Source organism: Psittacula echo (genome assembly GCF_963264785.1).
Source record: "Psittacula echo genome assembly, chromosome: Z".
Classification (NCBI taxonomy): Eukaryota; Metazoa; Chordata; class Aves; order Psittaciformes; family Psittacidae; genus Psittacula; species Psittacula echo.
Genome location: NC_137742.1, coordinates 41,515,194 through 41,782,090, shown reverse-complemented (window position 1 = coordinate 41,782,090; position 266,897 = coordinate 41,515,194). Strand labels below are relative to the sequence as shown.

The following is a 266,897-nucleotide window of genomic DNA, read 5'->3' as shown; positions in this document are numbered from 1 at the left end:
CTCGCTCCCTTTTTCTCCTTATCAAAACTCACTGGGGTTTTTTTTGCTCTTGACTTTTGCCTTCTACTTGAAAATGGTATTCTGAATAACCATAAACTTCCTGCACACATTTCCTCTATTAACAACCATCCTTTATTCACTACTCATTTCAAACTATCCAAGCAAACAAACCACAGCTATAAAGCATTTTTCCTGGACTTCAATGCTCCTTAGAACTGTTTGTAAACACTGGTAGTTTTGTACTCAGAAGCTGCAACTTTCAAAAAAGCAAAAGCAAAACAAAATTTAACACAGAGGTCTTCTGTAAGTTTCATTTTGTTTAGTCTTTTGTCTTCTTTAAGTCTAAACAGAATCCACCTCTCCCTCACAGATAGAATGAATTACTCCCTGCTGCACCAGGGACACCCAGACACACAATCAAATCTATCTGGATAGAAATAAGATTGAAGCTCTCCAATTTTTAAACTAAAAATATACACAAAGTAATTCTTAGACTTCTGGGTTTGTGCACACACAAGCATATTAACCAGTCGCCTTCAGTGCAGCACAGTCCCACGCCAGTGAAACACATACGCCGCTGCTCTAGGAGTTTGCTTTTAAAATTTCAGCTGGGAGAAGACAAGGCTCCAGACAAACCTTGTAACAGTCTTCCGGTACCTGAAGTGGGGCTACAAAGAATCTGGAGAGAGATTTACAACATGGTCAAATGTGAGGCATCCTTCCTATAGCAGGGGGCTGGAACAAGGTGATCTTTAAGGTCCCTTCTAACCCAAACTATTCTGTGATTCTATGAAAACAAAAACCAAACTGGCATTTTTACTCTCCCATACAAACAGGTGTACCAAAACCACAAAAGACATAATGTTCAGGCACTAACTGCTTCGAAGTTCTTATTTTCCTTTTTAAATTTAGTCTTGTAGTGTCAGAGTCTGCAGACTCCTGAAAGCCTCTGACACTCCCTGACCCAGAGTCAAGGAATTCAAATGACTCTTCCACAGAGAACTAGTGAGTTTCTCTGCTACTTCAATCAAAAGTCTAAATTATCATGAAACAGAATAAAACGTGTTTCCTAAATATTTTTGCTATTGCATTCCCTATATACTTATTCCAGTAAATCTAGGAAAGCACTTTTCAAGCATTAGTTTTCCTTATACATCAACATCCATGTAGCAAAACAGTACTAACTCCAAGTAGAATTTCTAAATATCACACAGCTATTAAGAATGAGTAATTCCACAGTCTCAACAGGAATTAATATTTGTCAGTGTTATAGAAGACCCATTTAGTTATCTATTTATTCATTTCTCAAGACAGCATTAAGTATCCCACATGGGACAGCAAGTATTTTTCACATAGCAAACATCTTCTCATATTGTTGAGGACTAGAAAGCTTCAGACACTGTCTTCTGAAACACTCTGTATGTCAACATCAGACAAAAATCACTGGGTATGTACAAGCACGTGAGGAAAGCCATTTTTAAGGATATAATTTAGAAAAGAAATAATCACATTATTAGTATTTGGATGACTGAACTTGTAATAGTAATAGAAACTCTAACAATAGTTCCTCTATGCCCTTTTGTTTCTTTCATTTTAGCTCTGATCTACAGCACTACTTAATCACCACACTGTCAACAGGAACAAATGACTAAATTACAATGCAACCATCAATTGTAACGCACTACTGATTTGAGGTGATGTATCAACGCGCAACATATTAAGCTTTTTACCTCCAGAGCTTATGCAATATTCTTTTAACAGTGGCTTTCAAAGCAACACCTGAACACCACACCTGTAACTGAAGCAAAGAAAGGAGCTCCTGGCCCTAGGCCTGGAATTTAACTCACTTGCAGGTAGAAAGGAAAGGGCCAAAAAAATCAGACCCCCTTTAACTTCCAACTGAGAAACAAGTATGTAAACTAGAACTCTTCTGCATCGAAGTTAGTGCACCTGACACAACCCTAGAGTACTGTGACTGCCTCCAAGAATGTACACAGGGAGAAATTGCTAACTACTTCTTTCAGTACAGAAGCAAGATGGCATCAGATGATACCAGCTGGTGACAAATTAGAAGTAACAAAAGAAACAAAGCACACAATAAACCTGAGAAATACAGCTTCATGCAGCCTGTTTTTTAGGAAGCTGTGAGTTTATAGTGATTCAAAAAACAGCTATGCAGATTTATAGAGGGGAGCCAAAACAATTCCAGACAAGGCCACTGACCACAGAAACAAGCAGCATGCTCAACGTCCGAAGCTGCGAGACACACACAGAGGAAGCTGAACTACACACTACCCTCTGCTCATACACTTTATCCAGCATGGCCTAGCAGTCTGCTGGGGCTAAGCACACTTTATTTGACCTGTTGGGCCACCGTATTTAAGTACGTAACACAGCATCCACCGAACATACTCAGATAAGCAACTCTGGTTACAACTGGGGTACAGTAGGGGTGTTTATGTTTCACCCACTCAATACTGCCAGCTACTTCAGTGCTCCTCTTCCCCAGCGCAGCACATCACTGAACTACCAGGAATGGGGACCGCGCTGCTCGCCACCACTCGCAGGGATGCGAGGAGCCCCACTGCGAGCAGGCGCCAAGGCAGCCGCTCCCCGGCGCCCCGGACACGCCTCACCCTAGCCCTGCAGGTCCCTCTTCCCAGCGGACTCCCGCCAGCCCCTGCGGTCTTCTGGCGGGGCGGCCAGGCTCTGCCCGCTCCTCCATTGCGGCCCGAGCACGGTGCCGAATGAGCCGCCCCTTCCTCCTATGGCCCGTCCGCCCCCCTCACACGTCCTCCCGCACCCACCACCACCGCCCAGCCCCGAGCCGCCTCACGCGGGCGCCGCTGTTTCCCTGGGATTCCAACCGCTGCCACGTGGCGCGCAGCGCCGCAGCCCCAATTGGCTGCCGCCCCTCCGGCCTTCAGAGATTCAAAATGGCCGCGCCGCACTGGCAGTGCACACCCTCCCCGACCGCCACGGCCAGCTCCGCTCTGGGGTGGCGCACGCTCATTGGCCAGGGAGGGAGGTCGGGCCCCGGCGGCGGGAGCGGCTGTTCGTGAGCCCCGGCAGCCCTGTCCCCAGCCTGCGGCTGGCTGGCGCCCTAGCAGCTGTAGCGAGTCAAGGTACAGCCAGAAGCAAGCAGGGTGTCCTGCAGCGTTCTTTACACGCACCGTCTAACTTTGCGGTCAGCAAGGCGTGCCCGTACGGAGCTGCACAGATCCAAAACACTTGATTTACAGCAGTAACCGCACTCAGAGCCGTGAGAGAAAGCAAATCCTCTTTCATTAGTTGGCTGGGTTAGTTCCACAGACCTCAGGTCAGAGAGGTCTCTAACATTCAGTGCAGAGGATTGCAAGCAGCACCATTTAAGGCAAAATTACTCAACTGTGGTGCGTGCGCTGATCCTAGAATTTGCAGTTAATTCGTGGACAGGGACACCAACTAATTAAGCTTACTGCTGTAAATTGATGGCTAAAAGTGATTTGGTTATTTAAAGTTATGCCTCTAGTCTGCTTGTAGGCAGGAGGATTTAAACTGTAAAGGCAAGAGAAATTGGGCAGGGGAATGCCCCAGAACACTGTGAGTTCTGAACACTGTACATGCATACAGATGTAATGTTACACACTGCCTTTAGCTGACATTATGAACAACCGCAGTAGCCTGAGTGCTGTAGTCAAGTGTGCGAGAACAAGCATTATTTCATTAAGTCTGAGGCCACTGTCCATACAGGTTGTGTCACCATGCCATTTTGTGAATTGAACATAAAAAGACAGGGCTAGCATCAGCCAAATGGCTACAGCAGTTTTCATGGTTGTATAACAAAATATTCCTAGTGTTTGATGTACCTCTGGGTGCCACAGACTAATTAAATGAGACTTAAATATTCTTAGAATCTTTACCTTTAAAGATCTGCTGCTTGTGCTACAAAGTTAAATCACTTTTCAACAGGTAGGGAGTTAAGGGGTAAGGACTACTTCACTGCTAGTCCACATGCATTTGAAATTTTCTCCTTGAGCAACATGTCCATAATCACTTTTATACTTTTGAAAATTCCTTTACTCATTTCTCTGCACAGTCTTTTCACTCAGTCAGGATTTTGCTCTTACATAGCATGACATGTACAAACCATCTTTTATCTACAGCTCAAAGGTGCAAGATGATGACCCCTTCTAAAATCACTCAGGGGTGGAACTTTTAGGCATGTACCTCTTTTCTTTGGATAATTAATATAATGTGCTGGATATAATATTTCAGAACTAGTAACCTGGAATTCTATGGATTTCAGGCTATAAGTAATAGAACACATCTGTGAAAATTCCAGAAGGGACAGACCTGGTGACTGTAGCATTATATATGGGAGATTCTCCCACCTTGTATCTTGTTGCCAATTTCAATGTCAATTATGCTGTCCACTGTAGAGACTGTGATTTCAAGATGAATTCTGAATCACAGCAGCACTGTCACTGCCATGTAAATGAGGCAAGAAGCTTATCTGTATGCAATCGATTAGTCATGTGTTGTGCACCAAGAATAAGCCTGAAAAGTGATTAGACTGTTAATACAGTTGTTGTTATTCTGTGGCATGTCAAAACTATTATCAGCGCACTTTATGGTGTACAGCTTTGAAACAGTCACACTAGATCTCTAAAACTGCAGGCCGCATAGATCATAACTAAGTTATAATTAAAAGCGAATTTATCGTGTCAGTAAATAGACATCTCCAAAGCTGAAATTCATAATATGGCAGAGAACCTGCTCTAAGTTGCTTACTTGGTTTTCTTTAAAAAGTAATGGTGAGCATCCTGTTCCTCAGCACTTGGCTCATTGGTTTTGTTTTGCATTTTATTTCCTCATCTGAAGTTTGCTGTTTTGGTTTTTTTGGGTATTTTTAATCAAATTTTGGTACAGATGACACAGATCTGCCAAAAGAGCTGGGTGCTGCAGAAGTGTCAAAAGTATTCTATGTCTATGAATCTTTGTGTAAGCTCTAAATGCAGGCTTTGTGCAGTAGATATCTGTATTATGTGTAATGATGAATATATAGTTCATGTCCCATTCTGCATCCCAGTCTATTTTCATTTTTAGGGTTTTCAAGCCTCTCATAAAACTCTTTTATGGCCACTGTGTTCTTTGAAAATAGCATCAAGGTCTGCATCATTGATCAGTTGCTAAAAAAAATTTAGTAAGATAGTGTTATCAAGAGTTCTACATTTCCAAGGAAAAAAAAAAACCAACAAAACAAGAAAAAAAAAAAAAAACAACCCAGAAAACCAAACAAAACCCCAAACCAACATATGGGCAAGCAATGACCACTTCAACTTGAACCCCACTTATTATGAGAATGTGGTATATAGTACACTCTCTCTTGCTTTGCACATGATAAAAAGCCATATTGCTGGCATCCCAAAGTATTCCATAGTCTCCTGTGGTCACAGAGTTCCAGGTAGTTACACTAGTCTCATATATTCAATGTAGAAAGAAGACAGAAAATACATGTATTAGAGCATCAAAGTTTACCACAGTTGACAGTTCACAATAGTTATTCAGGACACTAGAAAACAGGCTGTCTTACACTATTAGTGATTGACAAGATACTAACAGAATGCATTTTTAATAACTTTTTGTCAGTCCTTTCATTTATTCATTGCTGTGTATTGAAGCCCAACTGACTCAAAAATGATGAGACCTTTTTTCTGCTTCTTAGTAACTCCCCCTATAGTCAAAAGAGTTCTTGAATATTTTTAAGCATGTAATATATATGACATGCTTGTGAAAAACCTATATTTTACAGTACTGAGGCCTTGGAGTAAGTAATTTTGCTGTAATTCTTTTTTTCATGTTCAGTCATTGCTGGCATAGCACTGCTGATAGTATTCTGACAACATTATGGAAGCTATTGAGTTAGTCATTAAAAAATGAGACTTGGAAATTTTACTGTAGTTTTTTTATATTTTCTCTTTGGCTAGATTTCTCTTTCTTATGTAGAATCTCCTGTATTTTCTGACTATAACCATTACTTGCTTTAACAGTCATAGTCAGTTCCCATTACAGTTTCAGATCCTCAAAAATATCAAATGTTTTGGTGAGATACCAGATGTCTCTGCTCTAGAGAACAGTCTCAAGCCAGACCCAATTCTATCACTTTGGCAAATGATGTCTTCTTCAACAGTCATCATTTAGTGAATCTGTTGAACTAATTCTTGTTCTCACTGTTTTCTTCCTGTATCTTTCTAGGCCATATGCTTTTTGGATTTTGTTTGTTTGCTTAATGTATAGGAATTCTCATTTTTTATCTAATTTAGCACTACATGCATTTGTCAGTCTTGTGCCTTAGCCAGTGTTAGCTTTGTTAGAGGCATCAGGGAGAAAAAAAACAGGGCTCTGCACTCCACCCTGTCAGTGGGTGGGCAGCAGGTATTTTCTCTTAGCTTTATGAGGACGTCTGGAACGTATCCTGCTTTATTGGTGCTATTCCAGTTATCTGTCACTGCATAATGTGTTAAAGGAATAACTTAACATTTTGGTTTGGTTTGGTTTGGTTTTTTTTAAGGTAACCCTTCTGTATCTAGCCTTTTAAAGCTATTTAGCCAAAACTAAATAGCTAGCAATTTTCCTCTGTTTTGCAGAATTCCAGCTGGGATTAAATGCTAAGTGACAAAAGGACAAAATTAAAACTAAAAAAAAAATATTCGAAAAAGTTTTCAGAACTGCTGCTAGGGCAGCTCTGCATAGCTTTTGTCCAGAAGCCTAAGGGGAGGCCTGGGAGGATGTTTTGTTGCTATGTGGCAATGTTCCTCAAGCAAAGATGTACTGCTAGAGCCTGTAAATCTTTTGCTTCAAGCAAGGAGGAAATAATTCTTTCATTGTGTCATCATTAGACAGCTTTATCATATTTTTCTTGGAAGCTCATGAATGCATAACCACAAGTGTACAGTGTAATTTATCATTTGCATTATACTGTACCAGGACATGGCACTTCAACACACTCGAACGAAATCACAAAATTTCAGTGTCTAACTCAGGGCAGTCCAAAGGCATGCCAAGTTAAAAAAATTAAAAAAAAAAATTGTGAATTTCCATAGTAAGGCACACTGAGAGATCCAAAGAGGTATGAAACTTGGTACAAAGAAAGAAGGTCTTCTGATGATAAGCAGCTGCACAAAAATTCTTGAAACATGGAGTGGGCACTACAGACTGAAGCAGAGGTGAGGAGATATGCTTTGTGCAGCCTGAAAGGAAAGGAGAGGGAGAAAGCTGGCCAAGATGGAACTATGAAACACTTACGGACTTACTGACTAAGGAGATAAAGAAAAATGCTGAGAGTGCAAGGGTAAATATTTTTCGGTTTAAAAATCTTGAGTAGAGGCCAAATAGATCCACTTCTTTTCTCTCCGCAATAGCCAGCCATGCTGCCCGTTCCATGGATTAGCACTCATTTCAGTGGACTTGGGAGCTCCAAGTCCATGTAATGAAACCTCAATGAAAAGCAGAAGTTGTTCAGTAGAAATAGGACTTTTCTCCCTTTTCTCTACCACTGCTTGCTTTTTGTTCTTACAAGCTAGCCTGCAGTATAATTTTATTGTTTCTTTGTCTGTCAGATACGTACAGAAAACCTTTTATTTGTTTTTGTCCCTCCTTCTCCCTTTTATTTTTTTTTTACCTTTCTGTTTTTCAAAATTGCTGTTAAACAAAATCTACCATCTAAGTACTGAAGTCTTCAAAAATAAATAATTATTTCCCCAAAAGTTGTACTGAAGACTATCTAAGATCAATTCTGAAAGTAATATATTGTTATAACTTTTAGAAGAAGCCACAATGAAAAAAAAAAAAAAAACCAAAACAGAAAATTAAATGCCCCAGGGTTAAGAAATTACTAAATGAGATTGGAGGATATAGGAAGAAAGTACGGACAAAAATAGCAACATCATTTACTGCGTGTGGATATATAATATATTAAAGAAGAGATATACCTTATACATTATAGTGTATATAGGATAAACTATATAACATGTATATGTATCATTACATACAGTTGTATATATAAGAATATAAATTAAATATGTAAGATAATATATGTGAAATAACATCTATTTTCTGCTGAAATAGATAACTAGGTAGGAAGAACTTATGAGATAATGTCTAAGAAAACAACACACTTCTAGCTAACTCTTCCTGACCTTAATTCCTCTACTAGCTTAGGAGCCATTTCCCACGCTTCATTGCACAGTTACTCATGCTGTTTTGATTCACTACACAGACCTGCACAGCCTGAGCTGACAGAGTTGGTTAGAGTCACAATAGTAATTACCACATGCTAATTTTGAAATATATAGTAATTTTGAGTATCAGTGCTGCAGAAGGATGGAAAACACTAGGGTAGCTTTCAGAAACACTTCCTCTCTGGTGATTAAACATATGATTACAATAGACTCCATCATATAGCATTTAAATGGTTGAAAGGAAGAATGTTGCCTATCATCATTCCAGCTGTGTAATATTAATGTATGGTACTGGAAAGGGATCCTAATACCTGAAAACCACAGAAATTTCCAGATAGAACGTCTCCCAGGAGGCACAGACAGGAAGCAAGACACCCAGGTCACCACAGTACTTTGGCACTGCTACTGAACAGCAAAATACTACCTCTGAATGCTAGCACACATTGGACTGGTAATTTTGTAATGTCAAAAGAAAAAAAAAAATACACCAAAGAACTTTTTATGTTTTACAAAGCCAGGTTTATACCTCAATATAAAAACTGTTTAACTTTTATGACATACAAGAAATACAAGTGTCCTGGTTTAGCAGCAGCAGTCAGTTTTTCTCCTTCTTAGTAGCTGTTGCAGCGCTGTGATTTTGACTTTCGGCTTGGGAATAATACTGATAAAGCCGATGTTTTCAGTTGCTGGTCAGAATGTTTACCCTGACCAAGGACTTTGTGAGTCTCATGCTCTGCCAGGGAGGAGGAGAAGCCGGGAGGAAGCAGGGACAGGACACCTGACCCAAACTAGCCAAAGAGGTATTCCATACCATAGCACGTCATGCCCAGGATGTAGAAATGAGAGTGCCCGAAAGGGCTGGAACGCTGCGGGGTGGGGGAGAGGTACCGGTCGGTGAGCGGTTGTATTCTCTTCCCTTGTTATTTCCTTTATCATTATTATTATTGGTGGCAGCAGTAGTGATTTGTGTTATACCTTAGTTATTAAACTGTTCTTATCTCAACCTGTGGGAGCTGCATTCTTTTGATTCTCCACTCTGTCCCTCCAGGAGTGGAGGGAAGAAAGGTGTGTGTGGGGGGGAAGTAGACTGCGTGGTTCTGATTTACGGCCTGGGCTTAAACCACGACAGTTCTTTTTGGCGCCCAACGTGGGGCTTGAAGGGTTGAGATAACAACAGATCTGACCGAGGCACAATGCTGATTTATTGGCTCTCAAAGTTGTTTCTTTTGATGTCACAGTTTCAGTATGCTGTAGCTTACTTAGAGCTGGTATTTGCTGTGTTAGTGTTTATCAAGTGTGGGCCTTGGGCTAAGGTTCTTGTTTCATTGTACTTTATGGTAATGGCTTGTAATACGGGCGGGCTCTGGCAGCAGGGCGAGATGGACGTGGCCGTGGACTTGTACCTGGCCGTCCCGCTGCTCTTCACCGTCCTGGCCCTCGTCCTCGCCTCCGTCTTTGTGAGGCTGCGGGGAGCTGAGGGGGAGCGGCCCCGGGAGCCGGCGGCGGCCGAAGCGGCCCGGGAGAGAGGCCCCGGGGACCAAGCGGCGGCGGGAGCGGGGCCGGAGGCCGGGAAGGAGGCGGCTGCCGAGCAGCGGGAGAAGGCGGCGGAGGAGCCGAGCCCCGTTGCCCAGCCCAGCCCTGTGGCGGCAGAGAGCATCCCCCGGCAGCCGCTCACCGAGCCCTGTGAGCCTGATCTCCAGGAGGATGCGGGAGACCACGCAGCATTTCCCAGCAAGGCAGAGGAGGAAGATCTGGACTCAGAAAAAGGGAAGCTGGTGGTGAGAGAGCCAGCAAGTACAGCAGCATCATTTGAGAGTTCTGAAGGGTTTGAATGGCCTTTGGGTACCCTTGGGACCTGCCTGCTGATTGTGATGGGGATCACCGTGTTGGCACACACACAGAGTGTGTTCTACCCACAACCATTTTGTCTGATCTCGAAAGTTAAGCAGAATCAGGTTTGGGTCTTGTCTGGGTTTAGACAATACAGGGGGACCGAGAGGTTTTCCCCAAGGCTGGGCAGTCATGAGTGTCACAGTGTGTGGAACAGTATGGGCGAGTATCTAATCCACTGGGCCCCTCCAGTGCTTTGGAAGCATCGGAGATGGAAGGCAGCTGTGTGGAGTCCCCGACGACAAGTTGCAGAAACTGCTGCACGGGAGGGTGAATTATTTTGAGCCTGATAGGCCCGTGACACTTCAGGCCATCAGGGCAGAGATGCAACATAGAGATGGACTCATGATCGAGGGGTGGACTTAACAATAGACGCTATTGCCCAGGTTATTCACAAGTGTGAACACTGCACACAACCTCTCCTGCTCTGAAAGACTGTTACAAGAGATGGAGCCCAACATCATGGACCGAATGGACTCAGCAGCTTTATAGGGATTGGTCCGTGCACTAAGATAACAGTGCACTGAGATGAAAATGTGGGGTCTGAGCATGACGTGAATGGTATGGAATAAGGGGTGGATACTGTCCTGGGTTCAGCAGCAGCAGTCAGTTTTTCCTCTTCTTAGTAGCTGGTGCAGCGCTGTGATTTTGACTTTCGGCCTGGGAATAATACTGATAAAGCCGATGTTTTCAGTTGCTGGTCAGAATGTTTACCCTGACCAAGGACTTTGTGAGTCTCATGCTCTGCCAGGGAGGAGGAGAAGCCGGGAGGAAGCAGGGACAGGACACCTGACCCAAACTAGCCAAAGAGGTATTCCATACCACAGCACGTCATGCCCAGGATGTAGAAATGAGAGTGCCCGAAAGGGCTGGAACGCTGCGGGGTGGGGGCGAGGTACCAGTCGGTGAGCGGTTGTATTCTCTTGCTTGTTATTTCCTTTATCATTATTACTATTAGTGGTAGCAGTAGTGATTTGGGTTATACCTTAGTTATTAAACTGTTCTTAACTCAACCCGTGGGAGCTGCATTCTTTCGATTCTCCTCCCCGTCCCTCCAGGAGCGGAGGGAAGAAAGGTTGGGGGGGGGGGAAGTAGACTGCGTGGTTCTGATTTATGGCCTGGGCTTAAACCACGACAACAAGCAATAAAGAACTTGCATACTTTTAACCCAAATTTAATAAATTACAGACTATACTGTAATGACAAAGACAGCGTTACTTCCAAATACATTACTCAGAGAATGCTCAAATCTTTAGAATGCAAAATTCGTTTCACTTCATGAGAGGACACACAGGTTTCTTAGCACCTTTCTTTGAGAAAAGTAGATTTAAGAATTACTGTACTGTGTAAGAGGGTATTATGAGGAAAGAAAGTGACATATTTAAGGATTATAACACTAAATCAGGAGTTTAAACCCATTGCTTGCCTTTAGTAAAGTGCACTTAAGGTATGATTAATTTTAGTCCATCATGATGGATGTTCAAAGAACTACATTTTTATAGTTTGATGTGAGTTTTGATTCTCTACTGAAAAGCACTTACAGAACAATGCAAAAAATTGTTGCACAAGAAAAGATTTCAGGCTCTACAAAAATAAGAACTATGATACCATGAAATTTCAGTATACTTGAGACCAGTTTAAAAGAATCAGCAACATCACTGCTGTCAAGAACAGTGTTTTTTGCCAACAAATCATAGCAAGGCTATATAACTTAGAACTAGATTCAGTTTTTCAACAAATGAGACTTAATGTTCAGAATTAGGTAAGGTTGGATAAATAGTGGAAGTATAACATTTTAAAAATAGAATTTCAAGAGTAATGAAGCATACAGAAATCAAAACCTGTTTCATAAAGTCTACCAAAACTGAGCTTTCGGAACTGTCAGAGATCAAGTGTCTTATTACTTATTAAATAAAATTTCTATTCAGAAATTTGTAAGAATGAACAGATGTTCATCCCTCAAACTGAGATGATAAAAGTTCTTGTTTGGAGCATTTGTGCCTCTAACCCAGTATTATTTCTCCTGCAGTGGCATGGAAGCCTGACACTTTTCTGTGGTCTGTTCCTCTTGTGCATCCACAGCTGTCTTACTAGGCATGTCAAGGAGGTGTTTTTACTGTTCACCACTGACCTGTCACCCAGTACACTGTGGAATCCATTTCTGAAGTTGCTCATTCTGTCTGCCTTTACAAGCTTCTGGACAGAAAGTTCTCTAAGTTCAATGCCTGCTATGTAACAGTATGTAAGACTTACTATTTTTTAACACAAAATCTCCACGTTGTTTTATAAAATGTGCCTTAGTTCTGCAAATGTGGGATTTAGCATGTATCAGTTCTGCATTCACCTGGGCAGACACCTTCATGATTTTGTAAACTGAAATCATATCATCAATCAGGTTTATCTTCTCTAAAATGGAGTCCTAGTCCCTCTAATTTGCTCTTGCAAATCAGCAGTCCCATTGTATAACTGTTATAGTTACCCTTCTCTGAGCTTTCTCTTAGCTCCATACATACTTCTTGTGGTGCGATAAACAGAACTGGACAGGGTACCCACAGCCCATGGGCTCACTGAGCATTAGACCATAAGGCAATGCCTCTGATCTGTTTTCAGCACCCTTTTGGTGATGCCCATCATCCTGTTGTATTTTGAGCTGCTAATGCATGCTGGGATGATGATTTCAAAGAGACATCAGTGACGACTCCCAGATGCCCCTCCTGAGTTGCAAGTTGGAGTTAAGCATTATAGAAGCATTTAATTGTGTGCTTAGAGTATCTCTCATCCTGAGTAGAATGTTATCAGTGCTGAATTTTCCTACGCTTCCCCAGTCAAAAAGAATAAACACCCAAAGAGTGTTATGTATTTCAAGGCAGGAAATGCCTCTTCAGTGGCAGTCTTCGTCTTTGGCCTACACTTCATGGAAGGGCATTTGTGAGAGTTCAGTGTTACTGATTTTGCAGAAGGAAAAAAGACAATGACAGCAGAAAAGCTTTTTGATATAATACAGAATCAGTTTTCTTCCTATAAAAATTAATTTTCCTGTTATTGCCTCTCCTTCAGGGAAGATTTACCTTCTTTTTATTTACCATGAGTCTTTGACATTATGCTGAATTCTGCTTCAAAGGTCATACAGCACTACCTAGGACATCCATGTAGTATGTATAACTATTTAAAAGAGCCTGAAGCAACAGTTTTGGATTCACTTGGCTAGGTGAAGCCGTTGGGATGAAGTAAAAAATTAAGGAAGAATTTTAATATTGTTATTGATCAAGACCCTCATGGGAGAGAAGTTTTTCAGAAACAAAAGCTGGTATTACTAGTACTTTATATGTATTCTATACAATCCAAATGTAAAAACTGAACACAAAATACATAAGGAGGTTTCATCTGTTACAGTAAGAAAACTCACATAACTCACTGTCCTGGGTTCAGCAGCAGCAGTCAGTTTTTCTCCTTCTTAGTAGCTGGTGCAGCGCTGTGTTTTGACTTTCGGCCTGGGAATAATACTGATAAAGCCGATGTTTTCAGTTGCTGGTCAGAATGGTTACCCTGACCAAGGACTTTGTGAGTCTCATGCTCTGCCAGGGAGGAAGCAGAGACAGGACACCTGACCCAAACTAGCCAAAGAAGTATTCCGTACCACAGCACGTCATGCCCGGGGATGTAACTGGGAGTTCCCCAGAAGGGCACATCCTCTTCTCTGTCAGGGTCATTTCCGGCGGGTGGTATCGTATTCTCTTCCCTTGTTATTTCTCTTATCATTATTATTATTATTATTATTATTGGTAGCAGCAGTAGTGATTTGTGTTATACCTTAGTTACTGGACTGTTTTTATCTCAACCCGTGGGAGTTACATTCTTTCGATTCTCCTCCCCATCCCTCTGGGGGGCCTGGGGGGAGTAGACTGCGTGGTTCTGATTTACGGCCTGGGCTTAACCCACGACAGTTCTTTCTGGCGCCCAACGTGGGGCACGAAGGGTTGAGATAACGACAGATCTGATCGGAGTGTGTCTAATTGTATTTGTGATAAGCATTCAGTGTTTTGGATTAATAGTCACTCGTCACAATGCTGATTTATTGGCTCTCAAAGTTGTTGGTTTTGATCTCACAGTCTCAATATGCCGTAGCTTACTTAGAGCCGGTATTTGCTGTGTTAGTGTTTTTCAAGTATGAGGCTTGGGCTAAGGTTATTGTCTCATTGTATTTTATGGTAATGACTTGTAATACAATAGAAAAATTGATCATGAAACTGATCTGGCTTATGTTCCCAGTGTGGTCACCACCTTTATACTTTGGGAAGTATATAATACAAGTGCTTAGCAACTATACATCTTTTGTCTCCTTCCTGGATGGTCAACCTGTGAAGGAGACATTCTCTTACTTTCCCAGCGCCGCCCCCCCAGACCGTTTACAGCATCGTTTGAGAGTTTTGAAGTTTTTGAATGGCCTTTTAATACTGTTGAGACCTGTTTGCTGATTGTGATGGGGATCACCATGCTGGCATGCATACAGAGTGTGTTTTGCCTACAACCATTACGTCTGATCTCAAGAGTTAAGCAGAGTCGGGTATGGGTCTTGTCTGGGCTTAGACGACGATACAGGGGGACCGAGAGATTTTCCCCGAGGCTGGACAGCCATGAGTGGCAGGGTGTATGGGATAGTATGGGCAAGTATCTAGGTCAGTGGGCCCCTCCAGTGCTTTGGAATTTCACCATCGAACAAGTGCAAAATCCAGAAGAATTAGTAAAACACTTAAATGAGGTGTGTTGCCACCCTGGTCATACCAGAGAGGAACAAGTCATGTCAACGTGCTGGGGCTTGGCCTATGCTTACCGGGCCTTGTTCAACACCATGCAGCACCTTCAAAAGGGAAAAAATGTCCCTGGATCTGAGGGCGAAGCAACAGACAGCACAGCTACTCCAGCTCCGAGCACAGCAGCTACACCACCCCCAGCGACAAGTACAGTTGCTACTCAAACCACAGTGATAATGACTGCAGCTAAACCAGAGGACCAATTCGTACCCATATCGGTTGCCCCTGTATGCAAGAGAAAAAGCAAAAAAGAGGCAAGAAGGGTGAAGCAAGATGAAGAAACAATGTATTCACCACCAGGGCCACCATCTGATCAGGAGTTATCATCACATGACGACGAAGAAGAAGAGGTGACTTCTTGACCTTGGACCTCAACCGAGCTACGGAATATGCGAAAAGATTTTACCCGTCAACCAGGGGAGCACATCATCAGCTGGTTGCTCCGATGCTGGGACAATGGGGCCGATGGTCACAAACTAGAAGGCACGGAAGCCAAGCAGCTGGGATCACTTGCTAGAGAAGGGGGAATTGACAAAGCAATTGCAAGAGAGAAAAAGTCCCTCAGTCTTTGGAGGCGGCTCTTGGCAGCTGTGAAAGAAAGGTTTCCATACAAGGATGATGTTATGAGTCGTTCGGCCAAGTAGACTATTTTAGACAAAGGCATCCAGTCTCTGAGGGAATCAGCCATTGTAGAGATGATCTATCACATCAAACCAAATAATGGGGATATACCCATAGACCCAGATGAAATCGAATGTACACGACCCATGTGGCGAAAACTTACACGGAATGCACCGTCATCATATGCCCATTCATTGGCAACAGTAACCTGGAATGACGTAATACCACTAACAGTGGATGAAATGATTCATAAACTCCGAGAGTTTGAAGACAATCTCACCCCTTCCATCATCTCAGCTGTGGAAAAACTGTCCCAGGATGTCAAACAATTGAGGGACGATCTATCTGATTTATCCAGCTCCTCACGTGTACCAACACACGTCTCAGCTATTAACAAAAGACGTCTTATTGTTCGAGAGAGAAGATATAGAAGGCAAACACCACGGGCCACCCTATGGTTTTACCTGTGGGATCACGGAGAAGATATGACGAAGTGGGATGGAAAACCTACTTCAGCTTTGGAAGAACGGGTGCGTGAATTGAAAATAGGAACAAGGGCCAAGGCTAATCATCCCATGACAGCTGCGGCTTCAGTCTCTGGTGAGCAGGTTCCCAGATGGAGCGGAAGAGCTGATTTTACTCCAGCTCCTGTGAGAACAAAGAATAATCCCTTTCAACATGACTTAAGTGTCCAATGTTGTGATGACTGTTAGAGGGGCCCTGCCTCCAGCCAGGTGGAGGTAGGGGACAATCGGATTTACTGGACTGTGTGGGTCAGATGGCCTGGAACATCAGTCCCACAGAAGTATAAGGCTCTAGTAGATACCAGTGCACACTGTACCCTGATGCCGTCAAGCTGTCAAGGGGTGGAACCCATCTATATTTCTGGAGTGACAGGAGGATCCCAAGAATTGACTCTACTGGAGGCTGAGATCAGCCTGACTGGGAGGAAATGGCAAAAGCACCCCATTGTGACTGGTCCAGAGGCTCCATGCATCCTCGGCATAGATTACCTCAGGAGAGGGTACTTCAAAGACCCAAAAGGGTACCGATGGGCTTTTGGTATTGCTGCTTTGGAGACTGAGGAAATTAAGCAGCTGTCCACCTTGCCTGGTCTCTCAGAGGATCCTTCTGTTGTGGGGTTGCCGAAGGTCAAAGAACAACAAGTGCCAATCGTGACCACAACAGTGCACCGGCGGCAGTATCGCACCAACCGAGACTCCCTGATTCCCATCCATAAGCTGATCCATAGACTGGAGAGTCAGGGGGTGATCAGCAGGACCCGCTAACCCTTTAATAGCCCCATATGGCCAGTGCGAAAGTCTAACGGAGAGTGGAGACTAACAGTGACTATTGTGGCCTGAATGAAGTCACATCACCATTGAGTGCTGCCGTACCGGACATGCTAGAACTTCAGTATGAACTGGAGTCAAAGGCAGCCAAGTGGTATGCCACGACTGATATTGCCAATGCATTCTTCTCAATTCCTTTGGCAGCAGAATGCAGGCCACAGTTTGCTTTTACTTGGAGGGGCGTCCAGTACACTTGGAACCGACTGCCCCAGGGGTGGAAACACAGCCCTACCATCTGCCATGGACTGATCCAGACTGCACTGGAACAGGGGCAAGCTCCAGAACACCTGCAATACATTGATGACATTATTGTGTGGGGCGATACAGTAGAAGAAGTCTTTGAGAAAGGGAGGAGAATAATCCAAATCCTGCTGAAAGCTGGGTTTGCCATAAAATGGGGTAAGGCCAAGGGACCTGCACAGGAGATTCAATTTTTGGGAATAAAACAGCAAGATGGACGTCGCCAGATCCCTACAGATGTGATCAACAAAATAACAGCAATGTCTCCACCAACTAATAAGAAAGAAACAGAAGCTTTCTTGGGTGCTGTGGGGTTCTGGAGAATGCACATCCCAAATTACAGTTCGATTGTAAGCCCTCTCTATCATGTGACGTGGAAGAAGAATGATTTTAAATGGGGCCCTGAGCAACAACAAGCCTTTGAGCAAATTAAACGTGAGATAGTTCATGCAGTAGCCCTTGGACCAGTCCGGACTGGGACAGATGTAAAAAATGTACTGTACACCGCAGCTGGGGAGAATGGTCCTACCTGGAGCCTCTGGCAGAAAGCTCCAGGGGAGACTCAAGGTCAACCCCTCGGCTTTTGGAGTCGGGGATACAAAGGATCTGAGGCCAGCTATACCCCAACTGAGAAAGAGATACTGGCAGCCTATGAAGGGGTTCGAGCTGCTTCGGAGGTGATTGGCACTGAAGCACAGCTCCCCCTGGCACCCCAGTTGCCCGTGCTGGGCTGGATGTTCAAAGGCAGGGTCTCCTCTACACATCATGCAACCGATGCTACAGGGAGTAAATGGGCTGCACTAATTACACAACGAGCTCGAATAGGAAATCCCAGTTGTCCAGGCATTCTAGAAGTCATCATGGACTGGCCAGAGGGCAAAGATTTTAATCGAGTCAATTTGCCGAGGTGAAAGCCATCCACCTGGCCTTGGACATTGCTGAACGAGAAAAGTGGCCAGTACTTTATCTCTATACTGACTCATGGATGGTGGCAAATGCCCTGTGGGGGTGGTTGCAGCAATGGAAGCAGAGCAACTGGCAACGCAGAGGTAAACCCATCTGGGCTGCTGCACTGTGGCAAGATATCGCTGCCCGGGTGCAGAACCTGGTGGTGAAGGTACGCCATGTAGACGCCCATGTACCCAAGGGTCGGGCCACTGAGGAACACCAGAACAACCAACAAGTGGATAAAGCTGCTAAGATTGAAGTGGCTCAGATGGACTTAGATAGGCAACATAAGGGTGAATTATTTTTGGCCCAATGGGCCCATGACACTTCAGGTCATCAGGGCAGAGATGCAACATACAGATGGGCTCGTGATCGAGGGGTGGACTTAACAGTGGACACTATTGCCCAGGTTATTCATGAGTGTGAAACGTGCTGCAATTAAACAAGCCAAAAGGTTAAAGCCTCTTTGGTATGGAGGACGATGGCTGAAGTATAAATATGGGGAGGCCTGGCAGATTGATTATATCACACTCCCACCAACCCGCCAAGGCAAGCGCCATGTGCTTACCATGGTGGAAGCAACCACCGGATGGCTGGAAACATACGCTGTGCCCCATGCCACTGCCCGGAACACTATCCTGGGCCTTGAGAACCAGATTTTGTGGCGACATGGCACCCCAGAAAGAATTGAATCAGACAATGGGACTCATTTCCGGAATAACCTTATAGACACTTGGGCCACAGAGCATGGCATTGAGTGGGTATATCACATCCCCTACCATGCACCAGCCTCTGGGAAAATCGAACGGTACAATGGGCTGTTAAAAACTACATTGAGAGCAATGGGTGGGGGAACTTTCAAGCATTGGGATACACACTTACCAAAGGCGACCTGGTTGGTCAACACCAGAGGATCTGCCAAGAGGGCTGGCCCAGACCAGTCAGAACTTTTACATATTGTAGAGGGGGACAAAGTTCCTGTGGTGCACATGAAGAATTTGCTGGGGAAGACAGTCTGGGTTATTCCTGCTTCAGGTAAAGGCAAACCCACTCGTGGGATTGCTTTTGCTCAGGGACCCGGATATGCTTGATGGGTAATGCGGGAAGATGGGGAAGTCCGATGCATACCTCAAGGGGATTTGATTTTAGGGGAAAACAGCCAATGAACTCAATTGTATGCTGTTGCCTGCTATGTAATACTTTTATAGCCCATCAACTAGAAGTCTGCAGGGCACCAGCGACTGGCCCTGACTTCCCTCCGACCATCATCCCAACAGAGAATGAACTTTGATAGAACCGGACGAGTTCTACAGTAAAGGAACGATCAGCATCAGCAGGCAACGATCCAACACTGCACACAGCCTCTCCTGCCCTGAAAGACTGTTACAAGAGATGGAGCCCAACATCATGGACCGGATGGACTCTGCAGCTTTATAGGAATTGGTCCATGCACTAAGATAACAGTGCACTGAGATCAGAGTGAGGGGATATGGAAAATGTGGGATCTGAGCATGATGTGAATGGTATGCAATAAGGGGTGGATACTGTCCTGGGTTCAGCAGTAGCAGTCAGTTTTTCTCCTTCTTAGTAGCTGGTGCAGCGCTGTGGTTTTGACTTTCGGCCTGGGAATAATACTGATAAAGCCGATGTTTTCAGTTGCTGGTCAGAATGTTTACCCTGACCAAGGACTTTGTGAGTCTCATGCTCTGCCAGGGAGGAGGAGAAGCCGGGAGGAAGCAGGGACAGGACACCTGACCCAAACTAGCCAAAGAAGTATTCCATACTGCATCACGTCATGCCCGGGGATGTAACTGGGAGTTACCCGAAAGGGCACATCCTCTTCTCTGTCAGGGTAATTTCCGGCGGGTGGTATCGTATTCTCTTCCCTTGTTATTTGTTTTATCATTATTATTATTATTATTGGTGGTAGCAGTAGTGGTTTGTGTTATACCTTAGTTATTAAACTGTTCTTATCTCAACCCGTGGGAGTTACATTCTTTCGATTCTCCTCCCCATCCCTCGGGGTGGGGGGGGGATGGGGAGTAGACTGCCTGGTTCTGATTTATGGCCTGGGCTTAAACCATGACACTCACTAAGGATTCTGCAGTACTGCTTGAACTTTCTTGAGATGACAGTCATATAGGAAATTAAAAGACTGGGACAGCAGCCACTACCTTCAGTGTGTGTATGGTTGATGGCATAAAAAAAAACACTAAGAGAAACATCCCATTTTCCGTAACTAGTAATATTTTTCAGAATTGTAGCCAAACACATTTTCACAACAGTGACATATAAAAGCACAGTACCATTTGCCCAGCTCAGAAAATGAAGTAGTCTGGCAGCAAGCCAATTGTATGCTCATTGTCTGAAAAATGTTAAAGGACAAAATCTAGCATCACAATCAGTGCATATGGAAGTAGGAAGGGGTGGAATGAAGGAGTGGAAGTGTGAGTCTAGGAGAATAGAACTATAGGAGTAGGAGTATAGAATATGCTGTCCTAGTTCTGATCTGGTATTGGTTTGATGGTACCTAAGAATTGCCTATAGAAATATTTTTGATCAACAAGTAAATATTTTTTTCTCCTGAATTTCACTGTCATAATGTCTCCAACTGGAAGCAGATTGTTCTTTTCTTACACATTTTTTCCACTGCTCTCTTGAATGTGTAGCTAACATGGCTTCTTCCACTGTCACAGCAGGGTTTCTTGTGAAGACAGCTCTTTGATGCTCACTCACCCAAGTGCTCTGACATGTTTCAAAAACTGCTGAGGAAATCCTAGAAAAAGCACGCCTATTTGGAACAGTACTTCCTCAATATAACTAGTCTTCCATCACATTTCAGTCTTCCTTTACTGTTACATTTTCTTTCTAACCTTAAGGTTTTATTCATCAAGTTAATTGAGAGACTAGCATTTAATTTTGCATAAAATCACAGCTTTTAATATGCAGGCTGATGCCTATTCATCAGGCAGGTGCTGTAAATGTTCAAGATTCTTTCCCTAAGGCTGGTAATGAGAGATACTCCCTTTTTTCACTCAAATTTATCAAAACTATTATTCGTTTTGATGCTGCTACTGTGATTTGTTATAAAAAAAAGAATGACTTCCTGTACTCCCAAAAAAAGAACGCAAGCACTATTGAAATCAGTGTGTTTGTACATTTTCCTGAACAGCAGTAAGCTGCAGAATTGGGGATTTAGCCAATATTTGGCCAAAATTATTATATTGATCCAAATAACTGTCTTTCAATTGAGAAAATATGTTAGAAGAAAACAAATACAATTAGAAGTTATGAGAAAATACCACAGAAATGGATCCAACAGAAGGTTTTGGACAGACAGCTGCAGCAAAGAGTTCTGACAAATTCCTGTATCCCCTATGTGACAATAAACCCATAAATAATATGTGACAAAAGCCCATAAACAGCCACATCTCAAAGGAAGCCCCTTGCCAGATACTAGAATCTGCTTCCACCAGTGGAAGCAAAGATCATTTCTTACGAATTAGAGCTCCATGTATTTATGAAAGGGGTTATGCTGAATCCCCAACAGCAATAGGAGACTACACTGTGATCCAGTGAGTCACAATCCTGTGAAATAAACCAAATCTGTATTGTGTGATAGACGCACTCCTCCTGTTTGAACTAACTAAACTTTGGTCCAGGCAGATGCTCAGCAAGTAGGCCTAACAGAAGTTAAGGCTATTCTGTGAGGCTGTCAGTGAGAACTCAGCACCAAACCCAACCAAAAAATGGTTTGGCTGGAGACTGAGCTGATAAGCAGCCAGAACTGCATGAACACAGCACGAAACCTGACTACAAATGAACCGCTTCACATTATAAACACCTGCAGCCACCAGGGCTGATTGAGCTCTCTTTCCATAGCAGCTGATGGTGGTGATCTCCCCTTCAGCAGGGACACCTCCTGAAGTTACCTCTCAGCAAGAGGGTCTGCTGACCTCACCTGATCACCAGACATGCGTGGGTTGGTAGATGACATTTTTTGCATGTAACATTTAGGATACATACAGTAGGTTTATGCAATAATATTTCTATCCTACACTTAGTAAATATTTACTGCCAATCATCTGTACTCTATATGCCTGTATTTTACATGCTTAAATTTAATGATGGAAATCAATAAACTAATTACTGCATCAGCTCTGTCTGAATGATCTCGACTTTTCTCTTGCAACACATCACCTTGTTTCTTTATATTCAGAATTATCCTAAGGAAAAAAAGGTATTTTCAAATGAACCCTGACTGTCTGATTTTTAAACTATCTGACTGGCATTTTCTATTTGTAGGCTCCTTTTTTTTTTTTTCTTAACCCACAATGCAGCTAGTTTTAAGACCAGCAGTCAGGTATTCCAATTCTCCAGTATCTAGACACGAGATACTGTTAGAAAGACAAGACAATGCCTTTTCCTTCAGCTTTTAGCTGTGCAGTCTGTACTTACTTAGCAGAACATGTAAAAAATCATTTCACTTTTTCATGTAGGTACATCTGCTTGAGCCAAGAGGAATCTGTAGCTAAGTGCCTTGGAGTTTTCAAATCATTGCTGATACTTATTTTTACGAAGACAGAAAACCTTAGGTGAGATTAAGAATAGCAACTTGTGGCTGTATCATGTGCAATAAAATACAATTTTTTAATATTGAACTCTCACACATACTTACATATTAACATTTTAAAACTGCTATTCATTATTTATTGCTACTTAATGAGTAGATAGGATTTCTAAACAGATATTGATTAGACTTTGCTCTTAGTGGGAGAAAAAACACATTCACTTTATGGCCTGCATTAATGTAGTTTACCAATTAAAGGCTGAATTATTTTGGATAAAGAACGTTATGAACATGTCTTAAATTCTGAAATATTAAACTGTTCATGCTAATGCAGATAACAGGATATAAATAAAATAACATTTTTATTGGAAAGGTAAACCTTGATTTCAAATGTCTCATGAAACAAATCCTCTGTTAAGTCTCTGTGAAGCTTTAACCAGATGACAGCACAGTTGAATGCCTTGAATGAATGCTGTGTTTTGGCTTTAGTCTGAGAACAATGCTGGTAACACACTGAAGTTCTAGTTGTTGCTCAGTAGCGCTTACCTTGGTCAAGGACCTTTCAGTCTCACGCTCTGCCAGTAAGGAGGGGCACAAGAAGCCAGAAGGAAGCAGAGACAGAACACCTGACCCAAACTAAGCAAAGGGAGGCTAGGTTTTGGACTTTCATCCTAATTATTCTAAGAAAATTAAGTTATTCTAAGCAGAGTGATTTACAAAAACTCTGGTAAAAGTAATATCCAGATAAATATGAAATTGATAAATCCACATTTAATAGGATAAAAATCTTCATTAATTCATATCTCTAAGAAAACAATACTGACTTTTAGATTTTTGTGTTATATAACATGCTATTTTAATCTGAAAATCTCAAAACTGGGTTACATCAACAAGGCCATCACCAGCAGACATAAAGAAGTCATTATCCCACCCAGCACTTGTCAGGCCACACCTGGAATACTGTGCTCAATTTTGCTCCCCTCTATACAAAAGAGACGTGGATAGGGTGTGGAGGATCCAGAGAAAGGTCATAAAGATGATCACAAGACTGGACAGCCTGCTATGTGAGGAAAGGCTGAAGCACTGGGTTTGTTTAGCTTAGAGAAAAGAAGGGTCAGGCAGACCTTATCACCATTTTGCAGTATAAAAAAAAGGTGGCTAACAAAGAAGACCGAGACTACTTTTTGCAAGGAGTCACATGGAAATGACAAGAGGTAATAGGCACAAGTTAGTCCTGTGAGATGCCTGTTGCGCACAAGAGGGATGTTTTTCACAAAGAGAACAATGAGTCATTGGAATAATCTCCCCAGGGAAGTGTTGCAGCATTGGACACTTAAGATTCAGCTGGACAGGGTGCTGGAACATCTAGTCTTGGTCATGCTTTGCCAAGAAAGGTTGGACTAAATGATCCCTGACATCCCTTCCAACCTGGTATTCTATGATTCTGTGAAAACCCTTCACAAAGGTCATAAGTACCACCAGGTGCAGTTGCATAAGATTGTCACAACACACAGGTTAGTAATTTCTGATGCTGAAGGTGTAATCATATTAGTATTCAATTAACACCAATTACCGCTAGATTATTATTATATTTGAGACTACGATTCAGTCCTCTAGGAGAAACTAATTGTTCCCTTCAAATGGTAACACTTCTTCTGTAAGTGTTTCTAACAAGGTTACTGAGAGAGTACAAAACCGTAAGTGTCTATATCACAATAAATGGCTCTGCTCTCTGGCTCTGTAGGACTACATTAATTGTGATTAAGATTTGCACAAGACTTCCCTTCCTTAATGAGTTGACATTACACTACTACAAAGTACTTGCTTGCGTTAGCTATTTTTTATACATTTAAATTAAGCTGGGTTTTACAAATTTACTGAAAGTAATAATTCACTGAATTACCACACGGTTAACTATGGAACTCAGGGAAAAAACACATAATGCTGAATACCCATTTCATCTTTCCAATTTTTATGCAGCCCCCAAAAGATTGAACTAATTCGTCCTGGTTTCAGCTGAGATCGTAAATTTTCTTCTTAGTAGCTGGTGCAGTGCTGTGTTTTGGCTTTAGTCTGAGAACCATGCTGATAACACATCAAAGTTTTAGTTGTTTAGTAAGGCTTATTCTGGTCAACGACTTTTTAGTCTCTCATGCTCTGCCAGTGAGGAGGGGCACAAGAAGCCAGGAGAAAGCAGAAACAGGAGACCTGACCCTAACTGGCCAAGGGGTGTTCCATACCACAGCACGTCATGCCCATTATATAAACTGGGGGAGTCACTCAGAAGGCCCAAATCCCTGCTCAGGTCCGGCTGGGTATCGGTCGGCAGGTGGTGAGCAATTGCATTGTGTATCACTTGTATTTATTGTTTTCTTTTCATTTTCCCCTTTTAGTTTTATATTCTCTCCCCTTGTTACTTCCTTGATCATCATTATTATTACTAATAGTAGTTTTGTATTATACTATGGTTATTGGACTGTTGCTATCTCAACCTGTGAAGTTTACATTCTTTTGATTCTCCTCTCCATCCTGCGTGGAGCAGGCAGGAGGAAAAGGGGCAGTGAGCAAGTGGCTGCATGGTGCTGAGTTACCACCTGTGCTTAAACCACAACACCTTTGTAATCTCATTGAATTTTGTATCTAATTATCACAGTGACTAGTCAAAGTTCACAAAAAACCTCATCTGGTGGCATGTGGCCACAGAAGTCTGTGTGTAAAAGTATGCTCATTTGTATGACCTTTATGGTAATTCTTGAGTAGCAAACTTGAATTAAGTCTCTAGAAATGCTTTTTAAAAACTGTTCCTCAGGAGATTATTAGACAGAATGTGTCTACTGAATATGTTCCTTCAAAGGGGAGAGCTTCTTAGAGATTGTGAAGGCAATAGGTGCTAAAAAGAAATCCAAAAATGGACAGCTCAGAGCAAAACAGATCCCATATGTGGACCAAGGAAACAATGTCCAGAACCAAACAAGTGGTATTTGCTTAGTCATAAGGGAGCTGCTAACTGATGGTGATATCTTATTAATAATGATGCATGTAACTGCTAAATGAGTTATCTGCAGCATGGCTGAAGTTTTCTCTGACTTCTCAGTGATGTCCAGTGATAGGACAAGGGGTAATGGGTGTAAACTGGAGCGTAAGAGGTTCCATGTGAACATCAGGAAAAACTTCTTTACTGTGAGAGTGACAGAGCACTGGAACAGGTTGCCCAGCGGGGTTGTGGAGTCTTCTACATTGGAGATATTCAAGGCCCGGCTGGACAAGTTCCTGTATGATGTACTCTAGGTTACCCTGCTCTTGCAGGGGGGTTGGACTAGATGATCTTTTGAGGTCCCTTCCAACCCTCGGGATTCTGTAATTCAGTTCTACTCCTTTTGAGGTGGTATACATGAATACAGAGAGGACTTCGCCATGGCAGAGAGAAGGAAATGTATCCATTGAGAGAACTTGTATTGTTGAAACACTTATCTTAGGACACAGGATTTCGCATGTGTATTTCTCTTACAGCTACTATCAATTAGGACAGATCCCAATGTTCTATAAAGTAAATATAATTACAGAAAAAAGGAAATGCATTCTTAAACTGTCAACTGCTGTCTGTCCACATGGGTTACAAAGCAGATTTGGTACTAATGCATGAAAATATGCAACATGAACAAACTGGCCAAATGGGGCAAAGGAAACAAAACTGGGATGTAACAGAGATTAACGGAACGGTAGTAACTAGGGCCTACAGTTTGTAAAACAGAATTGCAGTAACAAACAGTCCTCTCAGCTCACTGGTAGAACTAGCTGATCAGCTATTTAACTATTATATCAGATTTAAGCCTCAAGGAAAGACTTGATAGAGATTTTATTTTGGCTGTAGAGCTGCTTTTTTCCATTCCTAAAAGGAAGAGAGACGGATATCAGTCGTAAAGATAACAGAAGAAGATTAACTGGGCACTTTAGCAGCAGGAAAATTGAATTAAAACTATAATTAAATTGTGCTTCATGTGAGCTAGGGGACAGAAAAACTGTGAATTATCTGAGATCAAAAACAACTGTCTTCATGAATCTTGAAGAGAGCTATCTCACTAATACAACCACAAAGTGGGAGCAAAAATCAACCATTTTGGTTTAGTTGGCTTATTAACTATCACAAATGCCTAAACGAGCAACATGATTGCTTTGTAAAGAGTGCAAGAAGATGCTGTACTGCGAGCTTTGCAGAAGACATTAAACTTGAGGAGCTGGTGATCTTTAACAGGCTCTACTATGTCTGCTGTACTGGAACTTGCAATCGGGAAGCCCATATGTTATTAATATAATCAGCAAATTATAACACATATTTGGAAAACTGCATGTGGATCAAAGGGTGGAATGTATTGATCCTGATGGGGAGACCACTGTACACCTCAACTAACCAGCATGGCCTTCAGGCTGTTTCGTGCCATGCCATGCCATGTGGCCCCCTTCGCCACAGAAGAGGTGCAGTCTGTGCATGGTGCAGCAGGGTTTTCAGGGTTTTCTCTTTGAAATTAATATTTTTTCCTGAATGCTACTGATCTACTAAGCTTTGTACACTGCTTGCTTAACACATTGGATGGCATTTTTTATTTATCAAATTAAAACAAAACCTACATCCCTGAGAATGTATTACAAAATATTTATTTTGGTTTAATTTGATTAATTTCATCAGGCTTTATATTTTATAAATAATTTCTAATGGCAACAGTGATCTTTCAGATTTGAAAACCCCAATTAACCTTGTTATTTTACTGTACCTGAGAACTGACGGTTTTCTCAGAATCTGGTGTTGTTGAAAGAAAAGGAACAATGACGTAACTTCTACACATTATACTGTCTGCATCTGCAGAAAGGCATAGTCTGTAGGAAGAGATAACATCTTTCATTAGAACATCTGATATGTGTAAGTTTTGGACTTAGATTTTCAGTTTGAACATGCTGCAGATACTGCTTTTTTAAAGACAATGTAATACAGAGCTTATGTTAAATAAAGTTGTCAGTAGTTGATTCAGTAAAGCACATACTGTGATCTTCTTTGGCATAAAGACCAATAAAGCTGACTCATCAGCTTCACTACTGCCTGCATTACTTTGTCTTTACCCATAATTTACACACTGAAGTGTTCAATTACTAAAAAGATAAACTGTAAATGAATTAAAATTAGTAATGTAATGAGTTAAAATTAGCGGGGTGGTGGGGTTGCTCTTTATGTGCGAGAGCAGCTACAATGTACTGAGTTCTGTCCAGGGACAGGGGACGAGCGAGTTGAGAGTCTGTGGATGAGAATTAAGGGGCAGGCTGGCAGGGGCGATACTGTTGTGGGTGTCTGTTACAGGCCACCAGATCAGGGGGAGGAAGTTGACGGGGCCTCCTACAGGCAGCTGAGAGCGGCCTCACAGTCACAGGCCGTGGTTGTCGTGGGGGATTTTAACTTCCCTGATGTTTGCTGGAAGGACTACTCAGCAACCCAGCCACAGTCCAGGAGGTTCCTCCAGTGTATGGATGATAACTTCCTCATGCAAATGGTGGATGAGCCAACCAGGAGAGGAGCGCTGCTGGATCTCATCCTCACTAACAAGGAGGGTCTGGTTGAAGCAGTAAAGGTTGAGGGCTGCCTTGGTTGCAGCGACCACGAGATGGTGGAATTCAGGATCTTGTGTGGTAGGACCAGTACAATAGCAAGTAGAATTGCAACCCTGGACTTTAGCAGGGCAAACTTTGGCCTTTTCAAGCAATTGCTAGGGGAAATCCCATGGGCAAGGCTGCTTGAAGGTAAAGGAGCCCAAGATAGTTGGTTGACATTCAAGAATTGCTTATTCCAAGCTCAAGAGCAGAGCATCCCGACACATAGGAAGTCAAGGAAGAGGGCCAAGAGACCTGCGTGGCTAAATAAGGAACTGCTGGGTATGCTCAAGTGGAAGAGGAGAGTTTATAGGTCATGGAAGGAGGGGCTGGCCACTCGGGAGGAATATAAGGCTGCTGCTAGAGGATGTAGGAAGGCAGCTAGGATGGCTAAGGCCTCCTTAGAATTAAATCTGGCGAGAGGGGTCAAGGACAACAGAAAGAGCTTTTTCAAATACATGGCTGATAAAACTAACACCAGAGGCAAGGTTGGCCCACTGGTGAACGGGATGGGTGCCCTGGTGACAGAAGATACAGAGATGGCAGAGTTATTGAATGCCTTCTTTGTTTCTGTCTACTCTGCCGGAGGCAGTCCTGAAGAGCCCTGTACTCCTGAGACCTCAGATGAAGTCAGGTCACTGGAGCAGTTTGCCTTAGTCGACGAGGAATGGGTTAGGGACCAGTTGAGCAATCTGGACATCCATAAATCCATGGGTCCAGATGGGATGCACCCGCGGGTGCTGAGGGAACTGACAGAAGTCGTTGCTGGACCACTCTCCATCATCTTTACCAAGTCTTGGGAAACGGGAGAGGTGCCTGAGGACTGGAGGAAAGCAAATGTCACTCCAGTCTTCAAAAAGGGCAAGAAGGAGGACCCGGGTAACTATAGACCGGTCAGCCTCACCTCCATCCCTGGGAAAGTGATGGAACACCTTATCCTTGATGCCATCTTAAGGCATGTCAAGGATAAGAGGGTTATGAGGGGCAGTCAACATGGCTTTACCAAGGGGAAGTCATGCTTGACCAACCTCATAGCCTTTTATGAGGAAATAACATTGTGGATGGATGATGGCAGAGCGGTGGATGTGGTCTACCTTGACTTCAGCAAAGCATTTGACACAGTCTCCCACAGCATCCTCATAGCTAAATTGAGGAAGTGTGGCCTGGATGATCAGGTAGTGAGGTGGACTGCGAACTGGCTGAAGGAGGGAAGCCAGAGAGTTGTAGTCTATGGAGCGGAGTCCAGTTGGAGGCCTGTATCTAGTGGAGTGCCTCAAGGGTCAGTATTGGGACCAGTATTATTTAATATATTCATCAATGATTTAGATGAGGGAATTGAGTGTACTGTCAGCAAGTTTGCTGATGACACTAAGCTGGGAGGAGTGGCTGACACGCCAGAAGGCTGTGCTGCCATCCAGCGAGACCTGGATAGGCTGGAGAGTTGGGCAGGGAGTAACTTGATGAAATATAACAAGGGAAAGTGTAGAGTCCTGCATCTGGGCAGGAACAACCCCAGGTTCCAATATAGGTTGGGGAACGACCTGTTAGAGAGTAGTGTAGGGGAGAGGGACCTGGGAGTCCTAGTGGATGGCAGGATGACCATGAGCCAACACTGTGCCCTTGTGGCCAGGAAGGCCAATGGCATCCTGGGGTGTATTAGAAGGGGGGTGGTCAGTAGGTCGAGAGAGGTCCTCCTTCCCCTCTACTCTGCCCTGGTGAGACCGCATCTGGAATATTGTGTCCAGTTCTGGGCCCCTCAGTTCAAGAAGGACAGGGACCTGCTGGAGAGAGTCCAGCGCAGGGCAACTAAGATGATTAAGGGAGTGGAGCATCTCCCTTATGAGGAAAGGCTGAGGGAGCTGGGTCTCTATAGTTTGGAGAAGAGGAGACTGCAGAGGGACCTTATTAGTGTATATAAATATATAAAGGGGGAGTGTCATGAGGATGGAGCCAGGCTCTTCTCAGTGGCAAACAATGATAGGACAAGGGGTAATGGGTATAAACTGGAACACAAGAGGTTCCACTTAAACTTGAGAAGAAACTTCTTCTCAGTGAGGGTGACAGAACACTGGAACAGGCTGCCCAGGGAGGTTGTGGAGTCTCCTTCTCTGGAGACATTCAAAACCCGCCTGGTCACATTCCTATGTAACCTTATTTAGGTGTTCCTGCTCTGGCAGGGGGATTGGACTAGATGATCTTTTGAGGTCCCTTCCAATCTCTAACATACTGTGATACTGTGATAGTAAAATGGAGAAAACTGAACAGAAGTCAGTGTCTAAGGGAAGACTGCTGTACAGTGCTATATTGGGGTTTTTCCCCCTCTTAAAAATTCTAAATTTAAATTCAACTTGCATGTTATTGGTAAGATAGTATGTTTGTGTTTTCAGGTTTCTCCACCCTGTTAGAATTAACCTAACAAAAAAAAATATAAAAAAAAATCCACCCCAAAGCCTAGTCATGACACATAAAATCTTGAATTGGTATAGGCATCATCAGTATGAATGTCAGAACATATTTACTATAATTTTGACTCAGGCCCTTTTTCCATGTGCCAGCTCGTTTGAGGTCATTAAAAACAGAATACCTATTTGACTCAAGAAAATCAAGAAGTGAAGGGGGAGAGCATCCATTTATAATTAACTGAAATAGGATAATAGCGACATTGCTACTTCTGTGCACAGAAATTAATTACGATGTTTCTTGTACGCACTGAATTAATTTTAAAGAGTATGCCTTAAGCTTTTTGCAAGCAACTGTGAAACTACAACACAAATGATGTGCAGCACACTTTTGAATTAAGCCTTAAAAAGGAACACGGTCTGATGCATTTATATTTTGAAGGTCCTAAGGGATATTTTTCTCATTAAAAAAACACGCTTCTTGGTGTATTGTCCAAGAAATCACATGAGGAGACAAATTCTGTTTTTCAGTATATCCACAGGTCTTCTCTTTCACCAGTTTTAGCTAATGTTTTGTATTCAAGGTTAAAATGAGTCCTAAGCAAATACTTGCAAAGTTTAGTGGTCACCAAACAGGCAAGAAAAGAAAGTAAGGCTTTATATGTAGGAAAAGATGTAGATGCATTCATGTAACATTTCATGTATTTGCAAAGTAAACAGGTGTTCAAACATGACACCTGCCTCAGTTACCTCCTAGAGCTTTTGGAGGAAAAAAACTGTGTTTTACCCTGAATGGAACCTAAAGTCTCATTTTGGTTGTCTTTACATCCACAATACCTGTAGAGTCAACAGTATGACTGACACAGAATCATCAGCTTCCATCTGATACCTGTGTGCTCATATTCCTTTCGATTCACATGTCTGGGTCCTGAATTTGTAGGGTCTGTCAAATGAACAGCAGCACAACTACATTCTAGTGTATCCTTTACAAAGTGCAATTGCATTACAACTAAATAAAATGCATTTGATACTCTAGCAGTACATCACTGGCTATGTTTTCTTTGTTTCAACATTATGTTCAACTTCTAGCCTGGGTTTAAAACTGTTCTGAAACACAAGTCTTATGCCTCCCCCCATAAAATCTCCTGGAACCACTGAGACTGGATATTCAACCCTTACACTGGTAATTAACTGACAAAACAAAAGCCAGAAGGGTGGAAAAGAACTTTGCCAAATTTAAGGAATACAGCTAAGAAAACTTAAATTTAAATAATGCCAGAAAATTAAAATGGGAAAATGCCCTATCTGTAACCCTGTCTGAAGCCAACAGCTCATCAGGATTCACATTAAAAAAAAGGCACATTTCTGACAATGTCTGTTAGTGCTAAAGAACAAGCTATTTCTGGAAATACTAATGAAGACAAGCAATTCTAGGAAAACGCAATTCACATTAAGAGTTTCTTCAGAGGAACCCATCGTACCCCTGTAATACAATACTGGTGTCACAAGGCTCCTGAGCTGATTTCATGTGAGTGTGCATTTACATAAAAACATACAATGGAGGGTGGAGAGAGTCCCTGGTTTGACACGTTCAGTGCAACAGGTACAATTCCAAAGACATGACTCAGCTGCAGCTTTTTGTTACATGTCTTTATGTCTTTTTTGCTCTTCAGTGTATCTATGAAAAAAAAGTATCAGTGCTGCATATAGAGAGAAATACTGGCTTGCCTGAAGGCAAAGGAAGTAGCTATCAATGTTTATTGTTTAAATTTCTTTTTTCTTTCTCTGATTTTCCACCTTGCAATACCAAAACTGTACCCGTTAATTTCTCTTGACTGCTTAGCTGGGTGACATAGCAGAGCATTCCTTTTGGAGGAATAAACTCTACCTTGTTCTGAGTCCAACCCAATGGCCCAGTCTAATTGATCTGATTTCTATCCAAAGCACCTGTAGAGAGAATAGCATTACTGGCTTATGAAGTAATCAGTGTCATTCAGGTATCCATGTGCACATGTATGTTGTCAGATAATTATCGCAAAACATAGATTATTATAGGCTTCAGAAATTACAAATATCAGGATGTCATTAATTCTTAGAATTAATTCTTTATAGCAAAAAGAAGTAATTGTAAGATGTACCTTTTTTCTTTAGATCTAGGACTCTCTTGATGGATGCGTAAATGGAACAAGATTAACTGTATGCATGCACAAACATTAAATCCTATCTCTGCCCAGGGAACATGGAATACTGTTAAATGTGAAAGTACACACATTCATGCACATTATGCAATAGATGAAAAAAAACTTGAGAATACTAAATATTCTCAAATTAAGTACTTGAGCAAATTAAGTAAAGCAAATTAAGCAAATTACTTCACAGCAAATTAAGTACTTCAGTCCTCTCCACTGTTAGTAGCATGTTACCAGAAAGTGAAAAATGGTACTTCTTTATTGTTAATTTTTCTCTTTACCTGACAGACATTTTACCCATGAGACCAAAATCCACGTTTTCCAGTTGTTTGTATGCAATGGAACAGTAGAGGGAGCTCAAGTCATTCTGTCAGTAAATCTCACAGAATCACGACCAGTTTCTTAGCATAAGCAAATATTAATGGCAAAAGTTTTGCCTCAAGTTTGAATACACAATGTAACTCAAAGTTTGTTCTTAGTATCCAACCTAAAATATAACCACTGACTCTTCTGAAAATTTCAAGTCTTTTCAAAGTTGTAGATCCATAAAACATTCTTTACTTTGGAGTAAAAAATCAACTTCTTGCAATCTCTTTAAATATATAACCACCAAAACAAAAACAGTAATTCAGAGTCTTTTAATTTAGATTCTACGTAAGAAAATGCAGACACACAATTCAAAATATAATCTGATTAGGAAGCAGGCTAATAGGAATGAAGCACCGTGACAGCCTGGTTATTATACCCACAACAGGGTAATAGATTGTTTTTATACAAACATGTATTTAAGCAATATTAGCACCCTATATGACTCTGTGTTTAGGTTCAAAGCAGCATTTTGTAAATAAGTGTTAAAAAGTCTCTTTTCTCTGTCTTTTCAAATTAAACTAGTCCTTATCCTTTTCTATTCCCTACTGAAAGTTTCTTCAAATATTATCAAAGATTGACCAATCTTCCTTAAGAGAATAGAGCGCTATCTAAATTCAGTGTTAAGTTCAGGGGAATTTAATTAATATCATTGTTCTACTACACAGCAATCATTGTTCTACTACCATTAGGTGTGCATCTCAGGCAAGAGATTTTTTACCCTTTCTGCTTAAATTCAGGTTCACAAATGAGCTCATAACAATTTAGGTAACATACTATGTGGCTATCTTATAAACTGAGGTTATAGTTATAACTAAACTATATATTTATATATAAACTATATATAGTTATAAACTATATATATATAATATAGTATATAACTAAACTATAACAAAACTAAACTATGCTAAACTATAACTAAGTTATAACTATAGTTATAAATTGAGGCTTACAATACAACCATGTATTTACTTCAGTATGTAAATCAATGGCTCAATTCCTGCTGAAGTATCAAATGGAAGCCAATTATTTGCTACCTTCTAGCTCAGTTTTCTACACTATTTTAAATACTTCTGAAGGAATCTTACTTTCCTCAAGTATTTATGATGGCTTTACCTAAGACTTAGAGGATAATTTTTTTCTTAGTACTACAAGCTTGTCTAATGGATTTTCACATGAAGATAGAAAATAACTCCATTGTTACTGTACTTCCACTTAAAGGAGGATGTCAATTAGTCATTGTTTTGAGGTCCTTCTCTGTATTCCCTTTAAAATGGTAGACTGAACACAGTCTCCTGGAAAGACTTCTGTTAGCATTTTATAAAATTACATATAGCAGTAAGTGTCACTTAATAGCTCCTCTGAAAATTAAATGGACCAGGTCATAATCTTTATCCTTAATGTCACTTACCACTCAGATATTTCCTTTTGTTTTTCATTAAGAGATCTGGTAGTAATGTACAAAAGATACTGATGCTCCTATTAATACATATGTAAAGTGTAGACAAAGTACAGAATTCATTACTGAAGCTTCTAAATTCTTGCAGTGAATTTTTGTTTGAATTGCATACCAAAAAGGCAATTTTAAGAAGCACTATTACATGAAAGGGAGTAATTGTTTTCTGTTGATATTCACTAGAAAAATGGCACATTGACTCATGTTTTTTCACACTTTATGTACGAAAGTTTTGTTGAAAGAGGTATTTGCAGATTCCTAGCTGTGAACTGTCAGTTTGCATTCACATACAAATTAATTTGTACACTGGATTTTCTCCATTTATAAATGTTTCTATGTTTGCTACTTTTTAAGACTCACTACCAGGTGAAAATACATATATAAATGTGAGAGAACTAAAATGCATTGTCCCTTTACATCTTTCACTAATAGCTGCCCCTCTTTGATTTATGGTGTTGCATGATACCTGAATCTGTAATGATAGTGTGTGGTGTCTGCTCAAATTGCGCCAACAGAATCCAATTATTATTTACTCTGCAATGGAATTATTCAGGCAGAACAATACAGAAATACTTTTACATCTGGTATTGCTGTAGTGGTGATTACTTTATATTTACAGCTACATAAAATGTGTTCTGCACTGTAAGTACTCAATCCCAGCTGGAACACTTTGCTTGCACTGAAATGCATAAATATTTTTGAAAAACCCAGATCTTGTTTCACACTCGTATTTCAAGTACGCATTGCTCATGTATTTTAACTGAGGAAACGATATAATGCAAGATAAGTTTTCATTTTACCTACCAAATTTTGTTGTAAGGTTGTGATGTATTTTGGCGTGCTTTGATGCTTTGGTTTTGGAGTTGATTTCCATTGTAAACTATAGCAAATGAGATAGGTTTCCATAGTTCTTCCATTGACATACTTTGGATTGCAAAAAAGTAACCTCAGCTGATAAACTCTTTGGATGATGGAAGGAATTATGATGATACTTTCCAACAAGATACTAAAAGAACTATCTCTGTACAGGTACTGTGTAACTCTTGTCTCCCTCTCTTGTGACATAGAAAGAAATAAGGTGGGAATGATGGCCTACCTACAATAGTCTAATGGTTAGACTATTTCTGAGGATGTTTGTTGAAATATTCACTGAACAAACTGGAGGGTTTGTACCACTACAGTGTGTATGATAAATATTGTAAAGGAAGCTCAGAGTCTGATACTGCAGCATGTGATCATGAAAAACAGTGGAATTCCATTGAAGATGATGGAGTTACAATACTATGAAACTTGAATGAAATCAGAATTTAAGTAGCATTTACCTAAGAAGAGCCTGTAGGAGAAGAGTAAAAGTTAGAATAGAATGCTTGAGGTCTCAGATAAATAATCCAAACATCTAATATCATTAACACCTATAACCCAGCAAAGCATCAGATGTTCTACTGACTATAAAAGAACTAGACATCCCTAGATGAAATAGCGAAGAGTAACTTATTTCAGAGTTGCACAAAAATAGAAACCTCATAAAGATTAAAAGCTGTCTTGTAAAAAATGCCTATATAAACAGCTGGGAAAAAAAAAAAAAAAGCATTTGAATGTGAAGAACATAATAAGTAAGCATAAAAGATATCTTGACAGAAATGGCAGTATTCCTGTGCTGCCAAAGTATGTATTTATAATTTAGGTCACAGAGGTGGAGGACTACTGTCCCACAGATTAGATACTGGGAGGAACACTTCATCACAGACTTTGCTGAAACTTTTAGGAGGAGATTTTAATAAATGTAGCTAAAAAAAAAAAAAAAAAGAATACAATAGCCTAGATATAAATCACATCCATTTAATGATAAAAACAGTAGAGCAACAATAGGAAGGCATGCTAAGGCACATGAAAAACAACAAGGTGGTTAGTGACAGCCAGCATGGCTTCACTTAGGGGAAATCCTGCCTGACCGATTTGGTGGACTTCTATGATGGGGCTACAAAACTGATGGACAGGGGCAGAGCAGTTGACGTCATCTACCTGGATTTGTGCAAAGCCTTTGACACTGTCCCGCATGACATCCTTGTCTCTAAATTGGAGAGACATCAATTTGATGGGTGGACCACTCCATGGATAAAGAACTGCCTGGATGGCCACACGCAAAGAGTTGTGGTCAATGGCTCAATGTCCAGCTGGAGACCAGTAGTGAGTGGTCTCCCTCAGGGATGGGTGTTGAGATCGGTGTCTTTGTCGGTGACATGGACAGTGGGATTGAGCGCACCCTCAGCAAGTTTGCCGATGACACCAAGCTGTGTGGTTCAGTTGATACGCTGGAGGGAAGGGATGCCATCCAGAGGGACCTCGACACGCTTGTGAGGTGGGCTGATGCCAACCTATGAAGTTTAACCATGCCAAGTGCAAGGTCCTACACCTGGGTCGGAGCAATCCCAGGCACAGCTACAGATTGGGCAGAGAAGAGATTCAGAGCAGCCCTGCGGAGACGGACTTGGAGGTGTTGATCAATGAGAAAATGAACATGAGCCAGCAGTGTGCACTAGCAGCCCAGAAAGCCAACCGTATCCTGGGCTGCATCAAGAGCAGCATGATCAGCAGATCGAAGGAGGTGGTCCTGCCCCTCTACTCTGCTCTTGTGAGACCTCACTTGGAGTGTTGTGTACAATTCTGGTGTCCTCAAGATAAAAAGGACATGGAACTGTTGGAACAAGTCCAGAGGAGGGCCGTGAGGATGATCACGGGGCTGGAGCACCTCCCTTATGAAGACAGGCTGAGAAAGTTGGGTCTGTTCAGCCTGGAGAAGAGAAGGCTGCATGGAGACCTCATAGCAGCCTTCCAGTATCTGAAGGGGGCTATAGGGATGCTCGGGATGGACTCTTCATTAGGGACTGTAGTGACAGGACAAGGGGTAACAGGTTCAAACTTAAACAGGGGAAGTTTAGATTGGATATAAGGAAGAAATTCTTTACTGAGAGGGTGGTGAGGCACTGGAATGAGTTGCCCAGGGAAGTTGTGAATGCTCCATCCTTGGCAGTGTTCAAGGCCAGGATGGAGAGAGCCTTGGGTGGCATGGTTTAGTGTGGGGTGTCCCTGCCCATGGCAGGGGGGTTGGAATTATATGATCTTAAGGTCCTTTCCAACCATAACTATTCTATGATTCTATGACAAACATCATCACAGCAACAGCAGGCGTGAATGTTGACCACTTCAGTATCTCTTTAGAGAGCTGCTGTAGTACTCTGATTTCTACTCATACTCTACTTATCTAATAATATAATTTGTGTCATATGGCTATGCAAAGTGGTTCTTTTCAGAGATGGAATTTTCGAGCCTGTCCCACCAGAGCTGTGCAGACCGTATGGCAACAGCTGGCTGATGCAGCTGATCACGGTTTATTGCCATGGAAAAGGTGGCCTGCGCCACCCTGTCTTACTGGCCGTTTCCCTTGAGCAGGCTTGAAGGGTCATCAGAAGCACTGGGAAACCGATGTAGTTTCTAACAACACATCAACTCAGGAAAAAAAGTTCCAAGCATTAAAATGGGAACTGCTCCATGTAGAGTTAAGCAGTTACATCAGCTTGTGAGGGCCAGGGCTGCCAGAAGAGAGGTCTGAGGAGAACAGTGCCCCGCAAGGGTGGGAGCTAAGAGGTGACGGACGGACGGAAGAAGTCTTCCTCTCCCTCTTCTGTCCCCCCTGCCGGTACTCTGAGCACCAGGGCCTGTTGCGCACAGCGGACGTCACACCGACAAGGTGCGCTGCAGCCAGGAGCCATTTCACACGCAGCCCCTAGCAGGGGGCCTCGGTGTCACTCCTGTTCCTGCAGTTGCCAAGGCACTTCCCCTCTCCTTCAGTTCCTGCCTCCCCTCTCCAGCCACGAAGAGTAAACCCTGGTCAAGACTTCATCCAGCCCCGAGCTTAACCTACCACTCCTCAGCACAGATACCCGGAGACGAACAGCAGCCCACGGGGTCCTACTTCGCGGATAAACGTTTCCCGCTCCGAGTGGTGGTTCTGGAAGAGCTGTGTGGCACGGGAGAGCGGCGGGACAGACACAGTACCGCGGCCGGGCCTCGCCGGGCAGCCAGCCGAAGAGGAACCGCTCCCCGCGCTGCGGCCGGGAGTTGCGGCCCTCACCGCGCATGGGACGGGCGCCAAGACGCAGCGATACTGACATCACCGGAGTCCCCGACTGAGGGACAAAGGGAAACGGCCATTTCCGCCCCGCAGCACGAAGGGACAGCAACGCTGCCGCCCGCCCACTGCTCCCCCGCCCGCCGTGTCCTCCCCCGGCCCGCCGCGACTGCGCGGGCCCGCCAGCAGCCGGGCAGCGCGCGTTCGCGCCGCCAGGGGGCGAGAACCCCAGCCATGGCCAGCACCTGCCGGTAGGTGTGAGTTAGAGTCGCGGGAAGGCGGCCGAAGTTACGCTGCATGCGATGCGATGCCGCTCGTCCCGCGGCTCACAACACCTCTCCGCTGGCCTCAGCGTCATCGAGTAAGCCTTTGCAGAACAAAACAATATAGGAAAATTATTACGGTCTGTCATAAATAGGTAATCAATAAAACTGTGTCATGCCAGTAGGTAAAAGGCAATACACTTTTCAAATTTCTCATAAATCAAGCAAACAGATAGGGTTTTTAACCCTTCCCCTAGTGAATACTCAGGCACACTGCTTTCACTTTAAAATAAATAACTTTTAGAGGGTAATTTGTTAAAGCAACACACGCTTGATCAAACTGATCAGATCATTTGAAGGAAATTGCAGCTACTGGATGCTATTCATTTAACAGTAGAGAACTAGCAGATACAATTTGTTTGCTGTTCAAAAAAAACCCACCACCAAACAAAACCCCGATTAGGATGGCACACTGGAAGGATAATTTGCTCCAATTGGGCATACTGGCACCTCTAAATTAACTGTAAGTACTCACAGGCAAGACTGAGATGTATTTGAGCACCATGGAATATCTTCCCAGTGCAGAATGGCAATTGTAAAGCACTTAAAAGATATTCCATTGCTCGAGATGGGATGCTGACTGAAAATCCTGCAATGTAGCCATACACAGTCTGCTCTGTCACTGTCATGCAACTACTGAGTTCATCAGACACTGTTTGGAATCTGTCAGAGCATCACAGAAAACAGCTCAAGCAGAAGAGGCAGAGGAGAGTGATGATAAGTATCTTCAGGCATGTGGAAGGAAGAAATTAAAAACTGCGATAGATCAATGCGAAGAGTGATATGAAGACAATAAGAACAAGCAAGGGTCTCCCAATCTTTGCTGGCTCTGAGCAAGAGCCAAAGATGCAAGGTGCACCAAAGATGCAGGGTGTTCAATACCATAATCTGCTCTATCAGCCCCACTTTCAGTTTACTGTGCTGGTAAGCAACGTTAAAATGTCTCTCAGGCAATGGGTTGCTCTGAGCCACGTGCTGGAGACTACCTGGATCGAGGAATATGAGATTATTAATGCTACAGGGGAGGCTTACAAGGAAGTATCTGTCCAGGATTAAGTGACAGCATGGATAGTATTCATGGATAATAATTATCTGTATGAGCAATAATGGGGTCTGTCATTTACTGATAATTCTCACTAGGATAAAATATTTATGAAGACTCTTCCATATTATTTTTCAAAATAAAAGCCAAACATTACAGAGTTCAGGGTTGGAAAGAAATTTCCCTGTAGGTTTGTTATGTAATTTTTTCATAATGGGGTTCTTCTGAGTTCCACCAAGTCACAAAGCAAATGGGTAAAGCAGTGTGTAATGGCTCTCTGCCGATGCCAGGTTCAGGACTAGATGGCTCAGCCATTAAAAATCTGGAGATACTGGAGATTTAAAATCCAATTATGTCAATGGGAGTGGCACGCATGGATTAAGTTTATGGTCCCTGGGGTGTCTTTTCTTATTAAAAATGCAAAATTAAATGACAGTTCTGCATTTGTGGTACACACTGTGTTCATGACTTCTACACTGAGCATATCAAAGGGTTAAGGAAGTTGAGTCACACCTCATCTACTGGGGAATGCTACAGTATTGTGTGAGGTATGCAGTCTTTAGTAGAAACCCGTACCCTCAGTTTGGGTGTGGATTTTGATACAGTTCACCCAAAGGTTGCAAACTCACCGACCCATTTGGACCCTTTCTTCGGACATGATGCCTGAAGATGGTTTCTGCAGACTTGAAGTCCTGTACCAGGGTTCTGGGTACAAAACATCCACTGAATGTCTCTTGTGACCTGTACCATGCACCCATCCTCACCCTTTTGAGCCCAGGCTTCGGAAGAAAGCTGTGGTATGTTGAGAATTAATTTCATGAAGAAATACCCACTTCCCTCCTTTTGTTACATTTCACATAAGATTTTCTAGTTCAATCTTTAGAAATCTTCACTGGATTTAAAAATAATGCATTCATGTGGGACCACAAGGTATACAAAAAAATACACAGGTATACCTGCACATGTGGAGAAAAAGAGATGTGATTCTTCATAGAGAAGAAGCTTCAAATGAAATATAATTTATTATTAGTACCTAAACTTGTGCAATTTTAACCAAACCTCATGTATTAATTTACTGGAATAAAGAAACATAATTATAAAAAAGATTCAAAGTTGTACTAGCCGGTTTTATACACTATTATACACTAATTAATATACTAATTAATACAGTATCGACCTAAGTGGAATCATGACTTTTTTTTTTTCATGCTCTAAAAACTGTTTGAACGTGTTATTTTCCTGATTGTTTTATTCTCCCTTTTTAATTCCCTCCTAGTCTTTATATAATTCACATTGTCAGCACACACGGAGAGTTTTAGCAAATCGCTGGTGAATTTCGAAGCAGGTGGCAACAGGTGCTGGGAAGGACATTGCGCTCCAGGCTGTTAGATGGAGAACAATATGCCCCTCTAGCTGCTAGAGAACCTAGTTCCGGTTTCCCAGCACATTCTGCAACAGTCCCAGATACAAATGGTTTCATATGGAGGTGGGCAAAGGAAGGGCCGGTGTGGGAATTTTGCAAGAGGTTTGTGAATCCGCAGAAACTGGAAGCTCTGTCCATCGATACATTCCGTCAGACTGCGTGCGCGCCATCCCGGGAGCTACGGGAGGCAAGTTACCTTTCCGTATGCCATTCTAATCAGGTTTTGTTTGGTGTGTTTGGTTTTTTTCTGAACAACAAACACGGACAGCTTTTCTGGGACCGGGGCGAGAGGGACCGGGACAAGGGGTGGCCGCGATCAGCGTCGGCTGAACAGCGCCTGCAGCACAATCGGAGCATAACCGCAGCACAACCGGCGGCACGCGGGTCGGTGCCTCTCGGGCAGCCTCTGACGCGTTCCGCCGCTCCTGCGGCCAGCGCCTTCGCTTCCCCGGCGTGCGGCAGCGCCCCTCGGTCAGGGCGTCGGGGATGCAGCATGAAACCGTGGAGAAGGGACTTCTCCCTCCTTGTCCCTTCCCTCCTCTCCGTTGTCCCGTTTTCCCCCGTCCGTGCTAGCCCACGCCAGGTTGCTAGGACTGGCACGGAATAAAAACGCGTTCCCGCGCCTGAAACCGACTGAGGAGAACGCGCACACGGGCGCTCGGGAAGTCGCTGCCCCGCAGCTCAAGCCGCACGCGGCCGCCTTCCTCGCGGCCATTTAGTATGAAGAGCCACCGGGTTTTCTCTTGCAGCCCCTCCTCCTGCACCCTCCCCCCCACCCCCCACCTCCCACCCCGCACCGGGAGGGCGAGGGCGGCTCTAGGTCGCCGGGCGCGGGGCGCTGCGCTACTGGGAGGCCCGGCTCCCCCCCGCTTCGCCCTCCCCGCCCCCCCAGCGTGCGGGGGCAGAGCGGGCGAGGCGGTGGGAGAGGCGGTCCGCCATGTTCCTGCCTCACCACGCCCGCTGAGCCGAACCCTTCAAAAGCCGGGCGCGCCGGGCCTGTGCTGGAGCTGTGTCTTCGTTCGGGGCGGGTCATCAGTAGTCTCCCTAGCTCCCGTCCTTACTGGCAGGGAAGGAGCGAGCCGCGGCAACTCTCTGGCAGCTCCCCAGCAGCAGCTCCTCTCCCAGCCACAGGGCGAAGCGCCCGCCCCGCCGCCGCCGCGCCGGGAAGGAGCGTCAGCCGTGAGGAAGCGCTTCCCAGCGGGCAGCGGCGGGAGCGCAAAGCCGGCGGGAGCTGTGCTCCCGCCCCGGGGCACGGGGAGCGGCAAGGAGATGCGTGTGCGGGTCGGGGGCGGGATCGACGGGCCATAGCGTTTGCACGGGGGTGGGGTGGTCTCGTCGGAAGGCAGTGGGGGTGTCGGCTGCCGGGGAACGTGCGGGGCGAGCGGCGGCTGCGGGCGGCTAGGGAAGGGGAGCAGGAGAGCGACGGGTGGCGGTGGCGGGCAGCTCGGCTCGGTATCGCTGCTGCCGCCGCTGTGCATGTTTCCGTGTTGTTTGGTGCGTGATTTAGAGGAGAGGAGTTGTTGTCAGCGGTAGGGAGCGGAGATCCGAGCCGCCAGCGGCCCTACCTCTTTCTCCTCGCCGCTGTGTAGTACCGAGGCAGCTGCCTACGTCTGCCCTGCGGCACCGGGCGGGACTCCCGGGCAGAGAGCGCCTGTGTCCCCGGGGCCGGTGCGGCGGCGGGGTGCGTGTGTGAGAGTGTGCGTGCGATTTTAGGGGGGTGGGGGTTGTGTCTGAACCAGTTAAGAAGAATGACTCTGGAGTCCATCATGGCGTGCTGCCTGAGTGAGGAAGCCAAGGAAGCCCGGCGGATCAACGACGAGATCGAGCGGCAGCTGCGTCGGGACAAGCGGGACGCCCGCCGGGAGCTGAAGCTGCTGCTGCTGGGTGAGTACGGGCTGCCGTCACCCGGATCAGCCCGGCCCGGCCGCCTCGGCTCGTCCAGGGCCGCCGCTGGCAGGCACGCCCCGGGTGCCGCTGGGGCTGCGGCCCCGGCATCGCCGCCGCCGCCCAGGGCTCCCTGCAGCCGGCGCGTTCCGTGGCTGGGCCGGGGTTGCGGCGGGTCTGGCTGGGCAGCCCTGGGCGCTCGGCGCCTCCGCCGCGGGAAGCCGCAGGCCGTGCCCCCGCCGCGGCTGGGCGTGTGTGCCCGGCCGCGGGCATCGCTGGCGGCGGGGCGAGCGGTTGCGGCCGGGGGGCTTGGTGTGTGCGGGGAGCGGCCTTCCAAAATGGAGCGGGGAGGGACGGCGGCTGAGTGGGGGAGAGCGGGGGACAAATCTTCGGTGTTGCTGTCTGGAAGGAGCGGTGGCAGAGAGGCGGGTTAGCGAAGGGAGTCGTAGGGGAGTCGCTGTACAGATCGATGGTGGCGGGTTTAGTATCTGCATTGTTCTGTGAACCTCGGGAAGGTTGTTGGCTCGCTGGTTCTGTTTTTTTATTGTCATTTTCATTTAATGAGGTAAACTGGGATAAGAGGCTTACGCTCAGATTGTAGAAAGAGTAGAGAACCGTAAAGCCCCAGATGCGCACACGAAGCCGAGGAGTAACCTGAAGTATGCAGGAGGATGACAGGATCTTTAATACCTTCAGAATCCACCCACTGGTCAGGAAATAAAATTTATTGTATCATTTCTCTTTATTTAAAACACAGGTTGTTATTTTAGAGCTGCAAGTATGCCGAGACAGTGTTTATTTTAACATAAGCCAAATTTCTGTTAAACAAGCCTTTTGAATTAAAATACGCCTGCCTGCATCCACTTTGCTCTACTGTGCCGTATAGCTGCCGTGGTAATACAGCTTCTGCTGGGGACTTGTAGGCCTTGAAATATGTCTGCACCACTGTCTGGTGCGTGGATGAGTGGGGATGTTCCAAGTGGATGCGGAATGTTTATGCTGAAGATTTTTGTCTTGGGTTATGTACATGAAAGTCGTGATTTATAGGGAGGGGGAGTAACCTGCCTTTTCAGAGAGGTAAGGAGAGTTGAAAGGAAAAGTCAGAGAACATTTTGGTACTTCCATATGAATATGCTGTTTTTTGCAGCTAATCTTCTGTATATGGAGAAAGGTGTTGGGATCCTTAACTGGTGTAGGCAGCAAGTGGTGGAGACAGAGACAGTACTCCCAGTAATAACGTTCTGTCTCATTTTGGCTGGGTTTTCATTTGTGGAAGTGCATGTTGTGACTGTTTTGGGATTACAAAGAAGATAAAACAGGAGATAGATAGCTTGCCTTTGCTTAATTTTATGAATGTTTAAGTATAATTACCTAATGATACACATTTGCTTCAGGAGTTGGCGTATTTGACTTGTTACTCTGGTCCAAATTGTTTCTGTATTTTCCTGATTTTTCTTGCAGTAGTGCTAGAGGCTTCTCCCAGTTTTTCAAAAATGCATGAAATTTACTGGATCAGATAAATATATGTTAATCAGAGAGAGAATTTGGAGATCCCCTCATGCACTCAGTAATGCAGAGCTTTGCAAGGTCCTCTCGCCTGTAATGTGAGGTGTAGGCATAGGTGGTGGTAGATTGGGGTCCGGCTGTGGCATGCAAATTGCATGTAGTGACTTGAGGGAGAACAGGGGAGAAGCCAACCTGCAGAAAGTGTTGGGAAGAACTCTTGACTGTCTGTATGAAAAGTTTTTGCATTCATTATCATCAGTGCAAACCAAGAGTTCTGACATGCTTGTGAAGGCATAAGAATAGTGTGCTAGAGACCAAGGGGGGTGAATGTTTGGGTTCTCATACTTAACTGTGTGTCTGTGCAGTGCAGAAACTGTTACTGTGCACACACTTTTGGTCTTTTGCTTTGTCAGGCTCTGTCATCGGTCTGAAAGTGTGTGTGCATGTGCAGCTGTTTGGATTAACACTTGATGATCTCATCTTGTAAAATGCAGTATAGTGGTGAACTACTGTTGGAGTCATGAGATTGGGTAGAGATTCAAGTTTCAATTTATAAACAAATTTTGAGGAAAACTTTTTGTATTAGTGGGTTTATTTTAAGTATCTGACAGCATTTTCCTTTTTTTTTTTTTTTTTTTTCCAGTCACTCTCGCTGCTTCCCCAGCATAGGCAGTTGCTGGACAGTTAAGTTTGTCTTGTTTGTGTGGGTCATTCACATGGTTATGAGACAGACAGAACCATTTTAAAATATGCAAGTAGTCATTAGAAACAGTGAGGCTGGTAGTATGAAAATATCTTGAAATTGTTTGAAGTTTTTTTTTTTTTTTTAAATTGAACAGGCCTCTACTGTCCCATTACATGTGTTTCCACCTCAAACTTCAATTACTTGTGTTACTTAATTTTACTGTATGTAAGCATAGGTGAATGTGGTTTTAGTTTGTGGGTTTGTTTTTGGGTTTTGTTGGTGTTTTTTACTCCCTGGAAGTGCCAACTTCTCACTGTCACTTTGTAAAAGTATTGTGGGACTTAAAAGCCTTAGTGGGTTAAAGGCTTTTGACTATGACACTGAGGCTCATAAAAAGAGTACTAGTACAGTTTAAGCTGAGCCATGTTAATTGAACCATGCATGTTCTTGTTGCAAGTACAGAGTGAAAGGTAATAACTCAAAAGGTTTTAAGACACAAAGCAGCTTTTCTGTGCCGGATTGTTTTCTTGTATTTGTTTAGAAATTAGATGTACGCACATACAAATGCACAACTGTAGCAAATATAAAAGAAAAAAAAAGTGCATCAGGAGGTTTTTTCTTCCTTAAGCATCAGGAGGTTTTTTCTTCCTTAACCTGTGGAAGATACAGTGCTTTCTTGTAAAGTGGGTTAGTTTTCTCCTGTAGCTGTGAGACACACACAGACCTTGCTTGGTACACCCTATTTTTGTATTAATACTGATTTTTACTTTTCATGGGATCAGATTGTTCAAAATGTGAAGTAATTTATGGAAAACTTTTCTACTGCATGCAAAGATTATTTTTAAGTATTAAAGTGGACCCTCTCTATGATTAAACATTAAAATGCCACTTTTAGGTACTTTTTGTAGATCATTGCTTAATTTTTGGAACAGATTACACCAGGACAAAGAATTTTTTTTTTTTACTATTGTAATTCTAAAAAGCTAGAATCCAGCAATATGCACTGAAGCATATTACATAGTAGTAGTTTGGCTAGCGCAACTTTGCTGTAATGTTTTAAGGTGCTCTGGCACAAATGCAGTCGTTCACTGAATTTGGTTTTAATCTCATGTGTTTGCCAAACTCTTCTGGATTTTGTTATGGCTGAACAATTTGTAAAAACCCTATGATTGTTCTCCAGAGCTTATGGTTGTTAATATCCACCCATTGTTTGCTGTTAGCTGTAAAAACACTTGCATTGTTTTTATAACTGGGAAAAGAAAAAAAAAAAAGTGTTTTAATGATTTATATTGGTATATGCCAAACAAAATGTACAGTGTTCCACATGCTTGCATGCATTTTAGGCATGTATGTACGTATTTATTGTTAAGTAGCAAGAGCTATGTCCTCTTGTTCTTACCATATGTCATTTTGCTTGTCGTTCATGGAAATTTTGCATGGTCTTAGGAAGCAGCATTTAAGCCTGCATGAAAGATTGTAGCCATAAACCTTCAATCCTGGATACCTTCTCCTTGAAGGCTGTATATATTCGTATTATGCACTATCTTCTCAGTGAGAAATGCCTTGAGTATTTAAGAAAATAATCTGTCAGTGTCATGCTAGCTGGCTAGCTGTGCCTATGCATGTATATACCTTGGCCAAATTGAGTAGTGGAGGTGTGTGACAGTGTTTGCTGTTTTATGGTATATGTGCTAGTGTGGTGTCATGTGCAAAACATGGGGTTTTTTTAAGGGGTGGGTGTGTTTTATGTTTGAGATAGCAGATGTGTCAGTAAAGAGAGTTGCCTGAGTGTCCTTTTTTAACTCTCTGCGTTAGCAAAGGAAACAGATGGAAGGTAAGCCATTTGAATTAGCATGAATAACAACCAGTCTTACATGGAAAGATGCCCTTGAACATGAGGGAGATATCCAGCAAGCATGCAGGATATATATGTGTTTCTTACACCTGTGTCAGTTGAATTAAAGATTTAGATGCAGAACTTGGTGAATTAACAAAGACTTAAGATTTTCTGTAGATAAGTTGAAAAGGAAGTGAGTCCTTTAAGTTAACAATGGAATATGCTGGTTTTATGCAATGTTTTCTTCAGCTCGAGAAACAAAAAGGCTACCTTATTTTTCTGGTAACTTGTGTTTGTATCAGTCTTTCCTACTCACACTGAACACTTCAAAATAATTTTAGGTAGTTAGGACAGTATGTAACTAAAATGAACAAATAGTTAACATACATCTTGATAGGTAAATACATCTTATTTAGAAGAAGCTGTTTCTACGGAAATATAATTTTCTGGATTAAAAACACCTTGGTACATTCTCACACAGACATATGTCTATAAAAGTGTCTTTTAAAATCATCATCTGGACATTGGTGTGATAACATATGAAGAACATCTATTTAAGAACATATTTAAGGGGTTATTAAAGGGATATTTTGTTTGCAGGCATTAAAAAGGTGGTGTTGCTGTTTCAGCTTCACATTTTTAAAAGTGGTGTACACCCACAGAAGGTAACAGGAGCTAGCTGAGGGCCTGAATAGTCAAAAGAATTGTAACTAATTTAATTTTATTCATATGTCTAAGAGCCAGGTGACCTCAAATTTGTATCTTACATTGATGAACAGTATTGAGTTAGTGCAGGAGGGAGATGTATATGCTGTGCAGAAGAATCTCTTGAGAGTGGACATTTGAGTGCATCCTGAAGGTTAAGGAATAATTCTACTTCTTTAGCTGCTTCAAATTATTTTTGTTGGTGTTCATAGGGGAGAGCATTTCTTTGGAAATAATATGACAGCCTCTGCAAAATTAATCCCAGGAAGCTGTGAAACAACATTAGAAGGTAGATGTGTGATTAATGGTAATTAGCTTTGTTGCAGTAATAGAATGCTGTAAACACCCAGTGTGTTTCCTTGCACTACTGAATGATACAAGACTTGGGGAAAATTCTGTTCTTGCAGTTGAATGCAACTATGTATGCACAGCTGTTAATAATAAAATTATGGACGTTTTTCAGCATTCACCTTTTGTTTAGTTACAAAACCTCTGACTGTCAAGAAGAAAGATCAGGAAAGCAGTAGAAAACCAAGGAGGAATTAGAATGTAGGAAGTATTAGGAAGCCATATGTGCAGTGTTCTTAGCATAAAAAAAGGAAGCATGCAGTGGGCTTTAGTTATTGTTAACTTTGTGTAAAGAAGTTAGATGCATTAACACTGCAAGGCAGGAGTTTAAAGGACAACCACGGGTTTACAAAACTGAAAGTTTTGAAAGCTACTGGGAGAGTTCCAGGAACAGCATAATGCGGTGTGTTTTTTTTTTTTTAAATCTAAATTGAAGATTAAATCTTAAATGTTTTGGAAGCACATTGTTCCCCAAATAAGTAATATTGATACAGAGACTAAACTGAAGTGTGATTGTCTACAAATTTTTGTCCTTCGTAGATTTTCAAAGGACAAATGGCATGGAATAATCTACTTAATTTGTATGCTATGCTGTGTTTAACAGTACTGCAGAGTTTTGTCCCAGAACCCCATGTCAGGTGCAGTAGCCCACAGAAAAGTTTATTTCATTCCGCGTTTGAGAAGGTAATGTGGGTAGTCCACAAAAAAAAATGAGCCCCACCAAACAAGTTTCCTTCTTTGTCATCCATACAAGCAAAATCATCCAGCCAAAGCACTGGTATGAATGATACGGCTTAGGTGAGCCCCATCGTGGTGGTGCAGCTAGACTTTCTCCGAACAGGACATGGTGTGCAGTATGTGCATAGTTTGAATAAAGTGAAGTTGCTGACAGTGGAAACCCCTAGTGATTCAGTAAATTAAAGATAGAGGCTGTTATCCCTGTAGCCTCGGCACAGCTGAGCTGTGTATCAACATTGCAGAGCTGTGTTATTTGTAAATCACATTGACCTGCTCTGTGTGTGGAAAAGGTGTCTATTAAGAATGGGACTACATAGTTTTGTCTAGTGTCTGGGTCTGGTTTGATCTCAGAGGAAATAGATGTATAGATGTCTACCCAAGGTCCTGTCCTCATAGGTTATCTATGCCTTTTGGTTTGTGTCTCGGAGAATGCTATGTGGTCCTTGTCAAAATACTTTGAGACTCAGCCCCACCTATCAAAAGTCTGTTGGAGGAGGATTTGGTTTCCCAAGGGAAATTGTGGAAAGGGCAGTTAACATTCGAAATACATTATATTCTACCAATTCCCAATCTTATCTTCTGTGAAGAGATCAATGCAGTTAGGTCCTTAATTTTTATTTTTTTTTTATAAGTTAACTGAAAATACAGCTCTAATCTTGGAAGTATCAAATGTGGATAAGATGGGATTTTTTTTCAGATGAGGTTGGCCACCTTCAAATTAAATCCAAGGCAAGAGATCAGGTTTACTATTCCGTAGGAATGTGGTATAACTGTTTGAGATGGAAACCCAACCTGTTAGAGATTCATTTTGTAAGCAGGAATTGAGAGTTTAGAAATTACTGGTTTAGTTATGATATACCCATGAAATCAACCAAAAGAAAATCCCCTCTTGGTATAGTTTCATAAACTGAGTTGCTGTGTAATGAACATTTTGGCTATGTTCTGAAATTCTCCATTAGAAAAAAATATTTTAGATGTCACAGTATTTGCTCTTTTGGCACAGAATATGCATTAACTGACTAGTCTTGTTAGTATGCTTGTCACTGTACCTGAGTTACATGCTCACTAGGTGCTAGCATCCTGCTTCTTGGTCCTTGGTTGGTTTGTTCCTCCACCAGCTGCAAACTCAAAAGAAACAAGGTCATCTTTGTATTGCAAGAATCTTTGTATTGAGTGAGAACATTCTGTAAGTTAAGGAAAGTTGCTTTACTCTCCTTGTTCTATAAATTCATCACAGGAGAGTTTTTAACTCTTTAAGTCTTCAATGTTAATATTAATTATCATGCTTATATTAGAGAATGCTGGGATAGAATGCTGAAAGCTATTCTGGCCCAGACTGCTGGGTGAAGAGAGTGAGCCAGAAAGTCAAACAGAAGGTTTCTGTAGCAGCAATTGCTAACTTACAAGGCCAGAAAAACTCAAAGAAGTTAGAAAAGATGCCATTATTCATTGTGCTTTTAGGAACTGATGAGGCTTAGAAAGCTGTGGATCAAGTATGGAACATTTATTTTACTCTGATTCTGGAATTACTAGACACTGTATGTGCCACTTTGTTTCATACACCAGAGCAGTAAAAGCAATTGATATTAAATGCTGAAAGCTGAAGGCATAGTTCATCTATCTTCAGGTTCTTATATAGCCATCCAAGTACTTCAGTGATTTGATGTTTGCCCTTTTGGAGTGTGTCACCTAGATGCTGTTGAAATTAACATTTATGTTGATAGTTAAAACCTTTCAAAGGTGGTTTGCAAAAAGGAACAATTGGAAAAGAAAAAATCACCAAACCCTAAACAAACAAACAAAAACCGAAAGAAAAAAAACAAACAAACCCCCCCAAAACTAAAAAACTGAGAAAATCAAGCCCACCCAAAAATAAAACCAAAAGCCAAACCACGAAATACTCCTTTGTTACAAGCATAGTTTGCTTGAACTCAGTTGATCTTTTAGGAGAGAAAATGATGATTCTTACAATACTCTACTTCCTTTTTTTCATTTGTTTATTTGTAAAAAGAAGTAATAGTAGCCTGGAAACTGAAACACTGTGCTGGGGGGAAGAAAGCCCAAAAAGAGTAAACTACATGGTCTTAACACATATATTTTAAAAGCTCTGGTTAAATTCTCTTTTGGTCCTTTTCATTCCAAGTTTGTATGTTGATGGGGCCTGACTTAGAAGTATTCTCAAAAAGGCTGTCAGTCTTCATACCAATTTAATCTGTCCTGTCCCGAGGCTGCCAGTTTTTACTAGGAGTGGTTGTGATGTATGCATCTGGTCATCATTAACAATGATGAGATAGGTAGCTTATCTCAGAGTGCAGGCCACCAGACAGGTGTCTGACTGACTTTTGAACACGACTGATCTGGCTCATTATTGAGAGAGATACAGAGATCAGCGTCCCTTTATCTCATTACCGTTCCTCTAATCCATCAGATACCCTTTTAAGTGAATTTCTGTGGGGGGTTTTCATCTGCTAAGTTGCAGCTATTGCATGTCATGCCAAAAGGATTTAGTGTAAATCTCCCATGAGAAAGACTTCTTATGTGTGAAGCTTTTTTTTTTAACCACTCAAGATAGAGAAACATCTTTGGCAATGCTAAAGCTCCAGCCAGAATCAGGCTATCACTTAGCCTTAATCTTAAGAACATGGAACAGATCCTCCTGGATCACAAAGGCCAAGTTGTGCCTGACTAATCTAGTGGCCTTCCATGATAGAGTAACTTCATCAGTGGATAAAGAAAGAGCGAGAGTGTCATCTAGGTCTTCTGTAAGGCCTTTGATACTGTCCCCCACAATATTCTTGATGCTAAATTTGTGACATGGGTTTGATGGATGTACTGGTAGATGGATAAGGAATTGACTTGATAGCTGTATGCAAAGAGTTAGTCAATGGCTCAGTGTGCAAGTGGAGACAGTAATGTGTTGTCCCTCGAAAGATTGTAATGATCAGTAATTTCATTATGACATAGACAGCAGGATTGAGTTACACTCTCAGCAGATTTCCAGATGACAACAAACTGAGGGGTGCAGCTGGTATGCTGGAGGAAGGGGATGCCTTCAACAGGGACCTTGGCAGGGTTGAGAGGTGTGCCCATGTAAACCTCATGGAAGTCCAGCAAAGCCAAGTGCAAGGTCCTGGGTTCTGGCAGTCTCTGACATCAGTACATACTTGTATTTGAGTAAATTGACTACTTGATTAAATTGACTATTAGCATCAGTAATATTCTGCTTTTAAAGATGGCTTGGCTTGTAGTCATTTAAGCTTGGCTTTTAATACTATCTGTGATCATAGGAATCTAGAAACATTCTATGTCCCAAGTAATTTTTGTTCTCTTGGTGTTTATTTACTTAATTCCATTCATTCTTGCATCTTATCTGCAAGACATGATAATAATGAATTCTGATTCACTGTGGTTTTGTTCTGTGTTTGGCTGTACAACAGAGTAATATGCTACTGTTAATTATTAAATGTAGTTAGGGTTAAGAACTAGACTTAAGATAATCTCTGAAGATTTTAGTCCTTGAAGCAAAACCAGGTAAACAATTTGAACAGAATTTGTTAATAGCTTAATTGGGGCTGTACTCCCAATGACAAATGCAAACCTCTGACATAAAACAGTTAATAAGGACGCCTTTAAGTGTTTCACTTGGAGAAATTTCTGGCACAAACGTTCTCTGGGTAATTGCATTATTGTGCCTGTATTTTTTTTAATTATATTTTTTAACTTACAACCATGTCAGTTTTACTACTGCAGTTTTCATTTGATTATTTTCAGAAAATACTTTGTCTGAATCTTTTTACAGACTTTTTTTGGCCTATAATTTCATGTCGTAAAATGAAGAGCATAACACTTAAATTTTTACATTGCATTTTTTTTTCCGATCTGTGGAGTTTTCCCATTCAATAATATACAACCAATAAAACAGGAGAAGGTAAATAACTTTTGTTGTTTCAAAAGGCAAAATAAGGTAGTTTTCATTGCTAATTATGCAAAGTTACTGTATATATGACTTGTCAAGCCATTATGTTAGAATAGCTTAAAAAAAGAGGAAAAAAACCAGCGAAAATACCAACCAACCAAGCCCAAACCCCACTATTACAGTACTTTGTAATGCCTTTGCTTTGTTTTAGTTAATCATATCTGTAAGGAGTGATGATATATTCTGGAATAATCCATCTGTGAGGAAGAGGGTCATCACCTTCTAGGCACGTGTATTTTAATTGTTTATGTGTTCTCCCTGCCCATGGCAGGGGGGTTGGAACTAGATGATCTTAAAATCCTTTCCAACCCTAACTATTCTGTGATTCTGTGTGTTTACATGATACCAAGGTACTTCTGCATAGTGACATGCAGTTCTCTTATACCTTCTGGTTTCTTTGCAAGAAAGCCAAAATTCTGCAAAGTGATCGGAACAGAGACATAAGCAAGACAAATGTTCATTTGTTGGTTTTGTGTATCTGGTTTCTTAAAAAACAGTATTTCAGCCTACCAGTCTAGACTGTAGTTTGGGTATAGCAACAGTAGTTGTGTATATCACTTCTCAGTAGCTCTCAGGCTTGCTCCTGTGGTGGTGTTTTGTGTGTGTGTGGTTTGTTTGTTGTTTTGTTTGGTCTCTTTTTTTTTTTTTTCTGGAAGGTGAGGTGGAGTGTTTTTCGAGCAAGCATATACATGGCTATTCCACCAAATGCCAACAGCCTGTCTGATAAGCTGTTACCTTATTGTGGGATTTATTTTCTGACATTAGATGAATAAGAAACGGGACAAAAAGAAAATATTTTAATGTCTTCTGTTTGTGGCACAGTCAGGATGATTTGTAGTGCAATCCTAACCCTGTAACTGTAGGGTGGATTTTGTAGAATTTTAATCATTCCTGTAGCTGTCTTTTGACTCCTAGAGTCAAACCATCATTACTGAAGTACAAACAATGAGAATTGAACAGTGGGTTGTATATACTTTTTTAATTACAAATACAGGGGTAAATTTCTCTTCTGATAGTTGGGATACCACTTTTGAAGTGTGTTCATGGAGTGCAGCAGCCTTCTGAGCCAGAACATTAAACTACTCATGTTTAGATGATTACCTGCTGTAACTCAGATAATCTTCCATGTAATTGTTTTTCTGGGTGGGTTCATTCATTGTTTGGCAAGCTTATATTTAACAGTGTTGAGATGCACAGTCTTTGCCTGTTTCTGTTTTACAGGTTTATTCTGATTATTCTTCAGCATTTTATCCTGTTTGTAATTTACTAGTTCAAAGCTTTTTGGTCACCTACAAGTAATATTAATAATAATTTTATATTTTTATTCCATCTTGTGGGTGGAGATACTTAAGTTTCTTATGCCAGTTTTAGTATCGCTGGGATCCAGTTTGGAGTATAGCTGTCTGAGGACTTCTGCCTTTGTAATTTAATAGTTACTGTTTATACAACTGTTACTTAGTGCATGCTATCTTGGTTTGTTGTATGAGTTGCTTAGCAGATGCCTAGCTCCTCAAAACCACTGACTTTGTACAGCAAACCATCTGAAATGTTGTAACTGTATAGCTGTTGGTATGCATTCTCTTTCCATCACCTTTCCCATCCTTTGGAGGTTTTTTGGGTGGTATTTCAAGAGTTACAAGGCAGGAGGACTTCCTAGCCAGTCCTTCTAAAGCTCTTTGGTAAGGGCTATCTGGACCTGCTGAGTGAGTGTTCTAATTTTAGTAAATCTTCTGTAATGTTTATCTGTGCTGGGTGCTACAATGGAAATTCTTTAATTGTCATTGCAAATGTGGTCTCTATTTCACTAAAACCAAAAACCAGAAATATTTACAAATTATGTATGGTTTTTTTGTGTTAATAAGTGCTTACGTTCTCCAGTAGCAGTTTGGTGAGCAGTTTAGGTCTTATGTGGAGCTCTACAGTTCTTCATTTGACTTTCTTTGAACAACTTGTGAAGTTTCCCAAATTTTTGGCTTACCTATTCCAATTTTCTCCTTTTATATCCCCTCTTATCCAGGCTGCTTTATTAGTTTTTACTTTTCTTTGTTTTGTAGAATTGAGGCTGTCCAGGCTGTTTTGTAAAATCTGCTAGAATGACTCCCAGTTGTCCCTATTTTAAATCTAAATCCAGGATTATAACTTGTAATTCTGTCAGCTTTTGCTAAGTAGCTCTCGCAAAACACAGTGTATCTGTAACATACCTCTACTACTGATGTTGGGACTTCTTTTGTTTACATATAGCAAGTGGTGCAGAGTTGCAATCACATGCTTTTGCAGTTGCTTTTGACTGTAGTTGTGCCACATGTTCTTTTTCTTAAGTGTTTGTGTGGTGCTTTTCTGATTTAGAAATTACAGTTTGTAAACTTGCAGAAATACAAAGGTAATTTGCGTAAGACCTTTAGCATCAGTTACATGGCCCTGGGAGATTATACCTCCTTTCCTTTTCATTAAAGAGTTAAGAGTTGTCTGTCACATTAGCCGTGATATCTGACACAGCACGAGCTTTTGTGTCAATTTTTCTGTGCTAGAATTTAAACAAAAAATGTTAAAGATCACTAGCTGCAAGTCAGTTCTGAAGAATACAAAAAAGCTAATCACTAAACTTTCACTCGTGTAAATCTTTGCTTCAGTTATAACTCCTTCAAATCTTCACCTGTATATTAGCAATTTCTTCAGTTTATGCGTCTAGAACATTTCTATAGTTTAATTTCTCCATTTATTTTGATTATTAATTTGATCCTAATCTTATTTTGACTTTTTTATTTATTCATTCTGACACCCTCACCTCTTCCATTCTTCACTTTCAATAGCGCAATGATAATCTGACCTCTCTGCCCAGCCTGCCTTCCTGAATGTTTTTCCTCCCTTTCTAACATTGAAAACTGGCCAAACTCTGCAACTCTGTCTGCCACAGAAATCCAGTGAGTAGTCCTCAGAACAAAAACCCTGTCATGTATTCTGGTTGTTCTTTTTCTTCTGGTATGGAACAGAAATTTTGTTCAAACTGGGTGTCAGGCTAGTAAGTGTTGGATGTTCAGGTATTTATAATTCAGGACATTCAGACTAATTTTTCTCGTGAAGTATACTTTAGGCACATGCAGAATTTTGCTCGTTATTTCTGTTAAAGGCAGTTAAGCGAGTCTCTTAATCTGTTTGCAGGGATTTGCTTTCATCCGAATAGAGCGCATGCTAATGGAACAGCTATCCCAAGTGTCTGTGCCTATGCCTCAGGGTACCTACTGCAGGCTTCTGTGTAGTGCATGCACAGTGGTCATGGCTCATCCACCTGATGAGCACTATATGAATATATGTCAGTGGTTTTGTGTACAGTGCTTGGTAAATGCTGGCAGCAGCTGCTTAGCGCTTCTGTGAAATACAAAAACAGCTTCAGATTGCATGTTGAGAAATACGGCCTTTAGAGGCCTGCTGCAAGGGAGCTCTGCATCCTCTGCAGGGGACGGGGGTCTGTCTGTGGAAGCCACATGCTCTTTGTTACCAAGGAAGAAGTGGATGTTCCAGGACCTAACTGCAGTTGGAAGTCTGGCATGCTTATAGGATCCCTTCTTCTGCTTACCACTCATCTAGCTTTCAGACTTCTGTGGACAGACTTAATCTTACCAGGATGAGGATTTGAGGCTGTTGGGGCTACTACTTATTTGTAGGACTGCTTTGACTTGCATGACTCTGGAGACCAGCAGGTTTTTGCATAATTTTCAGACATGCACTGACACAGCCAAAGCATGCTTGGGACTTGACTCCGTGCTAACACCAGGTGCAGCCTGAGCTCCTTTATGCCCTGGTGTGAAAGTTTCTGTATGTAGTAGAGTGCTTAGGCCTCTTCTTGTACTACCTGGGGGGCAGTGAGTTTGAAGTTAGGCTTCCCAGTACAAGAGAGGGAGGCATCAGCAAAAGGTGCCTAAGGTGATGAAAGAATTTGAACATCTCTCCTGTTAGTAAAGCCCAAAAGAGCTGGAACTGTTCAGCATTGAGAAGGGAAGGTTTGGGGAGGGATCTTGCCAGTTTACCTAAATCTCTGAAGGTAGGGTACAAAGAGAACAGAGCCAGGCTCTCTTTTATTGGTGCCCAGTGGCAGGGCAAGGAGGCAATAGGCACAAACTGAAACACTGGATGTGTCTCCTAAACCTCAGGATGCACTTGTTTTGTGAGGGTGACTGAGCACTGGCACAGGTTGCTCAGGGGGGTTGTGGAGTCTCCCTCCTTAGAGATACTAAAGAAACAGCTAAATGTGGTCCTGGGCAGCTTGTTGTAGATGGCCCTGCTTGAGCAGGGGGTTGTGTCAGATGACCTCCAGAGGTCCCTTCCAACTTCAGCTGTTCTGTGAAATACAATATTGCTGCAGCATAATCTCGCAGATATAGGTCAGCTGCGTCACCAGTTTACCCAGCCCTTTAATTAGTATGTGTATGAGAATCCCATGGAATTGCATTTCACTATGCTGCCATTCACTTATCAGTTGCTTGTGAGTGTATGAAGATTTGTTTTGTGGACACTGCTGTGCCACTGTGACCTGGTACCTGAGGGGAAACCAGTGAAAACCTTAGTTCTGCAGTTCAGAGGTCTTCCAATAGCAGACAGTATGCAGCATGCTTCTCTGAGAGTAGCCGCCTTTGCTGCTTAAGTCTGATAGGGAACACAGCAGGGCAGCTTGTACCCTGGGGTTGTGGGCTGTGTTAGGTAGACTGTAAGCCCAGACCAGTACCAAAACACCCCGATAAGTGACATTTGGGTGTGGTCACAGACTCAGTTGTTTTGCCCAGTGCTTCAAGATGCCATGTGTAGTGCCAGCAAATTCCTTTTGCACAAGACAAATTATTTATAGGTTTTAAAAAAAGTAACAAGAAAAATACTCTTTTCTCCCCTCCCCTCTCAGCATTCATCACCAACAGAAGTGTGCTGCAAAATCGGGAATTATTTGGAAAAAATGAGGGCTAATTCTCACTATGCGTATCCATGAAAGAAAGATGGCTTTCTGCCAGAGTTACTGTGCACTGAATATGTGTGTTCTAAAATACATACAAGTAATACTTTAAAACACCCAGTCCGTCCAGTCAAGGTTGCTCTGAGGTCAGGTGAAAAGGCTGGGAAGTGAGGAAGAAGTGCTTAGGCTGCTGGTCTGTAGTCCTGCTGTGCTCAGGCCAAGTGCTGGAGTGGCAGAGCAGCCAGCTCTTGCCTTGGCTCCTGGGAGAGGCCAGAGCTGACAGGACTTTGGTGTAAGCGGTTGCCTGCTAGAGGGGCTGGTGGCTTCTATTAGAGGACTTACGGGGATGGAATGGGAGGACACAGGCTTAGGTGTAGACAGGGCACCTGTTTCCAAAGCAACCAGTAGTCCAACTCGCAGTGCTTTGTTGCTTTCTATAGGAACCCCTCTCCTAGCTCATGTTGAGGGTAAGCTTGCTGCCAGTAGGTGACTGGTATGGTGCATCTTGTCTCCAGTGTCCCACTGCCAGTACCCAAAAGCATCTGCTGCCTTGGTGTCCACTGATGACTGATGCCTGGGAAAGCGAAGTGTGAGGCTGTGATGCACACCTTAGCTCTGTCTGCATTTGCTCTGCAGCAGGGAAGAATGGAGGTATTGGTGTGGTCTTGTGGTAAAACATTGCATGCAGTTCAGTTTGGGAGAGATGGGACATTTGTCAGGCTGCACTGGAATGGCAACCATGGCCCATCAGTAGGTCTCTTAAGGTAAAACTGCTGCTCAATGCTCCCATTGTAACTAGGCAGTGAAATCCTTGAGGAGGGCTGCACCTCAACAAGTGAGAACCATCAGGGGGTTATGCTTGGCTTTTTGCTGTGTTCTTAAACTGGACTTTTTTTTTTTTTTCCTTTTTATATAACCTTATGTGATTCTTGTGGTAGGTGGTTTGGTTTTCGTGTTTTGTTGGGGTTTTTTGGTGGGGTTTTTTTCTTTTTTTTTTTTGGTTGGTTTTGGTTTTTTAAGTAGTCTTCTGAGTCCTCAACCTGTAGAATTTCTTTGCATCTGGACCTGAAAAAGCAAATGATGACATTGTTTTCCAGGCTGTCCTTAGATGGTTCCACTAATGTGTGTTTCAGTCTTACCGCTCCTGCAGAAAAAGGCATATTAACAAAACAGACCCCCAAAACCAAAGAAAAAAAACCCTCTTCCGTGTTATGGAATAGAAGCAGAGAAAATCTTTGAGCTTTTGGTGTACACTCTTTCTTGTGACTAAGTATAGTGAACTTGTTAATTTTCTAGTGTATCTTGCTCTGTTATGAAGTACCTTGGAATATCTTAGGTTTCCTTCATTGAGAAGGCTGTAATGAGGACATCTGAATTTAATTTTTATATTTAGGTTTGGAGTTGTAAATGAAGGTTTCTGCCCTCTTGCCAGAAGGGATACTTCAAATTCAATTGCCTTACAGGAGAAGTTTAGATTGGATATAGGGAGGAAGTTCTTTATTGTAAGGGTAGTGAGGCACTGGAATGGGTTGCCCAGGGAAGTTGTGAATGCTCCATTCCTGGTGGTGTTCAAGGCCGGGTTGGAGAGAGCCTTGGGTGACATGGTTTAGTGTGAGTTGTCCCTGCCAGTAGCAGGGGGTTGGAACTTGGTGATCTTAAGGTCCTTTCCAACCCCAATTATTCTATGATTCTGCTAATGAATCACTTTTCACAGGGTGGGAAGATTATTCTCTCCCCATGTCTTTTTGAAGCAGAAGACCTCCTTGGCCAATTGATAATTAAGATTCTGAAGTTCGCTGTTTTCATAGTAATCTTGTTCTGAATTTCAGGGAGCCCGTTAAGTCCACCAGCAAGCAAGGTAGATTGTGTTTGTGATAATGCCTGTTACTGTAATTCTGTGTGATGGCATAAACGTCACCTAGGAATACTTCCTCTTTTTCTTAAGCTAATGGTATCTCTAACAATAAATGTTGTGAGATGCTTTCTCAGCCCAGTAATCTCACTGTAATTACAGTTCTATGTGTTACATTTTGGAAGAATGCTGGAAGTGATACCAGACTTTATTCTTGCATCAATTAGTGAATCCACACTTAATATCATTTCTCAAACAAAATAAATCATGGTTTAGACTGATGTAGGTTTTGGGTTGTGGTTTTTTTCATTTGCTTTTTAGTGCTTCTCATGCTGTAAATTACCAGAGTATGACTGCATCTTGCCAACTTAGCGATTTTTATTATCCATTTCAAATAATCATTACAGTTTGGATCTTGCTGCATGTTTCTGTTTCTAAATAATAAGGAGTTTACCTTCAGCTAAGGACTTACCTTCACACAATAATTTTCTATTTGGAAGTGTCATACTGAAACTGATTTTTCAAGTAGGGGAAGGAGAGAGGCAGATGTTACTCTTACAGGTGATGCTTTCACCCTCTAGCAAGTCACCTAGTTTATAGACTGAGATGGAGAAGAGTCTGAGGTACCAAAGCTACCAAAGAGGCAGGTTTTAGTTTACATTGGGCTGGAAATGCTTGCCTAGGAGTAGTAAGATTTTCCGTGTTTTATCCAATTACTTCACTAAATGTCTGAACTAAGCTTCACTTTTAAGTATCTTGGGAACATGTTCTTGTTACAATTCCATAAAAAGTGACTATTTATAGAAGTTCCTTTTCATTCTTTTCTATTGCGTCCTGTCAGGTACTGATGGTTTTGGTGGCATCAGTAATTCATTTGTTCTGAAAAAGCTTACTGTGAGATATATTTGAGTGTACTGTTACATTTGGTCTAAACTGTGCAATCATACAAGTATTTGGAAGTTATTTTGACTTATATTTTTGAATGTGTATATGAAAGATCATGTCGCTTTTTTCTCTGTCTGTTTAAAGACACTGAAATTCAATAATTTATTTGCAGTTCATCTAGCTTCTTCAGTTACTGGCTTCTCAGCAGGCTTGCACACCTGCCTGCATATGTTCATCCTCATCCTGCCACACTGTGTAGATGAAGAATTTGTTCTAAGAGATTGCAGGATTTCTGGAGAGAACTGAGTTCTCCTCCAGTACTTCAGTGCCTAGCTTGCACATTGACCTGATCTAGAAGCTCAGGCAAAACAGGGTGTGTAAATAAGCGTATGTGTTACATGGGCAGAAGTGGCAGGATGGGAAGCAGAGACTGCCTTTTGATCAAGGGTGAGAACATGATAATTTTTTTTCCCTTTATCTTAGAATGCTTCCTGCTTTTCTGCATGTGTGGAAGATACATGGCAGTGTAAGCTGATAGTGAGTTTCCTTTCTTGAGAGATTGGGGTTGGAGTTTGAACTCAATTGGCAAAATGAGAAATTAAAGTTTTTCCATGTCCTGCTTGACATTGCTGAACAGTAAGCTGTTTTAAGTAGAAGGGGTTATTTTCCTCTTCTGGTTGTGTTTCAAAGCAGAGAAAATGTCCTCACACTTTATGCCAGGCCTGCTCTGGTAGACTTAACTTGTCAGATGAGCCCCTGTGGGAGGTAAAGAGATGTTTAGTTTTATAGAGTCCATCGACTCTTACAAACTGTGGCACCCACTCCTTGGTTTTGCCAACAGCAGTGTGCTTTTGTATAAGCCAGAAGCAAAATCCTGAACAGTAGGGAACAGATTTTGCTCAGTAGAGCTATAGAGCAGCAGAGCACAGATGTAAAATCTTTGCAGTTGTGGACATGGGCCTAAATTCCAAGTAATTCTTTCTTCTTGATGGGAGGAGAATGTCTCAAAGCCATCCACAAAAGCTCCACTAAGGATGATCTCTGAAGTTCCCACAGGGAGCAGTGGAACACATGTCGATGCCTTGAGTCAAAGCCGTAGCTCAGGTTCCTTGTTTCTAGGTAGAAAGTGTGTTCTCATTACAGATGAGTTTTGTGCATGTGCATTGCCTGTTATCTTCTGCCTCAGCTTCAGGAGTCCACAAATTAAAGTTCACAATAAACTATTGCTGTACTGCCAAGCCTGAAAGGTAAGGAACTCTGAAGCTTAACTACAGTACTAAAGAGATACACAAAATATAGTAATTAACAAAAGGGCTGTGTCATAAGTAAATATCCATAAATTCCTTACATAATCTTTGATTCTATTAAGCAAGAATACATAAGTACTGGGTACTTGTTGCTTCTATTGTGTGTAGTAATGGCATTGAGGATCCAGTTAATTTTTCATGGGATTTTTTTTTTTTTATCCTATTTGATAAATATTGAATAACCTTTTAAGGCCCAGAAAAGCTTTTACTGTATAAAAGGGAAGACTCTTAACGGAACAGCATCCTAGCTGAAATCAGTGCATGTACTTTGAGGGGCATGTCAAATTATTACTAACTTTGATAAAATAAACCTGCTATGATCGGAGTGGAATGAATCAGCTGAAGCAAAATTTTAACATAGAGAAACCAGGGATGTTGTCTGGATTGATTCTTATTTTCATACTGTTCTTTCTAGATGATAACAGCTAAAGAGTGTTTGTAATGAGAGGGATTCGTTACGTATCACTGCACATTTTCAGAGTACTGCACTCCCACTAGCTAATCAGTCATACCGTCACCAACATGAGGGAAGAAATAGTTCACTATTATTATCCCTGTGATTGTAGGTGGGGAAGTGGAGACAAGGGCTATGTCTAAGTTAGCAAATAGTGTGAACAGGAGAGTGGGCCTGGAGGGCAAGACAGTAGGTGCTGAGAACCTGATGTCCATGTTACAGTGCTGTTGATGGGGTTTTGGAGTTTTTTTGTTTTCTTTTTTTTTGTTTGTTTCTTTTTTTTTTTTCTTTAAACCACATCTAGGCTGATCCCAGGGACTAAATGCTTGGTTGTGGCTACAGTGCGTTATTAGGTGTGGTCCTTAACTTCCACTTTCGCTGGTTTCATTGTAGGGGAATCCAGCTTCTAACTTGGAGGTATTTTGATAGTAATGAAGGAGAGCCCAGTGAGCAAGGGAGATTAGAAGGTTAATTTTAAAAGTGTTCTCGTGAACCTAACTTAAAGACTAGTTTATCTCTAACCAGGGGGATGCTCTCGTTTCAGGTGGGAGTTTTGTTGTGCCTACAGGTTAGTTTTTCTGCCCAGAGTAGAGGAGGGTCAGGGGTGACCTTATCGCTCTCTACAACTACTTGAAAGGATGTTGTAGCAAGGTGAGAGTCAGGTTTTTTTCTTCCAAGTAGTAAGTGATAGGAGGATAGGAAATGGCCTCAAGGTGAGTCGGGGGAGGTTTAAACTGGTTCTTAGGAAAAATGTTTTCATCAAAAGGGTTGGCAGCCATTGAAAGAGTCTGCCCAGGAAGCTGTTGAATCCCCATCTCTGGAGGTGTTTAAAAGACATTTAGATGTGGTGCTTAGGGATATGGTTTAGCGGTGGACTTGGTAGTGATAGGTTAATGATTGGACTCGATCTTAAAGCTCCTTTCCAACCTAAATGATTCTCTAATTCTGCGAGTTTCAGAGCTGTTAAGGACAGCTAAACTGGAAAAAGGCTTATGTTTGCAGGCATTTCCAAATATCATTTTATAGACATGGAACAAAAAATTGGCCCTTGTGGTTGGCTACTACTTTGTACATAAGTTGTGGAACTGGCAGTCCACCTCAAGAATTTTCCCTCCCTGTTAGTGCTGAAAGATGATGAAATCTTAATTCTTTGAAATAGGTTGATTTAGATTTAAAAACATCTTTCAATTAAGTCAGTTTTTATGAAGAACATGAGCTGTGTACTTTGTCTTTCTGTATATCAGTGTCAAAAGTAATTTAAAGTCATTAGTCCATTATGTGAAAAATCTTTGAATATCTTTCCTTCTTTATGGTATTTTTTTTTTCATTTTGAATCATCTGAAACAGTAATGCTGTTTCACTTGGCTTGGCTTCACTGTCCATGGGAGACCTGGCATGTTAGAAAGTTTATGTTGCAACATAATTAATTGATTAGAGAAATGTTTATTCTTTGAGACTTGTAAAAACTCTTTGGTTATTATTAGTCTTTAATGTCATTATCAGTCTTTTTTGTTTGATTTGACTTTTTCTTTCAGTTAATGGTTACAGCATGAGTTTTCTTCAGTGGAAGCATCAGAAGACCAGGAGAAAACGATACTAAATGTTTCTGGTCTTAAAAATAAGAAATTGAGCTTAGAGAAATAACAGACAACCTTACAGGCTGTCCTTTTGTTAGGAAGAAATGAAAGATAGCTCTCTTTCTGCCTCTTTTTGCATGTACAAGTATATTCATACAGCCTTTGGCATAACTTTGACCTACACTGTAACAACACTGCTGTACAGGTATGCATACTGTGAGAGGTTTGATGCTGGCTTTCCCATATGTAAGCTGTATATCTACCAAAATGATCCTGACAGGATTTTTTTTTATCCTTAAAGTGAGCCAGATGTCATTAATTTGATACATAATTATGTTTTACACATTTCTCAGAAGGTTTTTTGCAACCAATAAAGAAAATTTTAATTTAGTAGAAGAGATTTAGTGAAGCTTTTGATCAGATTATGATAGAGTATGTTTAAAATGCTGGAGAAGGAAGTCACAGAAATTACCCTACACCAGGGAGGAGGAAGGAATGAATCTTGGTCTATCAGTTGAGTTTGTAAGGGGGCAAGCTATTACACTGATTAGCTACAGATGTTACGGGATATTACAGGAGTCAAATACTGCCCTAATTGCAGTCTTAATGATACTGAAAGCAAAAAGCTCCCAACTTTATTTGAGTTACATAGTTCACCATCACGTATCTTGTATTTAAGAAGAAAAAATAGTTGTTCATTACGTAAGATGAAGATGAGAAAGCAAAACATGTAAAAACTTTTGAGACAGGTTTGGACTTGGGGCTAGATAACCTGCAAGCTAAATTCACAGAAAATGGAAATATAAAACTAACTTCATTGTCCAGCTTCACAGACAATGAGAATCACAGACTGTCTCTCACAACCTTGCAGAAAATTAGTAAGTGTCTCATAAAATTGATTAGAAAGATGAACAGTACATCAAGGAAATGGTAGTGTAATTGTATGATGCATTACCTTCTGAGATTGCTCATAAAATGCATAAAAAGTTGGATCTATTTTTGTATAAGAACATTTTTGTATAAAAAAAAATCTGTACAGTCTCAAGCGATATTAGGTATACAATATTGCTGGTAGGATGCATGTTAACCAACAGCCGCACAACAGTAGCTGACATAAAGGAATTGCCTCTTTGCCCTAGGAGGTCACATTGGTGATTTAGTAGCTGTCAGTAATAAACTGCTGCTGCAGTTTGAAAATAGCCAGTGCTGTAGGTGCTTCAGACGGGATCTCTGTACTTTGACATAAAAATGAGCTCTTCACAACGTACCAGTATGTTGTGTGCTGAGGTTCTTACCCGATTCCTGTCGGGGTGGTTAAATGGTTAAACCATTTGCTCTTCTGCAAAGCACTGGCTTAGTAGCTTTTAAAACGCTTTACACAGAGCTTTTATGACATAAAATAATGCAGTTAATAAAGGCGATAAACTGAAACAAAGATTATATTTGCCAAAACCTACTTATCAAGTCAAAAAATTGCCAGCAGTAGAGCATATTACCTGGATCCCAGTCCAGTGCCTTTTCCAGTGAGCATTAGTGGTTTACAAGTCAAAGAAAATAATTTATGGCTAGTTAATGAATTGCAGATGCTTCATCCTAGCTCTTGGTGGCACTATCTCTGGTTATAGCAAAGTTCCAGGGCATCTCCTTCCATGCATACTTGATCTGGATGGCGTTTCTCAGCATGAGTGACGCACTACTGTTTAGTAGTCCACAAGCAAAAACCTAGGAAGCCATTGTCCCTTCTGCTTACTTTTACCGGCAGAGCTTCAGTAGCAGTTGGTGTTTGTACTCGTCTGTTGCGCTTATTCAAAATATGAACACATTTCAGCAGTGGTATGATTCAGCCCAGGGTTATGTCTGTAAAAGGCCTTTGGGTGGAGGCCAGCACCACAAAGAAACCTCCTATTTTCTCATTGGTAATTCACAATAGTTCTGCCTGTGACAGCCCAAAGCGAACATAGCTTAGGATAGTTCATGGAGATACTCAGTGTGTGCTGAATATAATCTTGTGCTTTTCAAAGTGCGAGCACTTCAGCATTTTAGGGCGTATTAAATCTCAACTCTTGCAGAGCCAGTCCTGGAGTAATTGGTGGGCCAGTTAATTGCCATACAAGCGATTGCAGCCTGTAAATGTTCTTATGGGGCCCACTCACATGCTCAGAGTAAAAGTAGTATACACGCATATTGTAGTCACTGTGCACATGCATAGTAAAGCCAGTACTTTCTGGGAGTGCCAGGCTTACTGCATGCTTGCCAGCAGTGTGGTTGTATTGTGGTTGTGGAGAAAGCATAGTGATCTTATAAGTGTGTCAGGCATATGAACTGTACGCAGACTTTGTAAATGACAGCCTCTGGAAAGTTCTGCTTTAACTCCTAACTTGCCACAGGTCTTTCTCTGCACCAGGAAAACGTGATGGCCAGCAGCCCTGTAGCAGCAGATAGTAGATGGCATTTTAACATAAAGTTTGCCTTCTGTTCACCTACAGAAACAAGGATGGTTCCATTTCAGTCTTGCTAATTCAGGAAATGCTTTTGCAAGGCAACAGAAGAAACTTAAGATACCTTACTTAGGCTTTAGGCCGTCGTATTTAGGGCTGTAAAAATCTAGAACATCTTTCAAATTTCACATATTTTCCAGAGTTAATAAAATACTAGATTGCCTACAGTCATCTATTGTTGGAGAGACAAAGCATGTGTGTAATTGGAAGCTGGCACACAGTATTGAGTACGAGTCACCGCATCTGCACGCACTTTGTCCCAGGTTGTTGTCACAGCATCTGTGTTTTACTGAAGACAGCTAATGCACCTTCTAGTGGAGGGTGTATGCTCAAAAGGGAGTGTTGTCGTGGAGTGCCAGGAAGCAGAGTTTTAGATAAACCCAAGTGGCAGTCTGTGGAGATCTAATTTGAATGGACTAGCTTCTTTACCCAGAGCCTGGTGTGACTTTTGTGGTTAAAAAATCATAAAGGTACAAAGCCAGAAGTGTAGGTGGCATTAACTGCTTTGAAACTGACAGGTCATGTAGAAAAATGGGTTGAATTTTTAAGAAAATCTCAGTAAAATCTAGCAGGCAGCTCAGATTTATGAGGGGAGAGCAGGGAAGAAAAGCAGATTCAAGCTTCAGATTGCAAGGCTGATAATTAAGTAACCTTACTTATTGATTGAGTACCAATAGCCTTTAAAAGGAATGCATGAAAATGTCATTGATACTTGGGTTTTTTGATTGTTTAGAAAAAAGTAAATGGTTTTCTGTAATGAAAATCCACAAAAGTAATGAACACATTGGTGAGAAGCTTTTCTGAGGACTGGTACATCACATACAACAGGTGTAACCACACTGGGCTCAAATGTGTACTCATCCAGGTAAATGTGTTTTACCTCTTCATTGAGAAGGAATGGGATCATGACCTGTACACATAGTTTTGTGATGGAACAAAATACCTTGCAAAGAATTGTTTCTCAAATAGAAGTTAAAAAGCATTAGAACAGGTTAATGATAAACTTGTGACAATAGAGCTGCACTAGAGAAAATGTAGAGGATTAGCAAAAAATGAAGTGTTCTGCTGCTTTCATTTGATAGTTCAGTTTAAAAAGGTAGTGGTTACTAGAAAATTACAGAGCGAGCTATTTAAATAAGTTTGTCTTCGTTTGTTAGTATGATATAAAAAAGATGTAGTTGCTTTTTAGGACAGTATTTTTAACGTTTAACCTTCTCATTAACTAGTAAGCCCAGCAGGATTTCCTGAAACAAGGGGACTAATAAATGAGTTTGATAAAGCTTGACATTTGAGCAAAATGTAAGCTACCCGTGCAAAAACCGCAGTGGAGCAGCTAATGTGTGGTAACTGCTCACACCATGGTAACTCTGTTGTTGGACTTCTGTCTCCCATGTTAAGAACTATTTAGGTGCTTGGGTTACTAAGTGATGGGCAGAGAATTTTTGAAAACCTCTAATGTGCCTTATTGCTTATTTTTCAAGAATTATGGTGTACTCTGTCTGCTCTAATATTTTTTTTTTTTTTTTTTTTTTTTTTTTTTTTTTTTTTTTTTTTACTGTCTGGGTATTAAGGCCATAGTTCGCAGTAATCTTTTGGTGCTACTTAAAGAGTAAGGATGGCAGAATAAAATTCTTAATAGGGATCACAGTAAAATGGGGCTCATGATTAACCTTTCCTGAGGTTATCACTGTCTTTAATATCTTTTTCCAAGCTATTCAATAACTTCAGTTTGTTTTTGTTGAAGCGTGACTATGTCTTTCCTTTACTATCGCTATCAGTAGAATCAGTATAGGAGGAGATAACAAAGGTGGGATTTTTTTTTTTTTTCTTCCCTCTGAAAATGGCCTGAACATACCTTGAGTCTGCTTAGCTGCAACAAAGTTTGCTGTTTATTGTAGTTCTGGTAGTGGAATGTTAGTATTTTCCTAACTAAGCTGCATATCAACATCAGTGTTTTTATGCAAATGCAGTGTGAGTTTTCTCTTGTTTTCTCTTACAAACTCAGGTTGCAGAAATAACTTTGCACTTGATATTCAGAAATTTATCTTGTAAGGATTTTCACATTTTGGAAGCTTCTCACTGAAGTGTAGGAAACATTCATTTTCTGACTTTGCAAGTTAGTTTGTAGCAAAAGAAGGTACTTGGCAGGTTTAAAGTAAAGCTATGCAATACCTGATGAAAGTGCTAGTCTCTGAAAACTTGTGCAGAAGCCTTTAAAATGTGTTTTTTCTACCGTCTTCAGAAAACAGATAAAACTGAAATATAGGAAGCTGTCAAGATGGCACAAGAAAACTTGATCATCTGACTTTAAGCTGATCTCAGATGACGATCAAAAAGCATTGATATTTATCTCAATAGAAACATTCATTTTAAATTTTATATTAGGAAATAACACTGAGCCTCTGGGATTCACTCATCTGTTTTCTTCTTTTAGCACATTTCTACAGCTTTGTTGTCTGCCACAGTGAGAAACTAGAATCATAGAATAGGATAGTGGAATAGGTTGGGTTGGAAGGGACCTTCAAATGTCATCTAGTCCTACACCCCCTGCAATGAGCAGGGACATCTTCAACTAGAGGTGGCTGAGAACCACTTTCAGCCCAGCCTTGAAAGTCTCCAGGGATGGGGCATCCACCACCTCTCTGGGCAACCTGTGCCAGTGTTTTACCATCCTCATTGTAAAGATCTTTTTCCTCACATCCAGCCTGAATCCTCTCCTCCTTTAGTTTAAAACCATCACCCCTCGTTCTGTTGCAACAGGCCCCGCTAAAAATCTCTCTCCATGTTTCTTTCAGGCCCCTTTTTAAGAACTGAAATGCCACAACATGGTCTCCTTGGAGTCTTCTCTTCTTCAGGCTGAACAACCGCAACTCAGCCTTTCCTTACAGGAGAGGTGCTCCATCTCTCTGGTAGTTTTTGTGGTCATTTTCTGGACCATTTCTAACAAGTCCCTATCTTTCCTATACTGAGGATCCCAGAGCTGAATGCAGTACTGCAAGTGAGGTCTCACCAGAACAGAGTGGCAGAATCACCTCCCTTGACCTGCTGGCCACACTCCTTTGAATGCAGCCCAGGATACAATTGGCCTTCTGGGCTGCAAGTACACATTGCCAGGTCATACATGTCCAATCTTTCAGTCACCAGTACCCTCAAGTCCTTCTCCTCAGGGGTACTCTCAATCCCTTCATCCCCCAACCAGTACTGATACTGGGGGTTGCCCCAACCCAGATGCAGAACTGTGCACTGGGTTCTGTTGAACCTCAAGTGGTTCTCATGGGCCCCTCTCCTTAGCCTGTCAAGGTCCCTCTGGATGACATCCCTTCCCTCAGATGTGTCAATTGCACCACTCAGCTTGGTGTCATCAGCAAACTTGCTGACAGTGCACTCAATCACACTGCCTATGTCACTGATGAAGATACTGAACAGTACTGGTACAAACCCCTGAGGGATGCTGCGTGTCACTGTAGTACTGTAAAAACTAGTCTTTTTACCACATAGTTTGGTCAACTAAGTTGCTTTACTGAAGTTGACAAACCTACTGTTGTTTACTAGGTGATGTTTTTTCTGAACTATTACAAACTGAAGACCATCCCCAAAACACTTCAGTTGTCTTTTACAGGACTCTTCCCCTGTGCCTGGGATTAGAGGACCAACCTCTGTGAAAGTCAGAACGCTTACATGTTTTTGTAGATCATGGTAAAAGAGAAAATGAACTGCAGCTTCTTCATGGCAAAGATTTTTTAGGAGGTGACTGGTAGTGAGCATGAAGTGTTGATTATACTGGATGTGCGTGCAAGATCCAGCAGCTTCTGTGTACTTACCTGTGGTTACTTTTCTACTAGTTTGCAGAGGCTCCCAGTGTTGTTTGAGTGCCTTCCCTCTTCCCTTCAACTGGGAAAAAAACCCCCTGTTCTTAATAATTTTAGTTGCATTTCCCTGAGTTTTTCATGCTACAGGATCAGTTCAGTATAGGATAGACAGTCCAGTTGTATATAAAAGGGAAGCACAGGCTACAGTATATTTAAAAAAAAAAATTAACTTGATGGAATTTCAGGTCAGATGCTTCCTTTGCATGTTCATGTACAGGGGCCTCCTTACAGTTGCAGGCCTGATGTAACTCTAAACCTATTTTTTTTTATTTGTTACTGTGTTTTTAATGTAAGGGTATAAGAAGAGCAATGCAAAAGTAGAAGTAAATACAGAGGTGCGAAATAAACCTTTCAGCATTGTGCCATTGTGGCTGTTGGAAGTGAATCATTGTTTAGCTTTGGATGGTTAATTCTGTGGTTTGTGCTGACAGCTGGATATGCGCTGGGTTGTTCTGTTGGTGGTTTTTTTTTGTTGTTGGTTTTTTTTTTTTTTTAGCTGAACTGAAATTACAATTAAAAAAGTTGACTGTGTGGATGACATTTTAAGAGTCTAAAACATAAACTGAAAGTTTGGACTGGAACACTTTGAATTTGAGTATTGTGCAAAGGAATGACGCGTAAATAAATGTTTACTTCCTGAAAGTAAAAGTTTTGTATAGAAAGAAAAAACAATCCAGCTAACAGAAAATGGAAGTCCTTCCCCTTCCCCCACCTCACCCGTGTGTGAGCTACAATTGTGTTATGGTTCTTTGCCCTGACAGTTAAATTTATATGTAATTTAGTGTACAAAATCAGAATAGAAACAGATCCTCAGCACAAGCATTTCTTGCGTATCTTGCTCCATAGCCCTGAAGATGGCTAGAAATATATTCAATGTAATATCAGTGAAACTACCTGCAAGTTTAACTAGTGAAAACCAGATCTATGTAAATGCTCATAAAACAAAAACCCAGCAGCATAGAAAACTAAATTGCCCAGGGACTTAAGGGAGTTTAGAACTTTCTCTTAGATGTGGAGGTGAACCAAGATTTGTAATGCCAATAACTTCCGTGTATGCCAATGAGCTGTATATGGACTTTTCATTAAACTGGCGGCCATATGTCATTTCAGGAGAGGTCACAGCTGTGAAGAGACCCTGAGAGAAAGGAGGTGTTTTTTTTCTAAGGTACATAGCTGCATCTTGCCAATACATTGGCTGGAATTGATGTGTTTTGAGTGAAACAGTAGCTGTAATTCAAAACACATTTAGTTCATCCATTTGTTAAGGTGTCTTCTAATACTGTAAAAGTATCTAGCAAATATTTTCTCGGAGGCAGGAAAGCACATTGCTTATCCACAGTTTCCATTGTGTTCTGATTCATATTATCTTACGTTTTTTATTATCTTTGGGCATAGAAAGCATTTATTAATCTAGCCATTCCTGGTTGACTTGTTGGAGGTGCAGCTGTAAACAGTTTTCCTTTGAGCTGCTGAGGTAACTCAGTTGAGTGGGTCTGTGGTTTCAGAGCTGGGTGCAGGCTGGTCAGCCTGAAGGGGCATGAGAAGTGTGTGCTGTCTGCCCACAGTGTGCCTCCTGACTTCTCTGCTGGAGAAGCAGAATATTAAAATGGTACTTTATTCTGCTGTAGGAAAGGGATGATTGAAAGTGGTGTAGCATGCTCTTAGAAATGCAAATGCAAAATGATGTGACTGGATTCTTTGACCTGTAAAATCTGCCTGCTTGCCTCTGGTATCTTGTCATACCATGTTCTTAGTGACCCAGTAGTAGCTTTCATCTTTCCCTTCCCCCGAGCTTAACATTTTTTACCTTTTTTTTTTTTTTTCATGAGCAAATGCTGAAAAGAACATTGCACTTCTGTAATGGTGTATTTGGCATAAAAATACCTACATGGTGTGTTGTTTAAGCTAGCAAGGATGTCCTCTCAGAATTTAGCTATTCAATTTACTTTCTTTCTCAATAAAAACTAGGGATTCTTTTTTTTTTTCCTTTTTTTTTTTTTTTTTTTTTTTTTTTTTGTAGGAAGTCTAATTATAATTTTTTTAATTATAAAATTGTTCTTTGGTAATATTACCCTTGACCTGATTTCTTAAACTCTGAGAGTGCCAGTGGCATATTTATGTCTATAGAGTCTTCATCACTGTGTGTGTAGGGGCATGCATATGAAAGTATGCACATAGGAATTTTTACATTAAAATAAGCTAGGAATATGAATAAAATGTTTAGTCTCTTTTACTAGTATTATTCAAATCTTGCTAGATTTGAAATGTTTGAAATTAGACATGGTCTGTCTCTTCTGAGATACAGTAATGCAATAGTTGTGTCGCTCCTGTCTTGCTAATGTGCTGGCTGGCCCTGGTTCCCTCACCTTGTGAGGGAAGAAGGTGTGCAGAGGGGCTAGCTTTGTTTTGGAGGAGCTGCTTAATTGGCATACAGCTCTTTGCAGTGGCTGAGAAGACATAAGTTGCAAGAGGATGGCAAAAAATAAATAGCTAGTGATTCTCTCCAGGGGAAGTAGCAGTTAAAAACCACTCTCAAGTTAAGGATGATCTGCTGTAAGCTGCAGGAAATGTGCCACAATATCTGGAACTGTGCTTCCCTCTGGGCGGGTTTGTAACACTCTTGGCCTTGGAGCCAGCCTGCATTTCACTCTGTGTGTGTGCTGAAAAACACAAAGCTGTGAGAGACGCTGTAAATGCAGAAACAAGGGGAACGCACATCCAACATTTGAATCTCTCTGATTATTTGAGGGATGAAAATAAAAATGGATTAGTGTGTTTTTATTGTATTGTCACCTTGCCAGAGCTCCGTACAGTGGGGCTATCAGCTCCACTGGCCTCCCCATGTGTCCTGGGGGAGAAGGGATGGAGGAACACTGCTTTTTGTAAGTGACACATCTTTGAGGGACAGAGCTTCTCTTGGTATTGTTTAATATTCTCTGAGAAACTTCTATGTTGAAATCTGGCTCTGTGCAGCCCTGTGTGGCCTTTCCCTAAGGTTGAAGCACTTCCCCAGCCTTTTCATGGCTGCTGACTAGAAAGTGGTATCTGCATTGGCTTTGCCCTTTCATCCCCAAATCATCTCCTTTTTGCTCCCCCAGTGGCGGTTATGTCTTCTGAAGCTCTCTGCCCCTTCTGTTTTCTGGTAGGATGTTTCTTCTTCGATTCTTATGTAAAATGCCTAAACCAGTCCCCGTCCAGTTTAATGCTGTGACCAAGCGTCTTGACACTGAGGCCAGCCCCAGAGTAGCCAGCATGGTGGGATGAGAGGGATGAGGGTAACATATTTAAGGAGTGAGTATGGATAGGCCTGAAGCCAGGTGGGTGTGGGTTTGGTCAGCACCACTTCTTCAGTCTCCCTGGGGAAGAAGTGTGGAGGTATCCCCTTCATAATGGCGTGAGGGGAAAATATGGGACAAAAATTTTTACTGTAAAGCTTCAATTTCAGCTTACACCATTAAGACAGTATTGCCTTTATGATGCTCTCCAGTTGTGTTTTCTTTGGAAAGCAGGGGAGATCCACGTATGTAATGCACATTGTAAGGTATGGTATTTTTAAAATCATGGGTTACCCCAGCAAGTGCAAGCGAGACCTTGCACTTTGTTTGTGCTTATTTGTTTGTATTTGGACAGAAGCAAAAATTACTTTATCATTTCAGTGCTAAGGGTATATTTGAGGCTTGAAAACATCATTCTGTCTCGGGTCTGGTGCTGGCTGAATGAACCAGGGAATCTGTCCACAGGTATCTGTGAAAGGACATTTGATATGTAGTTTCTTTATGTTTCTAGTGTAAGTTTGATGCATGGAGACCTCATAGCAGCCTTCCAGTATCTGAAGGGGGTCTACAAGGATGCCAGAGTGGGACTCTTAATCAGGGATTGTAGTGATAGGGTAAGGGGTAATAGGCTTAAACAGGGGAAGTTTGCGTTGAATATAAGAAGTTCTGAACTGAGGGTGGTGAGGCACTGGGACAGGTTGCCCAAAGGAGAGGTAAATGCTTCATCCCTGGCAGTGTTCAAGGCCAGGTTGAACAGAGCTTTGGGTGACGTGGTCTAGTGTGAGACATCCCTGTCCATGGCAGGGGGGTTGGAGCTAACTGATCTTAAGTCCTTTTCCAGCCCCAACTATTCTATGACTCTGTGACAGGCTGTTTCTGAACATGTAATCTTCTGTCACAGAGGATGTCGGGTGCTCTGAAGCGTGCACAAAAAAGCATGAGCAGAAGAGGCCAAGGGAGCAGCTTGAGTGTCTTCCTCAAGAGTACATAACCTAAGAGAGTGAGATCTTAGCTTAGTGAAAGAAATATTCTTAAGTCTTCATCTGTTAGAAGAGCCAGCACAATCTGCTTTTTTTTATTTAGTAATCTAAATCCATATGAAAATTTTCTTTCTTTGGCAAGAATGAAGGACATGCAAGAAGGTTGAAAATCAAAGGGGTTTGTTTTGTTTGTTCATTTGTTGGTTGTTTTGTTGTTTGGTTGTTGTTTTTGTTTTGTTTTGTAATTTTTTTTTTCCCAAAATAATATCTATTCTAAAGGACAGAATTTGAGTGAATATCTTTTCTGGGAGCAGTAGCCAACCATTGCTGAGGAAAAAACGTACCATAACACTAAGAAGCATTTGCTGTCCATAATCTTTCATGTAAGATTATCATATTTAGTAGTATCAGAAATGCTGCTTGATGTAAATATTGCATCATGAGAAAACTGCTACAATTCCTGTGACTTCTGTGTTCAGTAAAGATGTATCGATAGTGGTTTTGATATAGCAAAACAATTAATTTTCTAGCATTTTCACATTCTAAGAAGCAAAACGCTCTACTGCATCCGTTCAGCTCCTGGATGGAGCCCTTTTGTATGAGTAGTAGGTCAGAAGTTTGTGAGACTCCCAAAATAGAGCTCACAAACATAAAATAGGGTAAATGTTAAAGACTTATTTAAATTTTAAATATCAAATTATTTTTAATTTTATATATATATATGTAAAAAGATAATAGAAAATGTAATGAGATCCAGATTTTCCTTTTCCAGTTACAATAGTGGCAATTTCATTCAGGTAGAAGAATGTTAGCCCATGGAGGGGAGTGGGGGCAGGACCCAGCAAAATCTCTAATGCTCTGTCTTTAGATGTGAAGATACTTTTCATAAAGATGTATGTATTTTCTGAAGTATAAAGTTATCTTGTTCTCTCCATGGTAAAAATAAAGGAAGAATGTTACTAATTTGAATGCTAACAGTATTTGTCCTTGCTTTTGATTAATCAAAGATAAATGATTTATACTGTCCCTGAAATGGTGTGTCTTACTGTTGCCAGGAACAGGAATTATGTCTGTCCCCAGTCCCTCTGAGTAACAGAAAATGAAAGGGACTTGGAAAGGAATTTAAACAATTAACTTCCTCAAATGAAGCACTCAAAACCTTCTGAAACATCAACTTGAAGAGTAAATGCTATTATTACATTTTACAAATGTATGTAACATGGGAAATGCAACAGTATTAAAATATGTAAGTACAGATTTTTTAAATACATCAACAATATCTAAATTATTTACTATCAAACCATTCTGATGCTTTTGATAAGTTTTTATTCCTTTTTTTGCCCCCCTCTTAAAATCGTATTTGAGATACTGAGTATTAACCAACTTGCAAACTTTCTTGTTAAACAAGGTCGCATTTTTTTTCCCAACTTTATTTACAACCTTTTATTAGATAGGCTTAATGGCAAGAGTACTTTTTCTCCTACATTTTATATTACTATCTTCCTTAACAAAGTTTAGAGCAAATTGAACTTCATCCTGTGATGCTGGGAAACTAAGGTGACATACTGAAGTTCAGCTCCTAGAGACCTGAACTTCAGGACTTGTTGGGTTATATGGTCCATTGCAGCTCCCAGCATTTTCAGTCCAATTCATATGCACAGGTGAAGGACCATAAGCGGAATATAAAAGTTAAGAAGTTTAGCCCTATCCCAGTCTTTATCCAAATAGTAGTTAAGTTAGTTTTCACAGGAAATCCGGTGGTGGTCAGCATATTGCTACCATTTTCTATCAGTAAATTGCTTACAAAAAACATACATGTTGCTTTACAGTAGTTGTATATGATACTGATCTCCTCAAAGAAGATATATATTAAAACATTAATTAAAAATAAAAGGTTGTGTGGAGAGGATATTGGTTTATCTGCCTGGATTTTTATATCAGGCTTGTCAATTGGGTGAAAACTGTGCACCTTTGGGAACAGTGATCAAGTCTGACATGTTTGTGCCTTGGAGTCTACTTATGCGAGTCTGCTTTCCAGTGCTGTATTCTGCCCTCAGATGTGGGTATACAAATCCATTTGAAATTAACTGTACAGAAGTTTCTAAAGAGATTTTGCCTTTTCTCTGTGCAAGGAAGGTAAGAATTTGCATTGTGCTATCTTTCACTAATGCTGGTGTTTGCTTCTGGTTTTGTTTGTATGTTTTCCATGGAAGAACAGCATGCAGTGGACTGATTCTCACCAGTTTGCTGTCAGGTAGAGTTGTGAGTAGGATAAGGAAAATTTTTTTGAGGGCGAAACTTTGTTTCTGGCATTTCTTCTGCATGGATGAACTCTTCAGGCAGTTGCCCCAAACCACATAAAATGGATAGCTAAGCACAGAACCAGTAGAGAGTTGTTTCTCTTCAGGGAGTCCCTTGTTTCTCAGAGGAATCCTTCGGAGAGGAGGGAGAAAGTCACACAGAGTGTGGTCCTGAACCCATTTGCAAAGCTCTGTGAAATCTTGAGGAGTTAATTTTGCTCTGTAAAGGCAGCCAATTTATCTCTTCTTTTACTTTCTTGACTGAATTATACCCAAACCATAAGACGGTAGTTCTAGAATTGTGAAAACTATCTGATCATAGCCTAAAAAGATAAGGGGATGATTCTGGTTTGCTGGGTGGGATTTTTGAGGGGAAGGAGGTAAGGGGTTGTGGTATTGGTGGTTTTTTGTTGTTTGATGTTTTGTTTTCCAGAATTTAAGGTGGAGAGAGGAAGATACTGACTTCCAGTAATGGTTGTGTCTGGCTGCACAGTACAGTGTGGTTTTAACTATGTGGACAAAGCTATATTTGATTAACTGGATTTCTTATAAAGGAGTTTGAGATGTTCTGTTTCAATAAAAAGCTTAAATTAATACTCACTTAAGAAGCTGTAGAATATCAGCTGAATTTTAAATTTTAATGTCAGCAGTTCAGAGTCTTAAGCTTTATTGTAGTAATCACTTGGACTGATTTTAATTGTGTTACTCATACAACTGAGTATTAGTTGTATTCCTTTGAATTTAGTGGCTGCACCAAGGTGACAAGAAAATCTACTGTCTGCTCGAGCACAGTGAGATTAAATTTGTAAGAGGACTTCTCTGCTTTAGAAAGCATCCAGACTGTCTACATAGAGGTCTTCTTCCCCTGTTTTAAGGAAATGAGAGAATTGAGTTTCCATACTTAGGTATGGAGAATTTCATTACTATAATATGATATTTATGCATATAATAATCAGAGGGAAAAAATTTGTTCTTAAAGATGGTGGAGTTTTTATAGTCTAGGTAAGGAAAAGATGCAACAACTTTATTAGTATTTTGTAATGGATAACATCTGCTTAGTTTTTCATTAACATCTAAGACATACAAGACTGTTCTTGAAACCATTCTTTGTAGGTTGGTGTAGAAGTTTCACTTTATTTGGTGTGATTCTCCACTTCCTGAGCCATGTTCATAAAATTCCTTTCTTTGAAAGGAATATTTACTTACCTTGCCAAGATCTTTTTTTTTGTTGTTACAAGTTGTTCAAGAAATTGTGTTTTGGTTTCTTTCATATAATATTAATAGTCATCTTAACTAAATGTTTATAAATTACTAAAATGATACAGAGCAGATAATTTAGTGAATGGCAAAATGATTATATGCTCCCTTTTTGAAAGCAAGTGGAATATGCAGATGTAGATTGTGAACAAAATAATTAAGAAGAAGATTATGTAGAGATTTTTAATTAGATTCTGTCAATGGAGCAAACACTTGGCAACAGACCAGCATGTACACTTCTCCCAGGTTTTTATTAATGGCCCTTAAAATTTAAACCTGTGCTTTGATAAATCTCAAAGGCCATCACTTGGCTAACTATCATCTTAACTTGGCTTTTTGCAGTTACTCCATTCAATTTTTAACATAAATACAAAACAGTGTACTATTGGTGTAGGAAGAGATATCAGGAGACCTTAGCTCCCTTTCTGGCTGTTTTGTTGCCTTGCTTGAAACTTCAGATGCTTTCCTGTTCCACAGTCTTTTCCATTAGTTTAACTGAATCGCCATCAAAAATCTTTCCTAACAACAAGTGGCTCTTGTGAGGTGTAATCTCTTAATATTAACTAAGGAGTTTGATAATCACAGAAGGAAGATAATGCGGTAGTACTGTTAATTTAATGGAAAATATAAATATGCCTACTGTATTCATTATCAGGGCTCATAATATTTCCACATAGAATTTCTACTTATTCAACTCTGGATGAGTTGTCATTTAAAGTCTTTGGTGTTATATCCCGGTTTTTATGACCAAGATGAAAATGTTCAATTCTAAAAATTAATAATTATATAAAAGGGTTGAAGGTATAGGTTGGTACTTAAGTAAATTTCAAGAGGTATGATACAGAGATACAGTATCATAGAATGGTTAGAGTTGGAAGTGATCTCATCTAGTTCCAACTCCCCTGCCATGGGCAGGGATACCTTGCACTAGACAAGGTTGCTCAATGCCCCGTCCAGCCTGGTCTTGAACACTTCCAGGCATGGGGCAGCCACAGCTTCTCTGGGCAACCTATGCCAGTTAAAAAATTTCTTCCTACTGTCCACTCTAAATCTACCCTCTTTCATTTTAAAGCCATTCCTCCTTGTCCTATCACTACATGCCCTTGTAAAAAGCCCCTCTCCAGCTTTCTTGTAGGCACCCTTCAGGTATTGAATGACTTCTTATAAGGTCTCCACTGAGCCTTCTCTTCTCCAAGTTCATGTGTCATGGAGATAATATTTTTTAAGCAATGGAGATAATATTTTTAAGCAATGGAGAAAAAGTTGCGTAGAGTTCTCGGTTAGTAAGGAGTGCTAGGCAATAGATGTACCGGGTTGAAGCCAATGGACTGCTCTCTAGTTGTGGCCACTGCTGACAGAGGTGTCATGGGCAAGCCTGCAGAGGTAAGGATCCATTTGTAAAGTGTCAAGATACGGAATCTGTCTCTGTGGGTGCTTGACCACATCACATGGATAGGATCCTGCTTGTTTCACTAGCTTTGCCACTGCCTTTTAATGGAGAAGAGATACTCTAATTCTGCTCCAGAAGTTGCAGGGAGGTGTTACAGAGTGAACTGGGGAGCTTTGCCTCCGCCTCAGGGAGTTTGCTGCAGCCTGTACCTGCTCAATCTCCCTCCCAGCGGTGGCCTTCAGTGGCAAGGCTGAAAGCTGCTGTTCCAAGTGGTAGGACAGACTGCCTGCTTTGCTTCAGCTCCTGGGATGATCGCATGCATTCTGTAATATCTGTTTTGGATATTTTGGCATCTAGAAAGCCAGGCCAGTCCAAGGCCTGGATTCTGCTCATTTTTTTTTTGTTTTCATATAGGGCCATACGTAGTTACAGGAGAAATGTGATCCTGCTGCATTCCACCACTGGACCAGCAACAGAAGAAACCATAGTTTTGTTTTCTCTGTAGCTGAATTAATAGTAGCAGAGAGGACATAAAACTCTCTTCCAAGTGAAATATAACTTCACAGTTAAATAATTTTTTTTTTCTCATGTGTCACCTCTCTATTACTTTTTAGCTCTAACTCTTCATAGGGGTTACTCTGCTAGTTAATACCTGATGAGATTGGTTTCTGCACTTTTCTATAAATTTGCTGAGGAAGTGGTCAGCAAACTGCTTTTTCTGGGTAAATGCTTCATGAAACTGTGTAGGTATAGTGGTATTGCAGGTAGAAGAGTGTTCAGCCGATGAAGTGTCAGGCTGTATACAGTCTGCACAGGATGTGGAGTCCACTCTGACCCATTAGCCTTGACTTTTCAGGTACCTCTAGTCTTCTTCCTACCACCAAGTCCCAAGCTAAAAGCCAGTCTTCTGCAAATGTATATATACACTGTTGATATAATGGTTTTTAGTAAATGTATGTAGATAGTGACTGACAGGGTAGTTGATATCCATAGCTTTTGTGGGTTGGGGTTTTTTTCCTTACATATTAAGAATGTCCTTGTCTGTCTAATTTCAATTGGAAATTTCAAACAATACAATACAACCTTTTTTTTTTCCCTTGCCTTTTCATAGGTCAAACATGGGAATAAGCATAAGAGTCAGGCATAGTTTAGCAACATTTATTTTCTAAACAGATGCCAGTGTGCATTTTACTTATAAAAGGGCATCTTTGTTTTAGTTTAAAAACAGCCTTGTATTTGATCACTGAAGACACTATACTTCATATGTATCTAAGTTACAATGCAGAGAATCATGAAAACAAGTACAAGTATGCATTGCACACCCATGTGAAAGAGAAGTTTGTTAGCCTAGGCTTCTAGTCTTACATTATTTTTAAATTAGTCTCCTATGTCTTCCTTGTTAGTCACCATATAAGTTTTGAAGCCACACACTGTGTTTCAACATTCTTGCAGAATGTGCACCAGGGTAATAATACAATAAACTGTGCTTGATATGTATGTATGTGTATTGTAGCATACCTGTAAAGGATTACTGCTGCATATAAGCAATTGACTTCCTTCCTGGTTCTCATTTTGGAGGCAGTACTGCTTGGGGGACTTTTAGATCTGTGGCTGTAAAATTACTGATGATGCAGTAACAGTTGTTGCTATTACCATTTGAAGATAAAACTCTTGGGGAGGTCTTCAGAGATTTGACAGCTTGAAAGATGCAAAGTTTTTATGTACAAGTGTTGATAATCCTCTGTGCCATGCTTGAATGGAAATTCATCACTGAGTGATTGTTGTTTTTAGAAGACAGTTAATTCTTTTCATTCATCAGTTGGGTTGGGTTTTTTTAATCTGGAAATCAAAAAAAATGTTGAAGGTCCAGCCATACTGTCTCCTTGAATCAGGAAGTTCTTTGGATTTGTTTGTTTCATTTTGTTTGTTGGTTTTATTTTTTTTCCGGGGGGGAGGGAGGCAGGGGGATTAGGTTGTGTTGGCTTGGTTTCATTTTTTTTCTTTCCTCTCTGGGGTCTTTCCCCCCCCCCCCCCCCCCTCCCCAGTCACAGCATTGACTCCAAAGTACCACCCGGGGGCTCTATTAGGATCATTGTGGGTTGGTTGGTTTGGTTTGGTTTGTACGTCACTGTTCTTAAAAAACGAGGAAGGAGTGGGTGGTATTATTGTTATTATTAAAGATTAAGGTATGTTGTGTGGCCTTCAACTGTCTTCTGACAGACAGGAAGCTATTACTCATCTGGCTGCAGAGAACTGATCCAAGTCTCAACTAATTTAAGTGTGCAGTGCCAGCTTGCAGAAGATTGATCTCATTATAGTTTTCTCCTGCCTCGGTCCATTCTGCTGATACCCTCTGTTGCCATTTCATGTTTCCTTTCTCCTTATATCAGCTAGAGGTGTATTGCTGGGGTGATAGTCATAGAAGAAGCAGCAAAGCCATAGTAGAAGACATAGGGCATTCACATCTTCTCAGGGCAGATATATTTATCGGGGTTTTTTATCCACTTTCAAGTCATCTTCTTTTCACTAGGTGAAAGAAGCCCACTCAAGAGTCCTGTTATCCAGTGTTCGTTTTGTTTCGTATGTGGCAAATAAGATTTTAGTCACGTATTTCCAAGTTGTATTTCTTAACCTGCTCTGTAATAGATGAGGCTATAGAAAGCACAGTTGGTGTTGTATCAGTTAATGTCTCAATCTTCTTATAATGCCAGTCATGAGATTTTAAAAGGCAAAAAATATATAAAAATAATCAAATCTAGGTTTGACTCAGTATTGTAACACTGAGTTAAAATCCCAGTCTCCACCAGGAATAATGCTGTAATGATTGCAGCTTTGCTTAACTAACTTTGGTAATTAATTGCACATTTTTTTTCCCCCCCCATTTCTCTGATACCGAATAGCATTGCTTATTTTCTTTCCAGTTATTTTGGTCTGGGGAGAAGTACATGAGGGGAGAAGTATGTGAGCAGATCTCCAGTGACATGCTTTAAGATGGTGTTCTATCACTATTAAAGCTTTCACGTGAACAGGATGTTTTTAAAGATTTGATGCTCTGATTTTTGTTGTTTTGTTTCTTTTTGTTGTTTTTTTTCTATATTAAAGCCATACTTGAAATTTCTTCGTATGCTTTTATGTAAGCAACAGTATAAAAATACTTACTACCCTTGATTGTAACAATCTTAAGAGGAGCTATCAGTGTGAAGTTTCTGTGAGTTGTTGTATATTGTGCTGAAAATGAAACATCTTCATTTCTTAGTAATTTCTGGGCACTCCTGTAAATTTTGTTATTCTGTCATTCATATTCTTTTATCCTCTTTTTGTGCATTGTGTGCTGGAAATTTTCCATTATTTCCTTTTTTTAAAGGATACTTTCAGACTGCTGCACGTGTGTCACTCCATGCAGTGAAGAAGGACTAGAATTTTTCTTATTATTGGTCCTGGCTGAAACAAGATTTGTCCATCAGTGGGCACAAGAAAGTACTTTTAAGCATTGACCTGTGAGGGACAGACTTAAGGAAACTGAGATGGCTTTCAAAAAGAGAGATACCATTTTTGTATTTGTATGGGTAGTTTTATGTATATGTATATACAATATGTATTTTTCATATATGTATGTATATGAAAAAAATCAGAAATACTAGAGTATGTATGCATCTATGTCTTTAGATCCCCAAATACAATTTGTTACTGGTCTTTGGCTGACAAAATCTTAATACAGTGACACCCAGTTACAGAACCACAAAGCTGAATAAGACACAGACTTAAGTCTCAGCTTAGATTCTTCTCTGGATCTTAATTTCATTTTCCTATATACTGTAGTTTTTTAGACATCACTTTCAAGGTGTAAATAGTCTGAAATACAGTCTTCTCTAACACAGATTGCTTTACTTCACCGTGTTTTCTTCTGCGTGATTATCATGTGGGTACCTAAACTTCCAATAAAGAATTGAAAGAATGAGAAGCTTCAGGTTTTAGAACAGAGTAGATAATACAAGTGTGTTCTTCCTATCTCTATGCTAAATTTGCATTTGGGGATTTTGGAGGAATCAGGATTTTCTGTAGGGAGAAGTGTTAGGACCAAAACTGGAAGTCAGTTTGTATTCTAGTGATTCAGAGATGTCTGGAAATTATTTTCTTAGGAATTAGTTAAAGGAGAATCTTCAGTAAAAGCATAATCATGTCTAAAAGGCACCTCATATATCTTTCTGTGCTTTAAAGGTTTATGTTGAACAGATTTTTGTGCTAAATGTGACTTATCTTTAGAAAAGCTGGACAGTATTATGGAATTACTGAAATATGTGGTAGGGCACTTCATATATAAGTATGTACAGGACTTTGTGTCATAGGTTTCAGAAGAGAGAGAAACTATGGTGGTCTTAAGGGTAGCCTAAGGTATTTTTACTGTTTAATAGTTGTGTATTGTATAGGCTTATAATTTGTACGGTGCTAAGTAGTGATTTTGCAGACTGGTAGATTGCAGAATTGTAAAGATCCCCTCTCTGATTCCAGTGAGCTGAAATTCAGGCAGATATCACTGATCCAGCGTGTCTCATAGAGCATGTCTTTCTTCAGAGACCTGTGCTTGGTTAGTGTGAATCTGTCAGGTTGTGTGGGGCATGTTCTTCCTGGTGGGTAGGCCACCCCCTGCAGAGGTAGCCTGGGTGCTCCTAACTGCAGTACAGGCTGAGGAAGAGCTGTGAAGGCTGAGGGTGGAACTAGGCTTGGTCTCAGTTTTCAGCTTCAGAGCAAGTTCTTGTTCATTACAGTAATAACCAGTCTTTCCCCTGAGAAAGTGAAATTTGTCAGTATGTAACACAGTGCTTGATTATGTGTATAAGTAATGCCTGTGTTAGAAGTTTGTTTTGCGCATGCGGGAACTGGAACTGAAGGCTTCAAAATGATGGTCTTGCTAAAGGGAAAAGCTTTTAGAGGCTTCCAGCTTAGATTTCTGCAGTGTGTGCTATTTCAGAAATGCATAAGGGTTGCTCCTTTAACCTTGCAGTGCACTGCTGTGAAACACTCTTCTCTGACAAGATGTCTAAACCAAGGGGCATAAGGCTGCCTTTGTCCTGGGACAAGAGTATCATGGTGTGAGGCATTAAAGCTTAACAGAAATTATTTGAATAAAACCCAGGCTGAAAGGCTGAAAAGCACAGTGCTGAGCAGTGCACCCTGGTACATGCATTTAGTTTCGCGCAGGGCTGAGTAGCTGGGTGAATGCGGGATTTATGTGGCTATGCAACTGCTCATTCTGAATTTCAGCTCCTCCTCTTAAGCAAACACAGGAATATTATAGATAAGCTCTTCTTGTCAAGGAGGATGAGATCACTGAATTGGAGCAAAGAAAAAGTGTTTGATGTATCTTGCATTAAATTTCAAACAGGCAGATCTTAATTTTAAATTGACAAATAGTCAGAAATGTTCAGTAATAAACTACTTTGAGTACAAAGCACAAAGATGCAAAGACATTTAAAGGAAGGAAGGAATGACTTCCCATTAATGAATATGAGCCAAATTTTAATTAGCACTGATATTGTATGTTTCTGAGGTTAAAGTTTGCAGGGCTGTAATTGTTACAATACTTGCTTTAAAAACAAAACAAAAACCTCTAAAAAACAAAGCACACCAAAAACCACAGCACCAAAACACAAGTGTATGTACTGATTGTACACTCCCTACCATAATGTCCTGAAAGTTTTTTTTTCTTTATTCTTCTTGAATTTTTGTAAGAAAAATGTTCCATAACAACCACCTCAAGTTAGATGTTTTGGACATTTGTCTCCAAGAATTAAAAGATTTTTAAAATACCTAGTCGTGTGTGTGTTTTGGAGTGGTGGGGTTTTTTTGTTTTCCTTTCCCCCCCCCATTCGTTTAGTTGTTAAATAAACACACAAGTTTTAGTTCAGTGGTAGTTCAGTTGATACTGATGCTACTATTTGACTCTGAACTGGTCCTAGTAGTTACTTGTAAGCACCACTTGGCACTGCTCAGCCCTGCACTTAACCAGCTGTCAGCATTGTACTGGAAAAGTCATGTTTGTGTCCAGTGGCTAAAGCATATCTTTCTTATTTGTCTTGCAGGGACAGGAGAGAGTGGCAAAAGCACATTTATCAAGCAGATGAGAATCATTCATGGATCAGGTTACTCTGATGAAGACAAAAGAGGCTTTACGAAACTGGTGTACCAGAATATATTTACTGCAATGCAGGCCATGATCAGAGCCATGGATACCCTCAAAATCCCATACAAGCATGAACATAACAAGGTGAGATATTTGTTTATTTCTGTAGCTGAAGCTTTTTGTATTTTTATTTTAGGAAATATACTGAAGGTCTCAAAAAAATTACATGTCTCCCAGTTATTCTCAAAGCTCCTAAGAAAAGGTCATTTCCCAATCCTGCCTTTAGTTCTCTGCTCTTCTGGCTACTTTAACAACACAAAGGTGCTGCTTTTATCAAGAGAGCTGCTCTTAAGATGCCTGGGGGAGTTTGTCACAGGGCAGAGGTTTAATGGCAAGCTGCTGTTTGACTTGTGACTTTAGTTACCTGTTGTCTTTTTTTCTCAGGTCATGCTCTGGCCAAAGCACAGTTAAACCATTCTTCTGATCTGTAGCAGATCATTATGGCTTAAGGTTTGCCATTAACATTACATGTGGAAAAAACTCAAATTATTAGCAAAATAGGTGGGGATACCTGTTTTTGTGTGAATGTCCTGTGAAACCTCTGAAATAAAATTTTCAACACTACAAGGGAACAGTTGGATCCTTTTGAGATTGATGCTGTTATTGAAGTTTAAAAGGATAAAATACATTTGAAATGTTTGACTAGCCTTATTCCCAATTTTTGTTTCTGCTTACATTTTAAAAGAAAGATAAGTAAAAATAATTGAAGCATTCCATGAAAGAGAATAAAATGCTTAACATTTACTTGAGTACATAATAAGGCACAGAGTTATATGACTGTATCTCCCACTTCTTGTCACAGGAGTGGTATCACAGGTGGTGACACAGGAGTGTCACAAGACTGATAACAGTTCCTGAGAGTTTGTTATAATTTTTACTTTTGAGCCATTATCAGCAATGTTGTCAAGTGGAGAGTTAAGATCCCTCAAAAGTGGAGGGCTCACCTTTCTTCAGTCTTGTGGAAGAGTATTAATTGTAGTTTAGTAATCCTGGATGAAAATAATATTTAGTAGTCCTGATTGAAAATAATACTTCATCAGAGAAATTACTTAAAAGTGCTTTTATTCTAATGTTTATTTTTTCTTAAACATCAGAAACTTATCAAAGAGCAGGAATGTTCATGATAAAGAAATAAGCTTTTGTTAACTGGGGAAGACAGGATGAAATGAACTTGTGTTAAGATGAAAATCCTTTGTGTTTACATATATGAAGTTTCATTATTAGAATTCAACTGCTGTATGTGTTTTAAGTATCTAATTTAGAAGCAGGAAAGATAAAGTTTATTACTGGGTTAAAGAAGCGTTCACCATTTCCATCTGCCAGAGTCACTGCAGATGGTCATCCCTTTGTTGCAGATGGAATGTTGCAATAAGCAGAGTTTTGCAGGGGCCTGGATTTATGCAGTGGGAAGTCAGAATGATCCTGCTTGTCAAAATCCTTATTGTTAACGTTCTTTAACAGTGGGTGGGGTTTTTATGCACTTGAAAAGGATTGAAAAGCTTGTCCTGGTGTGTAGGAGACTGTAGAACTTCCTAGTCTGACTGTGTGCTGAAGCTGTCTAGTTTCCTCTCATCCCTCATGAAGCAAAATCAAGTGTGTAATTAGTATGAAAAAGAAAACTGTATTTCTGTGTCTGTTTCAGCCTTTTGTCTCCATGGTTTTGCTCTGTGCAAGCATACAGCATACTGACCACGATAATTTTTACTTCACTTTGCCTTACTATCTGGAAGTCCTAATCATAAATGAGGAATTTTTTTTTTTTCTTGAATTATACTACAGAATATATGGTCTGTAGATACCATTCAAGCTAAAGAGTGCTGAATTTGTAAGGTGTATTTATATAGTTGAAGTGAGCCAGTTAGGTTTGGCATAGTTGCATATGCATGGCCAGAGCTGTTCACTTTAATTATATGAAAATAACTTGCCTAAAAGTGGGAGTTCCATTTCTGTGATCAGCTCCTTCTTGGACATTCCCAACAATTTCTAACAGGGCTACATGCAGAGTAAAATAGAAGTCACCAACTGACAGTGGCTCAAGACAATTCCTGTACTAATTCCTTCAGAAATACAGGGGAAATAAAACTTGCTACAATATCATGCCAGAATAGATAATATAGTGGTCTACTACACTTTGTATAGAAGGTCACTTCACTTTAAAGCAGTGAACACCAATCAGTCTGTTCCTTTCCTTTTTTTTTTTTTTTTTTTTTTTCCAAGGCAGTTCAAAACAAACTCATTAGCTTAGCAGTCTAGAAAACACAGGAAGGGCACTTCCTATTAATTTGAATCTCCTATCAGGAAGTCCTATCTCTGGAGAGAATATCTCAAAGTTAGAGTAACAATGTATTTTTAGCACTGTGGCTGTTTTGCACAATGGCTTAGAAAATGGCAGCTCAGGCTGGTATAGATGCTGGTTTGGCCTAAAGAAAAGTGACCCTTTTTTTGTCAAATTCTTTATGTTCTGTGATAGTCTTTGGGGCTGCAGTAGAAATGTCTTTCTCTTACTGTACCAAGTTTCTTACCTTTAATAGTTAAAGGTAATTATTAAAATTAAGAGCATTTCAACTCTCAGAATGCTGCCGGAATTCGAAGTGCTGTCACATCAAAAAATTAGTTGCGATCTTTGTGTGGTGTACAATGTCCCAACATTTAGGTTGTACTATTTTAATATGATCAATGTAGCAAGAGGCAAGTCTATGTTCAGCAAGTTAGTTCTTTTGGAGTTGTGTTGGCTTCATAGTTACCAATATAACTAAAGAGCTAGAGAGTGAAATGTATTGTCCTATATTGTAATAATCTAAGCTGTTTTGAAAGATTTATTACCAGAGTGACTATTAGTGTTCAGAATGAGTATCTCAGAAGTGATGGTTGAGCATTAAAACATGAAAGACATTTATTTTTCTTGTTAAGCTTTAGAATATAAACTCTACTGAGATTTAATGTAATGGATGAGGGTGATCTTTCCTCTTAGGAATTTGTCTGTCGTAGGAAATAGTGGCTTATGGAATGTTTTTGAGTTTCCTTTTGGGTAAATGTTATTGTGAAGTTGTGAAGTTTTCAGATGGCTCTGTGTTTTAGAGTAAGAAGTATTGTATGAAATACAGGAAAGCCTTAATTTTCTCGTAGAAATGTTCACAGGCAATTCTCAAAATGGCTTGTCTTTCACAAATTTTGGGAGTGTACAGTACTAACTCTTGTGCAACCACATGCACATCTTGTAAAAATTAAAATACAGGTTTATGTTTTTTACTATTAGTATTTTTAGAAAGTTCACTGTGTATCCGTGATTGTCATTCCTTTCAAATACTTAAATAAGAAGACCATGCATTTTAATCTTTTAAATTCTCACATTCCTAGTGTGGAATGTGATATTATTCTCTTAATGGCTTTAGAAGCCTTTCCTTCAGATAATAGAATATAATGTGGGTAGTGTGTTTCCTTTTTTTGTTTGTTTTTTGTTTGTTTGTTTTGGGGTTTGGGTTTTTTGTTTTGTTTTTGTTTTGTTGGTTTTGGTTTTCGTTTGTTTTTATTGTGGTGTTGCTTTTTTGTTTGTGTTGTTTTTCTATGTGTTTTTTTTGTTGTTTTGGTTGGTTTGGATTTTTTTTTGGTTTTATTTTCTTGTGGGTTTTTTTTTGTTTGAATTGTTTTTCTGGTTGGGTTTTGGTGGTTTTGTTTGTTTTGGGGTTTTTTTTAATTTTTTTTTTTTTTTTTGCTTTTTGTTTGTTTGTTGTTTTGTTTTGTTTGGGTTTGTTTTTTTCTTTTCCCCCATGTCTGGTATTACTGGAGATGGGGAGTGTACATGAGTGGCTTCTTCCCCCTTCCCATTCTGTCTTATCTCTACCAAATCTATTACTACACTAAACAAATCTATTACTATGCTAAACACTGACTACCACTATTACCCTATACTATTTCTTTTCAGACAAATAGGCTCTCTCTAGCAAGCAACATCAGGAAGGTGTCACTCCCCTAGTGATTAACAGGCAGGAAATCATACTTGAATCCCATGCCCATAATTTCCTGTGAGATTTATTTAATATTCATTACAAGATAACTAATGTGAGTAGCAGTAGCAAACAGGCTACAAGAAAGTTTTTAAAGAGGCTGAAAATGTAAAAGCAAATTTTATTTTAGACCTAGACATTTGCTGTTAAATTTCTAAGTGTTTTAAGCTGAAGTCGTTTCTGTATTTATGCCTGTTTGTTTGGGGAATGTTTCACAGTGAAAAATAAGCAGATATGGGAAATGCTTTCAAAGTCCAAAACCTTACTGGCATAATCTTCAAGTCCATGTTTACCTTGTTAGCTCATTTCTTCTAAGTCAGACAAATCCACTGGAGCAAGTAAATAAAAATGCAGACAGAAAGAAGTAGGATATGGAGTCAGATTGCATAAATTTTCATGTTGGGTAAACAGTTGGGGGTGTGAAGTGTTCTATATCTCTTCAGTGAAATTTGATGTATTTGATGTTGAACAAACCTAGTTTGAAGGAGAGGGCTTCCTGCAAACACCTCACCTGATGCAGAAAGAGTGTGAAGGACTGAATGCAGAGCAGGAGTGTGCAGACATTGGGAGGGTTATTTACTGTCAGATGATGAAGAATGTGTGGGATTTCTGGCCTTTTGTGAGGAATACATTTTGGGTGGGTTTTGTTTGTTTGTTTGTTTGTTGGGTTTTGTGGCTTTGTGGTTTGTTTTTTTTTGTTTGTTTGTTTGTTTTTTTGTTGTTGTTGTTGTTTTGTTTTTTAGGGCAAGAGTGATGTTCTTGTGTGATGGAATGAAATGCATATTGGTTTGGAGGAGGGGACAATCAAGCAGCTGTTCAAGCACATGGAGAATTCCAAGTGGTGCCTTATGCACAAACAGTATTCTGCAGAGTCTCAACCCTGGAACAGAGGGCTTAAAGCAGGCTACAAGAAAAATTGTAGATTTATACTAATACTGTTAGTATTTAATGTATCATAGTGCTCAGTTACAAGAACATCTGAGAGTACTCAAAACCAAAAGTTACCCAATAAGTAGGAGCCTTGCAGAAGAGTTAAGTGCTTCTAATACCAGGAAGCGCCAGATGCATTATTTTGCCAAGGAACAGATTGCTGCAGAGCCAGCCAATGTGGGACAGTATAGTTCAATTTGAAGTATTGTAGTCTTTCAACAACATGTATTCAGATAGAGGAACTGAAGATAGTATTTTCAGGAGCAGTAATGTGTAACCTGTTTCCCTGATAGCTGTGTTTCCTCCAGTGAGAACAGTGATCAGTAAAGCCATGTACAGTTTCCTTCTGAGTGCTTCATAACAAGTCTTTTCTGAGGACTTTGACAGTCCCAGCTAGATCCCAGTCTCTGCCCAGCTGTCTTTTTATCAGTCTCCTGTGAGTCATTTACTCTTCTCATGCCCTGCCTTTCTCTTTGGCACCTCTCCAGTCTTACCTACATTTGACCTCAGCAGGTCTTTATTTGCTTGCCTGTGTCCTTATCATTTTGTCCTACTCTCTGCTGTTTTGTGTTCCTTTATGTTTGAATAAAATAATAATTAAAAAAACCCCAACAACATGTAGTAATTTATGTGCTGTCCTTTTCAACCAGGTGTTTTTTTTTCCCCTGTTTAAAGCAGAGGTCTCTTGCATTTGTGTGTATTGCTCCAATGGATTTGTAAGCTACTTGTTTCCTCTGTTAGTTTCTGCTTAACTGTTTCATACTTCACCGCGACAGAAGTGCAGGTTTTAGATAAATTTTCGTAAGTGTGGGGGAAAAGAGACTGAAAAAGAAGTAAGCTAGACAAGCACAGCTGAATGTTCCCATGAAGAGCTGGGAATACCTTTATTTAAAATAAACATAGATAAATGAACACTTCCTTTCCCCAGTAAAATAATAGGTAATTTCACTGATATGAAATGAGGAAACTGTCTTAGCCTTCGGTTCAACATAAATTTGAAAACTAGATTTTAGCAACTTTTTTTGGAGAGCAAGAGGATTTCTTCCTTCCTCCTTTTATATTTTGCTTTAAGTGAAGCTCTTTATTTTTCCGAACAAGACATTTGAAGTGATTAACTACCCTTTGCTAATGGGAAGTGATAAGTCATACAAAAACACTTGTGTGGGGCATGATGGTTGTGTTTTATCTTTCTAGTTCCAACATTTTACTGTTTCAGCTACTGTGGAGAACAAATGGGTAGTAATAATGCTGGCAGATCATCATCAATTTTGTGACCACTCATGCACCGTATAAAGGACCACGAATATGGCAAAACAGGCTTCTAGAATTTTTTTGTTTCCTTTCTTTCTATTTTTTACAGATATGTTTGTTGCTTAGTTATTTTGCTTGCAGAGCATATTGTGTGTCTGCTAGGAAATATTCATGTGAGCATGTGCTCTGACAATGAAAGTGTGACATATGCTTAGAGCAACTTTCAAATGTGAAAGAAGTTTGGTGTTTATTTTAAGGTAATGAGGTTTCATACTCTTGGAATGGTTCTGACTTTCTCCATAAGTAAGTTATGCAAATATAGATATTTATACAGTATAATTTTATACCGAAACTGTATAAACATAATCATATCTCAGTATTTTCCAGAGGAAAAAATTTAACAGTAATAGCTTCCTAATTATTTAATTCATTTCTACAGAAGACATAGTAAGGTTATCCAGCATTTACTTCTGAAGCAATTTCAGATTGAAATTTTTTTGTCCTATTTTCCTCTGAAACTTTGTGAAAATACTGGTTTTCCCACAGAAAACTTTTCTGGGGAACTCTGATTTGGCCGTGTTCTGGTTATATAACATAGAATGACAAAAAATACTGTAATCGCATGTCTTTATTGTTCATTCCTAGTAACACACAAAAGTTGCTTGAAATAAGGCTTACTTCAATAGACTGAGAAATGTTCATCTGAAATGGACCATATTTTTCTGCAGGTTTTGTCAGTCTCTTGTTCAAATTGTATTTCCTATGCTGTAAAAGTTATAATGTCTGAGATGCAAGAAGACTTTGTCTTACAATGAAATTCATCTTTGGCTCAGAAAACAGGATAATGTTAAGCAAAATAGTTATTAAAAAAAAACCAAACACCACCAACAACAAAAACACCTCACAACAAAACACAACCAACTTCCACACCTTTTTGTTTTCTCAAGTATAATTTTGTTTTAGATTGTGGCATGTGTAGCCAGAGAGAGGTACTCACATAATTCCTTTAATTCTTTTCTTTTTCTGAAAGATTATTTTGCTCTTTTTTTCTCCTGATAGACGTAGGTATAAAGTCTGCACATGACGAGTTGACTACATATTCACGCTTCATCAGTTTAGTCACATGCCTACTTGTTTTCAGACTGTAGGCCCTTGTAGCTCCACTTTTAGACTTTGTATTCACTTCGGGTGCTTGCTTAGAGGTGAGGCAGGAGGCAAGAGGCCAGCATTTTGCTCCTGGAAGAGGAGGTTGGCAAAGGGAAATCTAAGCATGACATTAGTCATGTTATGTTTTAATTTTTTTCTAATAGCTTTTATAAAAATCAAACACAAGGCTATGGTTGTGTGCTTCAGCTTTGGCAAAAATGCACAAATCTTGACTGTAGATTGGTTTATGTTATGGTGGACCTAAGATACTAGGTAGTTAGGAAATAGTTTATTATGAGCAAGTCACTTCCTTGAACAGTTTCAAGCATAACAAAAGCTTAATTTTGTATTGGAGGGATATTAACTACCAGGAGTTGCTTTTAATCCTTCATAACATTTCACAGAATTACAAAACTGTTAGGGTTGGAAGGGACCTCTGGAGGTCGTGTAGTCCAGATCCCATTTCTCTAATGCTCGTGTGTCTCTCCATTTCCTTATTATATATATAAGAGTCCTATTATATATGAGTTACATATAAGAGACTTACATATATATATATATATATATATATATAAGTCCCTATTATATATAAGAGTTTCTGGGCACTTGGCTGGGGCAAGTAGTACTGTGGAAAAGCTGTTACAATTAAGGTTTTTTTCTTGTTAATTAATCATTTCATGATAATCACTTTCCATTTTTCTTAAGGTGACCTATTGGCAAGAGTTAAAATTTGGCTTATTGTGCAGTTGTTAACCTTCTAAGCCAATTTGTATATACAGTGCAGTAATAGGTAGCATGTACAAGTTTTGCTAATTTTGAGTGTTACTTCTTGAAAATTCCCCAAAAGGCAAATTGTGTCCAGAATAATTTCTGTGTTTAGAGATGTTCTCTATTATTAAGTATTTTTTGTTTGATCAAGTGTGACTGCTGGTTTGAGAGCTTGAACTCTGTTTGCATATTGTTGTTTGTATAAGCAGGTAGATGAGTGCTTTTGGTGTGTGAAGATTTTCTTTGCATCTGGTCTTCAGTCTTTATCAAGCTGTTTAATTTTTTTTTTTCCAACCATAAACAAAATACTGCCAGTTGTACAGGATGGGTGAAAAGGTGGCTGCGTATCACTGGAGCATAAAGAAGCCTTGGACACACCTGACCCTCTCTGGACTCCACCGCAGCCATATATCGAGTGGAGGAACAGTGAGGATATGCCACAGAGGGGGAGCTATTGACAAAGTCATTACACAACTCATAGAAATCATATTATGGTCTTCAGGGTTAATTACACCACTTTCTGTTGATTTAAATGTTCGTTTCTGTTTATCCAAAGAATAGAAAAACACAGGGATGGAGTATTGTGTGCAGTTTTGGTGTCCTCAGCATAAAAAGGACATGGAACTGTTAGAACAAGTCCAGAGGAAGGCCATGAGGATGATCAGGGGAGTGGAGCACTTCCCATATGGAGACAGGCTGAGAAAGTTGGGGCTGTTCAGCCTGGAGAAGAGAAGGCTGCGTGGAGACCTCATAGCAGCCTTCCAGTATCTGAAGGGGGCCTACAAGGATGCTGGAGAGGGACTCTTCATCAGGGACTGTAGTGACAGGACAAGGGGTAACGGGTTCAAACTTAAACAGGGGAAGTTTAGATTGAGTATAAGGAAGAAATTCTTTACTGAGAGGGTGGTGAGGTGCTGGAATGGGTTGCCCAGGAAGGCAGTGAATGCTCCATCCTTGGCACTGTTCAAGGCCAGACTGGACAAAGCCTTGGGTGACATGGTTTAGTGTGAGGTGTCCCTGCCCATGGCAGGCGGGCTGGAACTAGATGATCTTAAGGTCCTTTCCAACCATAACTATTCTATGATTCTAATATAATGTTGAGTCATTATCTAGTCTATATCTATTTGTAATCTACAGAGAATTATACCCCAGGGAGGCTGAGGGGATCCAGTCCTGGGGGGACTTACTTTGTGCTTTTTGTGTAATCATGCGAAAAATATGTGGATTGGAACTAGGTGATCTTTAAGGTCTCTTCCAACCCAAACCTTTCTATGATTCTGTGATTCTGTAGATTTTGGAAGAAAAGCATCATCCTGACTTCGGAAGGTCTGACTGCACACTTGTTTTTCTAACTGTATTATATGTAAGGCCACCTTATGTCATATTTGTGAAGAGCTTTAGAACAAAGTGGATATTAGCTTTTTATATATGCCCTTGTATTAGTGCCTGTTTAGTCAATTATGATTATTTTTTGAGGCAGCTCAGTAGTTTCTTCTTCAGTGCTGGTTCTGCTCAACTCAGTGCTTGGAATTGTAGCCTGGTAGCACCCATTACTCATGGCTTTTTCAAGGATAAATTAAGGCAGAAATCTGAGTATGAAACAGACAGACAGTAGTTTTTACACCCACAGGGCTCACTAAGTATTCTCTCAGACTACACTGGCAACTTGTAGTTGAGCAGAAACGGGATTTGTTCCCCATGTAGGAATTTTAAGAGTTCCAATACAATTTTCTGTAGTTTACTAAAATACAGCTTCTGAACTGAGCGTAGATGCAAAAGTTCACTTTTTCAGTAACAGGAAAGAATACATACTTTAGATTGAAGAGAGATTTTGTTGTTGTTGCTGCTTTTGTTTTGAACTGTCCATATATTTTTAGTAAGGGTACTAATCAAGACAATAATCCATCTTTGATAATGATGGAGGAGCCACTGGGTTTGGACTGAGGTATCACTTAATGATGTGAATAATGTTGGACTAGTGCATGTATGTACTGTGGTGTATGCAGTATAAAATGGATTTTCATTAAAAAAAATTGGGGTTATTTCTCTGGTTCAATTTTGCTCATAAGGGAAGGTGTTTCAGGAAATGTATGAGGAAACTGAGAAATGCATGAACGGACAGATCTCAGAGGATTCAAAGGAGCCTGCACGCTCTGATTAAGTGATACATTCTGCAACAGAGAACACAGGCCATGCAGGTGGTTTCTAAATTATGTTCAGGAAGTTTTGAAGGACCATTTTTCAGTTTAAAGGGGTATATGTGTTTGTGTAGGCTTTCTAGTTTTTAGAAGCTTGTTCTGTTAGAATTTGAGTAGTGATAACGTGTTTTGTAGAGTTCATTTACTGCTTGCAGCCCAAGTCTTCCTATTCTTTGAGAGGAATCTAAACACCTCTCAGCATTTTTCCAAGCTGAGTCTTGGAATTTTTCATAATTTCTGTATAGTTCTCATGCCACTGACCAGGAAAACAAATTGTGCAACCTCATTATTAGACTTATTGTGAAAGGCTTCATTTCATATGAATAGTTCTGCAGGGCAATGTTTATAAATAAAACCATCCTAATCAGAAAGGGGCATGGCAGTACAGCCTTGCAGCTTGTGTCCTTCTTGTGTGATAAACAATGACTTGCAGGGGCTGCCTTGCCATAGCGGACTTCTCATTCACTGCATTGCAAAATGTTTTAAACAGCAACTCCCTTTTGTGAAAAGTTTTATATAATTCTCACTGTTCTCTGTCTCAGAAAAGAAATGTGCATTTTAAAGAAATAGGTTTTTGAGGATCTAATATCAATGATTGAGAGAAGCTGTAGCTCACTTGCTAGCTCTGTCGTTTCCTGATTCCCAGTGGCCTGTGTATGCTCTTACTGGTATGTTTCTGCCTATCTGTCCCTTTTTGGACACTCGTCATCTTTTGTGGTCTTCCTGTAGGGCTTCCTGCACACTGCTGTCTGATGATACCATATGAATCAGCAATGTGGGTGCTGTTTTGCCCCTCCGACAAATAAGAAAACTGCAGCACCAGTAGTTTTGATACTTCTTCACTGAAGTTAGGGTTACTTTCTTAATTCACATTGGGATGCATTCCTGTGATCCAATAGGTATTTTGTGATTTACCGTATACCGACAAGGATATTCAGTAGAAAACAGCCTTTTATGAATGTGTCTCAGGCAGATGTTGTAACAGTCTGGGTGTACTGAAACAGACACCATCTACAGAAACCTTGCCAACATAAAATGTAATCAAATTCTGGCTGTTCAACACTTTAATGCAATTTTTCAGTGTGTCCTCCGTTACTGGTCCAAACTACATGAGAATTAGATTTTAAGAATTTTTTCCTCTTGGGAAAGGAATGAAAATTAGATTTCTTATATGAGTCTACCACAATGAGAGGAAATTTAAATAAATATGGCTTGGAGGGGGTTTGTTAGAAATGTTAGTGGAGGGAGTGATATAGTTGATATGTAGGTTAGTGGTCAAGGACCTACTTCTAAAGTAAGTGTTAGTCCCTGAAGGGAGTTTTGTTTAGTAATGCTTCTCTGGTGTTCAGATGGTCTCATTGAGTCTTTGTTCTTTGAACATGACATAGTTATTTCTCAGTAAAGTATCAAATAAGCTTTTTCTCTAAACACCCTTTTTTTTTTTTGTTGTTGTTGTTTTGTTTTGTGGGGGCTATTCTAGGTTTGGTGATTAGATCTCTTTATTTGTGTTAAAGTTTGTTTCTTCTTTTCTTTTTTTTTTTCCTTCACCTGGATATTTTCCCTATCAGATCTTGTTTATTATCCTTCTCTTACACAATTGCACAAGACTGTTACACTGCTGGAAGTACGGATCTTGGAATTAGTCAGGTGTGATCATTATTAGACACAGCTTCATACAGCTGGACAAAATGTGGTTAAGGTAACTGTGGAGTGTAGACTTTCTGATTTAGTTGTATTTTCTAGCACCTGCTTTGCAAAGAGTTCCAGGGAATTTTGCTACAGTGCTTGTTAAAAGTATTTCCAAGTGTCTGAGGAACCAAACAGAAAACAATGCCATAATTTTGGGTCTACAGTTGGCAGCATTGCACAAAATACAATGCATCCCTTCTATAAGCTACATGAAAAAAGGACAGTAACTGTATCTTCCTTACAGTGAGCAAAAATGTAATGCATGCTTTTACTATGGAGTAATTTTGTCTTAGAAACTGAAGTTCCCAGATGCCTTGAAAGGCTGAATATAAATGTACTTAACTAGAACCCTACTGCACCCAAAATTCAGACATGTGTATTCATCTCCATCTCTGAATTATGCCTCACTGTATCAGTAGACAAATGCAGTGAAAGTAACAAGGATAAATCTTCACTGTTATGATGTTAGGTGCTAGCACTGTTATAGTTTATAAATAAAGTCAGTAACTGAACAAAGCAATTTCTTCTGAACTTCATAGGAATTATTTTCTTCAGTACAACCAGTTACAGGATAATTGAAAGTCTTGTGCCCTTTAAAATGTTTCATCTGTTTTGAGGGAATCTTGCAATTCTGAGTGTTAGTCTGTCCTGCCTTTCATCTTTGTACAGCATCTTGCTCTCCAGAGACCTGTGCTGTTAAAAGACAGGTGGGTAGGTCTGAAATTCTAGTGACTGGATGTTAAAATGAAGAAAAGTGCTGGAAAAGTGCCCAAAGCTGCCACTGGGAGACTGTTCAGAGGAGGAGCTTCTCCGTGCTCCTTTCTAGCCTGCTGGACTGTGGCTCCATCCAGTGCCCCTGCTTCTGTACCCCTTTTGCTAGGCTTGCAGTAGCACTGTCATCACAAGCTGTCCCTGGATGACCCTTCATCCAATTTGCAGCACAGTCATGAATGGAGAGCAAGCATGAATGGTAGCAAGGCCAGCACCTGCTGCTGTGGATCACCATGAGCTACATAGTCTCTTTGAGCTAGGTTCTTTCATGCCTGTGAGCAAGCTGTGGTAGGCTGTAGGGACTCTGTCTTCTTAAATCCCTCGCACTTTCACTCTCATGTGGCCACAATAAAGTCTGTTGTAGCAGAGCTGTTGAATATGCTTGCTAAGTCTGGGTAATTTGACCTAAATATCCTATAGTAATGCCTTAATTGTTTTACTTGCTTCATTTACTTAATTTTAATAGCTAGCATAACCGCCAGTAAATAAATTGGAGCAGCATATTGAAGAACCTAAATATGGATCTTGGATAGAATCCCACAACATTTAAATTAACATTGTTATTTTACTTTAAAGATGGAAAACTTTAAGCCAATTGAGTATGCCAGTTGTCTTACACACACACACCCCTCCACACACACCTTTTTGACTTCTGCATGAAACTTAGCTATTTCCTCCCTTGGAGCTATTTTCCTTGTACCAAAGTGTTAATCGTACTAGTTCGGCTTTGTTTAAAAACCTGTATGATTGCAGAAGTGGATTCTGGAATCATGTGTTTGTGGTTCAGTGCCTTATGCCAGTGTGCAGACATGGGAACTGTGGAGTTTTGGGATACGTAATACCCATGCTCATCCTTGGTATCTCCACATTATCTCTAGTCCTGTGCAATCACTTTGTACAGAGATGTGATTAGACCACCATGGTCCTTGATGAAGTAGGGAGAGCAGAACAGTATCTGCCAGATCCATTAGCAGCTGATGAAAGTTAGGTCAGCCTGGAGGATGTTCTAGCTTAATTTGGATTAGTGCCTGAAGCTCAAAGCTCCAACAGTCAGGAGGGTATAAAGGTGATATATCACTACCTAATGCTTAACTCTCTTTTCTCCCCATTCCCCCAGCTTTTAAGTGTGTTGAGCATACATTGCTTGGCTAGCTTTCTGGGTTTGACCTTCGATCTCAGATGCAGCAATAAAACACTACAGAAAATGTCAGTAAGTCAATATCAGACCTTTTGGGGGGAGTGATTTTAAATGTATATTTATTCATTATCCTCTTGGATATTGCAAGTAATTAAATACGCCTTCCTCTGGTTAAAACAAGGAACTAACTATTTCCCTAAGCTAAGCAGGAAGTGATCTACCTGAAGCTAAAGTAAGCAACTCAAATTTTGCTCCCAGGTCTCATTTCTTTCAGCCCTGATTTGTTTGTTGAAAACTTCTTTTTCGATTTATAGAGGTTTATATTACTCATTTATCTACATTTTTTTACAAGGGGATGTAGTGACAGGACAAGGGGGAATGGCTTTAAACTGAAAGAGGGCAGATTTAGAATAGATACTAGGAAAAAATTCTTCCCTGTGAGGGTGATGAGACACTGGCACAGGTTGCCCAGAAGAAGCTGTGGCTGCCCCATCCTTGACAGTGTTCAAGGTGAGGTTGGATGGGGCTTTGAATAACCTGGTGTAGTGGAAGGTGTCCCTGCCTGTGACAGGGGGGTTGGAACTAGAGCATCTGCAAGGAACCTTCCAACCCAAACCATTCTATGGTCACCAAAATCAGGATAGAAAAATCTTTCTTTGTTGTTTTTGTTCTGGTAAAAAGTGATGTACATCTTTATCTTTGTTTTGTGATTGAAGGATTAACTGTTGTCTGTCCAGAAACTTCCTCTGTTCACTAATCACTGAACAGAAACAGGAATTTCATGCATGTCAGGGATTTTTTTTTGTCTTTTTTTTTTTGTCTTTTTTTTTTTTTGTCTTTTTTTTTTTTTTCATAGGAGAGTTAATGGTGGCAAAGTGACTTTAAAGAAGCGAAATTCTTTATTCTGGATATGAAACAGCAGTAGCTTAACTACAATTCAACTTGCAAGTAAGACAATTCATACAGAACTTTGCTTCACAAATACTTTTAATATTGACTGTATAGAAAGCAGGAAGAGAGATGCTAGCTTCAACAAATGCAGTTTTTTCTCTGAAGAACCAAAAAACAAGCTGCAGTAAATTTCCTTTCTGATGAAGTTAATCCTACCTTTTCTGGCATCAGTTCTTTTTAATATTTAAAAAGAAAATCTCCACTCTTTGCTGAAATATAATGGCATTTTAAAGCTTTCTTTTAATAGAGTTGCTAATTGAACTAGCAGTTTCTAGACACAGGGAAGGGCTTTTTGATGTCAATGTTTTGATTCTTAAATCTGAATTCAACCAGAGGACACACATGTGAGCTGCTAATTCCGCTTCCAGTGACTTTCTTGTTGCCCTCCCCTGCTCTTTTTTTTTTTTTTTTTTTTTTTTTTTTTGGCAGGGTGGGTAGGGTGTGGTGTTAGCAAATCTGTCTTCTGTGAGAAGTTGTAACAAATGAGTCCTAATTTAGGAAATCGCAGGATTGTGTATAGTCAATTTGTAATAAATAAATGCTAATACTTTCTCATCATCTTATTTCCCCCCTGCATTACCACCTCTTCTGTTTTTAATGCAATTACTTGTTTTTTAACTTTGCACTTCCGCTGTTTCAGTTATATGAAAACAGGAGGATAGGATTTGAAGCTGAATAGAAATCAGACATAACTGTTAGAAAGGCAAAGCTTATTTTCCTCATCTTCCATATCTTCTAATTGAATACTGTTAACAGAAGTGGGTTTGTGCCCAGCAGTGAAAAGTGGAGTGAGACTTCTGAGAAGATACCTCTTTGTAGCTGTACTGCCAGACTCACTCCAGAAAGTTTTCACTCAGCTTGCTAGTTTTTCTCCACCCCCCTGTCTCATTAGTGTTGGTATGCTGAATGTATTGATAGGGCATGTGACTTCCATACAGGTAGTACACTTACACAAACAACACTTGCAGTCCATAGGTCATCTAAGTTGGATGTACTGATAGTGGGTGCACAAAGCAAGCAGGCTAAGTTGCTTCTGGTAGGAAAAAGACCTGCTTCGGAAGCACCTATATTTTACATCTTTAATTTGCAGTTACTTGTCATTTATGGGTCTTTAAACAGCACCCTACTGCCACTCCAGACAAGCAGCCTGTGCTTCAGCTGCCATGTAATTTAACAGGAATGGGTGATTTACCTCAGAGCTCTTTGTTCCATGGAAAACCTTTTGACTTTGTACCTATTGTCTGCTATAGGGGTTATTCTTGGCAGTTAAGTAGTAGTTAGCCACTCATCCAGGAGCTGCAGCGTTTCACATTAGTCAGAGATGGTAAAAGGCTTTTCTAGTAACTTGCCTCAACAAATCAATAAGAAAAGAGAATGGACTGAGAGCAACCCTGAGGAGAAGTACTTGGTGCTGGCTGATGAGAAGCTCAATGTGACCCAGCAGTGTGTGCTTGCCACCCAGAAAGCGAACTGTGTGCCGGGCTGTATCAAAATGAGCATGACCAGCAGGTTGAGGGAGGTGATTCTACCACTTAATCCACTCTGGTGAGACCCCACCTGAAGAACTGCATCCAGCTGTGGGGATGTGTCCCCAACACAAGAGTGACATCGACCTGCTTGAGCAAGTCCTCAGGAGGGCTATGACTATGATCAGAGGGCTGGAGCACCTCTCCTGTGAAGACAGGCTGAGAGAGTTGGGGTTGTTCAGCCTTCTTCAGCCTTCTTCAGGAGAAGAGAAGGCTTCAGGGAGACCTTAGAGCAACTTCCAGTACTTAGAAGGGGCCTCCAAGAAATCTGGAGAGGAGCTTTATACAGGAGCGTGTAGTGACAGGATAAGGGGCAACAGCTTTAAACTGAAAGATGGTTAATTTAAATGAGATATTAAGAAAAACTTATTTACTATGAGGGTGGTGAGACAGTGGAACACTTTTCCCAGAAAAGTTGTGTCTGCCACATCCCTAAAAGTGTTGAAGCCCAGGTTGTATGGGGCTTTGAGCAACTTGTTCTAGCGGAAGGTGTCCCTGCACATGGCAGGGGGGTTGGAGCTAGATGATCTTTAAGGTTTCTTCCAATCCAAACCGTTGTATGGTTTTATAAAATAGTAACAAAAAAATGCAAGTGTTCTTTCCATATATTCATTCTGCTGGCATCTTCCTTTTACATGAAGCATTCTTTCAATTATGCTTTATGGATGTCCTCATGTAAGCCATTTTCAAGGAAACTACAGTGAAAAATATTCAAAGTAATCTTGAAGTTTTGTAGTATAAATTCAATGAGATCTGTACCATAATTATTTTTCTATTTCTTCCCCAAGGACATTTATGACTCAGCATTAATATGATGAGTCCAGTGGCTGTCCTCTTAATAATGTTGATGATTGCTTGCTCAAAGTAATACCGGATTATTCATTTAAGAATTTACAAGCATGAGTGAAGTTTGCATAATGGGCTCGATATATTAGAAATGTTTAAATGGGTTGAGGTTTGAATACCTGATGGAAAGCAAGCTATGAATGACTGATATTACTTAATGTACAGTTGTGTTGTTGATGAGTCATTTTCTATTTAATTGTGGGGGGTTTTATCCGTTTCATTCATTACTTCTCTATCTCTTAAGTGTGAAATGAAAAGTTATTGTAGATCTTTATTGAATTGAATCTTATAATGATGAGTAAATTGTCTAATTTCAGTATGTTGGTATCTTTATTTTTTGTTGTTGCATCTGAGGCTGAATGGTGAATCTGTGCAACCAACAGGTGAAGTAAATGGAAGGGATTCCCTGGTTACCTGGCAAAGTCATGTATTTTCTTTCTGGTGGTTGATGTAACTTTGTGTCACAGTCATTCACCTGCCAGTTAATTTTGATGCTCACCCTCAGAGGCTCTTCACACCTGTTTGGCTTAGTGGGGACTAAACCTAATGAGCCAAAATTAAACAAAATATTAATTACAAGAGAAAAGAAAAAACAAACCACAGATACACAGTGGGGTACATTTGAAAATCTTACCAACACTCAGTAAATAGCTGCTGGTGGAGAAGGAAAGATGGTATTCTCTTAGTTGTTACATATCCTAAAGGGGCTAGACTAGAATTTCTTGGACTCCCTTTATATTAAGCTCTACTTACAAGATAAGGCCTTTTCAGTCTGGCTCAATGTTGGTGTAGAAGGAGCAGTTACTTCTGAAAGCCTCTGTGAAAGCCTTGATGGTTGTGCCAGGCCATGTTTTAGGTTTCCCTCCTTCTTAAGAACTCAAGTCTAGAAGAACAACAGTTCTGCATTTTATAACTTCCCTTAAGCATTAGCAGCAGAATACTGATAGCATAGTATTTTAATTGTATGACTACTGCTGAAAAAAAATAATAGGCTGATTGTAAACTTGTTAATTCCTTCTGTTGGTGTTTGACAGAGCTATGAACAGCAGCACAAGCAACTCAGCTTTCTGTTTATTAACTTGGGAAGAAAGCACTGGTTTAATATGCATGTGAGTCATGCTTTTTATCTTGTAAATACAAAAGGAGAAAGCAAGCAAAGTAGTAGTACTTCACTTAGAGCTCAAGTTATTAATGGAATAGCCTTGAAAACTGAACCTAAGCAAGTAGCTCAAGGGACTTATGAAAGTAGCTGATCCTTGTTACAAGCCAAGCACTGTAATAATGTATGGGCACTGTTATGTAAATTGTACATCTGTGTTGGTAAATTTATGCAGTCATGGGGGATGGTTTCATTGTTGCTCTGATTCAGTGGCTTTTACAACAGAAGAAGTGCAACTTACTTCTGCGTCTGCCTAAAATACTGCTAGTGTCAGAGAAGCTGGTTATCTTCTTGACCGCTTTCCACTCACTGAAATTGCAGTACACAGAAGATGCTTCATCGAGGATGCTTCATGAAGGATGCTTAGTTCACACACTCTTGTCTGCCATTCTATAAGCTCTGCTTTCTCTGTGTTTTAGGTTTAAATAAGCCTTTAGACACCAGGTTCTTCTCATTTCAGTGAGAGTCAAGAGCCCTAAAGAAATCAAAACCAGAATGTTGTGAATCTGGGCTCTGGTATTTGTGATGCTGGTGAGGGAGGCTGTAATATGGAGAAGTCAGTGACCTGTGTGAGCATTAGGTGTGGCACAGCACTGAAGGGATTCACTGCAGCAGTCAGTAATTGTTTACTTCTTAGCTTGACAACAACAGTGTAGTGAATCATTGCAAAACAGGCAGAGGCCAGAAAACTCTATATAGTGGCCAAGCAGCCATTAGGCTGTAATAACATAGCTGTTTTCATGACTGAGATAGATTTTAATGGTCACCCATTAGGGTAAGGTCTGTCTCAGTTGGTCTGGATAACTGTACTGTGCCTTGATTATCCTGTTTTGCTAACACTGATTAATAGTGGTCTTGGGAAATTTTATGATGTTTGGCTTTATTAGTATAGACATTCATGTGCATTTTAAAAGAAAATATGATATTGCAATGTTTCAGTATTTTCATAAAGTTACAAGCTATTTTGAAGAGCTATCCTGAAAGTATGTATCAATGATTGTGTCTTCTGATAAATGCTTTTGTGGGAATATAATTTTTTTCTACATGGCTTTAAATATTTGTGGTTAAAGTAATTTTATAGCAGACTGTATAAAAACATGCTAATCCTAAATTATCTGTGCTAAAGTAATTTTATGTTAAGTTGTTTCTAAGTATGTTACTATTATAATAAATCCATTATCTTGGATGATATTGATTAAAAGCATAGAGAAAGCTTTCACAGTGTATGCTGTATGAGAAAATAAGGAAAATACTTTGGACAATATTCCAGTTAATACAAAAAATGTATGTTGGGCTGCACAGGAAAATTAAATACCAAATCTTCAGATATGCTTGCATCCTGCATGCATGATTCCTAGTAGTGTTTAGGGAATTCACTAGTAAATATTCAGGAAGTAAGAGAAAAAATTGTTACTTCATATAAATTCAGAAATAAAATTTAGGAGAAAGTTACAGAATTTGCTAACTTTTACACAGTTCAGCCATATGCACTGAAATAATTCTTTCTGTTCAGAGTCTCATGAAATTTAGCATAGTGTGTAAGCACAAAATTGCCCCCCCTCGCCTTTTTTTTTTTCCTAACTGTAATCTGACAGATGATCAGATCCGGGAGATCCCGAAGGTTTCTGAAGAAATCATCTAATTATATCAACATTTCCTTTTTTGTAAACATTCAGTTAACAGTTGGTACAACTTAGGGTTAATGAGTTTTCTTCTTTTCTCCTTTGTCAAAAACATACTTAGCTAGTTTATGCAACCAGAATACAAAACTTCTTGTGAAAACCAGGAAAATAACTAACTAAAATTTCCTAGGATTCCCATGGGTTGCCTTCTTGCTTCTGCTCACTGTGAAAACCAAATCCATTTCAACTCCAGTCCCTCCTGTCTAAAAGAGTTTGGACAATCCAGTCAGGAACGCACATCCCAAGAATTTGCAGGCATAAAACTCAAGTGCATTAGGCAAGATTATGAAAGGAAGATTTCTTTTTGTGAAATAAAGAGTTTCCACATAAATTATGAGTCCCATAAAGTTCTCATGGGACTGTAGGGGATAGGGATTAGGGGTCCTGTGGCTGACATTATATTGTCTGAACAGCACCAGAGAGGACCTTCTGAATTCCCTGCAGGCCCAGTGGGAAGGCTCTAATGGACAAACTGCAACCACATGTGAACCAAAAAAAGGGAAAACAAAGCCAAGTGTAACTGTGAAGCATTAGAGGCCTTCAGGAAGGAAGACAACCAGGAATTTCTTTGGGGCAGGAAGGTAAATAGGGCTGTTCTGAGAATTATCACATGACAGTCTCAAACTGGTCTCATGATCCACAAGGGCTGTTAAAGAACATTTCTTAATAAATTAGGAGACAGGGGCTCTGCAGTATGCAAAGGCATGGAGCTTTTTTTTTTTTTTTAAAAAAAAAAAAAAAAAAAAAGAAAATAAATCAGCTTTTTTTCTTCACAATATCTGCAGTTACCGAAAGGAAAAAATACCTAGTGATTTTTCCTGAACCACACAGAACTTGGGAATTCAAATCTATTCTTCTATGTGTTAAAACACGCATTTTAAAAGAAGCATTAAAAATTTGCTCCAGACATAGAGGGATAATGAAATATGATACAATGGTACCACTGCCCCAGGTAAAGGCAGCAAGCACAAAGCTATCTTTATGCCATCAAGATTCTGAAATCATATAAATGATCTGAGCAAAACAGTCTGTAACACAATAAGATTACATGAAAGTAATCTGATCCTGTAAGAAATCACTACAAAAGGACCATGCGTGTGCATATTTACAGAAGTTGTATAAATGGGACAAGATTCACTGGCACATATATTGATACTTTTGATTTCCTGCATTAAATTTCTTGACTGAATATGCTGTTGTTGAAATTGAAAAATGTTTGTCGTCTCCTTATTACTGGATTTAGATTCTCCAGGAGAGATAAAAGGTTTTTTTATTTCTCCAAGCAATGAATACTTAAAGCAATGTTTTACTTCAAATCTTCATAATATTAGATTCAAATACTTCCCCATTTTCAGATTCATGATGAAAGTCACAGGGTTCTGCATTTGGAAATTCATGTAATGAATACAATGCAGTAACTGAAATTAAGTTAAATTTAAAGTGAAAAATTTAAAGTGTTACAGAGAATATGTAACAGAATATTACAGCTTTTGTGTTAGTTGCGTTGTACTGCAATTTCAGAAACTGGAAAAAAAAATGCTATGCATCTTAGCTCTTACCACAGTTACTAAATGTCAATAACAAATCTGTCAGTCTTTCTGCACAGTAAGCAGGCAAATTTCCAGACTGGACAAATAAACTGTAAAGATTTTTTTTTACAGTTCCAGTTATTTGTCACTTCTTAATAATACTGAAGGAAACCAGAACAGCTGAGTGTAACAACACAAATACAAGCTTATTTAGCATTAGTTATTATCCAAGCAACATCAAAAAACTGCAAGCTTTACAATCCTAAATTAAATTCTATGAAATGCTGTAGTTTTTTTCCCTGAGATTTAGTTTTTTGAAATCTCACTGAAGAATAAAAGCAGGTATAAATAAAAAATAAAAAATGAAAAAAAAAAAGGGGAGGAACTAAAGCCATTTAAACTTGACTTTTGGTAATTTAGCAGATGAAATGAGAAAGAGAAACCTGATAGAAAACAACAGTCTGGGATCAGCTAATCCTGGGGGTAGGTGCAGAATTATTCTCTTAACAGAATCCTTCCTTACAGCGCATGGGTGTCTTCTGGTGACATGGGAAAAATGAAAGAAATGTTACTACTAAACTCTGTACAGGGTAACTGTTCTTGGTTTAAAGACTCTGGAGATACGGGAAGAAGTCCGCTGTCAACAAAAAAGAAATAAACAATACCAAGACCTTGACATATGGAAAACAGATCATTAAAGGTCTTGCAGAAGAACTAGGAGACCCTGAATGCTGAAGCAAAACAAGCAAAACAAAATGCTTGAGGAAAGCTAAAAACTATATTCAGTATCTGATAACAGTTCCTTTAATATTTTTTTTTATTTTGTTGAGAACACTACTGGGAATAAATAGCTGCTGAACGTATATTTGACGCATACAAACTCTGAACAACTCTACAACTGAAGCACATGAAATCTACACAAATACTGATGAAGTTAGTGTGATCACCTCTCAGATCTATTTACGAAAACAAACAGTCTTAATAACAAAGGTCTTTTTAAAACAGCTAAGAGAAAAACCTAAGAAGCATTGTATACTGGATGACATGCTGCTGTAATACTATTTGTAATTACTGTATTTTTGCTACTTCTAATTTTCCTTTTTATTATTCCTTTCCATTGTTTCACATATTTTCCATTGCTCCATGTATTTCCTTTTGCATTCTCACCTTCTGCCCCTGTTGCCTGCCAAGATATTGTGCAGTGCTGCCCAAACTTGTTTAACAGTTTGTGTTAGGCCCCATATTACCTATAAAAACAGCTTCCAATGCTGCACCCTGGAAATTGGATGCAGGGAACAACTTATAGCGATATGACTGTATGAAGTTACACTATCACATAGTACAAGCCCACAAATACCTATGAGACTTCTAATTACACCCTCCACCCTCTTTTTTCTCTTTTTAGTTAGCGTTTCAGAAGATATACAATGGAACTAGTAGAAAGTTTGTTTCAGCCCTGAGGTAAACTTACTGTCTTTGATTCTTTATTTAATCTATTCTCCACCTTTCCTAGTCTTTTTAGTTAGGTTTGTGGTTTGAATTTTTTCCTGCCCTTTGTCCAGCTAGTAAACTTACTTTATTTGCAAATAAGTTTGGAGGGAGAGTGGGGGGGGGAACCTTTGCCAACCACATAAGGATGCAAAAGGAATTCAAATGGAAATGCACCTAACTATATATAATGCTAGCCTGAACTGGCACCTTTTTGTGCTTGAAATTCTCAAGCAGCTCTTTTCAAGCTATCTCTTTTTTGCCTTTTTTTCCCCCCCACTTTCCTTAAAATGTAAACCTTTAGCCAAACTTGTTGCATCCTCACTTCACATTCTTATTGTTGCAAAGACCAGACTTGACATGCTTACAAGAACATCCAAACTAGAAGACAAATTACAACTTATTCTCTGAAAATTGTCTTTCTTTTCTGGTAATCTTGCTGATTATCTAGCTTGGAACCAAAAAATAGTTAATTGGGAGCACTTCTCCTTTTGGGTTGCAGGGAGGTAGGGAAGAGTTCAGTTTCTTGATATGTTCATAATGTTGTATATAGTCTAGGATAGCAAAACTGGTTTGGGGTTTTTTCTCATTCGTATGGTATCTCCTATGTAAGAGTTCTTCAAAGTCAGTAGACGAGTTACATAGTAGCACAAAACTACTAGTGGAATAAACTTAAAAGTAAGCAAGGAGTTACTTGGGGAAGTCTAAATTGATACTATTTCCTTAAGTTGCCTTCTAAGAATAGTTGTCCTTGGTTATTATGTGTGAAGAAGTTGGGGCAGTTTGAAAATTTATCCACTTGCAGTTTCATCTTCTGAAGTAGTGAAGCGCCTTTGTTTCATTCTTTCTGCGTATATTTGGTATTTCTCCAGATGCATTGGATCAGAACTATTGTAAAGCTTTACTATACTAGTGACTGTATAATAATTCCAAATCACTTAATTTTTGGTTTCCATTGAAACAGAAAATTACATGTAGCTCTGGGAGTTGTTGGCCTTTGGACATCTGCCTTTTTTTGAGGGAAAATACGTAATTGAGACAGACCAGAATGCAGGAAATTCCCCATGTGTGCTGTTTCTTACTGATCTCCATAGTAAAATCACTTAAAATTCATACTAGAAGGAACAGATCACTTAGTTCATTATTTTAACTTAAATTCAACTGTTAATGATACTGAAAATTGAAGTTTAGATATAATTATCTCAGAGCACTATATATGCATTCTGCCAGTGTTTAAACTACATGACTAAAGATTTGAGTTTGTAGAAATAACTCTCATCCACAAGCTTACAGTCAGAATGTTTTAAAAAATTTTATATGGAAGATATGTGAAAAACCTTGAGTTCAGTATTCTCCTAGGATGATGCCATCCATGCAGCCATGATTTTTTAAAGTAGTTTTAAATTTCTGCAACCACATTGCAGCTCTAAGAAAAAGATAACTGGTGTGTAATTTGAATGAATTTACTTTGGTTTTAAATAGTTTTCAGCATTTACAGTTCCTATAAGCTGGAGCCTGAATTTACATCTGATTCTCATAGCTGTAGGAAAGCTCATTGCAGTCAATATACATGAACAAAACATGTTCATTTCCTGGTTTTTTTTTCCCTAACAAGATGATTTTATTCTTATTTGCATATAACATTTGATCTCTTTTGATTTCCCGTTTTGGAGCCCGGTGTCTGTTGTCCTTTTAATTTATAGATCCAACAGTAGTGATGATCACCATTGTCAACACTTATTACTTCTTCTTGCTTTAGGTATATGCTGAGAAGCAAAATGCACACTACAGTGTGCTTACTCTTTTCTAGCTCTAAAAGTAAGCATTATATAAATCAGGTGTATTTTCACGTTTACTATTTAAGTTATACTTTCCTTACTCTTTAGGAAGTTAATGTAACTTCTATCAAGGAATCATTTTTTTGTATATTTTACTCTTTTCTACATTTTTCATGTTTTCCCTAGGAAAATAAATCCCTTTCGTATCTTGAAAATTATTTGGCTCTGTGATGCAATATTCTGCTGAGGTCATGTCAAAAGAATACACCGTTTTTGTATTTTCTTAGGGTTTGTTTCCTTTAGTATTCCATTCATGATGAAACCAAAAACTTGTTTTCCGCTGTAACTTTACATCTTACTCTGATTTAACTACTTCATAAAATTACCCAAAATCTGTTTTCATGGATTGAGGTATATACCCTTTGATGATCTAATATGGAATCAAGCATAAATACTGACTCTGTTGAAGGCGCAACCTTAATTGGCATAGATTTCAGATGCAGCAGAATTCAGATAGATTGGAGACCTCCTTGGAAAGATAAGGAGCTGCCGAGGAAACTTCGAAGGAAAAAAGAGGCTTGTAAAAGGTGGAAACAAGGACAGGTGGCCTGGGAAGAATACAAGGATGTTGTCCAGGAAGCTAGGGACCAGGTTAGGAAAGCTAAGGCCCAGTTAGAATTAAGTTTGGCTAGGGATGTGAAAGATAACAGGAAGGACTTCTATATAGGTACATTGTAAATAAAAGACAGACTAGGGACAACGTGGGTCCTCTCTCGAAGCTATCAGGAGAACTGGCTACCCTGGATTTGGAGAAGGCTGAGGTTCTTTGTCTTAGTCATCTTAGACGTCTTCTTTGCCTCAGTCTTCACTGGCAAATGCTCTGACCACACCACCCAAGTCTTGGAAGGCAGCCACAGGGAATGTGAGAATGAAGACCCTAGGCCCACTGTAAGAGAGGATCTGGTTCGAGACCATCTTAAGAACCTGAACGTGCATAAGTCCATGGGACCTGATGAAATCCATCCGTGGGTCCTGAAGGAGCTGGCAAATGAAGTTGCTAAGCCACTGTCCATCACATTTGAAAAATAATGGCAGTCAGGTGAAGTTCTTGACAACTGGAAAAAGGGAAATACAACCCCCATTTTCAAGAAGGGGAAAATGGATGACCTGGGGAACTACAGACCAGTCAGTCTCACCTCTATGCCTGGCAAACTCTTGGAGCAGATTCTCCTGGAAGGCATGCTAAGGCACATGAAAAACAACAAGGTGGCTGGTGACAGCGAGCACGGCTTCACTAAGGGGAAATCCTGCCTGACCAATCTGGTGGCCTTCTATGATGGGGCTACGGAACTGATGGACAGGGGAGGAGCAGTTGACATCATCTACCTGGATTTGTGCAAAGCTTTAGACACTGTCCCACACGACATCCTTGTCTCTAAAATGGAGAGACATCAATTTGATAGATGGACCACTCAGTGGCTAAAGAACTGGCTGGATGGCCGCACGCAAAGAGTTGTGGTCAATGGCTCGATGTCCGGCTGGAGACCAGTAATGAGTGGTGTCCCTCAGGGATTGGTGTTGGGACCGGTCTTGTTCAACATCTTTGTCAGTGACATGGACAGTGGGATTGAGTGCGCCCTCAGCAAGTTTGCTGATGACACCAAGCTGTGTGGTTCGGTTGATACGCTGGAGGGAAGGGATGCCATCCAGAGGGACCTTGACACGCTTGTGAGGTGGGCTGATGCCAACCTTACGAAGTTTAACCATGCCAAGTGCAAGGTCCTACACCTGGGTCAGAGCAATCCCAGCACAGCTACAGGTTGGGCAGAGAAGAGATTCAGAGCAGCCCTGCAGAGAAGGACTTGGGGGTGTCGGTCGATGAAAAAATGAACATGAGGCGGCTTCAGTGTGCGCTCGCAGCCCAGAAAGCCAACCGGTTCCTGGGCTGCATCAAGAGGAGCATGACCAGCAAGTCGAAGGAGGTGATCCTGCCCCTCTACTCTGCTCTCGTGAGACCTCACTTGGAGTATTGTGTGCAGTTCTGGTGTCCTCAACATAAAAAGGACATGGAACTGTTGGTACAAGTCCAGAGGAGAGCCACGAGGATGATCACGGAGCTGGAGCACCTCCCCTGTGAAGACAGGCTGAGAAAGTTGGGGCTGTTCATCCTGGAGAAGAGAAGGCTGTGTGGAGACCTCCTAGCAGCCTTCCAGTATCTGACGGGGGGCTATAGGGATGCTGGGGAGGGACCCTTCATGAGGGACTGTAGTGACAGGACAAGGGGTAACGGGTTCAAACTTAAACAGGGGAAGTTCAGACTGGATATAAGGAAGAAATTCTTTACTGTGAGGGTGGTGAGGCACTGGAATGGGTTGCCCAAGGAAGCTGTGAATGCTCCATCCCTGGCGGTGTTCAAGTCCAGGTTGGACAGAGCCTTGGGTGATATGGTTTAGTGTGAGGCATCCCTGCCCATGGCAGAGGGGTTGGAACTAGATGATCTTAAGCTCCTTTCCAACCCTAACTATTCTATGATTAATAGCAGAGTAGATCCCGTTAATTGGAAAGATTTACTTGGTAAGTAATGATGTGGCTTTAATTTATTTCATGCCTCCAGAATGACTGTAAACACTTAAAATCCATTTGACAGTAGAGATTCTGAATTCATACCATTCATGTCTGCCGTTTTCTGGCCCGGAGTAACAGTGATTAAAAGGTGATGCTTATTTGATAATGTAAGGAAAGGTTTTGAGTATGAGGCTAGTGAAGTCTGAAAAATCCTGACAAATCCTCAGTGGTTTCATTGATCTATGCTGATACGTATTAGCTGGACTCTGCATTCAACAATTACAGGTTGCTGTTCATAAGATAACCTACTACTTTAGGAAGTTTTGGAAATAATATGTTTTTGTTTTCTAAAATAGTGTACTTTTGCACACGTGAAAATATTTTTATTTTATTGCCCAAATAAATGTGAATAGAATTGCAACATCTCAGCGAAGGGAAACCTTTTTATTTTAAAATGTGTTTTTCTATTTGCATTTTACTTCGATTGTCAGAATATACATTGCAGTAATGTTTCCTACATAACAGATGTTGTAATGCAAATAAGCAGTCTGACACTACTTTTTGCAGCCCAAACCAGCCAACAATGTCTAAAGTGTCTCATATAACTGATAATGCAATGAAAGAAATCAAAGTCTTGTTCTCTAGGAAGATAGTTCCAGAGCTAATTTCAGTTTCATTTTGCCATTTTATTATAGGGCTATTATGCCCTGTCTTGAAATTTTCTAATATATTCAGAACTCACAAAATAGGGCTATACGATAGGGAAAGAAAGAGTGTCTGGAAAGTTAGATTGGGTTGGAAACAGTCCTCAACTCATCCAGCAGTGTCTACATTTTGGAGATGTTTTTCAATTTTATTTTAGTAAGATACACATATATGATCAAATCTACTGCTTAATGGTTATGGAAAGCCACAAATGACTAAATCTTCCTTTTTCTTTATTGTGTAGTGTACTACAAAAGGTGTTTATGGCCTATATAAGGCCAGTTCCAGACTTTTTTAAGATATCCCAATAATTACAATGAACACCTTGATTTCCTTCCACAAATAATGTCTGGAAGAGAGATCTAGAATTCATAAGATTCATACTGATTAAAAAAAAAGGAAGAAGTTTCTCTTAAGAGAGAGAAGAGAAGGCTGTGTGGAGACCTCAGAGCAGCTTTCCAGTATCTGCAGGGGGCCTACAAGGATGCTGGAGAGGCACTCATCATCAGGAACTGTAGTGATAGGACCAAGGTGTAATGGCTTTAAACTTAAGCAGGGGAAGTTCAGGTTAGATATAAGGAAGAAGTTCTTTACTATGAGGGTGGTGAGGCACTGGAATGGGTTGCCCAAAGAAGTTGTGAATGCTCCATCACTGGCAGGGTTCAAGGCTGTGTTGGAGAGAGCCTTGGGCAACATGGTCTAGTGTGAGGTATCCCTGCCCATGGCCGGGGTGCTGGAACTAGATGATCAACATAACTGGCCCAATTACACTTCTAGAAGAAATCTGTGCAGTTTTTCTGTTGCCATTTGAAGGCAGCATTTCTAGCAAATATCTCATGGGTGTCGTGGTTTAAGCCCAGGCCATAAATCAGAACCACGAAGTCCACTTCCCCCCCCCCACCTTTCTTCCCTCTGCTCCTGGAGGGACGGGGAGGAGAATCAAAAGAATGCAGCTCCCATGGGTTGAGATAAGAACAGTTTAATAACTAAGGTATAACACAAATCACTACTGCTACCACCAATAATAATAATAATGATAAAGGAAATAACAAGCAAGAGAATACAACCGCTCACCAACCGGTACCTCACCCCCACCCTGCCATCATCCAGCCCTTCCGGGCCCCCAGTTCTACATCCTCGGCATGACGTGCTGTGGTATGGAATACCTCTTTGGCTAGTTTGGGTCAGGTGTCCTGTCCCTGCTTCCTCCCAGCTTCTCCTCCTCCCTGGCAGAGCATGAGACTCACAAAGTCCTTGGTCAGGGTAAACATTCTGACCCACAACTGAAAACATCGGCTTTATCAGTATTATTCTCAGGTCGAAAGTCAAAACACAGCACTGCACCAGTAGTAAAAATGACTGCTACTGCTAAACCAGGACAATGGGCAAAACCAAATGGAGGATATGGACACCACAGAAGTTCCTTAGTGTTTGGCTCATTAGTGTTCCAGACAGTCATTTTTTGCATCTTTCTTTCCCTGTTGTCATAGGATGGGCAAGGATTGCTGCACTGAAGGTGGCTGCAGGGACTTGCAGTACACCAGATATTCCTGGTTACCCGCACTTGCTGTAATTTTCCACAGTGGAACAGTGTTTAGGGTGTGTTGTGCTGTTGGCCACCTCCACTTGAAAACTGCCTACCTGTGCCCTCCTGTCTGGTTGATTCTCCTTGCAGAGAATCTAACTTAGGAGTATGTATGGTCCCATGAGTGATAAGCCTAAATGACCTAATTTAGCTACAGACTCATGAACATTTATTGAAATGTGCTTCTCTAGAGAAATCAATCTAGCACCTTGAAAATTGCAGTAGTCCACCTTATTCTCAAGAGACAAAAATCACCCAGAAGTCTTTCACATTCCTGGGCCAAGTAATTGAGAAAATGATAACTAACTGTCTCCATTAACACATGTCATCTGTGAACATCATAAATGCCCCACAGTCAGGGTTCAAACTAGGGCACAGCTCACAGATGAGTGCGGGGGTGGGAAGTCCAGATACAATCCAAATATCCATTCTAATACAGACTTCCTTCCCCACTCACACCCCCCCCCCCCCCTTTTTTTTTTTTTTTTAACTTTTTAGAGCAGACCTAGTTTCAAAAGTGAATTAGGCTGATCTGAATGAAGGGCAATTTACTGAATGAGTATGTGTCTGTGCATGAGTTAATTCCAGTTAATTCTTCTGAGTGTTCATGTGTTTACATATGGAGAAGCCATTGGTTTCAGTAGTGGATGGCACCTAAAATGTGCTGTAATATAGAAAAAGATCTTTTAAAAGTAGAATCAAAATATAGGAGCCACTTGATTTATTTTTAAAATAGATTAATTAGAAATTATGGTCCAATACTAAACTGTTCACAAAAGTGTGCACAGAAAAAAAAAAGTTAATAGAAAAATAAGATAGGATCCATAAGTAGTAGCTTAAATTCATATGAAAATTAATCAGTGACTATAACTGCCACAAGCATAGCGCTTAATTGAAGCTATAGCTGTGATATAAAACACCCTGTATAATGTATCAGAGAGAAACTCAAAGCAGTTATTCAAACCCAGTTCCTCAGGAACTGGATGATAAATGCATGCAGTTTTGGAATCCATCAAAGCTTGTGAGCAAGTAAAAGCTCTCATACTGCCAAAGAATGAGCTTAATTTAAATTTCTGTTTTGTATGTCCAGCAAAGAAAGTGACTATTCCCATATAAGTCAGGGTTGTTTTTTGTGGTTTTTTTCTCTTTTAATATGATAAACCTATGTTCAGGACAATAATAGCTAGCTGGCTTCCAGGCTTTCTGAAAGAACCAGAACAGCTTAACATCTTGAAAGGAAATAAAGGCTTAAATGTCTGGCTCTTAAACCATGTTCTAACAGAAAGTAAAAGACTGTTGATTTAGCAGTGCAATAGAAAGTAAAGTTTTATTCGCTCATTTTGGTTTTTGTTTTGTGTTTTGAAATGGCAAATTTATTAACCTATGCACGGGGCCTTCAGGAAATAAAATAGTTAAAAATTACAGAGCAGCCCATATACAATTATTTGTGCATATCTGGATTAGTTTAAAGTGCTTAATGTGGGATAAAAATAAAGAAGTAATGGCTAGTAGAAGGTTGTCCTGAGGTAAAAAAAAAGTACCAGGAGCATGGTGTGAGTGAAAAAAACGAACAATACTGATAAGGATTCAGTGGTGAAAGGTGCATAAAGGATGAGTTCATGTGGTGGTGGTTTGGGGTTTTTTTTTGTGGTTTGTTTGGTTTTGTTTTGGTTTTTTTTCTCAACAGCTTTGAATTTTGGAGGTTTGTGTAATAGTTCCAATTTCGGAAGATTGCTGTCTAGCTCAAAGTCTTTCTCTAGCAGCCTACCCCACTGCATTTACACAGTTACATATGCTCTCTTGGTAATTTTTCATGCCTGAGTCGTCTTTTTGCCAGCTGAGCACTATTAATGACAGCTTAGACATTAATCTCCAGGGTAACTGTGATAGAGGCAAGGTGATCTATTTTGAATGCGTGATCACTAATTTCAGATCTTAATTAAAGACATGATTTTTTTCTATAAAGATCAAAATAGTGAAATCATGAAATAGTTACAAGATGGAGAATGCCCTTTTACCTTTCATTTTACATGATACCAGGGAAAGCAGTTCTTGTCTCAAAGGTTTTTGCTTGGCTCTTTTTTTTTCACATTCATTTTTTTTTTCTTATCGCCCTCTTCAAGCTATTAATGTGCATGTTTCTGATAATGCAGTTCATTTTAAGGTCCTGCTTCAAGTCACTGAAACTGCTTTCTCTCTTCCTTTTCCCCTCTTGGGGATACTCTACTGCACGTATTGAGACATGATGTACTTCACAAGTGTTTTAGGTCCTCTACCACACTATTTCCTTTATTTGCTGTCTTACTTAACTCCATAGTGTCATTTGCACTAAATTTTGAAATATTTCCAGCTACACCTTTTTAAAGTAGTGGAGCACATCTGCTGTATCTGGCATTTATTCTGAGTGTTAAGTCTTGGTCTTCTGCTTTTTCTTATGTCCATTCTCTTCCCCTATGTTCAGCAGTTCCCAAAGCCTTGTTTTCTCTTCCAAAGTCAATGGTACAGTACTGACTTTGCTGGTGATACAGACTGTATCAAAAAACCCTAGCAATCCTTATTCAGATAAATGGTGTCCAGAGTGATTTACATGACATGACTTCTGAAAATGAAAAATGAAGATTTGTACAAGTGCAGAAAGGTAGTCTGCTTTAAATTTAAAGAACAGTCCACAATATTGTAGCTTGAACAGAGTCAAAACTATTTTGTTACCAGTAGTGTACCTAGCACTGTGACTTGTGAGATTGGTGTAGATCTGAATCACCTTTCAGTAAAATATATTCCATTAGTAATTTTCTTTTAAACTGTTTCTGAAATTACTTTCAGGTCATATTGTTATGCAGGTTATAAGGGGCAGCTGTCTCCTGCTTTGTTTGATGCCATTTGTGTATGGCTCACAAGCTTATGGCAGGCTGCCGCTATGACACTTGGATGAGTAATTTTGTTCTATCTGCAAGGGTTTTTTTCGGTATGGCCAACTAGCAATCTTTAAGGTTCAGCAGTCAAGTTTTTGTGTTGGTGTGGGTACTGTTGGTGCATTTCTTAAACAGTTAATAATGAAACTGGACTTACCTGTAATAAGGTGCTAAGAGGGTTGTACATGAAAACAATCGATATGGTGATGCCTTTACCAGGAAAAATACTAATAAAAGATCTGTAGCCATATGGTTACAGCTGTGTTTCACAGTTATTTTTATTAAATAATAAATTCTTCACCTTGCCCACTGAGTCTCTGCATAGAAGTAGAGAGAGTGGTATAGCACCATAATTTTAATTATGCTTCTAAAGTACTGTTCTAGTGATGTTTTTAAATACTTCCCTTGACTTCAGGGTATACAGTCCTTCTGTTATAATTGTAACCCTAGGACAGTAGGAGATGGCAGTGCCCACAGGATGTAGTCTTTATAGAGATGTCGTTTCGTTTCCCATCTCTTCCATCTCTTTCTTTACATGAAAGTATTAGTATCAGACCAAACACATTGCCATTGATCCTGACAGTCACAGAGATGAAGAAGGTTGGGTACATACTGAGGTTGGTAACAATCAACCACTTTTTTTTTTTTTTTTTTTAATTTTTAAATTTTTAATTAAATAATTAAAGGCTTTGCTTACAAACCGAGCAGTGGAGTTGCGAGGAGGTGTAGTATGTATGGTGTATCAGGACTCACAGACAGAATTTGTGGATTCCCATTAAAATAATAAATTATATGGGAAAAGAACACATCTCTGAAAGCATTGAGACACCAACCACAAGTGTGTGGTTGCCTTAATTTCATGACTCTGCTAGTCAAACCTTTGGTCTCTATGGGATTGGAATATGATTTTTAATTAAACTTACCTTTCTCCTGAAAAGCCTGCATTTTAACACACTTAGTTAACTTTTTTCCTCACTAACATGTTTCAAAATGGTATGCACATACCTGCTTGGCAGAGCTGAAGCAGTATTTGTGACCTCTAAGCAGTATTTGTGACCTTAGCACTACGCAGTATGTGTGATGCTGTCATGTGGGAGGCTGAGGCCCTCCTACTCTTATCCAAACCGTTTTGTTCATGATTTACCTCCATTATACTTGTGTCATGTGCTGACTCCCTGGAGGAAACATTGCAAACATTTCTGGCTTTTTGCTGCTTAAATTGAAAAGAGGGTGACCTACAAAGAGCAAAAGTCTTGCTGACCTCAAACTGGTATCTTACTTTTTTCCCCTAAAGAATGGAATGATTTTACTGCTCTGTGATTAGGAACTTGTAAAGGTAAATGCGATTGCTGATAAATACTTCTCCTGATTGCTGGTAAATACTTCTGGTAGTGAATTACAGGGGCATCTGGATGTACTGGTAACGTTCTCCATTAAAGACTACCTAACTAAAGAAGACTTTTCTGTATTGTGAAAAGCTGAATTTTGAAAAATAATAAGGAAGACTTTGCAATTTGTGACCAACTAAGAAAAAGAGTGATGGAAAAATCTCATAGCAGAATTGGATATTCAGTTTTCTAAGATCGGGATTTTTTGGTTTTGGGTGGGTTTTTTGTTTGGTTTTGGGTTTGGTGGGGTTTTTTTTGGTTGTTTTTTTTTTTTTTTTTTTTTGAGGGGGGTGTTGTTCTTTTCTTTTTAATTAAAGCCATATTCTAAAATATGGAGACTTTTAACAGGCAGCAGTTGAACAATTACAGCAAATAGTGTGCTATAAAAGGAAATTACTGAAAGGAAGGAAATGCAAGGGGATCTGCATCAGTGCCGAAATCTTCTGGAAATGGTGAATTCTGGGGTTCCTTTGTCCTGTCCTACAAATAAGTGAAAGCTTAATATTTTATTTGTACTGTGAATTTCCTGGCTTTCCATTTTATTATACAGATAAAAATAATTCACCAGTGTGATAACAGTGCAGTGAATTACTTGGCTACTATAAATCTATTATAATTCACAGCCACTGGATTTTGTTTAAAACAATTTTGACAGCATGGCAGAGATTACAACTGAGAGTATGTCGTGGTTTAAGCCCAGCCAGTAACTCAGAACCATGTAGCCGCTCGCTCACTCCCCATTTCTGCCACCTGCTCCCAGCAGGATAAACCGCAACAGATGTAAACCCCATGGGCTGAGATAAGAACAGTCTAATAACTAAAGTATAATATAAAACTAATAATAATAATGATAAGGGAAATAACAAGGGGAGAGAAAAGGAAAAAGATAAAAAAACCTGCAATAAATACAAGTGATGCACAATATAGTTGCTCACCACCCGCTGACCAATGCCCAGCCTGACCCAAGCGGCGATCTGCCATTCTGGGTGACTTTATATACTGGGAATGACATGCTGTGGTATGGAATGCCCCTTTGCCTAGTTTGGGTGAAGTGTCTTGTCTCTGCTTCCTCCCGGCTTCTCATGCTCCTCCTCACTGGCAGAGTGTGAGAGACTGAAAAGTCCTTGACCAGGGTAAGAGCTACTGAGCAACAACTAAAAACATTGGTGTGTTACCAGCATTGTTCTCAGACTAAAACCAAAACACAGCACTGCACCAGCTACTAGGAAGGAGAAAAACAACTGTTACACCTGAAGCCAGGACAGAGTACTTATGTAAAATAGGAGGTGCTCTGACATCACTGTGTTGATGTGTGAACCAATATGTGATTGTATTTTCATCATAAAATTCCATGCTGCATCCCATAACTACATGGTTAGCGTGCATCATTAAGAAGCTCCTCTATGTGCTCAGTGCTATTCTTTTTAATTCAATCTATTTAGATAAGCCATTTGAAAATACATATTAGTTACAGTATCAATATAATAGCATGAAGAAAAGTTCGCCAACAAGCAGAGGTGGCAGAGCTGTGTCCTTGCCACCTGCTGTCCAACTTCCAGCCTCATAACATTTCCCAGAAGGGTTTGTGATCGTACCAGTTAAGGAAGATGTCTCTTCCCACACAGATTTCCTCCTGCTTTGTATGTTAAGACTGCGGAGAGCAGTGGCCACGTACCAGAGTGTACTGACTGCCAGGTGCTGACAGCTGCTGTCAGGTCACTAACCATTGTCTCAGATTGGGGTGACTGTGGGGCTGCAGTGATTTGCAGAAGATGTAGTGAGCAGCGCTTCCAAAGGAAGTGTTGGGTGGCTGCTAAACCAGCATAAGGCTTCTTCTAATTTCTTCTCCTCCAGCTGTGCTCTCTTAATTTTTTTAAATAATGTCCAGGCCTACTTGCAAACATGCAGAAGTGTTCCTGATCTGAGACGTGTTCATGTAGTCCTGGGTGATTATATGAAATCTAAGTACTACAGCTATCCAGTGAAGCTAGATGTCATTCATGCTTAATCCAATTTGTGGTTAATTTTAGGCCAGAGGTCTGGATTAAAATACTTAGGTACCCTGTCCAAAAAGGAATTAGGGTCATTTTCATATTGAGAGGGAGGTTAAAGCCCAGTGAAGAAAACAGGAATATTGATGGTAACAGCAGCCGGTACTTGGTCAGGGCAATAGTGCTTTTCTGGCTTTATCAACAAAATCATTTTATGTTTCTTAAGGTGAATTAATGATACTGTTTTAAAGACCGATTACAGACTATTGTTAACCAGCTAGTTCAGTCTGAATACCAGCATTTGCATTAATACTGTAATTCCAGTGCAAAATGTTTGTCTACGCGTGTGTCATAGCTGCATGCTGATTTCCAAAGTAGTTGCTTGTCTCTGATAGTACTTACGAACAGGGTAGATAAGGCTTGTTAATAACACTTTTTTCTGGATGGCAGAATATAACACAGCCTGTTCTGTCTACACCAACAGCTTCCCTAATATAACGTGATAAATTTTTCTTGACAGTTTTTTTTGAAAATTGCCTTGGACATTTCTGTGGAAAAAAAAGTTGGGGAGAGAGAGTAGGTTTTGAAATTTGGGGCTAAGTAGAACTTGTTGACTTCAGGAGACTTGATGTGATATCTCAGTGGGCAGCTCTTGACTTTGTCCTGAGATCTTTGTCTCTTTGCTGTGTCCTGGAGAATCTTCAGAGTGTGAGGCACTTAGGTGACTGAGTATGGAAAGCTTGCTGCACTAATAAGGAGGATGCATAGTTCTTCTCAATCGGCTGTGTTGTCACTTTTTTACCTGTCACTTTCAGTTCCCAGAATTTTCTTTCGGATGCAGTGTAATCAAAATCAATTCAAAAAAGCTCTCGGCTTTGCCTTTTTTCACATAGATTTAACTCTTACTGAGAATATGGGCTTTTAGAAGCCATTTAGATGACTAAAAACATGCTACAAGCAACCAACCAAAACCCTTCAGAAACCTATTTCCACTAATTTGATGACTAATAGTACATTCACAAAGACCACGTCTTATTTTGGCCAGTGTCTTAGGAAGATAATCCATTTGTGCTTTGGCAGATAAATAAGCCTTTCCAAATGGTTGTTAAAAAGCCCACTGTGACCTCCCTATGTAACTACTGAATAGTTAGTAAGCAAAATTAATCATTTAGAATACATATTAATTAGGTTGTCAGACTATTAATCAGTTTTACACACACCAGGCAGCAAAGATGGCTTTCAGACTCTTGTTTGTGTGAAACTTGATTCCATGATTTATGTGTAGGAAAGATGCTGTTTTATTGGTTTTTCTTCCGCCTTCCTAACGATTGAAGTTGGCAGCCTGTTTCAGGAGACTGGTATTTTGCCTGAAGCCTTGAAAGAGGAGTCAGCAGTGCTTAAATAAGCTGTTCTTGGCACCTGATTGAAGCCAGCAGAAATACAGTGTATTTCTAGGAATGAAATTGTACCTGATTTATAAAGAAGCTATCACTTTTTGAGGTCAGACATGGCATAAAACTTTTTTTTTAATTCTCCCTCAAGGCATGTTTCAAATAGTTACTCATCACAGTGGTATAATATGTCTGTGGTTTCTCTAGAGAAAATAATGTTGGGTTTCTATCTTTAACATCTTAAGGGGCTAAAATCATTCTTGTGTGACCCAGTTCTAAAGAACAGCTTTTTATCTGTGATTATGTTTTGCCGCTTACTTGAGTGCTGCCAATTCTTTACTCTAGACATAAAGGGATTAACAAAAGCACCCAAAGGGAGTAGGCTTTTGGGTATCATGTAGCTTTGCATGCCTAGGGTAAGTCTGAAGCTCATTTTCAGAGTTTACTTCCAAGAAATGAAGTAATCTTTATTGGTTGGACAACACACAAATGCAAACATTCAAGTTAGTTGCAATTTTTGTAGCGGAAAGTTCCTGCTGGAATCGTTCATTATTTTGAAAGGGACCCTCCCTTTCGAAATATCAGTTGTCTGGTATTTCTAGAAATACCAGTTTGAAAAAACTGCTTTTGCTGTTATGTCTTAGTCAGCAGAGGGCACCCTCTTCCTTTAAAAATAAGAGAAAGGACTGCTTAACTATACAGAGGCAAAATACTTTTCTTTGCAGTGCCTTTTTTTTTTTTTTTTTTTTTCTCTTTCCTCTTTCTGTTTGTTTCTTTGTGCCTGTCCTATGTCCATGTCCCACATAGGTTCTTCTCCAGGTGAGAAATGCAGTGAAACTTCTGCAGTTCCTTTGTGTAGCAAGTGGATGGGGTGGGTGAATTTCTGAACTGCCTGAATCAAGTGGCCATAACTTCTACTCTGTAAAGAGACATACAGTCTGAGTTCTAGCTATTTGAATTCATAAAGCCAGGCAAAGCTGTTTCCTCTGAGCCTTAAAAACATCTGTAGTACAAGACTCATTCAGGCTTTGTACCGGAGTAAAGCTCAGAAAGAGTTCTGTACATCTGTACTCTTCTTCAGTGAGATACTGAAACATTATTCTTTTATGTTTTTTAAAGCACATACTGTTATATTGCAGTGATTGGCTGAGGCAGTGGATTCTTGCAGGACTGTGAAGTACAGCCTGTTACTTGCTTGAAAATGGAATGAAAATTTCAGCATGTCCATGTTCACATGACATTGTCTTCCATAAATTCAGCTGTACCACTATACAAAAGTACTGCTAAGGAAAAACTTGTTATTATTTGCACTACTATTATTGAGTATCATTCTTCAAAAAAAAGCACTAGGACATGAAGCCTACAATAAAGCCTCTTAAAACCTGTGATGCATATAAAGTAGAGGGAGGACTTGTTAAAAATTTCAGTGATCTATCCCAGTTTCTTGCGAAGTCTCTCTAGAAAGCCTGGCAGGTGAACTCTTCTCTCTGTTTGTTTTTTGTTGGTTTGTTTTGGTTTTTTTTTAACCCCTCTGGTTTCCCAGTCCTTTTTTTTTTTTTTTTTTTTTGTTCTTGTTACTATGCGACCCAGTACTTTGAATACTGTTTCCTGATGACAGGCTTCTCAGGCACATGCTGTTGAACCATACGCAAGATGAGAAGCCCTGCTGAAATAGAAAATGTGTCCCTGACTCTGGGATTGGCATTGTTCTCTGCTCACTGCTGTTAAAAACCAGCTCTAAGCCTGCCCAGTTAATACCACCTGAATCACAGAATAGTTTGGGTTGGAAGGGACCTTCCAAAGTCATCTAGTTCAACCCCCCTGCAATGAGCAGGGGCATCTTCAACCAGATCAGCTCACCCAGTTTAGCTACCTCAGTGTATTTTGATGACTTCGGGTTTAGGGTTCAGACTGTATTTTGTGTGAGGTTACCGTTATAGGGTTCTTGGAGTTTACCAGATGCAAGTATACCCCCTGCCACCTATGTATTTACTACTTGTAAGCTTGATGAATTAGTTTAGGGACACTTAACTGCAGTTTCAACTGAAGTAGCACTGAGAAGCTCTGTGTGTATGAACTGATGTACCTAGCTCAAGAAATAGTGGTATCTTTTCTTACGTGTGTGTCCTGGGTTCAGCAGTAGCAGTCAGTTTTTCTCCTTCTTAGTAGCTAGTGCAGCGCTGTGATTTGACTTTTGGCCTGGGAATAATACTGATAAAGCCGATGTTTTCAGTTGCTGGTCAGAATGTTTACCCTGAGCAAGGACTTTGTGAGTCTCATGCTCTGCCAGGGAGGAGGAGAAGCCGGGATGAAGCAGGGACAGGACACCTGACCCAAACTAGCCAAAGAGGTATTCCATACCATAGCACGTCATGCCCAGGATGTACAATTGAGAGTGCCCGGAAGGGCTAGTATGCTGCGGAGTGGGGGTGAGGTACTGGTCGGTGAGCGGTTGTATTCTCTTCCTTGTTATTTCCTTTATCATTATTATTATTGGTGGTAGCAGTAGTGATTTGTGTTATACCTTAGTTACTAAACTGTTCTTATCTCAACCCGTGGGAGTTGCATTCTTTCGATTCTCCTCCCCATCCCTGTGGGGGGTGGGGGGGAAGTAGACTGCGTGGTTCTAATTTACAGCCGGGGCTTAAACCACGACAGTTCTTTTTGGCGCCCAACGTGGGGCTTGAAGGGTTGAGATAACAACAGATCTGACCAAGGCACAAGGCTGATTTATTGGCTCTCAAAGTTGTTTCTCTTGATGTCACAGTTTCAGTATGCTGTAGCTTACTTAGAGCCGGTATTGGCTGTGTTAGTGTTTATCAAGTGTGAGCCTTGGGCTAAGGTTCTTGTTTCATTGTATTTTATGGTAATGGCTTGTAATACGGGTGGGCTCTGGCAGCAGGGCGGGATGGACGTGGCCGTGGACTTGTACCTGGCCGTCCCGCTGCTCTTCACTGTCCTGGCCCTCGTCCTCACCTCCATCTTTGTGAGGCTGCGGGGAGCTGAGGGGGAGCGGCCCCGGGAGCCGGCGGCGGCCGAAGCGGCCTGGGAGAGGGGCCCCGGGGACCAAGCGGCAGCGGGAGCGGGGCCGGAGGCCGGGAAGGAGGCGGCTGCCGAGCAGCGGGAGGAGGCGGCGGAGGAGCCGAGCCCCACGGCCGAGCCCAGCCCCGCGGCGGCCGAGAGCATCCCCCAGCAGCCGTCCGCCGAGCCCGGCGAGCCCGATCCCCAGGAGGATGCGGGAGACCACGCAGCACTTTCCAGCAAGGCAGAGGAAGAAGATCTGGACTCGGAAAAAGGGAAGGTGGTGATGAGAGAGCTGGCAAGTACAGCAGCATCATTTGAGAGTTCTGAAGGTTTTGAATGGCCTTTGGGTACCCTTGGGACCTGCCTGCTGATTGTGATGGGGATCACCGTGTTGGCACACACACAGAGTGAGTTCTACCCACAACCATTTTGTCTGATCTCGAAAGTTAAGCAGAGTCAGGTTTGGGTCTTCTCTGGGTTTAGACAATACAGGGGGACCGAGAAGTTTTCCCCAAGGCTGGACAGCCATGAGTGTCACGGTGTGTGGGACAGTATGGGAAAGTATCTAATCCACTGGGCCCCTCCAGTGCTTTGGAAGCGTCAGAGACGGAAGGCAGCTGTGTGGAGTCCCCAACGACAAGTTGCAGAGACTGCTGCAGGAGAGGCTGAATTATTTTGAGCCAGATGGGCCCATGACACTTCAGGCCATCAGGGCAGAGATGCAACATAGAGATGGGCTCATGATCAAGGGGTGGACTTTGCAATGGGCCTCTCCTGCTCTGAAAGACTGTTACAAGAGATGGAGCCCACCATCATGGACCGAATGGACTCAGCAGCTTTATAGGGATTGGTCCGTGCACTAAGATAACAGTGCACTGAGATGAAAGTGATGGTCTATTGAAAATGTGGGATCTGAGCATGACGTGAATGGTATGGAATAAGGGGTGGATACTGTCCTGGGTTCAGCAGTAGCAGTCAGTTTTTCTCCTTCTTAGTAGCTGTTGCAGCGCTGTGATTTTGACTTTCGGCCTGGGAATAATACTGATAAAGCCGATGTTTTCAGTTGCTGGTCAGAATGTTTACCCTGAGCAAGGACTTTGTGAGTCTCATGCTCTGCCAGGGAGGAGGAGAAGCCGGGATGAAGCAGGGACAGGACACCTGACTCAAACTAGCCAAAGAGGTATTCCATACCACAGCACGTCATGCCCAGGATGTACAATTGAGAGTGCCCGGAAGGGCTAGAATGCTGCGGGGTGGGGGTGAGGTACCGGTCGGTGAGCGGTTGTATTCTCTTCCCTTGTTATTTCCTTTATCATTATTATTATTGGTGGTAGCAGTAGTGATTTGTGTTATACCTTAGTTACTAAACTGTTCTTATCTCAACCCGTGGGAGCTGCATTCTTTTGATTCTCCTCCCCGTCCCTCCAGGAGTGGGGGGAAGAAAGGCGGGGGGGGGAAGTAAGACTGCGTGGTTCTAATTTACGGCCTGGGCTTAAACCACGACAGTGTGTGTACAATAATTTTTTGTGGGATTAATGCACAATATTTGAAGATCGCAGATTAAAAGTGGTCCTCAGGAAAAAGAAGGAAAAAAAGTCCAGACAACCTAGGACATGGATATTTTTCTGAAAACTTGATTGCGTATACATGCTTGAATGTGTTTTTGAAAACAGTATGTTGGTAATACTGTCTTCGCATAGATACAGCAGTAATTTGGATAATTCATGTTAGCTACAAAAACTGTTCTGAGGAGAGATCTTGTTGCCAGTTCTTGCTTACGCTCATTCAAATCTGAAATGATTTTGTTACTTTCTGCCACTACAGATTAGAATTAAAATTTAAAATATTTTCACAGAATCATAGAATGGTTTGATTTGGAAGGGACGTTAAAGATCATCTGGTTCCAACCCACCAGAAACTTTGGGATTAGTGAAAGTTACTGTGACATTGTCTTTCTGTAGTTGAGATCTGGAGTACATAGGTGAAATAAATAAGTCTTAGTATGTTTTAACAAAATACAGTGCATTCCAAAATTAGAGATGTTTAATGTAAATTGTGCCATGATTTTTAGGCAGTAAGATATAAGGCTTGTGTTTATGAACATGTAGAGTTGCATCTGCATTTTAATATAGTATAAATACAGGAAAATTGCATGGTATATTGGGCAGGGAGCCATTTAGCTATCAGTTAAATTATAAGTGTTTTGATCAGGACCAATTTCAAATCTCTGCTCTGAGTCTTCATAATTTTTTGGATGTTTTAATTTTGGATATTTGTATATACAGTTCTTGGAAATCAAGTCAGTTTTGATGAGAAACTTAACATGAGCCGGCAGTGTGTGCTCACAGCCCAGAAAGCCAACCGTATCCTGGTCTGCATCAAAAGGAGCATGACCAGCAGGTCAAAGGAGGTGATCCTGCCCCTCTACTCTGCTCTCGTGAGACCTCACTTGGAGTATTGTGTGCAGTTCTGGTGTCCTCATCATAAAAAGGACATGGAACTGTTGGAACAAGTCCAGAGGAGGGCCACGAGGATGATCAGGGGACTGGAGCACCTCCCTCATAAAGACAGGCTGAGAAAGTTGGGGCTGTTCAGCCTGGAGAAGAGAAGGCTGTGTGGAGACCTCATAGCAGCCTTAACCTATAACCTTTAACCTATAAACATATGGTTTAGTGTGGGGTGTCCCTGCCCATGGCAGGGGGGTTGGAACTAGATGATCTTAAGGTCCTTTCCAACCCTAACGATTCTGTGATTCTATGAAGTATGCTGTGCAGCTAGGTCCCAGCTTTTAAAAATAACTGACACAGAAAAATTGAATCTTCTTCATGCATGAGATTGAAAATTTAGTTTCATTAATCTTTTGCGTATTACCTAGTGTGATCCAGAGGCTGAAGACATTGCTAAAGAAAAGTGATATTAGATTTGTTTTATTAACTTTTCCATTCTAAATGTGTTGATGAGGTTCTCTTTTTCCTACTTTGTCTTGTGACCTGATCTTACACAAAGTTAGGCAGCGAGTAGCTTTTAGTAATAAAAACAAATAACAGTATAACAAAACATAAGGTAGCTTTGTACTGTTCTTTGCCTTCATTGTCCATCAGTCCACTAAAATTATGTTGTAGTTTAGACTTACTGGTAACTGAGAACCACGCAGCTGCTTGCTTAGCCATCCCCTTCCCCCCAGGCGGGATGGGGAGTAGAGTCGCAAGAATGTAAATCCCACGAGTTGAGATAAGAACAGTTCAGTAACTAAAGTACGATGTAATACTACTAGAAGTACTAATGATGAGGGAAATAACAGGGGGAGAGAATACATTAAAAGAGGAAAGGAAAGAAATAATAAACACAAGTGATGCACAGTGCAATTGCTCACCACCTACCAACCGATACCCAGCCTGACCCAAGCAGCGATCTGGGCCTTCTGGATGTCTCTCCCCACTTTATATACTGGGTATGATGTGCTGTGGTATGGAATACCCTTTGCCTAGTTTGGGTCAGGTGCCCTGTGTCTGCTTCCTCTGGCTTCTCATGAACCTCCTCACTGACAGAGCGTGGACGACTGCAAAGTCCTTGACCAGGGTAAGCACTACTGAGCAACAAGTGAAAACATGAATGTGTTATCAGCATTGTTCTCAGACTAAGACCCAGCACTGCACCAGCTACTAGGAAGAAAATTAACTTTATCCCAGCTGAAACCAGGGAAAGTTCAGTCTTTTGAATGCTTCACAAAAGAGCCACCATTTCAGGCATTTGGCAGCAAGCAGATGACTTATTTCTTAAAGTTTTTGCTATTTAATCTGGTTTCTAATTTCCTGACTGTCAGCTAGACAGTTTGCTAGACCTTTTGCAGAACTTTTTGGAGAGAAATTTCAGACTTATTAGCAATTTCTGCCTCATAATTGAGTTCAGTAATGGGACAACAGTAGCCTTTGACAACATCAGACTTTTGGGGTGTTTATCCCACCCATTCCAGAGGAAGTACCCTCTCTTCACAGAAGAGGGACATGTAAATAAATAAGCTAACAAAACAAAGAGAAAAGAAGTTCTGTGTCTTTCACTGTAACATTCTTATGTATCCACAGTTTGTAGTGAATCTGCAGGTTTTCCTGACCTTGCATGTTTATCGGGTATTAGGCAATTGGAAAATATGCTGTGCTTTTTGGTTGCTTTATCCTTCCATTTTGTATGGGGTCATGAATCGTCCAGGAGATGACAGGCCAGTCTTCTGACTTCCAAGTTTCTGGAATGATCTGTGGGCATTCTTGCTCTGTACAAAGGCTGTAGAGGAGAGAAAGCAGCCTTACTATTTTATGCCTTTTTGGTTGATCTTTTCCTCGGAGATCTGGCTAGTGTTTCATTCTGAAGACTGATATGTTTTATAGAAAAAAGGTGGCTGATTTAGTTCCTCCTATAACTGGAAAGATGAAATGGGTGTTCAGCATTACATGTTTTTTCCCTGAGTCCCATAATTACCCATGTGGTGATTCAGTGAATTACGACTTTCAGTAAATTTGTAAAACCCAGCTTAATCTAAATGTACAAAAAATGGCTAAAGCAAGCAAGTACTTTGTAGTAATGTCAACTCATTAAGGAAATGAAGTCTTTTGCAAATCCTAGCCACAATTAACATAGTCCTACAGAGCCAGAGAGCAGAGCCATTTATTGTGATGTAGACACTTACGGTTTTGTACTTTCTCAGTAACCTTGTTAGAAACACTTACAGAAGAGGTGTTACCATTCGAAGGGAACAATTAGTCTCTCCTAGAGGACTGAATCTTAGTCTCAAATGTAATAATAATCTAGCGGTAATTGGTGTTAGTTAAATACTAATATGATTACACTTTCACCATTGGAGATTACTAACCTGTGTGTTGTGAAAATCTTATGCAACTGCACCTGGTGGTACTTATGACCTTTGTGAAGTGTTTTCACAGAATCATAGAATACCAGTGTCCTGGGTTCAGCAGTAGCAGTCAGTTTTTCTCCTTCTTAGTAGCTGTTGCAGCGCTGTGTTTTTGACTTTTGGCCTGTGAACAAAGCTGATAACACCAATGTTTAGACTGACCAAGGACTTTGTGAGTCTCATGCTCTGCCAGGGAGGAGGAGGGGTCGGGAGGAAGCAGGGACAGGACACCTGACCCAAACTAGCCAAAGAGGTATTCCATACCACAGCACATCATGCCCGGGGATGTAACTGGGAGCTACCCGGAAGGGCACGTCCCCTGGTCGGTCGGGCTCTCTTTTCTGGCGGGCGGTATCGTATTCTCTTCCCTTGTTATTTCTCTTATCATTATTATTATTGGTGGCAGCAGTAGTGATTTGTGTTATACCTTAGTTACTGGACTGTTTTTATCTCAACCCGTGGGAGTTACATTCTTTCGATTCTCCTCCCCATCCCTGTGGGGGGTGGGGGGGAAGTAGACTGCGTGGTTCTAATTTACAGCCGGGGCTTAAACCACGACAGTTCTTTTTGGCGCCCAACGTGGAGCTTGAAGGGTTGAGATAACAACAGATCTGACCAAGGCACAATGCTGATTTATTGGCTCTCAAAGTTGTTTCTCTTGATGTCACAGTTTCTGTATGTCGTTGCTTACTTAGAGCCAGTATTTGCTGTGTTAGTGTTTATCAAGTGTGGGCCTTGGGCTAAGGTTCTTGTTTCATTGTACTTTATGGTAATGGCTTGTAATACGGGTGGGCTCTGGCAGCAGGGCGGGATGGACGTGGCCGTGGACTTGTACCTGGCCGTCCCGCTGCTCTTCACCGTCCTGGCCCTCGTCCTCGCCTCCGTCTTTGTGAGGCTGCGGGGAGCTGAGGGGGAGCGGCCCCGGGAGCCGGCGGCGGCCGAAGCGGCCTGGGAGAGGGGCCCCGGGGACCAAGCGGCAGCGGGAGCGGCGCCGGAAGCTGGCAGGGAGCGGCTGCCGGTCGAAGAAGTGGGGGTGGTCGAGGACGGGAAGGAGGCGGCTGCCGAGCAGCGGGAGGAGGCAGCGGAGGAGCCGAGCCCCGCGGCCGAGCCCAGCCCCGTGGTGGCCGAGAGCATTCCCCAGCAGCCGTCTGCCGAGCCCCGTGAGCCCGAGCCGCAGGAGGATGCAGGAGACCACGCAGCACTTTCCAGCAAGGCAGAGGAGGAAGATCTGGACTCAGAAAAAGGGAAGGTGGTGGTGAGAGAGCCTTCAAGCACAGCAGCTACACCAGCCCCAGTGACAAGTACAGCAGCATCATTTGAGAGTTCTGAAGGTTTTGAATGGCCTTTGGGTACCCTTGGGACCTGCCTGCTGATTGTGATGGGGATCACCGTGTTGGCACACACACAGAGTGAGTTCTACCCACGACCATTTTGTCTGATCCCAAGAGTTAAGCAGAGTCAGGTTTGGGTCTTGTCTGGGTTTAGACAATACAGGGGGACCGAGAGGTTTTCCCCAAGGCTGGACAGCCATGAGTGTCACGGTGTGTGGGACAGTATGGGAAAGTATCTAATCCACTGGGCCCCTCCAGTGCTTTGGAAGCGTCAGAGACGGAAGGCAGCTGTGTGGAGTCCCCAACGACAAGTTGCAGAGACTGCTGCAGGAGAGGCTGAATTATTTTGAGCCAGATGGGCCCATGACACTTCAGGCCATCAGGGCAGAGATGCAACATAGAGATGGGCCCGTGATCAAGGGGTGGACTTAACAATGGACACTTTTGCCCAGGTTATTCATGAGTGTGAAACATGTGCTGCAATTAAACAAGCCAAACGGTTAAAGCCTCTTTGGTATGGAGGACGATGGCTGAAGTATAAATATGGGGAGGCCTGGCAGATTGATTATATCACACTCCCACCAACCCGCCAAGGCAAGCGCCATGTGCTTACCATGGTGGAAGCAACCACCGGATGGCTGGAAACATACGCTGTGCCCCACGCCACTGCCCGGAACACTATCCTGGGCCTTGAGAACCAGATTTTGTGGCGACATGGCACCCCAGAAAGAATTGAATCAGACAATGGGACTCATTTCCGGAATAACCTTATAGACACTTGGGCCACAGAGCATGGCATTGAGTGGGTATATCACATCCCCTACCATGCACCAGCCTCTGGGAAAATCGAACGGTACAATGGGCTGTTAAAAACTACACTGAGAGCAATGGGTGGGGGAACTTTCAAGCATTGGGATACACACTTACCAAAGGCAACCTGGTTGGTCAACACCAGAGGATCTGCCAAGAGGGCTGGCCCAGCCCAGTCAGAACTTTTACATATTGTAGAGGGGGACAAAGTTCCTGTGGTGCACATGAAGAATTTGCTGGGGAAGACAGTCTGGGTTATTCCTGCTTCAGGTAAAGGCAAACCCACTCGTGGGATTGCTTTTGCTCAGGGACCTGGATATACTTGGTGGGTAATGCGGGAAGATGGGGAAGTCTGATGCGTACCTCAAGGGGATTTGATTTTAGGGGAAAACAGCCAATGAACTCAATTGTATGCTGTTGCCTGCTATGTAATACTTTTATAGCCCATCAACTAGAAGTCTGCAGGGCACCAGGGACTGGCCCTGACTTCCCTCCGACCATCATCCCAACAGAGAATGAACTTTGATAGAACCGGACGAGTTCTACAGTAAAGGAACGATCAGCATCAGCAGGCAACGATCCAACACTGCACACAGCCTCTCCTGCCCTGAAAGACTGTTACAAGAGATGGAGCCCAACATCATGGACCGAATGGACTCAGTAGCTTTATAGGAATTGGTCCATGCACTAAGATAACAGTGCACTGAGATGAGAGTGAGGGTATATGGAAAATGTGGGATCTGAGCATGATGTGAATGGTATGGAATAAGGGGTGGATACTGTCCTGGGTTCAGCAGTAGCAGTCAGTTTTTCTCCTTCTTAGTAGCTGTTGCAGCACTGTGTTTTTGACTTTTGGCCTGGGAACAAAGCTGATAACACCAATGTTTAGACTGACCAAGGACTTTGTGAGTCTCATGCTCTGCCAGGGAGGAGGAGGGGTCGGGAGGAAGCAGGGACAGGACACCTGACCCAAACTAGCCAAAGAGGTATTCCATACCACAGCACGTCATGCCAGGGGATGTAACTGGGAGCTGCCCGGAAGGGCACACTCTCTTTTCTGTCGGGCTCTCTTTTCCGGCGGGTGGTATCGTATTCTCTTCCCTTGTTATTTCTCTTATCATTATTATTATTGGTGGCAGCAGTAGTGATTTGTGTTATACCTTAGTTACTGGACTGTTTTTATCTCAACCCGTGGGAGTTACATTCTTTCGATTCTCCTCCCCATCCCTGTGGGGGGTGGGGGGGAAGTAGACTGCGTGGTTCTAATTTACGGCCTGGGCTTAAACCATGACAACCAGGTTGGAAGGGATGTCAAGAATCATTTATTCCAACCTTTCTTGGCTAAAGCATGACCAAGACTAGATGTTCCAGCACCCTGTCCAGCTGAATCTTAAAAGTGTCCAATGCTGCAACACTTCCCTGGGGAGATTATTCCAATGACTCATTGATCTCTTTGTGCAAAATGTCCCTCTTGTGCGCAACAGGCATGTCACAGGACTTACTTGTACCTATTACCTCTTGTCTTTTCCATGTGACTCCTTGCAAAAAGTAGTCTCAGTCTTCTTTGTTAGCCACCTTTTTTTTATACTGCAACATGGTGATAAGGTCTGCCTGACCCTTCTTTTCTCTAAGCTAAACAAACCCAGTGCTTCAGCCTTTCCTCACACAGCAGGCTGCACAGTCTTGTGATCATCTTTGTGACCTTTCTCTGGGTCCTCCACACCCTATCCACATCTCTTTTGTATAGAGGGGAGCAAAATTGAGCACAGTATTCCAGGTGTGGCCTGACAAGTGCAGGTCTTTTATGTCTGCTGGTGATGGCCTTGTTGATGTAACCCAGTTTTGAGATTTTCAGATTAAAATAGCATGTTATATAACACAAAAATCTAAAAGTCAGTATTGTTTTCTTAGAGATATGAATTAATGAAGATTTTTATCATATTGGATCTGGCTTGATCTATTATTTTACCAGAGATTTTGTAAATTACTCTGCTTAGAATAACAAGAAAGAAAATTAGGATGAATATCCAAAACGTAGCATTCGTCGTAGAGGAAAATATGCCGAATGCTTTAACAGTTGAAGTTACCTGAGATCACTGAAGGACTGATTTGTCTTGCTTCATCTGTCTCTTTGTCCTTTTGGTAGAGAGGGAATGGCTTATGGATGCTTCATTTCTGTTTTCCTACATGTTTTTCTGTTGTCTCCTTTGTCTTGAAAACCTGTATTGTTCTATAAATGTTGATTGCCAGAAATGTTGGCTGAAGAAGTTGTTTCAGTTGATGGAAGTATTACAATAGGTATGGGGTGAATAGTGATAGAAGTGGTAATTCAGGCTGTTAACATGGAATTAGATAGTCTTTCAAAGTAACAGTAATGTTAATCATCAATTTATGTTGGTTTTATTTGATAGGCAACAGCTTAACAGTGATGGCCAGGTAACCTAAACCTTATATATAGAAAACAGGAAAGCTGGACAGTAGGTAGAAAAATAATCACACCCTTTTGTTGCTCCATACTATGATTTGCCGTAGCCGAATGAGTCTGTATTAGCTTTGGGCTCTTTAGATCAATTTCTTCTATAAACAGTATATACAATGTGCTGCTTCAGTTGGACCATACCATGGCTTTCCTTTCCTTAAGTAAACAATGCATATATTCCATGTCATAGGAGGGCATCTCATGTTTCATACAGGAAAACTCTCTTTATATACTTAAATTTTATAACTCAGCTAACTTTCTAACAGTTACTCACACTGAGTGAATAAGTTATCAGATAGGACTGATATAACATGGTCAGATATCATCTTTTTACTCTTCTGTCTTAACTTAAAAAACCCCTTATTGCTATCAAAACCTTTCATTTATAAAAAGAGGATTGGAAACTTCAGTATAGAATAGTATGATAACTGCAACAAAGTACATTTATGAAGATGTGGATTCTGTATTTAAATTGTACACTGAACCTTGCCTGTCTTCTCCTTTGGCATGACTCACGTCTCTTAACACTTGTAAGAGAATCTGCTTGGGATGACAAGAAGTTACTTCATTGTATTTCTAATGCTGTGTTAACAGCAAGAGAGGTAATCCAGCTTTTTTTCAAGAAGGGCTATAGTGATAACATGACCTTTAAAATGTAAGTTTCAGAAACCTTTTTTATTATCTATATAGAAATTCTGAGAAAATTCTCAGTAAAAGCTTGCTTGAATGTCCTGGTCACAGCCCTGTAGGAGTGACTTTTCAGTGTTTGTCTTCCATGCCTGGTGCAGCTTAAAAGTAAGCAAGCCAGCAAGAAAATTCATGGTTTTGATGGCAGTATACAAATAAATTTCTTATTTATTTAGCAACTTCCCAAGCTTTCTCTGAGTCCTACTAAACAAAACCCAAAAACAACAGCAAAAAAGCATCTTAAAATCAGCTAGAGGAAAAGCTTTGCTTGCTGTGTCTCAAGCATATTGCTTTCTCCTGTGGATTTAAGATCCCAGAGGCATTTGTTTTGAAATAGACCAAGTATTTCTGCCTGGTCTTCCCTCATATAAACAGATTGTAGGTAGGTAGGTTGAAGTGCTGATTTGGGAAATTACAGAGGCTATATCAAAAAGAATATAAAAATACGAACCTTTTCCTGTGCCTGCTACATTGATTGTGGCCACTGTGTAAGGCTCAAAATGGTTCATGCACACACGGAGAGAATACAGGCTCAGTCCCATTGGCTGGCCCAGTTAGTCCCTAAGAAGCATCAGAGCTGTCAAGAAAGCTGTGTTTTATTAAGAAGATAATAAGAAAACTGATGAAGCCTAGAGATTAAAAAAAAAATGTGTACTTACACTAATGGGTTGTGGCCAGAAGAATATTGGCAGAAACACCAGCATAAAACTATATTAATAATGCTAGCAAAGCTCAGAATTAGTTTTTAACACTGGCAGTAGTTTTATGAGGGGAATGAAAAAGGAAAAATCATCATTGTTTTGGTATCTTCTCAGACTCCCTGGTTTTAGAATCCAATAGTGTTCCCAAAATTCTATTTTTGTTATTCTGCAAGTATTTAAGATGCTTGTAGAAATCAGTGAGGTATCTCTTAAATTTGGGAGATGTGATTTGCTAAAAAGAATTTGTAAGATTTCTGGCAAATAATATTGAATCATTACAAGTAGTCTTATTCCCAGAAGGCCATGGAAAATGTTTACTGCTGATGTAAAAAGTGTATTGAGACTGAAAAGCCATATTCACTATCTAGATTTTGTTCATGGAACGTTGCATCTGCACTAGGAATTAACATTTTAATGACCAGTTTCAATTTGGTGGTACTTACATACTCCTTCAGTTTTGTCTGTTGTTTGGGGGTTTTGGTTTTGTTAGTGTTTTTTAATGCTGTGATAACAGTTACTGGTGTCCCAAAAGAGAGAACTCTTAAGAAGGTACAGTTTTCTCAGGGAGAACAAGCTTGACTTGTTCTTCTTTTTCTTTTTGTCCACACCCCAAAAATGTAAACTTTTGGGTAAAGTAAAAGGATTAGTAAAGACTGAGCAGTACTCAGTAGCATTTGTAGTTGCATGGACTGGATTATTGATGAGTCCTTAGATTATTTTCTTCTTTTTTTTTTTTTTTTTTTTTTTTGCCATGTTTGAATGCTAATATCAGAAGTTAAATTCCAAATTTGCTATTTATATTACTGGAAGGAAAATAACTCCAGTAATTAGCAATAGCAACACCACACATTCTACATTGTTGATTCTTCTTCTGCGTTAAATTTATGCATCTCTGTCTCAAAAGGTTTCACTAGAATTAGTTTTGATTTGTATCAGGGCAAATGGAGGGAAAAATTAAGCCCATAGATGAGTTCCTGTATTTTCATCTTTGTCTCTGCCACCAGAAATTGAAAGTCAGCAAAAGATGTTGCCTTGCAAAGACTCTGGAAGAAAGAAAAATTGTTGTCTACAGGGAAGTGTAGTACCTCTGGGAACAAGAAGGCATAGCTGAAGATTAATAAAGATTTGAAACCTACAATTTGCTATTAAGAAAGAAAGTAGAGAAAAAGTTGTGGCACAGCTCTGTTACATTATCTCAGCAATTGCTTATTCCTGTAACAGACGATATTTAGACGAGCGTTCAAGGAAAGGAAAAGCAATGCGAATGAATGTTACAAAAAACATCTATCACATGATGAATATAGTCACGATGATGTGGGAGGTAGATACAGTTTAACCAGTATCATTTGATCAGTTCTTTATATCCCCTAAGGAATAATTGTTATGCATATTCCATTCCATTATTTGTCTGTTACTATTGTCCATTCTTCTGAGGTAAAATTAATTGGGCCCAGCCATGTAAAATACTGTTAACAGCAGTCTTTTGAATAAAAATAATCTAGACGATATGTAAAAAGGTAGATAGTCCAAATCTAAGCAATACCACAAAAGCCTTTTCTAAAGCTCTTTGTGTGTGGTGTGGACTAGACATATTTGTCATTGAGTATAAGCAGGGTTAAGTTGTAAGAAGCATGATCTTATTTTAATACTAGGCCAAGTTGTTGAATTGTTTTCTTTTCAAGACAAAAAAAAAAAAAGAAAAAAAGCCCACAAAACCCAACAACAACAACCAAAAAAAAAAAACCCAAACAAAAACCCACATGAACAAGTTTGTTAATATGCTCTACACATAATGTGAGTCTTCTAAGTCACTGGAGTCTTACTTAGTAAAGGATCAATTGTTTTGATAGCAGTTGTTTTAAATTGTTTTAAGTCCAGAGTAGGGCCACAAGGATGATCAGAGAACTGGAGCACCTCCCTCATAAAGACAGGCTGAGAAAGTTGGGGCTGTTCAGCCTGGAGAAGAGAAGGCTGTGTGGAGACCTCATAGCAGCTTTCCAGTATCTGAAGGGAAGCTATAGGGATGCTGGGAATGGACTCTTCATGAGGGACTGTAGTGACAGGACAAGGGGTAACGGGTTCAAACCTAAACAGGGGAAGTTTAGATTGGATATAAGGAAGAAGTTCTTCACTGAGAGGGTGGTGAGGCACTGGAATGGGTTGCCCAGGGAGGTTGTGATTGATCCATCCTTGGCGGTGTTCAGAGCCAGGTTGGATGAGGCCTTGGGTGACATGGTTTAGTGTGGGGTGTCCCTGCCCATGGCAGGGGGGTTGGAACTAGATGATCTTAAGGTCCTTTCCAACCCTAACTATTCTATGATTCTATGATCTATATGAAGGGGTATTACTTTTTTAAGAGAAGCAGCACTGATATGAAGAGCAGTATATTGGTAGGGTGCAAATGGTCATTGAGTCTTCCCAGGGAAGCAGAAGCACTGCAGAAATGCTGTTTGTTTTTAAAAAAGTGAATCAATTTTTTGATGGATGCAGCTTCTTGGCATATATCATAGTTTATTGAGTTTTGTCAAACAGTGCGATGTCATATTAATTGTATGGCAGAACATACAGAACTGATAAACCAATGCAAGATCTGGGACAACTATGTAGTATTAAGTCAAGATAAGAGAATAAAGCAATTACCATTTAAGATTTTGTCATCTACCAAGGTAGAATACTTGAGCACCTGTTATAGAATGTTTAGGGAACTGTCAGGGAAATACTTAAGTTATGACAGATTTAAAATGAAAGCTTTTGAATAATAAGTTAGTCTTTTGGCTCTGTTAGCGTTTTGATATCACTTAGCTGTAATTTTAGAGTTCAGGACAAAAACAAATGCCTGAATATATTATTTTATCAGTTTGTCACAAGCTGTGGGAAAATATTCAGGGCATCATTCTTTTGGAAGTACTAAGGGCAACAGAATACAGAACTAAGCTTGATAAGATAGAAGATAATTAAACTACCCTGTTTCACAAGAACATTGGGCTTGTGTTTACATAGTAGAGTACCATTTCTTGTTATTTGCTGTGAGAAGGTAGTGACTCTTCATGATTTGTCAGACATTTTGGACATGATCTGGAAGAAAGTATGCTTTGTTAGGACTTTGGAGATTGGGGCTCTGATAATGAAGAACGTATGTTCTACTCACCCCTAAGACACACATTTTTCATGTTGAACTTGAAGGGGTTTATTTCTTCTAGAGTAAACAACTATTGCAGCATAATACTTTCAGTAATGAGCAGTATCATCATTCTCCTAGATTATCAAAAAAGGGGTGAGGATTGTATGTGTGTAAACAGAGGATGAATTTATTAGAAAATAACAACAGTCCTTCCAACATATTTTTACCTAAATTAAAATAGAAAGAGGTTTGTGTCATCACCTCAAAGACTGGATATGAGACTTCAATCCCTCAAGGTTATTTCCTTGACCAAGTTTTCATCTGCTGTCTTCTCTGCATGTGTGTGTATGTATGTTTGCATAGGTATGTGTTTCTAGACAGATATATATGCTCATGTATTTGTTACCAAATTTTGTGCATAGTACTGCCAGGACAAATTGGAAATAATTTTGCTGTATTTCTTTGGTAGTTCTGACTCCACAGGCTTTACCAATATTCTAAGTATTTAGAAGGTGTAGGATTTGTTAGGGATTATTTCCTATTAGCAACCCCTAATTTTAGATGTTACTTTTCAAGAAACTCCATAATTTATAGTGTAGATTGAAACCAGAGACTATTTCTAATAATCCTGCTTTTCTTCTTCAGTGGTAACTTTAGTTACACTTCTGGTAACATTAAGATCTTTTTATCAATTTCTCTGAAAAGCAAATTCCTTCTCTCCTTCCCATTCTGTTATCTACCATCAGATTCTAAATCTGTCATACTGGTTAACTAGTTATCATTTAAAAAGCATGTTTTATATACTCTTAAGATTGTACCTAAAAAATTAAAAATTAAAGCTTTCTTCAAAATTATCCTAATTAAATAGAAATTTTAATATGAAAGTTTCATCTACCTCATCTAAATATTATTGGATTGGGGTAAGCATAGTGTGAAATAAGGACCCGTATTTTATTTAAAACCCAAGTTTATTACTTCACTTTTTGTCATAATATCATATTTAACACTGTGTTTGAACACACTTTATCATCATTCATTTGTAATTTACTCAGTAGTCTTATTTATTCTCATTCATTCACCATTGTCTTTAAGGTCTTCCCCAATAAATCAGCAATAATGTTTTCTTCCTACATCATCACTAAGTTCATTCACATGGATACAGATTTTATTAAAATACCCATCTTTGAATATTTTGGAAATTTACTGTCTTTTCTATTTATATGTTGTTCAGGTGTCCCAGCTTCCCTCACTAATAAGTGGTTTCACTGGTAGAATGGATGTTAGGTATTTTGTTTAACAGTGTCTTTTAGCATGAAAAGTAAATAATATGCTGATGCATGTTGAGATCTATATACTTTACATTAAAAAGGAAGGTTTTTTTCTGTTTTAGCTTATTTCAGGAACTGAGGTTGTCTTTTTTTTCCATCTTCCCATCCTTCTTTGTGATACTTGCTTTTTTTCAAATTGGATATACATGTTGGGGCTATGGCCAGTATGAAAAATTAGTCTTGTTAATCCCATTCACTGTATATGAGCTATCTGCAAACATAGAAAACGAAATAAATTTTACTGTTTTGTTTGTTTTGAATTAGGCTCATGCACAGTTAGTTCGAGAAGTCGATGTAGAGAAGGTGTCAACTTTTGAGAATCCTTATGTAGATGCAATAAGAAGCTTATGGAGTGACCCTGGAATTCAGGAGTGTTACGATAGACGACGGGAATATCAGTTGTCAGATTCAACTAAATAGTAAGTACACGGTGGCTACAAAAAACTATGTCTCATTCTCTCTTTCTAACAAAGTAATTTTTACTTTTTAGGTTCTTATACTATATATCTGTTTACATGTTTGTATGCGTATGCAGCACAAACATACCTGAATTATATACTTACTAAATTGTTTTTAGAGGACACTTTAAGGAGAGGAGTACATCTAGTGCAGGATTGTGTCTGTGGTTTTTTTGCAGGGTGTCAGTTTGTGATCACCTGAAGATTCTAACTAGGCATGGTTAGTTAGTGATGGTTTTGTTTTCTTTTGTTATACCTGTTCAAGCCCTTACTGTCCTTCAACATACACTCACAAATGCAAGCTGGAAATCGGAGGTCTGGCATGACATTTATGTGCAGAGTAGTCTGAGGGTTCTGGCCTAGCACAAGACTTCATATGGGATTTAGTCAAGATGAACTCATTTGTATCTTGCTGATGCAATTTAGTCAGCTGAAGAACAACAGATACATGATGTAGGTCTTCTCTGATTTGCTCCAGTGCTGTCACCATACCATGTTCTTCTGCCATGTTTGCCCTATGCATAGGTTCCTGTTACTCTATGTAGTTTGCTGTCCTGTGAGCTTGTTAGCTTCCCAACCTATCACTTTTATCATTTCTGTAGGCATGCTTTGGTGCAAAGTAGTGCAAAGCACAGTGGGATCTCTCTTAATTGTTTGGATTCTCACTTTCCCCATAAAGGTACCATACTGTGTTTTGTTCTTTAGTGTTAAGAAAACAAATAGAATACTGCATAAAGTGAAAAACTGTAGAGTGCATAAAAGGTGAAAAGAAAATTTAAGAAACAAGTTACTGACAATGTACATTCACATTGTTTCCATACTGAAATGAGTGTCAAGCATAAGTGGAAGGTGAAACAAAGCTTGTCTTACACTTTGGATTTCTTAGATTTGTAGGTCCTAACTTTGTTTCCACAACAGATGTGATGCTGTTTTTAAAGTTGAAATACACATAGGTATTCTGTGTGTGTCAGAGGATAAAACCAGAATTACTTACTCTCCAAAGTAGGAAATAGTAATCTAATGCTACTTCAGATCAGATTGTGCTGAATACCGTAGTTTTGACCTAGGTCTAATGAAATTGTCACTATGTGTATCTTTTTTATTAAAAATAGCAGGAAATAATTCACAAAGCTGTAGAAGCAAATTGCCAGTCATTGACTTGCAAAAGGCAAATGTACTAGTTAATTGGTTACTTTTCAAGCTCAGCTTGTTTGGCAATTTAACATGAGTTTTTGCAGATTTGGTAACTTTAATCTGTTATAGTTCATAATATGGATTTCTGCAAAATCTGTTTTAAATGAGAATTGTGAATCACTGTATATAAGTCTTTAGAAGGGCCTCCCTTATATTTATGCTTGCAGGTAGGGTTTCTTCCCGTAAAAGCAATTAGCAAAAACTAAAGGAATGTTGTTCCAAAAATATGTATGTATGTTTGTATGTTTGGCAAGAAAACACCCAAACAGAATTTTCTATCTGTAATTCCTGTCCCAAAGCAAGAAAACAAAATGCTTAAAAGTTACTGCTGAGATTCACAAGGCAGTAAGCTAGAATAAACTCCCTTGTGCCCAACTGATGTTGTGAGTCTTGATAATTTCTTCTGACCTGATGGGTAAACCAAAATGGTTTGTTGTCCACCAGATCTCTTGTAAGCACGTGTCAATATACTTTGTGAGAATGTGTCAGTATTTTTAAACATGTCAATACCACACATGTTATTCATGCATCTCTTGCATGAGACTCTCATCTTCACAGAAGTTTTTTCCCGTGTTTTTATAGTAGTCGTATTTTCGGTCTGTTCCCTATATTGGTTTTTTTTCCGACACATTGTCTTCCTAAATCTCTTCCTCTGTATTTTATGGCAGGGTTTTTTATAGTTTCTAAACTCTGTTTTTTAATATACCCTGTATGTTTCTATACTTTCTGTCATCTGTTGACCTGCTTTGTCACTGTTAGCTGTGCTTTTGATGTTTTTACACCCACTGCTGGTACCCTGAAAAAATACATCAGATGTGTGTTTATCACAAGATGGGAGGGCAGGGTCTAAGAAGGAAAACTTCCTGCAGCCTAGAGGTTGATTTGAACCACTTAGCGGCTCAGCAAATGCATTCCATTCTCTTACCTTGCAATTGAATGCTCCAAAGTTCAGATATTAATGTTGTTCTGAAAAGCAATTTCTAGATTTCTGTGTGATAAAGTCAAGAGCACATCAGGTAAGCGGAGATTATTCATTTCCCATATAAATTACGGGATGACTAAGCCACCTACTTACCACTAAACCACTTCCCTCTAAGATTCTATTCACTGTGTGAGACAGCTGTAAACCAACACCACACTGCTGATTGCCTTAAGTAATAGCTGTGTGCGATGAGATCATTCAGCATGTACTCTACAGGGTGTCAGGACCTTAACCCAAATGTAAACAGGGTACCAGTCAACAGTCTGATTATGTCATGGCTTTTCAAAGTCTGAAGAGGGGAAGTCAACAGTCTTACTGTTGTCATAAGTAAGAGTTCACATTTACGTCTTCAGAATATCACTGATTTTTTACATGGAAGACAGAGATGAATCCTAACGATGTCTGCTCATCAAAGTTCATGTTCCACATTTCATGAAACCATTGCATGAATTGTAATGCTTTCCATCAGAGTTTGAAGGTTTTTTGTAACTTCAGCTAAACAATTAATTTCTTCATACCTAAAAAAAGATAGCATTATGCTTCCATGTTCTACTTCTGAAACAGGTGCATTTCACTGGAATTACTGTGTGCTGAATAGGATGTGCTTAGAGGCACACAAGGAGAAGAATCACTGTATGAATCTTTAAGTTTTTATACTATAGCAATTTACTCCATTTGGTGGTACTGCCTCTAGTGATCAGAACATTTATTCTTTCACTTTGTAAAGCTGTAGGGAATTCTTACGATATCATGGGTCTCTGTGAGCCTTTCTGAGGACTAATACTGTTCTAAATTGGGACCTGCTCTGTGGCTGAGACTGGTAAATTATGAACAACTGCCTATATAATATCTGTGTAAAAGTCATTTGTTGGGGGCAAGAATAAATATACTCTAAGATACATAAGAACATCACTATTTAATAAACATTTTAATACAGTTCATTGATTTTTTTTTTTTCTTCATTTGTAAGAATGTACTCACAGGCTCTGAAGCTGTATTTGGGGGCAATTTGTGTTGCGAAGTGGTAGATTCTGCTTTTATGTAGCTTTGCAGTAAGATAAAAACAGCAAATAAAAGTCTTAATGTTAAGATCAAGTACTAGCAGCAGAACCATGCTAACCCTATCTTATGCCTTAGATATAGTTCCCAAACATCAGTGTCTGAAGAAAATAGGATGAGGTCTGCTGCATCAAAAGCTATGCATCTTGTAGAAAAACTGAAGATTATGCAACTGAACAAGGGAAATGCAGAAAGGGAAGTGGGGTTATATAAAGGAGTATACACTATGTGTTTCTTCCAGGTTTCTTTTTCTTTCATGCAGTACTGAACATATTTTTAATATTTCTATAATTCTTAAACCACATTTCCTATTAAGAAAAGATTGCACAAGTATTTTTTATTTGATTACTTACTTGTTTGTAGCATTTGCTAAGGTTGGCTTTTAGCCATGTAGGAAATTGAGAGAGACAGCTAGGTAGGATTTGGGTAGGATAAAGATAAAAATAATACAGTGCAGACTTCTTCATACCTCACTGCAAAGATCTTAGGTTTACTCTGTTTACTTTACATTAAGATTAGATAGTTCTGGAAACTGGTAAACATGCATCAACTTTTCACCAGTGGTGTACAGGCTCAGAAATGCAAACCTACACAGAAGTTCTGAAAATGAGGCCAATACTTATTTACACTTAGTTTGGTTTACAGCTCATGTTTGTACTCAGAAAATTGATTCCGTTTACTGTGCTGCTGCTGCACGTTAGCAAAGAGGCCACTTGTGTCAGTTACTCTGGCAGTTCTGTGAAGTCAGAAAAATCGTGCTACAGCAACCTTAACATTTTGCAAATGTGGAGTTGAAAAACAATGAAGTAGTATGCATTTTAAAAAATGTAGAAAAGCTTGTTTTCCATCACATGGCCAAATTTTGGGGTAGTCTCATCAGCCAGTTAAGAGTTTTGCAAAACAAAAAACCTCCCCAAAACCACATCAACCTCCACAACAGGATGAAGAGTAGCCCAAACCAATTCCAGAACAGCCAGGCTGCAAAGGACAGAGATATGCCAAATACTATTTGTTTGCATCATTAGCCTTAGTCATAGAATTTGGTTAGGATTTTATTTTCACTTTCAGAGTCTGTACGTGCAGGAAAGCATTTTGTAGAGGATCATGCTGCTTATGAACTATCCTAACTTTAAGGATTTTTTTTTTTCTTTTTTGCATTAAACCTGCAAGCTTTAGGGTTGAAAAGATGTAAATGTTTGTGGTTACTATCTTACCTGGAAATAGTCAGCCATGTGGTATCTGTCTTATGCATGGTTGAATACAGTGAAAACTTTTGCATATGGAGTGCTGCTGGTAAGCCTTGATTTTATAGCTGTGGTTACACTGAAATCTTTCAACAAGCTGTATGTTAAACAGCAAACTTTGTAGTTTCTTGAGGTTTGTCCCTTTCGTTTTCCCCTGTACTCTCATTCTCCCCATACAGATCAAGAAACTGTCTTGTTTGCTGGCTGGTTGGTAACAAGTCATCTTTTCTGGTTTTAGACTGACCAACCAACCCTTTTATCACTGCCAAGTAATTACCTCTATCTCAACATAGAATCATAGAACAGTTACAGTTGGAAAGGACCTTAAGATCATCTAGTTCCAACCCCCCTGCCATTTTTGGTTTTGTTTAGTGATTTCTCTGGGAGTGTTTCTTGGTGTGGTGCCAGGCAGAGCCCTTCTCTTCAGCAGTAGGTTTCAAAGACAGTCTGTGCTCACAGGGTCCTATAGGCAGACTGCCTCTAAGCACAGGATTTATTAAGGTCCTAGTGAATTCAGCATCTTGGTACATCAGTTTCGCCTGCTGAGTCTGTAAAGAGTTGTTGGGCAACACTGATGAACAGAATAATCCAATTTTTAACCTTTGAAAGGGAAACAAATGTTAGATGGATGAAGGTTGTAGCTTTTCTACCTTTGACCATGCCATACTGCCTTCTCTTGATTAATTAGGCTTTCCACTAAACAGTCTGAAGTTACAGAAATCCCTCTTATGGAATCATTCTTGAGAAAATCCTGCTTTATCACCTGATTACTTGCCAAAAAAGTCTGGCCTCAAAGATGCTGGAAAATAGTAGCTCATGGCTAGTGGAAGGTGTTTGAAGTTCCTGCCCCAGGTTTTTTCATGTTGAAGGTGCTTCAAGACCTCATTCCCAGAAAGTAAATTCAAATAAGTTTTGATCGTCAGTTTTTGTTAGGTGATGTAGCTTTCGGAAGTGAATTAAGGCTGAATGCTGAGTAACCTGTTCATGGTGGTGGAGTTATATTTAACCTCTTGAAGAAGGTTAGTGTTTAAAAACAATTCTGGTCTTTTTTGTTAAGGCTAGGAGTCTTACCTCTCTGCTTGGTTCTTCTGTGAGAAAGGGAAGTACAGAGCCAGTCAGTCTACTCCCGTGATCCCACTCCTGCTGTTTAATTTGAAATGTGCACAAACAGTACCTTTGAAATCGGCTCCCTTTCAAGGGCCTTGTTAGCACCTCTATAGCCTGGCAGCTTCCCTGGAGCTGGCTGCAGGCTTGCGTCTTGTCATAGATCACAGGTGATGTGAAATACCTTAAAAATAAGTCCTTCTGTCTCAGTGCTGACTGGGAAACAAAAGGCTTCCTCTGCTTCTGGTCAGCGTGTAAATCACAAGCATGCTGCTGGGCAGGCGGTGGCAGTTCTGGTGACATCAGGAGAGGGCCATACCAGCAGCGCCTTACACGCTTATTGCCTCAGTAATGCACTGCCTGCCTGTCACTATAGCAATGCCTGGGAAAATTACCTCAGAGGCCACTAAAATCCATTTTTACATAACTAATTTACAAAATTAAGTTTTTAAACTTAGTATGCACTATGTAAAAATTTGCTCAGACCTATGTGGTTTGGCTCATTTGGGCTGGCGGGTTTTTTTGTGTGTGGTTTCTTTTTTGGAGGGGGGAGGTATTTTGGTTTTGGGTTTGGTTTTTTTTGTTGTGGTGGTGGTGGTGGTTTTCTTGTCGTTTGTTTGGTTGGTTGGGTTTTTTTGTTGATTTTTGGGGGGCTTTTTTTTTTTTTAGTAATTTTGTGCCTAGCTGAGTAGTTAATGTTTGGGTGAGAGGCCGCATAGGAGTGTGTCTCCTCAAAGTTAAGACACTTCTCAGCAGGTGCTCAGCATGCCATATAGTTGAGACCTTTACGGCTTGCCCCTAAAGGTTGCTGCTTGCCCGTAAAATTGCTGCTACCTATACAGCTGAACTCCCTGTGGTAACTTTGGTGGTGGTTACCTGCTTTTGGATTGGCCCTCAGGAGCGGTGCCAGTATGTTTCCAATACCTGTATCATTATTATGGTTTTAAATTTTGAAGTTGTTAAGCTGAGGAAACATCTGCTTTGGGCAGTTGTTGGCAGCAGTCTTTTTGTGGAAGTTCATGTTTATGACAAGTCTTGTGGTTTCCTTGCAAGAGTGCACATGCAGCCATTTCTAGTATGCACTGAAAATTTAGTGGCATTGCAGAGTCTGATCGCAGTATTTGTGCATACATTTTGAGTTAGGCACTGATCCTGAAGTACCTAGTGCATATCTTCTATGTGCTTATTTTTTTTGCACAGGCACAGGATTTATTTGCCCAGGTGAACGATGTATTTGTCAGTACTTGCTTTACAGCAATGGCGAATCATTTATTTAATAAGCAGATGTACAAAAAAAAAATCAATGAAAACCTTAATTTTCATTCACTCCTCACCCATCTGAATTCAGAGGCTCAAGACATTGCACATAGCCCTGGCTTCATAAAGTTCTCTTCAAAAAGTTCTCTATCTGCTTGCAGATAAGTCAGTGGAGGAAGTAACTCCACCCTGCTTTCCTGTGAAAGCTGATGGACTTCCCACACCCCAGGCTGTATCCATCAAATAATCTAGATTAATTTGAGCAATTTTAATAGTCTTTCTTCACTATTCCAAATAACTTTAGCAGAAATGTGTTAGCATTTTTAGTGATTTTAGGGTTTTTTGAAGGGAGCTTTGTGTTGCTGATGAAGGCAAAGCCTTCCGTCTGATTTTCAGAAACATGTTTTATCCCACTGAAGTTGGTAGCAGAATGTGAAGTTACATATCCTCGTACAGTAACAGAAAGTGTATCTGATCTGCAGAACTGTTAAAGTCAGTAGCAGAAAACACCTACTCATTTGCTTCAGAGCAACAATGCACAAACTTCATTAAAATGTGAATTCCAGCACAAGTAATCTTCAACAGAAGTGTCTTTGCTTAAAAAAAAAAAAAAAAAAAAAACCAGAAAAAAACCAACCCAAACGCAACAAATCAAAACTTGACAGAAATTTTTTTTTTTCTACTTGAAAAGAATTTCATTAACTGTCTGTGGTATGGTCACAGCATGAAAATAGCTGTCATAAAAGATCTAAAAGTAAGGTTGCACAACAAAGAACTGGGACATTTTTATTTAAATAAATGGATACAGTAATTTTTTTATTGTTTTAAGTTAGAAGGGAAAGTAGTGGGGTTAAATGTCATTATTTGAAAATAAAAACTGCAGGATGTATTCTAAATGGCTTTTGTTGGGCTGTAGATTCTGGTTATGATTTGTCAGTGTCACAAAGATTTTAAAGGATTTTCTGCGTGCTGTCTGATTTTGTTTTGGTTTGGGGATTTTTTTCTGTGAGGTACTATTAGTAGTTTTGATACTGCTTTCTTGATTTTGGCTTCGAGTATATAATTCAGGACATTAATTTTTAGAGAGCCCAACAGTCTTTGATTTCTAAATGAAGAAATCTAGGGAAAGAAATAGGACTCCTTCAGGATATATAAGCAGTCTTCTATGAAATGTATGGGCTCTGTAAAATGCTAACGGTGAAATGAGGGGGAAGGTTGCTGTTCAGTAGTTGAGTGAGCTAACTTGAGCAGAACTGAGTGAGGATGAGGAAAAGAGAAGTATTTTAAAGGATAAATTAATGCTTCTGGAACTTAGTGGCATCAGCGATTTGTGTTAGGACAAAAAAATACTCATCTGCCCAATTAATGGTTTCCAGTAACACAAGTGAGATTTAACTGTGTACCCTTTGTTCTATTGCCTTTCTAAAATCAGTCAGATGTGCATTATAGGTTATCTTAGTAACATGTCTGTGCAGAGGTGCAGTCACCAGGCTCACATAGAAGAACAAAACTGAAGCTTGCCAAAGGAATGCAACAAAATGGTTGTGTAAATGGTTATCTATAGGTTAATTTATCTTCTCAGTGGCTAACTGTAGGTCATTCTTGGGCTGGGAAGTAACCAAATGCCCAAGAACTTCAGTCTCTCTCAGATACCTACCATGGGGAGAGCCCAAGCTTGCTGGTACACTAATTTAATAAGATATCATAGAACCATAGGACAGTTCGGGTTGGAAGGGAGCTTACAGATCATCTAGTTCCAGGCCCCTTGCCATGGGCAGGGACAGTTTCCACTAGACCAGGTTGCTCAAAGCCCTGTCCAACCTGGCCTTGAATACTTCCAGGGATGGGGAATCCACAGCTTCTCTGAACGACCTGTTCAAGTGCCTCACCACCCTCATAGTGAAGAATTTCTTCCTAATGTCTTCTCTAAATCTTTCTTCTTTCAGTTTAAAACCATTCCCCGTGTGCTGTCACTACAGGCCCTTGTAAAAAGTCCCTCTGCAGATTTCTCGTAGGCCCTCTTTAGGTACTGGAAGGCTGCTACAAGGTCTCCCCTGAGCTTTCTCTTCTCCAGGCTGAACAAGCCCTGCTTGTCCAGCTCCCATACCCAAAAAGGCTGTAACACACATTGGCACACTTCTTTTTTTGAAGCATCTTTTATGAGAATTAAGTAAAATCTCCAGTATTAAATAAAATCTCCAGTACTCCATTGCTTTATGATTGAAACCCATCATTAAGCAATAGCAGAAGATTTTTGTGTTATAGTTAATGAAAATTTACAAGCAATTTTAAGCAATTTGGGGTTATTTACTAACCAGCTGCCATATATTTCGCGTACTACAGGCGTATTAACTTAATCAGAAGTTTGAGTGTGAATGCAGGACTTTCAGGTGCCAGAGATCTATTCTATAGCAGTTTACTGTTTCTTGGGAGATTCATGGTTGTCTATCCATGTATGTGTGTAGACACTACGGAATGATAATGAAGTATGTTGCATATTCAAATAAAACTGCAATTTTGTATTTCTCAGACATCTTACAATATTCTTTGTCTCTACATTGCCTAGAATTATATAAAGAAAAATTTGAATCTTTGGTGAATATACCCGTGAAAGCTATTTTGAAACTTGTTTGAAAATAAAATGTAATAATTACACTCCCCTTCTATAGAATTTACTTGAAGCTATGGGAGTGTACAGGAAGAGGGGATGGAGCACAGTTTTATACTTTGTACCCTCTTTTATGCCAATAATACTTTTTTTTTTTCTGTTGCACTTCTTCCTACCCCACAACCCATTTCCCTTCTGAAGTTTTCCTTTCTCTTTTCCTCAGTCAGATGATGGTGTCACTGTCTTGCATTCCTTTTGTTTCTCCCTGTCTATAGCTATCTTAATGACTTGGACCGCATAGCAGATTCCACCTACCTGCCAACTCAGCAAGATGTGCTCAGAGTTCGAGTTCCAACAACAGGGATCATTGAATATCCATTTGACTTACAAAGTGTCATTTTCAGGTAGTTTATTCTGTTTCCTTTTACATTAGTAATACCATGTATAGGATATTGGTTAAAAGTGCATAAAAAGAAATTGGTCTGTGTTTTTAAAATTTGAGCTTTGTCATTATTTTTTCATGTAATTGTCCACATATAACAAGGAGTTGATGCTAAAGATGTTAAAAGGATGAAAGACAATCAGGTTTGTCTTCTGAAAACTTGCAATTCATCTTTTCAGTAGTATGTGTCAAAGTTTCACTGTGAATAATAATATGAAAATACAGTCATGTATCCTCTTAATTCATGTAAATTATGGAATACAACTCTTCCACTTGTGTAGCTGATTTTTAGGGAGAAATTGTTCTTTACAGATAAATAACCCTACTTGAGTGCAAGTACAGTTGTTTGAAAAATAACTGTGGAGTTGCAGTTGCAAGTTCGACACCTGTGTTTAGTTACACTGAGATACAGGGTGAGGTGGGAATAGAATGTGAGTAAATTTGCATTTTAATTTGGTCTGTTAAAAATTTTAGTAGGTACATGTTGTATTTTATTTGTCCTCTTAAAATGGGCAGCTTTACCAGGTTGGGAAGTTATACTCTGGTAGTGCAGGGGGGAAGAGAAATGACAGGCCACCGAGTCTATTCTGTTTGCATGTTTTTGCTGAATACACAGGGCATACACTGCCAAATTGTAGCTCATGAAACCTTTATATCTCAGAAATCTGAGGGTTTTGGGACCCACAATAATCTAAATACAGAATACCCATCAGATTTCAAAGCAATATATTCTTCTTCAGCAACCTTTCTACCTAGAACAGATTCCATTAAGTATCAATGAAAAAAAGACATTTGGAAAAACAAACCGAACCTTATTTTCAACTAAATTCTTGAATTTTGTCACTGTGTGTGTGCTTGTGTGTTTATCTGTTAAGGTGTTCATGGAGTTGATGTGGATGTTAATTTTGCAGAATGGTGGATGTTGGAGGCCAACGATCAGAAAGAAGAAAATGGATACATTGCTTTGAAAACGTCACATCTATCATGTTCCTAGTAGCTCTTAGTGAATATGACCAAGTGCTTGTGGAGTCAGATAATGAGGTAAGCAAGCATCAGCAAAAAGCACCAGTTTTGATGAAAAAATAACTTCACTTGTCCAGTCCCAGGTGTTTTCCAAATGCGTCTACCAGCAAGCATGCACAACTGCCCTTAACAGAGTGAGAAGCACTACAGGGATTAAGATGGGAGGAGGGGATCAGTCTTCAAATATGGCAGAGCTGATCAGCTCCACGGAGGTTTCAGAGAAACCTATCTTTTTTGTGTTGAAGGGGAATACAGCTGAATATAGGGAAATAATCTTAGTGTTACTATGTAGCAGGGCCACAAAAATAGGCAGTGAAAATGAAGACAAAATTTATAGATTCCTTGCCCTCAGCATGTTTGCTAGTGACACCAAGCTGTGTGGTTCAGTTGATACACTGAAGGTAAGGGATGCCATCCAGAGGAGCCTTGACACACTTGAGAGCTGGGCCAGTGCCAACCTAATGAAGTTCAACAATGCAAAGTGCAAGGTTCTACACTTGGGTTGGGGCAGTCCCAGGCACAGCTACAGGTTGGGTGGAGAGGAGATTCAGAGCAGCACTGCAGAGGACTTGGCGGTGTTGGTTGATAGGAAGTTCAACATGAGCTGGCTTCAGTGTGCCCTCGCAGCCCAGAAACCAGCCATATCCTGGGCTGCATCACCCTGCATGGAGCGTGACCACAGGTCAAAGGAAGTGATCCTGCCCCTCTGCTCTGCTCTCATGAGGCCTCACTTGGAGTATTGTATACATACAGTTTTGGTGTCCTCAACATAGGAAGGAAATGGGGCTGCTGGAGCAAGTCCAGAGGATGGCCACGAGGATGATAAGGGGACTGGAGCACCTCCCATATGAAGACAGGCTGAGAAAACTGAGGCTGTTGAACCTGGAGAAGAGGCGGCTGTGTGGAGACTTCAGAGCAGCCTTCCAGTATCTGAAGGGGGCCTACAGGATGCTGGAGAGGGACTCTTCATCAGGGACTGTAGCAACAAGACAAGGGGTAATGGGTTTAAACCTAAACAGGGGAAGTTCAGGTTAGATAAAAGGAGGAAGTTCTTTACTGTGAGGGTGGTGAGGCACTGGGACAGTTTGCCCAGAGAAGTGATGAACACTCCATCCCTAGCAGTATTCAAGGCCAGATTGAACAGACCCTTCATTGACATAGTCTAGTGTGAGGCGTCCCTGCCCATGGCTGGAGGGTTAGAACTAGATGATCTTAAGGTCTTTTCCAACCCAACTGTTCATGATTCTATGCTAGAATGGACCCTAAAGCAGTAAACTTCATTCCTTACACTTAAATCATAGGATGTATATTGTATTTTTATTTCAAAAAGTAAGAGAGGTAAGAAAGTCAATGAAGTGAGGGGACAAAGCACACTTGTATCCAGTATTTTGAAGGAAGTTTACAGAGTAGGGAAATATTTAATATTTAGATTTTTTGTCTTTCCTGATGGATACTGTAAGTTATTCATCAAACTTCTGTGAGTTACTCACTGGCGCACGGCCCTATGCGAGTGTTTTGACACATAAAAGCTAGGTGAAAAAAAGAAAACATTTAAATGTTCTTTATGGCTTCATTCATGTTGATCTTTCTGTGTAAGAGAATGGTTGAAATAACAAGGCAAAAGCGGTGTTCCTGGACATGCATGTTATGTAACTACTATATATTATATAACTATTCTTAAATTGTTATGAAAAAGATAGCTTTACACATAAAGCTGTTTTGATTTTTCAAGATTTCACTTCTGAAACACTTCGTGGAGGCGAAAGTTGTAAAACTCCTCATTGTCTTGCAGATGGTTCTTCCATGTCACTGCCAAAGTATTAATGTTTCTTATTAAAGTTAAGAGTGGAAAACTTCTGAACCTTTTTGAACCTTCAGTTTAAAATATATTCATAACTTTAATTCAGACCAGTTCTTGTTTCAAGTCATACATACATACCCTAGTAGCACTTTCAAGCAGCTTTAGGCCTGGAATGGAGCCAGACTGTCTTAGAGCTAAGCAGTCATCTGGACAGCTTAGTTCTGGCTTTCAGCAAGCTGTAGCCAGTCTATCTAGATTTTGTTGGTATTCCAGAACACTTATTTATTCAGTTCCTCATAATTCACGTACTTACTGATCACATATTGCAGTTCTGTCTGAAAATGTTTGTAATGTATGGAGCAGGCTGGAATGGCTTAAGGATTCTGAGTTTTTAAAATAATAGAAAAATTGATTCCTTGGATTAAGAAATCCTGGATACACACCTTCAAGCTATGCCTAATATTGCTGTTACTTTTGTGAGTGTTGTCCTTTCACGTGTGTTACACCATTATCTAGGATCAGTCTTTTCTGTGATCTTGACAACAATATTGGTCAATGGATATCCACAGAAATTATGTCATGAAGATAATTTTTCCAGCTTCTTGCTTTTGCCTTGCGTTTATCAGTCCACTGGCTTTCACTGCCTTACTACATGTAACCCTTGGTCTGCTTTAAGACCTGTATTATCTAATCTGGTATGTTAACCAGGTTTAATTTTTTTTTTTTTTTTTTGTGCCAGTCTTGACCAGTCATTTTTAAAATGTTCAAATACTTTTGCATGTGTCACTGCTCTCATTCTGAACAGAAAGAGTTCCCCACAAGCTTGTCTAAACCTGCTCCATTGCTGCTGTGTAATCTGCAGTGGTGTAGCAGCCAAAGTTGCGTGAAGGCTGCTGCTTGCATTGTTGAGAATTCTGCTGCTATGACTTTATGCTCTCTCATTCTGTTCAGCATCTGTTGTCTTACAGATTTATCCTGTGTTTATAAACTTTCAAAGCAGTGGCTGTTACTTAGGATTGAAGTGCATCTGTGATCCCCATTAAGTCTTGCAGGTTTCTGAAGTGTAGAATAGCAGGTTCATTTGCCAGTAGCAGATGTTTGCATGGCACTAGCAGTGGGAAAACATAACATTTGTATTTTGAGATATGAACAGAACCGGTAGATCTGGAAGTGATTCAAGCAATGGTTCTGAAGGCCATTGGACAAACCTTGCAGCGATTCAGGGGGTACTCAAACAAGTGGAACAGGAGAGATGGAAGGTAGAAGGGACAATGTGACCGGTGGAGTCCCTTTTGGAAGTGGTGTAGAGCTAAATAATCTGGAAAGAAAGTTGTTCTTAAACAAATGCTTGTCCAAAACATTACCACCAAGGAATCACTAAAACTGTCTAGGGACTAAGTTGTCTGTAAATACCATGCCCCTCAGTAAAATTGTGTTTAGCTTGGTGTTCATATATCATAAGGGCTGAAAGATGATAGCTACATATGAATGAAGTAGAATTGGTCACTTAGAGGCATAGGATCTCAGTCTCAGAAAGAGATGTGCAAATCTTGACTAGACATGGCCATGAGCAACTAGATCTAATAACAAAGTTAGTGCTGCTGGGAGCAGGATGTTGGACCAGATGACTTCCACAGGTCCTTTCCACTATAAATTCTCTCTTAAGTAGAAAAATAATTGTTTGACAAATAAAAGATTTTTTTGTTTGTTTCTTCGGGGAACATCCTTGTGGTCATGTCATAAGCTTTAAAACTCTGAAGAATCAAGCTTTATTTGATGTTGGATATCTGAATTAGTGTAGTTACTTCCACAGTACTTAGTTTACACTGAAGAACTGTCTTGTGATTTTATCATAACATTTACATGAAGTCAAAACAGGCTGTTTAGAAAATTATGGCTCAGTACCTCAGCAGTAACCTCAAATTGAAACTGTGAAGGAACTTTGCAGGGTGGTTTTCTGTGACATTTCTGTGCTTCAAGCACTGAATAAAGGCACTGTGCAAGGATGTCAGTTCTTTTAATTGGTGGAAATTTTTTATGTTCTTGGGATGTTCCAAATAGAAAGGATAGATGCTGCTTGGTTTGTTTAAAATTATTAAAGAATACTGTATTTAAAATTACATTAAAATAGTTAAATAAAACCTACGATAGGTATTTTTACTGTGTTTGCATTCGTGTGTGTATGCGCGTTAGTTAATGTAGGCATACAAAAACTCATGTTTTGAATACGGATAAAATGCATCTGCAGAATAAATAGACGGAACTTCTGTACCATTCATCAGTGCAATCTGTTAATGGGTGATACATTGGTACAGTGTTCCAATCACACTTTCTTTTGATGTGGGACAAAAATAAGAAAGGAGGCAGTTACCTCAAGCATGTATTCTACTTTTTCATTGAAACTATCTTGCTGTTCACATCTGGGCATGCTTCCACTTCTCTTCCAGCACTTTGTGTTCCTTATTCACAGCTTAGTCCTATATGGCTTAGCATGAGGGCTGAAAGAAAACAATGTTGAGATCAGAGAACTTTCTCTTTTTATGCATCATGAATAAACGTAATGCTTTAGTTGTCTGGTTTTTTCATCAACATTCAGCAAGCCAGAAAAATTGAGCATAGGTCAGTGGCATAATACGAATTCTCAGATAGAATTCAAGTCCTCAAAGGGTCTTCAGAATTATTTAACAATGTTATTTCCATGGGAAATAAAATCTCCAGAACTGTTTATTTTGAAACTAGAGAAAATAACACATTAACCACCTGTGTCAAATCTTGTTGCTGTATATATGGTATCTGTTCATACCTGTTCACACATACATGTGTATGTATTTCCTTTTTGGTTTGTGTATAAAGAACCTTTTGAATGTAAAGTATCAGTGTTGGGAAGTATTTGTATAAGGAAGAGTCAGAGCCTCTCTTGTCTTCTCTTTAAGTGGGTGGTTCATAATGGAAATGGGAGATTGAATGATTGTGAACATGGTTGCAGAGGCTGCCAGAAATACTGCTGGTAAATGTTGCTGTTGGCAGCAATTGCTGGCAAAGATAACTGCTTCTTTTTTTTTTTTTTTAGTTCAATGATCAGTGAAAACGACTTTTTTCAATGTCAATTCAATTTTAAAATATTTTCACCTTTTTTTTTTTATTTGTACATATTCATGAAAAACTGGTTATTCTGGCATTCATGTTAGTTCATAAAAATTAACAGCCTTTTTTAATTTTTTTATTTAAAGAATATTTTACAGCAATGTTTGACCATGTTTTTGGAGCGACCTTTCGGGCCACTTTTTTTGGACAGTAATTTTGTGTTTTGATGGTTGTTGAACATGTTGCTTTGATGGATTATTCCCAAGTTCTGTGTTTGAAGTTGTCTCTTACTGCGTTTGAGTTACTCGTCAAAATATTTGTACAACCACTGCAAATTTTTTTCTTAGATAGTAGTCTTAAACAGATTTTTCTTAGGCTAGTTACAGCAGTGTAGCTTCAAGATTATACTTTGTACTAGTGGCAAAAATCTGAAGCATTTCCAATTTTGTTATTGTAGCTACTTTTTTACATATTGGAGGACTCAGTACTTACCTCCTACTTCCTGATTTTCTCCGTTATTTCCCAGCTTTCATGTAGCAATTCTGTTAAATTTGTAGCCAAGGAATACACTGTAGGTCTTATGCAGCTAGACTGCTGGAAGTCTTATTTAGAGAACAGAGACATTCCTAATTAATACAGACTTCTGCACAAAAGCCATCCACATGCATAACGTTTTGCCAGGTAAAGTAGCAGAGGCCATTACTGTGATACTAAACAACTTACGACATAATCTCTGGTTTTTTTCCTAAAGCTCTCTTGCGTCAGTACATCCTCTTCTAGAATTATCATCTCTGACAGCCCTCTCACTCAAATAAACATTTGTTAACAGCATAAATGTAGTTATATACATAGTGCAAATTGTTGACTAAAAATTGCATTTTGTTTGCCTCCTCACTGCCTTCCCTCACATAATTTTAAAATTCAGTCCCTCAAAGTCTGTGAAATTCTAATATTAACAGACACTATTTAAGTTATTAACATTTTAAGACAAAAGTTAATTACATTTTTCATTTGATATGTAAGTTATAATATGCCCACTAGAAGCCACTCTAGACAATCATAAAGACAGTAATGGGTGAACCTCCACTACTTCTTCTGTATTGTTTCAGACTAATGTTGTATTGGGTCTTTTCTGTTAAAGCGCTGTGTTAGCTTTCCCTTCACGGGGTACCAACTGATGCAGCTTTTAAATGCTATTTTATGGCTTTTCAGGTATTTTTCATAATTTGCGTGCTTATCATCAAGCAGTTATAAATTACTGTTTCTTTAATTGTGGGAGTTATTGCATATTTTTTTCAGAGCAACAGATAGCAAAGAGAATTTCAATACCTAAATTCAAATTAGAAATCCATGATTTTAACATGAAAACTAGAAGTATGTGATTAAAAAGAAAAAAAGGTAGAAAGAAGTATACTCTTCTTTTAAGTGAGGAAGAGTTTGCATTTGGATATAAAATGTGACAAAAGGTGGGGTTTATGTCTAGTTATATTTATGGCAGGTTGTGTGGAGAATGGGAGAATTTTATGCTGGCATTTCTATGTCATAAGGAGGAAAATGGAGTAATGGCTGTCAACACCAGTATGCAATTCAGGACTGACTGCAGACAAGCAGAGTAGGGAAGTTTCTCAGGCAAGCAGATTTTGAGGGATGGTGAAAGCAATGATCCTGTACTCAATTTCCTTGTGCCAGCTGCCTGCAAAGCCAGGGGTGCCATGGTGAGCTTGTTGCTGCTGTCAGAAGGGAGTTGCTGAGAAGGTTGGCATCACTTCTGAGAATGGCTGTCTGCTACTTAAGAGTCCCTTGAGCCAGCTCCAGCTGTACATTTCTGTACATTAGTAATGCACAAGTTTCTTTTTGCAGCCTTTTTCTTTGAAGTTTAAATAAAGTTTTCCTGGAAGCAATTTGGTGAGGTAGAGCTGGCTCATAAAATCAGATCGAGTGCTTGAACAAACTGTTAAATACTGCCTGCTCCCCACTGTTCTTGTCCTCTTTTCTAAGAGCCACACTGTCTTGGTTGGTTTGGCAAGGCTTTCTTCGCGTTGCATCTAACAGAAGGTCAGATCCCCAATGCTGAACTTTTTCTGTACTCCTTGTCATCCTATCCCTATCCAGTAAAAACACTGTAATGTGAAACTATTTTGTACATAAGCAGTGCATCATATTAAAGGCAAGTGTCAACTAGAATCATAGAATCATAGACTAGTTAGGGTTGGAAAGGACCATAAGATCACCTAGTTCCAACCCCCCTGCCACAGGCAGGGACACCTCACACTAAACCATGTCACCCAAGGCTCTGTCCAACCTGGCCTTGAACACTGCCAAGGATGGAGCATTCACAACTTCCTTGAGCAACCCATTCCAGTGCCTCACCACCCTCACTGTAAAGAACTTCTTCCCTATATCCAGTCTGAACTTCCCCTGTTTAAGATTAAACCTCTTACCCCTTGTCCTGTCACTACACTCGCTAATGAAGAGTCCATCCCCAGCATCCTTATAGGTCCCCTTCAGATACTGGAAGGCTGCTAGGAGGTCTCCATGCAGCCTTCTCTTCTCCAGGCTGAACAACCCCAACTTTCTCAGCCTGTCTCCATACGGGAGGTGCTCCAGTCCCCTGATCATCCTCGTGGCCCTCCTCTGGACTTGTTCCAACAGTTCCATGTCCTTTTTATGTTGAGGACACCAGAACTGCACACAATACTCCAAGTGAGGTCTCACAAGAGCAGAGTAGAGGGGCAGGATCACCTCCTTCGACCTGCTGGTCATGCTCCTTTTGATGCAGCCCAGGGTACGGTTGGCTTTCTGGGCTGCGAGCGCACACTGAAGCTGGCTCATGTTCATTTTCTCATCGACCAACACCCCCAAGTCCTTCTCTGCAGGGCTGCTCTGAATCTCTTCTCTGCCCAACCTGTAGCTGTGCCTGGGATTGCTCTGACCCAGGTGTAGGACCTTGCACTTGGCATGGTTAAACTTCATAAGGTTGGCATCAGCCCACCTCACAAGCGTGTCAAGGTCCCTCTGGATGGCATCCCTTCCCTCCGGCGTATCAACCGAACCACACAGCTTGGTGTCATCGGCGAACTTGCTGAGGGCGCACTCAATTCCACTGTCCATGTCACCGACAAAGATGTTGAACAAGATCAGTCCCAACACCGATCCCTGAGGGACACCACTCATTACTGGTCTCCAGCCGGACATCGAGCCATTGACCACAACTCTTTGCGTGCGGCCATCCAGCCAGTTCTTTATCCACTGAGTGTACTTGGTACTTGATCAATATCTTTAGGAAGCTTTGAAAGACACTTGTTAAATATACAAATTATATGAAATTTGTATTGAATCCCTTGAATTAACTGATTTGATCTTTTAAAATTCTGATTTAAAATTAAAATCTTATTACCTGTGTCTTCTCTGAAGGTATATTGTCTGTGGAGTGTTGCAGTGTGACATATGTTCAGAGGAGATAAATAATGATATCCTAAGTCTTATTTCTATGCTTCTGTTAACAAGGACAGAACATAGCATTCTGTGGGGTTTTTTTCCCTTGAGAAGGATCATGAAAATTCATAGACTTGTCAATTATGGATCTTAAGGATAGTGACCTTTTAGTTACGTGATTTAGACAGCTTGCCATCTTTTGCCAGCTCCTTAGAAAATGTGTCTGTAGCCTTCTTCATGTCTTAATCCCTGCTGTTTGCTTCATTCTGCAAATGGAGATGCATAAGGGCAGTTCTGTGGTGGTTCCACTTTGAGATAATCCCTGTGCCAAGATAGTGTTCCTCAGAGCTACCATTTGGTGCACAGACCTTACTGTCTTACATTCCCAGTAGTCTCATCTGATATGACAATACAGGGCAAGATCCTTGTACCATAAGAAGTAATTCTACTTCAGTGGGCTTTGGCAATCTAATGTTCATTTTTTATAATCTCACACAAGTCTCTGAATTTCAGTTAATTTTGTCTATGACTGGCTAATTTAATGCAAAATCAGCAACGGCAACAGTCTGTTGCCTCGTCAGAGCCTATTCTCTCAGAATCAGGAATAGATTCAGACTTAGCCTGAGTCTTTCTGGAAATACAGTTAACTGGGTGACACTTGAAGGAAAGTAGCTTCTGTATGGAATTATACATTGATTATACTAAACAATACAGTGAAGTGAATGAGGGTGAAATAATCTGGTAGTGTTTTATTGACTTCGGTTACTGACATCCTGAACTATGTATTTTTTCCAAAGCAGTTGAGTTTCTTTCAGCTAGACTGCATATATTGACCACTTTGGAAAATTCCTGAAGGTTGTAATTATTTACTTTGATATAACATTAATTTTTTTCTGCTCTTGTACGCTGCCTTCTTAACAGTATCCTTTTTTGGCATCCCAGACTAGTTTTTAATTACTTGAACTATTCTTTGAAGTCACGAAAACCTGCTTCATCTCTTATCTGTCTGAATGGAATCCTTAGGGGATCTGTCAGCATGGAGAGGTTTAAGTCAGATTCCTCAATTCAAGTCTGAAAGGACTTGAGAGACATTTATAAATTTGTAAAAAAGTGACTCTCTGGAATGCAGTTCATATTATACAGAATTCATTATTAGTATATAATGCAAGACATACTCTTCTTACATTGAAGGCACAATATTTTTTTTTTCATTTTTGTCGATCTCCTGGTATTTTTATGATACACAGCACTTTATTTTTTGGCTGATGGGATGACAGAAATTTTAAGCATGTTATCACTGTCGCTTTAGTCTGCATGCCTTTTCTGCTTCGTCTTGTTGGTATACCTTTAAAACAGAAAATGAAAATGTATTCTGGGTCTAGTAACAATGTTGGGATGACAATTTTCCTGAGCTTTCCTAGAGGAAGGGTCATAAATGTGTCCAAATAGATTTGTTTATTTTGTCTTTACAATTCTGTGTTACATATATGGAAAAAAAGTGAACCCAACAGAGTTATAGATGAAAATAGGACTGTTGTATGGAAGGATTTTTGTGAAAAACAGGAACATTTACTTTAGATAAATAATTTCCTTGTGTTTGGTGTGCACTTTTCTTCTGCGAGGTTTTCATTAGCTTATAAATTTACTGTAAAAGAATGCTGCTATTGCTTTTCTACCTTCCAAGTGTCACATTAGAAGAAACCAAGTGTTAATCAGTTTAGGTAAATATTTATAATCTAAACAGTAGTTTGTAAGTTTACATTGCCTTCTCTTTTTCATCAAGCTGTGAAAGTGAAAGCTATCCTGTGTAGTTCCCATTGCTGTTCTGTAAGGCCTTGTTCAGAGAAAGAAGTTTATCTAGAATGTTGAGAAGAAAACAGTCTGATTAACAGTTACTCTCAGGACTTAGGTGTTATTGCTCAGCTTTCTTGACATTTCAGTTTTTCTCTTTTCTGAATGAAATCCTGGCACCATTGAAATCAATGTGAGTTATTGCTCACTGCAAGGAAGCAAAGGTTTTACTCCTTTGCATTAGTTTCTCAAATCTATCAATATATTTGGACATCCCATACCAGCATGAACTAAAGTTTAACAAATCGCTTGAAGATCCTGTGGTGACATAAGAGACCAAACAATCCTCTGCAACAAAACAGCATATGTTTAGTTGGTGGTTTGTTTTGTTGTTTTTTTTTTGTTTGGTTTGTTGGTTTCTTTTGGGGTTGTTTTTTGGTGGTGGTTTTTTTTTGGGGCGGGGGTTGGTTTGTGGTTTGGTTGTTTTTTTTTTTTTTTTTGGCTTGAAGTTCCTTTTCATGTTTATTTATGTTGGTCTCTTTAAAATGCAAATCAGAGCAAGTAAAGATTTACTTACAGTTGTCTATGATTCACCTTCTTGCTGTTCTCTGGTGCACAGTTTGGTGGTGAAGCAGTATTTTTCAGAGGGCTGCAGCTTTAAATAATAATAAAAAGTAAAGTAATTCCTTTGTTTTGAACTCTGTTTGTTCTCTGTACTAACCACATCATGTCAGCATAACGGTTCCTCAGAACTGTGTTATCAAATTCTAACTCAATTTTACAATGACAGAAAAGTGTTAGAATTAGAACTGTAGCTTCACTAACATTTCAGCTATAATGCCAAGTATTTTCAGGAACAGTTAAGTAATTAAAGGCTAACCCAATGATAGAAAAAAAATTAGCAATACACAGATTAAGATTTTATGTCACAAGTCTTTGCTGTTGACGAACAGTTCTCAGGTTCCAAATTTACTCGCAACTATTTTAAAGCTGATCTGATCATAGCTGTGGATACTGAGACTTCACAAATACACCTGTTACAGCTTTCATGTACATAGCCTGTGTTTTAAAGAACAGTTATGCTTGAGTAGTTGAATTTGCAAAAATATGCCTGCATATTTAATTACTTTCTTGCCTTTTAATTGGAATTTAATTACTTGAACCTTACGTACTGGTAGGAAGATGCAAAACATGAAATGGATAAATTTACCAAATAAAGTGAAATTACAGTAATTTATTTTTTAAAAAAGTATTTTCATGTCCACCAAAATTCCACTCTCTTTTCTATTCCAGAATCGAATGGAAGAAAGCAAAGCACTCTTTAGGACAATTATCACATATCCATGGTTCCAGAACTCTTCAGTCATTCTGTTCTTAAATAAAAAAGATCTCCTAGAGGAGAAAATTATGTACTCCCACCTAGTTGATTATTTTCCAGAGTATGATGGTAAGTATAAAGACATCAGAGCTCATGCTCTATTTACACTGCAGTAATGAGGAATTGTAATAGCCTTGTCCAAATGCTAGACACATAGATAATTTAATATATTTTACACTTAAAAAAAAAGAGAGAGCTGCTTTGCAATTTTTAATAACTAAATTTTTAAAATGTGATTGAACTTTTGTTGGGATTTGGTAGACTGCTAGGATTTAATTTTAAAAATTGGAGTGAAGGTTTAGACTGAAGTATAAAAGCTAAAATAAACCCAAAAACAAAACCAAAAACATTCCATGTGCCACTCAGAAAAAACAGTACCACTCCTTCCACCCTTTTACTGTACCTTTTTTTTCCCTGTATTTTAGTTTTACATTATTTATGTGAAGCTTAATATGCTTGTCTTTAAAAAGTTGTGTGGATTGTTACAGCTGTTTCTACTAAACCTGTACTTTCAGAAAGTTCTCCTGAGGTAAAACCCTAAGTATTGTGAGGTAACTGAGTGGCAGCCTTGGTAACAGAGAAAAATCAAACTCATATAATTAGAGGTTTAAAGAACTAAATGCTCCTATTTAAAAAATAAGTAAATAAATGTCTTTTGTCCCACCAAAGAGTGAATAGCATATTTCAAAGCTGAATAAAAGAGTAAATGTCTTACGTTCAAGTATGGAAAGTATTTCTGTTTAAGGGGAAGCAAGGGTGAACAGTCTGCAGCTCACAACCACTTTGCAGTCTAAATTCAACATTGACTCATTCAATTTTTTCTGAATTCCTGAGGTATTAAATATTCTTTCAAACCTCAGTTTTCCATTCTTGAACTTCAGACAAACAAAAATTTAAATTACATGATAGTCAGTAGAGATCTAATTAGATAAGTTTGGATGTTGTCTTTGAGAGAGAGCTGTGTCTAGCTACTATGAAACTGAAAATTCTAGGAGGTTGTTTAAAATAGTAAGTGGTTTACTTTGAGGAATCAATGTCTTTGAAAGTCTTAGAGTTTCCTTCACAAATACTGCAAATTTAATCATGGTAGTGTGAGACTTATTATTGCTGTTCTTTATATAGAGCTAGGTGACCAAGCCAAAGGCTGGAGTCTGTTGTGTGTTAGAAGCTGTAGAAGTATTGAACAGTCTCCTGGAGAGCGTTAAATCTGTTGACATCCCCAAATCTCAGGAAATATGTTATCTGTATATGTGTATGTATGTTCATATATGTGTATATGTGTCCATGTGCATACACCCATATACTGCAGAATCTTATTCCCCCTCCACATGGATTTGCAGCATGCCAGAAAGTACATGATTTCTCTTCCATGCATTCCCTACATAAATTTTATAGTTACCCAAATTGGAAATGTTAGCAATTGTAATCTTGAAGTATTAAAGATAAGGTTATCATGCAGTTGAAAAACTATGTGGGCACGTGCTAACCCCCAGAGTACAGATTTCATAAGCACTGACAGTGCTACCTACAAGGGTTGAGTGCAGGTATTTATATTACCATGTAATGACAGGACTAAGGAAGAGAATAGGAGAAAGCAACGCAGAAAACATGCATGTTCTGTAGAGACGCAACTTCCAGAAATAGGAGAGCAAGGGAATAATGGCCTTTGGAAGTAGTTTGGAATAATGGAACAGAATTCAGCAGCTTGTGGCTTATGTCGCTGCTTCTGCACTGCTCTTTTGGCTGTGAATGTAAATGAATCCTTACTGTTCCAGGCTGGAAATCATTACTTTACCTTCTCTCTTCTGTAAAGTTGAACATGTGGTTTAGCTCTGTCCTTCTGGGAATTACAACCTTAATTTAGATCTGATAGGATTATTATCATACATAATTTAGATAACAAGTGATTTGTTAGAACATGAGCCTTTTGCCATCAAACAGCTTCAGCTGGAGGGCATGTGTATTTTATTATCACTAAAACAAATGAAATTCTGGTGGTAACAGTGTCAGAACAGTTCAGGATCTAACTTAATTACACTACCTATTAAAATACTCATAAAACTAGTAAGTGTTACCGTGCTAAAATAACTGAAGTATAATCTAAATATAGTACCTGTAGACTGAACATTCACCAATTCTGTTAACATTTTTCTAAAAGGTTTACTAGTGTAGCTGATTTCTCTATTTTCATTCTGTGCAGTTTTAAGTTCCCTGTTTTAAACATTATCTTATCAAAGGAAGAGGATAGTCATCAGCGAAAGAGCAGCTTTGAAATGATAGCTCTAACTTGATAGAATTTATGGAATTTCCTTCCATCTTTATTTTTCATAGTTCCTACCAGGAAGAAAGTAGCTAGTGTATGATGCTATTGTTTAGCCCTCTTACATGGGGACTACAGACTGAGCCTTTCTTGTTTTCTGTTAAAAGAAGTTCAAGTACTGAATTGTCTCTAAGAAAACTGACTTTCTCTTCCTAATTGTCAGGACCACAACGGGATGCACAAGCAGCACGAGAGTTCATCCTGAAGATGTTTGTAGACCTGAACCCAGACAGTGACAAAATTATCTACTCCCACTTCACATGCGCTACAGACACAGAGAATATCCGCTTTGTCTTTGCTGCTGTCAAGGACACAATTCTACAGTTAAACCTGAAGGAGTACAACCTGGTCTAACTGTGTCTAGGAGGCCCTCCAAAACTACGTTTGTGTGATTGAAGATATACAAGAGGGACTGTATTATCTGTGAAAACAATTTGCATAATACTAATTTATTGCCGGCCTGGACTCTGTGAATGTCCACAGAGTTTGTAGTTAATATTATGATTTTAATTTAAACCATATGGAGGAAAAACAAAAGATGCTGAAGTACATTCACAGCACATTCCTCATTTTTTAGGCAAAACCTTGTGACTCAATGTGTTTTAAATTCTCAGTCGTACATTACAAAGAATAGCAGGTTTTGCTAATGAAGCAAAATCAAGCTGGTTTCCTCTTTCCCTGACACTTTCTCTCTCCCTTTTTCCTCTCCCTCTTATCTTTTACAAGGTACAGTGGCCTTTTTTTTTTTCCCCTGCATTCCTGGGTGGAATATTTTCTGTTGAATTATTTGGCCAGGAAAATACTATCATATGAATTGAAATCATCAGTCATTCTAATTTTATAGTATGTACTTTATCTGAAGGATCAAAAGTATTGATACTGTGATTTTTGAATTCTTGACAGGGGTGTCTTAATTCTGTCTTCACTTTTGGGACTAGAATATTTGAATTGCAAAATAGAATTAAAGTTATCTAAGAAATTTAACCATATTTTCACAGTTCAGAAAGATGCATGGAAGAAAGTAATGACATAATTAAGACACACCTGGGATGTGTATGTGTAGTATGTTAGAATCTTTTTGTTTGCCATGTGCCATTTCTTTTTCTTCTTTGATTCACAAATGCCAAATAGAAATGTCATAGACACTACATCTTCCCCAGTGGCTACAGCCTGAAACAGTGGGGTGGTTTGGGTTTTTTTTTTTCAGTTGTGTGGGGGTTTTTTTCTTAAGTTAGAGCTTTTTTAAGTGTTCTTTTTCCACAATAGAAAACTTATTTTTATTGTATAAGATTAATGTTGCCAAATGTGGCTTTTTATAAAAACAATACTCTTGAAACATAAGATACAGATTGAAATGCCAAACTGATGGGTTGGGAACTGACCTGATCGAGTCAACTGCCAAATGATAAACATAGTTTCAGCTCTCATGTTCCCTTTTTTAGAAATGGTTGTATTTTCTAATGCCAAAACCAACAGTGTGAATGCATATGCTACAAGGTGCACCATGCACATGCATGTGGTCTACTAATTTAAAGACAGTTTAAATCCTTATGTCAGGTATGGCATGAGATTGCTTTGTTTAATAATATCAAGGCACCTTTAGTTGTATAATAAGAAATCATTGATGAGAAATCACATTCAGGAACCTTTCTTGATAAGGTTGCTTGTTAACTAACTGATTTACAGACATTTGATAGGCTTTCATGCAAAATAGCCTCTCAACATTCTTTAGAAAAGATTTATTAATGTAAATGAAACAAAATCATTCTTGAAATTTAAATGTGCAATTTTCTTAACAACAAAAATGCAGCACACAGTGATGATCCTTTATTCTGCAGCTTAGATTGAAAGGTGTTTTTTGACCAGGTTCATGATTGCTGGCAGGCAATAGAAAACTTGGAGCTCAGACATATAATTGGGTTGATTATCTGCAATGACAAGTAGCACTAGAGTGCACTTAACACAGAAGTTGCTGCCTCATAGCAGCAGATGGGAGGTGAAAAAAAAGAATGGCTTATTAATCAATCACCGAAGTTGAACAATAAATACTAATAAGACCTTTTTTAATCCTTAATCGTCCCAAATCTAAACCAACAATAATAAGAACAGTTGTTATTTTTTGCTCCCTCTTAAAACACCTTGTAATTTAAAACTGGTTGTAGGTATAGTGCAATTATGAACGCTAGAATCATTGTACATACATCTATATATATATATGGTGGCATCCATATTGGCTTTGTAATCATTAATTTTTGGCAAATTGAATGTGCTGTATTGATATGTATCTATGTAATTGTATTGTATGTCTTATAGCTCATTCACATTTTAAATAATGTTATTTTATTTACTTTTTTAAGAGAGAAGAATGTAAATTTTGTCAGTTTATTTCTGACTAGGGATTTGTTGTTGTTTTTTATTTACAAAACAAAAAAATTACTATAGTAGAGAGCGGTACTAGCATCGTGCTGTATAAAATCATTTGCACATTCCTGAGTAGAACTAAATTGGAGACACCAAGTCAGAGGCCATTTGAATTCAGAATAATGCCTAAATCTTGTAAGGGCTTTATATAGATGTAGAAACCAGTCTTACTAGAACTTTTGTTGTTATGTCTAGGATGGAGCATAAGCTTTTAGATATAAATTTAATTTATATTTGGCAGATTCACATTAGGTTACTTTTACTTTTCTAATCAGCTTTATTAGAAAAGTAAATCTAGAGAGATTTCAAAATCATTGTACGGAAGTACTAATGAGTATATGCTGTTACCCTAAAAATATCATGAAAAAAAACAAAACGTCAGCAGTCTTTTCAGAAACTGCAGAAAACTTAAATACAACAACAACATCCAGAAAGTCACTATCGTTAATGATTTTAATGAGTTAAAGCATTTTACTTAATAAAGCTAAAGCAGGTATATCTAGGTTATAAAAAATGACACTGACATTCTGAATAGGGGATCAGAGCAGTGACTCTACATACAGCATAACAAAATTGGTCCTGATCTTGCTATAAATGCAACAGAGTTTCTGTTCTCACAGTTCCACTGTTGATAATACCCCTTCTTTTAATTTAGGAGTACATTGTCCATGCTGGGATTAGTGCTATAAATGGAACTGTAGCCAAAAAAGGAAAAAAAAAGAAAACACACACACAGAGAACACCCAACCTAGACAAACAAAAAAACCCCAGACAGTGGTGTCTTACTAAGGTTTGGGTTTGTTTGAGGATTTTTAGTTTGGTTTGTTTTGTTATGGGATATTGGGTGAGGGAGAAGGAAATGTGGTTCTAAGTTTTGTATAAAAACAAAACAGAAGTTTACTCATGCTTTATAGTTACATTGTGATTGCAAAAGTTTTTAAGAGTGTGTGCCACTGGGCTACTTATGGTATGTTTTAGATAAGTCAAATTTGTGGCAATGTTTAGATCATTTGAGCATGTTCTGGAAGAACAAAAAAAACCAAAAAAAAAAAAACAAAACCACACAACAAATAGGCAAGCTTTACATAAATCACCTAACACAGCATTGCAGTGTGACAGTTTACAAAAACATTTCCTTTTTAAATGACGCAGCTGTTCCCACCTGCAGTGTATTCAGTTGTGGTAGTGGTGCTGTTGTTTTAATTGGTGGTTTCTACTATGCCTTACAGTGCTTAAGTCCAGAAGTTTGTGCCTCTAATATGAAGCTAAGGCAGAAATATCGAGACAGAAACCCTTTTAACTTTGCCAAAATTAAGTGATTTCTTTGAATGTCATATATGGGGGAGAAGGAAAATGTCTTGGGAACCTGTGTATTCTAGATGTTCACTAGCACAAGAAAGCTGTAATACATGTTTTACAGAAACTTTAAACTTGCCTTTTTCACAAATTAACTGGCACTGTCCTTGCATATATAGGATGATGCAGCTATAAGGGCAGTTTTTTATAATTCAGACTCTTTTGATTGTCAAGGTGTATGGACTGTAGTTTTTAATCATACTGCCACATGATTATGAGTCACTTTTTAAAGTTTGAAAGTGGAGAAGAGACTCTCCATGCTGGATATCAGTCAGAACTGACTGCATGATTTGCTAAAACTCTAAATGGGGAGAAAGGGCTGCATATGAAGACATTGCTGGACTCCCAGCATTTGTTTGTAAGGTTCAGAAGACTTTCAGATTACTCAACCTCATGACCCTTTCCTTGTTAACACATTCTTCACAAAAGAATGAAATATCAGGAGAAAATAAAGACATGTTAACCCACATGAAAAAATAAAATTTAGCCAATTACTTTATTATATGTGCTGCTGTTCTTGGAGCTCTGTGCATGGTAGTCCTGCAGACTAATACATTAGTGAACTAATGAAATATGCACAGCATATTAACAAGGCCTAAAAATGACCTACCTCTAGCTAAGAGACCAGTAGAGTAAATACGTTTTAGGGAGACTGTCTTAAGTTAGGAAGTTAAAACGTCGTGGTGTAGGTAATTAACTATGGTTTTTAGAAGTTCACACTTTTGTAAATACAGTCCCTTTTCTGACATAAACCATAAATTCAAAAATTTAGAATGCATTAAACATGTAAAGCCATCTGTCCCTGTCCAGTTTGTGAGTTTAGTGGGGATCTTGCAAAACCATATGTTTAGTTTTAAGAGCAGCTACTGATATTTCCTCTTTCTTGGCTCTTGGTTAGCCATAACATTTTGAGTTTCATCAGTCAAACCAGAAACATTTCTGTATAGTCAACAATGCATTGAGGGTCACTCTTTAGCTAAAGGGATTTTACTGTAAGTTTCACTTAAGCTTTTTCACAGTAGCCATGCTGCACGGAAGAATGGAGTAGAGGGAGATTCTGAAGACAGTGTGAAAAATGGAAAGTCAGCCAGGTCAATCTTACTGTAAATCTGTTGGTTTGGGTTTTTTCTCTCAAAATAGTCTAAGATGAAGTCTGTTGATGAATTCCTCATTTACTGTGCTACAGGAAATCCATATTTGACCAATTTTCTTTTTCTTCAGGGTGGGGTGTCAGATATGTTTTTAAACAGTATTTAAAAATAAAGATCATATTTGCTGTTCTTAAAGTGTCATTTAAATGCATGTATTGTGTGTTGTTTGAGGGACAGAATTAAGGGTCTTGAAAGCTAATATTGTACAGTTACTGCCCCTCAAAAATATTGCTGGTTAAAAATACAGTATTTTTGGCCATAACTTCGTACTATAGTATCTTAATTCCTTGAAATTTAGCTTTTCTGAAACATTATTTGGGTTTATTGTTCTCCCATAATGCTTATTATGATAAATGTTGGATAAATGTATTATTCCATTATTACTTTTTAATTACACATGCTCTGTCATCATTGTCTAAATATCAAATTTGCCAGATTACAGTCAGAACGTTCAAAACATGTAAGATTTGTTACAGTGGAGACGGCATTAGTAGAAAGGGGGTTTTGATTTGTTTACAATGGAAACCTGGAAGCATGAGGGGAAAGAAATAATAACCTGTATCTCACTAATAGAAAACTTCCAGAATTTGTAGGTGGCAAGGTGAATTTCTTAAGCATTTTGCCTGTTCGCAGTGGTACTGCAAAAAACAGACTTTCTTTGATGTTTATGTTCACCTACGTCACGATAGGAATCGTGGAAAGATGCCTGCATGTTGCTTTTCATGTCTTGTATCTGATCAGCAGTCAGTGGATCTCAGATCTTCATTATTGAAGAAATAGAATTTCAGGTCAGTTGCAAAAATTAGTTTGTTCTTTGTTATATGATTGCAACAGTTTTAAGTAAGATTGCTGAAGTCCAAACAGTTTGCCTAAGGAAGGACTTGATTTAATGGTTCCTGATTTTATTTTGCTGTTGCAGAAGGTAAAGGGGAGGGATCAGTGAGGAAGGACTTACTTTATCTTTATGTCTCAGTGAAGATAATGTCAACAAAAATACAGTGTAAGTGGTGATCTTTAGGTATGTGAAATAGATGTAGAAGCTGTATCTGTGTGATATATTGTGTGTAGTTGTGATAAAACCTTACATCACATACTATGATTTTATCACCCAATTGCCACCCGCTTTGTAGGATACTGTCCCAAAACCCTGTGGGTTCCAGAGTACTTTTAGGCTGCCATAAATTACACAGCTGCCAGCTCCTCAGGAACACATCTGTTGTCAGTACCTGGTATCAAGGCAAGTAATCTCTTCTTATATCTCATTACTACAGAAGGAATTAGCCTCAAAGACCTTCTCATTTCCCAGTTCTCAGCTGCACTGGGTTTTCCCTCTGATTTATGTCAGTCCTGCCACTTGTCCAGCCAATAAACTGGGTGAAAAAACCCACTTATTTTTGCTATTGCTTGGCTCATTTGGTCTAATCTTGAGAGGTTTCAGCCAATTCTGCTTGATGTTAGGGGTGGAGAAGTACAAGAACTGGGCTTTCATCTCACAGAAAAACAAATAAATACTTCTTGTTTGTTTCCACTAAGATCTTAAAGGGGGGAGGGATGGAGGAAATCATCTTCTTCTTTAGATGTTTAAAATGCCATGTCACTGTGCATGACATTAAAGGTTTACTGTGTCCTTGTCCAAAGCACTCCTGCACACTTGCCTTATCACACTGATTAATTGCTTGCTGCCACTGAAAGGAAATATTTTTACAGTACTGCTTTATGTGTGTACACTCTGAAATACTTTCTGATCCTTGTGAATTAAATGTAAATTGGTCTGCTAAAATTGAACAATTGATGAAGTGTAATACAGCTGAAGAAGGCTGCACTTTTTGCTTGATCTTACATTCCTTCTGCAATTTTGTTCTGTCCTTTATGCTGTTTGCCATAAAGAGAAGGTTGCTTGACACATCAGATTCAGTTCTGGTTATCATTACTGAACTGATTATACTGGCTGAATTAAAGAGAAATTGTGGATAAGAATAACTTCTTATCAGGGACAAGTCCAATTAGCCTTGTAGACATGCATTTCAGAACACTAACAATGTAGTTGTGATACAGTCAACTGAAGGATATAGTAGGCTAACATGCACCAAACTGGGCCAAAGTGCCTATCTTAATATGTTAATTTGCCTTGCCAATAGAGAACTGTGTTTGCCAAGAAGTTACTGAAAATTCTATCCTACACTTCTATGAGGTGGTTAATGCAGTGATCAGGCTGGCACTCAACTAGAGAGGCATTAATTGAACGATGAGTTCAAATGTATTCTTGCAGAGATAAGTTACTGCATAAGATTATATGATGCTAACAGAGACGACTTGCATGCAGTAAATACTTAAGACGTTGCACTTTTATACATCTATTATAAAGAGGAATCACTCTCTCCCTAAAAATAAAATTCCATTTATCTCAAAGTATCTGGAGTCTCTCAACAACTGTCAGTTAACTGTACACAAGTGTGACTGTTGTATACTAGAGGTTAATAGATTTGTTATCACAGGCTGTAGAATATTTGGTTTATCCTAATGCTGATTTTGGAATGGCAGAACAATGTTTTGTATCACTATCTTGATTGCTGCCTTTCTCAGCGTGTCTTAGAGAACGTTCACAGTTACTGATAGGACCTGATTTATTTTACCTCAAGAAATTGACTGCCTTGTAAAATCCATCATTAAGGTTTTTCTTCAGGTACTTTAGAACTTAAACATTTTATCTGATATTACTGAAGTCAAGCAACGTGAATGTTAATTCAGAGGCAAAAGGCCAGACATAAACGTAATCAAACTGGATACTTCCCTTGCGTAATGATCTTTCAACACATAAATAGTAATATCCCTATAATATGTCTTAGCATTAGAAAATATTATTGTGACTTGAGTAGCCTAGATGATCTTTTTAATTCTTCACTCTTCAATTGTTCTGATGGAAATCTGAAATAACAGTTGGGTTACTTTGGGCTACAAAATCAGAAGGTGAATTCCTTTCCCCAGCTCTCCAGCACTGTATGCCCTGGTTTGCTATTTTAGAGAGCCGTAACTGTGACTTTATTTAGTCTTCTGTTGCACAGCAAGCAAAAAGACAGGTCTCTGCCAGCAGAAATTAATGAAATGGCAGACAAGTTTAGCTGCTGCAGACTTCATTCTCTGCAATCTATTCACACTATTGTAGTCTTTGCTTTCAGTAATTCTGTGCTAAATACGTGTTAGGAGAAGGAAAATAGATCCGCTTGTCTGCTTGGAGGTCTTGGGAGTAAAAATTTGAATCCACTGAGAGCTGTGACAAAGAAAGCTGCTTCTTAGAGGAGGCTTCTGTTAGAGTTGGTCATCTGATACTTTCCAATCTCCATAAATTTGCTAGTTTAAGATCTGTAAGTAACAGAGGTAAAAGCATTAGTGTAAAGTGCATTGCCATCACAAACAGCAGGCTGGAGCAGACTGGCTGAGGCCGATGTGGCATTATTTCAAAATCTGAATAGATGGAAATTCCCACATGGTACACTGCTGTTGCTGTGCCACCTGTGAACCCAGCATCCCAAAGGGTGCAAATGTTATCAGAAAGGTTTGGTGTCTGATGTGTCAGCATTCAAAGCAAGAGTAATTCTGCTGTTCTTCACTAAAATACAATTTTTCTACCACAGATACACCTTACCACTTTCTGGTTTTCCCCTCTATTTCTCTCTCATTTTCATTTAAAAAAACAACTTCCAAGGGAACCAGAAAGGCTAGCAATGTCCTGCACCCTCACTCCAGACAACAGTTTTTCAGTAGTCTTTGAGCCCTCCACAGGGCAATAAGTTTATGAATGTGATCACTGGTTTTAATTTTGAGCCTGTAATTAAAGCATCAAGCCTGTAACGTCTGGTGAGATTCAATATGTAAATAGCCCTTGTACTTAAGGAAGATGCCCTTACTGATACTGTAAAATCTGGTTTCAAGTTCACAACTTCTCAAGTAGCCAGCAAAGAAGTAACTGATGATAGACTGCCATTAACAATGTACTAAGATCTACAGGGAGAACAAGCAGGACGCTAGGCTATGAAGTATCCACACACTAAAGTTACTGATGTGGGAGGAGTTTCTTTTTGTGGAATACTAATTACTAATTCAGTAACTACTTAATGCTTGGGCCAAAAGTACACTGAGAAAATAGCAATGTGGAAATCATCATACCACTTCATAAAAACTCTTTCAAAAATACAAAAAATTAAATCTGAGACATTTTTCCAAGGTTTTGAGGCTGTCATTAAAACACAATTTCAGAATGTACCTGTAAACCCATATACTATCTAGTTATAAGTGCAGGAGCTGTGACACTTAGGAAGTGGCATATATAAATAAAGAATTTAACACAAGCTGATGCCAGGTTACATAATTTTACATCTTTCATCACAAGCAGGTACAAACACTTGCAAGTCATTTTTCTGTATGTACATGCACATTTCTGTGGCATAGCAAGCATATCAGGCATTTTATGTCTGAGAGTGCCAAAGTTTTACATATAATGCTTACCTATTTAAAGAATTTCCAGAAAGGTATTGTAAAACTGTTGTTATTTCACAAGTTTTAATGAAAAGTAGAAGTTGTGTTTTGTTTGTTGTTTTTATTTTTCTTTAAATTAAACCGAAGCTTATTTTAAAAGTGTTTTTTACGAAAGCCTGAGTTTCTTCATATCTTACGTCTTAAGTGCAATGATGATTGTTCTAGGGGCTGAAGGATATTGGGTTTTCACAGACTCCAAAGATGATGAGAAAATCCTGGATGCTAAAGTAGCATGTGGTCAAGAGACCAGAAGTATCTTGTGAATGTCTGAAAACAGAAATAGTTGGAACATATATTTTTTCTCAAATCCTGTTGTATGTTTCATCATTTAAATTTCACCATTTGGTATATTAAAAATTTCAGATGTCCTTCTAAATGTCTTTGGTGTTAATATTATATATATTGATTTTTAGCTTTTAATTTTTCAGAACTATACTGAATAAATTTGGAACTAATTGATCAATTATTTTTTAAGCAACTTCAACTAAATTTACTAGCATTTACTACAAAGTTGCATTTGTGTTCCTAGAAAAATGGTAATAGGGTGGGAATTATTTATCTACCAAAGAAATAAAAGAAGACTCTTTTTTCATCATCCATGTTCTAGCAAAGCAAACACTGTCACAGTAAATACTGTAAAAACAAACAAGCACTTAGCAGATCCTAGAGGTTATGTACTTCCCATGCAAGACTTGCCACTGGCAAAGGGTTTGCACTTTTCCAAAACTTAAGTGTTAGTTACAGGGTCACAGCACATCTCAATATCAAATTAAGAAAAACAAACAAAAAATGCTCTCCATTTCTTCATTGAATTTCCATCCTCCCTGGACTAGTGTTCAAGCAAATGACTTTGCATTTATCATTCGCACTAGTCAGTGCTGAAATTCTGACACATAAGTGCCTTGTCACCAACTTCATAAGCCTACCCTTACTGTTGCTTAACCTCAGGATGAGCACCATTTTTGGCCTGTGAGAGGTAATGGAGAATATCACAGTTCTAGGATTAGTGTGGTCCCCTGAAGTACATATGGTGACTTTGGGCCTTTGCTTCCCTCTTTGGTGGGGTAGAAATCCAAACATCTAGTCTTGAGTCCAGGATTTGAGGACTACAATTTATTATGATTATCCAAAGAGTTTGGAGATCAGTACTGGCAGATCCGCTCCAATTCCACCATGAGCGAACCCATAACCAGGTAGCTTTACAGAAGTGCAGTTCATTTTGTTTACAGAGAAAACACACTGTAATAAACCAAATAGCTTACATGACTCCTAATGAGTCATCCACAAAAGCCCCTGACCATCGCTGTGCACCACAGGCTTCTCCTGAGATTCTTAGCAATTTGTATTTATGAAATTCCAATACCAAAGGTATTTTCTCATTTCTGCTGGAACTGCATGGACTTCTTTGTGGGGATGAATATTTCTACTTAAAGTATCAAAAATACTGAATACCTATGAAAAGTAAATGAAACATGCTGCTATGGACATTATTCCAAGCCTTGCCCTCTTCTTTGGTACTTTTTTTCACAAATTCTCCCTGTGCTCAGTGGGTGCAGATTAAATGTTGAGGAATTCTAAAATTTCACTAGTAGCTGGCAAGTGAGTGTTAATGTCAGTCACTTTTCCAAATGAAACCGAAGGTGGTCATCTACCAGAATGATGAAGAATCATGCCAGAAATACAAAGGGGTTTGTTCCTGGCAGAAAAATAACTATGTAAACCACCAAGGTTCTAAAGATGTAGAAGTTAATGAAGCATCTATTTCTCATAAATAGATCAAGAAAGGCATTTTTTGGTAAACTTAAAAGGATGTATTTTGATTAAATTTGTTATTTAAAGAGAAAATGCCTATTTATATATTTTTGTTAAGGACAGAATATTAAAAATCTATACATTTTAATAGATCTAGAGCATCACACATATCTGAGAACCTGTCTTGCGCAGTTACACTTTCATGCTTTCTTAGTATCTGCTTCAGTCTTCCAAAAATTACTGATAAACACTCCCACAGAGACTGACTCTTTAACTAATTTAAGACAATATTCTGCTTCCTCAGTTCCTGTAACATATTACTTCCATATGTGGTCCCATTTTGAGAACGCATAGGCTGCAGCAGTATTTTACCTGTACAGTGAGTGTATCAGTGCAGTGTTTCCGTACAGTCTGCCTACAAAAGGGTCTGACTGACTGGCTAACTATCCAACTGCAACTTCCTATTTTCTAAAAGGCTTTCTTCACTTCCCAGTAGCACAATGTAGTTCCCCACTGTGTTCTTCAGGCGGAGAAGTGCTGAAGGTGACTTTAGCTAACTTGGAACCAACAAAAGCTCTTTGATATCACTTGTGCATGTCACTTTCCCATTAGAATTGCCACACCCCATTAGTTGTCAAAGCCTGAATCTTGGTAATCTCAGATGTACAAAATTCAGGCTACATCCCGCTACTCTGACACTTGGCAAATGCAATCTGATGAAAACCATGTTAGCCATTACTTTACCAGCTGTCCTTTAGGTTCATAAGAGTATTAACTTAACTGCTGCCATTTTACTCAGAAAGGTTGTGCTTTTCAGCCTCCGTATTTTATAGCTCTGTCCAGCAAGGAGTGAGTGCCTCAGCTGCTGAAATGTGGTTCCATTAGGCAGACCAACCTCAAAAATTGGACTTATTTTTCAACTTGGTACATTTCTTGGTTACCATCCATCCCCTTCCAGAGGTCTCAACTGCAGTGACCTTAGGTCACAATTACCTAACTACAGCACATCTGGCAGACAGGTTCTTGTCTGTTGCATCCAACAAAGAAGTCCCTGGTTGCCATCCAGTCTTACGAACACTTAAAACCTATCTTCAAGTTATTATCTGTAGTTTCTCGCTACTCGTGTGGTGAGGGACGGAAACACTAGTTCCCTCCGAACTAGGGGTGAGACATAGAGCATTCACGGAATGCGGGTCATCAACGATTTATTGCGCAGTTAGAATTCCTTATATTTGCCGCCCAAGCACCTCCCCAGGGTCAGCTGGTTCCTGTCCCTCCTAGCAGCTTCCCGTCCATGCACCAATCCCTACATCTCCCCCGCCTCAAGACTAGAAAACTCAGGGGTTTAACAGCTATTCCAGATAAGCAACTTATAACTCTAATTAACTAAGTAAGAAAGGTTTGTGCCACTAAGTATTCACACACAGTGCGTATTACATAATCAAACAAGAAGGAAACAAACATCCTAATACTAATAAACACAGAGCGTCAGCCTAAAGGGACCTAGACACAGGTGTTTCCAGCCTGAGTGATGTCGTATTCAACAGCCGGCTACAAAGTTCGTAGGGCACGTCGTGACTGGATCCGTGAGTGAAGTCATCTGGACACATAAGGGCCATGGATGTCATTTCACACTTCTTTCCATCACTCTGTCCCAGATACAGCTGAGCGCCAATCACCACCTGTAAAACAAAGCTCAAATACAAACTTACAGACACAGCTACAAATACGGTAATAGCCATTTTGCCGGTACCCAGCGTAGCCCAGTCTCCCCCTCCACACAGGCATAGCCTCACCCGTGAGCACGTAGGGCAAATGGACCTATCTTGCCCTTTTCCAGATCTTTCACCCGTACCTGTGGATACGGGGGTTTGTCTAGAGGTGGAGCAAAGTGCGAGCTCATCGGGGATTGTTCACTTGATCCACGCGAGAATTGATTTAAACTAGTCACAGCAGAAAGTAAAAGTCGGCGCACACGGACTGCAGGAGCTCCTCTGGGTACAGACTCCCCCGCCTCAAGACACATGAGGCGAGCTTTCAAAGTCCGGTGCGCGCATTTGACGATAGCTTGGCCAGTGCTGTCATAAGGACAACCGATCTTATGTTCAATGCCCCACTGTCATAAAAATGAAGCCACCAGTTGACTTGAATATGCTGGACCATTGTCTGTCTTGATCTGGCTAGGGACTCCCAAAATCGCCATGACGTCGCACCAATGCAAAATGGCCGCTTTAGTGTCTTGCTTGCATTGTGCCGTAGCCAAGATGACACTGCTACAGGTATCAACCGTGACATGTAAATAGCGCATAAAAACTGGAGCGCAACAGTCAGGGACTGGCAGACCTTGTGCAACACGGTCTGCACTATTGTTACCTTCAGTCAGGAGTCCAGGGATGTGCGAATGACTATTACAGTGATTTGGGCAAATTTCAGCAGCTCGCTCAGACAAAGCCTGAAAAAGGACTTGCGCACACTCCATCGTAGCCTCAATGGCCAATGGGGTCCGCAGACCACTGTCGTAGCACAGTAGCTACAGTAGCTACAGTATATGCTTCCAGAAATTGAACTGCTATTGGCTAGACGTAACCAATATAGATTGTGATTGGCTCAGAAGCGCAGTCCACACTTTTTGAAGCAGATAACAAGCTAGCTAAAATTATCCATTCGCTACCTTTCTCACGTAACTTGCAGTTTCACCATCCCGCTCCCACATCTTGTTAGCCTTGAGCAAATGCCAAGTTCCTTATTCTACTGCATGTAACTGTCCTTTAGTAACCTAAGGCTAGGCCTCACAGCCTGAGTAACTTGAGTTCAGGCCTTGCAACTTAACTCAGAGTCTGGCTAAGACCAAACAGCTGGGATTGCTCACATGTCGATTGTTCAGCTGTATTCTTCATAACCACCATCTCCTAAGGCTGACATCTGAGTTGGTCACGAAATGTCCAGCATCCCTCAGCCACTCCACAATTCTCTCTTTTTGGCTTTGAGCAAACCAGACGGATGTTACATTTTTCTTAACCATAGATATCACACACCACAACATATAACTTGCTACTAATACAAATAAAACTAACACACATAATATAGTTACTCCATCCATCATCTTTCGTTAGCCATTTAACCCTCTCTTTCAATTGTTGTACACTCTTATAAATTGATTCCAAATGATCTGACAAATTCATGCAGCATATTCCCTCAAATTCAGCACAACCATGCCCCTGTGCCAACAATAAAAAGTCGATTGCTGCCCTATTTGTAAGGTGGCATGACGAACACTATCAACATCAGTCAAGAGCCCACTTAGTGCAAGCATAGTAGCTTTTGTCAGTTCCTTCTTATCTTGCTGTGATTCCTTCAGCTTTTGTTGACCCTTGGTTCATGTCCGACTCCACGTAGGCACTTGCTGATCTGGGTACATGGCTGTTCTTTGCCAGAAAGTCATCCACATCTCCGCCTTTTTCTTTCTATACAAGCCAAATGTGCTTTGTAGCACTCATAATCATTCGTTGGATACATTAAAAATACACAGCAACAAAATCAAAATGGTTAAAATGACAATAAACACCATTAGTCCACCTTTTACTAGAGCAACCAGCCAACCTGTCAGTCCCCATTCACCTAACAAATTGTCCAGCCAAAAGGCTTGCTCATCCTCATACACCATGTGTAAGATCTTAGCATGTGTCCATATTTCTTCAACATAGGTCAATCACAGGCTGCTGGGTCTGCCCTTTTTCTCCTGGATGTCTCTCTGATAACAGGGGAGGCCATCCCCTCACATCAAGGTCTGGCATGGCATGTGTCCTCACTGCTCCACGCCTGCTGGGTTGCAGCCAACAGCGGAGCTAAAGGTTCTTCTTGGTGGCAAACACAGAGGTCAACCCAGTCTTGCCCTTGACTGTGGCAGCAGGCATTTGGTCAACCTCAGTTCTTGTACCTCGTTGTCAATGCAGAGTTTCACCTGCTTCATCCAGTAACAAGTTGCTACTGTGGCAAAGCACACACAGATTGACCTTACCAGAGTAACTATTACAGGTTACAACAGCATGTTGAAAATGCTGATGGCAGTGAGAAACCAGTCAAAGAATTTTCTTACCAGTGGAGTTCTTCTACCCTCTTAATTTGTTCCATTACCTGCTTTATAACACTACCATCATATTAGAATCTTTCTAGCTTTTGCCTTAGCATTTTCTAGCAGCTGCTGCAAATTTGCATGCTCTAACATCTTTTACAAGTAACAAATGCACACAATACAAGGTATAGTTTCTCATTAGCAACTGGCTAGTAAATACAGGTGGTTTTATGCACAAAATCACAGTCTCTAATAATAGCTATGCTACAAGCACACATATTCAAGTTGTTACTTTTCAGTTGCCCTCAAGTGATGTCCTGTAATCATTTATTTTTCTCCTCCTCTATCTCATTCTGCTCGGGGTATTCACTGTCAGCTCCTGTAGCTGAGGCATCAGGTTCCTCCACTTGTCTGTCCAGCTCATGGCAAGGCTTGGCAAACTTTGCAGGCAGCTGCCATGGACCTGTAGGTAGGAGGACACAAACATACCCCCTCTCCCACGCTATCAGCTCCTGAGAAGGAGGCCCGTTAAAGTGATTCAAAGGCATTCTGATGGGAAAGAAATGTGAAGCTACAGCTGTCTGCCTGCTTATCAGCAGCAGTAAATACCTGCCAGCAACGGCACTTTGCATTAACCCTTTCTTGTCCAAAATGTTAATCTGTTACCCATTCAAACTTTTACACAAACCCAACAACAAAAAATACATAGAGCACTGTCCGCCCTCAGCACACACACACACGCACACACGCATGGGATCCCACAAGCACACTCCATACAATTACAATATTTGAAACACAAAGCTCAGACAATCATTATTCCCACTATATGGTCCCTCATACAGAACATGGCGTAAGGACCCTGTGAAGACAATCAAAAATCAGCTCCAAGCAGCATCATTGCAGTGTGAGGTGGCAGGCTCAACTTTAGCGAGCATCCCCACAGAGGCTCTGCCCCCCCCCACATCGCACGAGCCTTGGGCTTTTACACTGACCAAAATGCACACTGATTCCGATGCAGGTGGCCAGCCTACATGGGAAGAAGTGGTCAGCAATATCCTTAAAAAGTCTCCAAGGGCTAACAGAAACATGGATATACATGGATATATATTTGCCAACTTCTAGTACATGTGGATCACAGAGAGACTATCAAATGAGTTGTATATGGGTTTTCAAGTCCACAGCCCGCCACGGCACTCACACACCGTGTTCAAAAGGCTGTAAGGGTACCTTTTTTTTTTCTTTTTTTTTTTTTTTTTTTTCTAGAAAATCAAAACCAAACTGAACACTCCAGCCTGGTAGCCAAGGATAAAGACAATGTCGTTAGTAGGGAGGATTCCCCCAGGGTAGGCTTTGAGGGTTGTTGTTGCTCGTTGTGGGGAACCCCCCTGTCCCCTGCCCTGTCGCACAAAGGGGAGTGTTGCCAGGGCTCACAAGACTCCACTTCCCGGTTTTTTGCTGTTGCCGTTGCCGCGGTTTCTGGCAGTCGCGCTGCAGCTCCGGCGCTGCCCGCTCGGCCGCGTGGCTCGGGGGCTCCGGCCGCGCCTCCCGGGGCACTTTCCTCCACAGCTCCCGCGCTTGCACCCGCGGCTCCTCCACCCGCAGCGCCTCTGTGTCCCGCAGCTGCTCCAGCAGCTCCTGTCCTGGGGACAACTTTCTCGATGGCACCCCACGTCTCCCCTAGGCCTCCTGCTTTCTTTTCCCCCGCCAAGACCGCTTCCAAAAGCTCTTGGCAGATCCGTCCCCATCGGGAGGTATCTAATACGTCCACGGGGGCCTCCACCGCCCCCCGGCCTCGCAACCATTGGATGCAGTGGCCCGCTGGCTCCGAGTTTATCGTCTTCGGCAACCCAGCTTGCTGCCTGAGGGCCTCCAGTACCTGTACCACGTGGCTCACATCCATCGCTATCACGTCGGGGTCACCACTTGTAGTTTCTCGCTACTCGTGTGGTGAGGGACGGAAGCACTAGTTCCCTCCGAACTAGGGCTGAGACATAGAGCATTCACGGAATGCGGGTCATCAATGATTTATTGCGCAGTTAGAATTCCTTATATTTGCCGCCCAAGCACCTCCCCAGGGTCAGCTGGTTCCTGTCCCTCCTAGCAGCTTCCCGTCCATGCACCAATCCCTACATTATCAATATGACAGATGTGATTTTTTTTGGAGTTGCTCAATGTGGCTGTATGTGTGACTACAAGAAACATGGTACTTTGCCAGTAATCCAAGATAATTCAGGCTATGAAGAACATGCATGCATGTTCATCCCTTAATATATGATGCATGCCGTCCTTCATATAACCCAAATCACAAATGAAGGGAGGTGGGATATGTGCATGGCCTGTAGATATTCCTTCAACCAAAGTTTCTCCATGCATGTGTTAGTAAGTTCATGGACAGCACATCACAAACTATCATTTCACTGCCTTTCACAACCTGGGCCACTGAACTTATTTTTTAAATTTTAGATAACATAGCAAAACTGTATCAGTTTCAGGTTCATGTACTATTGAATTCAGAGTTTTTAAATAAATGTTTACAGTTTGAAAGCAGAAGATGTAAGGAAAAGTAGGGTCAAGATTTTTGCTCTAACATCATTATTTATGTGAAATGCAAGTGAAGTCTATAATAGGTCAAGAGGAGAAGAGTTTCTTCTCTGTGATAGATCAGACCTGGAAATCTAATGCAGGCCTTTATTCAGTAAAGTGCCTGATGTCACAAGTGTATTTAGTTTATCTGCAGTACTTGAAAAGTCACACTCATGAGGAAATGTGTCAGAGAATGATAAGGGACATGGGTATGAGAATAAATGAGTCCCACAGGAAAAGTTCATTATGTAAAATACAGGCAGAGTGCCAGTGGCCTCCTAGTTCTAGCACTGATACACCAAAATGACTTACATCCCAAGCTTTGTGCAGCTGCAATAAATACTGTGGTAAAATGTTTTACCACCTTAGACTCTTTATGTATCTGTGTCTCATTCTGATCTCTTCCTTCTATCACTATTGAGTCCTCTGTCAGACCTGGAAATGTCTTCTGATCATCTATCTGCCTCAATTCTTCCAACCTTTCTAAAACAAATCTCAAGTTTCTGAATGCCACCACTGTATTTTGCCTACTGAGAGTAGTGGAAAGCAGTTGTTGCAAAATCAGAATGAGTCAGGAGCATGGATGCAGGTCCTGGGAACATGCCATAAGCTGTATTCACAATGGTTTGATTTGTTGACTATAGATTTTAAGATTGCTGTTGGACAGAGTGAAAGGTGTGCTGGAATGAAGTATTTCTAGAAACTGAAAGACTACAGTTCTGAATAGAAGTGACAGACTTGATTATAGCTGTATTTAATACATTCCTGCCAAGGAATGGGGAAACAAAAAAAATCACTTTCGCATATAAGGCCATGATTTTTAAAAGTTCTCTTTAGTTTACACTAAAAATAATTTCAGAAAGCCAGCTGTATCTTGAGCTGTATCAAAAGGAGTGTGACCAGCAGGTTGAGGGAGGTAATTCTCCCCCTCTGGTCCGCTCTTGTGTGACCCCAACTGCAGTAGAGGTTCAGCTCTGGGGCCCCCAACACAAGAAGGGCACGGACCTGTTGGAGTTGTTCCAGAGGAGGTCCACAAAGAAGATTAGGGGGCTGGAGCATCTCTCCTATGGAGAAAGGCTGAGAGTGTTGGGCTTGCTCAGCCTGAAGAAGGCTCCAGAGAGACCCTATAGAAGTCTTCCAGTACCTAAAGGGGGCCTACGGGAAAAATGAGGAATGACACTAGTGAGTGTAGCAAGAGGATGAGTGCTAACAGTTTTAAAATTAAAGAGGCTAGATATAGATCAGAAATTAGGAAGAAGCTCTTTACTGTGAGGGTGATGAGGCGCTGGCACAGGTTGCCCAGAGATGTTGTAGATGCCCCATCCCTGGCAGTGTTCAAGGCCAGGCTGGACAGGATTTTGAGCAGCCTGGTCCAGTGGAAGGTGCCTCTACCCATGGCAGGGGGTTGGAATTGGGTGATCTGTAAGGTCCCTTCCAACCCAAACCATTCTGCGGTTCTGTAATTCTATGATAATTTAATAGTAGGAATAGGTGTAACTTTAGAAGTGGTAGGTCAACACAAAAGAAAAAAACAGTAGCAGTAATTCTAAAATGGCACTGTTCAAATATTTTACATGCAATATTATAGGAGAAAGGCCTCATTCCTCCATGCTTGTGCATTAAAATTAGTGTTCCCCTTTCAGATCCCTTTTAGTCAAACCCAGGATAGGACCAGAATTGCAGTAACGATATTCATGATAGCAGACCTACAAACTGAGCTGTGGAGTTCATTAACAGGAGCTTGACGCTGATAAAGTCTACTGAGCAGTGGCTTTGTGCCCTTAAATGGAAAATATTTTTTGTAATTTTTGATACTCCAATTCCCTCCCAGCTGAATTTATTTATTTATTTCTTTTTTTCACTAGAGGATATCAGCTATTTTCCTCCCAGAATAAACAAACATGGACAGGAGTTGGCATTGCTGCTTGACATTATCAGAAGCCCTAATGTTTTCCACACAAAATAATCAATGTGTATTTTAGTAACTTCTATGTGTCTATTTTACTTTTTTAAGGCAAACTTTCTTTGACATACCATGTCTAATTCTTCTTGAATATTTATGTCAAATATTTTGAGAAACTTTTTTACTAATTTCCCAGATTATTTTTCTTCACTTGTTTCAACTAAAGGAATCCAAATCCTGTCTTCATTAATGTTTCTCAGCCTTGTGATAATTCAAACGGGTAAACAATTATCTGCTCTATTTCCACTGCCTGGTTTGCAGATCTCCACATGGTGAATGTTTGATCTTAAATGCATCAACGGTCTTTTAGAGAGCAGGCTGTATATTTATAAAAGGCAGCATTCACCTTTGAAAAACTCTGTTTACAGCTGTTGAACTGTATTGCAAGCTCTAGGCCTTTCCCTTTCATCTTTATACTGTCAACCACATTAATTCATGCTTACCACTTTTTATGGAACTCACATGCTAAAGGAAGGATTTCAACCCTTTTCCCAATATTTTATGTGGTTTTCATTCAGTGGAGGTAGACACGATATTTTTTAAAATACCTGCACGGACGGTCACTCAAACCACTTCCCTGGGCAGCCTGTTCCAATGCTTGACAGCCCTTTTGGTGAAGAAATTTTCCCAATATCCAGTCTAAACCTCCCCTGGCACAACTTGAGGCTGTTACTTCTTGTCCTGTCACTTGTTATCTGTGAGAAGAGACCGACCCCCACCTCACTACAACCTCCTTTCAGGTAATTGTAGAGAGTGATATGGTCCCCTCTGAGCCTTCTCTTCTCTATAATAAACAACCTCAGTTCCCTGCATTTATTATAGTCAAAAGAGTTCCTGGAATTGATCTATGTACCTGATACTTCAAATGTGCCACTTGACCAAAGCTAGGAAAAATTAGGAGTGACGTATGGAATAAAAATAAACACAGAGTACTGCAAATGAAAAACACAATTTTAAATTAATTCATTACATCAAGAAAAAGATATTCCATAACAACAGAGATTTGGCTAAAGGTTCACCTTGACTTAATAGCAAAGGGAAGGGAAAGCTCTTAAGGATAAGTGATGCTAAAAAGGCAAATGTTTTACAGTACATTGAAGTATATTAGCAATACCAGAGGTCCTTTGTGGTTTTAAATCCAATGGTAAAACACAAGTATGAAGAAATTATGCAGCAGGCATATCAGATGCTATCATCTGGTATATGCCTGAAGAGAACACAGTGAGCTGCTGCCATGTGGGTGTGATTAAGTATTGCTAACCCATTAGTAACTAGGGATAATTGTGAATAATACTGAGCAGGAATTAAAATAGGCTCAGATAACTTGCAGCCAAAACTTCTGAGGAGGTCTTGTTCTATTTGATATGAAATTTTAATAAATCAGGAACTCTAACAGAAATACCAGAAGATTGTTACAGTTCTGCTGTTGTGCTACCGTCAGCTGTAGTTTGGTTAATTAATTAAACACTGCCATCAGTCAGCACAAGTAAACATCTGATGAATTTTCAAAAGCATTCAGAACCTGAATGTTCCTGAATGCTTTAGGATAAACTGAAGAACAGCACAAGAAGTGATACAATCAGGCTTCTTCCAGCTCTGCCACAGTTGAAGTGTGATCCAGTCAAAACGGATTCACTGCTGTCTTGCCTTTCAGATAGGGGTTGTAGAGCACGAGGAGTAAATCTGAACAGGCTTTTCTGGGAGGCAATGCATTATTTTAGGTGAAGTTTAGGGTTAGATAATACAAAAATGCAAAACTTTAGTGTATTTGCCAGCAACAGGAACATGTATTTTTTCCAAAATGTCTTTTAATTTAATATATTTCTAAGTCTCTCTTTGAAGCCGCAGTTACTTAATGTGTTTTTTTATCAGCACCGTAAAACACTTGAACATGACAGAATTTAAAGACTGCTGTTAGGCCTCATCACCGTAGCACGAGATGGTGGGTTTATATCTGCCACAGATAATGAAACATTTATGTAACATTAACTCTATTTAGTATTAATTCTATCTAGTAGTTTTAATTGTAAAAGCATGGGATTTCTCTCCTTATAAAACAGGAATGCATGCTTGTAGTTAAATGTGCATTAGCTCCTTTAATCCTGCACACTATAAGACTTTACAAAACAACGTTAGCAAATCTTAACAGCAGCACATGTGTGGAGTTAGGAAAACTCTACTATGTGGTCAAATCTTCACAATTTAAGAAAGGACTTTTTTCTCTTACCCTTCCTCTTACATAAACAGCAATCTGAAAATTCCTTTGCTTCCTCATTTGCTTATTTTGCTTAATGTCTTTTTTATTTCTCTCAGGAGATAAGACAAATAAGCAGTTTCGTTTTATTCTCATTGGTTTTTGGTTGTAAGCAGTATTAGCATAGTGGGTAACATCACACTGAAAAGATGAGATTAGCCTACCATGCAATTAAATCAGCAAAACTTGGCTATGATAAGCCTCAGACATCTGTTAGAAAGAAACCTGAGCTGCCACTGCTACTGGTTGTTCTCAAAGTATTCCTACTGCAAGGACCAGTTTTGTCTTTTGAGAATTAGACTAGTTTGTGATTTTTATCCAATTGCTTGTTCACTTTCTAGCTTCCACTTTAATTAGCGTCCTTTAGTCCAGGCTTTTCTGTTGAAGGGTAAAGGTATATTAAATAATGTGTACTTGGAAGGTGGTTGACTCTGGGATATTTTTCACTGCACCAGTATTTGGAGTCATTGAACCTATCAAACTTGTTTGGGCCAGTAAGAAAGTTTCTCTGGATCTATTCCTTTTAAGGAGTGCAGCTACTGTGAGTTACTGAGCAATGACATGAACAAAGTACACAGCTTGGCAAAGAAAATAAACAAGTTAGCTGGAAACTTTATCACTGTGTAAAACAACAAAACAAAGAGGAACTCAACCACCCACCCTAAAGAGAAAGACACATATGACTGTTAGTGCAAAATTGAATTTATTTTAATCTCCCAATTTTGAAATATGCATAACATTTGGGGTCTGTTTCTCTTTGAATCTCTGTATCCTACATAGCTGTTTAATCCTAAAAAGCAGATATAAACCACTACCAAATAAAAATCCGTTTCCATTTTTCACAGATTAAAACAACCATGCTCTATGAAGGCCCAGAAAAAGCACCAATTTCTCATTTTTACATAGTTTTTGAGTGAAAACAGCAGAAGTTCCAATGCGCTTCTACCACTGCTGTTGCTCTGTAGTAGGTAGGAACATATTCGTAGCTAGAAAGAGTTAAGGAAAAGCATATATGTAGTTTAGGAGTAAAACTGAAATATCAAGTTTTCTGCCTTGATGTTCTCTCTCCATATCAGCAATACCCCAAGAGCCACTGTAAGCCATTGAAATAAAACTACTTTTAACAATAGAAAAACTGAAGTTACTTCCCTCATTGAACCTACATTGATACAGTTGTGGTCATGTTCTTCCTAAAGCATAATCTGCCCTGCTTCTGTAGAACTTACTATTATTACACTTACTGCCATTTTAATTCAAGCTACTACTTCCATGTAAAGCACATAATAAAATGTATCATTCTGAAATATCCAAAAGTTTCTCCTACTGCAGCTGCTTTCCAGGTTCCTACCTCTGCCTAAAACCACAATATCCACTCTCTTCCTGGTTGTGACAGAGCACTGTTTCTTGGGTTTTTTTCAGTTGGTACCCTTCTGATTTGAAGATGACTTTCACTTGTAAGGAAGCATAACAACAGTGAAAACATGATAAGGAGAAGAGAGCAGTGTATAATTTTGTGTGTCTTCCGTGCAAGAAGAAGAAAGAGGGAAGTACCTGTACCTGATTTATGATGTTGTTACAAGATAGTCACTGAAAATTACTTCTGAGTATCCTCTATGAGGTCAAATATTACCCCAATTAACAAAATGGAGTGATTTAAAACTTTTCCCAATTGCATGCAAGCACAACTTTTTCAGCTGCTTTTCAGCGATATGGACATGTCAGACTATCAGATGTTTGAGTTCTAGGCATTTTTATATCACACCAGAGGTTTTTAAAATCTCAAACCTACTCTTAGCAAACCATACACATTTTTAGCTGAGGGCAGAATTTTCACCGCTGACAGTTATTTATATTGTAACCAGCTCTCAAGAAAAACCGTGCAGAGACCAGACTTTTACAAGCCCCTTAGGTTTTGGCAGCCTCCTCAAGATCGCTAGGAGTTCATATGCCTGCATCTGCAGGAGTGGGCATATCTGGTCAATGTCGATCAGGCAGTAGAGTTAAAGGGAAATGTGCTGGGAGCTAATAACTAAATACCATTAGGTCTTAATGCTCTGCACAGCCTTAGAGTGTAGCTTTTCATAAAGCCTAGAGGCTGCTACAGACAAAAGTGGTTTCGAGGTATTTTGAGTAGTTTTATTTCTTTTCAGCTGCACTAAGAGAGAGATGTAGCGGCATTTTTAATAAACAAAGCCCTCAGGAGCCCTTAGCAGAAAATACTGATAGCCTTGTAATCTGCACAATTCTGTTACTCAGCTACTGGATAATCAAACCATAAGCAGTGCAGGTTTATTCAAGAAAGCAAAAAGTAAGCTAGAAGAAATAGAATTGGCTATTGGAAGAAAGCTTACACATGCCACATAAATGTTGGTTCCAGGAATAAATTGCCCAAATGATTGCCTACATTATACTGACTTGTTCTCAGATGAAGAAATAGATGAAATTCAGTGTAATATGTTGGGAAGAGTTCTTCAGCCTGTTAAAAAATTGTACAGGTACGGAACTCCACAGTCACTGAGAAATTGTTCTGAATGCAACTTTGTGATGGCACACAAAAAACCCTCATATAGAAGCCTAACCCTGCTATCCGTAAGAGATGAGAATTTGTATAGCTTCCCTTTTCCTCTCTCTTCCTTTGGCTGCTGCATTATGATGATTTTTTGTTGTCATTGTGGTTACAGAATCACTGAGGAGGGAAGTGGGGCTCTCCTCCATTGAAAAAGCATTTTTTATTGATCCTTCTTAAGTGAGCTGATGTACTCCTGCAGAATCATGGAGGAAAAAATAAGCATCTGTTGGTGCTTATTTCTGCTTTTGAATAATACTAATAAAGGTTACAGATATACAGTAAGAATAAATTTGGACTTAATTTTTTTTCCCTTGGAGAGCCAACCCTAATGTATGAACAGAGATACGATGTGAATTTTCAAAGTTGTTAGGGTAGCGGGAATTGTACTGCTGTGTACACCTTTCTGTCATTCACCAAAAAAACATGATTCTGATACTTATCTCAAACTGCATGCACTGGAAATCAAATACAATTAGACAAGGCAAATATTTACTTGCATTAGCAATTAATAAAATAATTCACAGAACAGCCATATTTGTATGAAACAGCAGGATCAGCAAACTCAGAGGCTCCTGACTCCTTTGAAACCTGCCTGCATACTTTCTTATGTCAGTAAGGTATTTAAAAAAGTTATTATCACTAAAAAGTACAAAAAAAAGATTAGCTTTCAAATTATGAAGCATCTCCTTTATAATTGCTCTTGAGATTTAATTGGTAAAGGTAGAGACAATTGTTTTTAGAAAACAATTGATTTTAGAAAATTCACATGCAACTGCCTATGGGGAAGAAATCAACAAATAAACCACTTATGTTTGTTTAAATATTTACTTATCTTGCTATTGCCTAACGTTTTCAGCTATCACTGTAGCATAAACTTTGAGTCAAAAGGTTGCTTGGTATTAAATGCATTTGAAACTCTGCAAGTTCTGAACTTCAAGTATCATTACAAGGTTTGTTTTCTTTAGAATAAAATAGTAGAGAAAAAAAATGGTATCAGGATGACAGAGTAAACTGCAAGGAAACTTTGAACACAGGCACAGAGAAAGCAAAGCAGAGACAAGAAAAATTTCAACAGTTTGATTCTTACTGCATACACAATGTCATTATAAACCTGACGATCTAGCTCCTGTGCAATAAATGTTCCTTTGTTCTCCCCCCAAAAAAACCCCAAACCATATATCAACCACAAACCTCCCCCCAAAAAAACATCCCCCCAAAAAGAACCGAACCACCAATAAGAAGGTTTTCTACATCTGAAATGAGCTCAAAGAGATTTCAAAATCATGCGCTGATTTTGCAGACCTTCAGTAGAGTTAGAAAGTTACAAGTATAATTTTGAAAACTTGTAAGTTTGAAAACTTTTAAATGAATCTCAAACTTTGGGACATGGAGTACAATGTAGGGTTACACAATGTAGGGTTCCATTAGCAGACGTGTCCTGAAACAGCTGTGGAGATGATTCTGCACAGAGGAAAGAAGGGGCTGAACTGAAAAAAAAACCATTTTTTTTCAGCTGTAGGATCTCTGGCCTGAAAGGAGTTCCTACCTCAATCACCCTGGAGATAATTTGCAATTTTAGTACAAGTGCCCATGTAGCTCTTCATCGCTACTGAGTCAAGCACCTTGCTTTCAGTTGTGTCCTCACAGGATGGTTATAGTTGTCCTGTAATACGTCAGTGCTTTTAATATCACTGAATAGCAAACATGCCTTTTATAATAACGCTAATTGCTGTGTGCCTGTATTACCAGAGACCTTGAAATACCTGCAGCAGGCAGCAGCAAAGCAGCCATTGCCTTAACCATGAGATATGGTAGGCTTCCAGGACATCGGAAGCCGTTGGGTGGGAAGTGACCTTAAAGTTCTTCTAGTTCCACAGGGCACCTGAAGCCGCCTTACTTTGTAGCTGCTCTGGAGAATACTAGTTTTCCTACTGCAGGCACGACTTAGATGTGACTTTCCATGAGTGTATTCCTTACAAAACACAAACCAGTTAATTTAAATGCTAGATTCAACTATGTAAGCAATGAGTGAAATACAGCTAATTCCAAAAACCCCTCTAAAATGAAAACCAGCTGATGCCACCCGCAGGCTTGTCCCCTCCTTTTCATGCTTCCATCCTTGTTGGGATGTCGGGTGAGAAAAGGGAGAGCAAGCCCCAGATGCAGCGTTTTACAATACTTAACCTCTCAGGTCGCCCCTCTCCCCTCCGGCCTCCTAACTTCCTCCGACGGGTGTGTGCCGGTTTGCAGGTGGTGGTGTTATTTGAGGAGGGTTTCGGTGTCTACGAGGGTTTTCTGTTTTTTTTTTTTTAAGCAATCGGCTCCCGTTAGCCCCGATGCGCTGTCGCCTGCCCGGGGTCCCTCTCCTCCTGTCCGGAGCCCGCCTGCCCAGTGTTTGTCCAACCCCAGCTCCATGCGCGGCAGGAGGAGGATCGTTCCCGCCCCGCCAGAGCACGGGCCCGGCCGCGCCCGCAATCATTAACCAGGGGGGACAGTGGCACGGGCCCGTCCCGATTCCGGGCCCCTCGGGCGCCGGGAGGGGAGGTGGCAGCCCCTCTCAGCGGTGGGGCGGGGCCGGAGCGGCTTTCCTCCGCTCCCCTCCGTGCCAGAGTCGGGGGGCTATGGCCGGCTGCTGCTCCTCCGCGGAGGAGAAGGAGTCGCAGCGCATCAGTGCTGAAACCGAGCGGCAGTTGCGCCGGGACAAGCGCGACGTCCTCCGGGACCTGAAGCTGCTGCTGCTGGGTGAGTGCTGGTTGCCGTCACCCGCATCGGCCCGACCCGGCCCGCCGGGTCCTGCCTGCCCCAGGCGGGAAGACTCTGTTCCCGTCGGGGTTCTGCTAATGCAGGGGTCTGTGCCGGTGCAGGCAGGGCTCGTTTCAAGTTGCCCCCGTGCGGCAGGGCCGGGGGGGGGAGCGGCGGGTACTGGTGTCCGGTGAGCGCGGGGTTGGTACCCAGGTGGTTTTCCTTGGAGACAAACCAAACCTAACCCAACCCAACCCAGACGAGCGCGGGCGGTGTGGGAACCCCGCGGTGTTGTGTACGGGAATGCTGTGGTAAGAAGTAATAAGGGAAATAGAGCTGCAAGCTCAGTAACAGTATCGGCGCGCCTCGCTTGCCTTGCACCGTGTCAGGGCCTCGCGGTGAGGCGCAGCGGCAGGCAGCACCAGCCTGCTGGCGCTCCTGTTGGGAGCATCGCTCCCGAGGCACCGCTGCCTGCATCAACCGCTTGACTTTCGCTATGAGTGCTGTTCCGCTGGTGGTAGTTCAGCTTGCGCTGGTGAATGCTCCAGCGCAGATGAAGCTGGCGGCTTTCAGCCTCTCGAGCTGTTGCTGCTCCATGCAGACGCAAACACGCCTCCATTAGCGTTCTTGCTGCTCAGATACAGGCGGGGGAAAAGAAGCCCCCAGGAGTGTCTGAGAGAAAACAAGACACTTAGACCCGTCAAATACAAAATCTTAAACTAAGGTGAAGCAGCCTCAGTCTAGGAGAGTTTTATTTTTCTCTGACAAACAGAAAAACAGCTCGATGCAGAAGCTCCCAGACATCAAAGCTCCCAGTGTGCGAGCAGCATCTCTTGTTGTAACCAGTGGCAGAGGAGAAGTCTGTGTCTCCAGTGCTACCCTGTAATGGTGTTTACACTCCCTTGCTTACTCTGCCTTCATCTCTGCTGCAGGCATGTCAAGATGTAGCAGCCTGCATAGTGTAACTCACCAAATAACTGGCCAGGCTTCACACACTTAAGTTTTTAGGAAGACTCAACAAAACTGTAGATCACGAACCAAGTTTGAACCAGCTGCTCTCAGTGTTGAATTAAAAAGTGATTTGAATATGAAACTGATTAAAAAAAAAGAAAATGAAACCCACTAATACTGGCTTGCCTTCAGTGCCTTGTGTCTGGTTTGCTACTGTCTTTGCCTATTACCTGCATAGAAATCTGTGGCTATGGTGAGGAGAGCGCATGGATAAACAGCCCTTCAGAGGAAGCAATTTTAAGAATTGACGTAAAAATGATAGGCTGGCAGTACATTGACTCCTGATGCGAAGTAGGAAGATCTCCAACCAGACAAGACCATGACAGATTTGAGTGTAATAAGGATGCATATTTGATAGACTTGCTGTCGTAAGCCTTTATTTTCTATTAAACACCTGGAAGAGTTCATGTGGGTTGTCTATGAACCTTTTTTTTTTCCCTTCAGTTTTAGGCCATGCTTTGTCAAGAAAACAGAGTAGAAAACAGGTTCAGGCTTTACTGAAAGGTTTGCTGTTACGCTTGGGATGCTGTAGCCACTTAGCTGTTTTCCCATTTAAAACATAAGGTTAACAGAAGAAATCATGAAGCTACGAGACTGAGCCGGGAAATGCTCTCATGTGCTTTGGAGTTTCTAAGATAGCAAAGGAATTGACCAGCACTGCTTTTTCACATTTCTCGGAGAAGTGTCATGTATTTAGAGAGGGAGCGAGCACAAGCATGTGGATCTTGATTGGCTTCTCACTGCAGCAGAAGTCCTGTGAAGGCTCATCTGATTCTGAGAATTGGACCGTGGTCTGAAATACTTGATGAGAGTCCTTCTGTAGGATCTCTCTTCCCAATTGTGCCAAAAAAAGAGTAAGTTTCTGAACATACTCAGCCATAATTTAGTGTGAAACAGTCCAGTTTTACGTTTTCACTTCTATCTGCGTTTGGGGACAGAAGCACTGTGTTAAACCAGGAATTTCCATACAGCTAGATGAAGTGTTCTCTGGCATTCATTGTGGTAGCAAGGCATCTCTTTCAACCTTTCGTTTCCTTGAAAGAAGCCATTACGTTTCTCCAGGAAATACAAATCGATCTTTCTGAGAATGGGAAAGTTTTAGATGTGTCAGCTCAGTTTATTTTTTTTGAAGGCACTGGACAGGCTGACATTCATGGTTGTTCTAAAATGCAGTTTATTATTTCTGAGTAAGAAACCTGTCTATGATGAAACTGATACACATTTGCACAAGTCAGAAATATACGGAGAAAGGAAATATATCCATATAAGTCTAGTGATGCTAGAGTCCATCTTACTGATGTCCTTAGTAGATTTGTCGCAGTTAATCTAAATCAGAAGACCATATTATTTAATCCCAAATAAACCTTTTTTGATTTAATAGTAAGCTCAAAGAGCCAAGACTGAGCATCTAGAGTGAACAGGATTTTTTTTCTCAGCACACTAATGGCTTTGCGTGGTTTGTCAGTTTTCTGCTGTAGGTCTTGTAATTACCAGAAACACTTTACTCTTTGATTTTTTTTGAATGTGGGTTTTACGCATAATTTTTATGCTGTCAGTAAGCAGATCTGTCTGTGGTGAATGAAAGGCTGGTGAAAACCTTAAGGGGTCAGAGAGAGCTGGGTTAATCATTGTGACCGTACATGAACCCATCTAAGTGTTGGAGGGCACAGTCAAGACATCTTAGCCTGTGCAGCTCCATAACTCACTGCAAATACAGAGCAGATAAAAAATGCTGCTGTGCTTCAGCTCTTCACTGTTGACTGGCAGTCATGGCTCTTGGTTTATCTTTCTGGGATGTGTGTGCTAGAGGAGTGCTTATATTCTAAGTCATGAGGGCTTATCTGATAGTGATTGCTTGCTTTTCTGCAGCCTTCCTCCAGGCTGTCTGCCTGCCTTTGTCAGACATATATTCTTCCTTATATCCAAGCTGAAATTCCCCTGTTTATGTTTAAGCCCATCACCCCTTGTCCTATCACTACAGTCCCTGATGAAGATCATAGAATCAGCACCCAGCCTGGGGAAATAATAGCATAGTAGGCAAGGCAGAATTAAGAATTATCTGAAGTCATTGTTTTACTTAAAAGGGAGATCAGTGGGTAGTATAATGTAGTCATCTTTACTCTTCTGGAAGAGAAAGAATGAAGAAATGAACAGTTTTGTTTTTATCTTATTAATCTTCTGTTACTTTCTAAGTGATTCTTGTTAGGATTGCCTTCGGATTACTTTGTTCCACCATATTTGCTTTGTTTTATTTTGTTTAAGTTACGTTGTTTGCCTAATACTAGTGGAAAGAAGTACATTGAGTAGTATCTTTCCGCTTTGAAACAGAAATACAAGGACTAGCTTAAAATAAGTACTCAGAATTCCAAAGCTCTCTCATTATGCAGTAACACGATATATGAAGTACTGGCCACTGAGCTCTTATAAATGAACTTGGGACCTTATGCATCACAAGCTTTGATTTTTGAAATTCTAAGGAACTACAGCTTAAAACCAAAGCCTGACTCTTGGCTGAATTTCTCTCTGAGCAGCTGTGGCTGGGTGAACTAAGCAATAAATTGTTTCTCTTGCCCAAAGCAAACCAAATAGCACATACATTCATTGTATCTAATTTGGTATGATTCATAGTCTTTTCTATGACCCTTCCCAAGTGAATGACCTGCTTGACTGTTCAAACAAATTAATAAATTGCTCTGTAATATCACAATCACAGGTTGCTCTTATAGTTTAGCTAGATCAGATAAAATGATGACCTACTGTTTTATAATGATCTGTGTAATATTCACAGAATCACAGAATCCCGAGGGTTGGAAGGGACCTCAAAAGATCATCTAGTGCAACCCCCCCTGCAAGAGCAGGGTAACCTAGAGTACATCACACAGGAACTTGTCCAGCCGGGCCTTGAATACCTCCAACATAAGAGACTCCACAACCCCCCTGGGCAACCTGTTCCGGTGCTCTGTCACTCTCACAGTAAAGAAGTTTTTCCTGATGTTCACATGGAACCTCTTATGCTCCAGTTTACACCCATTACCCTTGTCCTATCACTGGACATCACTGAGAAAAGCCTAGCTCCATCATCCTGACACTCATGTTTTACATATTTGTAAACATTGATGAGGTCACCCCTCAGTCTCCTCTTCTCCAAGCTAAAGAGACCCAGCTTCCTCAGCCTCTTCTCATAAGGGAGATGTTCCACTCCCTTAATCATCTTTGTGGCTCTGCACTGGACTCTTTCAAGCAATTCCCTGTCCTTCTTGAACTGAGGGGCCCAGAACTGGACACAATATTCCAGATGCGGCCTCACCAAGGCAGAGTAGAGGGGGAGGAGAACCTCTCTTGACCTACTAATCACACCCTTTCTAATGCACCCTAGGATGCCATTGGCCTTCTTGGCCACAAGGGCACAGTGTTGGCTCATGGTCATCCTCCTATCCACCAGGACCCCCAGGTCCCTTTCCCCTTCACTACTTTCCAGCAGGTCAACCCCCAACCTGTACTGGTACATGGGGTTGTTCTTCCCCAGATGCAAGACTCTACACTTGCCCTTGTTGAATTTCATCAAGTTATTCCCTGCCCAACTCTCCAGCCTGTCCAGGTCTCGCTGAATGGCAACACAGCCTTCTGGTGTGTCAGCCACTCCTCCCAGTTTAGTGTCATCGGCGAACTTGCTGACAGTACATTCAGTTCCCTCATCCAGGTCGTTGATGAAAATATTTAACAGCACTGGTCCCAGCACCGACCCCTGAGGGACTCCGCTAGCCACAGACCTCCAGCTAGATTCTGCCCCACTGACCACAACTCTCTGCTTTCTTCCTTTCAACCAGTTCTTGATCCACCTCACTACCTGATCATCAAGCCCACACTTCCTTAGCTTATCTATGACGATGCTGTGGGAGACAGTATCAAATGCCTTACTTGAAGTCAAGAAAAACCACATTTACCACTCTACCATCATCCATCCACATAATTACTTCCTCATAGAAGGCTGTAAGATTGGTCAAACATGACTTTCCCTTGGTAAAAACATGTTGGCTGCTCTTAATGACCCCCTCATCCATATCTAGCTGGCTACCTTCTCTTTTTTTCCTCCAGAGTAACTTAGTGTGAATGAAAGCAGTCAAAGAAGCAAGGACTGCTGTATGCCATTCTTTTATTTTATTTTCCTGTCTTAAGGGTTGCTGTAACATATCTTTATTGATTCATAGCTACTATTAAACACGCTTTTCCTGTTAAAAAAATCAAAAAAAAAAACCCAAACCCCCGAAGTCTGTCATGTGTCACCAGGTCACTTTTTTTCCTGACTACATAAACAGAAAACATCTCCAAGTAATAGAGTTGATTTTATGTCTAGTAAGTGCTGATCCATGACAGATTAGTGCTTGGCTTCCACTTGAATGTGAGAATGATAGAAAGCCACTATTAATTTTGTTCCTTTTTGGTTTGTGGTCAACCAATGGTCAGTTTGAACAAAAAAATGTGTCTGAAGGAGCACTCCTGTAGGAAAGAATAAAACATACAAACTAAAATATTGTCCTGGGAAACAGTTTAGCTCTGGGTTATGCAGTAAAATATTAAATACAAGCTCTAGTTTTTATGTTTTTCTTTTTACTTTTTCTAAACAGTTCGAGGTCTAACAGTTCTTCCACTGAGGAAAACAAGTTAGATAATTTTTTATGAGTAGGAGTGTACGAATTGTTGCCTCAAGAACTGTTTAAAATGTACCTTCAAGGCCCTTGACATCTATTTTGCCACTTCCTCATGTTGTAAATGTGCTGTATTTAGAATCAGAATTACCAGGTTGGAAGGGACCTTCAAGATCATCAACTCCCACCCATGCCCTACACCTCGGCTAAACCATGTCACCAAGTGCCACATCCAATCTCTTTTTAAACACATCCAGGGATGGTGACTCCACCACCACCCTGGGCAGACCGTTCCAATATTTTATTATTCTTTCTGTGAAAAATTTCTTCCTAATATCCAACCTGTACCTTCCTTGCCACAGTTTGAGACTGTGTCTTCTCATTCTGTCAGTTGCTGCCTGGTGAAAGAGACCAACCCCCACCTGTCTACAACCTCCTTTCAGGAAGTTGTAGAGAGTGATAAGGTCACCTCTGAGTCTCCTTTTCTCCAGGCTAAACAACTCCAACTCTCTCAATCGCTCCTCATATGGCTTGTGGTCCAAGCCCCTCACCAGCCGCGTTGCCCTCCTTTGGACGCTCTCAATCATTTCCACGTCCTTCTTAAACTGAGGAGCCCAGAACTGGACACAGTACTCAAGGTGCAGCCTCACCAGTGCTGAGTACGGGGGAAGAATAACCTCCCTGTTTCTGCTGGCCACACCATTCCTAATGCAGGCTAGGATGCCATTGGCCTTCTTGGCCACCAGGGCACACTGCCGGCTCATATTCAGCTGGCCATCCACCAATACCCCCAGATCCCTTTCTGCCTGGACACTATCCAGCCACATTGTCCCCAGCTTTTAACATTGCAAAGAGTTTTTATGGCCAAAATATAGGACTCGGCACTTAGACTTACTAAATTTCATATTATTGGATTCTGCCCATCTATCCAACCTATCCAGGTCTCTCTGCAGAGCCCTCCTTCCTCCCAGAAGATCGACACAAGCTCCCAGCTTAGTGTCATCTGCAAACTTACTGATGAAGGACTCAATACCCTCATCCATGTCATCAATGAAAATATTGAACAACACCGGTCCCAGCACAGACCCCTGAGGGACACCACTAGTGACTGATTGCCAGCTGGATGCAACACCGTTCACCATCACCCTCTGGGCCCGGCCATCCAGCCAGTTACTGACCCACCAAAGAGTGCTCCTGTCCAAGCCGTGAGCTGCTAGCTTTTCCAGGAGTATGTTATGGGGGACAGTATCAAAAGCCTTGCTGAAATCCAAATAGACAACATCCACAGCCCTGCCCACATCCACCAGGCGGGTCACCTGATCATAAAAGGAAATCAGGTTGGTCAAGCATGACCTGCCCTTCATAAACCCATGCTGGCTGGGTCTAATACCCTGACCATTTCTTAAGTGCTGCTTAATAGCACTCAGTATGAACTTTTCCATTAACTTTCCCGGCACTGAGGTCAGACTAACTGGCCTGTAATTACCAGGATCCTCCCTCCTACCCTTTTTATAAATGGGCATCACATTGGCCAGCTTCCAATCATCTGGAACCTCACCAGTGAGCCATGACTGTTGGTAAATGATGGAGAGCGGCTTTGCAAGCTCATCCGCCATCTCCCTCATCACCCTGAGATGGATCCCATCTGGTCCCATTGATTTGTAAATGTTCAGGTGCCTCAACAATTCTCTAACTTCCTCTTCTTGAATAAAAAGAGGACCATTCTGCTCCCTAACACCACCTACCAACCCCAAAGTACAGTTATCTTGAGGGCAAGGTGTCTTCCTACTGAAAACTGAGGCAAAAAAGGCATTAAGCACTTCTGCTTTCTCCTCATCTTTAGTTACTAAGTTTCCTGCCTCATCCAATAAGTAACAAAGATCAGTCTTACCCTTCCTTTTACCATTGATATATTTATAAAAACTTTTTTTATTATTCTTTACGGAAGTTGCCAATTTAAGTTCAAACTGAGCTTTGGCCTCCCTAATTTTCTTTCTACATGCCCCAGCAGCCTCCTTAAACACTCCCTGAAAAACCCTATCCTCCTTCCAAAGATGATACACCTTCTTTTTATTTCTAAGTTCCTTCATAACCTCAGTACCCATCCAGGCTGGACGCTTGCCTCGTTGGCTCATCTTTCGGCACACAGGAACAGACTTTTCCTGCACCCTCAAGATCTCTGTTTTGAGGCACACTCATCTTTCCTGAACTCCTTTGTTTTCAAGGGCAGTTTCCCAAGGAACTCTCCGAATGAGTCTCTTAAACAGGCCAAAATCTGCCCTCCGGAAGTCCAAGGTATAGGTCTTATTGATGTTCCTCCTGATTTCCCTGAGTATTGAGAATTCTACAATTTCACGATCACTGTGCCCCAGGCAACCTCCAACCTCCACCCCACCCACCACTCCATCTCTATTAGTGAACAACAGGTCTAACATAGACCCTCCCCTGGTAGTCTCGCTCACCAGCTGTGACAGAAAGTTATCCTCCACACACTCTAAAAACTTTCTGGACTGCCTTTTTTGAGCTGTATGAAATTCCCAACATATATCTGGTAGGTTGAAGTCGCCTACAAGAACAAGGGCTGAAGATCCAGAAACATTCTCCAGTTGCTTATAAAACAAGTTGTCCACTTCTTCTTTCTGGTTGGGTGGACGATAACAGACCCCCAATAGAATATCAGCCTTACCGGCCTTCCCCTTGATTCTTACCCATAAACATTCAACTTCATCATCATTAATTTCAATACCTATAACATCTAAGACTTCCCTAATATACAGGGCCACCCCTCCTCCCCGTCTCCCTTTTCTATCTCTTCTGAAGAGCTTGTAGCCATCCAATACGCTGTTCCAGCTATTTGACTTGTCCCACCACATTTCTGTGATGGCGACTACATCATAGCTATATTGTTGCACCATGGCTTCCAGCTCTTCTTGTTTATTCCTCATTAGGATACATGCACCTCAGCTGGTCCACCGATTTCACCACCGACCCAAGCTGATTACCCTTGGACCTGCTTCCAGTCAGCCCAGCTGCATCCCCTTCCCCCTTCAAACCTAGTTTAAAGCCCTTTCAATGAGTTCTGCCAATTCATGAGCAAGGATTCTTCTACCCTTAACAGAGAGATGCAACCCATCCGTGTCCAGTAGGCCAGGTGCTGTAAAGGTTGTCCCATGGTCAAAGAACCCAATGTTCTGCTGACGACACCAACCCTTGAGCCACTTGTTAATAATGTGGGCTCTCCTGTTCCTTTCATTAAATTTTTCTACCACCAAAGGGATCAAGGAAAAGATCACTTGGGCTCCTGCCCTATCAGCCACTTGACTCAGTGCCCTAAAGTCCCTTTCAATTGCCTTAACACTCCTCCTTTCAATCTGGTCACTGCCAGCCTGGAGTATCAGCAGTGGATAATAATCAGAGGGCCTAATCAACCCAGAAAGTCTCTCGGTGATCTCCCGTATCCGGGCCCCAGGGAGGCAGCAGACCTCCCTGTGGATTGGGTCCTGTTGGCATACGGGACCCTCTGCTCCCCTTTAGAAGCGAGTCCCCCACTACAACTACCCTTCTTTTCTTTTTGATGTTAGAAGTGGTAATTCGTCCTACAGATAAAGCATAATTGAGAGGCTCACTGAGTAAATTATTGTTTCCTAAATCATCTAGCTGGCTCTCTAGATCCTCCAGATCCAGGGTCTCATACCTGTTCTGAAGTGGTATCTGAGTTGGTAATGGGGGTCGGGAGGAAATGTTATTATTACCTCTCCGAACAGAGACCCATTTCCAATCCCCTTCGTCAACCAGGTGCCCTTCTACTTCTTGGCAGTTGGAGGCATGGGAGTCTTCTGACTCCTGGTGGGCCTCCCTCAAAGGTTCAAGGGTAGAACTCCACCAATCTATTTCCTTTTCACTTTCCCTAATACTCCTTAGTCTTTCAACTTCTTCCTTCAGCTCAGTCACCAATGATAAGAGATTACTAACCTGTTCGCACCTCAGACAAATGTCCTCTGCCCCTGGTACTACTGATAAGCTCAAACACTCTGCACAGGAAGGGGTCTGTACAGACACATCCTTTTTGGAGGGTTCCGTTAAGTTACTTACACTCATGCTCACTACAAGTTTTGATCGCGTAAGAACCATTACTTCCAAAAGCCCTGCTTGCCCTGCCTGCGCGAACTGCCGCGCAAACTGCCTCTCTATAATCCAATTACGACCCTGTTTGCCTACTCCTGTTCGCCGTGCTCCCTGGAAGCTCTTAGACTTAAATACTGGAGCCAAGCCCCGTGCTCTGGGCCCGTTTAAAAGCCCCGCTGAGTCTCCTCCTTCCGGCCTCTCCAAAGGCAGGCTGGGAAAAATTTAATCTCTTTAATTTAATGTTTAATTTAATCTCTTTAATTTGGATAGTCATCTAGACCTGCAGCTTCATTTGCAAACATCAAAACCAGATCAGAACTAATTTGGAATTTGCTTTCCAGAAGATGTGGACGTATCTTTTTTTTTTTTTTTTTTCATGCAGAATGCATGTTGTATCATCCAGCATATTGGAAGCTTACCTCGGCTATGTTACTTTTCTCTGGCTTCAGTTTGTTTTAATGTATTTGCATGTTGATCTTTGGATTTCTTTACCTTTTTTTTTTTTTTTAATAATAGAGGTCCTTTGAACTTCATGTAAAAGCTGTTGCATGTAGCTGACTTTGCAAAGTAAGCTTTTGGATCAGTATCATGGAAGGAGAAAATTCTGGAAAGATTTTTTTTATATTGTTTTGGGTCAGGCACCACATATCACTAACTGAAGTACTTTACAAATGTATGTGAATATTTTCCACCTCAGTGCCATTAAGAGTTACTTCTGGGCTTGTTTTGAAAGAAGTGATCAACTTGCTCTGTGTCCTAAAGACTCTTATTAGCTCAGTTGTTTATAAACCTGGGCACTGAGAAAGCTTACTCAAAGCATGCTTTGGGTTTCTCCTCAGAAGAGTTCACCCATAACTAACAGTTTGTAATGTTGTGCATGTTGCTACTTCAAATATGCTAAAATGAAGTTAAAATTTGATTCAAGTAAATAAAATTTCATTCTAAAATTAAAATCTGATTACAATAAAGTGTAAAGAAAATCTCAGGAAAGAAAGTACTGGTAAATAGCAGGTAACTACTATTCTGTTTTACCCTGGTACTTCCCTATTTTCACTTAGTAAGTTCATTTACTCTATGGTTTAAAGACCCCTGGAGATTTTTATTTCTTTGCTGAGCAGATGACCAATAAAAAAAAAAAGAATAGGTGAAAAATTAGGTTGTATTAATAACTCTTATCACTGAAATTGCCATTCTCTATCATACTTAAGTGCTGAAATTTAGCAGTAGCTTACAAAATTTTTTTTGGTTATGTGTTTTAAACTGTGCATTAAATGGCCTTTGAGCTGTCTTGTACCTTGATTATTTTCTGTAGTTATGCTTTGCCTCACATCTGTTGCATGTATAAAATTCTGTGTAAATTTAGATGAAGATTTTGTAGATATAACTTCATTTGCAGTGTTTCTTGAAAGAGTAGGCTAATTTCTCAGTATGTCTAGCAGAGTGTGATTTTCTATATGGCCCTTTTTTACTACTCAGATATATAGCTTGACATTTGACTGTTGACTGGATCTCTTTTTTCTTTCTTAAATAGGGACAGTAATCCACTTTTATTTTTCTGAAATGCTGTGTCCTGTGAAGTCTTCCATCACTTCCTATGGAAAGCAGCACTGCAATATCAGTGCTAGAAGAACTGTAAGATATAGTTGAAAAATTAATGTGCCAACATATCGTAGCCTATTATGAAAAATCTGTAAAATTCGAGTTATTTAAATCTGAAGCATAGAATGGTATTACAATTTCTTGGACCTTCCAGTTTCCACTGCTGTATAATTAACCCAGCGTTACAGCTGCAGCACAGGGAACTTTGAAATTATTTTTCCCTCACTTCTGCTTGCAAATTTTTCACTGATACATGAGTTGAAGACAGCACAGAGAGGAAACATATCCCACTTAAAATATATGCACTTAAAGCAAGTATCAAAAGCAGTGTGAAAAAACGATAAATGATAAAAAGATAATGATGTACTTATTTCCGATCTGTGGATAATTATGTACTTACTTCCAATTGCTGTGCTTAGCACAGCAATGTTCCTGTTTCAAGTCATGGGATTTTGTCCAAAAAAAAGAGGAAAAAGAAACAAGATTTGATAATGTGCTTAGTATCTTGTTTCTTTTAAGTTTTGTTGTAGGAAAATTAAATTTGATGCCTCTTTAACTCAGTGCAAATTAAATACATGTGCTTTCAAACAAAAAGCAAAACATTAGCTGTAATTTGCTTGTGTTTTCTCAAATGTCCTTTTGAAACCAAATCTTTTTCCAGTTGATTGAATAATCACTACTTTGTACATTTCTTCTAATATTCATAGTCTAATAGACGCATCATATAAAATAACACAAGGATGATTAACTTTCTCTAGATAGCATTTTGAACTGTAAATAGGAAGATAATCTTTGCTTGAAAATTAATTGCTGCATTTTTTTTTTTTGGTGGCTGCAGGTAGTAGGCTTTGCTGTCTGAACATAGTCTCTTCTGTGTAGTAGTGGTGACTGTATCATAAATCAAAATCAAGATTCTAACAATTCTATGATTCTATGGTTCATTTCTTCAAATACATTTTACTCTGGTTCTATTGAACCTGCAATTTTATCAGGCCAAGCCTGTAGTTACGAGAAAAATTGGAATCTTTGATAAGATTCATTCAGCTCTCTGCACATACAGGATTCTCACTTGAAAACTACTCTTTCCGTATAATTAGGTTTATAGGATGTTCTTATTGCTAAGAGAAAGAAGAAAGGGAGAGAATGTCTTGCTTAGAATTATGAGCTGACTTGAGTACTGGCAGCCTGTCCCTGAAATTAGATTGATCATAATTTCCCATGGAAAAGATGATAGTTCCTTTAGACTAGAGTGCCCTACCATCCTATTACTGCATGACATAGAAAGATTTCAAACTTCTGTTCTTGTTTTGAAACTGTTTACATGCTGAAACTCAAAAATAGGTGAGTTAAAACCAATTTTAACAGATTTAAGAATATGTGTTCTATATAATGGCATCTAAATCTAGAGGAATTTAGGTGTTAAGGTGATATGAGAGATTTTTTTTTACTTCAAAGTGTTGTTTTTTTTTTAAAAAATGAATCTTTAAATGGATATGTTTTGAAGGGCACCAGTTGCTTACAAAGTTGTTTTTAATTGTAACATTAAATAGTCTCTTATTGCACTTGATGCTTTTTAGTACTTTTAAACTTACTGCATCAGGAATTTCTTTTAATGAGATGTACTTATCTCTGCGAAAGTAGAAAATTTTAGTTTTAAGTTTGAGTTTGTTTTATTTTGCACTATTATGTCTTAGTTTTATTATTGTTTTTTATCAGTGCAGTCTCTAACAATGTTTAATTTGTTAATCCCTCACACTTTAAATCCTGCAGTTGTGATCAGCTAATTGTCTTTAATACCTGGATGTTTGAAAGTCTCAGTTTAAGCACTGGGAATGATAAACAAAGGATCTTTTTTGGGATTGCACGTTACTTGTGTTTTATATTTGGCTATGTGAAGAAACAGCTGGCACCCTGTGAAATGCAGACAAAACAGAGGAACCTGATTAGTAGTTGCAGACTTTTTATTGCAAATTGTGTATGTGAAGTATTTCACACTTTAGATCTTGTATCTGAGGTAGAGAGACACACAGTAAATGCAAACAGTATTTCTGGATTGATAGAACATGATGATAATGGCAAGGGAATGGTGGTACGGTATTTCACTGGCATTCTTCAAACCTTAATTCAGATGTTTTTGAATCACGACCTAAGAAACCAGATAAGATACGGAGATGATATATTGATCCTATTGCAGTCTAACATAAAGAACTAATATGTGGCTGCTTTGAACAGATTAGGACACTGTATCTTTTACCACCTTCTGAGGAAAATATTGTGTGTATGACCAAGTATGCTGTTGTGTGAGTCTGGTTTTTAATTGTTTTCTGGAGGAGCTACTGGGCATTTTGAGGCTCAGCATTTTTCTGCTACTGAATTTGCTGTAATCAGGCTGTAGTTTTGATCATTTGACAGTTTTCATTAGGGCCATTCTCAAGGAGATCAGTAAATAAATTTATCCTAACTGCATGATTTGCCAAAGTGCACATGTAGCATGTGTTAAAGCAGTCGAATGGCTTCACTGTGCTGAATATGCTCTTTGGACTTAAGAGTGCAATCCCTACCTATTATCTGTTTTACCTAGTAATTCACCATTACCAGGAGTAATGGTGTGGCGATATGCTGGAATAAAGTGCGTATTTTATCAGTTTTTGCTTTGTAAAACTCATCTGAACCTGTGTTCACATGTGCAGTTGAGGGACATATGTGGAAATATTTTTTAATGCTTATGTATTACAAATATTTAATTCAAGAATTGTTCTTAAGGTCAGACAGATCGCTGAGAAATCCTCAGAAATCACTTTGAGGGCTTCTTTGATTAGATGAAGTAATTGTAACACGTTACTTAGAATCCACAGAAAACCCCTGCCTTAGACTTCACTATTGGTATGATATTTCTAAGAACAATTTTTATAGAATCATAGAATAGTTAGGGTTGGAAAGGACCTTAAGATCATCTAGTTCCAACCCCCTGCCATGGGCAGGAACACATCAAATTAAACCATGCCACCCAAGGCTCTGTCCAACCTGGCCTTGAACACCACTAGAGATGGAACATTCACAGCTTCCCTGGGCAACCCATTCCAGTGCCTCACCACCCTTACAGTAAAGAACTTCCTCCTTATATCCACTCTAAACTTCCCCTGTTTAAGTTTGAACCCATTACCCCTTGTCCTGTCACTACAGTCCCTAATGAAGAGTCCCTCTCCAGCATCCCTATAGCCCCCCTTCAGATACTGGAAGGCTGCTCCGAAGTCTCCACACAGCCTTCTCTTCTCCAGGCTGAACAGCCCCAACTTTCTCAGCCTGTCTCCATATGGGAGGTGATCCAGTCCCCTCATCATCCTTGTGGCCCTCCTCTGGACTTGTTCCAACAGTTCCATGTCCTTTTTATGTTGAGGACACCAGAACTGCACACAATACTCACAAGAGCAGAGTGGACGGGCAGGATCACCTCCTTTGACCTTCTGGTCACGCTCCTCTTGATGCAGCCCAGGATACAGTTGGCTTTCTGGGCTGCGAGCACACACTGCAGCTGGCTCATGTTCATTTTTTCATCAACCAACACCCCCAAGTCCTTCTCTGCAGGGCTGCTCTGAATCTCTTCTCTGCCCAACCTGTAGCCGTGCCTGGGATTGCTTCAACCCAGGTGTAGGACCTTGCACTTGGCATGGTTAAACTTCGTATGGTTGACATCAGCCCACCTCACAAGCATGTCGAGGTCCCTCTGGATGGCATCCCTTCCCTCTGGCGTATCAACCGAACCACACAGCTTGGTGTCATCAGCAAACTTGCTGAGGGTGCACTCAATCCCACTGTCCATGTCACCGACAAAGATGTTAAACAAGATCAGTCCCAACACCGATCCCTGAGGGACACCACTCACTACTGGTCTCCAGCTGGACATCGAGCCATTGACCACAACTCTTTGCGTGCGGCCATCCAGCCAGTTCTTTATCCAGTGAGTGGTCCACCCATCAAATTGATGTCTCTCCAATTTAGAGACAAGGATGTCGTGTGGGACAGTGTCGAACGCTTTGCACAAGTCCAGGTAGATGACATCAAGTGCTCTGCCCCTGTCCATCAGTTTCGTAGCCCCATCATAGGAGGCCACCAAATTGGTCAGGTAGGATTTCCCCTTAGTGAAGCCATGCTGGCTGTCACCAACCACCTCCTTGTTGTTTTTCATGTGCCTTAACATGCCTTCCAGGAGAATCTGCTCCAAGAGTTTGCCAGGCACAGAGGTGAGACTTACTGGTCTGTAGTTCCCTAGGTCATCCATTTTCCCCTTCTTGAAAATGGGGGTTATATTTCCCTTTTTCCAGTCGTTGGGAACTTCACCTGACTGCCATGATTTTTCAAATATGATGGCCAGTGGCTTAGCAACTTCATTCGCCAGCTCCTTCAGGACCCGCGGATGGATGTCGTCAGGTCCCATGGACCTGTGTACATTCAGGTTCTTAAGATGGTCTTGAACCAGATCCTCTCCTACAGTGTGCCCAAGGTCTTCATTCTCACAGTCCCTGCATCTGCTTTACAAGACTTGGGTGGTGCAGTCAGAGCCTTTGCTAGTGAGGACTGAGGCAAAGAAGTCATTAGGAATCTCAGCCTTCTCCAAATCCAGGGTATTTTTCTTGACTACCTGTGACTGCTATTTTTTTGATGGGCCACCCATTATACCATTTCTGTGTCCCTGGCAAATGACTACAGAAGTAGTTTTTAACATATATATCTTGTCTCTTATATTGTTGTTTGGCTATTTGTCTGTTACTTCTGGCTCTGGAGTACGGTTTTGTAGTAGTTTCTTAAGTGCTATCTATAATTTACATTGAAAAGGTTAGGTATGGACTTGTTATATATGACTATAAGGGCCTCTATGGTTCTGGAGGCTATATTTTCCTTCTCTGCAAACTGTAACCTCTAGATCTGAGTTACAGTCATTTACTTAGGGAGGTTAAAACTTTGCATTTCAGGAACACTTACTTATTCTCCTTTTTGTCTATTTGGTAAGATTCATCCAGCTGTGCTCAGTTTATTATAACAGCCACAGGAAAGCAATAATAAACAGGTTGATATATGTTTGTATTCCCTGGGGGCCACAGTATAAAAAATGATTTTTACTACAAATAAGTAGTGGGGCTTCTCTTGCTTTGCCCTTTTGAGTTCAAATGTCAGTATGTCAGTAATGGCGGTTTTGTTTTCAAGTTATCATGGTTTTCACTGAGCTCATGACCCCAAATCATGTTTAATTTTTGCCAGTTTACGTGGGTGTGTATTACTGTATTCCAAATTATTGTATTTGCATGTTGCTGGATACAGACATCTTTTGAAGTCCTGTAAGAAATTTGTAATAGTTTCTTTGTATACTGACAATCTTTTGAGAATCTTCCCGAGTGCCCTGAAAAACAGTTCTTTTTTATAATATAGCCGTATTTCTTGGCTAGGTTGTAAGTTTGTGCTATGCCTTCTATCTCAGTATTAATTTTAGTGTTCACATAATAATACAAGTGTCTTTGAGGTCTTTCAGCTGTTATAATTACGAAGGATTCAGTACCAGTAGCTGATTGGCTTCTGTTTAGTTCCTTAGCATTAAACTCTTAATCTGTTTCTTAGTTGTGCTGTACAAGATCCTGGCTTCTTTGAGGTTTGGCAATGGTTGTAGGCTTGAAGTCTAAGTCTGAACTTAAAAGCTTGAACCTAAAACACATAGAATGACTATGTGTTTGGTATTAGCAGCTGTGGAGAATGGTATAAGGGACACTTAAGCCTGAAGGAAGGATGATATGTGTTAACTAGATGTGTGCAAGTGTTATGTAATTCAGTGATGATTTTAATTTAGTCATTTTATTTGCCATTGTGGCACTACCTGTTGGGATGTAAATCTAAACCAGTCTATGCAATGGTGAGGGACATTAAGGTCATAAGTGGATGCAGATGGTTGGAGAGGCATGCACTAGCATGTGGTTCTGGCCTATTAGAGAAATTAGAGTCATTGTCAAGGACCTGCAGTGGCAAATGGCTTTGGCTAATGTCAGAGCCACTGTAGAAGCTACAGTTTTGATACCTGCATGCTCACAGTCTCATTGAAGGACCGTGTGGCATTATTCAATGAAGACTAGCTGGGAATTGGCTGCATCTAGTAAGTGATACCCATTATGGATATGATCTGGTTGAGTACTGTATTAGGACATGGTTCATTAGATTCAGTGGTGTGGTCCTCTGAGCCTGGGAAAACATTCTCGTCTCATAGGAGAGATTTTGGACCTAGAGACAGAGGCTGGAGAATCATGTTCCTTAGAGTCAATTTTTTTTTTCCCCCTTTTTTTTAAATCACCTTACTGAAAACAGTAAAACCAGGAAAGAGGATTTTCACCAGCCTAAATTAATTCACCTATTTTTTCATTTGCTATCCTATATAATTTTGGTAAGTTGTAGATCTGATTCAGATGCTTTCTAAGTAATCTCACAGAAATGAGGCACTTACTTTACTATTTTGTTTTGGCACAGTGTGTGTGCACTGGAACCATTTCTTCCACTAACAGCTAACGGCATAATGTAGCAGACAAAAACATGGAGTTCTTGTTGTCTGATGGATTTTGTCAGTTTTAAACAAGCTTTTTCTTGTGTTTAATTCTCTTTCCTGCTTGTATAGTACTTACTATTACACACATGACACCAAGAATATAAACTGTTACTGGCATCATCCAGGACATCCTGCAGCAGCAGCAGCAGATTTTCCGTTAGGAAGCCGTTTCACTGTTGCCTTTTATTTACTGCAAAAAAGGACTTTTAAAATAAATAGAATATTTAAAATTTTAATGAAGAGAATGCATTTATATGATGAAAAGTGATTATTATCTATTGTGAGGATTAAGAAATCCTGGGAAATTTGGTTAAAAGAAAAGATTAGAGTATACCTTTTGTTCTTCCTTAAACATGCATTTGTTCTGCTGGATACATAGTCTAGTGTAATGGAATGTGACACCTGGATTATCTCTGAAACTCTTGTAGCCCACAGAGGTTTGCTTATTAGAGCATTGCTACTTCTTCATTGCCAGCTAAGGGAAATTGAACATGCGGCACCAATGGAAACAAAGATTGCAGGCTGGCTGGCCCAGCCTCCTTCCCTGAAGAAAGGGAAGAAAGAGAACAGTGTCTGGGAAGAAGGTGGATTAGGATTAGGAAACTACACAGCTCTGTAGGGCTGTTACCTGATTTCTTGTAGTCTATGTTAATGTTACCATGATTGAAAGGAATAAACTTCAGTTAGCTAAAGTCGAAAGATAGACTTTGCTGACTTATCAAGGAAGATTCAATTTACTGTGAATATTGTGGACAGAAATAACAAGTAGATTTACCTTTTCCTTTATACTAGTAAAAGTATATTTGGAAGCTAGTACACTTCATCAGAGGAGAAACAGAATGATTTCTGTCTAGTAGCTTTAAAGCATAAATTAAAAGTCCTTGGATGAGTTTGGGAGGGAAAAAAGAAGGTGTGGGAAAACCTTGGAAACTTCAGTATGTGTACCTCAGATTATTTATCTTGATTCTTATTATTCAGTAATATTTTCATTATGAAGAATAATTTAGAAATTAAAAAGACTAATGCAAAGTGGAGGAGCATTGCTGTGCCACTGTATGCAGTTTGCTCAGGCTTACCTATTCTCTGCATGCTTGTCTCACTCTTCCTGTGTAAAACTTCTAATTATAAACTATGGCAGCTTTGTCTTCATTTGAATTTTCATCAAGCTATTCAGTAACTTATTATTTAGATTCTTTCATTCATATAGTTTTCCATTTCTTAAAATAATATCAGGAATATATATAACCTGAAATCTGCTGCTCATGGTTGATAATCTCCTTAGGTTACTGGTTTTTTTGCACTGTTTGACTAGTTTTTCTGCATTGAATTGGAGATTATTTTACTATAGTTTCACTGCCAGCATTTGAGGCAGAGTGTTTTGGGATTTTCTGTTTGTTTTGTTTTTTCTGTGGCTAAAACCAGCTGTAATCCATCCAGAAAAGAGTGAGAGAGGTTTTTCCAGTTCTGTTCTGGGGCTCGAAACAGACTGTTTTCACACCCCCAACGTATTTTTTGCCTCTTGCAGAAGTGGTGAGACTTGGTTTTAGTTGTATAGGGTGGTTGGGTTTTTTTGTCTTCTTTGTTGTTTAGTCTCTAGGAGAGAGAGGGAGATGCATAAACATACAGAAATGAGAAAAGAAATGCCCACTTATTTTTCTAGACTGTATATTTGAACCTGCTTTGCAGACATGCCTTAGGCTTCTGAGCACAGAGATGCCTGGTGCTAAACAGAAGGGAAGCTGGGTGGCAGAGCAAGTTTTGAAGGTTTGAGGATCACCTGTCATGGCAGAATTCTCCTGGCTCAGTGAGGGCAGGAGGAGTAATTTGAGAGGATGAAGCTAAGGCCAATTTTGTTCTGAACACCAGGATCCTATTGTGAAAGTTTATCACATTTTAGAAGCATTTTTACATTGAACCTATTCCAGTGCATCTTAGCACATTGGCAGCTTCATTCTTACAGATGCCATTTTTACATGACAGCTGTTGTTACAATGTCCTTTGTTGTGGAGAACATCTGGGCTTTGCAAGGAGTGCCCAGAATCCCAGCTGTGGTGGAGGGAATCAGGGGAAGAGGAATCAGCACAAGAGCGAGTGCTCAGCTTTGAAAGATGGTTTCTGGTCTTCAAATTGTGTGCCAGAACTCTTAATACATAGTTCTTCATGAACAGCAAGAGTACTGGAGCCCAGATCATTTGTGGGTTTTTTGGTAGGAAAAAAAATAAAAGTTAAAAAGTGCAATACACTATAAAGAGCTACAAGGTGATTGCTTGGAAAATTCTAGGAAAGGAAGCTTCCCTTTCATTTTTATTCTATAGAACACTGATTGAACAGAATTTTAGGGACTGCTTCATGATATATTAAGGCATTGATTATTAGTGTATTTTCCCTCGCAATCACCTGTTACTTGATGGTGCTGGCCAAAGTGCAACATTAAAATTGATTGAGGAAAATGATCTACTGAGTGATCCACCTGTCAGAAGACAAAGCAATAGCAAGTCTGTCCTCTTAGATGTTCATACATGTTGTGATCCAGATAGGGTAAAACAGTTAGCCTTCATGTACCTTGGTATACCTTGGTTTTCAATGTGTGTTTTAATTGCTGTGGCTTTATTTGGTGTCTTTTTTACATTACAGTTCGATTTCTTGGGATTAGTAGTAGTTTGCAATACATATTTGCCTGAATGATTGCACGGAAATGTAGCTGGAAACCTAGAGATCCAAAAAAATACATAGTTTCAATAAAAAAGAAAGATGAAGAGTGGGAAGAATATAGCACGGCCATATCTGTTGGCTCTTCTATTTATTTCATAGAATCATAGAATAGTTAGGGTTGGAAAGGACCTTAAGATCATCTAGTTCCAACCCCCCTCCCGTGGACAGGGACACCTCCCACTAGACCAGGTTGCCGAAGGTCTCATCCTGTCTGGCCTTGAACATTGCCAGAGATGTTGCCTGCTTGGATTTTTGGGAAGACTGTGTTTCAAAAAGTACTAGCTAAACTGAGGAAGAATAAGAGTGCTGTGGAGGAGACTAAAAGGGGGTAGGAGAGAATGTAGGAGAGAAGGGTGAAACTGGGAAGGGACAGAGGGACAGTGGAGAGAAAGGTGGTCTGACAGACTGTGAAGAGAGGAGAGAGAAAGTGGGTTCACAAAGAGCATCCTGTCAGTCAGTCTGCACACTATGTACTTCTCTTTTTCCTTTGCATTTAGAGAACATGCTTTCTCTTTTAAATCACGACATTGTATGGTAGAGCCTTGCTGGTAGTAGTTTATTCGGCTGCTTGGTTTCGTTTGATGTGTGGTGTTAATACAAAGCTTCTTTCTTAACACTGAAAAAAATCTCTCTGGATTCTTGTATCATGCTTATTTTCAGATTTCTGACACATGAGCTTCAGAACCAGAAGAATTTCTTGGAGTTTTTCTATACTGTCACCTTTGAATTTGGTGATAAGATGGTAAGTTGATTAACTGCAGTATCAGCATTTTATATGATATAAATGAACCTTCCTATTCAACATTAATTGTCAATTATAAAAAAACCCCAACATAGCAAATGTGTATTACATTTTTAATAATTACTTGCCCCATTCTGCAGTTCTTTATGACACTCGAGTCACATCAGTTATACCAAGTTTGCGGTGTAAATTTCCTGTCATTTATTTGCCAGTACCTGCAGTAATAGTCTGGTATGAGGGCTGTGCAAACAATAAACTCTCATATTGGACCTGTTTATCACAGTGTTTCTCAGTCAAAGATGAGATTTCAGACTACCACTTCCTTAAAATATTTACAAACATGTTAATCTGTATCCTGTCCGTCACTAGACAGACTAAATTCACTTTGAAGTGAATAGGATCCACCTATCTATGTCAAAGGCAGGATGTGGCCTTTTACGGAGCAAAGTTGCTGTGAAGGGACACGCACATCTTGGAGTTTGTTGTGAAAGAACATCTCATCCCTAAGTATGTTTTGTGGTCCTTCACAGTTTGAAATCAGTGTGTATACTGGCTTCCAGTAATGCGTTCACTGGGAATTTTAAGGCAATTCTAAATTTGATCATAGAGTGGGTACATTTATAGGGAGGTAATTTACTATCTTTTTCTAATGACCCAAGACTCTCAAATACAACTTTTGAGCTTTGTTTTTTTGTTTTGTTTGTTTTTTTTCATTGTGTCGTGTCGTGTCGTGTCCGTCTCCCCCCCAGCATGTGATATTTGAAAATGAGCAGGTCCCACACTTGGTACATTAATTTTGTCAGGTGGCCTTTGCTGAAGTCAATCGCCTGCAAGGTGCTCAGGAGTTGTAGCCACAGCAGTAAAAGCACTTGGCAGTAAGAATTGAGGAAGTTTTACAGAAAGTATGTCTTTGGTTTGTGTGTATGCTATAGTCAGTTTAAAATCAGTGGTTGGAGCAAATGAATGTCATCTGAAACAACTCCAGCGTCTCCTGACGGGAGAGGTTTGAATCAATGTGCACATATATATAGATTATATCCCATTTTGTAACATCGAGCTAGGCTTCAGCCTCTTGTTGCTGCTGCCTAGTAATGACATTTTACTGTTAACTAAGTGCAGTCTTCACTGTTTTATGGATTAATCTGGGAAAAAGTACTCAAAATAAACCAGTAAGATTTTAAAGTAAGGTGTTAATCTGAAACAGGACACTGCAATGCACAGGAAGACTCAAGAAGGATAGATCAGTTATTGCCTTTCTTAGCTATCTCACAATAAGTAAGCAGGGTTACTGACAGTTAATCTGTAGGCAAATTTTGCCTCAGCTGTGGTGTATTTTTGGTGCTAATACAGTATAAATTTGCCTCATCATTCTATTTTATAAATGAATATACCAAAATCTAGGTTATAATGTGGACTGCTGGGTATGGCTTGTACACCAAGTGAGATGGCCTTAAGTAGCCAACCTGAGTTTGAAGTGGGTAGCCTCTGTTCCATAGTAAAGGTACATTATTTGGGGAATATTGTCAATTAGTTATGAGTAATATGAGATTGTTGTGATTTCTTCAAAGGAATAATGTCTCATGATCTCTGATTAACAAAGCAATGTTTTCCCACCATCTGCTAACGTAATTCCTGAATTGTGGCATAAGTTTTATAGCATTGAATTTGTATCTTAACGGAGTCTTAAAGTTCAATAAGGAAAGGGACAGATGATTCTGTCTTACTTAAGGGAAAGGAGCTCTGCTGTTTAGGAATGTTCATTCCCACAGAAATCTGTAAGGACTAAGGTAAGTTATGCACACAACTTTGGTATGATGGTATTTTTCAGAGGATTCATTCAACTGACTTAAATGATTTAGTACTGTCGTGGTTTAAGCCCAAGCTGTAAATCAGAACCACGCAGTCTACTGCCCCCCCCACCTTTCTTCCCTCCGCTTCTGGAGGGACGGGGAGGAGAATCAAAAGAATGCAGCTCCCACGGGTTGAGATAAGAACAGTTTAGTAACTAAGGTATAACCCAAATCACCACTGCCGCCACCAACAATAACAACGACAAGAGAAATAACAAGGGAAGAGAATACGATACCGCCCGCCGGAAAAGACAGCCCGACTGACCAGGGGACGTGCCCTTCCGGGTAGCTCCCAGTTACATCCCCTGGCATGACGTGCTGTGGTATGGAACACCTCCTTGGCCAGTCTGGGTCAGGTGTCCTGTCCCCGCTTCCTCCCGGCCCCTCCTCCTCCCTGGCAGAGCATGAGACTCACAAAGTCCTTGGTCAGTCTAAACATCGGTGTTATCAGTTTTTTGTTCCCAAGCCAAAAGTCAAAAACACAGTGCTGCAACAGCTACTAAGAAGGAGAAAAACTGACTGCTGCTGCTGAACCCAGGACAGTATCCACCCCTTGTTCCATACCATTCATGTCATGCTCAGATCCCACATTTTCCATATACCCTCACTCTCATCTGGGTGCACTGTTATCTTAGTGCACGGACCAATTCCTATAAAGCTACTGAGTCCATTCGGTTCATGATGTTGGGCTCCATCTCTTGTAACAGTCTTTCAGGGCAGGAGAAGCTGTGTGCAGTGTTGGATCGTTGCCTGCTGATGCTGATCGTTCCTTTACTGTAGAACTCGTCCGGTTCTATCAAAGTTCATTCTCTGTTGGGATGATGGTCGGAGGGAAGTCAGAGCCAGTCGCTGGTGCCCTGCAGACTTCTAGTTGATGGACTATAGCAGGCAACAGCGTACAATTGAGTTCATTGTCTGTTTTCCCCTAAAATCAAATCCCCTTGAGGTACGCATCGGACTTCCCCATCTTTCCGCATTACCCACCAAGTATATCCAGGTCCCTGAGCAAAAGCAATCCCACGAGTGGGTTTGCCTTTACCTGAAGCAGGAATAACCCAGACTGTCTTCCCCAGCAAATTCTTCGTGTGCACCACAGGAACTTTGTCCCCCTCTACAATATGTAAAAGTTCTGACTGGGCTGGGCCAGCCCTGTTGGCAGATCCTCTGGTGTTGACCAACCAGGTGGCCTTTGGTAAGTGTGTATCCCAGTGCTTGAAAGTTCCCCCACCCATTGCTCTCAGTGTAGTTTTTAACAGCCCATTGTACTGTTCGATTTTCCCAGAGGCTGGTGCATGGTAGGGGATGTGATATACCCACTCAATGCCATGCTCTTTGGCCCAAGTGTCTATAAGGTTATTCCGGAAATGAGTCCCATTGTCTGATTCAATTCTTTCTGGGGTGCCATGTCGCCACAAAATCTGGTTCTCAAGGCCCAGGATAGTGTTCCGGGCAGTGGCATGGGGCACAGCGTATGTTTCCAGCCATCCGGTGGTTGCTTCCACCATGGTAAGCACATGGCGCTTGCCTTGGCGGGTTGGTGGGAGTGTGATATAATCAATCTGCCAGGCCTCCCCATATTTATACTTCAGCCATCGTCCTCCATACCAAAGAGGCTTTAACCGTTTGGCTTGTTTAATTGCAGCACATGTTTCACACTCGTGAATAACCCGGGCAATAGTGTCCATTGTTAAGTCCACCCCTCGATCACGGGCCCATCTGTATGTTGCATCTCTGCCCTGATGACCTGAAGTGTCATGGGCCCACCAGGCCAAAAATAATTCACCTTTATGTTGCCAATCTAAGTCCATCTGAGCCACTTCAATCTTAGCAGCTTTGTCCACTTGTTGGTTGTTCTGGTGTTCCTCAGTGGCCCGACTCTTGGGTACATGGGCGTCTACATGGCGTACCTTCACCACCAGGTTCTGCACCCGGGCAGCGATATCTTGCCACAGTGCAGCAGCCCAGATGGGTTTACCTCTGCGTTGCCAGTTGCTCTGCTTCCATTGCTGCAACCACCCCCACAGGGCATTTGCCACCATCCATGAGTCAGTATAGAGATAAAGTACTGGCCACTTTTCTCGTTCAGCAATGTCCAGGGCCAGCTGGATGGCTTTCACCTCGGCAAACTGACTCGATTCACCCTCCCCTGCAGCAGTTTCTGCAACTTGTCGTTGAGGATTCCATACAGCTGCCTTCCATCTCCGATGTTTTCCCACAATACGGCAGGACCCATCAGTAAACAAGGCATACTGCTTTTCACTTTCTGATAGTTTATTATATGGTGGGGCCTCTTCAGCACGCATCACCTCCTCCTCTGGTGACATTCCAAAATCTTTGCCCTCTGGCCAGTCCATGATGACTTCTAGAATGCCTGGACGACTGGGATTTCCTATTCGAGCTCGTTGTGTAATTAGTGCAGCCCATTTACTCCATGTAGCATCGGTTGCATGATGTGTAGAGGAGACCCTGCCTTTGAACATCCAGCCCAGAACGGGCAACCTGGGTGCCAGGAGGAGCTGTGCTTCAGTGCCAATCACCTCCGAAGCAGCTCGAACCCCTTCATAGGCTGCCAGTATCTCTTTCTCAGTTGGGGTATAGCTGGCCTCAGATCCTTTGTATCCCCGACTCCAAAAGCCGAGGGGTCGACCTCGAGTCTCCCCTGGAGCTTTCTGCCAGAGGCTCCAGGTAGGACCATTCTCCCCAGCTGCGGTGTACAGTACATTTTTTACATCTGGCCCATTCCGGACTGGTCCAAGGGCTACTGCATGAACTATCTCACGTTTAATTTGCTCAAAGGCTTGTTGTTGCTCAGGGCCCCATTTGAAATCGTTCTTCTTCCACGTCACATGATAGAGAGGGCTTACAATCGAACTGTAATTTGGGATGTGCATTCTCCAGAACCCCACAGCACCCAAGAAAGCTTGTGTTTCTTTCTTATTAGTTGGTGGAGACATTGCTATTATTTTGTTGATCACATCTGTAGGGATCTGGCGACGTCCATCTTGCCATTTTATTCCCAACAATTGAATCTCCTGTGCAGGTCCCTTGACCTTACTCCGTTTTATGGCAAAACCGGCTTTCAGCAGGATTTGGATTATTTTCCTCCCTTTTTCAAAGACTTCTTCCGCTGTATCACCCCACACAATAATGTCATCAATGTACTGCAGGTGTTCTGGAGCTTGCCCCTGTTCCAGTGCATTCTGGATCAGTCCATGGCAGATGGTAGGGCTGTGTTTCCACCCCTGGGGCAGTCGGTTCCAAGTGTACTGGACGCCCCTCCAAGTAAAAGCAAACTGTGGCCTGCATTCTGCTGCCAAAGGAATTGAGAAGAATGCATTGGCAATATCAATCGTGGCATACCACTTGGCTGCCTTTGACTCCAGTTCATACTGAAGTTCTAGCATGTCCAGTACGGCAGCACTCAATGGTGGTGTGACTTCATTCAGGCCACGATAGTCTACTGTTAGTCTCCACTCTCCATTAGACTTTCGCACTGGCCATATGGGGCTATTAAAGGGTGAGCGGGTCCTGCTGATCACCCCCTGACTCTCCAGACTACGGATCAGTTTATGGATGGGAATCAGGGAGTCTCGGTTGGTGCGATACTGCCGCCGGTGCACTGTTGTGGTTGCCCATACTATCCCACACACCCTGCCACTCATGGCTGTCCAGCCTCGGGGAAAATCTCTCGGTCCCCCTATTTTGTCGTCTAACCCCAGACAAGGCCCAAACCCGACTCTGCTTAACTCTTGAGGTCAGACGTAATGGTTGTGGACAAAACACACTCTGTATGCGTGCCAACATGGTGACCCCCATCACAATCAGCAAACAGGTCTCAACAATATTAAAAGGCCACTCAAAAACTTCAAAACTCTCAAACGATGCTGTAAACGGTCTGGAAGGGGCACTGGGAGGGTAAAAGAATGTCTCCTTCATAGGTTGACCACCCAGGAAGGAGAAAAAAGATGTATAGTTGCTAAGCATTTGTATTATATACCTCCCAAAGTATAAAGGTGGTGACCACACTGGGAACATAAGCCAGATCAGTTTCATGATCAATTTTTCTATTGTATTACAAGTCATTACCATAAAATACAATGAGACAATAACCTTAGCCCAAGCCCCACACTTGAAAAACACTAACACAGCAAATACCGGCTCTAAGTAACCTACGGCATATTGAGACTGTGAGATCAAAACCAACAACTTTGAGAGCCAATAAATCAGCATTGTGACAAGTGACTATCAATCCAAAACACTGAATGCTTATCACAAATACGATTAGACACACTCCGGTCAGATCTGTCGTTATCTCAACCCTTCGAGCCCCACGTTGGGCGCCAAAATAGAACTGTCGTGGTTTAAGCCCAAGCTGTAAATCAGAACCATGCAGTCTACTGCCCCCCCCCCACCTTTCTTCCCTCCGCTTCTGGAGGGACGGGGAGGAGAATCAAAAGAATGCAGCTCCCACGGGTTGAGATAAGAACAGTTTAGTAACTAAGGTATAACCCAAATCACCACTGCCGCCACCAACAATAACAACGACAAGAGAAATAACAAGGGAAGAGAATACGATACCGCCCGCCGGAAAAGACAGCCCGACCGACCAGGGGACGTGCCCTTCCGGGTAGCTCCCAGTTACATCCCCTGGCATGACGTGCTGTGGTATGGAACACCTCCTTGGCCAGTCTGGGTCAGGTGTCCTGTCCCCACTTCCTCCCGGCCCCTCCTCCTCCCTGGCAGAGCATGAGACTCACAAAGTCCTTGGTCAGTCTAAACATCGGTGTTATCAGTTTTTTGTTCCCAAGCCAAAAGTCAAAAACACAGTGCTGCAACAGCTACTAAGAAGGAAAAAAAAAAAACCTGACTGCCACTGCTGAACCCAGGACAAGTACCGAGTAACATTGGTGCATGAGAAAAAGGGTTCCTTCCATGTCCCGGTGACACAGGACATGGAAATGGTTGAGGTACTGAATGCTTTTGTTGCCTCAGCCTTTACTAATAAAGACATCAGAAAAGTATTCGGAAATCTATGGGGCCAGAGACCAGACAGAAAGTGTGAAGCAAGGAAGACATCCTAGGGAGAAGAGTATCAGGTTGTAGAATAATTAAACAAACTTCACATACATAAGTTCGTGGGCCCTGGTGGGGCACTCACAAGTACTGACAGAGCTAGCCATGCTCAGTCATCTTCGTGAGGCCACTCTCAATAATCTTTGATCGGCCCTGGTGACTGGGAGAAGGGCCTGAGGACTGGAGGATGTCACCCCCATCCTCAAGAACAAGGACGAAGAAACCTACAGGATGGTCAACCACCCTCAATCCCTGGGGAGGTGAGGGAGCACCTAATCCTGGAAAACATTTGCACATTAATGACAAGAAAATCAACCAAGGTAAAGTCATGCTTGAGCAACATGATAACCCTCTACAATGAAATGACTGGCTTGGTAAATGAAGGGCAAGCAACGGATGTTGTCTACCTACACTCCGCTAGGTTTTTGACACTGTCTGCCTTAAGATCCTCAGAAAGAAGCTGATGAAATATGGACTGGATGAGCAGGCAGTGAGATGGATTGAAAACTAACTGAATGGCCAGGCCCAGAGTGTGGTGATCAGTGGCACAAAGTCTAGTTGGAGGCCAGTAATTGGCAGCGTACCCCAGGGATTAGTACTGAGTCCAATCTAGTTTAACGTCTTCATTAATGATCTGGCTGATGCGGCTGAATGTACCTTCAGTTTTGCTGATGGCATTGAACTTGGAGGAATGGCTGATAAACCAGAGAGTTGTGCTGCCATCCAGACCCTCAGGGCCTCAGGATGCTGGAGAAGTGGGATGACGGGAACCTCATGCAATTAAACAAAGGGAGGTGCAAAGTCCTGCACCTGGGAAGGAACAGCTGCAGGCAGTGGTTGCTGTTGGCTGGCTGGCTGGCAAGCAGCTTTGCAGAAAGGACTTGGGGTCCTGGTCGACACCAAGCTAAACACAACCAGCAATGTCCCAGTACAGCAACAAAGGCAAATGGCATCTTGGGCTGCATGAGCAGGAGTGTGGCCAGCAGGCTGAGGGAGGTGATCCTTCCCCTGCCCTCAGCATTGGTGAGGCCACACCAGGAGTGCTGGGACCAGTGCTGGGCTCCCCAGAGAGAGGGTTTACTACAAGAGAGGAAGAATCACAGAATCATTGAGGGATGTTGCTCCTGAGAAGTTCCTTGGTTTCTTATTTAAATCGTGTCCAGGTGCTACTGTCAGTTCCATAGGATACACGTGCACTTGCCTTGTCTGTGATCTCATTTTCTATTTTTTTTATAAAATTATTTTAAAAATACTTCCATTAGTTTCAATAGTAGCAGACTATTGAAGGACACTTTGCAGGGGCTGAGGGGTAGCTTTTGCATGTAAAGTGTATAAACTGTTTCACAAAGCCCCATATTCCACATGCAGAGCCTTGGAGAATTAGACTGGAGGTTGTGAGTTTTGATTCCAGTGCTGATTTTGCTCTGGTGCTTTGTTTGGAGGTGTTTGGAATGACTTAAAATAGCAGAATGAAGAGTAACTTCATACCTCATTTTTATAGCACAAAAGACCAGAATAAGCTATGGAACTTTTGCTTTATATAATTGTTCTTTGCTAAAAATTTATGTATTTAAGCTTTTTTTTCTTTTCTAAGAATCCTGTAATTGATTAGCTCATTTGCAGTCATATAGTCACTTACACTTTTATACTTAGTAGCAGAAACAACATCAAAATAGTGAGTTATTTAGGTGTCAAATGTACCAGAGCAGAAGCAGACATTCAGCTATATGTGTAGCATTAGTACATATGGATTTATAAATCATTAAAAAAAAGTGGGTTTTGTGTGGAGTTTTGCTGGGGTTTTTTTCTGTAACAGAGCTTTTGTGGTGATTATTAAATATGTTTGGAGCCTCTCCCTCTCTTAATTTAACTTCAGAAACTGCACATCTCTTACTCTTAATCGTGTTCCCTGTCATCAGCAAGAGAAAAGTCACCAGAATGTGGCTGTAACGTGGGATTTTAGAATGAATGAGGGCTGTGTTCCTGGTAACAGATGTGGAATATGGTTCTGAATCCCACAGAATATGAATGGAGCTTCTGAAATACCTGCTGGGTTTTGGTTTTTTTTTTTGTTGTTGTTTCCCTGTCCCTGTGCATCTGTTCCTCGCCTTCCCCCCCTTCCCCCCTCCCAGATTTGTTTATACATTTATGGAGGGGGGTTGTATTGCTGGCTAATAAAAAGTAATAGATAATACTTCAAAATATTGCCTAGCCCAAATATCAGGAATGCTCAATGGTAAATGAACAGAAGAAGTGAAAACATTTCATTTTTTGGTTATAGTCATTGGAAAATGAACTAACTGTGTATGTGTTGCCAAGATGAAATCTGCTCTGGCTTTTGTCAGGTCATTAAAAACACTGTCTTGTCCCTGCATTGTAGTAGTGGAAATGGTTGTGGCTTTTTTCTCGTGTAACTATGAGCATTACATTGTGAACCTAATTTCAGCATTTAATATGGTACCTTTGGTAACTACTATGGAAGTAGTTTACAAAATGGGCAGAGTAGTCCTCCAAGATTACTGAATGACTCCCAAAGATTTTCCTTTCTGATAAACCTCAAAAATTTCCTTTCTCCTGCTCCAGATCTCCTCTTTGAAATAAACAGAATTTCATTCTGCATTAATTTTTGTGCCACTGTTATTTAAAAAAAAAAAAAAAAAAAAAAAATTGTTGCTCCAACCTTATAATTTTTCTGTAAGTGAGGTTTATTTACTTGGAAGACCTTTTCATTATGTCCCCATCTGGAGGTTAGATGGGGCTTGGAGCAACCTGGTCTAATGGAAGGTGTCCCTGCCCATGGCGAAGGGGTTGGAACTAGATGATCTTTAAGGTCCCTTCCAACCCAAACCATTCTGTGATTTTATGACATTTGTGCACTAGCAGCATTTAGTTCTGAATATCAAACTGTTAATCCTAAAGTTATAGAAAGATGCTTCCTTCTTTTGGTCGAATAAGCCTGACAACTGCAATGCAAAATATTAGTTCAGTTTATAATGCAAGCAGCAAATCTCCCAATTTAATTAGTAAATGTTGGTATCTTTATTCTTATAATTATTTCTGCCTGTGAATAGCTATTTTTGTTAATAAAAATGGCCATTTTTCTATAAAGACAGTAAGAGAGTCAGCCTGTCGTGCCAGCTTGAGACCAGAGGATTGAGGCCACGGAGTTTTTCGTAGGTGGTAAGTCAGGTATTGCTGTAAATGTGATTTTGCCAGTGAGCCTTTTCCATTGGTACTTCATAACTGGATGAGAGGTTTAATACTAGCTTCTGGTCAATAGATGGCACATGGCATTGAGCATTACTTTTGTAACCCTGTACCTTACCTATTTTGCTGTAGGTATCATTGCCGTTACAGAGCTGATAATGGTGAAGGGCGACCCATATTTCAGTCATTTGAACTGCTCAAGTGTGGATCCAGGTTTTACAGTAGGCTTCATCACCTCTGCCAAAGCTGCTTCTCTGTGTTCCTTAACGGCAGTAGGCTTAGCAGATGTGGTTAGTTAGAACTGATTTGCTCTGTCCTTAGCAATCACATCCTAATTTTATCGTGACTGTATTCAGAGTCTGGTCATTGACGTAATTAAGTTGCACACACAAAGTCCTTAGGAGAATGAGAGTGCAAGGTTCTTTTGTTTGGCGTTTTGGATTTTGTTTGTTTAATAACTTGTTGTTTCCTCCATAGAAATTTGAGACATTAGACTTAGCAAATAAATTTCATCGACAAAGGAGGAGTTAAGGACAAGAAAGACAGTGGCCAAAACAAAGATAATGTTTTATTCTTTGAATTAACTCTGAAAAATTCCAATATTTCTTTTAATTGGGAAAAAGGATTTGGGTAGGTAACGCCTATGTGACAATCATACGTTGGAAGCAGAGGGAAAAAAATGAATGCTTGAAGTGACTAGAAGGAGGATAAATATGTGACATTAACAAATATAGTTATGTGTCACCTTTTGAGAATATTCTGTCTCTTGACCTAGTCAGTAAAATATGTATTGTATATTTTGGCAGTAATGGTTCAACAGATCATTTCCTGAAGATAAATGCACTAAATGTATTCTGTGCAAGTGCTTACCACAAATGTCACTGAGCAGTAAAATACACTTTACCTTAATCTGTAATGTGCTAGGACTGTTTATATAAAAAATCAGGCCAGCAATCCAACATGGCTTAATCAGAGTGTTTTATTCTCAACTGTAAGGGTTCCACTGGCAGTGAAAAAAGTTGGTGGTGGCGTTTTGTTTTTAAACTGAATTGTATTTGAATAATATTTGTGTTGACTTCTGAAAGCTGACATCCCAGGACTGCCTTTCTGAGGGCTGTAATTTATAATGTAGCATCAGAATTTTACTAAAAGAAATTCCTGCAGTACTTTGTTTCACATGTATTCCAGCATATCTCTATGTTCCATCTCTCTCAAGTAAATGAATAGAATGCAAAATTTAAATAAATACTGTACATTTATTGAAAGAACAGCTATATTAATCTTATTTTTACAGGCATAAGTATTAAATATGTTTTATTGCTTGATTAAAAAGTTGCTTCACTCTTTTTCTGGTGAGTGCTGTAGGTGCTGTTACCTGGAGTGCAGAGCTGTGCTAGCAATGTCCTAGAGAAGGACTGTTGAAAAACATAGGCTTGAATAGGGGATAGCTACAGCTTTGAAAGGAAGTCAGCACTGGATGATGCAAAATAGGAGAGTTATAGAGTTAGAATTGATGGCAGTGATATATTTTGAGGAAGATGGCTGTGATACACGAGTAATGCATGATGTATTACACTTTCCTAGGTTACTTTGTGTTTCCTAGCTATTACTGTTAATGGTTGGAGCCCTGCAGTTGCATTATCTTTCATTAAATTCAAACTATGATCTGCTATGATACTGAGATACAGTATGATGAGGTGGGCACTCACAGTATTTTTCTGCTTTGCTATATCTGAAGATGTAATGTTCAGAGGAATTTTTCCCTCTTTGTGCCCATATATTTTTGACATCTAGTGGTACTTAGTGGATATTACCGAAAGTTTGTTAATGAGGATTCTGTCTTTCCAGCAGTAGGTTCTTTTGGAGAAGTGAAGCAAATCCTGTAGCTCAGCCAGAATGGAGTTAATTGTTGAACTTCTGGAAAATTACAGTGAAGATTTTAAGAAGAAATTCTAACAGGCATTTTTTGTTCTTTACCATCCTTCATTTGGGGAAGAACAAGAAAAGTCTGTCCATGATTCTCTCTTGTAGAAGCTCTGTTGGATAAGAAAGAATCACACTGGTGCTAACTAATTGGAAATGTAGAGAAAATGAAAGGTGCAGTGGGAAAGGCATTGAGCAATTACAGGAGAAATTTTTCTGTTCAGTGTTAGTCAAGTTCTACAAGGATTATAAAGGATTTATAAGGACGACTGAAAGTAAATTGCAGAAGTGTATTGTGAGACTTGGCAGTGAAAGGGGAGGTAAAGTTAACTGCAGGTCAGTGTAGAGTAATACAGATGGAGAACAACTATATGACATGCACTCTGTCTTTTAATTACTTACAGTACAGATAACACCATTATGCCCCTTCATAAATCTAAGATTTGGCAGCACCTTAGTATTCAAATTTTTGGTACTCCAGATATATCTCGGAGGTAAACAGAGCTGAGAATGTTTCTATAGGGTCAAAGGGATGATCAAGCTAAGGAGTATCTTCCACCTCAGAACTGTTGGACTCTTCAGCTTAGAAAAAGTACAGCTGAAGGTGAATATATATGGTGGGTCGACCATGTCTGATTTCTAGGTACCCACCAACTTGCTGTATCACTCCCCCTTCTCAACAGAACAAGAGTGTATGATGAGAAAAATAATGGGTCAAGATAAGGAAAAGGAGATCACTTACACATTATCATCACAGGCAAAATGGATTCAGCTTATTGAAATTAATTTATTGTCAATTAATAAGGACAGTGAGAAATAAGGACAAATCTTTAAATACCCTTCCCCCTACCCCTCCCTTCTTCCCAGGCTAAACTTCACCCCCAACATTTCTGCCTCCTGCCCAGGCGCAGCACAGGGGCGTGGGTAATAGGGGTTGTGGTCAGATCTAACACTTTGTCTCTACTGCTCCTCCCTTCTCACACTCTTCCCTAGTCATCCAGCCTGCGGTCCTCTCACAAGATAGTCATTCACAACCTTGTTCAACATCAGTCCTTCCCAGTTCTTCAAAAACTGGTCCAGGATGGGTACTTTCGACAGTGTACAGTCCTTCAGGAACAGCTGCTTCAGTGTGGTTTCCCTGAGAGCCACATCTGCCAGGAACTTGTTTGAGCACAGGCTCTCGATGGTCTGAAGCTTCCTTCTAGAAGGAAACAGTTACACATCTGCTCTCATGTGGGGTCCTCCGTGGATATAGGTCTGGTATATATCTGATATATATCTGATATATATATGATATATATCTGGTCCCCCATGCATCTCCATGGGCTACATGGGGACAGCCTGCCTCATGATGGTCTGCACTATGGCTTTAAGGAGAGACCTCCCAGAGTACTTGAGAGGCACAGTAGGGCTACCAAATAGGATTCAGCTAACAAACTTCAAGCTAAGTCCTAACTTTAAAGATCCAGGGACCATATTGTGGAGGTAGTGTCATATATTCTAGCCCCTCTTTTTACTCTTCTCTTGGCTACTACTTACAAACTTGTTTGGAGATGGGACGCTGCCTGAAAGGAGCCTTGATGAGTCAGTGCTGATGCTTTTCTGCTGTAAGGAAAGAACAGGGGAACAAGGCTGCTCTCCTGAAAAATGTTAGGAAATCGTAGAATCTTAGAATGGTTTGGGTTGGAAGGGACCTTAAAGGTCATCCAGTTCCAACCCCCCTGTCACAGGCAGGGACACCTTCCACGAGACTAGGTTTCTGAAAACCCATCCAGCCTAGCCTTGAACACTTCCAGGGATGGGGATCTGAGCAAGAGTTCCAGTGTTTCACCACCCTCACAGTAAAGAATTTTTTTCTAGTATCCAATCTAAATCTCCCCTCTTTCAGTTTAAAGTCATTGCCCCTTGTCTTGTCACTACAGGCCCTTGTAAAAAATTCCTCTCCAGATTTCTTGTAGGACAGTTTTAGGTTCTCCAGGCTGCTTATGGTCTATCCAAAGACTTCTCTTCTCCAGGCTGAACAAGGCCAACTCTTTCAGCCTGTCTTCACAGGAGAGGTGCTCCAGCCCTCTGATCACCTTCATGTCCCTCCTCTACATTGTTACATCCTGTAAATGGGCTTTAAGCAATATGTACATGCAAAATATTACATGAATGATGTAAGTTCATATATAACTTTGTAATATCCATTTGTTAGTTGTTGGGCTTTTTTTCAAATAGGATCAGTAATTCCCAGAGTGTTGACAGTAATGAAAGTATTTTCTGTAATTTTGGTTATCATGTTTTCAACCAGTATTTATGTAAGAATTGGTGGAAATGTGAAACTGAGTAATATGTCCTAATGATACAATTCTTCTCCAAGTTCAGTACTAGTGCAGGCTTTATTGTTAAGGTGTAAATGGTTCATAAGCTTTGTACTAGGTTCTCAGTGTTAAGGAACTTTATCCTTACACAAACAAAATTTCTTTCTTTTGTACTCACATACCTGGCTTGTTTTGTAATCCGACTCCTACATACAGGATGCTTAGGTTAAACACTGTAGGATGTATTATAAGATACTTCTACAAAGTAAACTCTCCCAAACCCACCAATGCAAATATTTTGACTAAAACAGTGTAGATTATAGAGAATGGAAAATTTAAAAATTATCTACAGTTAATGGTGACTCTTGTGCATGCTCAGATGGGGTGCACATCCTTCTATGTGTATTTACACATATTCTCAATTGCCAGGATTTGCAAATGCAATACTTTTGTCTCTCTCTTCTTTCCCCCTCTTCCAGGCACAGGAGAAAGTGGCAAGAGTATCATTAAACAAATGAGGATTATTCATGGATCAGATTACACAGAAGAAGACAGGAAGAGCTTCACAAAACTGGTTTACCAAAATATATTTACTGCCATGTAAGCGAGTATTAGAGCTGTGGATACTCTCAAGACACAGTACATATGCAAAGAGAATGAGGTAAGACAGGAAAAAGAAAATTCTAGTTTTAGTCCATGAAGTTTCAGTCTGTACACCAATTATTGGAGTCATAACCTTCTACAGGCAGAACCTAAAAAGTCCATGTGTCTTGTGGGGAGTTTTGTGCCCTGCTGTCTGATTCTACACAACAACAGGTTGAGAACAACAACTACTGGGAAGAGAAGCAGGATGAGAAGGGGTGGGATGGATCTGCCTAGGAAGGGAGGAATTTTCAAAGTTGAAAGGTGATAGTAAGTACCAAAAAAATAAAAAAGTTTTTTTGAAATCCAAGTTGTAGAATTAGAATGGTAGGAATGTGCAGGCAGAGCCTGGTGTTCAGTAGAGCTCCAGAACAAGGAATTTTGGGCTTGTTGCAGGAAAACATCATATCTGCATGACAATGGTATGCTTTGAAACATACCACCTAGAGCCCTTTTGTGGGTTTGGTAGCGACCTTTATGTACTTACAAAGCTTGAAAAAGTAAAGAGGCTTTTCCAATCCTTTTTTAGTTTTTGTGTATGTTATAAAATCACATTTTTTGTTTCAATGCTTATGATTTATACAAAAAAAAAAATTTCCACTTCACTTAAATCAGTTGCATCCTTTGCATCCATCCATTGCATCAGTTGCTCAGGTGTCATGAAGAATATGTAAGCAAATCATTGAGACAGGTTTCCAGTCGGCTGAATTTTAGTGTTAAGACAGGGAGGACTGTGTAGGAAATACCAAGGCAAAAATAATTTGTAGAATTTACAGGCTTATCTGAAGTACTGTATGAAAAAATAGCCTATTTTTCATTCAAAAAATACATTGCATTTGAACAATACAAAAAAATATGATCAGATTTTTATTTTTTAAGTTGATTTGTGTTACTTATTCTCCTTAGGGTTATAAAGAAGAGGGTTAGAAAATGCTTAAAGTAAAAGACTGGGAAATTAAAATTCTTTTATTTTTTACCACAAAAGAACAGATGGTGTTAGCAAAAACAAATTTTGGACTTCAGAGAGCTGAGATATTAGGGTAGTTTTTTCCTATATGAGAAAAATATTCCAAGGGTTAATAAGCTGTTGCTTGTAAAACACATTTAGATCCTTAAGAAGGCAGCAGTTACAGAAACAGCAGATGTGATGGTGAACATACTTTGTCCTAATTCAGATTTGTATATTTTGATGAAAAATGCTTAGAATCTATTTGAAGGAATACATTTGCACTGCCTCTTCTGTTTGTTTTGGGGTTTTTGTTTGGTTTGGTTTGGTTTGATTTTTGTGGGTTTTTTTTTACTTCCTATTAAGAACAAAATAAAAGGACTTAATAATTCTGGGCTCTGAGAGCTGAGCTGGATGAAGTCCCATAACACACTATTCTGCCTCAATTATGTTCTTGATGATAAGTGTGTTGCCAGTGTCTTCAGATTCAGAAGATTATAATGCTATTTTTCAGTTGCAGGGAGGCAGGATTTAGTCTTGTGCTTCTTTATTAAAGGTAACAAACTGCTAAGTGATAAGAATACAGCTTGGCAAGCTCATCTTGAGCGGCATTTAGAAAGCAAAGTCATTTTTGCTTTACATACAGAGAAACTCTTGAGACACAACATGGAAATAACCACTCAAGTTGCTCCAGTCACTCTGCAGGAGACTACTGCAATTTAATCTTTCTTTTGGGTGATGAATATAATGCAAAGTACAATAGATACTGTAATCACCTTTAATTAAAGGATCTTAAGCCTGTAATGAAAAACAGTTGACAACAACAGTGATAAACAGAAGAATTGTGATTCTTCTGTCATAACTGTGTTGCAAAGGTGTGTCCAGTGGCTCTACAGAAATAGTCCAGTGTGCGTCTCCACATTTCAGTATGTCTGTTGTCTTCATGGCATATCTTCTTTTTCATGAAAAATTTGTTTCCCTCTAGCCATGTTATTAGTTTTTGTTTGTTTGTTTTTCTTAGATCCATTCTGTGCTTTGACCAGGTCAGGTTTGCTCCTCTGTGGGCCCTGGCATGATGTGCCTGCTGAATATCTTCATTTAATGTTTTTGTACTGAAGAACAGATAGTTCTGTGTAGAGCCTCTCTTCCCTGTAAGTGTGACATATGTCAAAATCCGTAACTTATATATGGATAGTCTATCTTAAAGTTTGCAAATAAAAGCAAGTTCTATAGGAGGTGTTTGAAGATGTTTCTTATTACTCTTTTCAACTGCAAGTATTTAAGTAAATGGCCTGACTTTCTATAGATGCTGCATTGAGATGGGAAGGGGATTTTGTTTTGTGTTGACTTGAAGTGTCTTGGATGAAGTACTTTTCTATATAGTCATGCTTGACCTTTAATTCAGCAGGCAATTTTTACTCTGATTTCAGGTGGTGTGTTCTTTGCGATACTTTGTCTTGCCCTCAATTTGAGGTTGGAAGTTTTGGGTGTATTTTAAGCATAAATCTTGCAGATATTTAGCAACCTAATCATTCAAGGAATTACTATAGTACTAGCTAAACTCTACACTTTTGGAACTGATTGTTTGGTTTGGTCTTGTTTTGGGTTTTTTTCCCCCTTTTTTCCTCTATCAAAATGACTCAGTAAAATTTGCTGCTAGAGGTGAACTAGGTGGGGGGGGAAGGGGGGAGAAGCTGGAGTAAGTAATATTTTTTTTTTATCTATGTGTTGCTTTTTTCTGTGTTTTAGAGTGGAAATCACTAAATTGAATGTTGGTTAAGTAGCCAGTTACAGTACAATATAATTTACTGTCTCTGAGGGTAGTAATCTTGTGTGACGGTTTGAATCTACATCTTCTTTCCATATGATAATAGGGATTGCCAAAAAGCAAAATGAAAGTCGGTTGCAGCCTGTCTGTTGGCTTCTTTGATTGAGTTAATGTGAATATTAAGTAAATGAAAGAAGGAAAGTACATGGGATAGCTGGGAAATAGTGAAAGCTCTTTTTTGCTGTACAAATTTTTTTTTTTTTAATCAATGTAACTTGTAGGAAAAGAAAATCTCAAACGCAAGGAAAAATATACCAGGTGATGCTGGAGGAAAGGAAAATACAGCATTTCATTTGTGAGTATACATCAGTCTCAAAAGGCAGATTTTAAAATATTTATTGGTTGCTTGACTGTGCCAGGCAGTCACATCTTGTTGGATTATGTTAGTTTTTGCTGTATCACAAATAGGCAGAAGAAACAAGTTATGTAAGTGTATTTGAACTGGAGATGCAACTGAGATTTTAAAATACTAGTTCACCAAAACTTTTCCTTCGTCTTCCAAACTAACACGTAGTCTGTATCACAGGAAAATTACTCTTTTCCTTCTCCATTTAAGGCAACATTAGAAATTTCAGATTATTTGCATTGCAAAAAAAAAAAAAAAAAAGGAAAAGTATGCACTTAGCCCACTGGGAAGACCTTTTTATATAGCTGTTCAGGATAAGGATCCTAGAACAGGAATTCAGTCCTCCTCTTGTGGGTTGGTTTGTTTTTTAAAATACCCTGGTAAGATGACATGCATATGTTTGCAATTAACAACAAATCTTTGTAGCAGTATGAGCATTTAGTTTTTTCCTTAGGAGAAAAACAGAATTCTGTGGAAAATGCATTTCAGAAAGAAGTCATTATGTTGAATCTCCAGAACATTCCTTGTTTTCAATAAGTACTAATCTGGTGTCCTTGTGTCTTACAAAGATGTCCCAACATGAGTGTGTGTCAGCAAAACTAGTATTTTTCTGAACAAAAGAAGTACTACAATGCCAGATCAGTTGTACTGGACAGATAATTAACTTATGTCAGAAAAAGGGAATGAAAAAACACAAGTACAGTAAGATGAGATTTGGGGGTTACTGAATGAATCCATGTAGCTGGGACAAATGGAAAACACAGCAAAGAGTAATTATTGGTTGATTTCATTCATGGTGTTTGCTCAGTCACAAAATGTGATTTAGCTGCCTATGCATGAGCAGGTAGCATCATACACTTAAGACAGTTGGACACACATCAGACCTTTTGCTTCCTCCCTGGAAGGGTATAGGTTTTTCTTGTTATTTTTTGGTTTTAAAGTAATTTTTTTAAGTGAGAATATGGCCTTATTCTAGAGCAGGAAGATGAAGTATCAACTTTGGGTGATTAAAGATGTGTGCTGCTTTGCATGGGCAAATATAAACATGTTAATACTGAATTAGCTGCTCTCCACCTAGAAGTCAGTGGAAAATTTACCACTTCTTGGATGACAGCCTTCCCTCACAGACATGGTATGTACGTGTGCACAGTTGGGACTGTGTGCATGCATGCTTGTTGACGTTAGAATATATGGGACTTTCTGAGGATGTGTGGGGAGTTTTTGTTTGGTTGTTTTGAGTTTGGGTTTTTTTTTTTAGGACCATATTCATCAAAATGCCTTATTATGTGTACAGATTGCCAGACCTCAAATGGGACTGTTTCCAGTAATACCACTGCCTTAAATGGTGGAGTTCTTATTCGGGTATGTCATACTAAAAATGTGTGCTTATAAACAATAATGGTGGTTGCCAATTATTATTCAGAGACCTATGGGAGCAGGCTGTATGGGCCTGTTAATACATGGACCGTTTTCCTTTAAAAACTTCTGAGCACCTTTTCTATGCCATCTTGTTGATGGGGGTGAATACTGTGTCTTGTTTCATTTACTTATCCCTGACAATACTAAAAATTGAATTTAAATAAATGTGAATGGCTACATTTAAGGGGTTGGGGGTGTTTTATTTCTTCATTTTCTTTGATAAATTCTGAATCTGCCAGCCAGCTGCTGTCAGATTTCTGTCCTAAATTGTTTCTAGACAGACCTAGATGCGAAAGCAATACTGACATGCATTTGCTTATTTTTCTTAGAATGAAAGCTCCATCTAGCCACTTCACTGTTGTCTAGTGAAATCACTGTTTTCATTTATTCTTCAAAATAATTGGCTGTTGGCTATAAATCTTCAGGTATTTCCTTACATTTTTAAGTTTCAGAGCTACCAGAAATCTAGCAGAGTTTTCTTGAATTTATTCATGAATTCATTCCAAGTTTTGTGTTGTCTTCTTGTTATTTAGTTCAAGGTGAAGTTGGGTTTGCTTTGTTTTGTGGTTTGGGGTTATTTTGATTGTGGGTTTTTTTTTCTCCTTTCTGTCAGTAAAACCTTATGTGTAAGTTCTAATTATTTTCATTTTGCTTTCGGTATTTTGCACTAGGGGAGATGGTTTAGCTTACCAGAAACAGAGCTAACCTTTCCAATTATTTCAATTAATTATAACTGCCTTTTGGATGTTTTAGGGAAAAAACATGTAAAATATTGTAACTGGAGCAATATTACAAACAGAACAGCAGAAAGGAGAAAAAAGTGTTTTCAAAAGCATACACATTTGAGGTTTCTGGCAGAAAATGAAAAATGGGATAAATACTGGGTGTATGTTTTGGATTTCTAAGAAAGTTTGGACTGAACTGACTCATTTGAGTCTCTAAACTGAGTTGCATTTGTAATAGTGATGATTTTTAATTTCTTATGTCTCCTAGTTTTTGAGGTCAGTGCATAGTTCCTTCTTTAGAAGGAACATATTTTCTCTTAAAATACTAGCAAATGTATCCATACCTTAAATTCTGTTGTTTATATGTAAAGTAAATATTGGTGGATACTGGGTTCATAGTGAGAAAAGTTAAAAGTTTTCTAACTATTAATAGAGCCTGTGTTTTCATAAATATGAAAGTTTGGCTAAGGGTACACCAGTAAATGTACCATAATCAGGTATTTCTCAGAACCGGTAACTTTGTCAGACTTTTTCCAGGAAATGTCATATCTGTATCTTCTGGAATTCATTGAGGCTTTTTCTCTTGACGTGGCCTCTTCTAAAATGTTCAGACTTTATAGTTACTATTTCTATGCAGCATTTAACAAAACACGCAAAAGTACACAAGCACACAGCATGTAAGCAACCAGGCTTGATCTTCAGTGCAATTATGAATTATTGGGCAGAAGCCCTTCGGGCAGAAGCCCTTCAGCCAGAAGTGAATTCACTGTGCCTAGTTCTCCTCTTATTTTACAGTGTTATCAATCTTACTGGCATAAATAATACATACAGATAAGAAGTGATCTGATAATGAAAAGAAAGGACAGCAGTGATGGGCATAAATAATTAATGATGTAGAGCTCATAAATGAAGACATCAGACTTAGTTTTGTACTTTGATGTAAAGGATTGTGTAAAAGGGCAAATACTAGAAGGATATGTACAAGTGGTTAAGACTTTTCTGGCTTTTCAGAGCAGGCTTTAATGTTTTGGAGACCAAATATCCTTTCTGTTTCCCATACTCCCTCCTTTGTAACAACTGAATAATTCCATTGCTGACTTTGTGGCTGTGAAAGCGTTATTTATTGGTAACTGACATCAAGGGAGGCTTGGTAAACAGGTCTGCTAATGGTGTAGAGAGTGGAGCAGCATCCAGTTATTCTGTGCTGTGGGTTAGAGAGATGAGAAGTGGCAAAACTTTGCTATAGAGGCTGAAAGTCACCATACAAAGGCTTCTGTGGATGAATACATTTTGTTACCGAGCTTCTTGTCAGACCTCGCTGCTTCTCCACCAGAATCATGCACGTCTGGCTCTGTCACTTAAGTTCAGTCTGGCAGGTTCACATCCGTAGTTTGCACAACAAAATTAGCCAGGGTTCATCTCTTGGAGCCCTTGGTCAAAAGAATGAGGAAAAAATGACTCTTAACCAGAAAGGAGCAATAAATTGCTATTTTTAAATGATCGGTTTGTCAAAGGCTGTAGGAAAATAACGTGTATTTTTTAAAAAATAATGCTTATAATGTGTCATTTTTGACACAAAAATCTGCATTTTGAGGTTTGGAATGAGGAGCCAGAGGTTGTATCAGTTCTGAGAGGAAGACACTTAAAAATGTGTGTCACAGCTGGAGGCTTTTGCCTCTTGCACACAAATGACTGTGTAAAAGACATGTTCTCTGTGTGAAAGGCTGTGTGACTGTTTTTACTGACAACCTTTTCCAGTTCATTTTTTCTTTCTTCCTTGCATAACTTTCCTTTTTATAAGATAGAAATGAGTAGTGCATACTGTTGAAAACTCCTAATTCTTAGAAGAAAGATGAACTCTCATATAGAAATATTTACTGTAATATGGGACTAACTACTTGCAATGGAAAATCTGAGGATTTTTTTTTTTTTGTAACAGAAATTTTAATAAGTATTTTTCTAAAGGAAAACCGGAGGAATTCTATGTTGTTTTAATTAAATCTCCTAATGAACAGGAAGACAAATAAATTAATGCATATGAAAAGACCAGTTAGTAGCAACTCAGCCAAAATCACTTAAATCAGCATCTGCTAGCATGGTAGAAATGAAAAGCCACTCAAAAAAGAGAAGTGGTTAGAAAGTCCTCCAGGCCTGCTCTTTTTTTAGTGTCAAATCCTGTGACACATTTTGTGGATTTATGATCTGCTGACAAAATTATTCTTTGGAATAAATTTGCCACATTGAAGAAGTATTTTTAGTGTTAATCTATTTCCTAGCAAACACTGTGGTGCCATTTTTGGTTTGGTTTTGGTTTTTTTTTTACCTTACACATATTGAAACATGATGCATATTGCTCTTTTCATGAATTTAACTTACATATTCTTACAGTGTATGAAGTGTTTCTAAGGACCATTACACAGTATCACAGTATGCTAGAGATTGGAAGGGACCTCAAAAGATCATCTAGTCCAGTCCCCCTGCCGGAGCAGGAACACCTAGATAAGGTTACACAGGAATGTGTCAAGGTGGGTTTTGAATGTCTCCAGAGAAGGAGACTCCACAACCCCCCTGGGCAGCCTGTTCCAGTGTTCCGTCACCCTCACTGAGAAGAAGTTTCTTCTCAAGTTTAAGTGGAACCTCTTGTGTTCCAGTTTGTACCCATTACCCCTTGTCCTATCATTGTTTGCCACTGAGAAGAGCCTGGCTCCATCCTCGTGACACTCCCCCTTTATATATTTATATACACTAATAAGGTCACCCCTCAGTCTCCTCTTCTCCAAACTATAGAGACCCAGCTCCCTCAGCCTTTCCTCATAAGGGAGATGCTCCACTCCCTTAATCATCTTAGTTGCCCTGTGCTGGACTCTCTCCAGCAGGTCCCTGTCCTTCTTGAACTAAGGGGCCCAGAACTGGACACAATATTCCAGATGCGGTCTCACCAGGGCAGAGTAGAGGGGAAGGAGGACCTCTCTCGACCTACTGACCACCCCCCTTCTAATACACCCCAGGATGCCATTGGCCTTCTTGGCCACGAGGGCACAGTGTTGGCTCATGGTCATCCTGCCATCCACTAGGACCCCCAGGTCCCTCTCCCCTACACTACTCTCTAACAGGTCATTCCCCAACCTATACTGGAACTTGGGGTTGTTCCTGCCCAGATGCAGGACTCTACACTTTCCCTTGTTATATTTCATCAAGTTACTCCCTGCCCAACTCTCCAGCCTGTCCAGGTCCTCCTGGATGGCAGCACAGCCTTCTGGCGTGTCAGCCACTCCTCCCAGCTTAGTGTCATCAGCAAACTTGCTGACAGTACACTCAATTCCCTCATCTAAATCATTGATGAATATATTAAATAATACTGGTCCCAGTACTGACCCTTGAGGCACTCCACTAGATACAGGCCTCCAACTAGACTCCACCCCATAGACTACAACTCTCTGGCTTCCCTCCTTCAGCCAGTTCGTGGTCCACCTCACCACCTGATCATCCAGGCCACACTTCCTCAGTTTAGCTATTATTCATATATTATTACTATTACTACTATTATTATTATTATTATTACTATTATTATTATTCACATATTATTCATAGCCATTATATTCATGCTGGTCAACAGGCCTGTATATTTGACCCTCTTAAGTCTTGGGGTCTTTCAGATCATTTTTTGGGGGGCAGAGTATGCTACTTTTGATGTCTTTTAGCATTCTCGCAGCAGTTCTTTTCTTGCAAGCCATTTCCACATCTACAAGTTTGACTGAGAGATTCATTTTTATTAATAGCAGGGTACTGATGCTAACTCTTAAACACACACAGTACTCATCCATGTTAATGCAGTGACAATTTCTGACCAGCTTGCAAGCCCTCTGCCACATATCCTGTATGGCAGCTACCTTGGCAGAATTTCACATAAACATTTAGATTTGCACACCAGTGTCTGAGATACTTCAGCACTCCAGTCAGATATTCAAACGGTGTGTGCTACCGTAAACTATAGCTTGTCTCTGGGAAAGAGTTGGATGTCATGAGCAGCTGATGGTTAATGGAAAAAGAGATGATAGTCAGAAAAAGAGGAGGGCTTCTTAACTTTCAATGACCTCCAAAGGTCTCTTCCAACCTCAGCCATTCTGTCATTCCATGGACTCTTCAGGGATGGGGATAGATGGGCGGGGGAGAGGGCTCTCAGAGTAGTGTTGGAAGAGGTAGCCTGGGAGGTGGGTTACGAAAAAGAAGTCCAGAGGGGATCTACAGCTTTAGAGCTTTAGTGAACTTTGTCAGCAGATACCCGAGAGGTCCTTCAGGTATTTGCTGGCCTAATCTCCATAGATGTGAGTCACAAAACTATGTTTTCTGTGTTAATTAAGTGTACAGCAAAGACAGGAATATCTAGCATTATGTTTGTTAGTCTGAAAGACACTCGTCAAGAAATTTACCAAAACACTAGGCTTTTCTCCTTGCTTTTTGATTTGTTTCTTTTGCTTCTACTTAAAGGGACAGTTGTTGTCTGATGAGCAGAATTAAGAAGGTAATTATACAGGTCTACAGACAGTGTACAAAAAGAAAGTTGCGAAAGGTAAAAACCTTCTTCTGCTTTAGCAGTAGAATAGAAAGACTGGACTGACAAGACTTTGTTACATTCTCTTTTCCTCCAAGAAAAATAGAAAAACCAGGTTTTTTCAAGGATAACCCCTGTGACTACAGGGAATGTTAAGGTATTCTTGTACAAAAAGAAGTGATTGGGATAAGGAATCAGAAGGCAGCTGGGGAGGCTTAAGATAAAGCTATAGGAAACCCAGAAAAAGCAGGGAATACAGAATGAACTAGAATGAGGAGTAAAAATTCTAAAAATAAATAGTTTAATATTGTCTAAGTTTATATTTTATTCCTAGTTGTCTGTTAAATTTAAGTTTCTCCTTTTCCTTTTGATGCTAGATATGTGCTAGTAATTCCCCTTCTCTGCTGGCTTCTGCTCTGTGTTCCTGCTAGGAAGAAAATAAGCTAAATATGTGGAACGTAACACACATTGTACTGAATTGCAAGTGGTAACTCTTCTCAAAAGTATATGCTGACTGCTATTTTTCTGTTATGCCATGCAAATATGCCCCAAAAGTGCTTGGCACAAAGATGAATTATAGAATAACATAATGGACTGGAGAGATGGTGCTGTGATTATCTGGACTGATTTCATGTGCAACACAGACCATGGGACTTCTGTGCATTCCAGCTTGGCTGTTTTTCTGAAAGTTATGCTCCAATTAAAAGTAAAATAGGGATCACTGTAATAGTAAATTCACTTAAATTCTTGATTAAATTATTCCAGCGGTTATTCTCACAGGAGTGGATGGTAAAGGTGCCCTGTTCTGTTTGATGCCCACCTTCCGCTTTTGGCATGTGGGTATTGTTACATATTTGCTGGTTATCTTGAAAAGTTATGTTACTTTCTGTTCTACACTTCTGAGTTGCTTATTCTCTTTGATTCCTTAACAGTTCCAGTTTTCTCATGAAGGCACATACTAGGCATGGCTCCAGTCATTTAATCAGGCTCAGTTCCAAGCTTCTTCATGCTGTAGGCTAAAAATCAAGAGGCAGAGTGGCTAAGCTAGCTTTTCCCCAAGTCTCAATGTGATAAGATGCGTGGCTTGGAGGGACACAAGGCAATTGAGAAACTTTGCTTTCTGGTTTGGTTGTGAGTTCTAGATTAAAAGAAATAGTTCTACATTAAAATAAATATAGTCACAGTGAAGCAGTCAAAATAGAAAGTTAAGAAAGTTAAGAAGGAAATGGAGATCTCTATGCCACTGTATAATCCTCAGTTTACATAAGCCTCTGGTTCTGGTTCCCCATTGCTAAAACTGTATAGCAGGCCTGGAAAAGAATGAAGAAAGTTATGAAATAGTTTCTATGAAGACAAATCACTGAGAACTGGTAAAGAGACAGGGAAGGAGTGGTTGGTGGTCTTGAAACCTGGAGTAGCTTAGAGAGAGTTAGAAGAGGTTGAGTTAGTCTTCATTTCTTCAACATCAGGAACTGTAGAGCACCAAATGAAGACTGAAAGCAAAGCAAGGTGGTTCTTCACAGAAGATTAGTCAAGCTTTTGAATTCCTTCCTGTAGGATTGCAGGTAACATGAGAACTTACTCATGTAGGTTCAAGAACTCAAGCAGTCACGGTCAAGTGAATGGAACGCATCTCTCCTGAGGGTTATTAAATACATAGAAATCACACATAGATCAGAGCCTCACTGGTCTGCAAGTGATTGGATGCTGGAAGATGATACATGTGAAGGGGAAATACTGAGTGTGCTTTTAGTCTTCCCTAGATGCCCAATTTGGCCGCAGCTAAAGACCAAGATAGAAAGGCATTTGGTCTGATCCAACATTGTCCAAATTCTGATAGTGAGGCATCTGTGTCAAAAATGTAGATGAAGCAGTTGTACTTTTTGATTTTATTAGCAAGAGTCACATTAGCCTTTATAACCTCAGTATGGCATTGGAATTTCTTGCTCAGCTGTCTACGTAATCAGATTTCCAAGTCTGTTTGAATTGTTTCTGTCTAGTGTTCTGTCTCTTCCCCACGCCTCCCAGATCATTGAATTTTCTTTTGTTTATACTGAAGCATTACACTTATTTTGCTGACATATGTAACAAGTTATTTGGGATGAAGAGGCTCATACTGTCCTACATTTGCAAATATATTTTTTTAAGCAATATTTTGCAAATTACCTCTATTGCAAGCAATATTTAACTCATATTAATATGTAAAACTAAAAGAGTGATGTTTATTATATGAACTCAAAGGGGAGCTTAGAAATTACGAGAATTCATCAGGCATTTTCTTTATGAAATGTTTTCTAAATAGTTTGCTGGGAAGGTTTGCAACACTGGAACACTGACCTTCTGTTCCTCCCACAGAGCTAAGTCGTAACAAAATTAGAGCCGTACCTAGGATTTGCAAGACCAGTGACAAAGCTAATCTGGGTGAGAAATAAACACTCATTCACTCTCTATCTCCTGTCCCAGTGTATATAGAGCATTTGGAATAAATTACCAAGAGCAGTACATCAGAACATATGATCTAAAATGTCAGCTCTTTGGTTCCTCCATTCATTTTCTATCTCTTTAAAAGTAACAGCCGTCACCAGGAGAGAGGAAAATGAGTTTTCCAACATGCCTTGTCAAAGTAAATCATTAATAAATTGGGCAGGCATTTAAAATGCATCTTCTGTCTTGGCATATTGTTTTTAGCAGCCCGGAGTTTTCAATCAATACATCAAATTTATTGCTCAGCGTTTCATAATATCTAGTATTTTCATTAAGACTCTATTATCCAGTGCTACTGCTGATAAAGATGTTTGAGGAATCAGTTGTGCAGGTGGGAGTTGTGCCATACCCTTAAGTCTCTTTGCTTAGAGGGTCTCACTACTTAACAAAGAAATGACAGTAAATCTTATTCCTTTCCTTTTGCCTTTTATAAGTCAAAGACAGATTGCAGAGTGCTCTGCTTCCCTATATTTGAGCAGGTGACAGGAAAGATTGGGCTTCTGTGTTCATGGATTTTTAAAAGCTCAAGGGATAGTAATGAACAAGAAATGGCTTTCATGAAAATGTGGAATTAATTTCTTAAATAAAGTTCATTGGGTCTATTCATTACTTAAACCAATGATCTAGTAGTGAATTAAACAGAAGCTGAGAATGCAAAATCTTCTGAGCTTGAGGAGGGAAATTGTATCAACACAAGTCTAACATAAGAGCCTCCATATCTTTGAGAATACAGAGATACGCTTGAATTTAGAATGGTCTATTTATTATTTCATAACAGAAGACAGAAGAAGTTTGAAAGAACTAGTCTGGTATATAGAGCAGGATAGCTGAAATGTTAATCTTAAAGACTGAAATGTTAATCTTGTAAACTAAGGTACATTTTGGGGAATTGTCTATTTAGATATTGGACTATTGCCAATTGAGGCTTAAATATTCTTAAAGATGCATTTTTACTTAAAAAAATTATTTCATATTTCCCTGTATACTGAATTAATGAGAGTATTTAATGTGGTGTTTTTACTAATAAGTGATTTCTTAATTTTAATGCATTTTGTCTGATGTCCTGAATAAGAACTGAACTGCACGTAAACTGGATACTAATAGCTATCTTTAATTATTTAGAGTGGCTGTATCAGTTTTGTTCTCAGTAATTTTTTTCACACTGTATTGCAAATAATCATGCTCAGCTGTATCTGATGAAGCCGTTACACATCTTAATGAAGAGCAGTCAGAAGTAAGTGTCCACAATTCAAATCCTGCAAATAGTTTGTGTCCTGTATGTGGGTTAGTAAGGCTGCAGGTAAGTGAATTCTTGAGGTCTGGTGTGGCCTGTCAACTACTTAAAGAAATGTCCAGCTGATTTAAAAAACAAACAAACAAACAAAAGCACAACAAAAAAAACAAACCAAACAAAAAACACAACCAAAATATTGTAGGAAGTGGTGGGTGAATGTTGTATGCCATTATTAAGTACTGAGTGATGGTGGAGATGCAGCATTGTGTCCTGAAAGTAACAGGGGAGCTGTACTACCCTTTTTGTTCTTGTAGCATGTTGCAGCAACTTAAGGTGGCCAGAAACCTCATTTTCTCCAGATGCTCTTAACATGGAGTCTCCAAGGACATGATGTATTTCTTGATATTTTTAAGCTTGACATTCGTGTATCTTAAGAATGAGACAGTATGTGATTTCATACAAGGCACCTGCTGATGGCATGTCACGTATTTTATTTATTCAGGTCAGGATTTGGTGCGTCAGAAGTAATGAAGTCAGAAGTAAAATTCACCAGGAATGGGAAGCTGTGTATAGGGACTAACTGACACAGTCTGATTCCAGGAACACAATTTGTTTTCAAGAGCAGCATAAGTTATTGGCAGTCCTGGTAGTTCAGATGCACAGAGACAAGCTGCTGCTGTTTCAGAAAAGTAATAGTTCCAATTCATAATAAATACTATCTTTTTACGTGACAGTCCTAGGAAAGAAAGACTTTTTTTTTCTTTTGAGATGCTTTTGAGATCATAAAGTCTAAATCATCTGGATCCTGTTCCCAGCTGCCTGGGGAGCAGAACCTCTATACATGATTTTAAGAAATTAGCTAGGATGCAGGAACACTGAATTGCTCAATTATAGCAATTTTGGAGCATTGTAAATATCCAGGATTTTTTGTAATTATTCGCTGCATAACTTCCTTTGCACAATACATTCTCGTTCTCTGTAATACAAGAATTTTTGTTTCCAAGAGGTTGAGTTGTTTTCTGGTAGAACTGCAGAAATAAATGAGAGGAAATAAATTTTGCTGTACCAATATTTACTCCCTCAGAACTTTAGTATCTGCATAGGTTTGGAGTGGGGGGAAATCTAGTGAGCTTGCACCAAAATCTAGTGAACTTGCACCAAAGTATAGAGTGTAGAAGTTAAACATCCACATTTTTGTCCTTTTTTCCTTTTTTTTTTTTTTTTCTCTCCCTGTGCATGTCTTCAGTTGTTTGGTGATCCTTTTTTTGATCCCAGTAGCTCTTACATATATAATAGTCACAACTTAAAAAACCTATTTATGTCACTGTTTCGTCCTACAGCTGATAGTTTCCACTGTGAAAATTCCAGTGTTTTAAATCTGTGCATCTCAGATGGAAGAAACTCCATGCAAGTTCTGTCTGAAAAGTGGTTTTCTTGGACTAGTAATTGAATTTGTTGCTTTTCAAAAGATCACTCTATTTCACCTAAATGCATGCATTTTGATGCGTTTTGTTTCCTGACTGTGAATTTGCTAATTGAGACTCTTCCTCAGCCTAGGAAATCTCAAAGTAGTCTGTATCAACAGGAGTCCCTCCCACCTCTCCTACTACTTGAAAGGTTTGCTCTACACACAAGGCTGTATAGAACAGAGATGAAAGCTTTTGATCTGTGAACCTCATTACTTTCAAGGAAGGAAACGAAGGCATGGATTAATTTCCTGTTCTTAGCCAGCTTCATTTTTCTGTTTTGTTTTGAGTTGAGATGAACATTATCTAATCACAGATTTATTTTTTTTTTTCCCTCAATTCTTTTCCTTCCTCTCAGGAATCTACACATATTGTACCTCCAGAGAACTTTATTCATGCTTTTACTGAGTCCTTGTAAATCTGAAAGAACTCCATTACAGTCATTGATGGAATATGTGTACAAACCAACCAAATACCAAAATCTCTCAGTAACTTTTTTCTTAATTTAAACACACATAAAGTGAGTAATGTTGTTTGGAAATATATTTTTTTCTTCATGGAACTTTTAAAAAATGTATTGTGACTAATTCATAAGGCTTTTCTACTGTTTTATAAGGCTGGAATAGATTCAATAAGTATTAAGTCTGGTTTCTTAAGCAAGAAGTATTCTGTGGTCACACTATGTGCATGGCTGTTTTTCTTCATCTCTTGTAACTTTTAAACCCATTGAGATGCGTCAGCCAAAGTTACAAGAGAGAGACGTCTCAAGGGCAGTTAGGTTCTGGCAGGTTTTATGATAAGGTGGCTGGATGAAGGACAAACGTGCAAGTATATTGGTGTATGCAAAGGATGTGGCAAGAAAGTATTGGACAGAAGACTGTGTATGATGAGGAAGGTGTGCTTGTGCCTGAGCACTGAAGAGGTAGGAACACTGCATTGCCGCAGAACCCAAGGGCACATTGTGCTAGCTTTTGTGTGCTTAGAGCTATTCCTCTGATTTAACCCTTGAAACAATGATTGATAGAGATTAATCCACGTCTTCACACTAAACTTGCTTGCCATTTTTCATAATACACTGAATAAATCAAGCTATGTACAGGATTAGCTGGATTAAATTCTGTAGCTGAAATTAGCCTGTGTTCCAGAGTTACATAACCAGCATGATTTATTCAGGAAAAGATAACATTTCTGTTATGCATATATATATTTTTGTATTATTTGAGGGGGATGAAAATTCATTTTAATTAATTTTTTTAGGTACTGCTGGGGAACACAAATAGAAAAGTAATCTCATTAGTTTATTATTGATTTAACAGTGTTACGTTGCAGCAGGATAAGGTTGTTCTGACCTGATCTTTTATATTAGGATTTGAAAGAGCACTGATTGGAAACTTGTAGAGTTTACAATGTCCAGTGTACGTAGGAGAAAAGGGTGAGGAATATCAAAATGTGTTTATTTTTAAAAATTTCTTTCTTTTTATGACTTTCTGGAAGCTTATACCAGCAAATCCTGAATGAAGGCAGGATACAGTTATTTCTTAATAGCCCTAGTAAAAACAGGATACAGACATATGAAATGGATTCTTTTTATCATCATTTAGTATGAGTGATTGAATTAAAATATGTATTTTGGCATCACAGACAAATAGATAAATTTTCCTGACTAGCACCTGTTTCTCAAATAACTGGCATCTTCTTGACATAATCTCTTCTCAGAATCACTAGAAATGGAGTAATCGGTAAACAGAGACTATCAGAGGGTATCAGAGAAGTTTGTAAAGGTAAAGACAATGGAACATTCTTGTGCAATATTAATAGATACTATTAGTGCATTACCAATGTATGAAAATACAATGGCTTTGTGTGCTATATTGTGGTCTTTTAGTGAAATTTACACTTTTTCTATTTTTCTCCTCTTGTAAAAGCTGCGTGCTCTTGAAAAGGAATATTGCGTTATCAAATAAATGACTTCTATCTTTTGTCCATTTCTCTTTATAATAATCTGTTAACTTCTTCTGATCACATATGTATCAAAGACAGAATACATTTTTTAAAAATGAAGCATTTGAGCTTGGTTGAAATACAATTAACTGATTTGTAGTCAGATTTCCACTTGATATCTCCACATTCTGCTATTGCAATAACACAGCAGCAAAAGAGTAAAAATAACATGAATCAAGAACAGTGTTGTGTGAGAATGCCAGTTTTTGCTATTTGTGAATGGTTGGAAATACCCGTTTTGTGCTGTTCAGTATTATTGCATGTAGTGCTAACTATACCAGAAAATAATGAAAACCCAACAGAACTGAGATTAATTAAAAGCAGGTTGAGGAGTTGCATAGAGTAAAGAGTTATTTCTGACGCATGGCAAAAGATTAAAAAAAAAAATCCCCAAAAATCTCCATTAAGAAGCGTGATAAGCAATCCCGTAAGTCCACATAATGGATTGGAGAGACTAATTGACTAAAAGAAAGGAGAAATGGAGTAATTGAACACGTGTGTATCAAAATCTGAATGAATGGTGTAGACACCTATTTGATACCTCAGTGTTTGTATTTCTGGGGTTATAAATAATGAGACAGCACTGGATGACAAGAAAGATTTTATAAAATAGGCTCATTTAAACAATTTCGGGTTTACTTTGGTAAATATGGTATGCTTAGGAACAAAGAATGTTGATCTGACTGTATTTCAAAAAGGAATTGGGGATAAGAGGAATTTAAAAAAGATTTCAAGAATTGATCCGAGAATATAAAGCATACCTTATTTGTATACTGCTTAGTATATACTGATGAGAAAATGCAATTGGTGTGTCCTACTAGAAGAGCAAAATTGAATTGCTTTGACCTCACTTACAACTTCTGTCACTTCAAGTATTCACATAAAGACAGAATAATTTGTAAAAAACTTATTATATTAAGCTGAAATTAGGAACATGAGCAGTAAAATAATTGCTGTTGTAACCTGTGATAGGAAGCCAGACTATGTAATTATGCATACTTTCGGAGGAAGAACCTGACATGTGAGCCAAGTGTGCTTTTAGGAAAAAAGCTAACCAAAGCAAACCTCTTGTTGTATTTTAAATTTTGTTATTTATTGTAAATGCTAATTTTTAGGTTAGTTACAATGTGCTGATCTGATGACCGTAAAATCACAGAATCATTTAGGTTGAAGAAGACCTTTAAGATCACTGAGTCCAACCATAAACCTAACACTGCCAAATGCACCACTAAACCACGACCCTAGCCACCATGTCTTTAAAATACCTTCAGGGATGGCTTTTCAAATACCTTCAGGGATGGTTACTCTGCCACTTCCCTGGACATCTTGTTCCAGTGACTTGAGAGTCCTTTCAGTGAAGAAATTTTTTCCAGTACCCAATCTAAACCTCCTCTGCCCCCACTTGAGGTAATTTTCTTTCATCCTATCACTTGTTAACTGGGAGAAGAGACCAACACCCAGATCGCTACAACCTCCTCTTAGGTAGTTCTCCCCTGAGAGATCAGGTTCCCTCTGAACCTTTTCCTCTCCAAACTAAATCCCTCAGCTGTTCCTCATCACACTTGTGCTCCAGACCCTTCACCAGCTTTGTTATCCTTCTCTGGACTTGCTCCAGCACCTCAATGTCTCTCTTGTAGTGAGGAGCCTCTGAAAACAGATTCGAGGTGCAGCCTCACCAGTGCTGAGTACAGGGGGATGATCACTGCCCTGACCCTGCTGGCCACACTATGTCTGATACAGGCCGGGATCCCATTTGCCTTCTTGGCTGCCTGGGCACAAGCTGGCTCACGTTCAGCTGGCTGTTGACTTGTGCTCCAGACCCTTTACCAGCTTTGTTACTCTTCTCCGGATACCCTTCAGTACCTTAATATCTCTCTTGTAATGAGGGGCCCAGAACTGAGCACAGGATTCGAGGTGTGGCCTCACCAGGGCCGAGTACAAAGGGATGACAGTTCCACAGTCAGCATCAGCTAAAAATGCTGGGCCAACTCACTGATCACAGAATGCGTGCATGAAAGCTCTTTTAATATTTGCAGGGAAACATATCCAAATAGCCAGGATGTAGATTTCCTTGATTTTTCTTCCTAGAAAAACGACAAGAGGCTTAAGCATCTTTTTTTACACTGAGTAACAAAGGCAAACTAAAATATGTGTTGTTCTGATACGCATATTGTTCATATTTAGTCTTGCCTCTAAAAAGATTTAATTTTTCTCTGTGTATCCTTATCTTACTTCCAAGAATATTTGTGTCATAATCCAAAGATGGGAGATAAATAATAAAAAAGACATGGAGTTCTTAATGTCCAAAATTCCAGTTATCACAGGTTAAAGAAATACTGTGGGACTGTAAATTCTTGTTTTGATCAAACAGAAAGTACCAGACCTTACGGATCTGAATGCTGTAGGAAGAACTATTGCTAGCTGATATTCCACTGGGGGGGGGCTTGGGGGGGTGGGGCAGGTGGGGAGAAAGGAGGAAAACTCTCTGAAGGAAAGGAATTAATTTTTATCCTATTAGAGAGAGCCTAAAAAGTTCATCTATCTGTGTATGTTCCCCTCCACAGCAACATCAGCTCCATTGATCTAAGCCTTGTTGTTTATGTAAATTGTTCTTAAAGATCTCCAGTAATGCAAATTGCTTTGCACACTCTTCTCCAGGATTATTACTATTATTATTATAACTATTATTACTATTATTATATACTGCTATGATCAGACAAAAGGGGTTTTTCCTCGTCTGCTACAGAGACAGCTGCCCTTCTTTATTTTTTTTTTATTTTATTTATTTTTAGGGCTGTAATTGTCTTTTCTTATATTCAGTTTAGATAACTATGCCCCTTTATCTGTTGCTACTTTGATTTTGTCCTTTAGACAGTCTTAAAGTATGTGTTGAGAAGCAAAAGTAATATGTCACTTATGGCCTTGCCAGTTAAAACAAAACGGAATGGGCTTTTGTCTCTTTCATACATCTCATGTGCTGTCATACATCTCCCCGTGATTTTTTATCTTTTTTTTTCTTTACCCATATTTCTCATTTTTATTCAGTTTGTCAGTCAGTCTTTTCAACTCCCAGATCATTGTTTGCAAAATTTCTTAGTTGTCTTTGTGCTAAAAAGCAATTTCCAGGGAAATTACTGGTAATTGCATGGAGAAGTAGCAGTAGCAAGTGGTCCATTGTACCTTTTTCTGCAGCTGGCACCTGGAACCTAGGGACACAGCATGTCAAAGTGACAGACACCTTCAGAAGGGAGTAAACAACATCTTTGGTTCCCTCCTGGGAATAGTGGTTATGGCTCTTAAAACTTTCATACTATTCAGATTGTCTTTATTGATCTTGAAAGTTGTAGTTCTGTTTGTGAGATAAATATTACTGAGGAATGGGGAAAATAATTTTAAGGAAATTAACAATACCCCATCCCCCAACCACAGTTCTTAATTTTAAGAAACAGAAACTTGGCCCACTGTGTAAGCCCTGAGAAAAATTACACATGCTCTTAACTTTCAACTTGCTAGCATTACTGACATGTTGCTTCTGCTTAATCTTACAAACAAGATTTCAGTGATCATTTACATTAACAGGAAGCAGTGTTGCATTTGCAAGTCTGCAGTCTGTCTGCAGTGAGACTGAAGATTTTAACACTGCATACATTTTCTGTGAGGATGAAAAGCAAAAGTTAACATGTGTAAAACCCACTTGGATTAACAGACCACTAGAAAATCATGTTAGATCAGAGCCATTTTAGTTCCTTGGTAGAGCGGCTCACTGTCTTTCTAGATGCTTCTTCCTCAAGAATAAAGAAAAAAAAAATGTAATATTTTTGTTCCATGTCAATATATGCCAGCTACTAAATGCTTTAAGTCATGTTTTTAAGTCATGCTGTGGGTTAGTAAATGCAGGAAAGAATGCACATTCATCTCACTCTTGCACACGGTCTTCTAAAACCATACCTGATTGCAGCTGATGGCAATAGGTAGCCAGGAAAGAAAGAAAATAACAAATTTTATAAAATATTAACCATTTCAAATGCAGATCATTAAATCAAGCAATGACCCAAATATTTTTGCACTGTGCCAGAAAATGATCTTTTTCTACTATAGGGTGAAAAAATGTACCAAGAAATAGAGGATGTCACCTGGTTATATCTGGAGATGTTATACTAATAGTTCTTGTTTCTCCCTTCCCCCTGTAAACTGTAAGTGTTGTAAAATGACTTTTGGAAGCCACAGATTGCATGTATATGTACGTGTGTATTTATATTCGTACCTGTGTGTGTATAGTTGTGTATTTATATGTGCAAATACTTACTTTTACTCCATGTGTATGTAATACTGTAGAAACAACTCTTTCGTGTTTAAAGTTGGCCAACGTTTACATATACATGGCTGCACTGTAACACATAATTTAACAAAAGATGAATATATAAACTGCAAAGTGTTTCATTTTATGAAGAAGAAAAGAAACATCTTGTGATTGTCTTATGATTTTTTTTGCATAAGCAATTAAATTTTATGTAAGACCTGACTATGAGATCTTGTTTTCGATCAGGTTTTAGCCAAAAATGTAATGTTGCCGATTTTGATCTGGGTGGTGCTTTGGCCTGGTAGTTTTTCAATTGTAGTTCTTAGTCTTATTTTGCATGCTGCTAGCTGGGGTACAGTTTACTATTCCTGCTGCTGTCACAGATGGGGGGACTAATAATGACTGAAAACTTAAGAGAAAAATGTCTGCATGGCAGACAGGATAGGTTCAGTAAGAAAGATCCAGTCAAAGTTTATGGCAGAGGGATGGTGCACAGCCAGGATGGTTATCAAATCTCTATTTTCGTTTGTGAAAATTTAATGTTCAACTTAATCTGCTGTTCCTATCCAGTTATCCAGACTGTGAACAGTCTGGATAGCCGTAGAACAATGCACTGTTAGAACTGAATAATGAGAGACTCCAAAAAAAGCAATATATATTTATCTTTAGAATGAATTTTTAGAATCACAGAATCCCGAGGGTTGGAAGGGACCTCAAAAGATCATTTAGTCCAACCGCCCTGCAAGAGCAGGGTAACCTAGAGTACATCACACAGGAACTTGTCCAGCCGGGCCTTGAATATCTCCAACGTAGGAGACTCCACAACCCCCCTGGGCAACCTGTTCCAGTGCTCTGTCACTCTCACAGTAAAGAAGTTTTTCCTGATGTTCACATCCCTAAATGTTTGAATCATTTAATTCCTTTCTGCTTTTCACCTTCCTTAATTCTCCTTATCCAAATGTTCTTTCACTTACTTAGAAATTGAAACCAACCATCATATGCTTAACTTTCATCTCTTCCTCTGGTCATAATTCAGCGATACTGGTGGTAGCAGCAGTGTATAATTTTATGTAGAACTCAGCTGATTTTTAGCTTCGTCTTCTGTAGTTTTAAGAGTGGTTTGTTCACATTCAGTTAATTCTGTACTCAAAATACGTTAACAAAACAATCACAGGTACTTGTGTTAGCTAATTTTAGATGTCTCTTAGTGTGTACTTTACCTCAGTAATAGAGGTTGAGATACAAAGAAACAAAACCTCAACCAGAGGAGCTATATGCAATTGTAAGTAATTCAGCAAAACTCAATCAAGAATTTTCAACAATGGCAACAAGAAACTAACAATTGAAATTCACATCTCAGTAAAATTTAAAATGTTAACTGTTAATCAGTAACTTCTACTCAAATTATATATGGCCTGGGAAGAGCAGTTCTCTATCCACATTGTAGTGGATTGTAAAATCTCAGGGGGGCTTGTAAAGTTCTTTCCCCATTGTTTATGCATTATCTTTTTACTTCTTTAGAAACAAACGCATCCTATTCATTATGTCAAATTAGCTGATGGGACTGTTTCAAAAATGAGATGAAAATTAGTACAAACGTGGTTTTACTAAAACCACAGTGACTTCCAAAATACATTACATTATAGCCCCCAGAAGTTTAGTTTACAGGGCTAACAATAATATGATGAAGAGGAAAGTAATTGCATATTTCTATGTATTCTATGATGAGATATAATCTGTATTTCAATGTAAATGTAAAAATTATTAGAGACGTAAAACATGTTCAGTGGTACACACAAACTTTCTATTCATATGGTATGAATGCTGTAGCTTGATAAATAATGTATTTCTGAAGCAGCATACACCTGGCTCTTCTTGTAACCTCCCAATACTGAACAACCACTTTTTGTCCCTTCCTGTGATCTTTATTTGTTGTGAAGAACCTGCTGTAGCTTCCAAGTACAAGTTTAATTGAATTATTTTGTACTTTGTTTTCCCCAGCCAAATGAGGAAGGCCCTGGGGTATGAAAGCAAACACCATAAAATAGAAATGCTCCAGAAAAATCAGAGATTCATTGGTTCCCACAGCACTTTTAAAATCAGTAATTCTTGTGTTTACCACTGCACATTTAGCAAGCATTTTCGGTAGTTATTGCTCCCAAACAGACTGCTCTTCTCAGAAAGCTTTTGAAAGGAGCGATAACCTAGGTTATGGGTGAAGAAACAAACACGTACTTATAAGCCCTGAATTTATATACAAAGAGCTTTGCAGGTAGAGCCATTTTAGGTTCTGTGTCACATTTAGTTTACTAGGAAATAGGACAGAGCTGCAAAGTATCAAATCAAATATAATTTTTTTTTTCCAAGTGTGAAGATTCAGACCCTCAGAAAAGAAGCTTTACTGAAATAATCAGTACTATGTGTCACAGATAAACAGATGGAGATGAAATTTGTTCATATATCTGAAAAATGACACTTGTCATTTGTGGTATAATCCATTTGTTGACTGGCAAAGATTTGTTCTTACTACAAGTTGTATTTAATATTATACTAATTCAGCTGGCATTTGTGCATGTTTCTTGGCACTTTCACAAAAGACAAGAAACTACTTTTACACAGTGGTATTACCATGTGAAGTGAAAAAAGGCATATTCAGGGTCCTTCCTGATTACATTATTTCTTTTTAGTATCTCTTTCTAATGAAAACAGATTAGCTATTTTGTGTTACACACCATCAGTTGCCTTTAAATTGCAGAGAAGTTTGATTTCCAGTGGAGAACAATGTAATAGGTTTATAAGAGACTAACGTATTTTTAGTATTCTAGCAAATTAAAGAGACAGGTTTTGAACGTATTTGCCAAACAATTTTCCCACTTCCTTTGATATACATGATCAGTTTCTTTTCTTTTGCTTTGGTTTTGTAGTGCGTTTTGTTTGTTTGTAAGGTTATTTTGTTGTGGATTGTTCGTTGTTTTTTTTTCTGGAACTAATTTGTTGCTTGTCTTTCATTTAAAAACATTATTCCACTAACTGACATTAGTATGTGCTTGTGCTGCTTTGCATTTCCCCTCTTTGTTCCTTGATTTGGTCTGCAAGCTTATGGACTCATTTCGTTTTCTTATGTTAGTGTTTTCTGTTCTTTCTGTTAAGCACCTACTGCTCATGTATTACAATGCTGCGTATTTCCACGATGTCTCTTGATGAGGGCAGAGTAAGGGGGAGAATGACCTCCCTTGACCTGCTGGTCACGCTCCTTCTAATGTAGCCCAGAATACAACTGGGCTTTCTGGGCTTCTAAGCGCATACTGCTGGGTCCTGTCCAGTTTTTCATCCAGCAGTACCCCTAAGTCCCTCTCCGCAGGGGTACCCTCAATCCATTCACCTCCCCATCAGTATGGATGTTGGGGATTGCTCTGACCCAGGTGCAGGACTTTGCACTTGGCCTTGTTGAACTTCATGAGGTTCGCACGGGCCCACTCCTCAAGCCTGCCGAGGCGCCCCTGGCTGGCATCCGTTCCCTCAGGTGAATTAACTGCGCCACCTGCTGTAGAATGATGGGTTATTTTGTATCCTTAAAAGCAAAACTTTGGTTTTGTCTTTATCACACCTGTTACACTTAACAGAAGAGGGCACACAATAATTACTTCTTTCCGTAAAGCAGTACCTTGGCTGTATTTCACTGAGATAGGTATTAAACAGAGGATGGCTTGTAGGAATTTGATGCCTGCTTCATGACTGTTCATGCAACATCAGACTCTGGTCTGTCCTGAAACAAACCAAAACTGGCTGCACTAAAGAAAGTACATAGAATTTTAGAAACATCACCACTATTACAAATTGGTATAAAAATCTAGTGAGTTTAAAAATAGTAGCTTTATAGCTCCTTTTGACTTCTGTCAGGGTCCCGTTTTACAAAGAAAAGTCATACCTGGATGACAGTAAGCAAGATAAACTTGGTTAAAACATTCAGTTGCAGTAATTTAACTTGAAAAAAATAAATACATTCAAGGATTTAAACTACTCATTTTCTCTTAGGTTCCTTTCTGTTGCCGAGTCTCATTGATGGGAAGAATATAATAAAGGGGAGAGTGTGTACTGCATGCAAACAGCAATCATTTCTCACAATAGTGTAATAATTTAATTGATTAAGAGAGTGCTCAAAAGATCAAAGAAATGGAAGTGGGTAAGGTGGCAGTACTGGAAAGAAAACAAGTTGCAGCAATCAAAAAGCTCTGGGAAGACCCAGGAGTTCAAGAATGCTATGACAGATGAAGGGAGTCCCAGCTCTCAGACTCTGCTAAGTAGTAAGTACATGGCATAACCACAAGGACAAGTCAGACTTAAGGCAGTTAATCAGAGAATCATTGAGGTTGGGAAAAACCCTTAAGATCACTGATTCCAACCATTAAAGGGAGAATAAAGGATAAAGGGGAGGACCTTAAAAAGGCTAGGAGGATTGGCCAGGTTAATAAATGGTTAGAAGGATGGTGCCATAGTCAGGGGTTTGGGTATTTAGAACATGGGACTTGATTTAGTAGACCAGGTCTACTGGGGGCTGGTGGAGCTGGTCTGACAAAGAAGAGGAAGAGTGGTTTTGGTAGGAGGCTTGCCAGGCTGGTCAAGGTTTCTTTAAACTAGATGTGTTGGGGGAGGGGGGCATTGTTCCATCCCAACACACCCAGTCAGGTGCCAGCACCTATAATAAATGCTCGGAGCAATGCAGAGATATTCCAGCCGCTCCAGCCAATGAGCCAGCTTCATTTGGAGCTCGGCTCAGATGCCTCTATACAAATGCCTGTAGCATGGGGAACAAACAAGAGGAATTAGAGATGTGTGCACGACTACGGGAGTATGATATAGTAGGCATCACAGAAACATGGTGGGATGGCTCCTACGACTGGAGTGTTGAAATGGAAGGTTACAGGCTCTTTAGAAAAGACAGGCCTGGCAGGCGGGGAGGGGGAGTTGCTATTTATGTTAGGGATAGGCTGGAGAGTATGGAACTCTGTCTGGGACGGGTGAGCAGTCGACAGAGAGTTTGTGGGTCAGGGTTAAAGGGAGAGCAGCGATGGGGGACATTACTGTGAGGATCTGTTACAGACCGCCTGATCAAGAGGAATCTGTGGATGAAGTGCTCTATAGGCAGATAGGAACAGCCTCACGCTCACAGGCCCTTGTTCTCATGGACTTCAACCACCCTGACATCTGTTGGAGTGGAGGTACGGCCCGGCACAAGCAATCCAAGAGGTTCCTCGATTGTGTGGAAGACACAACTTCCTTCTGCAAGTAATAGAGGAGCCGACAAGGAGAGGTGCCATGCTTGACCTCGTGCTCACCAACAGGGAAGGGCTGGTTGGAAATGTGACGCTCCAGGCCGGCCTTGGTTGCAGTGACCACGAGATGGTCGAATTCGAGATCCTTGGGACAGTGAGAAGAGCGTGCAGCAAGCTCACTGCCCTGGACTTCCAGAGAGCAGACTTTGGCCTCTTCAGGACCCTGCTTAGTAAGGTTCCATGGGATACAGCCCTAGAGGGCAGGGGGGCCCAAGACTGTTGGTTGATATTCAAGGATCGCCTACTATAAGCTCAGAAGAGTTGCGTCCTGACTAGAAGAAAGTGCAGCAGGAGGGGCAGGAGACCTCCTTGGATGGATAAGGAGCTCCTGAAGAAAGTGGAAGCAAGGACAGGCAGCCTGGGAAGAATACAGGAATGTAGTCCGGGAAGCCAGGGACCAGGTTAGGAAAGCTAAGGCCCCGTTAGAATTAAACCTGGCTAGGGATGTGAAAGATAACAGGAAGGAATTCTGTAGGTACATTGCAAATAAAAGACAGACGAGGGACAATGTGGGCCCTCTCTGGAAGCTATCAGAACTGGCTACCCTGGATTAGGAAAAGGTTGAGGTTCTTTGCCTCAGTCTTCACTGGCAAAGGCTCTGACCACACCACCCAAGTCTTGGAAGGCAGACGCAGAGACTGAGAATGAAGACCTTGGGCCCACTGTAGGAGAGGACCTGGTTCAAGACCATCTTAAGAACCTGAACGTGCACAAGTCCATGGGACCTGACGAAATCCATCCGTGGGTCCTGAAGGAGCTGGCGAATGAAGTTGCTAAGCCACTGTCCATCATATTTGAAAAATCATGGCAGTCAGGTGAAGTTCCTGACAACTGGAAAAAGGGAAATATAACCCTCATTTTCAAGAAGGGGAAAATGGATGACCCGGGGAACTACAGACCAGTCAGTCTCACCTCTGTGCCTGGCAAACTCTTGGAGCAGATTCTCCTGGAAGGCATGCTAAGGCACATGAAAAACAACAAGGTGGTTGGTGACAGCCAGCATGGCTTCACTAAGGGGAAATCCTTCCTGACCAATTTGGTGGCCTTCTATGATGGGGCTACGGAACTGATGGACAGGGGCAGAGCAGTTGACGTCATCTACCTGGACTTGTGCAAAGCGTTCGACACTGTCCCACATGACATCCTTGTCTCTAAATTGGAGAGACATCAATTTGATAGATGGACCACTCAGTGGCTAAAGAACTGGCTGGATGGCCGCACGCAAAGAGTTGTGGTCAATGGCTCGATGTCCGGCTGGAGACCAGTAATGAGTGGTGTTCCTCAGGGATTGGTGTTGGGACCGGTCTTGTTCAACATCTTTGTCAGTGACATGGACAGTGGGATTGAGTGCGCCCTCAGCAAGTTTGCTGATGACACCAAGCTGTGTGGTTCGGTTGATACGCTGGAGGGAAGGGATGCCATCCAGAGGGACCTTGACACGCTTGTGAGGTGGGCTGATGCCAACCTTACGAAGTTTAACCATGCCAAGTGCAAGGTCCTACACCTGGGTCAGAGCAATCCCAGCACAGCTACAGGTTGGGCAGAGAAGAGATTCAGAGCAGCCCTGCGGAGACGGACTTGGGGGTGTCGGTCGATGAAAAAATGAACATGAGGCGGCTTCAGTGTGCGCTCGCAGCCCAGAAAGCCAACCGGTTCCTGGGCTGCATCAAGAGGAGCATGACCAGCAAGTCGAAGGAGGTGATCCTGCCCCTCTACTCTGCTCTCGTGAGACCTCACTTGGAGTATTGTGTGCAGTTCTGGTGTCCTCAATAAAAAAAGGACATGGAACTGTTGGAACAAGTCCAGAGGAGGGCCACGAGGATGATCAGGGGACTGGAGCACCTTCCGTATGGAGACAGGCTGAGAAAGTTGGGTCTGTTCAGCCTGGAGAAGAGAAGGCTGCGTGGAGACCTCATAGCAGCCTTCCAGTATCTGAAGGGGAGCTATAGGGATGCTGGGGAGGGACTCTTCATTAGGGACTGTAGTGATAGGACAAGGGGTAACAGGTTCAAACTTAAACAGGGGAAGTTTAGATTGGGTATAAGGAAATTCTTTACTGTGAGGGTGGTGAGGCACTGGAATGGGTTGCCCAGGGAGGCTGTGAATGTTCCATCCCTGGCAGTGTTCAAGGCCAGGTTGGACAGAGCCGTGGGTGACATGGTTTAGTGTGGGGTGTCCCTGCCCATGGCAGGGGGTTGGAACTAGATGATCTTAAGGTCCTTTCCAACCCTAACTATTCTATGATTCTATGAGTCTGTGCTTAACCTAACACTGCCAAGTCTACCACTAAACCATTTGCGTAAGCACCGCATCTACATGTCTTCTAAATACCTCCAGGGATGTGGACTCAACCACTTCCATGGGCAGCCTGTTCCAATGATTGACAATCCTTTTGGTGAAGAAATTTTCCCAATATCCAGTTTAAACCTCCCCTGACTCAACTTGAGGCCATTTCCTCTGGTCCTATTGCTTGTTACCTGGGTAGAAGAGACCAACCCTCACCTCACTACAACTTCCTTTCAGGTAGTTCAGTTCCCTCAGCTGCTGCTCACAGGACATTCTCTAGACCCTTCATCAGCTTTGTTGGTTGCCCTTCTTTGGACCAGCTCCAGCATCTCAATATGTCTTTTGTAGTGAAGGCCCCAGAACTGAACACAGGATTCAAGGTGCGGCCTCACCAGTGCTCATTACAAAGGTACAATAATTTCCCTGTCTCTGCTGGGCACAGTATTAGAAATACTAGATACAGGCCATGATGCCGTTGGCCTTCTTGGCCACCTGGCACACTCCTGGCTCATAATGAATATAGGTTCACTCTGGTTTTATTAGTTATACCCGTGTTTCTGTTGGCCTGTGTTAAACAACAAATTTGAAGCTGAAGTGATGAAGCAAACTAACGTTAGGCTTACTGACCATAGTGGAACCATCATCCCTCCCAGTTCTGAGGTCAACACAGCTGGTACGTAACTGAGTTTCCCTTGGGGGAAATCATGAAAACCAGCTGTACAAGACAACAAGTTGGCAGGTCATACAATTCAGTTACATGAAAAGTTCAGTATATAAATAAGAATGAAGTTTGTTCCCCATTTTCAAATAATTTAATTGTGAAAAAATGATTGTTTCATGAGATCAGAAGATTCACCTTTCTGTTTCTGCCAAGGCTGAGAAGTGACAGGGTTAAATTTCAGCAGGAGACATTTAGATTAGGCACTTATGGTAAACTTTAACTCAGAATGGTTACACATAGGCAATCTGTTCTTATGTGTTAAGCACTGTCATTCATGACAGATGTTTGACTGCCTTATCCTTTAAAAAATTCTATATTGGAGAAGGATGATGCCACTTAATGGTCTACTATAGACTAATTTTCTTAGAAATCAGCCACAATTGAGAATCAGTTTATTTTAAATTTCATTAAATTTTCCTTTTACTATTAATTACAATGAGATCTCATTAACAATTTACTACATTGCTGAAGAGGAAGCATTTTCTTATGCTTAAGACAAATCTCTGAGTGAGTGGTAACATTGAGTATTTTTGAGTTTGGAGCCCAAATTTGAGGGATGTTTGGGCAGCAAGGGGAGAATACAGCGATACCCTCCCTCTCCCACCAAAGGAAACGAGGTGGAGTTAGTGCTTAAATAAAGGAAGGTTTGTGCTACAACCATGTTGTTTGATTTGGAATACACCTTCGACTTCTTATCTGCATTAGGATTTTGGATGATCTAATGCTACCATCTAGTGGTAGAAAGATAGATTGCATGGAAAAATATCAGGCATCGGTTTTTCGTGTCCCTCGCACAGTGCTCATTTATTGAGGCACAGGAATGTCATCTTAGTATTTAATTCCAACCATGAAACGCACAAGAGCCTTGTGAAACTAAGGAGGGTAAAGTTAAGAATGACTGCATGGACAGGCGATAAACTAAATGTATGATCTTTTACATTAAAATATATACAAGCTTGAGGGATTCATGTTTGCAGTGCTTTCCATCAATTATTTTTCTGAATTCTATCCAGCAACCTTTTACATTTGTGTTCAATATTAGCATCATGCATGAAGTGACAGGGAATAGTGCACTGTTGGTAAATGTTATGGCTGGGACTGATATTTATATTTGTATTCCACTCCTAATTCTGATACAGGTTTCGGGGTAGGAGCAAAGATTATTCAAATAAAAGTTGAAGGGTTTTATTGGTTTATGCTAAGATCAGTTGTGCTAAGGCCATGCACAACTGAATTTCTCTTTAACCGCTTTTGTGGGAACACTTCTGTGATTCCTGGTTAGGCCTTTGGTTTTGAATCTGTGTGATTCATAGAATCATAGAATAGTTAGGGTTGGAAAGGACCTTGAGATCATCTAGTTCCAACCCCCCTGCCATGGGCAGGGATTCATTCATGATAGTGCATTAATGTTGTTTCTGTTGTATGTTTAACTTTCCAGTTATCTCACTGACCTTGATCATATTGCTATGTCCTCATTTGTGCCAACTCAGCAAGATATTCTTAGATACCAAGTGCCAACCAAAGGAATTACTGAGTATCCTTTTGATTTAGAAAATACTATGTTTAGGTAAGACTGCCTGTCAAATAATTTAGTATACAATTACGAAAGTAGTTGCAGCATCTTTACTTCCAAAGTTCATGAAGCCTTTGCAGTCAATGAGTGTTGCATGTGTTTCCAGGCCTTTCAGTTAATACAAAAACTTGTGTTTCACAACATTCTTTTTGAAAATTACATTACATGATTCCCTCCTCCCCAGTTCAAACAGCTCATACTGTGCATGCTGAACTATCGTTTTAATTAAAAGCTTTGGATGTGGGGGGAGGCTGCAGAGGCAAGGTATTTATAGTAACATGAGGTTCATATCAGAATGTAGTTTAATTCCATTTAGAGCTAACAGTTTGTGCCTCCTGACTGTAACTGTTTGGAAGAGATGACCCCAATAGATATTAAATCCCTCATGTTACTTTACAACTTGCAGTAAGATAACATTAGGAAAGAGACTGAAGAAAAGAGGAGTTAAAAAAGTGGAGGGTCAGGACAGTAGAAAGTTCTATTCTTCCTACCATGTAATAGTAAAGAAAAAGCTCTTTCTCACAAACTACTCATTTCATCACGAACAAACACCTGCTTGCAACGCAGTTACAACACAGAATCAGAATCAACTCTCATAACACATGGTCAAAACAACTGTGATTTTGTTGATGGTTTTTTCATGCAAAATGGAATTTTCCAGGTAATCCTTTAACCTGGATAAAATGTGGGAGACCAATTTAACTGTCTGCGAAACCATAGGAATTTGATGTGGAACTGATAATTGTGAGCATTTTCATTGTTTTGAGTAGTGAGTTATGACTATGCTAGGGGGCTATTGTGAGAGGGGTGGCAAGGGAGATTTTGGAGTGTGTGGGGAAACAAATTTGAGTATGTTCACATCTGCCTTTGCTAAAATTTTTACCAACTCAGAAAAAACTCCAGTGTTACATTTTGCTTTTTGCCTAAAGTGGCTTATAAGTTTGTATTGGGCTTGGGTAGGATAAAGTTAATTTTCTTCATAGCAGTTGATCTGCTGCTGTGTTTTATATTTGCAACCGAACAGTGCTGATAACACATCAGTGTGTTAGCTTTTACTGAACAGTGTATGCACTGCACCAAGGCCTTCTCTGTTTCTCTGCCCCCTAGTAAATAGGTTGGTGGGTGCACAAGCCAGGCAGCTGACCCAAACTAACCAAAGATGTACTTAACGCCATATAATATCAGGCATACTGATAAAAGTGAAAAGAGAGGGCTTTAAGGAGATGGGCCGTCTTTTTCTCAGGAGCTGGTTGTGCGTAGGGCTACCCCTGGGAGGTGGTGAATGATGCTTTTACATCACTTGTTTTATTTTCTTTAGCTCTCCTTCCACTTACCTGCCACTTATTAAAAAATTATTTTTTTTAATCTCAACCCCCAGGTTTTCTTGCTTTTATTCTTTATTTCCTCTTCCCCTGTCCACTCACAATGTGTGTGGGAGGGGGGTAGTGAGTGAGCTGCTGAGTTGTGCTTAGCTGCCCACCAGGACTAATACACAGTAACACTAAGGAGAAGACAAAGTTGGAGCACTATGGATAGGGAATCAAGTTTAAATATTAAACAGGACATAAAATGTTAAGATGTACCTTTCACAGTTCAAGCTTATCTCAGGTAGGCAATCTACTATAAGGCCATTAGCGATACCTGAAGTATCTTCTTAAAATAACTAACATGGTGACTGTATTTCTGTTTAGTAGAATGGTGGATGTAGGTGGCCAGAGGTCAAAAAGAAGGAAGTGGATCCATTGCTTTGAAAGAGTTACTTCCATCACTTTCTTAGTTGCATTAAGTGAATATGATCAAGTCTTGGCAAAATCATAGAATAGAATCATAGAATAGTTAGGGTTGGAAAGGACCTTAAGATCATCTAGTTCCAACCCCCTGCCATGGGCAGGGACACCCCACACTAAACCATGTCACCCACGGCTCTGTCCAACCTGGCCTTGAACACTGCCAGGGATGGAACATTCACAGCCTCCCTGGGCAACCCATTCCAGTGCCTCACCACCCTCACAGTAAAGAATTTCCTTATACCCAATCTAAACTTCCCCTGTTTAAGTTTGAACCTGTTACCCCTTGTCCTATCACTACAGTCCCTAATGAAGAGTCCCTCCCCAGCATCCCTATAGCTCCCCTTCAGATACTGGAAGGCTGCTATGAGGTCTCCGAACAGCCTTCTCTTCTCCAGGCTGAACAGACCCAACTTTCTCAGCCTGTCTCCATACGGGAGGTGCTCCAGTCCCCTGATCATCCTCGTGGCCCTCCTCTGGACTTGTTCCAACAGTTCCATGTCCTTTTTATGTTGAGGACACCAGAACTGCACACAATACTCCAAGTGAGGTCTCACGAGAGCAGAGTAGAGGGGCAGGATCACCTCCTTAGACCTGCTGGTCACGTTCCTCTTGATGCAGCCCAGGAACCGGTTGGCTTTCTGGGCTGTGAGCGCACACTGAAGCCGCCTCATGTTCATTTTTTCATCAACCAACACCCCCAAGTCCTTCTCTGCAGGGCTGCTCTGAATCTCTTCTCTGCCCAACCTGTAGCTGTGCCTGGGATTGCTCTGGCCCAGGTGTAGGACCTTGCACTTGGCATGGTTAAACTTCATAAGGCTGGCATCAGCCCACCTCACAAGTGTGTCAAGGTCCCTCTGGATGGCATGTAAGAATGAGGTAAGATGTGTGGTCATGTAAGGTACAGAAAAAGATGTGTTGCCTTTTAAGAAGGACAGCATTCATGTGTCTTCATAAAGCATTTGCAAATACTAGAGCTACAGTAAGAAACTGATCAAGCAGTCCCAAAAGTTGTATTAAATCAGTAGCCTCCTGTAAAAGTTAACTCTACCTTAGAAGACGAAACATGATTTAAAAAGGTTTTAAATCACTTAAGCCATGTCAAATGATTATTTAAGTGTCAGCAATATTTCTAAGCAAGTAAAAACTACCTCAGTCATCTGTAATTAGTTGGGGGGGTGTTTTGTTATTATTGTTTGCTTTTTTTCCTTTAGTCTCTGATGTTTCCATATTAGCCTGTACATTAATTAAGGAAAATTGAAACAAAATAATTTAAAATTTACCTCCTTCCCAATGTTAGAAAAGATGAGTTCTCCCTCCACTCTAAAATGCTTTCATCATTGTCCAGACAGTGTAACTTCATATTATTCTTTGTTGTAGAATCAAAAGGAAGAAAGCAAGGCCTTCTTTAAAACTATCATTATTATCTCTCTGGTTTCTGAATACTTCAGTCATTTTGTTTTTAAATAAAAAAGATCTTCTAGAAGAGAAAATAATGTATTCCCATCTAATTAGTTACTTTCCAGAATACACAGGTAAGCATTTATCCTATACTATCTTCACAAAACTAAAAGTTATAGTTAAACCAGTCAATTTTTCCTCATTAAATCGAAATGCATTTATGCAATGTATTTGATACCTATGCATTCCTGCTCTATCCTTTAAACTATAACCTTAAGTTACTCAAGTTTTACTGGAAGTTTGTTTTTTTTATTGGAGCACTGTGGACAGAGTCCTAAGAGATTTCTTGCAGGAATTCTTTACCATTAGAGTGGCACAATCACTATTTACTTGTGAATTTACTAATGACAAGAATCGCCTTTTTTGTCTTTGTCTAAAGAGACAAGATATGCGACAGGAACTTGAGGAATATGGCTATTAACTCAACTCCCTATGTAGTATAAACCCCTAGTGTAGTTTTGCATTCATTATTATACTTTCTTATCTATTTAAAAGTTCAAAGTTAAAAAAGCAGCCTGAATGACTTTTCTGAACAAACGTTACTGATACTCGAAGTTGGCAAAGAATAATGAAAATAATCACAGATGTATTCCATCACTTAATACAGTGTTATAGTCTATGAGACATATATCATGTTGAATCCTTCATTTAATAAGGAAAAGATCATAATGGTTTAATAGCTACATCCTATCTTTGCCAAAGGGAATCCTGTTTACTCTGTGTGTTTTGGAAGATCTAATTTCTCATGGTCTATTAATATATGCTGGGTAATTTCAGTCGCATAGGTTTTTATAAAAAATTACTTAACCAGTAAGGTTTACCGTTTAAAAAGCATACTCCACACATTTTAAAAAAGCAATGTTGCAACACCTCCTGCTCCACTAACATATTAATGAGAAAATGCAGACAAGGGAGGATGCCTTTATGGTGATTTGACCCTTAAATATGAACCTAGCTTGTTAAGATACTGTCCATATGTTTCTTCCTTGACCCACAGCTTTTAAATGTACAAAACCACTAACGGTGCTTTAGGCTAGCACCTAAACAAGATGTCAAAGCTGACAGACACTTCATTTCGAAGCTGTATCAAGATCAGAATCCAGACAACGAGAAAGTAATCTACTCCCACGTCCCTTGTGCCACAGACACAGAAAATACTCGTTTTGTCTTCGCTGTTGTCAAGGACATGATCCTGCAATTAAACCTCAGAGAGTTCAACCTGGTTTGAAGACAAAACATGGTTGCAGCCACAGAGTATGGCTTACTTATAGCACAGCCTGTGTGGATTCAAAAAAAAAGGTGTCTAGAAAAAGCATTTACAGAAATGGGCAAAGGATTTATCTTTACTGAAGAAGTATGGATTAAGAGAACTTTATTTCCCGTATTAGTTTTGTCTGAGAGGTTCTGGGGGCTTTTGACAGCTACAGAAATTAAGTAGATTTACAAGAATGTATAAAACCGCATTGCTGTTCAGCTGGTATTTATCAATATTTAATTTTTTAAATTGAGCTTTTACAGTAATAGCTTATAAAACTTCAAACAGTGATGCCTAAAAAATGGCAAATCTGTGTTACTTTAGGGAGCTAGATATTTTTATCTTCTTGTTCTGATCA

General features: G+C 40.1%; 1 protein-coding gene and 1 pseudogene across 2 annotated transcripts; both read left to right on the top strand.

The window, feature by feature from the left end:
* Window positions 1-42,983: 42,983 nt before the first annotated feature.
* Window positions 42,984-172,154, top strand: LOC308231375 (guanine nucleotide-binding protein G(q) subunit alpha). The gene is made up of 7 exons (XM_080636703.1): window positions 42,984-43,499; window positions 85,958-86,142; window positions 142,098-142,252; window positions 152,015-152,143; window positions 153,093-153,222; window positions 164,609-164,762; window positions 167,177-172,154. Exons 1-7 carry the CDS (start codon window positions 43,364-43,366, stop codon window positions 167,365-167,367), a joined length of 1,080 nt encoding a protein of 359 aa, XP_080492829.1. The 5' UTR covers window positions 42,984-43,363; the 3' UTR covers window positions 167,368-172,154.
* Window positions 172,155-194,288: 22,134 nt separating this feature from the next.
* Window positions 194,289-266,512, top strand: LOC308231545 (guanine nucleotide-binding protein subunit alpha-14-like; annotated as a pseudogene). Its single transcript has 7 exons — window positions 194,289-194,409; window positions 230,660-230,841; window positions 256,276-256,427; window positions 261,902-262,030; window positions 263,731-263,860; window positions 265,204-265,358; window positions 266,322-266,512. The product of its transcript is annotated as a guanine nucleotide-binding protein subunit alpha-14-like (transcript).
* Window positions 266,513-266,897: the final 385 nt, after the last annotated feature.

Bases quoted from the DNA above. Each gene is read 5' to 3' on its own strand.
- LOC308231375 (XM_080636703.1), top strand. From the start codon at position 43,364: ATGACTCTGGAGTCCATCATGGCGTGCTGCCTGAGTGAGGAAGCCAAG. The intron at 86,143-142,097 runs GTGAGATATTTG...GTTTTGAATTAG, and splicing joins ACAAGCATGAACATAACAAG to GCTCATGCACAGTTAGTTCG. The intron at 153,223-164,608 runs GTAAGCAAGCAT...TTTCTATTCCAG, and splicing joins TTGTGGAGTCAGATAATGAG to AATCGAATGGAAGAAAGCAA.